Raw genomic sequence first — 215759 nt, forward strand, 5'->3', positions numbered from 1 at the left:
TAAACCTTCTTTGAAGAAGAAATTTCTGTTTCTTGATTTATGGCAAAACTCATAAGGGTAAGTTAAAAAGTAGGCATAATGAATATTCCTACATATACATTGTTACAGAGGATGCTATTTATGCATTGTTTTATTGAACGTAAACAATTCTTCAAGGTAAGTAAAACAAGATGAAAAATCCAGAAAAGTTAAAATGTTAATGATCATTCATCTAACTAATGCCAGAGCTAGGCTGGAAACCTATACCCTGAGACCTATACCCTTATTCATCCTGTTTCTTTCTGATTGAATCATAGAATTCCATTGTGCATATATATCACATCTTCTTGATCCATTCATCTACAAGGTGCATCTAGGTTTGTTCCATATCTTAGCTATGACAAACAATTCTGCAATGAACACAGTTGTGCTGCTAGCTTTAGTGTGGCCTTGTTTGTGAGTGTTCAGGAATGGAATTGCTAGATGATAGGTGAGCAATATGTCTTGAGAAATCTCCATACTGCTTTCCAGCGTGGTTGAACCACTTTACATTCCCACCAACAGTTTAGTAGTATGCACTTTTGGCCATATCTCTGCCAGCATCTGCTATTATTTGTTTTCTTAATAATGTCCATTCTAACTCATGTGAGATGGGAGAGGCCAGACTTGAGTGTAGAAAATTCCAAGATCTACAAGCTGCATGGATGCCTAGAAGCAGGTTCAACTCACAAATGTAACTCAACACATTTGTTGAGCATCCTTTATTAGGAAAACATTATATCAAATATTGAAGATATCTTAACAAAAACAACAACAAAAAAGGTCCAGGCCAGGAGTATGGCCTAGAATTAGAGTGCTTGCCTACATGCATGAAGCCTTGGGTTCAATTCCTCAGTACCACATACACAGAAAAAGCCAGAAGTGGTGCTGTGCTCAAGTGGTAGAGCATTAGCCTTGAGCACAGAGAGGCTCAGGGATAGAGCCCAAGCCCCGAGTTCAAGCCTCAGGACCTTCAAAAAACAAATTATTCTGGCTCCAAGCCTACTGAAGAACTTTGTTTTCTTATTGATGTTTATTTATTCAGTAATTTCATTTCAGACAATTTTTCATACTTGTTGTGACACAAAAATATAAGATGAATAGAAAAATGTAGAATGAATCGGGAATATAATGAGGACCAGAATAAGCATATTCCATTAAAAAGGACCACAGGTTGCACTTATGCATCCTTCCTTTATCCTATTTGGATGTTGTTTGCCAAGTGACCTTGTAAGGATTTTGGCTCAGAAGTTTCTGCAAGGCACAGTGTCATAAGTCAACTTAGCTCTGACTTCAAAGTCCAGGCTGTTTCTAGCATACCACATGCTCTGCCCTGGAAGAGAAGGGATTCCATAAAAACATCAACTTCCAGTTTTGAACAGAGCTATTGGCTGCTCAAGAGTGTGGCTATTGTGTCAGTACTCTGAAGACCAGTGGAGAAACCAGTAAGCTGGAATCTAACTCAGCACCTAGCTTAGTGCATAGCTGTTCAACATGGGTCTGTGGAGTAAATGACACCTTCCGTTTTGAGGAAAGACTTTATGGAAGAGATGAGATACCAAATGACATCAAATATTTCTAGCAAAAAGATTGAGAAGTGTCAAAATTCAGGTTGGTAAGATTAACTCACTTCATTTCCTCCTTACACCATTTGAGATAGTTTTGTTGTTGAAGAAAAGGAGGAAAGAGAAAAAGGAAAAGGAAGAAGGACAAAAAGAGAAATGGGAAGAAAAGACCAATAATCCCCATAAGATTTTTCTTTGTAGAGCTCACAAATGATGTTCTTTGAGCTTTGATTTTTTCCAAAGTATTTGAAGTCAACCTTACGAGATAATATGGCATTTCGGAAGCAAACAGAAAATTTCAAGATGGCAAATTTTAAGGTTTTATAGTCATATACTTCTTTGTTTGATATAAATCTATTGAAAAAAGCCTCCAAAGAAAGTGATTTAGCAGTATATCTGATTTAGATAAAGTCATTGCTCTAAAAGACATTCTCTCAAATTCTCTTTATTGGAACTGAAGTCTCTATTACCTAGATGTAACCTCTGATATAGTTATTTATAGGTGAATGTGTTTCAACTGAAGTGAGAAAATAGAGTTCATCTTGTTCCTATAGCAAGCATCAAGAGATTTTCCAACATCCATGCAGCCAATGTCCTTCCCTTCCAAAGCATACCTCCAGCTCGATTCTGAATGGGGCCATTTTCTAACTGGATTGGCATCAACCCCACCCATCCCTGGAGGAGTATAGTTATTAAATTATTTTTTTAAGATTCATCTTCCCCAAGTCTTTAGAGCAGTACAGCTGGGAGTCATTAGCTATAATCAGGGGGCAGCCAACAAAAGGAGGAAGCTGTGGGTGAATGCTCTGTCTTTCAGTAGCAGCCATCTGGGCAGAGGGAATTTGGTTTTAAACTCTGGTGGGTGGGGGAAGTTAGTAGGATCTGTTATATTTGGCCTTGACTTCAGACCCTAAACAAAAGATCTTTTTCTCTGAGGCTAGCTTTCTGGAAATGGAAGTCAGAGATAGCAGGAATAAGCTAGTGGACATCTCATGGGACAGGATGGTCAAAACAGACAGATTGTCTGAATATAAAAGCCAGACACTAGCTGGCTAGGGGCATGGCCTCTTTCTGGCTTGGAGATTTTAAGAAAAAGGAAAGATATCTCTATTCCATGGCCTTTCCTCAGCCTTTCCCAAAGATAAGTACACTGGTTCCATTTCAGAAAAATAGAAAGAGAGAGAGAGAGAGAGAGTGAGAGAGGAACTATGCTTTTCTTTTATGTTGTCTACCTGACATGTTTCAAAACAAGAAGTTCTCCATTGTTCACTTTAGCCTTTGTCTCTCTTCTCTGTGGATGTCGCAAGACACTTATACTAGATCAAGTATAAGAGTGCCCTTGAAGGCCTGAGACCTGTCTTTAATCTTCGTTCTGTTCATTGTTGGCTCTGTGGCCTTGGTGATTAGGTCAGATGTGAGCCTTGCCCTCCATAATCTGTAGAAATGGTGCTCCCCTGAGGTTACTAGAAGAATCCATGATGATGTATATTAACACCTCTAGAACACAACAAACTAATAATTGGAGGCTACTTTTAATAAGCATAGGAGAACTCAGCAATCATTACATGGAACAATGGAGGGGAAAGTTACAAACTCATCCAAGTTGGTTCCTACCTCCAAAATAGATATTTTAGGTGTCTTTGGGATAAAACATCATTTGGATCTTACAGAGTATTCATTCTTTAAAAAAAAAAGTGTATGCCAAAAAGTACATAGTTCTGGCTAGGAGTTTGGCCTAGTGGTAGAGTGCTTGCTGAGCAGGCATGAAGACCCAGATTTGATTCCTTGGTACCAAATACACAGAAAAAAGCCAGAAGTGGTGCTGTGACAAAACCTAGATACATAAGGCCATATAGTATGATGCTAAATGAAAGGATCTCTAGGATATAGAAACAAAAGCCATGTAATAAGTGATTGTTATCCTTAATGTACTATGTTATCTCTCATCTCTTTTGCTGTCCCTTGGTTATCTCATATTGTTACAGTATCTCACTTTGTTATCTGATATATTGGATATATTTGTATTTGGTTATTTGAAATTGGTTAGGGAAGGGGGGAAAACAAGATGAGGAGTGGGGGTGAGGGGGAGGGAAATGGGGACCAAGACATGAGAAAGGGTATCAATGTATGTGAACTAATGCACCTTCTATCTGACAAATATAATGTAACCTTTCTATTAATTACAATAAAAAATATATGAAAAAAAATAAATGGTGCTGTGACTCAAGTGGTAGAGCTCTAACCCTGAGAAAGTCCAAGGACAGTGGTAAGGCCCTGAGTTCAAGCCCCAGGACTGGAAAAAATAAAAGTAAAATTAATAAAATTAAAAAGTGCATAGCTCATGTTAAAATAAAATATATTTTCAGCTTTTCTAAAACACTAAAAAACTGATATCATTATGCCAACATTCTTAAATGATAAGCTGATGGGGCTGAATGGAGGATAACCTTCTCTTTATTTACTTATTTTCTTTTTAAATAATTTTTCTTGTATTCTTTTTTTTTTTTTATTTTTCCTGCTTTCTTTCACACTACTGGAGATTGAATTTAGAATCTTGATACCACTTGAGCTATGTCCCAAGCCCATTTAGTTTTAGTTAGTTTTTGAGATAGAGTCTTGGTAACTCTTGCCTGAGCTGGTCTCAAACCATGATCTTCCTTGTTTCTTTCTACCTGTAGCGTATAGGTATGTACCCCACCTTCAGCTCAGAAATGTCCATTTTAGATTAAGATATGTGTTCTTGAATTTACCACAGTCCCCTACATAGCTTTTTGGTATATAATTCTGATCCTATTTCAGTAACTTACCCTGCCTCTTCTAAGTTTTTAAATATGTGATATCTTCTTTTGCCCTTTGTCCCCAAATACAAATGATTGCAAATATGAGAAAAATAAACTTGCCTCAGAGGGGTACTGAGGTATAGGGCTTCAGGAAGAAAAGAAAGCACGTGGTAACTTGAGACAAGAGGTATCAGATCCAGAGTCCCCTCCAGGGCCTTGAGCCTCTGTTCAACTTCACCAAGTTCCTAACTTTTAATTGGCACAGCTATTATCTACCATGCCATTCCACAAAGTAGATACGAAGACAAAGTTATACCTGTAAGTGAATTGGAGAATGAGGCATATACATGTTTGATAAATTAGCAAATAGCATGGACCCACTACTCAAAGGAAGAATCACTTATTGACCAGTCTCTAATATTATGTCTCCCTTGGAAATTATACAACTTAAAGGAATCTTTAAGAGGATGGGATTTTTTGTTTTGTTTTTTTGTTTTTCTAGCCCTGGGGTTTGAACTCTGGGTCTGGACACTGTCTCTGAGCTTCTTTTTTGCTCAAGGCTAGCACTCTACCACTTATACCACAGTGCTACTTCTGGCTTTTCCTGCTAATAACAGTAAAAATTGTGAACATGAGAAGTAGAGATGGGGAGTACATAAAGTTATGAATTACCAAGTTAATATATCATGATGTCATTATAGTTATAACCTGACAGGTGAAGTGAGCTGTCCTGATCAGGCATAGATACAGGTACACTGGACAACAAAAGAAAGCTTTAATTATGTAGCAATTCAACAGCAAGGTGTATCTAAACAACAGATATAACAACTTGCATAAGATTCTAAGGATGGAAATGCCACTGTGGCTCAAGGGGTAGGGTGATAGCCTTGAGCTGAAAAGCTCAGGGACACGCCCAGGCCCAAAGTTCTAAAGTTCAAGCCCCATGACTGACCAAAAAAAAAAGATTTTAAGAATTATGAAGGCTGAAGGCTTTCATGTATATTTTTGTCTCTCTGAAACCAGAAGGAATAGACAAATTAGTTTGTCTCAATTTTAGAGGCAAGAAAGTGAGAATCAATGAGGGTTAATATACCTGTAAATGTGAGAGTTCTTTTCTACTCTCACATAGCTGCATGTCTATTCCATTCCTTTGCCTGGGTTGGCTTTCTATTTTGTCAAATGAAAGCCACTGACAATAACTCAAGATGTTAAAATGAAGTGTGACCAGATGCCGGTGAGGGTGATGCTTCCTTCTCAAGGTAGGGACTCTTCACTTGGGTTCCTTGTTTGACCTAGATTGCAGAATAAGAATTTCTGGACAATTCATGATAAGAAAACTTGGCAAAGCTTTATTAAGGAAGTGGGCAAGCAAATAGACAAGCAGAAAGGTAAGGGCATACTCTTAACAGAGTGTGGGTGTTCTCAAAGAGGGGAAAACACACACACACATACACACACACACGCGCGCGCGCGCGCGCATGTGCACGCGCACACACGGCTGCTAGGAGTATTTATATGGTAAAAGCTGGGGTTGAAGCTTTATCTTTACTATAATCACTCCTTGTATTACTTTCTGAGCTTCTGAATATTTGGACATTCTTTCCAAGTAAGAATGCATTCTGCCATAAAGCAGGTCTTAAGGAAGATGACCTGCTATCTGCATTCAGGGTAGGAGGTTGCTTAAGTTTGAGGAAGCATTTTCTTCAGGATGGTATACATCCTGTTAGATAAATGTTAATCCCTGGGGTGAGAATTTCATCTCTCAGGAAGCAAAGATAGTGGTTCTGTGTTTCTAAATACCATGTTTTTGAGTAGCCTTCATCAGGCCTCATTTTCCTCAGTTTATCGTACCTCAGAAGGAAAGAGCTCATCAGATGGTCAGTGGATTAGAAGAGATAAGATTTGCTTTCAAATGGTGGGCTCAGAGGAAAAGAGAAATGGAAGAGCTATGCAGATGGAGAAAGTGTAGTACATTATGAAGGATCAAATCAAACAGCTAAAGAGGAATAGCAATCAGGAACACTATCCAAAAGCAAGTGTAAAGCATCAGAATTGTAAAAGAAAAGGAGGTTGAGAAGGTCACTGTTACAAGAGCCTCCAAGGACATTCAGAGAGAGAGAGACAGAGAAAGAGACCAAGACCCTGGAGGTTATGAGTTATGAAAGATTAACAAAAGGACTTGGAAATAATTATATCAATATCAAACATAGAAGAAATGAGTGTTTGTAAAATAGAAAAGGAGCACATTCACATCACAGAAATTCCAGAGACAGTTTCCAGTAAGAGGAACTCAAGAGACAAGATCAAAAATACAGATAAGAAGACACTTGAAATAGTTTTTATCTTAAAGATTCTCTGTATTTAGACAAGTCCAGAAGCAAATAAGGTTAAGAAGTGTTTATGTTAGAAGATTTGCATGTTGAACACTGTTTTCCTCTTCTTGGTTTCGGGGCAGCCAGACAGAAGAGATTAAGTGTAATTAAATATAAAAAGTATCAATTAGCACTGATTCTCTCATCCAGAGAGAGAAATGACCAGTTGGAAATGAGTGATCTAATCCTCTCCCAGGCTTTAGAAGGAGTCAGAAACACAGACATCCATCTAATCACATGAGAAAGACATTGTGGTAAATGTTTCCTGTACACAGACAGGCTGTTTCTCCCAGCAACCCCACTCTCCTCCCCAGAGTAAGTCCTGTCTGGCAGATCATACCACTGTACTGACCAATAATAGCTTATGTCCTGTTAACTTCTCACACAAATCTAACAGCTTTGGGGTGAAATGGAATGTCAGTCTGAAATGACATTCTTGCCATTTGACTGGAAATTTAAGACCTTGGTATCTGAAGAAAAAAAAGAGTTAAGTGTGGGGGCATTTGGCAGACAAGATATCCATAGCACCAGTTCCACTGTCATTCATTCTTATCAAATAGATTCATTTTTCTAGTCCCAAACTGACATTACGTTTCGGAGCTGAGCAAGACATTCTGGGATGGTCACTTTCTGCAAAAATCCTACATGGGTCCTGCTGACACTTTCATCATCCCACTGGTCCCATTTTCTCTCTGCTCCTTATCTGACTGAAGTGGAGACACTGAGTTTAACTGGCGCCATCTTGGTCACATGGTGGAAAGGGAATTGAGTTTAACTGGGGCCATCTTGTCTTCATGGAGGAAGGTGAAGTCCCATCTCCCTGGTGATGCTCATGTCTGAATTCCTAGAGGCAGGGGCAGGGATTTGGACGAAAAGTTACTAGGCCTGTAAGTCCTGTGCCTTGAACTTGGGAGACTCCCTGGCTTGCTGTGACCCAGCCCCCTGGCCCTATTTAGGCACAGATCACCTGAAAGCACCATGGCTTGTGTTCCCGTGTGTCCTGTCTCCTGTCTCTCCCCCCACTCACCATGGCATTCCACTTCTGCTCTCCATTGTGGTTGATCTGATTTGTTGGTATTGTTCTTCTGTTCTTTCCTTCCTCTTCTGCTCTCATGGCTCAGTTTTCTGACAATGTTCAGTGTCTTCAAGGTGCTGAAGGTCCTTGTGACAATAGTCTACCTGTCATCATTGACTTCCCAATAAAGATTCCCTGATTTGACCTCTCAAAATGTGGCTACAACACGACGAAAACCACATCTCCACATCACCCATATCGGTGTTTTCATTCAACTTTGCCAGAGTAATGGAGTCATGGCATGGTTTCCTTCCATTTTCCTTCCCCCCCACCTCACCACCACCACCACCATGCACAGCCTTCAAGGAGAATTTGAAACCTAAGTACTTTCTCCAAGTGTAGTACAAGATTGAATGACATCAGACAGTGGAGTTGTGTATTAATAATAATAAATAGTAATAATAATAGTAATCAGCTGACAAATCTCTTTAAAACAAGCACTGACTACTCCCGAGGCCCACAGCTTTCAGGACTATACCACAGTCCTGGGGCACTGCTGTGTGAGTTTCAGGAAAAGGGGCAACACATATTCAGTCCTTGCAGAACATGGGAAAAGTCTCTCTATGAAGCAGAAATGTGGAGGGTGCCACAATGGCAGCAACACCCTTTGTGCCCATATGGTTTTTGGAAGCAGCATGCAAGCTGCACAGGGACACAGTGGCCTAACATAGGGAGGCAGGTGGCGGGGGTGGGGGAGGGGTGGCTACTACTATGCCCAGAACTGAGATCTAATAAAATGACCCACAACTTACCAAGGATTTCATGGAAGCTGCAAGCCTTCAATAGACAAGCAAGTACCAAAGAAGTTACATCAGATTTTACCAGTGCTGTGGTGGTCTATAAGGGGAGACAGATTTCTAGTGCATCCTTCTGGCATCTCCCAGAATCCTCTCTGCCAAGTAATCTTTTCTGTGAATGTTACTAAACTTCCTACTGTAAAGTCTCTTGAAAAATCCTTTGCCAACTGGGAGAGAGCAAGGGAAGGGGTGACATTGCCCAAAAGGAAATGTACCCTTTACCTGATTTATATAACTGTGCATCACCTTTATAATAACAATTTCTAAAATTAGAATAAAAACATCATTATACCAATAATACACAAGCAGATAGGGATATTGGGAAAGCAACTCCATTTTCAAAAACAAAAAAATCAAGGGGAAAAAGAAAAACCCTTTCCTTCATAATGTAAGCTTTGTTTGTATCAAACCAGCAAGAGATCTGGAATTTTTCTGAACAAAATTCTCCAAAATTAATACAGAAGATGGAAAATAAAATAAACATAAATATAAAATAGTCTAAGAAAACTTCCATATATTATTCAGGATTATAAAATATTATCACATAATACTTACTAAACATAATAAAGGTAGAATAATGCATTTAAAAAAAGATCAGAATTGCTGCCTAGTCTCTAGAAAATTATATTTGCATAATAGACATTTCAGAAGAGATCATTCAAACCAGGAGTATTGGCCTAGTGGTAGAGTACTTGCCTAGCATTCATGAAACCCTAGGTTCAATTCCTCAGTACCACATATACAGTAAAAGCTGGAAGTGGTGCTGTGGTTCAAGTGATAAAGCACTAGCCTTGAGAGAGCCCATAGGACAGTGCCCAGGCTCTGAGTTCAAGCCCCAGGACTGGCAAAAAAAATATTTCATTGGAAGGACTCTTAGTGCTAGGTACTTAAAAAAATGATCAAATATATACAATCCTATCAGGGTACCCCATTCTAGGTGAACTCAAGAAGGTACAAAAATACAACATAGAAGTTCGCCTGACATTTACCCACTTGTCCAGAAACAAGGACATACTAAATCCACTAGCACAATAATGTTCATTGCAGCACTATTTACCATAGCAAAGATATAGAACCAACCCCCTCAGTTGATGAGTGGATCGACAAGATGTGGTATTTATAGACAATGGAATTCTATGCTGCTGTCTGCTGGGAGCCCATGAATCTGCATCACTGAGTAGGATAACCACACAAAGAAATGAGCTGTCATGTACGAATGCAATGCCTAACTTTGAGCTATATCATCGGTATTGTGAATCACTTTCTGCTGAGACTTGATTACCATTAGTTATGAATGTGTTGTTGCTTTATCATCCTCTGCTGAGACCTACAGTGGGAGTAAACATGTGGACCTCCCTGTCCTTCCCACCTTTGTGCTGATAGGCTCTGGCACCCAATATTAGCTGGAGGGACTTCCAGAATGAAGGAGTTCCTGCCTTGACGGGTCTCCCTGACACGATGCATCTAATTATCCTCCAGCGAGGAAGGGCTGGGTGCAGGCGGTCAGTTGGCCCTCTCCTCTCTCTGCTTGTCCTGGTCCGGCATGTTCTCCCAATCCTTCCTGCGGTCGGGAGGGACCGAGGACTAAAAACCCAGACATTCTGGCGCCCAACGTGGGGCACGAAAAGAGTGCTCATCAGAAGTGACACCATGGCAACTTGAGCCAAGCAAGATATTTGAGTCTGTGATCATTCCCAGTCCACCTCCGAAGTGACGGGTCATTGCGGCAGGCAGAAACAGCTGTCAGAAAGAATGACATTGCCCCATTTGTAAGGAAATGGAAAGACTTAGAAAAAATCATATTAAGTGAAGTAAGCCAGACTCAAAGGAACATAGGCTCAATGGTTTCCCTCACTTGTCATAATTAGTACAAACTTTGGACTCTCTTAGCAGAGGATTACAATAGCGCAAAATCTAGATACATAAGTCCATAAAAGATGGAGCTAAATGAAAGGATCTCCAGGATATGGAAACAAGAGCTATATAATGGGTGCTTGTTGCCTTAATGTACTATGTTATTTCTTACCTCTTTTGTTGTCCCTTGGTTATCTCATATGGTTACAGTATTTTGCCTTGTTATCTGATGTATTGTATATGTGTTTATTTGTTTATTTGAAATAGGATAGGGAAGGGGGAAAAACAAGATGAGGGGTGGAAGTAGGAGGAGGGAAATGGGGACAAAAATATGAGAAAGGGTATCAGTGTTTGCGAAGTAATGCCCCTTCTATCTGGTGAATATAATGTAACCTTTCTGTGAATTACAATAAAAAGTATCTGAAAAAAAGAAGTTTGCCTGAATATATATGCATTTCCTGACACTATTTATGTTATAAACTAGAGTTTTAGAATAAATAGCAGTATTCAAGACAGGCCAGCATTTGTAGAGGCAAATGCCAGTTAGATGATTTTCATCATTGCTCCGTCTCAACCCATTGAAATGGTTGGTTCTGTTTGGGAGAATTGGGCTCCAGTAGTTCAGGTGTTATCATGCCATTTTGAATGATGACACAGCCCTCTCCAACCTGTTTTCTCCTAACTCCACTACAAAATGAGTGAAAAGGTCTAAGATTTTAAAGATCCAATATGCCTCACTCTCCTGGATGAGTTTGGTTCTGCCGAACAAAGAACATGCCCATTCATCTTCCCCAAGCAGTAGGCACAGCTGGAGGGAAAGAAAAAGAACCCCACTTTAAAGCATTTTAAAGCTGCTCTCCATTGCAGACTACAAGTTGCTGCGTTTAGGATCTGAAATCTGCTTACTTTAACCCATCTTTGTTGACACAGCCACAAACTTCAGCAAATACTGAAACTAGACTCAACTAGATTTCTTAAAAACTTTCACATGTGAGCAAAATCCCCCCTTTAATTTTTTTGCCTAGTATTCATCTGCTGTATATTTTTTTGCCAAGTTCTAAAAAGGAAATCTTGGAGCATTTTCTATTCTATATTTTACAGTAAAAAAAAGCCAATTGGACAGCACTTATCCATTTCAAGCCATAGTAAATTTTGCCTCTTCATTCCCTCAAAGATTTCTTCTTTTCTTATAGTCATCATTTGTATTTATATTTCACAATCAGTCCTTCTACAGTCCCATGGGTCTCTTCTACTACAAAGTAATGGAGATCATTGAATCTGACTTGTAAAAGAAAAATAAACAACAATAAATAAATAAAATCAAAAGCTAAAGCTTTTGATGAACTTTTGTTTTTGGTTGTTTTTTGGTGGAGCTCTGAATGTGTTCACACTTGGCTGAGAGAAGTGTTCCAGGGTTCTTATCCTCTGACCTTTATCCTCTGACCTGTGCTCTCTTCTGTACCCCTAGGCCCAGTGTCTCAATAAATGTTCATATAATATTTTGTAGGTTAATAAATAAGCTTATAAATTTACTATTCTACTCTCTTCATATAGAAGTGATTATAAAAAGAGGTGAGCATATTTGCTAATTAGCTTAAGATGATCTATGGAAAAAGGAAAATAAGTACTCATTGTGAAATGTCCAGTGTCATAGATAAACATAAGCCATGGATACAGACACTTCGAAGTCTTTGGATTTCTTCCAGCTTCCTGATCTGGGCTATTAAAACTTAGGAGAAGCAATATGTTATATCATACAACTGACCTCACACATTCATGTTCTAGTGACACAGTTCTAGGCACGGCTCCTATAGCAAGCGACCTCAGAACTCTGGAACAATATTTGCACTTGCAACTGTTTGAGACAACCTCAACCTCTTTCAGCCCCTGGAACTCCAGACTCAAATACCATAATAAGTCTCATTCATAAGCACATGTATTGGGATACAGAGAAGGATCTTTTAAAAAAATGTGATACAATAACAGCTCTGAGAGTAGGTAAGGGAATTATGCATCTTGTCATAACTGCTGTTAAGTGACCATATTTCCAATTGTATGAGCCACAAGAGGGACTGGAGGTGTGGCCTAGTGGTAGAGTGCTTGCCAAGCATGCACAAAGCCCTAGATTCAATTCCTCAGTATTACATACACAGAAAAAGCCAGAAGTGATGCTATGGCTCAAGTGGTAGAGAAAGCTCAAGGACAGTGTCCAGGCCCTGAATTCAAGCCCCAGCACTGCCAAAAACTTTTAAAAAATCAAAACTATACTCTGCTTACTTAGAAACTAAACTCCTTTCACCTTCAACAGTCCCATATGGCATCTCAACTTTGATAAATGTATTTCTTTTGCATATAGGTAATTGAAACATCCAAGAAAGGTGTGTGAGTGGCCTTTGAAGCCTTGAGTCCACAGCACAGGTGACATTGCTAGTCGAGTCCTTGCACCACACAATGGGCCAGCTGTTCCCTCTAAACTGGCCCCCATTACTCACACACTCTTGGGCACCTGACACAAAGGCCTGCTCATTCATCTCTGTGCATGTCTTCTCAACTTTACATGTCTGCTGACACTCTCTCCTTTCAGATGAGATGAAGCACTTTAAGACTTTACTTCAGCAGCACCTCCATTACATCCATTTCTGGGTAGGCCATTTGTCTGTCTCCACATTTGTCCTCACATATGACTCCATTTAGTACTTGTAGGGTACCTACGTGGTTGTTGCTCTTCTAAAGGATGAAGATGTATCCATCTTTTATCTCCAAAACTTAGCATAAGGCATGACGTATAATCATAAGCACTCAGATCTGCCCTCCATTCTGTGGGATAGAATCTACACCTTAAGATGTCCACTGAAGCTAAAGCTAATAATTTCCCAAGCTCCTTTCACCTAGGTATGGTCATCAAGATATCCTTTCCATAGGATATCAGTAGAAGTATTATGGCTGTGCCTACCTCATGTATGTGGCTCACACCTGTACTCCTAGCTACTCAGTAGACTGAGAACTGAGACTCATGGTTGGAAGCCAGCCTGGGTAGGAAACTCTGTGGGAATTCTTCAATTAATCACCAAAAAAATCCAGAAATGGAGCTGAGGCTAACGTGGTAGAGTGGTAGCAATGAACAACAACAACAACAAAAATCTCAGGGGGTGCTGAGAGTTTGGCCTAGTGGTAGAGTGCTTGCCTAGCATGCACAAAGACCTGGGTTCAATTCCTCAGTACCACATACATAGAAAAAGCCAGAAGTGGTGCTGAGGCTCAAGTGGTAGAGCTCTAGCCTTGATAAAGTCCAAGGACAGTGCTTAGGCCCTAAGTTCAAGCCCAGGACCGGCAAAAAAAAAAGCTCAGGGACTAGTTTCAAAAAAATATTGCCTTCTCCACTCCGTTTCCCTTTTCATCTATAGGAAGCAGACATTCTGACACCAGATAAGGGCACAAGATTGAAGGAACCCTAGTCCTTGAGTCACTGCAAAGCTTCTCACCAATCTGAGAATACCTTTATTAGCCTGTGACACTGAGAACAAAACAAATTTCTACTGTGATAAGCCACTAAAATATGGGACTTTATTTGTTATAGAAGCTTTATTCAAACTAATACAGATGAATTCTCAAAAAAAAAGAAAGAAAAGAAAAGAAAGAATAGTTTCCTGTAATCCTAGCTACTCAGGAGGCTGAGATCTGAGGATCACAGTTCAAAGCCAGCCTGGGCATGAAAGTCTGTGGTAATCTGCAATTAACCACCAGAAAACTAGAAGTGACTCTGAAGGTGAAATTGGTAGAACATTAGCCTTGAGCTGAAGAGCTCAGGGATGGCACAAAGGCCTAGAGTTCATGCCCCATGACCAACAAAAAAAAAAAAAGTTTATTTCAGGTTAAATAATCCTGTGTCACCAATATGCTTATACTTGGTCTTCTAAGGTCTAAGTCACAAAGCATGAAAAAAGGTGAAGGAAGAAAAGAACATAGACAGGAAAAGAGACAGAGGAGGAAGGAAGAGAGGGGGAGGAAAGGGAAAGAAGACATGTACTATAAAGAATTGCAGTCAAACTGCCACCTCAGCCGTACTATGCTTAAATCCTCACTATATCCATTATAACCAGATGCTTGTTAATTTGCTATTGTATCCATCCATGAACCCTAACATTCCGTGACATACAGTCCTCATTCAACCCAGAGAGGGTGACTTAATTAGTAACTAAAATTATGAGTACTATGCCTTTGCTTCCTTTCAAAATGTTCCAAAAAAGATAAAACATTAAATCTTCTTACACCTAGGATATATAGTATATAGTAATCTACAAAATAATCTCTTTTCCCTCGATTAAAAAAGCAGCTATTTATGTAATGATTTCCCTTATCCCCAAAATAATTTATTATGTTATTATTAAGTGTTAATAATAATATAGAAAAACATTCAGAAGGTATTTTTGAGGAGGACGAGGCAAGAGGCATGAGAAATTGCTAAAACAGGAAAAAATAATAATAATTCAACTTTTATATCAAGGAAAGGCAAAAGCGACTACATGGGGCCAAGACACTAATAGAAGCTGTACTCTATAGTCCAAGGGCCCAATTATTGCCATATATATAAGGCTACATTTTGTCCCGTCCTTCTAATCAGACAGCAACTCACTGTTTCTGTTTATCTCCAACCCATTACCCAGTTGTACAGTAAATCTGCATTTCCAGAGATAGTCTAAATTAGAAACCCAGGCTGGCTAAATTTGTTTTGGGACATATAAGGCAACAGCTAGAAATTTTTAAATGACCAACTTGCATTCCACCGAGGTACTGAATGAATTGATGGGGGGTGGGGAGCTAAAAATTGAACTGTATTTTTTTTTGACTAGGCTAAGGTTTAATACTGCCAGTCAGAATACATAATTACCAAAAACCCTATCAATCATCATTGATTATCAAATTCAATTGTGGGTAAAAGCTAGATTGAATAGAAAGGAGAAATAGCTTCTTTTCCCCACTCCCTGTATCCCTTTGCAATCAAGGCAATAATAGGATTATGCCATCAAAAATACAGTCCCATTCCTACTGCTAACATTATGATAGGTGATAGTAAGCTTTCCATCAGCCAGAGGCTATATGTTTCAGTTCAGATAACCTTTGATCAGATTGGCTCAGCACATGCCTGAGCAAAGGGGCTAACTCCATGATCCAATGTCCTGTGATTGATCCACTTATGATGTGGGGGTGGTATGGTGCTGTCAGGGAGAAAGGGCTCTCTGGAGAGACAAGCCCAGCTATTGTCTGACTGCTCTCATATGAGCCAGTGGCCTGCGGTAACCCTCGTGCTCTGAAATACTCATATTGGTTATTTCGAAGTTGGGTGCAGAATTGTGCTTTCCTGTGTCTGTCACTAATGACTTGCAGCTGTTGCTAATCTGTGCCTCTGATTTCCTTTGATTACTATGTGTATTGATGCCTGTGGTAAATAGGCATCTGCCAGGTGCCAGCACAATCAGGGGGGGGAAATATATAAAAAGTTCCCTGTTTCAAATTCAATGTGACATTGTGCAAGTTGAGAGGCAGCCATTTAACTATTCACAGGAAACAGCTTCCCCGGGCACCTCCGGCCTCCTGGCCAGGGACATTCCCCCCCATCCTCCCTCTCCACACTCCTCCCCACCGTGATGCTTTCTTTTGGATTGTTTTCAGCCATGAGTAGAGGGTTTCCACACCATGTGACATCAGCAGAGGGAAGTATTTAGATGGATGACTGGGACCCCAGTTTGTAGAATGGAAACTTCATCTTTGGCCACTTTAAGTTCACCTGTCCTCTTAAGTTCCCTACTGTTTTCCCATAGCTGTCATACAGAGATTTTTCTGTCTGAAGAACACGTCTTACTTAGGAAAAGGCCTTACCTAGGAAGAGATGGCATCTCCTTTTCCTTGAGGAGAAACAGAAGATAATTCAGAAGTTAAATGAGCCAGCTAGAACCTTTCCCAAGAAAGATTCAGAAAACAACCCCTTGTATAGATAAAGGAAAGTACTGTGCAGAACGAGTACTTTTAACTGAGGGATGGAGTTTGGGGAAAGTTATAGATGGTAAAAGTTTAATCATTTCTTCTTCTCATACAGTCATACAGTCATATGAAAGAGAAGAACTTCTAGTGTCTCTGGGTGAAGACACTTTCCTCTTTCCACTTTCTTTACTGAGATATCAAGACAGTGCCCCTGAGTCAGGCACTGGTGGCTCACACCTATAATCCTAGCTACTCAGGAGGCTGAGATCCAGAGAATCAAGGTTCAGAGAACTTCCAGTTAAAAAATGCCCCAAGAGGATATTCAAAAAAGGGTCAATAGCTTTGTGCGAATGATCATATAAAATCATACTTGACGAAATGGTCTCCATGTAACGGAAACGGCTGTTTCTGTTATCTTTTCCTTTTGTCCATTTATTTGTCTTTGGGAGAGTTGGGGCACATAAATGGAAGGGAAAAGGTAAACAAATGCAGCTCTGGTACTCATTCGACACTGTGTGCAAAATGAACTATACAACTTGTGAGTGGGCACAGGAGGGAAAAACTAGAAGAAAGGAAGGGAAGGGATGACATGGCTCAAAAAAGAAATATACTCATTCCTTCTTATATATAAAACTGTAACCCTTCTGTGTATCACCTCTGCAATCACAATACAATATGTTTTTTTAAAAAAGAAAATACCTCAAGACTTCATCTCCAATATAACTGGCAAAAAGTTGGACTGGAGGCATGGATTCAGTGGTAAAGCACCAGCTAAACAAGCTCAAAGCCTGGAATTCAAGTGCCAGTAATGAAGAGGAAAAAAAAAAGGAGAGAGTGAGTCTCAAAAGCTGTAGCTTCTAGTTTTTCTTGTTCAGCAGGGGGCATTCTGGTTTCACAGGTATCACCTTCTGTCTGTGTACCCTAAACAACACATTTAATTCACACTTTGATGGATTTCCTCTTGTTGCCTGTTTAAAAAAAAAAATTCGACCAGGAGGTTAGCCTAGTGGTAGAGTGTTTGCCTAGTATGCACAAAGACCCGGGTTCAATTCCTCAGTACCACATACACAGAAAAAAAGCCAGAAATGGTGCTATGGCTCAAGTGGTAGAGCGCTAGCCTTGAGAAAAACCCAAGGATTGTGCCCAGGCCCTAAGTTCAAGGTCCAGGACTGGCAAAAAAAAAAACAATCCTGTCAGGGGCTCATGGCTGATGCCTGTAATCCTAACTACTCAAGAAGCTGAAATCTCAGGATTGTGGTTTGAAGCCAGCCCAGGCAGGAAATTCTATGAGACTCTTATCTCTAATAAATTACTCAAAAATCCAAAGGTGGCACTATGGATCAAGTAAGTGGTAGTGAAACCTAAGGAGGGAAAGAAACCAGAATCTGGTATATGAGATCACAAAATGGTGACATTAAATAATTCATTCAAATCATACAAATATCTAGAATAAAAATGAAAATCCAATTTTATTATGTTTCATTCCAACATGTCAGTTTATGAGTTCAATGCATCTTGATCAGTGTTGCCCCATCTACAACTTTCTCCCAAATTCACACATCCCCTCAATTTTCCCATAATATTCAATGTATACATGAGAAGCAGACTTTTTTCTTTTGTCCATCATGGGGTTTGAACTCTAGGCCTGGATGCTGTCCCTGAGCTCTTAAGGCGACCACATTGTGCCATAGCACCACTTCCAATTTTATGGTGGTTAATTGGATATAAGAGTCTCAAAGACTTTCCTGCCTGGACTGGCTTTGAAACACAATCCTCACATCTCAGCCTCCTGAGTAGCTAGGATTACAGATGTGATCCACCAGCATCTGGAAAGAATCTGATTTTTTTTAAAATACTCACCTGGGTAATCTTAAAATCCTTACTGGAGCTAAGATACACTGATGCATAAGGAGGGTTCAAGAGAAATTGGTCATTTTTTTGTGAAACAGAATTAACTATCCACTCTAGACATTCAATGTCTATAATTCCAAAATTTAACCAGTAAGATAGCATGATCCAATCAAAGATAAAAGCAGAGACACAGACCCATCAACATAGTCATCTGGATATTGTAGGATTCAGAAAAGAAAACCCTCCGAACCAGACAAAACCACAAAATTAAGAATAAGACAATAAAGCAAAATCATGAGTCAACATTCTTGGAATGAGCAAAGCAGGTTGAAAATTCCTTGTCTGAAATACTTAGAACTAAACGTGGTTTGGAGGCCTGGCTTCAGTGCAATCCTAGCTACTCAGGAGGCTGAGATCTTGGGATCACCATTCAAATCCAGCCTGGACAGGAAAGTCCATGAGACTATTTACCTACAATAATCTACTAAAAAGCTGGAAATAGTGCTGCGCCTAAAGTAGTAGAGCACTAGTCTTGAGCACACAAGCTCATTAACAGTACCCAGGCCCTGACTTCAAGCCCCAGAGCCAGCAAAAAACAAAAACAACAACAACAAAAAAAAGGGGGGGAGATTTGGATTTAGATTTAGATTTTTTTTCAGAGTTTTGGTACTCTTGCATAAAATGATAAATACTAAATATTGCATATGACCTTTAAATGGTCCTAAAACAGCACATATAAATTTAGAGAGTCATGAAGCTCCATGAGATTTTGTGTAGTTCAATCTAGAATTTTCTTTTGGTCAATCATGGGGCTTGAATCTTGGCGTGGGCACTGTCCTTGAGCTCTTCAGCTCAAGGTTAGTGCTCTATCATTTTGAGTCACAGTGCCACTTTTATCTTCCTGGTGGTTAATTGGAGAGAAGAGTCTCATGAACTTTTAAGCTCAGGCTGGCTTTGAAACTGCAATCCTCAAGTCTCAGTCTCCTGAGTAGATAGGATAACAGACATGAGACACTTGTAGCGCCCAGCTACAATCTAGAATTTTTAAAATATATTTGACTAGAAACTCCTTTGTCCTTACAGTACCTATTAATATTCCATGAAGTAAGGAGAAGGCTGCTGAATCTATTTTAATGAAAGTAATAATTGTATATATGAAAATGGGACATTTAACTATTTCCAAATTGGCAACTATAGCTATACCTCAATAATAGATCAATAGATAATACAGAGATATAGATATCTCAATGATTGTCATCTATATAATTTGATCCATAAATTGATCTGAGCGATAATCAAAATGAGACAAAAAATTAACATTCAGTTAAAATCCTATGAGACAATTTGGGGTCTTTTGTTTTTAATTGATCCTCTAATGTTTTGTGCAACATTTCATTTGCATCATTCATTAAACTCAGCAATAGTATGACTTTTACCAAAAAGAAACTGATATCAGGAAAACGCTACAAGTGTCACATAACAATAGTCTTCCTCTCTGCTCTCAACCCCCAAAAGCTAGTCAAATGAATAGAAAGAAGACTTTTCATGTGAAATGAATTCTCTGTTGAGCCTGTGGTCCTGGATTCTTGATTTGGAGTGTGAAATTTATTAGCGAAGATAGCAATGACTTTACTAACAATTAAAGGTATCATGTTGTAAGCACCGTAAGCAAAATAAAGAGGGCTGACTCTCTGCTATGGCTAGAAATAGTTAGTGGGGTGTCCTAAAGTGGAAGTCATCTGTATAGAGCCCTGGATACTAAAGGGGTTGTTGTATGTAGCGATAATGGGAAAGAAGAGAGAAGAGTTAATAGACTTGTAGAAAAGTAAGAAATGCAAGTGACACATGGCCTTTAGGTAACTCAGAGCGTTGAATACTATTGGCAATAATATTGGAAATGTGGAAAAGAATATATGGAAGCTACATCTGGCTTATAAACTTATAGGAAACATATAACTTAAGTGGTATGCAAGGGCATACAAATGCACTGGCTAAAATATGGTAGATTCAAGCGAGCTCTCAAATAGTGCACATCCTTACAAAGGCAAAGGCAAAGTTCAGTAAAATAAAATACCAGGATGCAATACTTGACAGGAGTGGGGTGGGATCAAGGGGAAAGGGGGTGCACAAAGGAAGAGGAGAAGAGGGAGTGAATGCAGTCAAGAAAAGAGGCCAAATTAATGGACCTCCAGAACATGGAAACAAGAGCTTAATTATGAGTGACTGTTATTCTTAATGTATTATGTTTTTCTCTCTTCTCTTATGTTGCCCTTTGGTTAATCTCATATTGTTACAGTATTCCACTTCATTATCTGGTATATTATATAGATGTTTATTCGAAATAGGAGGGGAAAAATGAGGGGAGGGAGTTGGGGGGAATGGGGACAAAAACATAAGAAGGGGTATCCATGTGTGAAAAGTAATGCACCTTCTATCTGGTGAATATAACTGTAACCCCTTTATACACTAAAATAAAAAATGATTTAAAAAAGAATTCAATGTATATGCTGCAAAATTAAGAAGAGTGAGGGAAGGGGTGGGGAAGAGAGTGATGGATAGAATGTGGAAAGAGATGACAATGATCAAGATGCGTTGTATTCATAAACTGCTTTGGCAAATGGCAACTCTTTTGTACAACCACTTAAAGACAATAAGAAATAATGCGCCAAAAAAAGAAACGTCAAACTGAATTTAATAATAGTGACAAGCCAGTGAGACTTCCGAGAAAAGAAGCACCCCTCTGAAGGAACTATGTACACACTGGGAACCGAGTGCTACCTGCAGGGAATCTGATACATGCTCAAAATTGATAGTCCCTGATCTCAGGATGAGGAAACCAATTACATGATAATTTCCATTGTCCAGGTGCCAGGTAAAGAAAAGGAACGTAGGTAAAAAGTTAAAGGGTGGTGATACCTTCCTGTAAGCCTAGCTACTCAGGAGACAGGCAGGAGGATCAAGAAGTTGGGACCAGCCCAGGCAAAGTTAGTGAACCCTATCTCAAAGCGAAACACTTTTATTGTAGCACTAGTCAAATGGCTAAAAAAGAAGAACAATGTTTTGCCATTCCCAGAAAAATGATTGGAACTGGAGATCACGGTGCTAAATGAAGTAGGCCAGGTGGAGAACGACAAAGATCACATGGTTTTCTCTAGTATTTGAGATCTAGACCTAAAATATATAATATATGCATGCATGCATATAAGTTGTTTGGGGGATGAAGAGAAAGAGAATCATGGAAGAGGGTGAGTAATTTCAAAATACATTGTGTTGACATATAAAATGGCATAAGGAAACCCTCTAAAAGCTCTTGAAAACAGGTGAGATAACAAAAGAAGGAGCAGCAGAGGGTGGTTAATCTGACCAAAGCACAATATACATGTTGGAAATACCAATGAAAGTGCCTTATATGATTGATATATCCTACTATAACAGACAAAGTGGTAGGGTACTTACTAAAATATGCAAGGCCTTGGATTCAATCCCCAGTATGGCAAAAATAAAAATGAATGAATGAATGGGATACAGCACCTAAAGGAAAAAGCTGATTTAGCAATGACCTGAAATGTTTGTGTCTCCACAAACTCTGCCCATGAATTTTCCCAACAGGTAACTGTTTTCCATTTTTTCAGTTTGTAAAAGATGCAATGCAAATATAATTGAATGACTCTGAGAGTTAACTAGTTACACAGAATAGGAGATATAAAGGATTTAAAAGAAATCCATGTTTCCAGCCTCAGAGGAAGCCAATTTAAAGATGAAACAAAACAGGGAGACAGTTAGAAGAAAATGGGATGGATGGTTGTGTTGATTTCCCCTTAATTACACCCTCATCTATGTCACACACAAAAAAGATGAATGTACACTCCCTAAAATTTATATGATACTGTCAAATAACAAGATAAAAAAATAGAGAGGAGGCCGGGAGTTTGGCCTAGTGGTTAAAGTGCTTGCCTAGCATGCATGAAGACCCGGGTTCGATTCCTCGGTACCACATACATAGAAAAAAAAAAGCCAGAAGTGGTGCTGAGGCTCAAGTGGTAGAGCTCTAGCCTTGAGAAAGTCCAAGGACAGTGAGCTCAAGCCCAGGACTGGCAAAAAAAATAGAGAGGAAAGAAAAGAAGGGAAGAAAGGACAGAAGAAAGAAAGAAAAGGAGGGAAGGAGAGAGGTACGTTGGGAAAGGGGAAAGAGGAAACAGCGAGGCCAGAAAAAAATAAATAAGGCCAGGAAAATAAGATGAAAAGATGGTGAGGCAGAGAGAGCTACAATTTTAAGTTGAAGCTTTCTTGTAATCTGAGAAAAACATGACTCGGGAAAAGCCCATTTCTTCTTTGTACCAAAGCCAGGGCAAAATGCTACCTAGGATTATGAAAAAGAATACACATGATGTCAAAAGGAATAGTGCCCCATGGAGATCAACAATTTGGTCTGAGAACACAATAACGACTTCCTGCAGGAAGCTGAGAAGGTGAATTTGAAGCTCAGAAAGATAATAGTGAAACTTACAAGTGAGTTTAAGATTTTCTCATGTGAAAGAAATGCCTAGCACATAGATGAGAACACAGAAAAGAAATAGAATATAAAAGATCTCATGGCCAAGAACTTGGGCGTATGTTAGAGAAAACTCTGCAATGTAATGGCACCATGAGGAGGATATGTTCTTAAGTTTCAAAAATTGTTATATGGCCAGAAATGGAGACATCAGATTGGGAGTCTTTATTACAAGGCTTGGCATCCGCAGATGAGACTCCTGTCCCAAAGATCTACAGGCCTATGAATAAACTTAACACTGTCAGAAAACTAAGGGAAGAAAGAGCAGAAAAACAAATCCAACTCCAATGGAGAGCTAAAGTGGGAAGCTGTGTCTCTTGGATTTCCTACTATTTGTCCAAGTCTGGTAACTCCTCTCTCTTCTTTCTCATATCTCTACTTTCAATGACCCCATTTAGTGTTCAAGGCTATTGAGATGACTTCCACTTTAGGAAACCCTACTTGCTATTTCACAAACATTTCAAAGATTCATGGGTGAATAAGTGGGCTGTGATTATCAGAAACTCATTCCGATTTTTATAATCACATGCACACATGCACATACATCAAACCTACACGCATACACACACACACATATTACTGTGCATCTATAGCTTCTGTGATCATTAATTTAACCAGCCCCTAACCAAATATAGTTGGAAAAATATTGTGTCTGGTAAAAATAAAATATATTGTGTTTATACTAACATGTACAGATTTTTTTCATAATGTGACCCCTCCCAACAATACAATATAGCACCTATTTACATCGTACTAAGAATAAGTACTCTAGAGATGATATACCAGATACAAGAGGATATGCATATGTTAAATGCAAACCCTGTGCCATTTTATAGGAGAGAGGTGAGTCTGAGGATTTGGTTGTTGAAGTGAGCCCCCACGGATACTGAGGGATGGCTGCTCATGCACACTCCTGTTATTAGAATGAATGACATATCAGTGGCTTGCAGTTCAAAGGAGGTGTTGAAGAGTTAGGTCAGGGACAGGACCTGCTAAGTAGGATACCCTGGTAACTTGTGTCATCAGGACTAAGCAGTCTCTGTTATGCCCTCTGCTACCTCCCTCCTGTAGCACTGAGATCAGCAATACAGAAATATTGTTTCATGACCCCATTTGTTGACTAGGGAAGGACCGGACCCCTCCATCCCTGATCCCCTCTGCAACCTTCCTCAAGATCCTGAGCAAAACATCCATGCAGAAACTCAACCATCTTTGCCCTCAGACCCTTACATATTTTAAGAGCCTTGGAATTTACTCTAAGTCTCTACTATACATTCAGAAAGTCTCCTCATCCGATTAGGAGGAATTTTTTTTCAATGTAACAAAAATACTTTGTCATACACTTCATAAAAATTAAAATCAGAAAGAACAAGGAGTTCTGAAGACCTTCAGCTGGAAAGAAAGCCAACATTATTTTAAAATATTAATGCACACTTAGACAATGTTAGTACAGTCTCAGTGCGGTGCTTTCTGTCCTGTTCACTGTTGTGAATTCTGAGTTTCATAATTTAGCAAGGATGCTGCAAATTAAGAGTGTGCTCAAAGAACATAATAGGACAGCAAAGTTGCTATCAAATAGTAATAAATGCAAATAGGAGCTCTTCACAGATGCAAAAGAGGATGTGAGAAGTCAAAGACATCAGTCTTGAATCGTACTACTCTATATCACCAAAAAAAAAAAAAAAGGAGGAGAAGAAGGAGGTGGGGGAGGGCGAGGGAAGGGTGAGGGGAAGATGAGGGAAAGCACGGGAAATCAAGGGAAGGGGACTTGCAATGTTCACCAAAAGTCCAGAACCTAATCTCCCTTTTTCTGTTAAGCTTTATGCTCACAAGCAAGTTCGCTCAACTTCTGTGGTTTGAAATCTTTGCTATTTGAAGACAGAGTGGACAACAGCAGAGCATTTTAATCAAACACACCTCTGTTCAAATTCTACCTTCATGATATACTGTTTATATAGTTTGGGTCTAAGCCTAAGTAAAATACGGATAAAAAGGCATTCTTGCTGGGAACCAGTGGCTCACACTTGTAATCCTAGCTACTCAAGAGGTTGAGATCTGAGTATCAAGGTTCAAACCAGCCGAAGCAAGAAAGTCTGTGAGGTTATTATCTCCAATTAACCACCCCCCAAAAATATTGTAAGGATTAAATAAAATGATCTCAAAAGAACAACTGCTACACAATCTGATGCATAGTAGATATTTGACAAACTTAGACTATACAATTAATCGCCATGAAAAGAGTTCAACAATTCAGTACTATGATTGTATAAAATATTTGGAGGGCTGCTTTTCTGTGATACCACAGGACCTGGAAGAAAAGGTTGAGTCAACAGGGTTTTTGTTGTGGTTGTTAAGCATTTCCTAGTAACTAGAACTAACAAGAGAAAAAGCTACCATGTGAAACAGTAAGGTTCCCAAATGAACCAACTCTCTCAATGGAATCCCAACTGGGGTTGTGCAGAAACACTTTCTGGATTTTGAATGGAATATACTCCATTCCTTCCTAATCCAATCCTCTATGACTTTGGGCTGAGATCAATGCCAAGTGTGTGCGTGGTTTACAATACTAATGTAGCACTGCCCTCTAGTGTACAACCTGAAAAAGAGAAAAATCACTGACACACAAGAACAGTGCCCCAGCAGCATAAAAAACGGCTTTTATCAACCAAAAGTTCTGTCACCCATTGCTCCATAGAACCTGCTAATTTTCAGGTCCAGAAACTCAGGAACAGAAAGAGATAAGAGAAGCCCAAAGTAACACAGCTAATCGACCTATGGAGCTGGTACTAGAAACTCTGCCTCAGACTGCTGACTCTTAGGGCTTACTGCAATACACCTTCTGACATGACCACCTTCCTGATTTTGCATCAGAAATCTACATCAGTCCTAGAGAGCTTGTCTGAGCCCAAAGTCCTTGGTTCCAGCCATGCGGCCCACGCATGTATGTTTCCCTTAGCACTGGGAAGCCAATGTGTCCTCAATCTCTAGCTCAACCTCTTACAACCATTTTGCTGAAGAAAAAACAACAATGGTTAATGAGGCCTTGTTGACAAGAGCAAGTCTGTTATCAGCAAGCTAATGACCACTTAGGACCCAGCAGGGAAGCAAGCCTACAATTAGGTCTGCAGTGATGTACAAACAGAAAGGGACTCTCATTATAATTAAACCTGATCCTCTAGACCAATGGTACACTAGCAAAGAAAAGGAAAACAAAACAAGCCACAGTTCACAACCAAGAAGGCCCATATCCCACTTTGGTCCATGCTAGGCCATTGACCTAGTAATCCACGCTTAAGTATCTACTGCTGAACTTAAAACACTTTCTCAAAACTACACGGAAAGGGGATTGATTTTTCATACTAGTGATCTTATTTCTTTATGATATTGGTCCTGGAGTTTGAACTCGGGGCCTGGGCACTATTTTCCGGCTCTCATGCTGAAAGCTAGGGACTCTATCACCTTTCTGGCTTTTTGTTAGTTGGAGATAAGAGTCTCACAGACTTTCCTGCCTAGGCTGATTTTGAACAGTGATCCTCAGATGGTATCTTCCTGAGTAGCTAGGGTTATAGGCATGAGCCACTAGCACTCAGATTCATCTTAGGGATTTTTTTTTAAAGTTGTGGCCCATAGAAGAAGTAATGACTTTTTTATTTTCTTCACTAGGTTAGTATTACTTCCAACTGTTTTTCCTCTGAACATATATTATTCATGTCACTAAATATATAACAATATGGAACTTGGCAAAAGTATTGAAAAACATGTAGGTTCTAGAGATATGAATATGTATATAAATATGCATATATATGCAGAAGTTTTCATAACTAGAAAGAGGCAATATGATGCAAGCCAGGCACTGGTAGCTTTGACATGTTATCTTGTTTTTAATTAATTTTTAATTGTAATTAATAGAAGGGTTACATTATATTCACCAGATAGAAGGTGTATTACTTCACAAACATTGATACCCTTTCTCATGACATGGTCCCCATTTCCCTCTCTCCTCCCCCCACTCTTTTTGATTTCCCCCCTTCCCTATCCAATTTCAAATAACCAATTAAGCACATATAAAATATATCAGATAACAAGGTGAAATATTGTAACAATATGATATAACCAAGGGATAGCAAAAGAGATAAGAGATAACATAGTACATTAAGGACAACAGTCACTCATTATATGGCTTTTGTTTCTTTATCCTGGAGGTCCTTACATTTAGTCATACTATTTGGCCTTATGTCTCTAGATTTTGTTCTATTGTTCTATTCTACTGAATTTGACAAACGAGGGAGACTCTTGGGCCTATGTTCCTTTGAGTCTGGCTTACTTCACTTAATATGATTTTTTCTAAGTCTTTCCATTTCCTAACAAATGGGGCGATGTCATTCTTTCTGACAGCAGCATAGAATTCCACTGTGTGTAAATACCACATCTTGTTGATTCATTCATCAACTGAGGGACATCTAGGTTGGTTCCATATCTTTGCCATGGTAAATAGTGCTGCAATGAACATCGTTGTGCTAGTGGATTTAGTATGTCCTTGTTTCTGGATGATTGGGTAAATGCCAAGTAGTGGAATTGCTGGGTCATAGGGGAGCTCTATGTTTAGTCTTTTGAGGAACTGCCATACTGCTTTCCATAGTGGTTGAACGAGTTTGCACTCCCACCAACAGTGTAGTAGTGATCCCTCCTGGCCACGTCCCCTCCAGCATCTGTTGTTATTAGTTTTCTTGATCCTGGCCATTCTAAGTGAAGTGAGGTGGAATCTTAGAGTTGTTTTGATTTGCATTTCTTTTATGACCAGAGATGTTGAGCACTTCTTCATGTGTCTATAGGCCATTTTTATTTCTTCTTCAGAGAAGACTCTTTGAGTCTTTGGCCCATCTTTTAACAGGATGGTTGTTTCTTTGGAGATTAGTTTTGGAGGGATTCAATTTTTTTGAGCTGTTGATATATTTTAGATATGAGGCCTTTGTCTGTTGAATGGTTAGTGAAGATCTTCTCCCACTCTATAGGCTTCCTAATTAATTTGCTAGCTATGTCCTTTGCCATACAGAAGCTCTGCAGTTTAATGCAGTCCCACTTATCCATCTTTTCTCTGATTTGTTATGATTCTTGGTCCTTATTAAGAAAGTTTTGACCTGTGCCAAGGAGGCCTAGTGTATCTCCTATTCCTTCTTGTAAAGTTTTCAGTGTTGACATGTTATCTTAACTACTCCAGGGACTGAGTTCAGGAGAATGATGGTTCAAAGCCAAGACACAAACGCCCTTGAGAGTCCATCTTCAAAATAACCATCAAAAAGTCAAACTGGAGGCATGGTTCAAGTAGCAGTGTGGTTCAAGTGGTAGAATACTAGCCTTAAGCAGAAGAAACTCAGGGGCAATGCCCAAGCTCTAAGTTCAAGCCCTGGGACTGGCAAAAAAAAGGGGGGGGGGGAGAAAAGAAAAAAAAGTTCCCTGGACTTGGACTGGGGAGAGGGGAGACAATTGGAGTCAAGGTGCAAGGAAAGGTAGTAAAGAGAGTGTGGACTCTGCTATTTCAGTCTAATCACCTGCAAACACCTGCAAGGCAACTTCCTGTCACTCTTGACTCATCCTGGCCCAGGCTTTTGAGTAGACCTCACCTGTCCCGCCCCCTCCCGCCCCCTCAGAACTACACTTTATCTGTCTTATTTTCCTGACATTATCCTCTCCCATTCTCCTTCACTTCTTCCCCACTGGTTTCTTACCTATGTGTTGAGATATATTGTCTCCTCTAGACTTAATATTTTCATTTCTGCAAACCTTTACATTGCCATGTTCTCCTTTTTAGGTAATAAATAGAAGGGAAAAGAAAGCAAACAAAAGTTGAGGAGGGGACAGGTAAAATGGTCTCTTCTGTTAACAAGACTTACAATGCAGTTGTGATGGAAGGACCACTATTTCTCTGGGGGAAAAGATGATCAATAAAAGGCAGTATGTAATTAAGTCCTAAATGGTAGTGATAGACACTGTGTTTCCGCAGCACGGGCAATCCATTGTACTGTCTGGGCTAATACAATGGTATAAGTGTGGTTTGTGCCCTGAACTCATGAAGTAGTTTAACCCCAAAGTCTGATGGTATTGAGAACATAGAAACAAGATGACTCTAGTATTAGAAGTGGAACCTCGGTGATGGGATTATTATCTCATTAGCATGGAAACTTATGATGGAATATTTGGCTTCATCAGGAGACAGAGCTCATGGAAATACATATCCACGCCAGACAGGTCATGGTACAGCCAAGGGGTACTATCACCCTTGTTATTGGACTCCCAGAACCCAAAACTATGAGCTAAATTAACTTCATTTCTTTATCAAGTAGGGTGCCTAAGGGATTTCACTATAGTGATAGAAACTGATTCATGTAGATGTGTTATAGACAAGAATATCTCAGATTGTTGTTCTTAATGTATTGTGTTATTTCCCTTCTCTCTTTTGCCCTTATGGTTAACCTCATGTTGTGACTGTATCTGACTTTGTTACCTGGCATATTGTATATATGTTTATTTGTTTATTTGAAATAGGAAAGGGAAGGGAGGAAAACAAGATGGTTGGGAGAGGGTGAGGGGGGGAAAATGGGGACAAAAACGTGAGAAGGGGTATCAATGTGTGAGAAGTAATGCACCTACTATCTGATGGATGTAGCTGTAGCCCCTATATACATTATCCCAACAATAAAATAAAAATTTTTAAAGAATATTGCAGATAGTAATTGCATGATAAATGTCTATGATTTAAGATGAAATAACTATGCCTCCGATTTAATTATCATAAAATTATCAATTCTTGACCTTTACTTGTGTTTATTCATGCTTTTAAGGTATACATTGTTTAACATTATAACAACTCTGAAACAAAGGTACATCTTTTAGTCAATGATATCTCTGTATGTGTTCTAAGTTAACTGACAAGGCCTTTTCTTTCTTAGTAGTGAATGAAATATAGTACAACCGACAAATGGTGGCTTCTTAAATTCCATAACTCTCAGGTTTTTTGCACACTTAGTTTAGTCTAGGCTGCTTTTCTAGACCCTAGGAATAGGTGAGAGAGAAAAAAAATATGTAGTTTCACTCTGTGGAGCTTATGAGAAAGATAGATTGCCATATGCACTAAAGCTAGATACCATGACAGACACTGAATAGTAAGGATATTTATGAAATAAAATTAAAAATATTTAATTCAACTTTCTGGAAACCAGATATCACGTGAGGAGAAATTACAATTTGAAAAAAATGTAGGTTGAGTATCAGTGGCTCATGTAATGCTAGTTACTCAGGAGACTGAGATCTGAGTACTGGAGGTTTGGAATCAGCAGAAAAGTCCATGAGACTATGGTCTCCAATTAACCACCATGAGTGAGCTCCATTCATGAGTGGAGCTATGACTCAAGTGTAACTTAAGTGAAAAGCCTAAGGGACAGCACCCAGACCCAAAGTTCAAGCCCTCGTATTAACACTTAAAAAAAGAAAAGAGGAAGAAGCAGGAGGAGGAGGAGGAGGAGGAGGAGGAGGAGAGAGAAAGAGAAGAGAGGAGAAAAAGATAAGAAGGAAGGAAGGAAGGAAGGAAGGAAGGAAGGAAGGAAGGAAGGAAGGAAGGAAGGAAGGATTTGCTGGCATATTCTTCTCCAGCAGACCATGAATCTCTTGAAAACACTCTTTATAGGATGGTATCTACAACTTTACGATAAAAGTTGAATAAACAGTATAGATCCTTAATTTCAAGATTCAGCCAACTTTTTTCCACAGGGATAACTAACAATTTCAGCCTTGCACAACATCAGCCTCTAACATGGCAATTCCCCCTTGCCATTTTAATATGAAAGCAGCTTGGACCATACAGACATAACAAGCATGTCTGTGTTCCATTAAGTTTGTTTACAAAAACAGTTAGCAGGCTGGACTGGCTCTGTACTGCAGTTTGCTGACCCCGACTTAGAGTGCTGCTCCTAAAGGCATTGAGAACTCTTCTATCCACAACCACATATGACATCCGTATGATTCAAAATTCATTTAGAAAGAAACCATTGCTTTCCATTGGTCAGATCAGGGACGTCCACAGTGTAAAACAAAAGTTAGGCAAGATGGTGACCCTCTTCTTTCTGAATGGGTTCATTGCTCCATATGGAACATCGTCAAATAGCATGTATCATTATGGATGACTACCTCATTCTCCTGTGTATGTTTAAAACAAGAGAAAAGTAGCACCATGGCAGTCAAAGGTGGGAACTTTGTCTAGGATTAGGGGTGAAAAGTTGAACCTGTACATGCAAGGAAGACTACCAAAAAAAGAAACCAAATAAAGGGAACAGAGATCTTTCTGACGTGCAATAAATAGAAATGAACCCATTTCCCAGTATTGGTCCAGTTACCCAGAATCTCAACTCACAACCCACTGTGGCCAACCTGACAACCTTAGAACTCCTGCACTAAAACAATTTCCCCTTCTCCCCACCTTTTCACAGCCACAGGTTGGAGGCAAGCAGGTGATCCGTGAGGTCCGTATGCTCACCCTGGCTTGTTCCACTGAGGTCAATTATACAGCTGGTGACAAGTATGAGTTTGCACCTGCTCAGACTTGCTGATTTCCCATCTTAATTAAACAAGCCCTTAAAAGCAAGTTAAAAACAAATTAGCCCCTGCCATCCTGTGCCTGTCCCAGGCTTCCCTTGGTAACCCTTCATCTATAAGAGGTCATCCTCAGAGAACGGGGAGCCATGTTGCTTTGTAATTAGGGAGGGGCTCATTATATCCCATCAATTAGCACAGCCACCACTTAGTGAAAACAGTTGTTAGTGCCTAGCACATATTAGTGACTAATTAATAAGAGTAGATTAACTAAGCTCTCTCACTTACAAGGTAAAACAGACAACCAAACCTTCCACCACTGAGTACAACCAACATACCAAGGGTGTAAAGTGAAAGGAGTCATGCAGGTGACCCTCATGTTTCTTAAGTGGGTTGAGACAGCAGTCCCCAGCTCCCTAGACATCTTCCAGATGCAACACCATCAAATGACTTAACTGTCTCCTTCTCTGTGAAATCACGGAAGAAGTGAGGCCGAGAAATGTGGAAAATTGTCTGGAGGGGGAAAGGGGAAAGGGCTAGAAAATTTGATTATGTACAAAAATTTTCATGTAAGATACAAAACATACTGTATAGACTGGGCATGAATAGTTACTTATTTAAATATCCCTGTTAATCATTACTTTTGCCCATTACGGAGCTTGAACTTAGGGCCTGAGCACTGTCCTTGGGTTTTCTCAAGACTAATGCTCTATCACTTGAGCCACAGCACCACTTCTGGCTTTTGCTATGCATGTGGTACTAAGGAATTGAACCTTGGTCTTCATATATGCTAGGCAAGCACTCTACCACTAGGCCAAACTTCTGGCTCCAATAATTTTTATTATAAGAAAAAAAAATTGGGGGATTTTTGTCCGCACTGACAAATTACTCTCCGGAAAATTTAAACCTACTTATTCATTTGTGAATGATTCTAAATTAAAACAGCTGTAATTGCTGGTCCTGCTGGCTCACACCTGTAATCCTAGCTGCTTGAGAAGCTGGGATCTGAAGATCACAGTTTGAAGCCTACTCAGAATAAACTGGAAGTGGTGCTGTGTCTCAAATGGTAGAATGCTAGCCTTGAGCACGAAGAGGCTCAGGGGCAGTACCCAGGCCATGAGTTCAATCCCTAATACCAAAAAAAAGAAACAGGAAAAAAATATATAATCAATATTTTTATACTTTAATGTCATGAATTTGTAGATTATGGTTTCTCACATTTCAGGCTCCTTCCCATTTGTTCTTGTAAAGTAATGTTGGGGGGGTTGTGTATGGTGAGAAAGAGAGAGAGAGAGAGAGAATGAGAGAGAGAGAGAATGAGGAAAAATGATGGTAGGGATGACTCTGATATAGTTGACATAAATGGACATTTTAATTGTGCCCCCTTATACAATCATTTGAATATTTAAAAATTTTAATGCATCTTACTAAGTAAACCTAAAGAAACAAAATAAAATTTTAAATTAGAGTAATAATCATCCTTCAAATATGTATTACAGTTCTGAGTGTTCAGTGGCCTGGTAAAGATAATGGCAGAATGTAACTCACCCCCTTCACTCAAGAATCTAAAGCACTTCCATCTCCTGGAATCACATCTCAGGACAAGGCCTCTTCCATACATTCAGTGCACAGGACTCTGTCAGATTCAAAGAAGGTCCACCTAGAGCCTTGCACCCAATCTGGGGTAGGGGAGAGAGGACCCTGGGCAGAGAAGACAGGACTATCTGCTGCAATAGGGGCTCTCGGACTCATCACCTGCCCTCAGGGCTAAGTAGGTGCACAGTATGGAAGGGGCTTTAATTCCCACACCCCTGTCATTACAGGACACAGAAGATGAGAGAAACTAGAATTGGCTCCAGCTGGCTAAGAAAGAAGAGAGTCCTAAGGCGGCTGTGGTCCTTCATCCAAAATCCCATAGAAGAGACTGCCTTGGGATTTAGAATTCTCAGAATTTTATAAGACAAATAGGATACATTAATAAGTACTCCAAAAAAAAAGTCTAGGACCCACAGCTCACTCATCTTATCCAAGAACTTTAAGTAGATTTTTATACACAAAAGTAAAAACAATCTCATGTGAGGATCAATCCAATTTCTCTACAAATTACTCTTTTTTTTTAATAGCAAGGGGTCGGGGGAGGGAAATGCTTGCCTGTTCTGGAACTTGAACTAAGGGCCTGGGCACTATCTCTTAGTTTTTGTGCTCTTGGCTAGCACTCTACCACTTGAGCCACAGCTCCACTGCTGGCTTTTTTGGTAATTAATTGGAGATAAGACTCACACACTTTTCTGCCTGGACTGGTTTTGAACCACAATCATCAGATCTCAGCCTCCTGAGTAGCTAGGATTATACACATGAGACACCAGCTCCCAGTCTACCTGCCAAACTTACGATAAAATTCTTGAATTTCAGAACTTTTGAGATGTTGGATTTCTAGAAAATGAATTGTAAACCTTATTAACCCAAGGAGAGGGGAAAAATCCATAGAGGCTGAGCCTCTTTAATTTGAAAATCTTATTTTCTAATTCCTCTAAATCTGAAACTTTTCAAGTGCTGAAATGAAGCCACAAATGGAAAATTCCATACCTGCTCTCCTGGAACAGATTGCAAATGTGTATAGACTAAGAATGCTGTATAAAATCATCTTTCATCTTACATGTGTAAATATTAATGAATTTGGTGGTGTTCAGACTGGGGTCTTACCCGCAGGCTGTCTCATTGTATATATTCAAATGCTTCAAAACTTAATATATTTCTGATCCCAAACTTCTCATCCAAGGGGTATTCAGCCCCTCCATCCTTCCTGATCACTCTCTCTCAGACAGTGTTTGATTATGTTTTAACCCTGCAAAAGACAACCCTTGAATCTTTCAAGGTCATTGGCTTGAATTGGCCTGGCCATGCAGATACTTGACTCTCGGTGGTTCTTAAATTTGAACTTGCATGGAAATCATTTGGAAGATGTTTAAAACCGTGACCACTGAGCTCAACCCCTAGAGACCTGTACTTTCCACAGCTCCCAAGTAATGTCCACCCTGACTTTCCTAGCATTCCCTGCATTACCTGGTGGAGCTGCTTCTCCTCAAGCTGAAATGAAGAAATCAATAAACACTCAAATGCATTTCTCACCTCGATAAAGATGATCTCCCAGATGGCCTCAATGTGTATTTGATGGCTCACAGCTGTCTGCCTGTGTGACAACCAGAAAGAGGGAAAGTCAACTGGGGACTCACTGGAAAATGCTCAGTTGCCATGGAGTTTTACAGAATGTCATCCTGAGAAGGCCACGGTAGGTCCTTCACTGGAATAAAAATCAAACAGGGGCGATTTTATGGGGAGAGGAAAGAGAGGGAAATCTCATTTTAAATGAAGTTCCTGAATTGAACTTCTTGTCCCAACCCACTGTATAATGTTGTTGGGTAGAAGGCAGTAGGGAATCATCACATTATTCTACTTGTAATACATATAATTTTCTGTAGAAGTGGAAACCCCAGCAGATGCAGACTCTTCCTGAAAAAGAGTTGATTTTTTCAATTTCTCTACTTGCAGTTCAATAATCTACTTACAGGCCAGGCTATCTCTTTCACATACAGAGGTAATTTTGCCCTAACTCTTACTCTAGGATTATCTTCTAGATCATACCCACCAAAGCCAGGAAATTTCCTGTGTTCTTGTTTCAATATTGACAGAAGAAATAGCCTCAATGTAAATAAAAGCTAGTGCCAATGTGCTTAAAACAAGAAATCTATGTATTTTGTCCCTACTTTTTTCGTGTGTGTGTGTGTGTGTGTGTGTGTGCAAGAACTGGGCTTGAATTCAGATCTCAGACCATCACTCTATCACTGGCACAATGCCTCCACTTCTAGCTTTGAGCTAGTTATTTGGAGACAGAGTCTCTTAGATGCATTTTTGTGCCTGGGCAGGCTTTGAATCATGATTCTCAGATTTCTTGAATAGCTAAAATTAGACATTTGAGCCACTAGTTCAGTCCTAGATTTCATTAGACACAAGAATCAGTACAACCAATAGATGGCATTCTTTTAGAGATTTTAGACACCCAAGAATCAGCATAACGAACAGGTTACATTATTGAAGTTCTTTGAAGTTTACAAAAGTTTTTTCTTTGTGTTTCTCTTCACACTGCATATCTTCTTAAGATTTGGATCCTAAGTAGAAATTATACTTCCTTTTTGTTTCCTCTATGATTTTGAATATCTATCGGGGGTTTTTATTTCCTTCCACTATCATTGTATTATTTCATCTACATCATGTACTTACTTCACTTTGAAGAGTTGATCTAGAAACTTAGTCATGATTTATCATTTTTTCAAGAAGGATCATGCATTCTTAAATCAAAAAGACTTACTAGTCAATCTTTTGTTTCTGGGGATTAAACCCAAGATTTTGTATGGGTTGGGCACTTTCTACCACAGAGCTAACCTTCCAGCCCTAGCTAATCCAGTTTGATTTATTGTGCATTGTCATTATTTGATCATTGCTGATTCATCTCTGCGCTGTCTTACAAAGCTCTGAACTAGAGATTGTTTCTCTTGACCTGAGACCCAGAGGAAGTTCCATATCTGCTTTTCTTTTCTTAATTTTCTTGCTAGTCAAGCTATTTCAAAGTCAAAGAGCCAATGTACTTCTCAATGTACTTTTTTCTGATCCTGGGGCTTAAACGCTGGGCCTAGGTGCTGTGCCTAAGCTAATTTCACTCAAGGCTAGCTACTTGAGCCATGGAGCCACTTTCAGCTTTTTCTGTGATTCATTGGAAATAAGAGTCTCATGGACTTTCCTGCCCAGGCTCGCTTTGAACTGTGATCCTCAGATCTCATCCTCCTGAGTAACTAAGATTCCAGATGTGAGCCACTGGTGCAGCCCAATGTACTTCTGTATCCCCTTAAACATTTAATATATACTTAACACCAGAGACCTGGAGTGAGTTGCATCCTAGATAATTTGGTAATCTACTAAGGGAACCATGGATTTGTTTACTTTGCAAAAAGACTTGTTGCTTTCCACGGTTTTCCTTAAATAACTACATGAAGATGCATATTTGACTCACATAGCCATTGCTAAAAGCCAGTGTTGAAATAAATCAGGAAGAAAGGCAAATGCCATGACTCTGGTCTTTGGCTGATAGTCGGAGTCCCCTTTCCTAACAGAAAAGCTCCCAGCATGAGCCTCTCTGTGGATGTTGGGTTGGCTAATGGCAAAAGAGGAGGAGGAGGAGGAGGAGGAGGAGGAGGAGGAGGAGGAGGAGGAGGAGGGAGAGGAAGAGAAGGAAGAGGAATAAAAGCTCACTCACATGCACTATCCAGGACAAATATCCTTTGTCCTCCTCCAGAAGCCACCATACCCAAAATTGTGCCACTGGTGCACTTCTTGATGCCTACCGCGTTTACCCTGCTACTGGCATTCCCTCTGCTGGTGCTTGCTCAAAAGGGTCCAGTAGTGGATTCCTCCTTTGTGGTTCATTATTCTTCTTTCTCTTTAACCCTCTTAAAAAAATAATCCCTCACTGGGTGCTGGTAGCTAGCTACTCATCTTAACTACTCAGGAGGCTGAGATCTGAGAATTATCATTCAAAGCCAGCCTGGGAAGGAAAGTCTGTGCGACTCCTATCTCTGATTAAGCACCAAAAACTCAGAAGTAGACCTGTGGCTCAAGTGGCAGAACACTAGCCTTGAGAGGGAAAAAAGCCCAGGGACAGTTTCCAGGCTCTGAGTTCAAGCCCCAGGATTGGTATACACACACACACACACACACACACACACACACACACACACACACACACACTCCTTGTGATTATAATCATAATCAATATCACACCATACTACAAATTTGCACAACCTCCCAATCTTAATCAATGAGAGATTATTCATATAGAAAAAAATATTCTCAACACTCCCCATGAATAAATACAACAACACGCAATGCACACACCCCAGTGTGTGAAAAACAAAATGCAGCCCTAAAACCCATGTGACTGAAAACCTTATTCCTCATGACTTAGACAGGGGCTGCTAGCAGTACTTTGGTAGAGCAATAGATGGCACCAGAAAACTACCACAAAGACTCACTGTGCCTGCCTTCTTGGTATACAAGATTTCCTTTCTCCCCAGAAGTCAGCATGTCATATGCACTGTCTCTGGTGAGCCTGCATTTGTACTTTCCCTCTGAGAAGGGGAGGAAGAAAAAGAAAAAAAAAAGATCACTGCATTCAACATGAAAAGTACCCACAGTAAGCTCTGCCAGTAATCACTACCTATCATCTGACTCCCAGCTATTTATGAGTTCTCGCTAGCTGGCACTTCTCCTGAGACCAGAGCACTCTGGGACACAACACAGCAGAGAACATTTACTCTGCAGAGGCCAGACTGGCTCTGCTTGAGATAATGTTTACATCCTGTTTGGCCAATATACTCAACAGCACAGAATGAGGAAAAAAATAGAAATATGACTCAGTTTCCCGTTCCAAGTATTTTCCTTCCCAGCTGCCTGGTTAATGTATCACCACTGACTCAGTTCCAGGCTCAGGCAGGTAGCCCTAGGAAGTTCCTCTCTAAGCCAGAACATGAGGCACTGAGTTCAAGCCCCAACACTGGCATCTCCCCCTCTCCCCCCGCCCCCCTCTGACACACACATACACACACACACACACACACACACACACACACACACACACATTTCCTTTCTGGATATAGTTTTTTCTCTCTTTCTCTGTCATTCTTCACCCTTCTTTCCCTCAATATATATACATCCCATTGGCTGAAGACACTGAGTCTCCACACAATTGCCTAGTGGAGGCCAGTGCTTCAGTCTGACTCCAGTATGAGTTGAATACACAATTCTGAGGCCTGTACAAACACAGCCTTCATTTTATTGACTTTGACATGTTTTTTAATCCCAACACATTTTCTTTTTTTTTTTGCTTTATTTTTTTATTGTAATTAGTAAAAGGGTTACATGATATTTGCCAGATAGAAGGTGCATTAATTCACATACATTGATACCCTTTCACATCCCAACACATTTTCTAAGCTTGATTTATCACCTCTAGATCTGCTAGCTAGCTCTGTGAAAGACATGAAATCATGGCCAACCCTGCCTTAGTAAGACATGAACTTATCAAATTCCCAATATTTCACTAAAATACTAGGCAATTCTTAAAGGAAACTAGCCCATTCCCCCTGCATTGCCCCCCCACACACAAAAGGCACAAGTTTTCCATGCTAGAAAGTAGTCAAAGAAACATGAGTTGTGTTAAGAATTAGGAAGCCCTAATACAGGCTCAATTACTGTTGACTGACAAAAAACCAACAAGCTTTACTTTCCTGAAATCAAGAAGGTCAGACTGCATAATACCTAAGGTCCTTCTGTCCCCCAAATTCAAGATTCCCCACCTAATTGAGCAGCTCTCAGTGATATCCAGGGTGACATCACCTAGACTGGCTCATTTAGTAGGACAGATTTGCTTCTATGAGCTGCCTGGGAAATCAGCCACTTGGTGAAATTCAGTATTCTAAGAAAATGTTGAAAAACTGGGGTTTCCACAAATGGAATTTTCCCAGCAGGCTGCTTAGAGGAAGAGACTCAGAAACCCAATGACCACAGGCTATTATTGAAATGGTGATGGTTTTGTGTGTGTGTGTATGTGTGTGTGTGTGTGTGTTTAAATATGCAACCCAACACTACTTTGCCAATTACTATCACAAAGCTTCTTCTGAGATTGACTCAGAAGGCACTCACCCTACCCAAATCCCCATTCTGTTTCCTTTGCAACACTATCTACAAATGTTTAACTACGTTACAGCCCTGCTTATTTAAATGAACATATCAGTGCTTGCTTCTCCTGATATTAAGGCAGAAAAAAAATTAGGAAACAACTCCCTGCTACTTGGAGTTGTGTTTTCCTGAATTAAAGAAATAGCAGAGGTGAAGAATCTAGTTGGATTCTTAGATGCATTTGCCGGGTTTCTATCACTATGATAAATACTGGAGATAATGGACTTATTAAAAAGAAGAGGTTTAGGGGGTTCCCTTTTGAAGATTTCTGTCCCTGTCAGTTGGCCATGTTCATTTGTGGCCACTTAAAGAAGCAGGTCACCATGGTAAAAGTTGGTATCAGAAAAAAAAAATTACTCCCACCCCCACTGTTCTGAAAGTAAAGAGACCAGAATCCTAAATTTCTTTCAAGGACACTCTCTCAATGACTTAAAAACCTCCCTCTAGTTCCTTTCTCCTAAAATTTCTACCACTTCACAATAGAACCAAATTGGGGGCCAAACCAATACTACACTGACCTTTAGGAGACATATAAGATTCAAACTCTAGCTCCTGACCACATTTACCTTTAAAAGATACTTAAGCCTCAAGCTCTAGCTGCTACCAAATAGAAGAACCAAACAGGAGAAAATGAGTATCAATAATTAATCAGGAAGGAACTGAACAGGGATGACTCTTCTGGGTATGCTATATTAATTACAGAAGCTGATAGAGATGGTTACACAAAATAGAATATATTTCTCAAATGAATGTATAATACGCAACACATCAATGAATGTGTGCCTACAAATATTGTGTGTCCATTATTTGTATCCACTTCCGAAATTCACACATACCCTTCCTTTGGAAGGCTTATGTGAATGTCAGGCATCATGATAAGACTACTGCTGTTATAAGAAAAGGCAGAGAAAAGATTTTCTTAAAGAGACAGCGAGATCAGAGTTCTCCCAACGAGCTCCTGTGAGCACACAATGACAAGAGGCCTTAGAATGAAACCTATCTTGGGATTCCCAGTCTCCAGAACTCAGAGAAATGGAAATTCCTATCATTTAAGTCATTTTTGTCAATGTTAAGACACACTAATAGACAGATATCACACTCCTTTGATGTCCATTACCAAACCCTAAAGAGGATACCATTACAGTGCACAGCTGTCTTGAACCTTATTTTATCAGAACCACAAAGTTTAAATAAATCTCAACAGTCACAGTTATTGAGTTTGCACTCTCAAATGAAACAGTCCTTCTGTGCTGCTTTCCTTGTTTCCTCTCATTTTCAGCATGCACATTTCTTCACAGACCCTGAGGTGTGTTTGAGTTTCTCTGACCAGTCATTCAGTTTTTTTCTCTTGTTGTGCTGGTACTGGGGTTTGAACTCTGGGCCTCTAGCGTGATTTTGTCACTCTTGGATGATACTCTTCTTGAGCCATGCTTCTACTTCTCACTTCTTGCTGGTTAATTGGAGATAAGAGTATTTGTCTGCCTCTACCGGCATTAAACTGAGATACTCAGAACAGTGTCCTCAGTGGCTAGGATTATAGGCACAAGTTATAGCATTCAGCCGAGGATCATCTAGATTTAGCCTTTCTTTTATGGACAATAGGATTGGGCTATTTTTGTGAGAAAATAGGTCATGAAAGGGTATCCTTAGCCAGAGGAGTCTATGCAACAGAGGAACCAGGTTTCAAACTTCCTTTGTGCACAGGTGCAAACAAATTCTTTAGTCACATAATACTTTCACTGGGCAGACATCACCACTCTACCACCAGGTAACAAATTTGGGGACAGCATGTGTATGGGCGGGGGAAAGCATTGGGGCTTGGATTCTGGGACTGGGTGCTGTCCCTTAGTTTTGTTGTTGTTGTCATCGTCATCGTCGTTCCTCAAGTCTGAGCCAAAGAACCCATTCTGGCTTTTAGGTGGTTCTTTGGATTTTCCTGTCTAGGTTGGCTTTGATTTGCAATCCTCATAAAAGCCTCCTAAAAAGGAAAAATTACAGATCTGAGTGATCATCACCCCCCCCCTTAGCATTTTAAAAAACTGAACTAATAAACCAGTTGATTCAAGGGACTTTCAGAGTATTTATCACTCGGTAAATGCAAATTGCTTTATAGGACTTTTGAAGTCTTATGTGTAAAATCTGTGCTGAGTCTTCCTATAAAACCTATTTTTACCATAGCAATGGTCAAAATGTTTGAATAGGGGCCGGGAGTTTGGCCTAGTGGTAGAGTGCTTGCCTAGCATGCACAAACACCAGGGTTCGATTCCTTGGTACCACATACATAGAAAAAGGCTGGAAGTAGTGCTGAGGCTCAAGTGATAGAGCTCTAGCCTTGAGAAAGCCCAAGGACAGTGCTCAGGCCCTGAGCTCAAGCCCAGGGCTGGCAAAAAAAAAAATGTTTGAATAGTTCTATCCCAGCAGCAACAACTGTACTGATAGGCAGTATTATTCAGTAATTTCTCCCTTTCAAACACACTTTCTTTCCCTATAGACTTCAAGCACCTGGACTGGGTTCTATTCTCTAGTGCTTCACCCTTGACCTTCCGACATACTACAATGCCTGACATAGGCACTGCACTGAATATAGGCTATTGAATTGGAATAAAAGGGATTCTCCTTATTGCTTACTTTTGTTTCATTTTTGCCTAAAACCTAGTCTGCAGCACCTCTTTTTTGTGATAATATCAGGGGGTGAGCATTTCCGCAGATGGGAAAGAAGCAGACTTCCGTGTGCCCCACCTGCTCCCTTTATATAAAGCTGCGTCTCCCATTCAACTACGACCTAGGGACCATTCTACCTGAAAAGCAGTTCATTCAGCCTGAGCTTTCAAATGTTTCCTGGGTCTGTAATAAAAATAACACAATGCTACATTTCAGTTTAGAATCCTTTTTAACTACAATCTCTGACATTTTCTAAGTAAAGATCCTATCAAGATGAAGGTTTCCCAAACATAATCAGACAAAAGGAATCATTCCTGGTGTTTCACAGAACAGTTCTCAATAACCTTGTGATATGTTCTGTGAAGAACTAGAAAAAAAAGACAGAATAAAGTTTATCACTAAAAAGAAATGAAAAGAAATGGAGATGTTACGTATCTGGATAAGATCTGCATGCATTGTATATATGTATTGAAATAACACATCATGCCCTTTAAAGATGTACAATTATTACATCTTATTTTTTTTAATGAAGAACATTTTTGCTGGTACTGGGGGCTTGAACTCAGAACCTGGTCACTGTCCCTTAGCTTTATGCACTCAAGATTCGGTGCTTTACCAATTGAGCCACATTCCCACTTCCAACTTCTTAGTGGTTAAGTGGAGATAAGAATATCACAGAATTTTTTCCTCCTAGGCTGAGCTTTCAGTCTCACATCTCAGCCTCCTGGGTAACTAGAAGTACAGGCATGAGCAAAAAAGAATTAATGGTTAGGGGCTTGACTCAAATGGTAGAGCACCTGCCTAAGCAAGCATAAAGGTCTTTGTTCAAAACAAAATTCTTTGTGTAATGTTTGAGATGGAAATATTAACCACTCTAATATGATCCGTATATGCTGTATGAATATATTAGACTATCACATGATACTCCACACATTTGTACAAATTATAAATTAGTACATATAGGAGAATTAATCTTTATTAAATAATATGCTCAATCCACCTCCTGCATGCAACCCTGTCCCTTCAGACATGCTGAGCTAAGATCTGCAGAGAGGGACAGTATCCATCTCTGAACATCATCCACCCTCCATTGTCACTTGCAGGCTGGGCTAGCAGCAGTTATTGTCATTAACTTAATGAAAGAGGCAGCCTCGTAGGCAATGCTGGGAACTCTTTTGCAGTGGTAGAACGATATTCCTGACATATGTTCCCACAGTGAAGACAATGGCTCCTTGCAGTCCCTACCCCCTGCTTGGACTTAGACTTGGCAAATGTTCTTTGTGGGGCCTGGCTGAGGGACACAGCATTCTGTGCCTTCACCACCAGAATACCCCAGGCATTTGCATATGGTGACGCCCTCTGCCAGGACCTTTAACAACAGAAAACAAAAGACATTTTTCTCCCTTCAGGGTTGGCAGTAGCTTTGAAGCTTTAGAAAACGTTTCCTTGACAAGAGCAGCCAAAGAAGATGAGACAGGGAGGACAGATTCCCTCCAATGTCATTTCCATGCAGTGGATTGGAAGGAACTGAGCAGCCTAGGGGCTCTGTGGAGATGTCTGAATTCCACCTACCCAGGGCTCTAACCTTTTCAGTGATAGTCCACACACAGACCTTTATAGAGACTCCCTGACTTGAGCTGGGACATTGCCTGGTGACTGTCACCTCCATTCTGATTCTCACTCACATGTCTTATGGAAAAAAAAAATGCACCAGACAGGATGCAGATATAGGGATCAAGGTGAGTCTACAAACCATTCTGGTTCATCAAATCATTTCCCTTTCCCGGACCTAGTTGGTTCATGCTATTTAATGGCTTTCTTACTCTTTGCTTCTTTTCCATCCTCATCACCACTATACTACCTGCAGCTGGTTCGAGCCAGCGCACAGCTTCCCTGAACTTTCCTCCACAAAGCCATCAGCATCATTGTTTTTCTAACCTCTAAGTCTGATGTCATTACTTCTTGGCTCAGTGGTTTTCAACCATGTTCAGTTCATCCTAGAAATCAAGCTGATTCAAGATGATTTCGCTAAGTGTTCTCAGCAACTACCCAATCTCAGCCCACCCCCACTCCACTCCGCACCCCCCCATCACCTCCACCGGACACATGTCAACCTATTCTTATTGTTTGTCAACTTTCAAGGTCATCAGAAGTTTGAGAAAGCTGGGCACCTGTAAACCTTGCCATTATGGACGCTGAGAGGTAAGAATCACAGTTCAAAGCCAGCCGGGGCAGGAACGTCTAGTCTAGGACATTCTTTATCTTCAATTAACTGCCAAAAGAAAAAGAAAAACAAAGCTAGAAGGACAGCTGGACCCAAAAAGAAGGACTGGCACCAACTTAAAAAAAAGAAAAAGAAAAGAAAAGAAGTTTGAGGAAGAGTTTATTTACCTTAAGGTATGCCCCTAAAGGGTAGATTCTGATACTGAAGGGCAATCAGGTGGCTAGCTAACAAGAGGGACTGGGTTCTTAGTGAGTTTGAGTGGTTGAGTCAGGCCTGCCTGGAGCCTACTTTGAATCTAGACTTTTCCTTTACATCACCAACACATCCACTGTATTGTCTATGCCTGTGAACAGACTATCTGATAAAGCAGAAACTCATATCATTCTTTTCCAAAGCATCAGCTTCCTCTAGAATAAAGTGATTGAGTAATATAAACTTGGACAAACAGAAGGGAGTTCCATAATGCAGCATGATAAAGAGTTGGAAAACTTATATTCTACATGCGAATTTACTTGCAAGCTCTTGGGACTCTAGTTTCTCGTGATTTGTTTACATCTGTCTATAAATGTAGTCTACTCCTTCTTCAATTTATAACACAGTTAGTTGATCATCTAAAAGGTGTTCCAAGTCAGGCCTTGGTGGCTCACTCCTGTAATCCTAGCTACTCAGGAGGCTGAGGTCTGAGGATCGTGGTTCAAAGGCAAGCCCAGGTACAAAAGTCTATGAGACTCTTATCTCCAACTAAACATAGCTACACCCACTAATCTGTACATTGCCTGTATCTGCTTCTATACTACAACTGCAGAACTGGGCAATTCCTACAGATACCATAGAGCCTGCCAAACCTTAAGCAGTTATTATTTGACACTTTACAAAACTTCCGCTCCAGGCTATCCACCACAGCTAGAAGTTCTGGTTGCAATAAACCTCCCTTCCCTGAAGGCTGGAACTGAAGCATACTCTACCCACTTTAGGGGTGGGGGGTGTTTGCATAGTGCCAACCATTCAATTAGATGTTAATTTGAAAATAAGCTCGGGAAAGAAAAATATTTAAACATAAATTCAAATGAGTGCATTCTGACTTTCTAGAATTGATGTGTACCACAAATGAGCTTCAGGCCCCACATGAATCATTGTTAAGAGACAGACTTCTTGAGAGGGAGAGGGGGAGGGGAGACTCATCCCAGATGGTGTCAATGAAAATCCAAGTGCAGACTGTGTGACTCAACCCAAAGAAGAGGGTTTTCTGTCCCTGTTGTTCCTTGGTCCTTTTCCCAGGGTGCAGTGGAGTTCTTAGAACACCACTCTGGTTTCAAAAAAAGAAAACCTCAGAAACTGTACACACAGCAAGCTGCTTCTAAGTACCAATGCAAAGGCCAACATCTAGAAAATAGATCCTTGTTCTTAATTCCTCTTCATTAATGTAGGAATCTCACAGGTTAAGTTTCTAGTTAGACTAGATGTCAGGTTCTCTTCTGACTGTTCTCTTCAGGTTTGCACGAATCTCTTCTATGGTACAAGGGAGTAGTATACAGTCATCTACATGTATGAATATATGCATATATATGTATTTAATTTGCACTCACTGTACACTTTACAAATAACGCTGGCTGTTAGCAGTTCCACTACTCGGCATTTACCTAATTGTCCAGAAACAAAGACATACTAAATCCACTAGCACAACAACGTTCATTGCAGCACTATTTACCATAGCAAAGATATGGAACCAACCCAGATGCCCCTCAGTTGATGAGTGGATCAACAAGATGTGGTATTTATACACAATGGAATTTTATGTTGCTGTCAGAAAGAACAACATTGCCCCATTTGTTAGGAAATGGAAAGACGACTTAGAAAAAATCATATTCAGTGAAGTAAGCCAGACTCAAAGGAACATAGGCTCAACGGTTTCCCTCATTTGTCATAATCAATGGAAACCTTGGGTTCTTCTAGCACAGATTTACAATAAAACAAAACCTAGTTACATAAGGCCATATAGGATGACACTAAATGAAAGGACCTCCAGGATATAGAAACAAAAGCCATATAATGAGTGATTGTTGTCCTTAATGTCATATGTTATCCCTCATCTTTTTTGCTGTCCCTTGGTTATCTCATATTGTTACAGTATTTTACCTTGTTATCTGATATATTGTATATATGTTTATTGGTTATTTGAAATCGGATGGGGAAGGGAGGAAAACAAGATGAGGGGCGGGAGTGGGAGGAGGGAAATGGGGACCAAGACATGAGAAAGGGTATCAATGTTTGTGAAGTAATGCCCCTTCTATCTGATGAATATAATGTAACCCTTCTATTAATTACAATAAAAATATATGAAAAAAATAATACTGACTGTTGGCTCCCACAGAGGACTGCTAAAATATGAGCAATATAAAAGCATGCATTTTTTTCTTCCCAGATCTATGGCTTCCTCAGCAGTAACTGAATACAAATCCCTGAGAATCTAAGAATAGCCCAGAGCTATTCTGCCATAAATGTTATTTTCTTCCCTTTTCCTTTCAACCTGAAAAAGGAAAAACCTCATGCTCTAGTCTGAACAAGGGAATCACAGGTTCTTAATATCCAGAGTGTTTCCTATACTGAAAAGAAAACCAAGAGTTAATGTTGGTTGTACCAACACAGCCCTAAAAAGGCTGAGGCAGGAGAATATCGAGTGTGACACCAGTCTCCAGATCCTGTCTCAAGAAACAAAGACAAATAAAATAAAACATAAGGGAAGGAGGAGGAAGAAAGGAAGGAAGGAAAGGAGGGGAGGAGGAAGAAAGGAAGGAAAGAAGAAAGAGAGAAAGGAAGAAAGAAGAGGGAGGAAAGAAGGAATAAAAGGAGAAAGAGAAGGAAGTAGGGGAGAGGAAAGGAGGAAGGAAGGAAGGAAGGAAGGAAGGAAGGAAGGAAGGAAGGAAGGAAGGAAGGAAGGAAGGAAGGAAGATAGGAGAAAAGAAAGGCAGGAAAATAGATCTTATTGTTCTAAGGCATTCTCTTCCCCATTAGTTCAACTCCCAACCCCAAAATTAAAGATGAGAAAAGCTTTCTGTTTCTAAAACAACAGTCTGCTCGCAGGCATCAATCAGCACTGACCACTTATGGAAACTTGGCCACTAGTACCTACTTTGAGTCTGTCTAACACATTTGGATCTAATTGGCAGTCTGGTTTAGACCAGCCAAAAAATATAGTGTCGTACACAGCACAGATCAAAGCAAAAGCAAACTTGCTTGCAGATACTGGGCTTTGGTGGCCAAAATTAGGCAGGCAGAATTGGGAGATTTTTTTTCTTAGACCCAGGTAAATGCTCTCTAGCTTATTGAGGAAAAAAAAATTTCTAAAAAATCCCTCATTTAACTAGGTTGGGTTTAAAATATGAAGGAACAAGAAAAAAGCATTCTGAGTTGCTGGCACTTGTGAGTTGTTAGAGAAAAGGCCATTTATTTTCTTCCTTCCTCTAAACAAAGTAGGAACTGATATTTTCTTTGGTCTTTAACATAAGGAGAGACCTGGATTTTTTTTTTTTTTTTTTTTTTTTTTTTTTTGCCAGTCGTGGGCTTGAGCTCAGGGCCTGAGCACTGTCCTTGGACTTTCTCAAGGCTAGAGCTCTAGCCCTTGAGCCTCAGCACCATTTCTGGCTTTTTTCTATGTATGTGGTACCGAGGAATCGAACCCGGGTCTTCATGCATGCTAGGCAAGCACTTTAACCACTAGGCCAAACTCCCAGCCCCGAGACCTGGATTTTTTAATTAGATGTATGTTTCCAGTCTACAACTATACCTCAAAGCACTTTCAAAATATGTTGATTTTAGGAAGAGAAAATGAAATTTCTCCTTTTATAAAAACCAACAAAAAGGTCTTTCTTTTCTTAACTCCAATATTATACAGAAATACCTATCCACCTGATTTTAAGTGTGCTTAATGAGCATTAAAAAGAAGATAGTGAAAGCCATTCCCAAATATTCACTCAAATATTATTGGGCTCCTCTTAATGTGGAAAGAGTCTAGAAAGGTAAGTTCAGAACTGGGCCTTTGTACTTATTACATCAAGTTATCAAAACCTGGTGAGACAACATACACCTTCATTATGGCCATCGCCATGGTTGAGTTACACCATTGTTCAGCACGTATGTCACTGCTTCTGCCCTAATCTCTTCTAGAACATTAATGTCTTTGCCCAAGAATGTGTACAAAGTTCGGTTCTGGATTTCCATCTTTGTGGGGTTGGTTTTGTTGGTTTTCTTTGTTTGACTGTTATGTGTCTCTCCTGGGGCTTGAACTCAGGAGCTTGTTTTGCTCAAGGCTAGTGCTCTACCATTTGAACCACTTGGTGAAGATAAGAATTTCACACTTTCCTTCCCCCTTCTGACTTCAAATCATGATTTTCATATCCCAGTTTCCTGAGTCCCCAGGAAATGAAGTCATTTTTGAAAATCTTAAAAAAGCAGAAGTTAAAAGTCAACAAATGACTTCAAAGGCAAAACCAAAAATGGAGATTTTTTTTTAATCCTCTTGTTTGGAAGACTTAGAAACACAAGCATCTAGCCTTGAGAAACAGCTGCAAGGAAAACAGGCAAAACATTCATTCCATAACTCAAGAGTTTGCTTTTAACTATGAAAACATAAAGGCCACCTATGACTCAGTTCCGAAATTTCTCCCTCTCTGCACAGAACAAATGGGTTCACAGAATTAATAGAGAATGTTCACCTATAGAACAACATCTGCGAAGTTTAAAAAAAAAAAAGTCCAACTTTCTTCAGTTTCATTTTCCCTTCCTTGATCAGCAATTGAGGAACCAGCACTCCCAGGAGGCCAAACTTATATGATGCAGAGAAGGCCAGGTCCCTTCTGATTTGCATTCTCATCTGTGGTTTCTTGTCTTTCCTCCCAGTAAAGTGAAGGGCATTGATTAGCAGAAGGCCAGTTTAGCCAGAACACACTGTTCTTGCTCCCTCCCTCCTGGTCCTATTTAACAAGGCTCCAACAACTTCTCTATCAGATGTACAAAGGAATTACATGGGACAAAGGGCAGAAGAATATTCTAGTGAGATTGGGCTAATCATCTATTACAATAATGTAGAGTTGCAGAGCTAAGTGGCATTGTGAACAAGCTTTGGATCTTCCAGTTCAAGGAGGAAGTACGTAATACATTAGTTTACCCTAGGTGAAACATCTCGTTTGGTTTTTAAAGGAAATTCTTGTCCAAGTAAAGAAAAACAACATGATCAATCAACTCCCTCCAACATTCTCAGAGCTCAGTTCCGTTTCCAGTCTTTCTGAGGCTTCTTATAGATTATAGAGTCTTCCCCAAGTAGAAGTGGATGGTTTGCTTGAAATGAATGTTTTAAACATGAATGTAATCATTAATATAAGCAACTCCTCTCTGCCCCCTAGTTTCATCAGAATTAATTTAAACTAGAAAAGCGAATAGAGCTACATCTCCTTCTATTTATGCGAGTGGTCCTGGCTGCTCCTTCGCCATGGCCTGTGAGTCATTTTATTTATTCATTCACTGCTTTATAGCCCAAATGATGTTAGCGTGAGTCCCCATTTATAGGTCTCAAATTTTAAAAACCCATTTTCAGCTTGGCTCTGGGAAAGACTGATGATAATTGTGTACTGAAATTAAGATTTATCACAGTAAAATTTTCAAGTAAGAAAATAGCACCACCACAAATGTCAATAGCACTAGTTCTGTGCTTGGTAGTCACCCAAATGCCAAAGATACTCTTGGTTTGTTTGGCTTTCTGCATTTGCCTATTTGATTTATGTCGTTTATTTTTCCAGTCCACTGCAGACACTAGTCTGAACCAAGCTTTCATTACAAGATACCTGGATTGCAGCGGTGGCACCTTAACCATCTCCTGTTTCTAGCTCTCCCCCTTGTAATTCTGCTGACACTCTACTGTCTGATTAACCTGCCACAAGACAGCTTTTTTTGTATCATCTTTCAAGCTAAGAGCCCTCACGTGGCTTCCCAGAACAGAAAGAACACATCAGCGCGAGAGCACTGGTACTCTTACTCTTCTCATTCTCCTATGCCCTACAAATGCTTTGTTTCTATGTTTCCACTTATTTCAGCGAAACAACTTCACTTCTGCCAAGCTACTATGTCCTCATCAGAGCCCCACTCTGAAATGCCCTTGCTGACCACAATCCTGACCATCTATGAAGGACTTGATCCAGAATGTCCACTATAGAACCCCAGTGGAAGCCAGGCACCAGTGGTTCACACCTGTAATCCTAGCTACTCAGGAGGCTGAGTCATCCTGGGCATGAGAAAGTCTGTGAGACTCATCTCCAATTATCCACCAGATACCAGAAGTGGCACTGTGGCTCAATAGGGTAGAATGTTAGCCTTGAGCTGAAGAGCTCAGGGACAGTGCCCAGGACCCAGGTTCAAGCCCCATGACCAGCGAAAGAAAGAAGGAAGGAAAAAAAGAAAGAAAGAAAGAAAGAAAGAAAGAAAGAAAGAAAGAAAGAAAGAAAGAAAGAAAGAAATTCCATATTCTTATTGCATTTATCAGATCTGGACCAACAAGAGGGCTATTCATATTCCTTCTCTTCCTTCCTTCCTTCCTTCCTTCCTCCTCCCTTCCTTCTTTCCTTCCTTCCTTGCTTCCTTTCCTTCCTTCCCTCTCTCTCTCCTTCCTTCCTTCCCTCCTTCTTTCCTTACTTCTCCCCTCTCTACCTTCTTTCCTCTTTCTCTTCCTCCTTTCCTCCCCCAATTCTTTCCTTCTTTTATCCTTCCATCCTCCTTTTTTGGGGGGAAGAAGGTGGAAGGGGCTAGGCAAGCATAAGATCTAGAGTTCAAACCCCAATACTGTCAAAAATTAAAACAAAAATGGATAACAAAAATGAATCCCGAAGACTTTCAAATGTTAGTTTTACCTCCTTAGTTATGATATATTTGCAACATCAGGAGTAAATACAGCACTATGTTTTGCTATGTCTACTCTTAAAATCACTCTGTTAAAAAAACTTCAGTGGAAATGCTTCATGACAGCTGGCAGCAGTCACCTGGAAGAACAGCTTACTGAGACTTTCAAGCAATGCAGGGAAAAAATAAGCACATTATAGTTCAAAACTCAAAATGATCCTAAAAGTGTTTCTGAGCATCTAACTTTTTAAACTTAATTTACTGGGGTTTTTTTGGGAAATGCAAACATAATTTTGTGTACTACATTCAAAAGCAAATCTATTATTTAAGCATGAATAAAAGTTTGAATACGTCATACCTGTCCACTTACCTACTTAACTATCTTCTATTCACACACACACACACACACACACACACACACACACAACACACAATCCTAGACACCGCCATGAACACATATACATATGTATGTACCTTCCACTTACAGAATGTGCATTGCATACCAAAAACAATGATAAATAATAATTACACTTTGGGACACTCAGGATAGTCTGTAGTGAGTCTCAAATAAGACCACTGAGGTCTTCCTTTGTTAAACAGTGGCCTGTGCACTGAATTACTTGGGAAGGGGTGGTCCTTCTGGAATACCAGATTCAATCCAATCCTGAGTCTTCTCAAGATTTTCTTAGAAAGTTGTGAATGGGTTTTCTAAATTCATTCGAAAAAAAAACAAATCTGTCCCATGGTAAGACTGAATTGTCCTCTCCTGGAGGCCAGCTGGAAAGCACAGCTACTGCTGATGCGTTGGCAATACCAGGTTCTATGACAACTTTGAATCCGAAGAACCCTAGTAGGATTTTAGATACTAGTCAGTCTAAAATCTCCCCTGAACTTGAGTTATTATTAATCACACTGATTCCATTACTTAGGCTAATAGTTTGCTTTGGAGTGGTACAGAAACAGAATTTACAAAGTTAAAATTCCTTTTGTAGGGCCGGGAGTGTTGACTAGTGGTAGAATGCTCGTCTAGCATACATGGAGCTCTGAGTTCGATTCCTGGGTACCACATACACAGAAAAAGCCAGAAGTGGTGCTGTAGCTCAAATGGTAAAGCGCTAGCCTTGAGAAAGCCCACGGTCAGTGCTCAGGCCCTGAGTTCAAGCCCAAGGACTGGCAAAAAAAAATCCTTTTGTAAATGACCACCACAAACATTCCCCCTGGCAGTCTCACAATGCAAATAATAGAAGTTAGAGATGTGGGGAGTAGAAACCTAAGAGATCTGAGTGTGAAAACTAGAGCCAAGGTTGATTTGAGACGTTAACTACATGGGAAGCTGAGAAGGAATGGGATGCTTACAATATCTAGGAGCAGGACCCATGTCCCAGACAAGAACAGAGCCCCGCCAGCCCCCGCAGTGTTAGCTCCACTGACTGGAGACAGAGAAACAAGCCTCAGAAAGTCAGGTTTCAATGGTGACAGAAACTAAAGAACCAGATGTGTATTTTTCAAGAAATTTAAATAATGACAAGGTCCCTGGGGGAGGAGAGGGGAGAGGGCTGGTGTTCCTGAAAACCATGGGTTCACATTCCAGCTTTGCCATTAAGCTATGATAAAGCCTTATGACATGTCACCTAATTACCGAGTCTTACTTCTCTGGAAATTAAGAGCCCATGTAGGCATGGGAACACTTACCTTCTAGGGTAATATCAACAGCAAAAAGAAATGTTTGAAAGTTCTTTGCATGCCAGGTGTTCTATAACATATATAACCAAGGTTTTATATAAACTTCCCTTTGCAGAAATCACTGGGTTGGCTATAATTCGAGCATTTTCTCTGTACATATCCAGTGCATTATAAATGGAAGGAAAACTAAGCCAGTTTTGCTTACATGTCTTCATGAAAAGGTGACATAAAAGATTTTTTAATCAAGATATTTATAAATCTTCCCATCATTTGTATGTAATTCATCATGCTATGCATGAATTTTATCTGCTTTATACATTTTTACCATCTCTAGGTTGTATATATTATGATAATTCATCAATTTGTGACAAAAAGTAAATTGCATTCTGAGAGTTTTTTTAGCATCTTTAATACATTCCTTTATCGAAGACAGCTTTTGAATCACATTAAAACCACAGGATTGGCGCTTCCATGAGTTGCATTTTATTTTATTTTATTTTCTATTTTATTTTATTTTTTAATATGGAGGTAATATATAGAGAGGTTACAGTTACATTCGCCAGGTAGTAGGTGCAGTCCTGGGCTTGAGCTCAGGGCCTGAGCACTGTCCTTGGACTTTCTCAAGGCTAGAGCTCTATCGCTTGAGCCTTAGCACCACTTCTGGCTTTTTTCTATGTATGTGGTACAGAGGAATCGAACCTGGGCCTTCGTGCATGCTAGGCAAGCACTCTACCACTAGGCCAAACTCCCAGCCCCGACATAAAGGATTTTATGGTTTGCTTTTTTTTTTTTCCTTTGGTCAATCCTGGGGCTTGAACTCAGGGCCTGGGCACTATCCTTGGACACTTTTTGCTCAAGGCTAGCTCTCTGCCACTTGAGCCACAGTGCCACTTCCAGCTTTTTCTGTATAACGTGGTTCTTGGAAATCGAGGACACCACCACTAGGTCACCCTCCCAGCCCTGCTTTTTTTTTTTTTTTTTTTTTTTTTTTTTTGGTTCTGGGGATGGAACCTAGGACATTGCACTTGCTAAACAAGCACTTTGTCATTGAGCTACACCCCAACCACAAATGATTTGTTTTTGAACTAAAAGCAAAACATGATGGGAGAAGATCATACCTTCCCCCAACAGACATTTGGAATCATGGAGTGTGTTTCAGGATGACTCTCTTGCCTTTTTCCCCTTGTCTTTCAGGACAATGTCTGGTTGGAAATGTGTCACCCACAGTGACATCCATAGCAGGCCCAACACAACTCCATCTTCTCATACCTCTCTTTCATCACTCAGGAGCACTTTGATCCTCAGAATTCCACCTGGTCTTCCTAACCTGACCTGGGACAGATTCACACCAGATGGTAAATGGATGGCCCACTAACACAAAACCCAGTGAGCAGAGCCATGCCTGGAACCAATGGCATGTGATTACAACTTGAGTTCCTGTCCCCAACCTTAAACTCCCTGGATGGGCATAAGGTATGGAGGACAGAAGATGTCACACACTTGGTTTATGCACACATGGCACCGAATTGGCCAAACCTCTCCAAACCTTATTTCACATGCATTTAATTTGTGTCCACTGAAGTCCCAAGGCAAAGCTGGGATTCAGGACAAACCAGCAGGATTGCAATGTGTTTGTTTTTAGTTAAATGAATTAGTTTGGATTTAAAACATATGTCTATATTCATCAATATTTATAAATTCCAATTTGCCTTAAGAAAAAAAAGGTATGTTGAATGTGTCTAACAGTGTTAACTATCCATCCATTCTCACCCAAAAGAAAATGTGCACCTCAAATCATAACCTCAAATCACTAAGGAACCTCAGAATAAAATATTTAACATTAGACTTAATTTCCTTCCCATCAAAAACTTGGGCTGGGAATATTGCTTAGTGGTAGAGTGCTTGCCTAACATGCATGTAATCCTGGGTTTGATTCCTCAGTACCACATAAACAAACAAAAAAGCCAGAAGTGGCACTGTGGCTGAAGTAGTAGAGTGCTAGCCTTGAGCAAAAGCAGCTCAGAGACAGTGCCCAGGCCCTGAGTTCAAGCCTCAGGACTGGCAATTTAAAAAGACTGAATTCGGGGCTGGGAGTTTGGCCTAGTGGTAGAGTGCTTTGCCTTGCATGCATGAAGACCCAAGTTTGATTCCTTGATACCACATACCTAGAAAAAAAGCCAGAAGTGGTGCTGTGGATCAAGTGGTAGAGATCTAGCCTTGAGAAAACCCAAGGACACAATGCTTAGGCCCTATGCCCAAGCCCAGAACTGGCAAAAAAAAAAGCCTGAATTCTGGCTTTAACAGATATGACACAAATCTGATAACATTGAAAACCATAAAGGTAGAAAACAGAATTCTTCATACACACCTGAAACACATTCAGCACATCCATTGTTGAGAAACCCATCTCCAGCTTCTGAAACGGTTGGCTATTGAACGACAGGCCTACAAACACATTCAACTATGTAATGCTGATGGGAGAGGACTTGGGTTTTGAGTTACCAGTCACTGAGTTCAGACTGTAAACATCAAAAGGCACCTGTGAGAATGTACTTCACCAGGATGAGGTAAGCACTTTGGTATTTGAAGCATAGAACCTCAGGGAGCACTAAGGCCCTGAAATCAGCAAGTCAGGTGCATATGGCCTTGTTATTTCTCTATTGAATTGCCTGCCATCTTCTGTTCTCTGCCTGAGCCACAGGGATGATGGGAATATGATCTCAAGGGCTGCCCAGCTTCCTTGGGTATACTGTTCCACACATCAAAACACAGACTGTACAAGCCAGTTACCAGTAGTTCACATCTGTAATCTTAGCTACTCAAGAGGCTGAGGTCTGAGGATCATGATTAAAAGCAAGCTGGGCAAGAAAGCCCATGAGAGTCTTATTTCTAATTAATGATCAAAAAAGTAGGAAATGGTGCTGTGGCTCTAGTGGTAGAGAAATAGATTTGAGAACAACAAAAACAAAAAGAAACAAAAACAAAAACACCTCAAGTTCTAACTTCAAGACACCGGACTGACACTACACACACACACACACACACACACATACACACACACACACACACACACACACACACACACACACACACACACACAGAGATTATTAAGAAAGGGATATGTTCTCACAGATCTAAGACAGGCTTGAATTCACTGATGACAGTCTCACAATCTCTTTCTGCCTCGTCAGACTCTTGGCAAGATATGAATACTAAACTATCGATTTCTCTAAGAAATGAACCTAATGTCTGTTTCATTTATCTCCTCGGCTTGTTCTCAAAATCCTTTAAATAGCTTACATAAATAAATGATAAACAAAACATCTAACTGTAAAAACAAATTCTTTCTCATCCAGTTAGACACAATCTTTAGGATCTTAAGAAAAAGTAGATTAACAAAAATAATAATTGAATTACAGAAAAACTAATTATAATTTTCCAAATTCATAATTTACATTGCAATTAGTTTGCTAGTTATGGCATTGATTAAAATCACTGCTATCTAAAATGCCCATTCAGTATTTCTTGAGGAATGCAAATTCAAGCTTTGCAAATAAGGACTACACTTTGAAAATGAAATTAATGTTGACATTCGGAAGAAAAACATAATCCCCAAAACTGTTTTTACATAAATCTTACTGACTTTTCCCAAACTGAGTTATTAAAAAACAAAATTTAAATGCTAAGTTAATTGTAAACATTCTCCAGGAGGTATCATTTTGGAAAGAATATGACAACATTAAATAAAAAGATACCAACACTCAGAGGAAAATGAGCTTTCAGTTTTGTAGAAACACAAGTTCTAGTTGTTAGCCAACTTTCAGCACCCAACTTTAGCCAAATCCTGCTTTGAGTACTAATCAAACAGAAACCATCCTAACACCTCAATGTAGTACGTTTCTTTAACACTCTTCACAAGGAACATGGTCTAACAGAATTTCACACGATTAGGACCTGATCTCAGAGAGCACTTAATTCAACCCTCAATTTTACTGAAAGAATGTGTTTGACATTTATCTGTGTTTTACATGAGGCGGTAAGAGATTTGTATTGTTGATTTTCTGGCTGGTGATCGATTCCTATATACACTGGCTGTGTGAAATACCTTACCTAGCAAAAGTAAATCAACAAGTACAGATATTACACTGGCCCTCGTTTTAAGCAGCACAGCAGCAAGATGAGAAGAATGATAAACAGGGTTGACATTGGAATATACAGTGAACATGAGTGGGGAAAAATGAAATCTACTTAATCTAACTAATGTAAACTAACAAATAAACATAAGAAAGGCCAAGCATGGGTAGCTCATGCCTGCCTATAATCGTGTCTACTTAAGAGATCTGAGCCTGAGCATCAAGGTTCTCCAATTCACCACCAAAAATCCAGAAATGGAGTTTGGGTTCAAGGGTTGAGTGCTAGACTTGAGCAAAAAAATCTCAGGGACAGGGCCCTGGACCTGAGTTTATCAGCCCCGGGACTACACACATACACACTCACAGAAAGAAAGAAAGAAAGAAAGAAAGAAAGAAAGAAAGAAAGAAAGAAAGAAAGAAAGAAAGAAAGAAAGAAAGAAAGAAAGAAAGAAAGAGGAAGGAAGGAAGGAAGGAAGGAAGGAAGGAAGGAAGGAAGGAAGAAAGAAAGAAAGGAAAGAAAGAAAGAAAGAGAAAGGAAGAAAGAAAGAAAGAAAGAAAGAAAGAAAGAAAGAAAGAAAGAAAGAAAGAAAGAAAGAAAGAAAGAAGGAAAGAAGGAAAGGAAAGAAGGAAAGGAGAAGGCGGAAAAGGAGAGAAGTCATTTTGGTTTTGTTGTTTTTTTTTTTAAGACTGCAAGCTATTATTCCTTTCAGTGACATTGAAAATTCTGGTACTTCCTGTAAATCCTTAACCTAGGATTTCATAGTACTTTGGTTGGTTCTTTTTTTTTGGGGGGGGGGGTCGGTTCTTAAAGAGAAAATTCATACCGCAATCTAAAATTGTGCAGCAACGCAATGGTGAACACACTTGATTCCCTGCTCACATTTATTGGAGTTTGAGTGACCAAAACAGTTACTTTCTTCATTAAAAATCCTGACAATATACAACAATCTCTCAATTTCTTAAGTACATAACAAAACACCCTGGAACAGGAATTGACATGAGATCAAATAGCCTACAGATATCAATTCTGTCAGCTTTATAAAATGTCATTTATCTAAAGCATTTCTGTAATTGCACACACACACACACACACGCACACACGCACCATGAACAGAAATAAAACATCTTTTAGAAGCTCTGTGTAGGAAAGGCTAAAGTAATAATTTAGGTGATGAATAATTTTTAAGAGAAAATTTCAGATTCTGAGAAACAGTGAGTTACATTCAAATTAACATTTTCAGGCATGGATAGGTAAGGGTTTTTTTTGGTTTTTGGGTTTTGTTTCTTTTTTTCTTTTTAATGCAGGCTATAAGAAAATTCTTTTCCAGAGGTATTTATAAAGTACAGAATTGAAATCCAAAGCAAATATTCATAGCACAAACAAATGGAAAACCTAAATTTCAAACATTTGCTTCCACGTGGCTTTCCTCCTCAGTCCCCTGCCTGCTACTACGAAACCAGTCCCAAGAATAGGAGCACCCACGAGATGTTGTACCATGATGTCCTAGGGTGTTTCTGGATGGTTAGCCTCCAGTGTCAGATTGTCAGCTCCCTCTGTCATACATGAAGTCTGTAGTCTGCTATGGCCTACTACCAGAGGTATGTTTGGGTACCCACCGGTTCCTGTTCCTTCTGACAACCTCATGCACATTTCATGATTCAAGGAGGAAGTCACCACTTTTTCAGGTACTGAACAATACTTTTTAAAAATTTAAATCCAGTTACTTAAAATCAGTTTGATTGATACACTCTCACTCCCTAGATTGCCCTCCAATCCTAAAGTGGCTAATTGTGTTATAAAACCCCCATGGGAAGACACATTCAATTCTGCCAAAGAAATAATACAGCTGTGTCTGCCATGTTTACTCCAAGTTCATGAGCATTTCCTTCGAGAACACAGCATTGCAGGTTATTTGAAATCCGCCACTGTTTAAGAGAGTCTTTGTGCAAGCAAACTCAGGACATACTAGTGGAGAAGTGTGTAGCCTCAGCTAACATCTTTGGTACAAAAATCCAATTTCAGTTGAGCCTTTCTGATGCCCTGAGGAATGAGAAACACCCTTTCTCTATAATGAGACAGCCTCATAATAACACCAAATTAACATAAAGCAAATTAAATAAAGAACAAATTCACTATGCAAACATATGTAACATTTATATTTATACCAATATGAAATACAGCCACACATCAACAAGGGTATTTTTTTCTGAAACTTTCTTAGAGTTTCAAAGGAAAACAAAATCATTGGTGAGGAAATTCTAATACATGACTTAAAAAATGATTTTGGCTGGTTGCTATTTAACAAATTCTAGAGTTTCCCTCTAGGTTCTATACAAACTAAATTTAAAAGTACATTGTCGTACTACACGTGTCAGATATTAATATTTGCAATTGAATTTAAAATCTTTAATGTACACCCCCGCACATACACATACACTTAGGATATTTCTATTACATAAACAAAGTATCATTCTTTAATAGTAGGTCCAGGATAGCAGCAATTCAATAATCTAGTTACCCAGTTACCTCAGAAAATATGCGAGGGTCCTAAAAAGTCCCGATGTGGTATCCCTGATTATAATTCTGTCACTGGAAAGAACGTATTTTATCTTTTCAAAACCCACTTATTCAAACCTGACTAATGGTACAATGAAAAAAAAAAGTAGGCCACAGTGAATGAGATGATATAAATCCAAACTATTGAAGATACATACATAAAAGCATTTCCATCTTATCCTTCCATATCTTGTCTTATCAAAGGCCTATACACAAAGAAAGCACTTGGTTGTCTTAGCTTCTGGAAGAGCCATTTTAGGTTATGCTGAGAAAAGAGCTCCTCTGAGCTGCTTGGAAATATGTAAACAACTCCATTAAATTAGTGCTTTTATAGAGATGGCATGATATTGTACTAAGCATTGTTTTAAAAGAGTTATATTTCTGAATCTATGATACTCTTATATCATACCTTGTATGAACCTACAATCAAAATTCATTTATACACCACACACACACACACACACACACACACAGCTTCACTGAAAAACCATTTTACTCTTAGAAGGGTTTTAAGAAAACAATTATCTACTGTTAAGTATAGCCGTGCATACCCAATGGGAAGAAATTCCAAGTGGGCTATACATCATGATTCTAGATGGACATGTGAATTTAATATTTACCTTTTACTATTGTTGTTGTTAGTTGTGGGGCTTGAACTCTGGGCCTGGGTGCTGTTTCTGAGCTCTTCAGCTCAAAGCTAGTGCTCTACCACTTGAGCCAAGCACCACTTCCAGTTTTCTGGTGGTTAATTGGAGATAAGAGTCTCACAGACTGTGGTGCCAGGCCGTCTGTGAATCGTGATCCTCAGATCTCAGCGTCCTGAGAAGCTAAGATTACAGGTGTGGGCCACCAGCGCCCAGCTAATATTTACTTTTGTTGGATCCTTTCAGGTTCAGTTCCAAATCTGTGGGGGTGCTATACCCACAGAGCCCAAGCAAGGTCCCTTGTTTTCTAGCTCTACCACTGTACTCCATGTAAGCAACCCACGAAGTTACTAGTTGTAAGAGAGGAGTTGGTTACCTTACAAACCTAACAATTGCCACTGGAGCACGACGGCTCACACCTGTCATCCTCGCTACTCAGGAGACAGTGAGTAACAAGCTTGCTAGACATCATCTCAACCACCTGAAAATCAGATATGGTGGTTCACGTTTTAAAAAAAACTACCACAAATAAACAATAACAAAACAGTTCCTACTTTTAAAATATCAAATGCAAAAAGAACTGGGTACATGGCACACATGGTACAGTGTTTTGCTTAGGACCACATATACACCAAAAAAAAAAATTCGACCACGTTGTTTTCCATGCTGCAACCCTTTTCGTGAGAAAGGATAACTCTCAGCCATTCCTGCTGCTTGAAGCTGAGATCACACACAGAGAAAGCGATTGTGCTTCTGCCAGGTCACAGTGGGAATGCTGGGAATGGCACCGCTAGTGCTCTTCACCCGCACAGCGATACTGACTCCTAAGATAAACAGCCTGCTTCATTCTGAAGAGAATTCCTCAGGGTGCAGCTTTTATCCTGCCCCCCTCCCCATCCCAGGGGTTTCCACCATGTTTCTCATGGTGGTCAAATCAACACAGAACAGACTCTCTTCAGTTAGCGTATATGTTGCCAACCAGGACAACACGTTTATTATACAGAATGTTCACTCAGGCTCCTTGAATTTGGCTAGAAGATAGCAGCCCCGCGGGATCCTTTGAATGACAAAATAACGATGTATCATTAGTTCCTCCCAAATAGCCCCCAAGCTCCTCTGACATGCTACACACACACACACACACACACACACACACACACACACACACACACACATATACACACAGAGTCTTGACTGTAGATCTGGGTTTCTGGCAACACAGGAACACTTGCACGAGGGATTTGGCCTTTTCCAGAGCTGAATGCTTGTAGACAAGTTCAAAGTCTGGACACAAGAGGCACTTCCAAAGTTTGGCAAGGAGGAGGAGTCAAGATCGATAAGTGGGGCTTTGATCACTATGCTGTCTCAGTTAAACTGGACATCTGGGGCACGTGAACACAAACAGAGATCTTTAGGTTGTGGCTGGGTCATGCTTTTTCTTCTTGCCCCGACAGGACTTGCAGACACAACAGATGATACATGGAGAGGCCAGGAGCAACAAGGGTGAAGTCACCAAGGCAATGATGCCTAATCCCACAAGAATCCCCACCACCTGGAAATTGAGAGGAGGAAAAAAAAAGGGAGGGGGGAATATTTTAGCAGTCAAATCAATCCCTACTATACCATCTCCTGTCAACCATAGCAAAACTCATACATTCCAACCTGAATCCCAAGGTAATAGTATGGGGCTTTGGGGGTTAATTAGGAGAGTGCTTTCCCTCACTTGTAATAATTAGTACACATCTAGGACTCTCCTAGCCAAGGATTACAATAGCTCAAAACCTAGGTACATAAGGTCATATAGGATGAGACTAAATGGAAAGATCTCTAGGATATGGAAACTAGAGCTTTATCTTGTGTGATTGTTGTTCTTAATGTACTATGTTATGTCTCTTCTCATTTGTTGCCCTTTGGTTCATCTCATATTGTTACCGTATTTGACTTTGTTACCTGGTATATGGTATATATGTTTATTTGTTTATTTGAAATAGGGAAGGGAAGGGGGGGAAACAAGATGATTGGGAGGGGGTGGAGGGAGGGAAATGGGGACAAAAACATGAGAAGGGGTATCAATGTATAAGAAGTAATGCACCTATTACCTGGTGGATGTAACTGTAACCCCTCTATACATTACCCAGATAATAAAAATAAAACTAAAAAAATATACTAAGAAATAATATATTAAGAAAATATATTAAGAAAAGAGTGGTAGCCATGTGATGGGATTCATACCCTGGCAGTAGGAGACATTCAAGCACTTTCTTTCCCTTGGTTCTCTCCATATAGGACCCAGTAAGAAAACAGCCATCTGTTACATTGGTGAAACAGGAAAACAATCCTCACCAGAAGCTGTGTTGGTCCCTGTTTAAGCTATCCACTCTCTAGGCAAGTTGTTATAGCCACACAAACAACTATCACAGCGTCTCAAACATATTAAGACCATTACATTTTCACACCCTTTCACCCATGCTCAACAATGGCCTAAAGTAAACACAAACTAAAAAGACACAAACAACTAAATCAATGATGAGAGCCAACGAAAAATGAATTCCAACTCAAGTTCAAGCTGTAAGTTCAGACTCATGAACTATTGGTATTGGCTCATTTTCTGCCTGAGTTTCCTCAGTCTCATAGGGATGTTAATAATGATTGCTAAGATATGACCAACTGACTTCCTCAAAAGAAATGCAGCCTTTGATAAATATAAAAATACCACTGAGAACAAACCACGACCACTTTGAACCTGCCACATAAACACACAATGGCATGTTCAGAGGGATTTAAGGCTCAGCAGGGGCCCATAGAATTTTAGAACACTGCCTTTGATAGCTTTTGTCCTTTAAGTGCTTCCATGGTTTTCAAGAGGAAAGTGCATCTGCATTCATTCTACCGGTCACTGTCAAATACCGGTTTCCTGGAGCTTCTGCATTTGTCCAGATCATTTTCATAAATTAATTTCAGGTGGCTGCCTCCCACACCCGTTTCTCCTTTGCTAGGTCTAGAACCTCTCAAGTGATATGGGTAAGTAGGAAATGGAGCGGAGAGAATGAAGGGGTAGACACTTGGAACCATTACAAGTCTAGTTTATCTCATGCTTCCTTCAAGGGCAGGGTACCTGTGTTCGATTCCACATTACCGATGCTCTTGAGTGGCCAAGTTTATTCCTGCATGGTCCTTTGTCATAATGCCTGAGAAAAATATCGTTCTGTAAAACAAAAGCAGGAGTTTCAGTAGACATGCTGCTAATTGAGGATGAGAAACAGATATAAACAAACCATATCAATCACTTAATGATATCAGTGGCTCTCTTTTCAGCACATCTGGGTAGGTTTATAAGTCATCAAGTGAAAACAGATTGTAATTGGTGAAATTGATGGGTGGATTGACTGGCTCCATAAGAAAAAAAGGAGTGACATGCTCCACAATCCACACAGCTAAAGTGAGCAAACTAGGTGAAACTACAAGCCTAGACTGAGGAGTGATGGAGAAGATGACATCATGGTCCTGAGATAATAAGAAATTGGTTAACTAGATGGAGGGGCATGAAAGTATAGATGTTAGGTAGTAAAAAGGAGGGGTTTTGTCAAGAAAAATGTGGGGAAGACATAAAATAGCCATGGTTTAGACATGTGGAACTTGACAGCAGAGTCAACAGAACAGGTCATGAGGGCAGCTTGTTTCCTAGATCTGTATTTTGGAATAAAAGATTCTGGCACCAGTGATTTTCCAAGGATGGAAGAAATAGAGATGGATGAGATTGCCCAGGTCAAGACTTATTGTCTAAGAATCAAAGAGGATGAATTCGTTTAATAGTGGGTCAAAGGAGAACCTAGGAAGGAGGTAAGGAATAGCCAAAAAGATCAAAGGGCCATGATGTCAGTGAAACAGATAATCGAAGGAAGATAATGATGTAAACACAATGGAATTTTATCAGTAAGAAATCACTGGGGCCGGGAGTTTGGCCTACTGGTAGAGTTCTTGCCTAGCATGCATGAAGACCCAGGTTTGATTCCTGGGTACCACATTCATAGAAAAAAGCTGGAAGTGGTGCTGTGGCTCAAGTAAGTGGTAGAGCTCTGGCCTTGAGAAAGCCCAAGGACAGTGCTCAGGCCCTGAGTTCGAGGCCCAGGACTGGCAAAAAAAAGAAAGAAAATATACAGAGTGCTTTATGTATGAAAGTAGAACAACAAAACATGTTGAAATGGTTTCACAAAGAGGAAAAAGGGAAGAAGGAAGAATGGCATGTGGTGTGGCCAGCTTTGAAGATGGAGAAAGGGAACAGCAGGTGTAGAAATTCAAGCAACCCTCAGAAGGTAGAAAAGCAAGGAAGCAAATGTTCATGTATGGTCTCCAGAGAGGAACAAGAGTATTGGAATCTCAGTATTAACCTGATAAGATCTATGCTGGACTTCTAATATATAGGAATCTAAGAAAGTAAATGTGTGTAGTCGTGTGCCACAAAGGTGGTGACAATGTGTTGTGACAGGAATGTAAAATAAAGATACTCATAGGTCACTACAGAACAGAGAGAATGCCCATCCAAAGCAGGAAATGCCTTTAAAACAAAATTTGGACTGTACAGCTAAGACACCCAAAGGAATCAGAAAGAGTGCTTATAATTGTCTAATGTAGCAGGGAGGGGGTTCAGCTGTAGCTCAGTGGTTGCTTCCAGCACAGCCAAGGACAACGGTTCAATACTTGGCTCAAAGGGAACAAATAACAAAATAACCATAAAATGGAAGGCTCAGAAAGCTCCATTGAAGAAAAATAGAAAAAAATATATTTTTTTAATTTGGTAGCTGTCCTTGAGTGCTAGGCACTGTCCTTGAGCGCTTTTGCTCAAAGTTACTGCTCTATATCCCTTGGAGACACAGCTTCACTTCCAGGTTTTGAGTAGTTAAATTGAAGATGAATCTCATAGGGACTTTTCTACCCAGGCTGATTTTGAACCATGACCCACAGAGCTCGTAAGTAACTAAGATTAGAGGTATGAGCCACCGGTGCCCAGCAGACTTGAAATTTTAAAACGGGGCTGTGATTCAAGATAAAACAATGAAGAAAATGTGTTCAAGGGAACTCACATCCAGGTTCTGCAGACAGTACCAGCAAAACGTGTGCTTGCAGTTCTTGCACATCATCTGAGCACAGCCTTCGTTGCGTTCAATATAAACCCGGCAAACAGGGCATTGCTTAATGGGGGCTTCAGCGTCTGTCCCAAAGAGGGAACTAGGGAAAAAAATGGATAAGAAATTAGATTCTAGAATTATATTCTATCTGTGGTCTAAACAGGTAATCAGCTCTCTATTATCTGTACTTATTAATTCATTTCCAAATAAAAGAATGCAGTAGAGAAGGGAATGGTGAAAATGCGAAAGATACCGATTTGGAGTTGCTCAAATCACTCAAAACAAGGAATTTTAATGTACTTACATTGGCACGTGGTAAATTATATTAATTATACTTTCGGCAGCTGAGTTAACACATGGATTTAACAAAGTGATATTTGCACCCCTGAGCACATTGTGTGGATAAGAAATACAAAGACAGTTACGGCACAAAGAAACCAGCTCAGTCTCCAAATGGGGCAGAGATAGTCTGTCTCATGATTTGCTCATTAAGTGAAGGAGTGGGATCAAAAAATCGAGACTACAAAACAAATGAAAATTCCTGATTCAAACCAGGATAAGAATGAGCTGCAGCACTGAGTTACAGCACACAATCAACCACAGAGCTGTCAAATCTATCATCAGATTTGATATCTTTTGTAGTGGTGGGAGGGTTTTTATTTCATTTTTTTTTTTGGTGCCAGTACTGGGGCTTGAACTCAGGGCCTGGTGCTATCCCTTATCTTTTTCACTCAAGGCTGGCACCCCACCACTGGATCCATTCCTCAACTTCCAGCTCTTTGCTGACTAGCTGGAGATAAAGGTCTCATAGACTTTTCTGCCGCCCTGGCTTCAAAACTCCATCCTCAGCTCTCAGCCTCCTCAGTGAGTAAGATTATAGATATGAGCCACCAGTGCCCAGCAAGGGTTTCTATTTTAATTTTCCCTTTCCCCATGAGGAAACAGACTCATGGAAGACACACAGAAGTCACAAAGCTGCAATGGCAGAACTTGAGTCATTCTTTCCTCTGAGCTCTTCACAATGCCCTATGACATCCATCCAAAAGAGTTTACCACTGGGAGAATGTGGAAGGGACTGACTGGCAGGGGATGCTTCTGACTGCTGTGTGTGTTAGGCCTCTTTCTCTTTCTCTATTTGTTTGGTCTAAAATGCAAGCCTAGCACCACATCCAGGTAACATGACTATTCTGAAGACTAGTTCTACACACCGTGGCTGGGTGATTAAACCAACTCGACCAGAACACTGTTTGGCTGTTGTTGTTGTTGGTCTGCTTCTTGCTCATGCAGAACAGCTGTAGCCTTAGGCAAAGCAAGGAATCTCACAAAGTCTCTCCTGGAGCCCTAGTGCTGCTATAAAACTACCATATAGAAAGGCACAGACTTCATTGCTTCTCATCCTGACAAAATCCCAACTTTGGCACAGCCATGTTAGAATACACTTTCAAGACAAATCTGCTCTTCCTTTATTTTGTAAAAACTTAAGGCCAATGATAAGGCCAGGAGCATGGCCTAGTGGTAGAGTGCTTGCATGAAGCCCTGGGCTCCAGTCCTTGGTACCACATACACAGAAAAAGCCAGAAGTGGTACTGTGGGCTCAAATGGTAGATCACTAACATTTAGAAAGCCCAAGGACAGTGTGTAGGCAGAGCTCTGCTATAGATGGCCTACCTCATGATCTGGCAACTGAAGTAGCTAAGTAAGTAACTTGTCTCAATTTTCAAGGAGAACATGGATCTAACACAATGGTAGGCAGACATTCATCTAAGCCAATACTATGGAGAAGCTATGCCCCATGGAGCATCTTTCTCTAAAAATCATGCTATTTTCAGCAATCCCCCAAAAAGTTCTTCTAGGAAAATTCCTAAAAATTCCTTTTAGGAATGGTTTTTTTTTTCTTTTTTGCTTTTTACTCTTCCTTACCAACTCACCAATTCTGTGCCAATTCTCAAGAAAGGTCTATAGGGAAATAATGAATTGTCTTAACACCTGCTGTAAGGTAACTCCTCTCCAGCGCACATCTTCTGAGTCTGAATCATCTCCTTTTCCTTTCTTACCCGTGCTCCGTTGGCAGGACAATAGGCTGGATGTCTCTACAGGAGACATCTGCATGCCAAGCATCCTTGCAACATGAACAGAACTTGAGGTGACAAGAAGGGCATTCCACCAGCACCGGCTGTCCTTGGTCACTCTCTGCAACAGGGCACACTGTCTGACAGTCTGCCACAGGACACCATGTTCGGTGTGGATCCAGGTGCACTTCTGCAACAGAAAGAAGAAGAACACAGTGATGGGCTACCTCTGTCTTCACTCAAGCTTTCTCCCAGTCAAGGATGCTCTGCTACAGACTCACATGAACAGAAACACAAATATAACCTCTTCCTAAGAGGTACAAACAAGGTTGCTCAATGCTACTATATGTTTCTAAATTAGATACTAGTAAATCTGTATTCTAGTCTACTATGCCCAAATGCAACTCGAGAAAGATTTCTTACCTTCGGGCACTTAAAATAGGCAAAAACTTTAAGTGTCTTTCATATTATTTGGACACCACCCTAAAAGAAACCTGTCGATAAAGAATCTTAGTAGAAGTATTTTTAAGCATTTTTTCACAAAGGATTTTGTCCTTGTAGAGCCCCAAGAAATAGGTAGCATAACAAGAAATTGAAAAACAAGGAAGTCAGAATGTCTGTTGATCCAGGCATTCTGAATGGTCCCACTAATGTGCTAGGAAGAGACAATTAGTCAAAGATCCACAGGTTCTAACACCAAGAAGCAGAGACTTCTCAGAGTATGAAATGATAGTCATTTCACACTGGTCAGATCCAAGTAACTGGCGTGCAGGAGAGGGAAAGACAGAATTCAAGGGTAAACAACCATTTATTCTTAGATTTCAGTAACAGATGTATGTTCTCTTCCTATAACAAGACCTTGAAGAAAACACACTATGTAAAAAAAAATGAGGTTGTTTCGAGGGAAGACTAGCCCTTTATTCATAGAACCAGTCTTCTGCAAATTCCTCATGCATAGATTCTAGTGGTAAGCCTCCAAGGGCTTGGAATTCCTAGAAATTTATATTCAAGAGGCAAACAAATCCAGAGAGTGAACAAACAGGAAATGAAGGTATTAAGAGTTAATTATCTTGTAAATTTAATATTGGGAAGAGTATGAAAGGTTTCAGTAAACAGTCTCCATTGATGACTAAGGAAAAAAGAAAGAATGTTTATTAAACACACAGGGCTCCAGGCAAAGCCAGCATCATGTCCTTCCAGATAGCAGTCCAGAGACTAGGCAAAGGGAAGGTTTCTCTCCCAGGCTCCTGATGTCAAAGAAGGATTTCTGGATCTTTGGTTCTCTAATCATGAAGGATTTCTTAGTCCAATCTGGGTCAAGGTGCTGAGGAAACACTGGTACTGCCTGAGAGAATCCTACAGCCCGTGGCCCAGTGGGCATAGATAGAACTGGATCAAGAGAGTAAAGATGGCCACTATTCTTTTCTATTTTTCTTACTGAAGCAATCTTATCTTCTCTTAGTTGGAAACTTGGCTCATTCAAGTACTTTTCTCCCTCCAAAGACCTCTTATCCTCTACGATCTGTTCCTGATCTTTCATTTCTCAATGAAGTAGCTTTAAAGTCATGTAACTTTCTCAAATCACTGGTTCAGTTAAGGATGCCTTCTTTTTTTTCCATATATTTTTATTGTAATTAATAGAAGGGTTACATTATATTCATCAGATAGAAGGTACAATACTTCACAAATATTGATACCCTTTCTCATGTCATGGTCCCCATTTCCCTCCCCCTCCCCCCACACAACTTGATTTCCCCTCTTCCCTCTCCTATTTCAAATAACCAATTAAGCATATATAAAATGTATCAGATAACAAGGTAAAATATTGTAACAGTATGAGATAACCAAGGGACAGCAAGAGAGATGAGAGATAACATAGTACATTAAGGACAACAATCACTCATTATATGGCTTTTGTTTCTATATCCGGGAGGTCCTTACATTTAGCGTCATATTATATGGGCTTATGAATCTAGATTTTGTTCTATTGTGAATCTCTGCTAGGAGAGCCCAAGGTTTCTACTGATTGTGACAAATGAGGGAAATGAGGCCATCAGTCATGAAAATATTCATGACTGTTAGATACTTTCAGTTGACATTTTTCCCTTTCCTATGAGAAATTTAAGCTCAATAAATTAAACACAAATTAACAAAGACAAATTCATTAACTTTAAAGTTTTCTTGGGTTCAATTTTTGTTTCTGTTTTTCTTTATTTTGTCACACTCAAAATGAACTTTTCCTTGGATTCACTAGTAATAGGGCCTCAGACTACAAATACTAACAAATATATCTTGCAGCACATTTGGCATACTTACAAGTTTGTATATAATTGGCTAGTAGAAACAAAGCATAGTTAGCAATCTTCTCTCAGTTAAATTCCAAGAGTAAAATAGTAGAAGTAGTGAAAGTTAGTAAGAAATAATGCTGAAAAAATATTTATTTGAAAAACTGAATTTTAGTCTTCTACTGAAGTTAATTTGATGTATTAATATGTTTAAGGAGTATATTTATCATTGTATGTTTCTTCAGTTTTGTGGGATTCATTGCCTTATAATCTTCCAAACCATTCCATGGGACTAGCATTTCTCTGATACCAAAACCTGACAAAGACATAGGACGGTGAAACCCTGTACTTGTATTTCCTGTGGATATGTTTTGAAAAATCTCAATAAAATTTTACTCAATACACTCTAATAAAGTATTTTAAAAGGGAAAAAAGAAATAAGAAAGAAATGATTGTTTTTATTTCAAAATCTACCGCCCTTGCTGGGCACTGGTGGCTCTTGTTTGTAACCCTAACAACTCAGAAGGCCGAGATCTGAGAATTGTGGTTTTAAGTCAGCCTGGGCAAGAAAGTCGATCAGATTCTTTTCTCCAATTAACTACCAAAAAAGCTAGAAGTGCAGCTATGGCTCCAGTGGTAGAACTCTATACTTGAGCACAAAAGCTCAGGGACAGTGCCCAGGCCCTGGGTTCAAGTCTCTGGGTTCAAGTCTCATCCCCCACATACCACTTAGCATCCTCAGTTGTATTGTCTTCTCTAATAATATGAGAACAATTGTGCCTTGGCACAAATAGAATCATATAGTAAAATTGTTATGACTCAAAAATTCCTTGACTCCAAGAGAAATTAGCCCTCAAAGATCCTTAAACTTTAAGAAGTCAAGAGGGTGCTGAAACACATCAGATTTGACCAGTAAACTGATTAAAAAATAGTTCTGAAATTAAGTTACTCCACTGGAAGTTTACCTTTTATACTACCAAATCAAATTTCTCATTTCTTTTTCATTCTTCTCTATACATATACTTCTCACTCTATGCTTTTCATTTTCAGTAACCCTCTATTTTTGACCAAGTCAAAGCCTTTCTTTATTTCATTCGTTCTTTCTTTCTTTCTTTCTTTCTTTCTTTCCTTCCTTCCTTCCTTCTGATCCACTTCTACTGTATGCCTGCCTTAATTTGGGGATAAGGGAGGTCACAGAAGCAGGATTTTGCTCATCGCTCTTCTCTATCCACTTCACAGAAATGTCCTTTCTCTTGAAGTTGTAGGCCAGACCTGTAGGTATTGTTCTTGGTTTTTGTGCTCCAATTTGCCTGACAAGGTAATGTCAGTTATTGATTTAAAGCAATAATTTGTTTGTTTGTTTTTGTTTTAATGTTTTTGTTGATTGTGGGGCTTGAACTTGAGGCCTGGGCACTGTCTCTGACACTTTTGCTCAAGGATAGTGCTCTACCACTTTGAGCCACAGTTCCACTTCCAGTTTTGTGGTAGTTCATTGGAGATAAGCATCTCAAGAACTTTTCTATTTGGGCTTACTTTGGACTGGAATCCTCAGATCTCAGCCTCCTGAGTAGCTAGGATTACTGGCATGAGCCATCAGCATCCAGCTGCTTTTTTATTTTTAAAGCTCCAATCTAACTCCTGTGGAACTTATAACACATTATGTGTTTATTATGCTTGTTTGTATGTTCATTTATATAGATTTATTTATTGTGTAACAAATACAACATATTATATATCAATATAATGTATGAATATACTAACCTATAATATATAATTATAGTATAACTTATATTTATGATAAATTAATATATATTCTATTATATATATTAAATACCAGCTTGGATGCCCTGCATTGAAACTTATTTTCCATACTTTTCTAACACTCTCATTCAAAGATGTGCACAGCACATTAAAGTCATCACATTTCAATCCTAGTGTTACAAGTGTGCTTGATATGTAAGAAACCATAGATCTCAACTCATACTAATTAGAGCTCTCAGTTTAGAAAGACATCAGTTTGCCACAATGTAAGACTTTATAGACAACATTCCAACACTAAACCTCCTTTGCAAAGTATCACTTCTAAGGGGAATTATGGAAAATTGCTTTTCAATCACTGGAACAAGTAAAACTATCCTTTCTAGAACACCATTCTCTGCAACTAATGTTTGTTTTACATCCTGTGTCATCTTAGCCGTTGGGTTAGCAATCTACAGCTTTTGACTCTCATTCCTGTCCACTATATCTTCCTAAACTTACTGTAATTACTTTAACAAATTGCTCAGACATTCAGCATATCTATCAATTTGCCATATCTGATACTCCAGCTTTAAGGCTGTTTAAGGCCCTGAGTCCTCTTTCTCTTCTGCCCTAACATCACTTCCTTTGTTCCCATCTATGACTGGTATCCAGGATCCGCTAGAGACGTAAAGACTTCTGTTTTACTTATTTATAGGGACTCAGGCTATCACTAAGCACAGCTCTCACTTTAAATTGGACTGCATAAATGTCTTCATGTAATTCTAAGACTGAAAATTAGGTCTATGTCCATTTTTCATTATTTCCTCCGCTCATGACAGGTACTTGTTTAGAGACCTGGGCATATAAAACAGAAAAATAGAGACTTCCCTCTGCAAAAATCCCACAGCATGAAAATCACAGTATAAAAGCCACAGGAAGGCTTAAAACAAACACAAAGTCCAGTCCCTGCCCTACCAAAAATGTGAACCAAGGGCAGTGCTTCCCACAAGATACACAACCTGAAATTATAAGCAAATAGCTAGGGCAAGCTATAGTTATTTGTATCAAGTTTTCTGTACTCCTTTTACCCAGATAGTCACAGTGAATCTTCCCCATTTTAATCAACTATGAAATCAGAAGGAAAAACTAGTTCCTCCTAATTACAGAACCAAGTGGCTAACACATGCTGAGATAAAACACAGAGATTAAGCCAGGAAGGACTTAAGTATTGCAGGGAGAGAAGGGGGGAGGGGTTTCCTTATGGTAGCAATTCTGCAGGTAATCAGCATATGGAATGGGAAAGAATAATCTCAGGATATTGGAATCCAGATTCTATAAGATTCTATATTTAAAAGAAACCCAAGTAAGGATACTATAAGTCCTGTCCTGAAATAGTCTTTTGCCAAATTACAAATACCATCTACACATACAGAGCTGGTAGGTGACACCTGTAATCCTAGCTACTGTAGAAGATGAGATCTGAGGATCCTAGCTCAAAGTCAGATGGAATAGAAAAGTCCTTGAAAACCTTATCTCCAAAGAACTACCAAAAAGCTGGAAGTGAAGGTGTGGCTCAATTGATAGAGAACAAACCTTGAGGAGAAAATGCCCCAGTACCAGTACAAAAGGAAATAAATATATAAACAAACAAGCACCATTCTCCATATTTTCCCAGTGCTACAATACACCAGTGTCACATTGAAATCAACCATAGTGGAAATACTTAAAATCTTAAAAACTGACACATACTAGAAATCAAAGTTGTTTTCTCACCTAGAAAGACTGCTTACCAACACGTCCTAGAACACAGGCCACATTGAGATTAAACACATACCAACATCCAGCACAGAAAAGCATGGAGAAGAGTAGAAAAGGGAAAGGCCCAACTCACATTGCACAAGAAAAATCAAAACTGAAACAGTGATAGTTCTTTTAGCCATGTTTGCTGAGGAACCTTTTCCACTTCCTGAACATTTTTATATACCCAGGTACACGAGCCCTGAATAAAATTCTATGTTCTTCTAAAGAGTAAACACATTTGATCATATACACTGATCAGTAATGGTTTCTTGTACCTCTGTCTGGGTTCTTCAAGTCCACTGTGGTACCAGAGTCCCCTACCCAGGAGTACAGACTGTTTCCTCCGCAGAGAATCACAGACAGGCAAAATAGATGCTTTTAGGTCTCCCCAGAAATCTTTCCAGCACTCTTGGATGAGACACGCTACAGATTTATGCCAGCCACAGCTGATCAAGATCTTTTGCACATAGGAGAAAACAGAAATCAGATATTTGGGAATTCAAACCATTACTGCTCTGAGGTCCCCAGTTAAGATAAATAAAAGCAGCCAGGTTCCGGTGGCTCATGCCTATAATCCTAGCTATTCAGGAGGCTGAGATCTGAGGATTACAGTCCAGTCAGGCCAGGCATGAAAGTGTGTGAGACCCTTATCTCCAATTAACCACCAGAAAAATCAGAAGTGGTGCTGTGGCTAAAGGGGTAGGGCAATAGCCTTGAGTTGAAGAGCTCAGGGACAGCACCCAGGCCAAGAGTTCAAGTTCCACAACAGATGGATAAATAAATAAATAAATAAATAAATAAATAAATAAAAGCAAATCATTGATAGCTAGAAGTTATCATGATTGCATTCTAGAGACATGCCCTTCCATACAGAAGAACACCCACAGAGTATAACAGCACCACTTGGTTAAGGGAGTTTTGCTTTGTGTTCCATATAGCTTCCTTTCTTTTCCTTCCTTCCTTCTCTCCTTCCTACCTCCTTCTTTCCTTTCTTTTTCCTTCTTTTTTTCTTTCTTGCTTTCTTTCATCAGTTATAAAGCTAACTGGTTGCTCTTTTACATTAACCTTCTCTAAGCACTTCTACCAGAAGTGTTTGGGAAGGTCACAGAAGGCCGAGATAATTGCCAGCTCTCCTGTTCCCTCAGGAGAATTAGATCCAATTGCTACTTCCTTCTTCTCTTTAAACATTATTTTCATCACTTGTCTTCTGGAAAGATATTTCTAGCCATCCCTTGTCAGTCTCCTTTGCTTGATCCACTTCTTGTTTCCCATCTCGAAAACCTCTAGCGCCCCAGAGCTCAGTCTGAGTCCGCTCCTTTATCCATGCTGCATCCTCGGATGAATTCCCAATACCACAGTTATAAATCTGGCTGCCATACTACTTACTGGTAACTCCAAAAGCTGTGTCTCATACTCTCCTGACCAAAACCTCCCGGTGACTTCCCACTGCTCATAGGTCTCAACGCAATGCCTTCCTTGATGGGAGACTAGGCCCAAATGATCTCCTATGATTCCCCTACTCCACCATGTCTGTCAACAAGGACTTCCTTGCTACTACAGAAACAGGTGCTGAGTGCCTACCTGCCTCCCAGCCTTTGTGTTTACTCTTTTCTCTACCTGATATTCTTCAAGTGGAAATTTATATGGCTTGCTCACTTCAAGTTTCTACTGAGAAAATGTCCTAGAGCTGTCTTCCCTGAACATTCTCTCCAACACAGACTCCCCTGTTTCTCTTTACCCTTACCTCCCTTTTTGTTTTTTCCTTATTTTTTCAATTGTCAATAACCCCCCACCTCACCACATCAGAATCTTTAAGACTGAGGTTTTTTCCCCCTTTTTTGGACCTGAGCACTGTCCCTGAGCTTCTCTGCTCAAAGCTAGCACTCAACTACTTTGAGTCACAGCACCACCTCCAGTTTTCTGGTGGTTAACAGTCTCATAGACTTTCCTAACCAGGCTGGCTTTGAACCATGATCCTCAGATCTCAGCTTCCTAGGTAGGTAGGATTACAGGCATGAGCCACCTAGCCAGATTTGTCTTGATCATTACAATCCCCATCATCCAGAGCAGGGTTTCCCAACTGTAATGACAGTAGTGGACAACACAGTTCTCTGGTGTTGGGACTGTCCTATACATTACCATTTTGCAATATCACATGCTCCAGCAGATGCCAGCAGCATCCCACCCCAAGTCACGACAAAATGTCTTCATACAGCAACAAATGCCCTATAGGAGACAATTCTCATTGACAACCACTCACCTGGCCAGATGTCTGGAATGTATTTGTTGAATAAATAATGAAGTACTGGTATCAAAGGGTAAGAAATAGTATCATTAGAACAATTCTCTGCAGTGTTTAAAGGTAATGGAGCTTGGCATGCACAAAGCTCTGGGTTCTACCCCTAGTACTCAAATAATCAAGCCAAGTGTCAGCGATTCACACCTATAATCCCATTGTAGTTCAAAGACAGCCTGGGCAGGAAAGTCTATAAGAGTCTTATCTTCAATTAATCACAGAAAAAGCTGGACATGGCAATATGACTGAAGTGGTAGAGCACTAGTTTTGAGCAAAAGGAACTCACAGTGACCAGACCCAGAGTTCAAGCCCCAGGATCAGCAAAAACAAATACATACATACATACATACATACATACATACATACATACATACATAATATATGGTGAAGTTCTGCATTGTTCAGTCCTGAGTGGTATTTCTGGAGAACAGAAACTTGTAGAGTTGTGTACCAGGTAGTCTCAAAGTATTGTTTTTCTGGGAGGATCAGGGCCTCAAATCTATCAGCATGGCCAGATTGCACTGAAATGTTATGGTAGTATGGCAAGGCGTTCCTCTTGAGGAATGTCCAGCAGCCGGCCCCCAGTAATAGCAGCTACAAGCAAAAGCTAGTGAAAAGCAATGTCTAAAAATTCTAGCATGCCATGAAGTGTATGTTTTTGCTTGTACTCCCTGTCTTGCTTAATGTTTTGAGACAAGACCTATCTATATAATCCTGGCTGACCCTGAACTCAAGATTTTCCTGATAGGATTACGGGCATAGGCCACCAATCAGTGTCATTGGGCTTTATATACAATCACAATGATGGATCCCTATGAGTAGTTGGCTCCAGGATACCCCACCGATACCAAAGTCCATAGATGTTCAAGTCCCTTATGGAAAATGGCATAAGCACAGACTTTAATTGCATTGTACTTAAGGAAAAGAGATTACTAAAGTAAAGCCCATGGCTATTTGATCTTCAGACTGTGCTTGTTCATGTAAATTATGCAAGGCAGGAAATGCTATTTAAAGTGGTTTTCTACTTCAGCATTCTGACAATTATTGAGAAAGAAAAGCAGTCTGGGAAGTGAAAGCTACTTAGAGGCTTAGTCCTGTCTGAATCAAATGACTGTTCGATTTTCAAAAGCAGAATCCAAGCCTTGCTTTTTCCCACCTTGCCTTAGAAATATGCAGTCAGATTTTTTAAATTGTTCTTCTATTCTCTCAACTGACAAGAGTGGTTTTGCTGTCATCCTCCACCATCATGAGTCTATGGTAAAAATAGACATCACATAAATTTGTATTATCGTACAAAGCACCATGTACTCAAGTTAATTTTAACTATCAGCTGAAATAAATCAAGCAGCTTTATGCTTATGACCCATTGCATTTTTTAATTATGCCAAAGCTGATTTGCTTTCCAGTATCTCAAAGAACAAAGGTCCTCTGCAGATAGTGAAAAATGCAATTAAATGGATCTGAATGAACATCTGCTATGGTAACTACTCTGAGGCAGAGAAGACCATCACCAAAGGGGTTGCTCTCAGTAGGAGTGAAGAAACATGGAGACAACCTTGGAGATCCTCTGTTCTTGCTGTGATGTTAAGACTCACAAAAGGATTTAGAATAACTCAGGGTCAAGTGCATTAAGAGTATGCTGGTAACATACCTCCTTTGCTCTGAGAATACCACTGTCTGTCATATTCCCGAGTGCATTTCTTCTACCACTGGGGAACCTTTTCTCTTAAAAGTGGGCACCTGAGTTGCCCTACCTCAGCATGGTTGCCTTGGGGGTGTAAGACAGGGAAGGATTCATCATAGAGGGAAGGTAACCTGTATTCAAGGAGACAGTAAGATACATGACATAAGCCATGAGCATAAGGTCAAGTCCCCCCAAAATTCTCTAGAGCCTCTCACCGGAAAGGACAACACAGGTTGAAAAAGACTTAGATTAAGATGAAAGACAACTGAAGTGATATTTATCTACCAGGTACTCAGTCCTAGACAGGCCTGTGTGTCACCAAGAGACCCTAGCTGAGAAGTAACTAAAGGCAAAAAGGTCTAGGGGCATAGCTCAAGTGACAAAATGTCTGCCTAGCAAGTGCAAGGCTCTGAGTTCAAACCCCAGTACAGGAAGGAAGGAAGGAAGGAAGGAAGGAAGGAAGGAAGGAAGGAAGGAAGGACTAAAAATAGATCTTAGGATTGTTACTACTGGGCATATATCTGAAGGAATATAAGAACATATATCCAAATCTATTGAAGCACTAACAGTAATATCCACAAGCCTTGGACTTATCCTAGGTATCCTATAACTTATATGCAGATAAAGAAAATGGAGTATAATTCAACTATGAAGAAGAATGGAATTACAATATTTGTAGAAAAATGGATGAAACTAGAGGTCATCATGTTGAGTGAGACAAGCCAAGATCAAAAAGTCAAACATTCAGGTGCAAAATCTAAAATCTAGACCCATTAGTCATTAACACCATCGCTGAAGAGGTGATATATCTTAATGATGAGAATGAGATGTGAGCATAAAAGAGAGTGTGGGGGCCAGCAAGAGGAAGGGATGGAAATTAAAGTCTGCTAGGGGTGAACACAATCAAAGTACATTATACACACACAGAAAGGTGTTTATATAAGATGTATATATATATATACATATATAGTAGCAGTAAATAATTGGTTATAAAAAGAGGGGGAGAGGGCTTAAAAGAGTATAGGGATGAATTTAATCAAAATACATTGTACACATCTATGGAACTATAGAATGAAAGTCCTTTGTACAACTAGTGTACATTACTCAAAAAGCAAAACAAAATAATAATGATAATGATGACAACAGGAAAACAAACCCCTATCTTACTTCATTTTTTATAAAGGAAATAAGATGATATCTCATTTGTAAGAGTTCTTAACCGTGACACAATAATACATGTATCCAAGACAGGCATTAACTTACAAAGGAACTAAAGCAACTTACAGTTGTATAAGACAGGGACACTCCCCAAATAAAGACAGTGCTTATGTACTAGAGTTGGATAATCTCAACCCAATTAAAAGAAAAGTTCTTTGAAAAATTGCATTCCATAAACAGAGAAGCAAATAGCACTAATCATCAACATAAAGTTAGCCAGTGATTGCTAACACCTGCCCGTTTTCCTTGTTGTTATGGGAGGGGAAACCACAGACAGAAGCAGCCAATGGAAATGCTGCAGATGCAGACGGACTGATGTGAGTACAATAACCAACCAATGGCAAACAGCACACTTCTCCTTTGTGCAAGAGGAGTTTTTGTCTGATTCTACTCAGCCTAAACTGCTTTTATTTTTGTTTTGTGGGGGGCTTTTGCCACAAAGACTTGGAAAGAGACAAAAAACATGAAAGGCAAGCTAATTCAATATGTTACATAAAGCAGAAGACAGTGCACACATGAGGCCATTTAAAAATGACTGAAAAAGAATTGGGTGTATAGTAGGAATTGAACAAAATTAACAACAATTTTGGTAACTAAAATATAGGCCTTTCTTTAATTTGATCCCACATTTTTTTTCAGAGCAACAATAACCTCTACAGTTCTGATGTTCAGGCCAGTCAATAAGATTTACTTACAATCAATTTTTTATTCAACTCATTATCAATATTACTGAGGTTCTAAGGCACCTTACCATCTTCTATAATAGTTCCCTATAAAATATTTTTCCCAACATAGACCTCAAAATCACCTAGCTGGTAAATGCCTTGAGTTTTAGGTTCGCAGAAACTCTTATATAAAAATAAAGTATGCAGTTTAGGCAGACACTGTCCCAGTCAAGTAAATTCTATTGCATAGCATGTTATTAAATTGCTTCCTTAGAATTTATACTTTCCAGTAATAATTATTTATAATGAATGACAATGAATAACTAATTACTTGATTACAAACTACCTTCCAAAATCATCTGAGATCAAAGTGTCTCTGGGCTTGTTTCATCTTTCTTACAAAATGAAAGGTTGGACCAAAGTGGTCACCAAATTGAACTTCAATTCTTTACAATAATAAACTGTCCTACTAAACATATTTAAACTACAGGGCTTTGCAGCTTGGAAGTTCCTCAAGAAGGAAACATAGAATTACCAGAAACCCAGCAATTTCACTTGTAGGTCAAATCCAAAAGAACAGAAAGCAGGCAACACAAGATACTTGTACTGTCAATGGGCATAAAAGTATTAGTTACAATAAACAAACATGAAATAACTTATGTCCATTAAAATGTGATATAAAACATGCACTGGAGCATTTGGTTATAAAAGACATTGTGCTAAGAATAGGTGGCTCACACCTGTAATCCCAGATGCTTAGGAGATTAATTTTAATACTCAACAAATATCCAGAAAAATGCTGGGCTAGAGTTGTGACGCAGGCAGTAGAGTGCCAACTGAGCAAGCAAGCTGAGTATGTATGACACCCTGTACTGTCAAAAAAAAAACGAACAAAAGGAATGAAGATGTCATATACACTACAACCTAGATACAGCTTTAAAAATGCATTCTAACTGAAATAAGAACAAATACAAATGAACAAATAAATAGTGATCGATCCCACTTACATGAAATATCTACTTATGATCTTATCCACTGGTTGACAAAGCATTGCCAAGTCTAAAACAGGCAAATTCACAGAGGCAGATAGTCTAGAGGTTGTCAGGACTGTAGGGAGGGGAATGGAGAATCATTGCTGTAAGATTTCTGTTGGGGTGATGAAAAAGTTTTAGAAACAGACAGTGAGTCGCTTCTCAGCCCCTTGGCTAAGATCAAGTGTAAAAGCAGACAGCCATGAGAGCTGTTAAGGATGCAATCAGTGCCACTGGTCTGTATGCTTAAAAATAACATGGAAAATGTTCTCTCATATATTTTTAACACAATAAAACATTTCAGAATTTAGCCAGGCACAGATGGCTTGAGCCTGTAATACTAGCTATTTGGGAGGCTAAAAATGGGAGGATTGCAGTGCGGGGGGGCAGCCCAGGTAGAAAAATATCTAAGATTTCCTTCTTAACCCATAGCAGAATGCATAGCTTCGTCCCACGCTATGTGGAAGGCTAAGATTGGGAGGCTAGCTCAGACAGGACAGCCTTTGAGACTCGGCAGCTACAAAGGAAAAGTCAGACGCAGCAGCATGATCCTTAAAAATACGTCAATTGCTACTCAGGCAGATGGTGAAAAAATAAGACCCTATTTTACAAATATCCAGCACAAAACAGGGCTATAGGTATGGCTCAGTGGTATCGTATTAGCCTAGCAAATGCCAGACTGTTAGTTCAAACCCCAGTACTGCCAAAATGCTTTTTTAATTATTGAATTGCTAGTATAAAGGTGATATACAGAGGGGCTACCATTTCATAAATCAACTAATGAATGTATTTCTTTTTGGACAATGTCACCCTTTCTCTCACTCTCTCCTAGTTTTTCCTTCACATCCTTCACGTCCTGTTGATTTTCAACAGTCTACTAAGGCAAAATGGTTTTCTTCAATTTGAATATTTGTTGTATCCAAGACATGAGAAAGGGTATCAATGTTTGTGAAGTAATGCACCTTCTATCTGGTGAATATAATGTAACCCTTCTATTAATTACAATAAAAATATATGGAAAAAACATACTTGTATTGTTATAAAAGTGAGGTACAGCAGGGTTACAGTTTCCTAAGTCGAGTCATGAATCTATTTCTTTTCTGTGTCATCCCTTCCACTACTCTCTCCCAGTTTTCCTCTCGTGCTCCAACCACAAGTTGTAATAGTTCATTTTCAACGTAGTGTCTACAGATGATTTTTAGTGTCAAAATGATTTTTAATATAGAATTTATTTTGTAGATAAAAAGCTTAGGTACTATCCATGCCATCTTAAGCAAATCTCATCTAATTTTGAGTTTCTTGTTCTACAATTGTTAATAAAAAAAAAGATCTACAACTGCTTAAAACTTGTAAGTGGGGAAAATTCCAAATTCTTGTTTAAACAATCTGATCAATTTCTAATGGCTGAAAGTAGAGATAAATTATTTTTCAAAAGATAGCTCTCCAAAAATACTGGCTGGAAAAAAGACAGCCTCTTCAACAAACGGTGCTGGCAGAACTGGCCAAACACATGTAGAACTAAAATTGGATCCTTATCTGTCTCCCTACACCTGAACCAACTCCAAATGGATCAAAGACCTTGAGGTAAAACAAGATACCCCGAAAATTTTACAGGAAGAAGTAGGAGACACACTTGGGTTCCTTGGCATAAGTCAAAACTTTCTTAATAAATGCCCAGAAACACAACAAATCAAAGAAAGTTTGGACAAATGGGACTGCATTAAACTTTATGGCAAAAGTCATAGCCAGCAAGATAAAAAGGAAACCTACAGAGTGGGAAAAGATCCTCACTTGCCATACAACAGACAAAGGTCTTATATTTAAAACATACCTACAGCTCGAGAAATTAATCTTCCAAAAACAAACCCTCAAAGAAACAACCATCCCATTAAAAGATAGGCTAAAGACTTAAAGAGAGACTTCTCTGAAGAGGAAGTAAAAATAGCCAATAGACACAAGAAGAAATGCTCAACATCTCTGGCCATAAAAGAAATGCAAATTACAACAACTTTGAGATTTCACCTCACCCAGTTAGAATGGCCATTATCAAGAAATCTTATAACAACAGATGCTGGCAGGGATGTGGCCAGAAGGGATCACTACTGCACTATTGGTGGGAGTGTAAACTTGTCCAACCACTCTGGAAAGCAGTATGAAGGTTCCTCAAAAGACTAAACATAGAACTCCCCTATGACCCAGCAATCCCCCTCCTTGGTATTTACCCAAATATCCAGAAATAAAGCCATACTAAACCTACCAGCACAACTATGTTCATCACAGCATTATTCACCATAGCTAAGATATGGAACCAAACCCAGATGCCCCTCAGTAGATGAATGGATCACGAAGATGAGGTGTATTTACACCATGGAATTCTATGCTGCCATCAGAAAGAATGACATTGCCCCATTTGTAAGGAAATGGAAAGCCTTGAAAAAATCATATTAAGTGAAGTAAGCCAGACCCAAAGAAACATAGGCTCCATGGTTTCCCTCATTTGTAACATTTAGTATACATTTAGGATTGTCCTAACAGAAGATCATAATAGCCAAAAGCTATATACATATGGCCATATAGGATGAGGTAACCAAAATAAACTCTAGGATATAGAAACAAGAGGTTTATCTTTGTGGTTGTTCTTAATGTCCTATGTGAAGCTATTTCTTTTTTCTTCTTTTCCCCTTAAGGTTTATCTCATGTTGTTACTATATCTGACTTTGGTACTTGGTATATTATATATACATTTATTTATGTATTTGAAAATGAGAAGTTTATGGAAAAACAAGTGGGAGGGGTAGGAGGAAGGAAAGTAGGAGAAAAACATGGGAAGGGGTAACAACATTCAAGAAGTAATGTACCCACTACCTGATGAATGTAACTGTAACGCCTCTGTACATCACCCCAACAAAATATAATCTTTAAAAAAAAATGAAGGCCTGCCCAGTTTGCAGTTTGTCAGCATCTAAACAGAATACATTATCACATCTTATAAAGACATAAGCCAATTACATGTAGGGTTAAACACTACAGGAAACAAAAAGTTTCAGGCACAAAGCAAGGCAATGCTTGGAGGAAGAGTCTGAACTTGTACTATGTTCTTCCACGCATTCTTTAACCACAGCAAATCTATTTCCACTTGGATGTGTTCAGTTAACAAGAGAGCTCCACTCCCATTGACAATAAAACCATCACATATCTACTTCAATCTAGGGATATTTCCTAAGAAATATCATGATTATCTGGGAAAAGGGGAAATAGGAAAACAATGAATATACTTTTAATCTGAAAATAATACTTAGAAATTATTAGTATTTGTTGTACGTGTGTGTGTGTGTGTGTGTGTGTGTGTGTGTGTGTGTGTGTGTGTGTATACCAGTGCTGAGATTTGAACTCTGGACCTGAACTCTGTATGTACCCATGGCTAGCACTTTATCACTTGAGCTACAGCTCCACTTTCAATGTTTGAGATGTTAAAACATTGAGATAAGAGCCTCACAGACTTTCCTGCCCAGTCTTTCCTGCTCCAAAACTTGATCCTTAGATGTCAGCCTCCTGAATAGGTAAGATTATAGGCATGAGCCACCAGGACCCAGTAAGTTATTCCTATTTTTTATTATCAACAACCAAACCTTGAGTCATACAGTGCTCTCACAGGAAATAGATTTATGGATCTTAATCCATTCAATCCTTATCCCAACTCCATGGTTTATGAACAATCACTATCTTCATCTGTAAGATGAGGAAATTGAGGGTCAGAGACCACTTTAAGTCACATCTGGTAAGGAAATGCTGAAATTATTGCACTTGGGCTCTAAGCCACTATTTCTTATATCAACCAAAGCTTTATTTAGCTTTCATCAGTGAGAACCAAGCCAAAGAAAGTTTTAATTCCTGGCTTGATTAGAACTTGTTGGATTAGTTATAAAAGGAGCAATTCTAATAAACATGTTCCCTAAAATAAAGACGATGAGAAATAAGGCCACTGACATTTTGGGGCATGAAATGGCTAGGAGGAGGTAAGTAGAAGAGAACCAGTTTGCTCCATAGTACTCATGAAGTTCAAAGAATCCAGCACTCTATAGACTTTTGCCAAGTGGAAGCCAGGCGTCCACAGAAGCACTGGAATGTTCATATTCCAATTGAACTTCATTTTCTTCATACCTTATAAAGATGGTGTAAAGAGGGGTTGCAGTATATAAAGAGTATATTTCTTTTGGAATAATGTCACTCCTTCCCTTGCTTTCTCCTAGTTTTTCCCTCCATCCCCCCTCACAAGTTGCATAGCACATTTTCAAGTGTCTCGTGATTACACTGCTGCATTTTTTCACCTTTTGTCCCTACATTTCTGTGCCATCCCTTTGCCCTCACAAAGAGAGATGAACAAACAAGACAGAAGGAAAAGAAAATTGAAACAGCAACAAAGAGAAAGCCTTTTGTTTCCATTTCCTGGTGTTCATTTCAATAAATATTGTTTTGTATGATCATATGCGCTTATGTATTGTGCCTTTGTCTTCCTCTCCCAAGAATATCCTCTTTGGGCTCACTGTGTGTGAATGCCTAGAGGCCTGTATAACTATTTTTTTAACCAAGCAGTGTGTTTACTTGTAGGTTTATAGGCACATTCTAGCAATCACAAATGAAGGAAATCATGCAACCTGCTTCTCTGGGTCTAGTTTACTACTTCATTTTTTGTAAGGAAGGCTTACTGAAGAAAGGTGGGAGAGTGGCAGGACAGATGTTCAAGGGCCTTGCTATCTTTAGTTATCGTGTCTATTAACTATTTATCAGGTTATAATGGTCAATATAGTTAGAGTCAGCCCATATGGTGGATTAGAGAGAAGCAATATAATATGTTCAATTGAATCAACAGATAAGACCAATGAGTCAGACTATCTTCATCCACTTAGCTTACAGTTCACTGCCTTTCCTGGTTCTGGTTCCATGAGCAACAAGATTCTAAACTAGTTCCCAGTTTCAAATCTGGACTTTCTTTTTGAGCAAAAATATAGACCTGACATTTGAAATTCATACAAACTAGTCCAAGATTATTTTTTTCCAAATTCAGCTTATGATGATTTATCCAGGAGAGATAAATCTATTTACTTGCTGAAAACAAAAAATTCAGTATCAGTACCCTTACGTTTGAGGCAGATCTTGGTCCAAACTAGTGAACACTATGCTATGAATTCCCTGTAGTCCTTCCTTATTAACTAAGATAATGGTTACTGTACATAGCAAACATATATGATTGATGAACGTTCATTGTTTTTCTCCCTATCCTCATCTCTAGACTTTATTTATTTATTGCCAGTCTTGGGGCTCGAACTTAGGGCCTAGGCACTGTCCTTGGGCTTTCTCAGGGCTGGTGCTCTACCATCTGAGCCACAGTGCCACTTCTGGCTTTTCCTGTTTATGTGGTACTGAGGAATGGAACCCAGGGCTTCATGCATGCTAGTCATGCACTCTACCACTAGGCCACACTCCTGTCATCTCTAGACTTCATTAATCCAGATTTTTTTAAAAAGATAGCAATAATAAAAAAAAAGTAGTAGCTCATGCTACATTATAGAATTATTTATTTAGTGCTGGTCCTAGGGCTTGAAGTCAGGGACTGGGCTCTATCCCTGAGCTTTTTTGCTCAATGCTAGATCTCTACCACTTGAACAACAGCTCCACTTCTAGCTCTTCTGGTAGTTAATTGGAGATAAGTCTCATGGGTTTTCCTGCCTGAGCTGGTTTTAAATAGAAATCTCCAATCTCAGCCTCCTGCATAGCTAGGATTACAGGTGTGAGACACCAGTGCCCAGCTTAGAAATCTTTTCTATCAATGAGAGGATCAGTCTCATGAGTGCTAAAAGAAATGACTTCTCTCTAACTTTTCATATTCTGAAAAATAGATCATTTCATTCAAAAAACTTTTTCAGAGATGACAAGAAATAATGGGCTTTTTAAAAAGGCCTGTCAGGAGTGAAAATGTAATTTCTATAGCTAAATGGGATGGTATAAGTAGAAGGGTTATATAGATTTCTCCAAGTCCAGAACAGGAAGAAAATCAGTATAATATATTGAAACTTCCACTGGAATGAGACACATGTAAGCTCCCTCACTCTCTTGTTAAACTAGTATATCCAAAGGACAAGTAGTGAATATTAAAAGAAACAATAAAAGTATTGGGGCTGATTTGTGGGTTGAGGCGATCTTAAGAGTAGGATCTAGGTGTCAGTGGTTCACATTTGTAATACTAGTTACTCAGGAGGCTGAGATCTGAGGATCACAGTTCAAAGCCAGCCTAGGCAAGAAAGTCCTTGAGACTCTTATCTCTAGTTATCTATAACTACTAAAAAGCCAAAAGTGGAGCTGCGGCTCAGGTGGTAGAAGGCTGGTCTTGAGCAAAACTAGCTCAGGAAGAGTGCTCAGGCCCTGAGTACAACCTTAGGACTGGCAAAAAAAAAGGAAAATTTTGTAATTAACAGCATTTAAAGAGTTATTTTCCTTTTTAATACTGATATGAAGCCACTTCACTTTTGCCACATCTTTGACACATAAAGCAAATTTTAGAAATATGAAACAACCAGCTTCAGGAAAATTCTATTTCCTGCTTGTCTGCATTTTTTGTTTGTTTAATTTTTTGTTTCTTAGTTTTGTTTTATTTCATTTTGGTTGTGGGCTTGATGAATTTTGATGTTGCAATTATAGCCTTCTTTGTGAGTTGCCTCGTGGCTCTGTGACAGCCCACAGCTGCCTCAATCAACCACATGCAGGCTGCTATAAAGACAATGCATGGAAAACCACATTGGCCACCAGGATAAATAGAAGAATGCATACCTCGTTCAAATTTTAACTGCTGATAAAGCTGAAACTGATCCACAGGTACCAAACAGGCAATCTGCAATCAGAGACATTAGAGAGAGGAGACAGATGTCAGTTATCATATAAAGCCTCATCTAAGAACATTTTACCTTTCTCTTTCTGGCTCAACTCACTATATCCTGACTCTACTAGCTCTCTGCAGAATTCAGACTCATCTGATATGCCTGCAAAAAAGAGTGCCACACTCCACTCCTCTGGACCTTCCTCTTATGCAAAAATATATACCTGCCGCTTGAAATTCATACAAACTAGTCCAAGATTATCTTTTATCCAAATTCAGCTTATGATGATCCACTCTGGAGAGATGAATCTATATGCTTGCTGAAAACAATAAACATTCAGTACTATTACCCTTAAGTTTCAGCAGATCTTGGTCCAAAGTAACAAACACTCCATCCCTCTGCAGTGGCTTAAAATCTGCCCCAGTTACTAAACTCACTGACTGCATTCCATTCTTCCAGCAGCAGTGACTAAAGCCATATATGTCAAAATAATACATTTGGACTTCCCACATTATATGTAAAATATATATGTATTATATATAAAAGACATTCCTCTTTTCTCTTTACATTCATTTAAGGAAATTTAAAAAGACTTTGCTGCCATCATGATGGCAATTTTAGCTATTCAGGAGGTTAACATCTGAAAAGGGTAGTTTGAAGCCAGACTGGGCAGAAAAGTCCCTGAGACTCTTATCTCCATATAACTGCAAACAAAAAAACAAAAAACAAAAAAAATAACAGGAGCAGAGCTGTGGCCTTGATTTGAAAAAGTCAGGCAAAAGCGTAAGGCCCTGAATTCAACCACTGGTAGCAACAAACCTCTCCCTCCCCTCCCCCACACACAGACTTTATATTTAAAGTTTTTGAACTTTAAAGACTATCGTCATACTATCTCAGGACTTGAAAACCTTGTCACTTAGGGAACAGTACTTTCTAAACAATATAAACAATTCTTCCACAAAAATGACTCCATGGTCCTCAGTTATCACATTGGCACTCCAGACCTTGTAGAAAAGATTGTACATAAGATATGTATTCTGCTACTTACTCTCTGTTTTTGTTTTGGATGGAAAGCTGAAGCAAGATTCCCAGTGAACAACACTGATTCACAGATAACTTAGTGACATTTCAGATTCATCATTTGAAAACTGTCTTTCAAAGGCAGATGTAGGAAAAGCTGGTGATTCTTAAGCTGTTAATTTCATTGACATGAAAAAAAATACTGAAGTTGCTTACAAACCCTATAACTGAGGAATGGAAGAGTTTTGATAATCACTCTCCAGAAATTCAGCAGGTTGGTACAGGAGACAATCTTCGTATTGACAATTCCAACTCTCTGTGTATACTGAGAAATAAAGTCATGATAGAGGCGTGATGCAGATGTTAAAGGGCCAAGAGTTCATTTCCTGCCTTTGTCACTGACCATTGTGCATGGACTGTAACTGGCCTAATTCCACTTCAACCTTAAAGTCAGGTTGACCTCAGTATGACATCATCTGGGCATAAGAACATCAGAAAAAGACCAGGAACCTATCCCCTTTCCCCACCAAAGCCATATGAGGTCATTGATTTTTACTGAACAGTCTGTACTCTCCTTAGCCCTATACAAAATCATCTGTGGACTGATGTTGACCTCTTTTAAAAGTCTGTCAAAAACCTTTTTTTTTTTTTTGCTTTTTTTTTTGCCAGTCCTGGGGATTGAACTCAGGGCCTAAGCACTGTCTTTGAGCTTTCTCAAGGCTACAGCTCTACCACTTGAGCCACAGTGCCACTTCTGGCTTTTTCTGTTTATGTGGTGCCGGGGAATCAAACCTAGGTCTTCCTGCATGCTAGGCAAGCACTCTACCACTAGGCTAAACTCCTGGCCCTGATTTTCACTTTTAAAAGCTAATCTCACTAATTTCTTTCTTCAGCAAAAAATTGAAATCATTTTGAGATCTTTCTTCCAGATTCCACCACAGTGGTGATAATTGCAATAAAGCTATAAATTAATCTGAAAAAAAAAGTCTGTCAAAAACCAATCTAAAACTTCTGACTTTTCCATGACAAGAAATTTACATAACAGTTCAGTTATGTAAAGGTTATGAGATGCAAGGAAACAGGAAATAAAATGTTTGACCCAGATAAAACGCTACATAGAAAAATTATATTGCAAGGTAGGGAATGCAGTCATGATATTCAATGCATAACCTATGAAAATAAGAAAATTTGGGCCAGGATTTTGGGCTAGTGGTAGAGTGCTTGCCTAGCATGCATGAAGACCCCAGTTTGATTCCTCAGTACCACATACTTAGAAAAAGCCGGAAGTGGTGCTAAGGCTCAAATGGTAGAGCTCTAGCCTTGAGAAAAATCCAAGGACGGTGCTCAGGCCCTGAGCTTAAGCCCAGGACTGGCAAAAAAAAGAAAAAAGAAAAAAGAAAGAAAGAAAATAAGAAAATTGAGGGGAGAAACAGGAGAAAATTATGAAAAGGGTGATTTGTTGAATGGCAACTCCTTTGTACAACTACTTAAAGATAATAAAAATATAATTTGAAAAAGAAAACACGATAGGACCAGACACTGTTAGTTCACACCTGTGATCCTAGCTGAGATCTGAGGACAGTAGTTTGAAGCCAGATTGGACAGGAAAAAAGCCAGTATTTGAACTGTGGCTCAAGTGGCAGAACTCTAGTCTTCAGCACAAAAGCTTAGGTATGGAGCTCAGGAAGACAGAAAGAGAGAGAGAGAGAGGAGAAGGAAGGAAGGAAAGAAGGAAGGAAGGAAGGAAGGAAGGAAGGAAGGAAGGAAGGAAGGAAGGAAGGAAGGCAGGAAGGGAAGAAAAGAGGGAGGGAGGGAGGGAGAGAGGGAGGGAGGGAGGAAGGAAGGAAGGAAGGAAGGAAGGAAGGAAGGAAGGAAGGAAGGAGGGAGGAAAGAAAAGAGGGAGGGAGGGAAGGAGGGAGGGAGATAATAGCTAGAAAACATCCATCTTCTTCAGCCTTGCCCTGTAACCTTCTGTCTTTTCCATGGGGAAAGCACTGGGATATGAAGGAGGTGAAATTGCTCAGAAGACAACATATACATGCAAAATTGAAAAAGATCATTCCTTGCTCATTACCCCTTGGACTTTCCAGACTAAGACAAATGTTCTGCAATGTCTCTAGCATACTTCAGATGAGAAATAAGGTTTTAAATGAGAGATAACTGGTCCTCGTTTAAACAGTAACAGCCAGTGATGCAAAGCATTAAGTTCCTGGTTCCATTATCGCGTGGAGCTAAGTCACGATTGCACCAGACTCCATTTCTACAATTATACACTTGAAATAACTCTGATAGAATGATTATTTTGGAACACTCCATCCAGCTGCAAGTGTAAGGGCTTCAACCTATCTTTTGAGGATATTCATAAATAATTCTACAATTGTCAGACGGTTAACCTGATATCCTGGAGATTAATAAGGAAGATTATAAAGAGGAAATCTCACAATATACATTTCTGCCAACAAATTTCAAGTCATCCAAGAAAGCTGTATGTTTAATAATTTTAGATTTACAAAATGTTGCTCAATGTGTATAGAGTTCCTATAGGTCATATTCCCAACCTCCCCTAAAGATAAAAATCTTATGGAAGCACAGTTAAGTTATTGAAATAATTACATTGCTATCCTCAAACTAAATAACCGACATGTCCTAGCGTAATTTCACAAATTGACCAACAAATATTTTTTTCCTGTCTAGAATCCATTCTGGTATTCTGTGTGGTCTCTCATTGGACCTCCTCTGACATTCTCTAGTTTTGTCTTTTTCCTCTCATGACTGATGTGTTTGGTGAGTACAGGACAGTCATTTATATAATATTCATCCATTTGGATTTGCCTGGTGCTTTTTCATAATTAGATTGAGGTTCAGCATTTTTATTTTTAACTTTTGCCAAGAATATCACATGTGATCTTGGGTCATGAAAAGGAATATGAGGACCATGTATTACTACTGGTAATATTAACTTCTTGATTTGTTATACAGGAATTCGATCAGCGAGATACAGAGAAGCCACATTTTGAGAGGTTGACTCGATAGTTTTTATTAGAAAGCCAAGACTGCAAGAGGACTCATGTCTCAAAAACTTGGAGATGACAAGAGGACAAGATGGCATTACTTAGACCCAGTATCTGTATTTCAGACTAAGGTGATAGATGTCTGTAAGTTTGCTCCATCCTTTGTAATGAACAAATACTTTGTATAAACTGTATTAATTAAGAGTCTTAAAGATAAACAGCACTCCCCCCACCCCCATGCACAGGAGACACAGAAGATGAAGAGAAGGGACCCACAGAACAACACCTTACTGGATTAGAGTGCAAGAGGCCAAACAGGCTTCACATGAGGAGGGTTCTGTGCGTGTGTGTGTGTGTGTGTGTGTGTGTGTGTGTGCAAGTTCTGGGGCTTGGACTTAGGGCCTGAGCTTCTTTTGTTCAAGGACAGCACTCTGCCACTTGAGCCACAGTGCCATTTTTAGTTTCTTCTATTTACATGGTACTGAGGAATCGAATCCAAGGTTTCATGCATGCTAGGCAAGCACTCTACCAATAAGCCACACTCCTGGCCATATTACTTTTTTTTTCTTTAGGTCCACATTCTACATGAATGAAAACATGTTGTTGTCTTTCTCAGCTTGGCTCTTCATTCATAAGTGATGATCTCTAAAATTATCCATTTTCCTGTAAATGATATAATTTCACTCTTTTTTATGACCAGATAATACACTCATCCCTTGCTATATCGCAGTTCACTTATTGAAGCTTTATATATGTGCTTTGTTTTTCAAATTCATGTACAGTGATTCCTCACCTATCATGGGAGTTACTTTGCAGGGACACTTGCAATTGGTGAAAATCCACCAAGTAGCAAGGACAACAATCTAATGCTGCTCCTTGGTGGATTTTCACTGATCACAGGGGTGTCTGGAACAGAACTCCCTCCACAGATGAAGGACCACTGTATGTCATTGTATGGACCACATTTACTTTATCCAGTCTTCTGGTACAAAGTACCTAAGGCTAGTTCCATATCTTGTAAATGGTGGTGCTACAAACATGGGTACACACATATCTCATTTTCATGTTGATTTGCATTCCTTTGTTCATATGCCCCGAAGTGGTATAATAGCAGGACTATGTAGTAGTTCTATTTTTCTGTTTCTTGAAGGATCTCCATACTGATTTTTTAATAGAGCAATAATATCATGACAGCAACAAGGAGAGGCTACTTGATGCTTTGTTGTTGTCGCTGCTATTTTCTGGTAACAATGAAGCTGGGGATGTGTCTCAGACATGCAGATTCTACTTTGCTGAAAGTCCTGGCCTTCCCATCTCATGGCAGAACATATCCAGTGCAATCAGCACACAGGTATATGTGGATGTTAGTAGTCAGACATAATGTTAACTGGGTAGAGCTCCACTGTTCACAACTGAGAAGACAGGAAGAATGATATCCCTTCCCTGTCACATTCATTAGGGCCATAAGCTTTCATCCTACATCACCACCTACGTCAACACAAATCCTACTTGGAAACAAACAAGGAAGTATGAAAGAAAGACAAAGAGAGGTGCCTGACAGCCAACCACTGGAGCATTCATGCACACACACAGGGTATGTGACTCCATGAGAAATGCTGACACGTACAATGTGTCGTTTTGAGAGATGTTAATTCAAATTCACATGGATGAAATGCCAGTCCAAGTTTATAAAATCAGTTATGGGAGGGGAAAAAAAAGAAGCCCTGGTTTTTATTCTTCAGTCTGGCCTTTTCGAGTTTTAGCTCTGTTTTGGAGGCTTTTAGAAGTTAAACAACAGCTTGAGCATTGACTGCAGTGCACAATGCACTTGTAGATCATCATGACCCATCTAGGCCAGCTAAAGGCAGGAGAAACTGTGCTTACCAACTGATGACGAACCACTCCACTAACCCAGCCCGGAGAGCAAACCATTCCTCTTCACGAAGAAGGAAATGGCCATGCCTCTTAGTAAAGCACACCTGCCCAAGTCTCCCTGCCTCAGAACTATCAAGCACATCCTGCTTGGAAGAAAATAGGCTAGGCCAACTCGGGGGAAAAAGATGGGAGAAGTAGAACTCCAAGACCAGAGACCCGCATCAGCAGCATGGCCCATTCTCTGTTCATAGGTTCTACAAACGCCACCACATATCCCATCTTCCCACATCAACCCCTGCTTTGTCTCTCCCTCCACTTATCTACACGTCAAAGGGACACACCCAGTGCACAGCCATGTGCATGCTCAGCTCACCCCACTGCTGCTCCATCTTCTTGTACTATATCTGCCTTGACATCCTCATGCTGCTGTGTCCCAGTTTCCCACTGAGAACATGGGAAGGTCAAATGTCACAACGGGAAGTGGCTGGGGGTGGGGGGGTCAGTGCTGAGGGGTGATTTAGGGAGAAAGCTTAGATTCTTTTACACTAGCAGCCTCTCCCAAAGTCATCCTAAATAATCTATGTTTTCTCTCATATGTAGAGCTTAAATCTAAATCATAAACATATATGAATACATAGTTACCTAATGTAGCTAGCTAGAGAGGTAGGTACGTAGAATGATACGTGCTGAGGAAGATTCCAATGACATAACCCATCCTTAAACAACTAACTCAGTTTAACAAAATAAATATCAGGAAGCTGAAAACATGTGTTTTCAGAGGTGATGGAGAGGTATCAAAAGGGAGGAAGAGGAGGCAAATGGAGAAAGGAAGGGGGGACAAATGCAGTCATAATACTACCCATTGCATATATGTGAAAATGGAGCCAGGTAACTGGAGGGGAGATATGAGAGATTGGAGGAAATATGAGACAAGGACAGAAGGGGTGACACTGATCACGATGCACAGCCTTACAAACTGACATGGTGAGTTAAAAATCTCTCGGTACAAATCACCAAAAGGAATATTTAAAACTTAAGAAATCACTGCAGAGCCTAAGTCAAAATTGTATTTCTTTTGCAGATGTAGCTTCAAATTCCTTAGCACTCTCCCCTTAGGGTCTCCAAGTGCAGCACTCTGCCTGCAGACATTGGAGGGCCCTGGCATTGGTAAAAAGCCTTAGCCCCTCGCTCTCCCTCCCACATATGCAGTGGTCTCACAGTGAAAGGCAAGCTGGTTGTTTCAGAGCCCCAGGACTTAGAGGGAGGGCTGGGGTCAGGGGGGGGGGTGGTGAAAAGATGTTCCTTGCCCTTCACTTCCAGCTGGGAATTGGAAAGAACTCAACTTCTCTAGCTGTGCAATGATAGGTACTATGCAAAAGGGGAATGCACTTGCCCAGACAAATAGTTCTGGGCTTTCCAGCAAGCCAGGTTATGCTATTTCCATTGCAGGGAACTGCTTAGATTAGATTGGCTCTTTCTCAGGGCTTTGCTTGAAGTGATGCTATCAGAACCAACAATCTGTATCCTGCCTTCACAATGCCATGTTGGACAAAGTTCTTGGAAGGAGAGCATTGGAAAATCCCACAAAAAAACAGCTGAAAGTACTGGATGATGCAAAGAAGGAAACTCTGACTTTTCTCTGGCTCCTACGGGGCTCATCTCCAACCATGAGTGTTCCTCTAATCACTGCCTCTCGCTAGCTCAGGAGACTAAAAGGGAAGCTGCCATCTCCTACTGTTTCCTACACAGGCAAGAAGGGCATTAAATGCTTCACTAATGAGGCCATTCCTGATAAATAGATGTGAAGAGCCAGAGACACAATTGAGCCAGTTTGGAGGCATGAAGACGACAGTCACAAGGAAAACCGCCAATGGTGTGAGCTAGACCTGTGCAGGAAATGTGTCACTTAAACGTTTGATAAGAGTGAACAATGAAGAATGATATGCCATGGTATAAATAGCAGCAGGACAAAGGGGACCAGCCTCAACTTGAATAATTTTTAACCAGTAACACATACTTATGTGTTGCCCATGTAATTAAATATTCTTTTAAAGTGGAAGGAGGAGATGGAGGATATGAAATCCAGTCAACCCAATCATCTAAACAAGCCCTACTATGATACACTCAAAAATATTATTATTTTAATGACTCTTTACAATGTAGTCTGGATGAAAAGCAGGTTAGAAAGGAAGGTGGTTTAGTCCCTGTGTGGTTGTATGTACTGTTTTCATATCTGTGTAGTATTAATTTATCAAAGGAGAACGCCCATATAAGCCAATAAAGCACTTCAGATCTCCAAGATTATCTTCTATTTATCTATCAGTTCAGAAAGAAAACAATCCCCACAGCACACTTTCACCATTCTGAAGGAAGGAAGGAAAGAAAGAAGGAAGGAAGGGGAGAGGGAAAGGAAAGGAGGACAGGTAGACAAGTTGATTAAGGACATTTGGCTGCTGCATACTGACTGATGCCCACTGACGGATGCCCATTTTGGACCAGGATCTCAGCAAAACCAATGGCTCCTTAATGCCCTACAGTGTCTTATTACCCATCTCATAAGAAAAAGATTGAAGAATTGTATGAAATAGCTTTGTTCTTGGTATTTTTTCCAAATAGGCTTTTGTAATCTTTGGGGGACTTTATGGGTTTGTTTGGTTTCGGTACAGCCTAAAGTAAAATTGCTTTTAGAGGAAAATGGAGTAAATAGAATTAGAAACAGGAAAGGATGAATGATGATGTCCACAATGGAAAACAGATTTGAAAAACATGAAGAAAAAAATATCTATATACTGAAAGTCAGACAAGTTGAGTCTCTCTTGCACAGCCTGTCTTCACTATGCACGCAGACACGACAGCCCTAACACTTAAGGTCAAAGTGAATATGGCTAATAGTTATTGTTTTCTGAAAAGTCTTGGCCAATGCCAAGCAACTGAGCTTTCTGAATGACAGCTCTATTCTGTGCTGTCTAGTCAGGTAGCCACTCCCCACAAGTCAGCCAAGAACTAGTGGTTCATGCCTATAATCCTAGCTAATTCAGGAGGCTGAGATCTGAGGACCATGGTATGAAGCCAACCAGGGCAGAAAAGTCTATGAGACTCTTATCTCCAATAAAATCAGAAAAAGCCAGATGTGGTGCTGTGGTTCATGTGGTAGCTTTGAACACAGAGAGGCTTACAGAACAGCACTTAGACCCTGAGTTCAAGCCCAGAACCAGCAAACAAACAAAAAAGAACAGTTGGGTTGGAAATATGGCTTAGTGGGAGAGTGCTTGCCTAGCATTCATGAAGCTCTGGGTTCAATTCCTCAGTACCACATACACAGAAAAAGCTGAAACTGACACTGTGGCTTAAATGGAAGAGTGCTAGCCTTGAGCAAAAGAAGCTTAGGGATAGTGCTCAGGCACTGAATTCAAGTCCCAGGACACACACACACGAAGAAGGAGGAAGAGGAGGAGGGAGAGGAAAAAAACAATGATCATGACACTGATCATGATACACTATATTCACAAACTGACATGTTGAATTGAAATCCCCTAGTACAACTACATAAGGATAATAGTTTCTGTAATAAAAGAAACACAATTATCAAATAGCAAAATAGAAGAACTGGGTTTTAAATTATATTTCATTTGAAGTAAAGTTAAATCCCTAGGTAGCAGGTTGGACAGCACGGTGTAGAGTAAAAAAACAATACCTGGTTCATTTCACAGTCATGTCTTCAAACTTCAGAATGACTGGTTTATGTTTTGTATATAGGAATTAGGTGAGATTTCATACCAGACCCAACTCTTGCTGCCTCTGCCCTGTTTCTCCCATTTCACATTTACAATCATCTGTTTAATATCTCTCTACTAGGCCAGAAGTTCCACCAGAACAGTGTCAGGCCTGCTGTAGCCTCTGCTCTATCCCAGCCCCAGCATGTGGGGCCCACAGCCTCAATTGACATATAGCAAAGGAGCAAGTCATAAAGAAGCTTCTGTCCTGAAAGGATTGTGTAAAAAAAAAAGTTGTGCTCAAATACTTGAGTCTCACTATGAAGTCTCTCTCATGCATCAACAATGCCCGTAAATGTCTTGTGTAACTTCTCTGAACTTTAATTTCCTAAATTTATTTTAGTAAATTCTTCAATAATAATGCCCTTTTTATTTAAAAAATATATTCTTTCTCTTTTTTTATTCTTCAAACCAGTACTGGAGTGGAGGGGTGGGAGCTTGAACTCAGAGCCTAGGCACTGCCCCTCGGCTGGTGATTAAACACTTGAGCTACAACTCCATGGATTTCTGGCCATTGTGCTGGTCATTGAAAAGAAGAGTCTCTTGAAGTTTTTTACCCAAGCTGGCTTCAAACCTTGATCTCAATCTCCTGAGAACCTAGGATGACAGGCATGAGCCACCAGCACACAGCTTCTCTTTGCTGTTTGGAAATGGTTCTCTCCGACTATCCCTAAAGCAGGCAAGTACTATGGAAGACATAAACTACTACAGAACCACAATGGTTTGTATATTCCACAGCTGTGGATAATCTGTGGCCTCTTTCTCCTTAAAGTACACAGGGTTTGAAGACCACTCATTACTCAGCCTCTAAACCTCTCTTCGGATCAGTTTGATTTCGAAATGCCCTTGCCTATTTTAGAGCTTCTTCTACTTGCAGGATGACATATATAAACAGTACTGAGATAAACGACAGCTTTCACAGTCTGTATAAAGAATCCAACGGTATGTAGCAATAAAGTACTCCTTTAAAAAGGTAACTTCTGTATTATATGGCTAGCTTCCCTAGTAAGGAGGTACTTAAAGAGTAGAAGATCCTAATAAATAACAGCAAGAGGCAAAGGGAAAGTCATGGCATACACCCATACCTCGGCTTCCTGCAGGGTCCCGTGGTTTAGGCACACCATGTCGGGGCAAGTGATAGGAGACCCACATCCTTCTCGGATTGCCAGCTGCATGTACTGTTTCAGGCACTATAGGGGAAGAAGAAAAGCAGCAGACAATTAGCCACAACATTACTGTGGAACAAGGTTACATAAGAAATCACCCCTGCCTCTTCCCTTAATTGGCTGTCCTGGCATTCTTGCACTCAAGAGACATAAGTCATCACAAGTGTGAAGACTAAGAGCCATCACTCTGGAAAGAATACAGAGACAGACAATTAATTATACATGACTTCATCCTAAGAGTTTATTCAAGTCAAATTCCCCTATGTTCACACAATCCATCCATCATAGACTGGGAAACAAATTCTTTTGTACTCAAGGCAAAAGACTTCTGAATATTGTTATTATTATTATTTTAAACTGATGTGACTTTGTAATTCTATTTTTATCTTTTGGTCCATTCCTTCTAAGTTTATCCAAACATAGGGTGGAACCCAATGAACCTGACACTGAGCTACCCATACTGAACTGAAGTAAGACTAATAAGGCAGTGACTTAACCAGGAGTATGCTTAAAATCAAAAGAATGTCAGATTTGGGAAAGTAGAATGGCTGCCTGTTGATTGGAGACAGCAAAGAGAATTTGGAAGAATGAGACCCTTTTGAAAAACAGGGATCAGTGGCTGCCATGCTGAGGAGGAAAAAAAGGCACTGATCAACTGGAGAAAAAAAGAAATTGAAAAAAATTGAATTTAAGAAATGAAACTCAAGGGAAAAGATAGGTGGGCTGGAATTGCAAGCAGGTCTACTCATGGCTTGTGTGCCAGGGACTTTGGGCAGTGAATGGAGACAGGAATCTAAGATTGTACCAGAAAAATTGATGGTATAATAAGACCTTCAGTGAATTCTTTCTCCCTTCCAGTGTAGCTGGAAGGCAGTACAGCAGACTCCCTGTACCTGTGGCATCCACACCTGCATACCCAATCAAACTCAGGTTGCAAATATTCAGACAAAAAAGATACAATGTTATTATATAGTGGGAGGATCTCTGATGGTTCTATCCCTACTGAACATGTACAGACTTTCTTCTTCTCATTATTCCCCCATAAAAGACAAGAAAGGCATCATTTTCATTGGATTAGGCAGGATACATCATCTAATGGGTGTGGGTTCTATGGAAATGTTTTGCCATTTTACATAAGGGATTTGAGTGTCTAGATATTTGGGTATTTATGAGGAGTCCTAGAATTGCTACTCTGCAGATCAAGGTACCACTGCAACTCGGCAAATAGCACTAAGAAAGATGAAAGTTGACCTGCCCTCTTCTATTTATGTGACCAAGAAAATTTAAGCTCAGATATTTGCCAACTATCCTTTACTAGAAGTACATAAACTAATGGATGAAATGATGACTCTTACAAAACAATGGTTATTTATTTCAGATGAGATTCTTTTCCAAATTCATTCACTTACATAATTCAACCTAGTACCTCAAAAATATCATCATACACCATTGCACAAACCATTAAATAAAAGGGTATGGTCAGAATATGTACAACGCAATAGTGAAATCTAAGGCTTTCATTGACTTTTTCTCTACTGGTAAAGCCTGAGGACGGGCAAAAAAAAAATCACACAACAAGATGTTTCAGGATCATGAATATGTATGTTCAAATGGTTTCTGAGGAAATGCTCAGAAACTGGGATAAGCTGGTAGATAAAGTGGTCCTTTTAGCCACTTTACCCTATGACTGATCATAGACTGAAATGATAGATTTTCACATTCACTCTCTTCAAGAGAAAAAGGGCTAGAGCTGTGGTTCAGCAGTACAGCATCTGCTTAGCAAGTAACAGACCCTGAGCTCAACCCCCAGTTTTGATTCTTTCCCCTCCCACTCCTGCCCCAATTAAAAAAAGGAAGAGAAAGATAAGAAACCACTTGCTCTGAGGTTTACGGTGCCCAGCACAGTCTTCAGGACCAGAAGCAAGTAAGGCAAAGACAAGGTGGAGAAGAACATCATATCATGAGTAGGCAAATTCACATGCAAAGTGATGCCATACCAAGGGACAAATAAATGAACAATGTGAAGGCCTACCCACCTTTCTGCTTCTGGATACCTCTCCACCTTCCATCAGCCATGCCAAGGCCAGCGTTCCTACCTATATTCCTCCCTAGCTGCCACTGACAGACTCTAAATTTGGTCTCAAGGAGAGTGTGTGAGGAAACCAAAGTGAATGAGGCAATGAACTTCAGGTTCTAGAAGTTGGGGGTCTAGACCTGGCTCTATTCTGCCCCATGACAATAGGAAAATGACTTTACTTTAGACCTAGACTTCATTTTTCATATAAGGACATTAAAGCCTATAATGGGTCACCTCACAGGACTTAAAACATATGGACACAGAAAAATTAGATCCACTAATTACAGAATGTCAGGTTATGTTTTTACTCTCTTCAGTTGGACTTCGACTTTCGATTAGAATATGTGGGGGAACAGTTAATCCACTGGCCTTCTGATACCCGCTCTCCACTTCCTGTAGAGGACCTAGTGATACACCAGTTAGGGTGGAGAGCAGATACATGGACAGAATGGATACATGTACAACAAGCATCCACTCATCTCTAAGCCAGCTTCTCTTTAGAACTATTTGGGACTGGGAGTGTGGCTTAGTGGTAGAGTGCTTGCCTAGCATGCATGAAGCCTTGGGTTCAATTCCTCAGTACCACATCAACAGAAAAGGCCGGAAGTGGTTCTGCAAGAGGTAGTGTGTTAGCCTTGAGGGGGAAAAAAAGTGCTATAGAAAAAGCTTAATGTCAAAAATAGGGACTAGAGACACTATGTGAATATTCATAGACAAAAAAATCACTTAAACTTATGCTGAAATTTGTATAAAAGACAAAATATTAAGCTTTCAAAAGAGGTCACACTGAACATTCCATTTGCTAACACAATAGTGTTTGGTACATTGTCGACAGCGATGAATCTTCCTAATGAATTCTGAAGTTTCCCACAAGCACCAACTTGTCTGCAAATAATATTATGTGATCTAAGATTTTTCTGGTGAAAAGTTAGAGCTCTGCACAGTTAGAGCTCTGACTACAAGGTTTAAGTACATACACACTCTGTTTTTATTCTAAAATCCATTTAGAATAGACACTCAGACACTTGACATGCCACCCTGTGAGGAAAAACAATTAGTCCTAGTGATTGCTTCATACTGAATTTCCAAGGGCCATGAGTTCATTATTTTCCTTCCATTGGCTTTCACACACACACACACACACAGACACACACACACACACACACACACACACACACACACACACAATCTAATCTCAAGGTCTTCCTCATTTGAAGATGTCAATGCTTCTTTCTCATATTGCACAAAATAATCAAAAACATTCCCATAATTCCCGTGCACATTTTACAAACCAAGTATATAAATAATTACTAATTCTAAAGAGAAAATCCAACATCTAGCTCTTAAACACAGAAAAAAAAAACTACCAGTCACGTAGTCATTGCATTAAACAGTAGCATTACACTGATGTCTAAGTATACAATTTCCTTCACAGCTAACAAATTCTAAAGGAAAGATTTCAAATGAGATATTTCATAAGCCTGTGTGACCTAAACAAAGAAAGAAAATACTTGGGGTTTTTTTTGAATAGTCAACATTTTACTTAAATGATTTGGTAGAATATACAGTCTTTTTCTTTTTTTGTTTTGGTCAGTCTCAGGGCTTGACCCCAGGGCATCAGTGCTATCTTTGAGCTCTTTTGCTCAAAGCCAGCATTCTACCACTTTGAGTCACAGTGCCAGTTGTAGTTTTCCGATAGAAGGCAAAAAGAGACTCATGCACTTTCCTGCCCCAGTTGGTCTCTAACAGTGATCTCAGATCTTAGCCTCCTGATTACAGGCATGGGCCACCAGTGCACAGCTATTATACAAGTTTTATAAGGCCATAAGATTATGTACCAAGGACTATTTTAACTCACTCCATCACTCTCAGAGTTCCAAGGGGTTCTGAGGATTTTACTAGCAAACTACCAGATGATTTCTACTGTTTCTTGCAAATAATTTAATATTTTTTCAAGTATAGGGTTTCTCTGGGGCCCTTTAACAGATTTTAAATTCTAACATGTCAAAGATGCATTCTTCCTAAGAGCTTGTTAATCTATTACAACAAACACTGCAAAAGGGGTTACAATGTCACAACATGGCTCCTCCATCCAAGAACCAACCACAGGGAGCAGGAAATATATGTGTATATTTACTATAACAATCTTCATTTTCTTTCACTAAATTAGACATTTCTATAGAGTTTCCTTCTATCAATAAAACAAATTTCACAATGAATAGCGAAGGGAACTGGTGTTAATGATGAACTAGTTTGGCAAGTCATTGTTCATTAAAATGGAACAATACTACCTGGCCGTGCCAGGGAAACAGTCTCCCATTAGAGTAAATAAATGAAAATCCCTTTGCCAAAGTGAAAAGGGTTGGTGGATACATTGTGCAATTAGAATGTTAGATTAAAGTATGCTGAAGATATGCATGCAGAAATGAAAATCCCTAAACCGATGTGAGCCTCAGCCTCATGTGGATGAAGCAGGGAGATAAGACAACAGGTGTTGTTGCAGGGGAACATCAGAGAAGGCTTGAATTGTCTGGTTTTGTCAATATTTGTGTGTGTGCGCGCATGTGCAAATGCACGCATTTGTACGCATACGTACATACACATATTCAGGACCTGGGTGCTATCCCTGAGCTTTTATGCTTAAGGCTAGTCTAGCTCTACCACTTTGAGCCCCGGCTCCACTTCCAGATTTATGGAACTTATCTGGAGGTAAGAGTCTCATGGACTTTCCTGCCTGAGCAGGTTTTGAACTGCGATCCTCACATCTCAGCTTCCTGAGTAACCACAGGCACCCATCTCTTTGCCAGTTTTTCACTGTGCTAATTGTGTTTTTATTTCATTGAGTTATAAATAAGTATTTGTTAGGCTGCATGCATCTCTTAAGAGATGATTTGTAAATATTTTCTCCCACTCTGGGTTATATTTTAACTTTCTTGATGACATCCATAGAATAATAATGCTTTTTAAAACTTGATCAACTCTCACATATCTGGCCATAAAAGAAATGCAAATCAAAACAACTCTAAGATTCTACCTCACTCCAGTTAGAATGGCCATGATCAAAAAAATCTAATAACAACAGATGCTGCTGGGGATATGGCCAGGAGGGATCACTACTACACTGTTGGTAGGAGTGCAAACTCTTTCAACCATTATGGAAAGCAGTATGGTGATTCCTCAAAAGACTAAACATAGAGCTCCCCTATGACCCAGCAATTCCACTACTAGGCATTTACCCAACCGTCCAGAAACAAGGACATACTAAATCCACTAGCACGACGATGTTCACTGCAGCACTATTTACCATAGCAAAGATATGGAACCAACCCAGATGCCCCTCAGTAAATGACTTGACCAAGAAGATATGGTATTTATACACAATAGAATTCTGTGCTGTCATTAGGAAGAATGACATTGCCCCATTTGTAAGGAAATGGAAAGACTTGGAAACAATCATATTAAGTGAAGTAAGCCAGACCCAAAGGAACATAGGCTCAATGACTTCCCTCATTTGTAATAATTAGTACAATCTTTGGGCTCTCCTAGCAGAGGTTTATAATAGCGCAAAATCTAGATACATAAGGCCATATAGGATGAGACTAAATGAAAGGATCTCCAGGATATGGAAACAAGAGCTTTATCTTGTGTGATTGTTGTTCTTAATGTACTATGTTATTTCTCTTTCTCTTTTGTGGCCCTTTGGTTAATCTCATATTGCTATTATATCTGACTTTGCTACCTGGTATATATTGTATATATGTTTGTTTATTTGAAATAGGAAAGGGAAGAGGGGAAAACAAGATGATTGGGAGGGGCTGGAGGGAGGGAAATGGGGACAAAAACATGAGAAGGGACATCAATGTGTGAGAAGTAATGTATCTACTATCTGGCGACTATAACTGTAACCCCTTTATACATTACAATAAAAAAAAAGAAACAGACTTTCTTTGGGGAAAAAGTTTTGATTTACACAAAACTTAAGGAAATAGTTCAGAGAATAACAACCCATCTCCTCTCCCCTGTTATTAACAATGTGTGTTTATCTCTTGGAGTTAATGAACAAATAGTAACACATCAGTAACTGATGAACATGCTCTGAATTCTATTCCACTCCTATCTGTCTGTCCGTCTGTCTGTCTGTCTATCTATCTACCTACCTATCTATCCTCCTGACAATATCATGGTATTTTAATTGCTCTGGCTTTAGAGTAAGTTCTAAAATCAGGGAACAAGTACTTCATCCTTGTTCTTTTTCATGATTCTTTGGCTTATTCAAACTCCTTCCTGTTTCCACATGAGTTGCAGGATCACCTTCTCGGTCTCTGTAAAGACAACTTACTTGGGAGAGCCATGTGGAATGTATTGTCATCTTAACAATACTGAGGCCTCCAACCCATGAACATGGAGTCACGTTTTATTTAGTCTTTCTTTCTTCAGTAACGTTTTGTAGTTCTTTCAGTACAAGTGTTTCAGAACTTTTTGTTAAATCTATTCCTGAGTATATTATTCCTTTTCATGCTACTATAAGTGGAATTGTCTTAATTCAATTATTGCATTATTCTTTCCTGGAATGTAGAAACACTATTGAGTTTTGTATATTCATATTGTATTCTGTAACCCTGCTAAATTGTTTTAACATGTTTAAAGTCATTCCTATGCAGAATCACTAATTCAATAGTAACCATGCCTTCCAATTTTAATCAGGAAAGCTACTTTCCTTTTTATGTCCATCATCAATGCTTTTTGGTCACTTAATGTTGATCTACATGGGCTCCACAAAAAGGAAGGAGTGATTTCTCACCCACATCCCCATAGATCATACACGCCTTCAGTTAGTTCCAAAAGAAATTGTCACCAAAACATAGTGAAAAATTAGACATGAAAAATTTGAAAATTCTGATGGGAGAGCCTTTAAATACTTGACCCCAAAATAGTGCTGTTACACTTTTTCTAGAAAAGAGTACACAGGTCCACCTGGAAGTAAGTTTGAGAACAGTCATTAGATATAGGAGATTAAGTCTGGACTCCAATCAAAAGTACCTCCAGTTCCCACCAAACAAGAGCAATCAAACACTTCTATCTTTATCACCAGTGATCATGAAGCCACCTAAATTAAGAAACTCAGTGGTAGAAATAACTCAGGAGAAATTCACTGGAAATGCTACAACCAGTCTTTACAAAGAAGTTTTAGAATCTGCCAAACTGCTCCAATCAGAGAAAGCCACCAGCTCTAAGCCTGGAGAGATCTGTTTCCAACGTAAGTAATTCAATAGCTCTTCCACTGACCTTTTGAAGGCTTTTCCTTTCTTCCCACCCAGGCTGCTTTTCTTCACAGAGGGAGGCACCGGTTCTTACACTACTCCCAAAGAGATCTCTCTCGGCCAGGTGCTACCTCATGACACAGTACACTCAGAGAAGCAACTGATGGCTCTAAGAGAGAGAAAACAAGGGAGCCTGCCAAGTTTACATCCTTCCATCTCCTCCAAAGAAACATTACCCCCTAGGAACTGCAAGCCTTCAGGTTGGCATCAAAATCCTAGCAGGCATGCCCAACAAAACCTGAGAGAATAAACACACCCTGGATTCAGAGCTGGCTGAATCCATCTGTCTGTCTCATTCCTCCTCCTGGGTCAGTCCCTACATGAACTCTCTCAGCAACATGTCCAGATGTCTAAGAAAGTTCAACATAAGAAGAAATAAACCCCTCATCAAGAAAGGATCAAGAAACTCAGCCATGATGTAGAATTATACAAGTTATTTGAAGGGAAAAAAAAAACTATCACCATGGAACCCAATCTAAGCAAACATGCTAAATTTCACTGGAGAATTCAGAATGAATATTAAAACTGTGCCATGCAAATCAAGGCACAGTAGAGACATGCCTCTGCCATGGTTTGAAACACCATGTCCCCATGTTGAAACTCAATTCTCAACATGACAGTAGTACAAGGTGTGGCCTTTGCAAAGGGATTAAGTCATAAGAACTCTCTATTCTGGCTTGAAATCCAAGAGATTCATTCTTGCCATTCTTTCCCATATGTCTTGTGCAGACACATGTTCCCCAGCTCTCCAGAGGACCTAGCAACAAGATGCCATTGCAAAAGCAGAAACTAGCCCTGTCCCTTTCTTGATCTTCAGATTTCTCAGCCTCCCAAAGACTAGGAAATAAACGTCTGTTCTTTAGAAGTTACCCAGTCTTGGATATTTTTGTATAGCAGCACAAATGATCTAAGAAATTGTGGAATTCAAATGTGCACGGGAAAATTATTCCACCTTTCCCCTGTATTTGAAGAGTTTCATAGTAAAACCAATGTTATCATTCTTGACACTAAAAAGACAAAGGAAAAAATTGACATTATTCATCAAGTCACAAATGTTAATGTTTGTTAGGTAAAAATTATTTGTTATAATAATAAATAAAATAGTTTGAGTAAATTATAATAAAGCATCTTACAAAGTGAAAGGTAGCAATCTCAATGAAAGGCTATCTAAACTTTTCAAACTCTGAAAGAACATTATACTGTACAAATAAAAGGATAAGGCTAACTCAGCAATAACTAGCTACATATTTATCAATAGGACTTAACCTCTGGAAGCCAGCATACAAAATAGCTTACACTAATGACCTGGAAGTGACACTGTGAAAGTTTCCTCAAGAGACCATTGTTTTGCTAATTTAGAATAATATTTGGGGACTAGGTTCAATCCCTAGTACCATCACAAAGAAAAAAAAATCATGCTTATAATCCTAGCTACTCAGGAGTCTGAGATCTGAGGATCAAGATTCAAATCTGGCCCCGGCACAAAAGCACCTGAGACTCTTATCTCCAATTAACCTCTAGAAAATGGGAAGTGGGGCTTGTAGGACAGTAGCCTTGAGCTGAAGAGCTCAGGGACAGCACCCAGGCTGAGTTCAAGCCTAATGACGCCCCCTCACCCCCCCCCCAACACACATACAAAAAAACAAAGACAAAAGAACATGGAATTGGGGCTGGGAGTTTGGCTAGTGGTAGCATGCTTGCCTAGCATGCATGAAGACCCAGGTTCAATTCCTCAGTACCACATACACAGAAAAAAATCACATACATAGAAAAGAGAGAGAGAGAGAGAGAGAGAGAGAGAGAGAGAGAGAGAGAGAGAGAGAGAGAGAGAGAGAGAGAGAGAGAGAGGAAGGAAGGAAGGAAGGAAGGAAGGAAGGAAGGAAGGAAGGAAGGAAGGAAGGAAGGAAGGAAGGAAGGAAGGGAGGGAGGGAGGGAGGGAGGAAGGGAGGGAGAGAGAGAGAAAGAAAGAAAGAAAGAGAAAAAGAGAGAAAGAGAGAAAGAAAGAAAGAGGAAAAAAGAGGAAAAAAAAGAAAAGAAAAAGAACATGAACTCCAAAAAAGTAGAAAAGTTCAGACAATGAGATAATAGACTGGGTTCATTAGTAGGAAGCTTGTTTTCCTCAAATTAACCTCCAGTTCTTCTATTTAATTACTCCCTAGAAAACTAAGAATACCCTCCTATTTGTTTTCCTTAACAATTTTGGACAGTGGGCTATATATCCTTAGTACTAGATCTCACAACTTATGTGGCTGCCCAATTATAATCCCCATTGTCCCAATGCTGCAACTATTCCTTACTTCCTGAAGTCTTTCCAAGAGTTTATTCTGCAAAACTGTAGTTTTTTTATTTTGGGTTTGTTTTTTTTTGCATTTGACTTTGTTTTTCATTTTAATTACCATCATTTGGACCAGTCTTCCTTTCCCTTAGACCATATGACTATATGCTTCAGAGATATGCACGAAAGAGACAGAAGCCCATCTACCTCAGAGCACACCATCTAGAGCAATTAATCTATACAGTGTTCTGCAAAAGCCCTAGACTTATGGAGGATGAACCAAAAGATCACTAGCTCTAATCTCAGCTTCTGATTCAACGGGTCTGAGGGAGACCTTAAGAAGGTCACAGGTGCTGCCGGTGGAAGTACTGCACTTTGAGAACCAAGTTTTCATTATGTCAGAACTAAAATACTCATTATATATGAGGGACCAGGGAAAGGGAGGAGATAATGGGAATAGTTGTCATATTCTTATGATGGCTATTGTACATGCTAAAATTTGGAACTTGAATGTCTCCCAAAGCCTTTCTTTCCCACAGCAGTACATTGGGGGGCTGTGGAAACTCTAAGAGGTGAGGCCTAAAAGGTAGGGCCTAATGGAATTTCTTCAGACCACAGAGCAGGAGGGGAGGAGTTTTGAGGGTATTGTGAGAACTGAGTTCTTTCTGTTTTGTTTCCTTGCCCATGAAATGAGCGTTTTCTGCCACAATGTGCTGCCTTATCACAGGCCAAAAGAAATAGTACCAACTGATCCTGAGCAAAGACCTCCCAACATAGTGCAAAATAAATCTTTTCTAGATTGTATCAAATCTTTCATACTGTGACAAGGGAGCTGAGTAACGTTAAGTATCTGAAAATTTTCTCATTTGTCCATCAAAGCAACCATAAGACTGGGACCATCCCATTTCACACAGACCAGTTGTATAACTTACCTACATTTCTCATATACTAAACTATAGGAGTTGAGATGTTAACCAAGGTACGTATGAGACTCCATCCTTGTTTGTTTTCCCACTACATCACAATGACTTCTAGTTTATTAGAGCTAAAAGATCTAATTCATGGTGTACACTGATAAGCAAAATCTAAGGGACACCACCAAAGCCAGAGGGACCATACACCAGAATTTTGAGAGAAATGGTTCTTAGGTCACTGAAACAATTCTAACATCTAGGAATGACAAGTATGGATCTTAAGCAAATTTCTTAACTCCGCATTTATTTCCTCATATGTAAACTGAAGGTTAAAAGTCAACAGAAAAAAAAATAGTCCCATGTGTAATATGCACAGCATGGTGGATATGCAAATGTCTTTATTTTTCTTTCTTCCTGGATTTCACTTTATAGATGAATAAGCTCAGTTTCAGAGAGGTTGAGCAGGTGTTCACGAGGGAAGTAAGAGGCAAACTCTCAGGAGCCACAAATTGAGGACAAAGAGGTGATTCAAAACCACTGATGCCTTTATGTTCATTTTCCTTCCCATGGAAATGAGGCACCACGTGTCAAATCTGACTCCACGGGGGACACTGTATATGTGGAATCCACAGCAGAAATCGTGCAGAATCCCTTTACAAACAGAGATTTTAGGTTTTCTGGCAAACTATAAGTTTGGGGGGCTTCAACTGAACTAACATTTTGAAATTTTGCTTTTCACTTAGTAACATTAATTTTTGTATACTTTTTCTTTAAGTACAAATGAGTTTTAACATATGAATCAGTGTAGGAATACAATTACCCCCCTTCTGTCATTCTCCCCTCATCTCTCCCGACCCCACCTATCCCCTCAAATTACCTGGTTCCATTTTCACACATATACATTGATTATCAGGGCTGCATTTGCTATCTCTCCTGTCTCCATTTATTGCCCTCCCTTCCCTTAACCCCATACCTCCTGACAATACAAAACATCTTGTCACTGAAGGAACCTTTTCCATGATTAAGCACGCCTTACTGCCTTAGAACCAAGTTCATAAACATGGTTATTTGCTCATGCCTCCCCTGTTTCTGTTTCTGTGTGACTCAACAGTATTTAAAATGTTAAGGTATAAAATTAACTAAGAACTGCAGCAAAGTCTCTGAGACTCTTACCTACAACTTTAAAAAGCCAGAAATGAAGCTGTGGCTCAAAGCAGTAGAGCAGATCTAGCCTTGAGCAAAAAAGCTCAGGGGCAGCACCCTGAAGAAGAAAAGACAAGGAGTGTCGAGCTGCCTCTTGGTGAAAGAGGGCCAAGGTGACTAGGGGACAGCTAGCAGGGGAAACCAAGTGTCAGCACCAAGGACTTGGTACAAATACGCGCACATGCACCCTCACTAGTCACGGAGGCAAGGAATCAGCAACAATGTCTCTTAAACTGATATGCATATCCTAAATGGATAGAAGAGGGAAGAAATCAGAGACACAGGAACCAGTTGTAGACAACAAGACTGGAGTCTGTCATGATGTATGTGGCACGACCTAAGAATTTTGTTGCCTGAGCTTTGCCTCAACCTCCACCCTACAGGACTTCCTTCATCCTTTCCTCCCGCTCTCTTTCAGTCTGAGTTCTCCTCTACTCCCAAACTATCCTCAATACCCAAATCTCAAGTAAGTCTTCTGTCTTCCAGTGGCTCCATCCCGTGTTTGCTTACCTGTCTGGATAAGCATTCCTGCATTTTCAGCCATGTGTTTGTCTTGTGCCCTCCCTCAATGGCTTCCTCCCATCTCCCTGTGACTTCCCACTTAAGCTTGGGCCCACGATCCCTGTCTTCCAGAAGTTCATCTTACCGCTCACCTGTCAGTCTCAGCCCTCAGGAAACCTTTACCACCTCTTCAGTTTAGTTCTGCGGGAATTCTCACATGTTCTTGGAGAGAACAGCAGCCCCTGTGTGAGCACTGGTTATACCTGCCATGCCCCATTTTCTCTATGAATGTCACACCACCACAGCAGTACCAAAATGAGGAGGTGGGGAAGAAACTGGATGAAGATGAGAAGAGACTTAGAACATATTGGGAAAAGGGGTACCATTCCAAAAGAATAAAGAAAAGATGTTTGATGTCTTAATAGGGAAACATTCTCTCATGATCAGCCACTTTTGACTGCTCTTAAATGGTATTTTTTACTGGGCCCTGTGGGAGGGGTCACATCTGTAATCCTAGCGTATCAGAACCTTGACATCGGAGGCTCGCAGTTATAAACTAGCCCAGGCAGGGAAAGTCTGTGAGGCTCTTATCTCTAATTAGCCACTAAAAAGCTAGAAGTTAGTAGCTCATATCTATTACCCTAGCTATTCACCAGACTGAGATCTAAGTTTTTGAGGTTCAAAATCAGCCCAGGCAAGAAAAGTCCATGAGACTTTTCTCTCCAATTAACTACTAAAAAGCTGGAAATGGAGCTGGGAGTTTGGCATAGTGGTAGAGTGCTTGCCTAGCATGCACAAGGGCCCGGGTTCGATTCCTCAGTATCACATACATACAAAAAAGCTGGAGTGGTGCTGAGGCTCAAGTGGTAGAGCTCTAGCCTTGAGAAAGTCCAAGGACAGTGCTCAGGCCCTGAGCTCAAGCCCAGGACTAAAAAAAAAAAAAAAGGCTCAGATAAAAAGCTGGAAATGAAGCTACAGCTCTAATGGTAGAGCATTAGCCTTGAACAAGATATAGCACTAAGGAACTAAATGCCGAGACCCCAAGTTTAAGCTCCAGTTCAAGCATTAAAAAAGTAAGAAATAAAATAAAAATAAACATTGTTTTAAACTTTTTAAAAAAATTCTACATAACATTCAACTATGGATCAGTAATCTCTCATCTCTCCCTAATACTCTTGGTGGAAAATGAAGAAAATCTTGTTCTATAACACTTCCTATAACTCTACTTCTGTCAAACAACACAGAAAAAAGCCTGAAGTACTCATTAAACCCATGAACAAAGTCAAGTGGTTGTGCAAGTGATGCTTATTTCAAAAGTTTTGTGTGAGTAGGATGGGGGTGGTGGGGTATAAAGTACGATTTGATAACGTATGTATTCCAAGGAGGTGAGTACATTCAAAGAACTCTTATCTAGAAAGAAGAAAATGAAGAGGAGATGTTTTCCAATGTTTACAGAAGTGTGTAAATGTACTAACAAGGCAGGGATACAGCACACGCAAGCATTTTTAGCCACATCTTGTTTAGAGTCCATGGGAGGAAAGGAGGATCCTGGGAAGATTGAGAAACACTGCCTTCAAAAACAAATAGTATGCACAGTGGTTTATACCTACAATCCCAGCAACGGAGGAAGCTGAGACCTAAGGATCCCAATTTAGACACAACTAGGGCAGAAAAACCCTCTACTCTTAGCTCCAGTTAACTAGCAAAAAAAAAAAAAAAGCCAAACTTAGAAGTATGGCTTAAGTGATAAAATGCCAGACAAGCAAAAACACAAGACCCTAAACTCAAGACAGAGCTTGAGCTAGAGAGAGAGAGAGAGAGAGAGAGAGAGAGAGAGAGAGAGAGAGAGAGAGAGAGAGAGAGAGAGAGAGAGAGGTCAGCAACAAGAGAAAAATAATAATTACACACACACACACACACACACACACACACACACACACAGAAACCTAGTAATCCACTTAAAACACAGTCAGATCATTTCACTCAGAGTCAAAACTCACCCAAAACTCTGTTCTCAAATTAGACTGGCGCCAAAATCCTCACCCCAATCTGCAAGGCCCTTCACACTCTACACAAAACACATCACCTCTCACTTCATGTCTGCAATATGCCCATGTGTACATGTGTGCAACATACGTGCATGTATACATGCTCTTCTCCACCTACCCTGACTGGATAAAAACATGCCAGGTACTCTCCCAACCCTGAGACTACCACATTGCTTGCCGCTGCCTAATCCTCTCCTAAATATTTATACAGCTTGGTCCTCACTTCCTCCAAGGTCTTCTTCAAATGACGCTTTCCCAGTAAGACATCTCTGACCATTCAGCATGTCTTGCTTTGTGTCTCAAAAGCACCCACCATCACCTCATTTTTTTGGCCAGTCCTGGGACTTGAACTCGGGGCCTGAGCGCTGCCCTTGGGCTTTCTCAAGGCTAACGCTCAACCATGTGAGCCTCAGCACCACTTCTGGCTTTTTTTACTACGTATGTGGTTCCAAGGAATTGAACCCAGGTCTTTGCATGCTAGGCAAGCTCTCTACCACTAGGCCAAACTCCTGGCCCACCGTCACCTCAGTTCTGCATTGACTTGTTAGCATTTGTTTTGTATACTGAAAGTTGAGCTGTTGGGAAAAAAAAAAAAAACACCCTGATCTAATTGTTCACCATTGTATTCTATACACCAGAATTATACAGTAATAATAAATAAATGACTCCTGGGCAACCATTGAGACCCTCCCCTCATTAGGAAACAAACCAAGGAAAGGGTATTTTTCATGCAGTGAAGGTAAACTAGAAGGCCTAAGTAAAGCTTCTTTCCAATTCTAAGATTATGTCAAAGTTCTTGGGCCTTTACAGTATGGTTTTCTGCTGCTGTTCTCCCCTCTCTTACCCCATTTCACTACTTACTTTGAATAAGTGACTAGTGAGCACTGGGTGTGGATGAAATCGTGGGTGTTCAGTAGCCAACACCTCCCTGAGTCATCTCTAACACGTTTCCCATGCAGTAGCATTTGCTCTTACCCTTTAGATGCCACCTGATCTGCAAGCAGCAATGTTGTCAGTGGAAAAATATAACACACTGAAACTGGCATTTTAAACCAGTGACTTCACAGATAAATACAAGTCATCCTATTATTATTATTATTATTATTACTTTCAACAGCTATAAACAGTGAATATATTAGAGTAACGTTATAAAGACAAGAATAAATTCACTTGAGCCACAGCTCTACTTCTAGCTTTTTGGTTGTTTAATTATTAGTAAGAATCTCTTGGATTTGTCTGTCCAGGCTGACTTCAAACTAGGATCCTCAATTCTCAGCCTCTTGAGAAGCTAGAATTCTAGGTGTGAGCCTCTGGCACCTTGCCAGTAGTGTTTTGAACAGGCAAAATTTCCTTCTATCCATGTAATAAGACTAGAACATGTGGGAATCTAGAGAGACAGAGTACGTCAGAGCCAAATGAAAGACTGGCAGGTCATATGACCAGAACAGAATACAGAAAACATTTGCCTGGAAGAGGATACCTCACTATTTCTTGCAGACCCAGAAAGTTCTCCATGAAGTGTTCTTAAAGTGACACTACATTAATACATCATGGAAACAAATAATTACACTATTATTATTATTATCACAATCATAGGAGTAAATAGCTCTTCCATTTGAATTGTTTACATCCATCAGAAATGTGTTCATTGATTCACTTTTAAACTTGTATTGCTATTTCTATCCTGACCTACTTTTGGAACTTCAGTTTCAGAAGACTAGCTGCAAGCCCCACTTTGGATAAATTTAATTCTATTCCTCTTTCTTCTTCCTCATCCTCTCCTTTTCTTCTTCTTTCCTCTCTTCGTTCCCTTTTCTTCCTTCTCCTCAGCTCCTTCTTGCTTCTTCTCTTTCACTCCTAATTGCCTGTCTCTGGATCAGAATAGTCATGAATTTGAAATAACATATATCATAAGCGTTTTACAAAAAGCCAATATGAAAGCTAGTTATAGGCTCTGCTTGCTCTACAATATTTCTGTGTGTGTGTGTGTGTGTGTGTGTGTGTGTGTATGTGTGTGTGTATGTGTGTGTGCCAGTACTTGGGCTTGAACTGAGGACCTAGACACTGTCCCTTAGATTTTTCACTCATGATTGACACTATTCTACTTGAGCCATAACTTCACTCTGACTTCTTGCTGATTAATTGGAGATAGAAGTCTCATAAATGTCCCTGTCTAAGCTGGCTTCAAACTGGAATTCTCATATCTCAGCTTCCTATTATAGCTAGGATTACATGATTTCTACAACACTTTTGAATCGTGTGTGTGTGTGTGTGTGTGTGTGTGTGTGTGTGTGTGTGTGTCCATCCCTGGGACTTGGACTCCAGGTCTTGGTGCTGTCATTGAGCTAATTCTTTAGCTCAAGGCTAGCATTCTACCACTTGAGCCACAGTCCTACTTCCAAAGAGTCTCAAAGACTTTCCTGCTTACATTGGCTTTAAACTGTGATCCTCAGATGTCAACCTCCTGAGCAGCAAGGATTACAGGTGTGAGCAACTGGTACCCAGATATACATTTCTGAAAGCCAGAAAGATGGACCATAGAAAGGAAAGGAGAGAAGAGGAGAAGGAGGGGGAGGGGGAGGAGAAAGAAGATATCAACTTACCACAGACTTAGCACTGAGTTAAATGCTTTCCTAGAATTCTTGTGATGCCTCCCAAAAGAACAGAGACAAGTATTATCTGTCCCTCCATTCTCCATCTATCTAGTAAAAACCCTAAGCATTAGAGAGCTAAAGTACTTGTCCAAAGTCATACACCAGTAAATGGCAAAGGATGAGCATGAGTCTCAGTCTTCCTGATTCTATATCTGAGCCTTCACCACTATATTATATGGCAGTGGAAACATGGTAAAAGGGTAGGAGAATGGCATTCCTTTCCCTAGTACAGACATCAATTAGAACCCAGGAAAGAAGGAACCATTGCCTGTCACACATGAGCACACACGCATATACACTGCACAAGTACACACGATGAAGATCTTCCAGAACTGTAAATGTCTGCCAGGGTATCTGTTCACTTTTCTTAAAGGTCACCCATCAGGCCCTAAGGGAAACAAGGGCTTAGTCTGAAACATTTTTTTAAATATTTCCTCTCACTTTTTAAACATTGGAAAATCTATTTGGCCCAGAGAAATGAATAGTAAAAGAAGTTCTAACTACCTAGAGCCAATAAACCTTAATGGAAAATAAAGGCGAGAATATGGCAGGACTTTATTTTCCTTTCATTCTGCATATCCCGTCTTTAATCTGAAAGGCAAATAGGCCAGGCCCAACATACCACCTTCTTTTCAGGTGAAATTATCTAGGTTATAAAAACAAGCAACAACTGTGTCTTCATTATTCCTTAGTTCCCAGCAGACAGAAATAGTGGCCAAAATAAATCAGAAGGTTATACTGCCCACAAACCAGCAATTCCACAGAATTCTCACTACCTGACATCCTACTTTGTAATCAGAAGGCTGAGATCATCTGAAGATAGCAGCTCATTCAAAGCCAGTCTGGGCAGTAAAGTCCATGAGATCCTTATATTCAATTAACCACAGAAAAGCTGGAAATGGAACTGTGGCTCAAGTGGTAAGCACACTAACTTTGAGTAAAAAAAGCTCAGGGATGGGCTGAGAGTTTGGCCTACTGGCAGGGTGCTTGCCTAGCATGCACGAAAACCCAGGTTCGATTCCTCCGTACCACATACAGAGAAAAAAAAAAAGCAAACCCACACACTACAAGTCAAATTTCATATCTGCCCATATGGCATGCAGACTATGTTAAACCCATAGGTGCAGCACCCCCAAGGGTCCAGTCTAGCACTTTTGTTCTACAAATGAGAAATCTGAGGTCCAAAGAGATTAATCATTTGCTTAACCACACAGCTAAACTGGGCAGAGCTAGAGCTGGAACACAGTGACCTTGGAAGCAGAAAGAACTTAAGCTCTCAACAAAATGGTCAGGGATACCTACAGGGAGGATGGGACAAAGATTCGATGTTTACACAGCTCCATTAAATCCATGAATAGAGATGGCATAGCACCAAATCTAGCAGGAAGATCAACACTTGCAGACTTCCACTGAGGTGGAGATGGGGGAATTCTTAGTAGAAACCATTTCAGAAACATTTTACAGGAGAAATCTTTCCCACCCAATTATTGTTAAAAAGAAAAAAGTAGGATTATTTTTTGTTTTTTATCTTGAAAACACAGAAGTTTTTTGATGTCTTTAGTTTTGGTGCAAATTAAATGAAGTCTACAGTGTTTCTTCCAAAACAAAAAGAGGAGGACAAAGAGGAGGGAGGAGGAGGAGGGAGGAGGAGGAGGAGGACAAGGAGGAGGAGGAGGAGGAGAGGAGGAGGAAAAGGAGGAGGCACCAAAGGAAAGAATAAGATAAATCTCTAATACAATGTTTGTGAAGTAATGCACCTTCTATCTGGTGAATATAATGTAACCCTTCTATTAATTACAATAAAAATATATTTTAAAAAGATAAATCTCTAATAAAGCAAAATGTTATCCAGGCTCTGGTGGCTCATGCCTGAATCCTAGCTACTCAGGAGGTTGAGATCTGAGGATTACTGTTCAAAGCCAGCCTGGTCAGGAAAGTCCTTGAGACTCTTTATCTCCAATTAACTACCAGAAAACCAGAAGTGGTATAGTGGCTCAAGTGGTAGTGCTAGCCTTGGGCAAAAGAGCTCAAGGACAGCATACGGCCCCCACAACCAAAAAGAAAGAAAGTTGAAGCAGCATTTCAGACAAGTCTAATTCTCCCAATTGCAAATTTACAAATACTCATGTAACCATAGACATGTAGCTATTTTGGTAGATCCTAGGTAATGGAAGCCAGGCAAGGTACATACTTACAAGTCCAAAAAGTACATTGGAAAAGTATCAGAAAAACATCAAACCATTTGACTTTCTGCATTTGAGGACTCTCTCACAATAAAGACACATGAATCTAGATGACACAATGATCTCATTACATGAACTCCCCACGCCCCCAAGTCACTGGAGAAATGAGAAGCACTTGTGCTATCTTTAATTAGGAACTTGATAAAAAAAATCTATTGAAACAATAATATGTCAGCATGAGCTTCTTTGTGAATGTGAAATGCCTTTTGTTTGATGCACAGTCTTGAATTCTGCATTATGAAATTTCATAGCAAGAAAACTGAATTCCATCTCCTGCTTTTAAACACCAGTAACCTTCCTTCCGAGAAATTTTTCCATTCTGGTTTCCACCAAATGTTGCTTCTGACTCATGTGTTTCAAGGCTTAGCAAAGGTTAGAAACGTGTCTGAGAAAGACAGAGAAGTCATCCTTTGTGAAGGGCATTATCAGAAACAAAGCAAGAGCAACAGAAACTGAAGTTGTTCTAGAATGACAAGGCCACTTCCTGTCTTGCTATAAAGCAACACAGGCAGGCAAGATGAGGAAGAAGAGGCATCTACATGGCCCCTCCAAGGACCTTGCTTCTAAATATTATACTGAAAACTCAGTCTCCCCAAACCCTACATTCCTATTCTTTGTTAGGCTCTATCTTATTCCTAAACTCTGTTATCCAGGATCTACTTACTATGATTTTTGTTCATCACGTAACCTTGTTTGATAAGATGATAAGCTCCTAAAAGGAAGGATCTTTACTGAGTTTTGTATCTTTAAGTGATTCCTGGTGCCCACGTGAGTGCTATGAATGTGCTTTCTAAGAACCACTAGAATCACAATGGTAAACATGAAAATAAAGAATTATCTCACTGAGGCAAAACTTACTCCTGTAGAAGGGTGTGCTGTCAACCACAAATCTAGCAAGCAAGCACACAGAGCAGGAAAGCTTCTCTATTTATCCCTAACCAGCAGGCCTGGCCCCTCTGCTCAGATTGGTTGGGTTCAGGTTCACAATTGCTTGTGATTGGCTAGTTTTAATAGGGTAAAAGGCATTTACATAAGGGGACCATTAACAGACTTTGAAATAAGATTAGTAATACACAAGTAATCTCAGCACATACCCATGCTTTCTGCTATTTCTTGAACAATCTGAGGTATATCTTCTGAGATGTGTCTTTATTCCATCAGGGGAAAACCCAGGTAAGACAAAATCTTAAAATTCCTTCCTTGTCCAAAAGCAGTTCCTCTTTTCCTGCAGTACTTGCTGATATTGTCTTAGCAGAATAATCAGCAAGAGTCAAGCTACCATTCCAAAATAGGAACTCTTTAGCAACTCACTTTGATAGAAAAGACCTTTCCTCTCATAAGAGTTCTTGGACACAGTTGCTGGGGGGTTTTTTTGTTGTTGTTTTTTTGTTTTGGGGTTTTTTGGGGGGGGGTTTGCCAGTCCTGGGCTTGGGCTCAGGGCCTGAGCACTGTCCTTGGACTTTCTCAAGGCTAGAGCTCTACCACTTGATCCTCAGCACCATTTCTGGCTTTTTTCTATGTATGTGGTACTGAGGAATCGAACCTGGGTCTTCGTGTTTGCTAGGCAAGCACTCTACCACTAGGCCAAACTCCCAGCCCCACAGTTGCTGTTTTGAATGAACAAATAATACCATTCTATAATATCTTTGCATTCTATGGAAACTCATCCATCTGTCTCCTATCTCAATAAAAATCTCTTTTAGTGTTATAATGCTGGTACCACACTAAAAAAGAAGCAAGCTTCCCCCTTGGAATCTATGGGGCCTCCTTTATTAAGAAGGCATCTGGCACATCATGGAACCAGAATTAAAGAAGAGGCCTGGTGCTAATGTTTCAAGCCTGTAATCTTAGGGACTTGGGAGGCTGAAACCTGAAGATCCCAGTTTCAAGTTATCCCAGGCAGACGAATCTAAGAAACTTAACTAGCAAAAAACCTGAAGTGGAGACATCGCTCAAGTGGTAGAACACTAGCCTTCAGCAAAAAACTAAGCCAGAGCTTGAGGTTCTGAGTTCAAATCCAGTACTAGCATAAGGGACAAAGGGATGGAAGGAAGAGAGAAGGAAGGAAGGAAGGAGAGAAGTTATATAAGGCAAAAATTTGTACATCATGATCTTTGTAAGAAGTGAGTAAGAATATGAAGAAAATATATGACATAAACTGTTAACCGATTTCTCTATCACTCAAACTGTTCAGTAGCTTTTCAGAGATGGCAATTAACTAAAACATAATGAAGATTCTCTATTTTTTCTTCCCCCACTCCCATATTGAGAATTTAACTTGGGACTTTGCCCATTCTAGGAGAGAACTCTACCAACCTGAGAAGTCCCTATTTGATTTCTTACAGAGAGAACGGACTACTAATGCAATCAATAATTGCATTTCATACACTCATTATATCTCATCTACACATCGCATTCCAGATACCCATTAAATTTACTGAAGAAGAATAATAAACATTGAATTTCCTTTTTCATTATATGTGAGTGGGACCTGATTTCAATCCTTTCCAGAGCAGGACAGTACTGTAACAAATCTAGGCTTCTCAGTAAGCTACAGAAATGTTTCCTGGACTTGTATCATCCCCCCCCCATACACACACCTCTCCCTTTGCACTCACCGCAGTGCAGAAGATGCACTGACATTCCTGGAGTGTCGTCATCTTGTCCACAGACTGTTCACACAGGCAGAGCTTGCAAGTGATGAGGGGGGCCGGAGACAGGTCTCCCGGTGCTGGATTTTCAGCTGTCATGGTGAGATACTGGAACCCAGTATCCGAAGCCATCAACCTGTCTTCAGCCCTCTTCAGTCTCCTCAGCCCCTACATACACAGATCCAGAACAGAAGGTGTTATACCCATGGTGCTATGGGTATCATTTCCCAAACTCTTCGGGAGAACCAACTGAGCAAATCCTCCCCTCTCCATGATTTCTCAAAGTACAACTAATATATTTCTGAGAACTAAGGACTGTGGAGTTTGCTGTCTTGGCAAGGTGCTGAGGGAGTCCCGAAATGAAAGCTGACTTCACTGTGCTATCCTGATTCATATCTTCTTAGCTCTGAAACTTAGAAGATCATGTTGGAGAGGGAGGAAGGGAGGCCATCATAAATGGTCAAGGGAACAACTTTTCAGTTGGAGGAGATGAGGAGTTTGGGAGACCTGCCCTGAAACATGGTGACAACACTTGAAAAGTGGTGAGAGTGCACTTTCAATGTTCTCACCACACACACACATGCACACACACACACATACACACACAAAAGATTATGCAAGGTGATGATGTTAATTAACTTAGTGTACTTGCTTCCCATGTATATAGAGTATATCCAAGTATTCTATTGTACATCATACATGTAGTGATTTTTAATTGTCAGTTATCCCATAATAAGACTGGCAGAGAAAAGAGGGGATTGCTACTATAAATAACCAGGCCACTTGAGAGTTAGACCATGACAACCAAATAACAGGTAGGTATTGAAAATAGGGTGTCATTTAAGACAAAAATGGTTAAAGAATTACCATGTGTGTTGGGAGGGGTGTGGTTCTCAGTAGCTGAGCACTTGCCCACAATACACAAGCTCCTGGGCTAAAGCCCCCGCACCACCAAAAGAGAACATTAATGTAAAAACCATCACCACACTATTTAAAAATTTTACTTCCAAGTTTATGCTCCAAAGTACTGAGATCAGAGACTCAAAAATACCTGGATATCTATCTTCCTAACAGCATTTATCATAATAGTCAAAGGCTAAAAGTAATCCAACTATTCAACAACAGCTAAATCTACAAAATACGATACCTACAATAAAATATTATACAACCCTCAAAAGAAACAAAAGAGCCAGGGGCTGGTGATTTACACCTATAATCCTAGTCTACTCAGGATGCTGAGATCTGAAACTATGGTTCAAAGCCAGCCCAGCAGAGACTCTTATTTCCAGTTATCAGCAGAAAACAAAAATAAAGATGTGGCTTCAGTGAGAGGTAAAGCACCAGCCATGAGTAGAAAAGCCACGTAGTTCAGAGTTCAAAAAGAGGAAGCACAAAAAGAGGAAGGAAGGAAGAGAGGAAGGGAAGGAGGGAGAAAGGGAAGGAGGGAAAGAAGGAGGAAAGGAGGGAGGAGAGAGAGGGAGGGAGGGAGGGAGGGAAGGAAGGAGAGGGAAGGGAGAGAGGGGAGGGAGGGGAAGGAAGGATAAGAAAAAGAAAAGAAATGAAATTCTGACATCAGCTATAATAAATGAATCTTGAGAAGACATTATGCTAATGAAAAAGCCAGACTGAAGATAGCAAATTCTATGATTCCATTTATAGGAGGTACCTAGATTTATAAAAGAGATGAAAAGAAGACCAGAGGCTACCAGGGGCTGAGGAGGAATGTGGGAGAATTACTGTTTGGTGACCACAGAGTACCCCCACTTAGGATGATGAAAAGTTCTGGAGGACCAGGAGTTTGGCCTAGTGGTAAGAGTGCTTGCCTAGCAAGCACAAAAATCCAGGTTCGATTCCTTGGTACCACATACACAGAAAAAGCCAGAAGTGGTACTGTGGCTCAAGTGATAGAGCTCTAGCCTTGAGAAAGCCCAAGGACAAGGTTTAGGCCCTGAATTTAAGTTCTGGAAATGGACAGTGGTGATGGCTGCACACTGCTGCGAAAGTATTTGGTACTACTGAATTCTACAGCTAAAGTGTACATTTTATTCATATTTTTTTTGCCAGTCCTGGGCTTGAGCTCAGGGCCTGAGCACTGTCCTTGGATTTTCTCAAGGCTAGAGCTCTACCACTTGAGCCTCAGCACCACTTCCGGCTTTTTTTCTATGTATGTGGTACCGAGGAATCGAACCCAGGTCTTCATGCATGCTAGGCAAGCACTTTAACCACTAGGCCAAACTCCCGGCCCTTTATTCAATTTTAAAAAGAGTGCCAGTGTGTGCAATGTGTATCTTCACACATATTGCTTCATTTAAACTTTTGCAACTATAAAGATTATGTTCTTTATTTTAGAGATTCATTGAGATGTTGGTAAATTAAATCACTGGCCAATGCTCCCATAATTGGGACATGTCACAGCATAAATCTCTACCTTTTGGCAGAGCCTAGTATCTGATATGCTACAACTGGGCTGCCCTGGATACTATAAGGAGAGGCGAGGTAGGGGAAGAGAGGAAAAAGATGAAGCCTCTAACTGCAGCTATCATTAAGGTACAGCAATAAAATCTGCCTCTACACATAACAGATCTGTATATGGAAAAATAAAAAAAATGCAACCAAATGTTTCAATGAGTTTGTTTCTAATTTAAGATCTTTATCATTCAAAGAGTGGAAATAATCTTCTGGCACTGTTTATTCTCTATCATATCAAGAAATTTCATGCTCCGATTAAGAAAAAATAAAGTAAAAATCTTTAACATCCATTTTCCTGTGAGAAACAGGAAATGTTCTGTCTCTATATTCATTTCTTCCTACTTTAACTCTGTCATTCCTAGAATAAATCCTTGGTAAAACTTTCAAAACCATAGTATTCCTACTAGTTTCAAAACAAACGTGTCCAATTCCATTCAAGTTTGGCAAAGAAATAATTAAAAATATCTCTCCCCTCTAAGAAACAATCCTCTTTTTTGCCAAAAGAAACTGTATAGATAATAGTTGCTACCTAGGTGTATCATAGTCTCATGGCAGTTATGTGTTGCTTAACATTTAATACATCCTAAGAAGCATGAGCATCATACAGTGTACTTTCACACTATGGAAGAGTCTATGTGGGAAGAGTCTACCACAAGCTAATATATATAATATTATATCTAGTATATATATACATTTATATATGGCATATAGCAATAAGTGCTACTGAATATTATGATGTGTGTATATGCACAATAAATAATGTATTTGTATCACAGAATAACAGAATTGGGTTGTACAGTGAATGGTTCAACAATAATGCATTCTAAACATTGAGAAGCAAAGTAAACACACAAACCATTCCCATAGTCACCTATCGTTGTCATCAGCCATTAAGTACTGTACATACTTGCACATGATACACTCATATGTGACAGGCAGTACTAAAGGACTGATCTGATTAGCATCACACAAATGGGATTAATGAACTGACTGACAACATCATGACAGCTATGACACCACTAGGTAATAGGAAATCTTCAGGTTATGGACTGCCACCCTATAGATGATGCCTCGTTGATCAAAAATATCACAATGATGTTCTCTACAGGTACAAAAAGTACCAAAATCAAAACACCAAAAAAAAAGCTGGGAGGGACATTCCATGGAATGAAAAAAATAGTTGGTGAAATCTTTTCTCGTCAACTTGCTGACATCCACTGTAAAGCCAACAGTCACGAATTCTAGTAGATACTAGTGTTTAAGATTTTGCACAGTCTCTCTGAGTAGTAGCAGAAGACTTGGTTCAAAATAGATTAAACAGAAAACTAAACAAAGATTAGCTCCCAATATGGAAGGCATGATATTTGTTGGCAAAAGTCCAATGAGGTGCAAGATATTATGTTCTTAGTACACTAGCTATAAGCCAAGAGCAAATTAGAGGCCAGAGCAGGTTCGGCATGCACACTTAGGATTTTGAGATATAAGACTTCTCTTCAGACCCATTTTATTCACAAAAAATGAAAAGAATTATAAGCTTCCCCACAGATGGCACCTATGACTCGGGGAGACAGCAAAGAAGCCATGCATCTCAATGCTTTGGGATATGAGTGACACACAATGACTCCTCCATGGCTCTGTCATGAGAGCACCAGTTTTCTCAAGTGAGGCAATTAAAAATGAGAAGCTTTATCAAACTGATACTATATAAGAAATACTACAGTAGATGGGGTGGGGGAGTAGCTCGAAGTTAATAGGTCCTGGCCAGTTCTCTGCCATTCCCTCACAACCTCCCAGACACCACTGCAAAGCCCACAGCCATGCCATGCATGGACAGATATCTAGCCCTTTGGATTCTCACTTCGGGCAGAGTAAACAATGAATTTTTAATGACATATAGCAGACACATAATAGAAGAAGGAAAGGAGATAGGAGAAAAGAGGGAAGGAAAGGATGAAGAAAAGGAAAACCAAGATTAGGAAAACAACTAGGCATAGAGCTAGGCATAATAAGAGGCTGAGAACAGGATAGCAGTTCAGGGCTAACTCAGGCAAAATAGTAGCAAGACCCACATCAGCCAGTCCAATACGTTGGGTATGGTGACATGTATCTGTAATCCCAACTACGCAGGAGAGAGAAGGATTATGGCCAAGACTGATCCAAACAATTAAAATAGTTAAAAATCCAAAATAATTAAAAATTCTAAATAATTAAAGCCAAAATGGCAATGGCACAAGTGCTAGAGTGACCAAGCCAACAGGAACAAAGCATTGAACTTGAACCCCAGTACTACCAAATAAAAAAAATGGAAGGGAAGGGAAGGGGGGAGAGGGGGGAGAGGGGAGAAGAGAGGAGGGGAGGGGAAGGGGAAGGGGGAGGGGAGGAGAGGGAGAGGGAAAGGAATGGAAAGAAAAGGAAAGAGAAAAGGGGAAAGGGAAAAGAAAGTAGTATCTAACAGAAATCCTTTTACCATGGTTCAACAAAAATCAAGCTTTCAGTAAACAGAAGAATCATGAAGTCCTGTAATGAATTTCTCTATACGTAGTATGCTGGGAATTGCTCCAAAGTTTCCTAGTATTTCTTCATGAATGTTCAAATATTTAGCAGTCTCTCCACCTGAAGCCACCAATAGCAGAACTTCGTCCTTTCACCCAAGCTATGCTAGTAGAGGACTTAAAGCTCAGAGGGCGTCCCCCCACCCTCAGCTCCTCCTGCCTCTCACAGGCCACACTTTAACAGGTACTGCAGCAAGTCAGGCCATTCCCCTCTGAGAAATCATCCTTCCAGAGAGACTCCAATCTCACTGCTTTGCACACCTGCTTGACTTGTTTTGCCTCATACCTCACATTTTTTTTCTTTTCAAATCTAAGATTAAAAAAAAAAGAAATAAAGAAAAGGCTTGAATTATCCACCCTACCACTCCGTTTTCAAAGGTAACAATTCTAATTACTTTTACAGTTATTACAGTTGCAACTTAACTGTACCTCTCATTGGGTGTCCAGAATCCTGTGGAAAAAGAATTTTGGCATACAGAAGTATGTTAGGAAAAAGAGAAATCTGGCAGCTGCCTACAGGTTTTGTCTCTGTGACACTGGTGGCAGGTTTCACTTTTCTACATAAACCCAGCCATAGCAGGACTATGTGACTGGCCAGGCCATGGAAGGAAGGAAAGCTACTAGAAACACTCTGATTTTCCACCAAATTCCCAGGCAAAGTAAACTTACCCTTCTACCTGCTACAAGAGTCTGATAGGAAAGAAGAGGAAAGTGATTTTCCCTATGTGTCTTTTTCGTTAGACTTGCCAAAGTAAGGAAAATTTAGACGCTCCACTACAAACCCAAGATGATAAGAAATTTCCATATGCTGCTGGCAGCCAGGAAAAAAAGAAAATCTTGTTCCAGAAATGCAGAGAGCAAAAGAAACAGTGATCAGAGTATTTTTTAACCACTGGTGCGGATGCCTGTTGGATTCTCCAAAAGCAAAACACAAAAGATTATGTCATTAGAAAAGATAGTGCTGTATTTCGATAATTCTCTAGCTGTTTAGACATTTTTATAGAATGCTACAAAACCTTTTAAAGTTCAGGTAAACTTATAGAGGACTCACTAAAGAGAATAAGGGACAGAGAAAGCTGGTAAAAGGAGTTAACTGGATGTTTCTGATATAACAATGTGAGCTGATCTATGCTGAGGTCTTGATTCTGGTTTATGCTATGCAAGCCTGTTACTCAAGGGAAAAAAATTACAAAAACAGAAGAGACACATGAGTACTCTCAAAATGTTTCTATGCCCTTGCAAAGCACCCTGTGAAGTAGCTGGAATAACAGATTTGTGAATGCCTGACAACCAGAGGGAGTTAGCAGAAAGAAGGGTTTCAGGAAAGGTAGGTGGTGGGCAACTGAGACTGAACCACTGTTCAATAATGCCCCAGAAGTCAACGTTCTACTAAGTTGAAAGAAGCAGCAATCTGAAGATCACATTTTTGCCTTATTGCGAAAGCGCTTCCAGGCCAGATTTTGTGGAACATACCCATAATACCAGCTACTGTGGGGGCTTAAGTAGGGAAATCGTGTTCAAGGCTGGCCCAGGCAAATGCACAAAACCCTATCAAAAATACACTAAAGGTCCGGGAGTTTGGCATAGTAGAGTGCTTGCCTAGCAAGCACAAAGACCCAGGTTCAATTCCTCGGTACCATATACATAGAAAAAAAAAAGCCAGAAGTGGTGAGCCTTGAAAAAGTCCAAGGACAGTGCTCAGGCCCTGAGCTCAAGCCCAGGATTGGCAAAAAATAAATACACTAAAGCAAAAAGGGCTGGGAGCATAGGCTCAAGTGATATAGCATTTGCCTAGCACACATGAAGTCCAGAGTTCAATCCCCAGTATCTCCAATAAAATGGAAGGGAAAGGGAGGGGAAGAAAAGGGAGAGGAGGGGAGGGGAGAGAAGGGATATACCAGCTAAAAACAATGCACCAGGAAACTAGAGTCCAATTTGAAAACAATATGATAATCCCTTAGTACCCATGAGGCATTGCTTCCAGACCCTGCTATGTATACTAAAGTCCAAGAGTGCTCAAGTCCCTTAAATAAAATTGCATAGAGCCATACATTATCTACATACAATTCTCCTGCATTCCTTAAGTCATTTGTAGATTTTATTTACAGTATCAAATACAATGAAAATATGTCTATAACTGCCATACTGAATTGCTTAAGGAAGAAGACCACAGTGCGGGGGGAGAGAGGAGGGGTAGAACCTGTACATGACCAGTCCAGAGGCAAATGTTTTCTGCACACCTTAGGCTGGATCCACTGAGGGGGAACCAGCAGATATAGAAGGCTCCCTGTGTGACAGTATGACATTAACCTTTGCAGACATCCTGGTAGATTGGTCTTTCCAGCTATAGATAGTGAGAGAAGGGCTGTTATTGGTGACCCAGAGAATGCTCACTGAGGTCAGTAAAGGGCTGACCACCATCCGCTATTAGCCCTGTGCTCAGGCTCCCTCCTGAATACAGCCTACAGTGAAAGACAAACTTGCTGTTGGTTGCGGTCACAAGATCAGTGGAGAGGGCAGTGAGTGTACTGTTCAATAGGGCAAGGACTTCCCATTAGCTCTCTGTCCTGGTCAGCATGTGCTTATACTCTCTGCTTATACACCAGGAATCTCTGCCTGGTGTTCTGGTCATTTAGGGACAAGATGAGCTAGTATATATCAGAAACAGAAAACCAGCTCTCCTGTGTGCCCCAGGAGAGCAAGAGCAGATGGAATGTAGGCTGCTTCAGCAGTTACTACAGTATAGTTTTTTTATTCATATGATTAGTTTTAAACTAAATAATGCTCAAGGTATTATTCATGGGATCCCAGTATGCTATCAGTCACAGTATATTTTCAATAATAACATAGATTTTAAAAATATGTGATGGAAGTAAATATTCACCTACTCAGGTTCTGATAGGGGGCAGGGATGTCAAACACAACTTGTCATTGTGCCTTGTAGGGCAAGACAAGGACCTTCTATCCTCTTTACTGTTTGCTAGCTTCATTCAGAGAAAACCAAGAGATTAAAAAAAAAAATACCTCAGGCTGGTCACTGGTGACTCATGCCTGTGATCCTAGCTCCTCCAGAGAGATCCGAGATCTGAGAATTGTGGCTCAAAACCAGCCCTGGACAACAACAACAACAAAAAAGTCTGTGACTCTTATCTCCACTTAACCACACAAAAGACAGAAATGTAACTCAAGACAGAAATGTGGCTAAAGGGGCCGGGAGTTTGGCCTAGTGGTAGAGTGCCTGCCTAGCATGCACAAAGACCCGGGTTCGATTCCTCGGCACCACATACATAGAAAAAAGCTGGAAGTGGTGCTGAGGCTCAAGTGGTAGAGCTCTAGCCTTGAGAAAGTCCAAGGACAGTGCTCAGGCCCTGAGCTCAAGCCCAGGACTTAGTGTTAATATCTTCGTCACAATGATCAACAGTTTCCAGGATAGCATATTATCATAGTTTTAAGCCAGGCACTGGCAGTTCACACTTATAATCCTAGCTATTCCACAGGCTAAGATCTGAGAACTACAGCCCAAAGCTACAGAGAGTCCATGAGACTCATATCCAATTAACCATTAAAAAGCCAGAAATGGCACTGTGGCTCAAAGTGGTAGAGCAGTAGTCATGAGCTCAAAAGCTTAGGGACAACACCGTGGCCCTGAGTTGAAGCCTCAGGACCAGCACAATAAGCAAACAAATAATAAAAACCATAGCTTCAAAGCTTGCAGGCCATTTACTTCTAAAGATGAACTGATGGCAAAACCAATCATGCATCCCTTAATAATGGATGACTGTGGCATTGTGTGACCCCCACAAACTGTGTGGTGCAAATTCAGATGATATATATGGGTCAGCTACTTGACATAGTCTCTTGAGATAGATGGATAGAGATAGATAGATAGATAGATAGATAGATAGATAGATAGATAGATAGATACTTGATACAGATACATATATAAATATTTGATATAAATTATGGACTCCTAAGGGAACAGTGAACACAGTGTATGAGGTGGCTCTTATGTGATATCACCTTATATTTTATATTCTTTTTAAAAGACGTAGAAGAATGCATCCTCAAGTAACAAGAAAAAGTGTAAGATACATAAATATATAACTATATAAATCAGCAACATCGTCATGTATCACTAAAACCAAGCATTAAGTATTGAATATAATTCTATTTGCTATAGTTTGTATAGTTTGTATGGACCCAGCCTTGAATACAGTGCCTCAAGCTCTTGCTTAGCTTCCTTGTTCATGGCTGGCAATCTGCCACATGAACCATGTCTCCCATGAGCATTTTTGCTGGTTAAGTGGATATAAAGTCTTGGTTCCTGCCTGGGCTGTCTTCAAACAGTTATCTTCCAGGTCATCAATCTGAGTAGCGAGGGTTACAGATGTAACCTGTATGAGTAGCCAACACTACAGTTATGAGCTACCAGCAACTAGCATTGCAGTCAGTTTACACCAGAACCACTCCAAACACAGGAGGAAAGTCTTGCACAATTAGATGATGACATCACTGGGCAATAAGAAAGTTTACAAGACTTTTACCACATACACAGTCAGTCCTCTGTGACCAAAACTTGGTTACACAGAGCATGGCTGGTATCCCTATTAACCACTGAATACAGAATAGATATATATTCCTTTAGAAAATAACAATAGCTTAAATATGACCTAGAACAAAGAATTTTAGTTTTCTAAGCAATCCCTTTGCTTTTTAAAATTAGATTATAGACTACAGTGAGGGAAAAAACTGTTAGAAATTAGGCTGAAATACATGCAAATATTTTAATGAGATATAACTTTATTACACCAGTGCTAAGGCTTGAACTCAGCGCCTCGAATTTTCCCTTGGCTTTTTGCTCCTCTTCAGCCACACTCTCACTTCTGGATTTTTGCTAGTTTATTCTGTCAAAATTTATCTTCCCAGATCTGAGGATCTTAGCCAGTCTGGAAGACCTTAACCTCAGATCTTAGCCTTCAGAGTAGCTAGGATTATAGGCATACATAAGCTACCAGTGCCCAGCTAAGAGCTAATCACTTTTATTCTTGCCCTATAAAATATATACTGCAGGAGATACACAAAGCTGGCCCACAAAATATATGACAACATGTAAAGCTAACTACAAAATAAACCCTAGAGTACCAGCATCTAAGGCATCAAATTTTAACATTTACAAAATGTTAATTTTCTTTTTTAAAAAAAGAAGCCTAATTCTTTTTTCTTGTCTTTGTTTCATGTTGTCATTATACTGCATGGTAGGTGGGGCCCAAGAGATAGAAATCCATTGCAGCCTTCTTTTCCATGAAGTTCTCAAGGGAAGTGGGAGGGAACAGGAGAGCTCTTGGCATATTCTTGGTTTTGTGATTTTGCACTCACCACAGTGCCCAACCTACTGCTTTTGAATCTGCTTCTCCCACAACTACTACAACAGCTCTGCAGAATAATCCTCAACCTCTCCGCCTGGCACTAACAACAAAGCCCAGAAGCAAGGAGGAACTCCATTTCACAGGCAGGTCTGACGATGGTGTAATTAACAGATCTCAGAGAATGGGAATTGCAGAAAGCCCCATGGAGCAAGACTCTATCTGGCTGACTTCTAGGGCTCCAATATTATCAGGAAAACTATAGTCACCTTAAGTATAAAATCAAAATTGTTTTTTCTCCAAGTGAAGAAAAGCATATGTAAATATATCCGTCCTATAAAAACTGAAAGCTTCATATGGCAAGTTTAACTAGACACATTTTTAAAACTAGTTTGAAAGAGGATTCTCTACCCTCCCACACTGGGTGAGATTCAGAGTGGGTATTTTTATAGGCCTTCGCCAAATGAGATTCTTTTAACAGGAATACATATGCAGGAAACAAAGTCAACCCACAAAGAACCAACTACCACACATGTTAGCTGGTAGAGACTTAAAAGAGGTGAAACCCAGGCCTACTTATAAAGTGGAAATGGGTTGAGGAGGTAGGCTGTCAACAGAGGATTTCATTTAATCCTATACAGGAGGATACCTGTGGATATATGGTTTCAACCTCAAATCTATCAAACAGATGGGTGTGTTACCTCATTCTATCTTCCCAAGAAAACAAAAGAGCAGGTTGGCTAAATGATCAGACTCAAACTCATGACTGCAAAGGAAATAGAAAAAAAAGGGAATCACTTTCAAAATATGTCCTTGATCAATACTACAAGCTACAGAATCAGATCTCCAGCTATGAAGATGGGGCATGTATTTTACTTAGGCTGTGTTTCAAGTTCAAGAATGGATCAGGGCCGGGTGCCAGTGGCTCACACCTATAATCCTAACCACTCAGGAGGCTGAAATCTGAGGTTCATAGTTCAAAGCCAGCCCAGACACAAAAGTCCAAGAGACTCATCTCCAATTAACTACCAGAAAACTGGAAGTGATGCTATGTCTCAACGTGGTAGAGTGGTATCTATGAGCTGAAGAACTCAGGGACAGCACCCAGGTCCAGAGTTCAAACCCCTTGACTGACAAAAAAAATTAAAAATGGATCAGACCATGAGAAGTTTCTCATTCCCGATTGCAGAAACACAGACACTTTCCCCATCTGTAATGTATTGCAATATATCTGCCAACCATTCTTCTCTTTTTCTTTTCTTTTCTTTTTTTTTCCAGTCCTGGGCTCGTGCTCAGGGTCTGAGCACTATCCTTGGGTTTTCTCAAGGCTAGAGCTCTACCACTTGAGCCACAGGACCACTTCTGGCTTTTTTCATGCATGCTAGGCAAACACTCTACCACTAGGCCAAACTCCTGGCCCCTGCTATCCATTCTTTAGGCACCACCATGAGAGGATGTGATAGGTTTAGAAATATCCATTAATCAAGTAAATAGCAAAATGCCAAAATAAATAAAACAAAATTAAAATACTTAAAATAGTTTAAGAGTTGGGGAAGTCACTCAGTAGTAAGAACAGCTGCCTAGCATACCTGACCCTGGGCTTGATCCTTCACACTGCAAAATAAATATAACTTATATGCTGTTACTCCCAAATAAAACACAGGGTTTCAATGAAACACATCAAAGTCATTTTCACATTCTCATAAAACACTGTGAATTTGAATTTACAATCCCACCCAAAGTCAATTTCAAGTTGATGAGAATTCTTTTACAATCAACCACTTCATATATATATATATATATATATACATATATATATATATATGTTTCTATCACTAGTGTCCAGCATGGTACCTTGAAAACAAGTCACTCGCCAGCAGAATGGATAAGTTTTCTGAATGCACATAGAGAAAAAAAAAGGTACACCCCCAAAATAATCATCATTTAGTGTCACTAAGGAGCTTCTGTAAGTTAAACACAGGAATCCCTGGAAGAAATATCTCTGTAGTGAGGTAGGATCTGTAGGGAAGCTTAGCCATTTGCCACCTTCCAAGTCATCAAATTTGTACAAAGTAAGGTCAGTCTCCAAACAGTATGGACTTTGCCTTGCCACCAACATCTGGATTCAGCACAATTCCTGACCTCTACCCCAAACTGGAGATATCAAACACACAAAGCTCACTCAACACGGATACAGTACCATGACAAGGGCAAGGGGAAACAGAAGCCAGGATTGGGAGCCAACAGCTCCGAGAAATGATTTCGATGGACAATTGCTTCCAAGCATTAAAATACTGAAACAATTTTGCAGAAGGAAAAATTAAATACACTTTCTCTGACTAGAAGGATCCACATTGTTTACAAAATCCTGGTATGTTAGCTGAGGTTTAAAAACTGATGGTTTTTTAAAAAATGTGTTAAAACTGGCCTAGTTTGGAAACCTGGATGTTTCAGTGAACTGAAACCATTCTTGAGAATAGGGCCTTTGAGTGCCGAGAATGTCCTTCGGTGCCCAACAGAGAGATATTGGCATGGATGACTGTAAATATTTGTAAAAGCCTGGGTAAATGGATGGGGTTTGACCACAGTTGGACCTTCCTTCCAGCACAGTAGTAAAGAAGCAAGTTATCTAAGGTGATTGCTTGGGGGGTTTTGATTAAGTTTCTCTCTCTCTCTCTCTCTCTCTCTCTCTCTCTCTCTCTCTCTCTCTCTCTCTCTCTCTCTCTCTCTCTCTCTCTCTCTCTCTCTCTCTGTTTTAAATAAAAAGCCAAGCAACCCAATTCTACTACTTTACATCTTTTTCACATTACTGTTATAGCCATTAGGGAAGCTGCTTTTGAAACTGAGACTTTTTTCTTTCTTTCTTTCTCATTTTTCCAAGTTGATGTCTGCCACAAAGAGTAAAATACCTGCCACAGGTGCCGGAGGCCAGGGCAGGAGCTGGGTGAAATCATAGCTGCCGATTTCATAATATGCACCTCTCTCCAAGTGGCTTCCTGGGCCTGCCACAGATATCTTTCTTTTTCTCTTTTTGCCTTCTCAAAATAGCTTCAGAAATACTTCAGTGACTGCTACCCATGAAAGAACTAAGGTGAAGAAGGGAAGGTAACTTGAGTAGAGACAGAGAAGTAACAGGTTCAAGGAACCGGAGCCCAAGAAGCTAACTTCAGTGAAAGCTGCAACAGAAACTTTAATTAGCCAGTCACTCGCTTAAGACTGGCTGAGTTCCTCTTATCCACACCCTAAAAACTGAGTCATCCCAAAGTTCATTTATTTTGCTTCTGGGAAGAGACACCCCCTTAATCTGCTGCTTCAGAAATGTTAAAAGACATTATCTTTTCTTTGGAACCTCTTCCCTGTTCAAATAAACAGCCAGAAATGCGAAATCAGAAAACACTGGCAGTCTCCCGCTTATGTTTTGATGAGATAGATACCTGGACTGGGAAGCAAGAAGAAACGGACAGTGTGCCAAAGGAAACGTGAAGAAAGAGAACTCAGAAGTCATTCTGTGAAATCCAAATGTAGGAAGTACCTGCATGTGAAGCGTATTTACAACAGGAGCTCTGAAGCAAATATGAAAAGGGAAAGGTGGGCAAGCATAAGATGACTATGACCTTTCTGACACGGGACCCAGCTTCATTTTTACTTAAACTTGAGAATATGGTCAGAATCCCCCCTCCCTACGTCATCAGTAATGATAAGATTTAAAAACAAAAAAAAAGGAACCTCCGTAACCTAAGACCAAGATTCCACTTAACAAATCATCTTATCCATAACTAAGTCTATCAACATACTTGCTTATACATTTCTAAAGAACAGGATACAGTAGACAGTGGATTATGGCAAGCTTGGATCTCTCCCACCCTCTCCCCCCTCAAAAAAATATGATGTAAAAACAGATTTAGGTCTAATCTTCAATATTACTATACATCCTACAAAGTCTGTCTTATTAAAAATGAAATTAATTTTATTTACAAAGGCATCTCTTTTTTTTTTTTTTGGAAGTTAACAGGTGTTTAAGGCATTCTGCACGCACGCTCACAAATGCTGTATGCCTTGAGAACTGAAAGAAAATAAAGCCTAACCCCTTGGTTTTGTCACTGCTAGACTGACATCCTTCTCTAGGCTCTGAGGCTAGCCACCATTCCTGACGTGTATAGTCTGCAACCTGCTTAAAAAAAAAAAAACAAAATAAATAAATAAATCACACACACACACACACACACACACACACACACACACACACACCCCAAAATGCTCACTCAACCTACCTGGCAGAGATCTGTGACCGTGTGGCTTGGGCTTCTCCGCAGCCTGTCTGGGGCGCACAGGCAGCGGGGTGGCTCACACACCCGGGAGGAGGAGGAGGAGGAGCTCTTTCATTCTGTTCTCGTAGCCTCAGTGCTCGGCCTGACAGCTTTACACTTGGCAGGATAGCCTCAGGACTCCACGCCCAGACCTACTGGTGGAGAAGAGGAGGAGTCCTTAACCCGACGCTGGGTCCGCATGGACAGTTACGCCGCCCCAGGAACCTGACGGAGCCCCACGAAGGAACTATGGGGCGCAGATCGCCAGCAGCAACGCAGCAGCAGCAACAGCAGCAGCAGTTAGAAGTCCTGCGTTTATTTATACAGGAAGCTCAGGCGCCTCACTTCCTACTTCCCATCTGGGTTGCACTTCAGTTGCAGGTGATGGCCTTAACCCTATGGAACCCAGCAGCCAGCCTGACAATCCAGGGCTTCTGTCGCCCCTTTCTGCTGGTCAGAACCCCTGGGCTTGTTTCTTTGGGGACAGCTACTGAAGGAATCTGGAGCAGTGTGCTTGCTACTTCTTGCACGTATCTTTACAGGGTAACCTTGTCTCCTTCCTTCCTTTAGAGAGCTCTTTAAATCTCTTTCTTCTGTCAGCCCACGCCCTACCTTCCCACCTCACCAGAATGTCTTGCTGGCAAGATTTGTCACGTACACCATGTCCTTTCACATGTAATGGTAAAGTTAGAAGGAAGGCAAATCGAGTCAGGAACAGTCTCAATAATACCTCAAAAAAAAAAAAATACAGGCTCTGGTCTTTGTAAAACAATGATTTTTTTTACCATGCCTTTCAAATGCGTGGTCCATAAATTATATGAGAAACACGTGGTGGTTTAATTAATTGTACACTCAGTTAAAGGAAGTCTAAGAACATAATCCATTTGTTGTGGGGTCCTGTCACATGCTTTCCTCTTTCCAAAACTTTCTGACACTTGATTTTGTTAGATGTTTACAATGGATGATCAAATAAAATCAAGTGTCAGAAAGTTTCTGTACCAATCCCTAGGTCACAGTTCCAGCTTCAAATCTGTAGAACTTTTTCCATGTTCACTTTTGCAATCACGATAAGGATTGTGCTTCCTAAAAGGAAGCCCAAATCCTTTTGCAGAACAGATATGCGTCTGTGTGGTAAAGTAGCCACCGTGGGCATCCATCCAAAAGACACAGCAATCTGTTTCTCAGTTCGTGTCAAAGACAATGTCTAGGTCAAAGCCAAGTGCTGAAGAACACAGTGAATCTGAGTGAGTGTCGCTGGACCAGGCAGAAGTACAAACCACCTGGGAGGCAGAGGAGCTCAGGGGAACTCAAACTGAGAATGAACACAAAGTAATAAAATCAAAAGACATGTGAATTTGTAACATCTATGTATGTCAGTCCAAACCCCTAACTACAAAGATGAGGAAACTAGTGTCTGGACAGATTTAAGTAGCTGGCCCAAAACAGACTAGAGCATTCAAGGCTGGAAGGAGACCGTAAAACGACAGCTACAAGTCAAAGAGACATGAATGAAAATCGACCTTCAGTCAGCACAGGCTACAGATCCCCAAGTATCCTTGCTCAAGGAATTTTCTTTGTGTGACATAGTAACACTTCTTTAAAGGAAAGATAAGCAAGAGGCCTTCTACAAGGTTTGTTTACTCCATTAGTGTTGGTGCAAATCTCCTGAGTCTTAAACCAAAGTTCAACGCAAAAGTCCACTTTTTAAATTACCATGCAATTAAGTTTCCATCTCTTATCAGCAGGATAAGAGAAGAATCTGCTGCCAAGAATGAATGAAAACACAGGTTAGGCAATAATCACACTGCCTACTGCATAAATAATTTTATAATTAAATAACATCATCATAGGTTATTTTCAACCATGCAGACTTACAAAGATCATAGCCAAAATTTAGTAAGACTGAATAATAAATATGTGGAAAGTCATAATGTTGTGCAAACAAAGATCTGCCTAAGGAGTTCACTATCAGAATAAACATTTATCCCCTCAAGCCTTTATTGATAGCTCAGACAAACTGTAGGATGAGAGGAAGAGAAAGATAAATTATACACCAAGACTACTACATCCAGGTTAAGAGTTAATCTCTTAGCAAGATATCCTAAAGAGCCATCTAGATAGATAGGCATCATATGTTATAAAGCACAGCCTAATAATTGATGAATCTATGTAGATTCCCCTGAAATCATAATTAAAATCTGGGTCCGAGTCAGGAAGTTGAATACTAACAGAGCAGAGCAACACTAAGAACCAAAGCTTACGCATCAGATTTTTCCAAAAAGCTTTTTATAACTTAGAACCAATGCATTCAAAACAAAAGAATGAAGGCCTAAGCTAGTGTAATAACAATTTGAGCAAGAAAAGGAATGAATGGAGAGAGATTTCAGAAGCAGAAGGGATGGGATGTGGTATCTAATTGGATAGCCCACGCTGCTACTACCCTCCATAGGAACTGCAAACACGATATGATCAGGAAAACCAGGAAGCATTAACTTCAATCATGCAGAATTTCGTGTTTCTTTAGATGTACAGGAAGAATTATCTAGTGGCCACTGAGAGAGGGAAATGTGGCGTGGGGGGGGTGGCGCTTTGGGACTAAAAACAGTATTAAACTCTGACTGACAAGGGCCCACAAAGAGGAAGTGTATACTGCACACAGACAGATTTTCTTTCTCCTACCCAATAGTTGGAATCCAACTATTTAGTATATAGACAAAAAATATTTGCAAATGGGCAAGTAGATTTCTAACGTAGTTTGTAATTCAGGAGCCATTTTGTACAGTTTTCTACTCCATAGATTTCTTTGTTTACATTCTGACATGAATACATATTCACCCCCAAAAATCTTGATTTGCATTTTTCACTAGAAGACAAATCACTTCTGTTGGTTTACTTGGGACTGGATGGGCAAGTAGGAACTGATTGCAAAGGTAACCATCTAAGCTATAGAGGAATAGGATTATTCTAAAGCTGAGTTATAGTGGTGGTTGCACAACTGAATAAAGTTACCATACTGCATGCCTAAAGTGAGTGAAACTTCTGGTATCTAAATTCTACATCAGTACTGCTAAAAATAATTTTATCCCAATTGTAGTGGCATATATCTATAAACCCAGAGACTGAGGCAGTAGGATTTCAAGTTTCAAGCTAGCCTGGTCTCTATAGTGTAATCTTGTCTCAATAAAATAGGAAATTAAAAAAAGAATAAAGGGCTGGGAGTGTGGCCTATTAATAGGTTGCTTGCCTAGCATCTACAAAGCCCTGAGTTCAATTCCTTGGTACCACACACAGAAAAGGCTGGAAGTGGTGCTGTGGCTCAAGTGGCAGAGCACTAGTCGAGCAAAAGTACTCAAGGACAGTGCCCAGGCCCTGAGTTCAAGCCCCAGGACTGGAAAACATAAATAATTTAAATATTTTTTTTAAAAAAATACTCTTGATTCTAAACTTCTAAATCAAATTTACAAGAGAAAGTCACAACCACATTAAGTATTTTAAGCTTCAGTGAAATTTTTGTAAAATTTCATAAATCAGATGAAAAATACACTTTTTTTTCTGTGTGGTCCTGGGGAATTCGCACATGCGGTGAGTGTTCTATACGACTTCAGCTGGTCCTGATATTTTGTTTTTAAGATGGGGAGGAGGAGATCATACTAACTTTGTCTGCACTGGTCTCTAGGGTCCTGATCCTCTTGTCTCTGCCTCCTGAGTAGCAGAGATTACAGACAGGTTCCACCATGACCAGTGGAAATAAAACTTTTCATGTAGCTATTAAGTGAAGTAAGCCAGACTCAAAGGAACATAGGCCCAAGAGTCTCCCTCATTTGTCATAATCAGTAGAAACCTTGCACTCTCCTAGCAGAGATTTACAATAGAACAAAATCTAGAGACATTAGGCCAAATAGTATGACACTAAATGTAAGGACCTCCAGGATAAGGAAACAAAAGCCATATAATGAGTGACTGTTGTCCTTAAGGTACTATGTTATCTCTCATCTCTTTTGCCATCCCTTGGTTATCTCATATTGTTACAATTTTTCACCTTGTTATCTGATATATTTTATATGTGCTTAATTGGTTATTTGAAATTGGATAGGGAAGGGGGGAAATCAAGATAAGTGGGGGGGGGGGGGGGGAAACGTGGACCATGTCATGAGAAAGGGTATCAATGTGAAGTTATGCACCTTCTATCTGGCAAATATAATGTAACCCTTCTATTAATCACAATAAAAATTATTTAATATAAAAAACTTCATGTAGCAAACCACCACATTTTTACATTAAGTATTTGGTGATATTAATAATATAAAACTTGGGGCCGTGAGTTGGCCTAATGGTAGAGTGCTTACCTAGCATGCACAAAGACCCAGGTTCGATTCTTCTGTGCCACATACATAGAAAAAAGCCAGAAATGGTGCTGTGGCTCAAGTGGTAGAGCTCTAGCCTTGAGAAAGTCCGAGGACAGTGCCCAGGCCCTGAGTTCAAGCCCCGGGACTGGCAAAAAAAATAATAATAATATAAAACTCCCACAACACTGTGCAAATTCCTCCTCGTTGAAAGGCAGCCAGCTCCTGTAAGAGCTGATTTCACTTTTCATCTATACTCATAAAATTTAATACTGCAAATGGGTGATTAAGAGGAATCACTTGATCCAAATGAAAAGTTATACTTCCCAGAATGCAACATTAAGGACCCCTTCTGCAGCCACCGATGTTTAAAAAAAAATCATTGACTTTGGGCAAAATATTCTTAAAATAGTCACAAGATTTTGAGGCAGATATTGAGGCTGCTTCAGCTGATTTGAAAATTATGTATTCATCTCCACCTTCATGGATTCATAGCTACCCAGTACTTCGTTTTTCATTTAACTAGTACCTTTTAACTCTTTCTGCCAAAAAAGATTATTCCAAAATAATTTGGAACTTATGAACTAATAAGTAGTTATAAATTCCAACCATACAAGACATCCCACATTTCCAACTGACCTCACCAAGAGTGAGGTCCCACCACCATGTGGAACAGAATACGTTAGCTGCTATTAGTCATCAAGGTAGGAGTATTTTCCATGTTATCCGCACGTGCCTTACATTCTCTTCTTAAAGAGGAGCTGTTTTATGTAACTAATATGTGCTAATAAAAATAAACAAAAAGGGAAACATAAAACAGGTATAATTGCACTTGCATTTGGAGAGAATTGGGCCGAGTGAGGTATAAACCTACTAATCTTTCAAAGTTAAGAAGTAAATCACTCTTCACAGTAGAACATGCAATGAAGACAATAGCAAACCTGATACACAAAGAAGAAACCATATCTCTTCTTAACTGCATTGTTAAATAAAATCATTTCTTAAAGAATACAAAATTAAGTGGGCCACTGTGGCTCATATTTGTAATCCTAGCTATTCAGTAGGCTGAGATCTGAGGATTCTGGTTCCAAATTAGCCCAGGCAGGAAAGTGAGTGAGACTCTTATCACCCATTAATCATCAAAAAAACTTAAAGCAGAGCTGTGGTAGAGTGGTAGCCTTGAGCAAAAGAAGCTCCAGGACAGTGCTCAGACCTGAGTTCAAGTCCCAGAATTGACACATTAAAAAATATATATTTTTTAAAATAAAATCTCAGGGACAGTGTCCAGCTCTGAACTTAAAATTAATTTTAAGTTTAGTTTTAATTTTAAAATGTATTCAAAGAACGAATACCAAATGTCACACACAAAAGAGCACAGACTAGGATTTCTATAGTAATTAATCCATTTGAATTTTCTATTTGAATTTTTTGTCATTTATATTTTGTTTATGTTAATTCATCCCATTTGGAGTTTATACTTGGTCTTCATATTGAACTTTTCCAATTTTTTCCATAGGTCTTGAGCTTGTGATAATGTCTATATCCTCATTTCTAATCTTGCATGTTTTTATTCATTTTCACAATGTATTATTTACTTTAGTTTTTTTCCCTATTCCATTCTTGCCAGCTTTTAACTTCTTCATTTCCTTTTCCTAGTTCGCATGTGTGTATGTGTTGTTTTGGGGATTTTGTGAGGGATTTTCTTTTATTGCAGGCAGGCATCTTGCTGGGTCTTTGTTTTGCTTTGTTGTAGTTATTTTTGTTGGTTTTTGTTCCCTTTGTTTATTTATTTGTACTGGGAATTAAACCCAAGGACTTATGAATGCTAGGCAAGTACTTTACCATTTGAGCTCTGGCTGTATCCTTGTCTTGCTGGTCTTTTCTCTTTGAATGAAAACACTGAGTTGTACAATGTCTTCTCTGACTATAGAGTGATGAGTATACACTATTGTCACCACTGAAGAGGTTCCTTCTACTTCCCAGTTTTTCACAAATAGTCACTAGCCCTTGAAATGCATGCATGAAAAATAGGTGTCTCACTAAGAGGAAAGTCTCATAAGGTAAAAGCTGGTTTATTTTTGTCTAAAGGATAAAGTAAGGAGAAATGAAAAGAAACATTAACTGCTCCAAGACAGGAAATAATTGTAAAATCTCAAGCTGGTGGTTCCTATCTATAGTCTTCATACTTCCTGACCTGAGGAAAAACAACATAGTCCAATCCTTTGGCAACTCTTACCCCTTAACACAGTACTTCTGAGTATGTGAGATGTATGCTATTTATTAATCCAAAATAGAGATGGATCCTACCTAAAAAAAAAAAACAGGAACAATAGGTGAGTTTTAATGGGTTTTTTTCTCCAGGTCTGGTTTTCATTTTTCTACATCTACCCATTCATGAAGAGTTTGGACTTTTTTTTAATAATCTCAGAAAATTTAAATATTATCTCAGGGTTTAGCTATCCCCCTCAAACCTCCTACTCTGGTAACTTAAATTTCTAGAAGTAATTGTGGTGGTAGAGGAACTTAGAACTACTTACTTTCTCAGTTGACTTTCTGGTTTTAATTTCCAAGCCTTAAAAGTAATATCAGGGCTGGGAGCATGGCCTAGTGGTAGAGTGCTTGCCTAGCATGCACAAAGACCCAAGCTGGATTCTATGTATGGTACCACATACATAGAAAAAAGGCAGAAGTGATGCTGTGGCTCAAGTAGTAGAGCTCTGGTCTTGAGAAAATCACAATGACAGTGCTCAGGCCCTGTGTTCAAGTCCCAGGACTGGCAAAAAAAAAAAAAACTAGTAATAGTTCCCAGTCCTACCTATCCTGCCTCACAATTACCTAAAGGTTTGAGCATAAAGTACTTCTTGTTTGTTTTTTAAAATTGGGCATTACTACAGAAGCCAAGAAGGCCTTGATCTCATAATCCTGATATGGTTACAGGCATGAGCCATGAGGTCCAACGAAAGCACACTTTTTATGACTCTAAAGAACCAATTGGTTCTCTTTGATCTTCTTCATCAAAAGCTAAATATGAGAGAGTATTTCTCAATTTCCAGAGTATAGCCTAGTGATAGAGTGCTTGCCTAGCATGCACAAAGCCCTGGATTCAACTCCTTGGTGCACAGAAAAGGCTGGAAGTGGCACTGTAGCTCAGGTGGCAGAGCAATAGCCTTGAGAAAACCCAAGGACAGTGTCCAGGCCCTGAGTTCAAGCACCAGGACTGGCAAAAAAGAATATTTAGTAATAGTTTCTAAATTAATCAGATTATAGAAAAGAATGTGATCTACAAAATCTCTACTTCCTCTATTTGTTATATCTTTACTATATTTTGGCTAAGTAGGTTAAATAATTCTACTTTTCTTGCATTAGGATTTGGAAAATTGCACATTTCCAAAGGAAATGCTTCCTGAAATGTATCATGGTAAAGTAACTAACTTAGGTCAGCTGTAGGAAAAGAATGCTAAAACCCATCCCCTTTCTCCTAATCATACCTTAGGATCATATCTCTTCCCTTGTACCTCCCAACTAGCCACACCTCCTTGGGAGTTATAGATGGACAGTTCACAGCTGGGAGTTCTCTATGGGGAAAGAAATCTCTGAGCCAATTGTAACCTGCACAGTTGAAGCCCTTGCTTCCTTAGCTTGATTCATGTACAACAAACTCCTACTTCAGGTTTCATGCATGTGCATTGTCATCTCTTACATACACTTTTTAAACCATGGGATGGTAGCAACTTGGTACATTGGAGATCTTTTCCAAAATCTGAGGAATCCATGATTCCTCAATTCTCTAAAATCAGCCCGCCCATGAGCAACTACCACGAACTCTCCAACACTCTCTAAATCCTAGAACACTGAACATTTTAACCATGCTCATCTCCTTGGGCCTTAGGACCTAGGCACTGTCCCTGACCTTTTTCTCAAGGCTAGTTAGTACTCTATCACTTGAGCCACAGTGCCATTTCTGGCTTTTTCTGTTTATGTGGTACTGAGGAATAGAACCCAGGGCTTCATGCATGCTAGGCAAGCACTTCAGCACTAAGTTATATTCCAAGCCCTCTTCAGTTCTTTGTTGGAGATGATAAGCATCTGCAATCTTCACCTCCAAGACCACCCACAGGTAACATGACCAGGTAAACTGTTCAACCCTTCTGAAGAATAAATCACATCAATTGCTCATGTTTCATTGTCCTATTACAAAATACATTCTATAACTTGCAAATCTGGAACCATTATACCTTTAGATGCAAAACAAGGTCATTAATTATTTTTAATAGTCAGATGATTGTATCACCTTGGAATTTAATCAAAACAAACCAACGTCATGTCATGGCAAAAAAAAAAAAAAAACTTGGTTTGAATTTTCATTTTCCAACACAACACCGTGGCCTGAGAATGAATGATGGGTTCCCTCAGCTTCCCAGTTTCCACACAAAATCACAGATCCACGAGGTCCATGCATGAAAAGTATTCCCAGGGTATCTCATAAAAAAGGAAGGTCTCACTTCTGTAATACTTACTTGTACTGCTGCTATACTTAGTTCCTCAGGCTTGAAGATTCTGTACTCAGATCAGCCTTGATGATCTAAGAATCATACAATAAGCACACTGAAAGAGGAAGTCTTGTTTAAAATTACCAAGGAAATTCCAGACTCTTAGAAACGATTAGCAGATATTTCAGCAGGGCAGGGAACAATTGGAAACAGGGAGTTGTTTTTCTAAAAAGTTCTTCTGAAAGCTCAGAATGATTAAATGGGAGACTGCTCAGCTGTGGAAGTCTAAGGGAGAAAGTAACTATATTGACTGAGCACCTATTCTGTGCTAGGTGGGGCAATTGGGGCAAAGCATTTTGCATTTATCAATATTTATCAATATCACAAAAGTAGTCATGGTAGAAAAAATAATCTAGGTCTATCTACTGACAAACTGCCAGTGTCTAGATATTTTGTTTGTGGTCGTTGTTGTTGTTGTTTGGTGTTTAATGAGAGATAAAGAATCTCACAGAATTTCTTGCCCGGACTAGCTGAAAACAACTAGCTTCAAACCTTAATCCTCAGATCTCAGCCTCCTGAGTATCCAGGACTGACTACAGACTTGAATCCCTGGTGCCCAGTAAGTGTCATACCTTTAAATGGTCCATAATAGTTATACCAAGAATGCTTCCTTTAACATTAGCATAAGCTGTAAGTTGTCCCATGATATGAGAAATAACCATGAGGGTTGAGATTCTAGTATTTTTACCTCTCAATTTGGAGTTATGTCCTTGAACCTTCTAAAAATTCACTTTGTGCTTGCAGCAAACATTTGTGTCAAATAAAGGCTGATATACCTATCCATTTACTTTGAAGTAATTATTAAATAAAAATAAATATTGAAGCTCTTCTAATCAAATGACCTTTTGAAGTCCAACTCCACAACTGCCTTTCACACTATTGATCAGCCACGCATACAGGCACTTCTGGCGGAGAACCGAAGTCCTTCTTTTAACGGCCACAAATTTCACAGCAATGTAACCTGCCTTCCTTTTTCCATTCATATTTTCCTCCCTTTTCACGTTGCATTTAATTACACTGCCATATGACATGATTTTTCTAAGTTCTCCAAATGTCTCATTCACACATTTGTCCAGTTTTCTATTTACCAAGGCTATTCCTCCCACCTTTTCCACCTAATCACCCAAGAAATGTCACTCAGTGTACCACTTTCCTAGAATACTTTCCCTACCACTTTCCTTTCCCCTGCTCCACCTCGATACCTTTTTTTCTACCTTCCTCTCTCAGTATAATACTCACCCTGATGGCTTCACTCAAAGAGCATTTATGAAGTTCCTATTACCTACTAGCTTCTTCATCATGTGCTGGGAATGCAAAGATAAATAAATCTGATACTGATGGAAAAGATAGGTGAGTCAGGGCAGTGCTTGGCAGTGAGATCCAGCTAGGCAAGCAGCATTTGGAGCCCAGCCCTTCAGGACCTGCAGCATTTAATGGGAAGGAGTGTGGGAGACAACTCTGAGGAGGGAAGAAGAAGAGAGGAGGAGGGGAGGAGGAAGTAGAGGACCTACTCTTTCGTAAATTCTTTCAAGCTGTAATAAAAGCAGAAGATAATTACAAAAAGTCAACCCTAACTTTATTTCTAATTGTACATTCAGATACACTGGTTTCTTAAATTCCCGGAGGCTTGTTAGTGAGATGTTAACACCACATTAAACTTTCATTTTATCTAAAGACAAAAAGGATATTTTATGACTCCGTAGAACAGAACTACTCCTGTAAAACATCAACCTAGCATACTGAGGATTGGCTTGAAAAAGAAAGCTTCACTCAAAACCCAAGGGTGAAAATAGGGGCCCTTTTGAAGAACCTTCTTTCCTTCCATACTACTTAGTGTACACACAACAGGCTGAAGTTTTCCCCCTCAATTACCAATCTTGCCGGGCACAATGGCTCACGCCTGTAATTCTAACTACTCAGGATGCTGAAATCTGAGGATCGAGGTTCAAAGCGAGCCTGGGCACTAAAGCATGTAGGTCAACAAAATTAAGTGCATAAAATACAAGTATAGGTACAAAAGAAGAAAAATAATCACTAATCTAGCTGAGTATGGTGATTCATGCCTGTAGTCCCAAACTACCCAGAGGCTGTATGTAAGACATTCATTCAAGACTTGCCTAGGCAAAAACATGCCACTTAATATAAAAAATCAAGTTTAAAAAAAAAGAAGAGATCTAATCTAAAATAACAACCAAAGGAACAAAGTTGTGGGCATAGTTCAAGTGATTCAAGAGCTTACCTAGAAAGCATGAGACTCTGAGTTCAAACACCATTACTACTAGTAGGAAAAAAGAAAAATCACCATTCCAGAATGTTATCTTCTCTAGTCTGGAGTAACCCATATCCATAAGAAAACCAACACAGACAAAACACTGGGGAGTCAACAGGAGTTACTTAATCCAGAAAGTATTTGTCTTTTGCAACTTGCAGTAAAAAAAAAAAAAAAATGGCATCAGTCCTAGGGCTTGAACTCAGGACCTAGGTATTGTCCCTGCGCTTTTTTGTGCTCAATGCTAGTGCTCTACCACTTGAGCTTCACTTCCAGATTTTTTTTCTGTATTTAATTGGAGAGTAGAGTCTTACAGACTTTCCTTCTCAGGCTGGCTTTTGAAGCATGAGCCTAAAATCTCAGCCTACTAAGTAGTTGGGATTATGAGTATAAGCTACTGGCATTTGGCACTAACTTGCAAATTTTACACATAATTGTGCAGGATTTTGGACAATATACTTATAATACCCACTTTGTCCATTAAAATCAGAAACAAGGAAATAAAAGTCAGATAACATCGTCCTCAAAATAACACTGTAAACCTGGGCAGTCACCTGCCTGCTTCACACTGACTGTTTCGGTTCAATAATTCAAATTGCTCTTGATGTTCCCGTGATATTATTTCAACTTCCTTGGCTCTTACAAGAAAGCTTAACAGCAATAAATACTCCCAAATACACATGATGAACAACATTATGTCCTGAATCAGATTCTGCTGCATTTTATACAGTTATAAAAGGTAAAATGCAGGGATGAAATGCAGCCCTATGGTAGAGCCATACGCTCAGCATGCATGTGTCCTTGAGTTCAATTCCTAGCACAAAAACTAGATTAATTAAGAAGTAAAGAAACAAGCAAGTGGAAGATGGAGTCACAAAGGAGTGAACAGTATGAGTCCTTTCCAGCAAGAATAAAATAAAAGAACTTGAGGATACACCTAGTTTCAAATAAGTAAGTTGTTCAAGTAGAGTTACTACTACTTGTTTATTATAAACTACTTTGCTACACCAGGAGAGTTCTTATCTTCAAAAACCCATCAAAATCTGTATTCTGCCAGGCAACAGTCATCACCTGGAATAGGAGTTACTCAGGAGATGGAGATCTGAGGATTTGTGGTTCGAAACCAAACAAGACAGACAAATTTATGAAATGCTTATCTCCAATTAATCAGCAGAAAGCTGAAAGGTATGGTAGATTTGCCTGCCTTGCATGCCTGCCAAGCAACAATAAGAGACCCCGAGTTCAAGCCTCAGAACTGGCACAAAACAAAAAGATTTTTTTTAAAAAATTCATTTTCATCTAGCAATGTGATCTCATCTGAGTGTTTTCACACCTTACCTAAACAAAAGCTCCCAGGAACCCTTTGGTAGAGGTCTTATGCCCATTTCACAGATGAGAGACATGAACACAGGAAGATGAACTGACCCAAGTAAGCACTACAACCCAACAACCAGGTCAACTGAGTTGTGGCCAGAGCACCTTTACTTTCCAAAATAAACTCAACTGAAATCAAGCTCCCCTTTACCCATGTCCTTGGCCGTTTTTGGAAAGACTAAAATAGAAGGTTCACGTAAAATGTTTAATGCTATTTTTAAGCATCTACACAGGGCAAAGGGCCTGGTGCCCTGCCAGAATAAATTAGCTAGTATTCTTCTATTAGCAGAACTTGAACTTTGACCAAGAAGAAGAATCTAATACATATTTTGAGAAGAGAAGCCAACAACCCTGAGTGCAATGAATTATCAGCCTTGGCCTTCTGCAAGGAGCAAAACACAAATTTCCTCTAGGAGTGAACAGTCAAAGAGTGTGACTCAAAGACTATTTCAGTACAAGATCTTGTTTCAACCTTGTTGCCCATCTGTTACCTAAGAACATAAGTTGGTTCCAAGTTAGGAAATAGAATTAAATAGTCCCACCAAAGCCACCTAAGTAAGAACTCCACAAAAGTATGTTGTGGTTATATAACATGGCCATGTAATTACAGGCTGCTTCATACCTTCTGGCTACCCTATTGGACTTTTGCGCGAGTATGATACCTTATCCCAAGAAGGTCAGTCTAAGGGTCTAGCTAAACAACTAACAAATGTTCTATAAGGCAAGTACCAGTGGTTCATACCTGCAATCCTACCTATTCTGGAGGCTGAGATCTGAGGATCTCAGTGCAAAGCCAGCTTGAGCAGGACTGGTCCCCAATAAATTACTGCGAAAAAGCTGGAAGTGGATGCTGTGGCTCAAGTGGTAGAGCACTCGCCTTGAGCAAAAGAAACTCAGGGGCAGTGCCCAGGCCCAGAGTTCAAACCCCAGGACCGGCAAAGAAAAAAGAAAAGAAATGCTACACAATCCATTGTGCATTTACTGCAGGCTTACAAAAGGGAAAGAACAACTCAAAGAATTGCATACCAGAAAAAACACCGATGAGTGTTTTAAACACAGATATTGACAAATGCAGAGCCAGTTTATCAAGAATTGTAGACAACCATTCTTTTTTCTCTTCCCCAGCCTCTTCTAACTTTCCTATAAAAGTCACTGAGAACATAAAGTTTACAACTTTCTACATAGACCCACCCTTCACTTTGTACCATCTACTATCCTAGCAACTTTTAATACCTGGAAGCCATACTAACACCCCATTTACACACCTTGGTTCTACATACCTCCAATAGAGTCAGAGACCAAAGAGGTTCAAAGGAGAAGCTCAGGAGGTGAGTATTCAGGTAGCTAATGAATTTAGAACTATTCACAAAAGCAGCTCACATGCCAGTTTTAAGGGTAGTTTAAGAAAATGTCAACTCCACCGCTACCATTTTGGCAATGTTAAAGGATAAATGACCACAGATACCTGGGCTAGAAAGCTCAACTATCAATAACAACATTGTTCCATAGTAAAAGGAACTCTTACATCCAAAGCAACTGACCTGAAAACCAACTCTTGGAACACTAAACTTTCATCAGTTTGGATCGCCTACAAAAAAATATTAAAAAGTTGTTATTTCCCCTTGAATTTCTTTATCTTTACAACTGCAGAGAGAAAAACACAGAAAGTATATAGATGTATAGATAGGTGATGGCATCTGACCTCCTTCAACTGAGACAAGAGTTGGTGACAATCTCCTGCAAAGACCCCAGGTGAATTACTGTCCCCAATATGTCCAATGAGGCTAAGTGGACACACTTCTAGATGAGCAAAAGGAAAGGACAACAAGTGTCAAGGAAAGGACAACATTAGAAGGAGGTAGTAAGATCATGAGTTTGTGGAGGGTTTCAGTCATTGTACATGAACCAAAAGCATGTGTGAAGGTTTGACTGAACTGTAGAAGGAAGCCAGGCATGATGGCACATGCCTATAGTCCCAGCACGGGCGGAAGCTAAAGCAAGAGGATCATGAGTTTGAGGCTACCCTGTATCAGAAGGAAAGAAAAAAGAAGAAAGGTAAATAATTTCTTCTGAGTAGATACCACACTTCTGGGGTGTGTGGGGTGTGTACAAGTGAACAACACAACATTAGGGCTATACTAAATGAGTAAGAGGAACAAATAACAGTGCTTCAAAAGAGAAAAATCATTGGCACACAACTTATTGGTGAGTCCTACCCCAGAATTGCCTCCATCTTGAAGAATTACAATCATGAGTCAGTTGTAGAAAGAAATTCTTAAGACTTCTTCATGTACCAGAGCAGGCAGAGTGAGTGGTAGCCAAACCAAATGGGTGAAAAAGAACAAGAATCAGACCTTCCTAACACAAAAGGATGGTGCCTTCCAGGTCCATGGCTGTCATATCATTCTTCCTCTTTGGTTAAAGCTGATTGGATCCGGGAGGGATGCCTATCTGAAGCAGAGCCAATCAGATTTCTCCAGCAGGAATTCAGATTTAGGGACAGCTAATCTCTGCTTGGTTGCAACAGCAGCAGCTATATCCATCATCATCATAAGCAGCAGAGAAAGCCAGAGAGAGAACAATAAAGCAGATGTGAAAGAGAGAGAATTATAGCTTGCTTGCTCTCAGTTCCAGTTTCTTCTGGAAGCTGTCTGCATTCCTAGCTTTCAGTTCCTCAAGACACTTGCTATCCCTATAATAACTTTTCCTTTTTTGTTGAAGCTTGTCTGAATTTATTTCAGTTGTTTGAAGCTCTTAACTCCCTGATTAAACCATATTACCATTAAATAAACCAGGATTGTGCTATGAACGGGAAATCAGCTTTAGAATCTGCCAAAGCTGGGTTCAAATTGTGAATATGAGCTGTTTGGTCTGGAGTAAGTTTCCTAGGATGTCTGAGTCTTCGTTTCCTTATCTAGAAGATGTTGATGATTGCCATGTACAGTTCTTATGAAAAATCAGGAAATTGTGTAGGACTTGGCACACAGTGAGCATGAATTATGACTCTTAGCTGAATTCAGTGGCACTGCGTGGCATTGTATAACACAGCAAAGGTTGCTGCCTAGGCATTAGAATTGGAACACCATATCCAAAGGGCTCAAGGCTTCAGTCAGAGATAAGAAGTCAAGGAAATGCCTTCTGTCTAGGATCCTGAGCTCACCACTTTCTTGCAGCTTCCAAAAGGGATCATTCAGGCATTTGAAGGTGACATCCTACACATTTAAAGTCACCATGCTCTGTTGAGCATGCTGTCCACTCTTCCCCTACCCAATGTGACACCAGGTGAGAATCTTGTCCTCCTTCTCATCACAAGATCCCTGCTTAGGATCTGTTACTGTGGAGGGGTGCTGAATTGGGGCCTCCCATCAGCAGATCCAGGGGCCACCCAGGGTGATGGATGAGATGACAGAACCCAAGATGAGGGTTCCAGTTCCAGAGCAATGGTCAGGCAGGCATAACCTAATGAATCAAGAGCCACACAAGCAACTGTCAGCATAAACGAGGTTAGACAACTAAGTGTTAAGCCATCTGCTAGGGAGAAGAGGGATTCTACGAATGGCACACTGTACCCACATCCAGCTCCCATTCTCTTTCTATTAGGGAAGGGTTTCTAGCTGCATGAGGCCTGTCAAAACACATGATGAGGAGCATCTTAATAGGTTACATACAAAATACAAAAACTAGGAATATATGTTTCCTCTTCAATTCTTCAGGAAATAACTAAGCTAGGCACTGGTGGCTCATACCTGTCCTCCTAACTACTCAGAAGGTGAGATCTGAGGCTAGCAGTTAGAAGCCAGCCCCGGCAGGAAAGTCTATGAGACTCCTATTTCCAATTAATCACCAGAAATCCAGAAGTAGCTCTATAGCTCAAAGTGGTAGAATGCTAGACTTTAGAGAAAGAGTTTGGTGACAACACCCAGGTCCTGAGCCCAAATTCCATGACCACCACCAACAACAACAGCAATACAAATAAGAATAACTAAACCGATGTAGTTCAGTTAAAAACTAGGCCAAAGCAAGCTGTTTTGGCAAATATAAATTGTCCATTGAGAAAGCAAATTCTGCATCTATTTGAACCATCAAACTCAATACGAGAAAACATCTCATGCAAAAGTTAATGCTTTCTGGAAGTTACATTTAAACCATCTAGGAAGAGCTGCTGAGATGAGTCCCCATTCCCACAGGTATTCAGAGTTCCTCCAAACTCACACATATCAATAGTCACTGGCAAAGATTTGAGGCAGTCTTAATAGGAAAACATGTCTACATCTCAGTGAAGCTGAAGCAGGATGAATACCCACATTGCTGGCAACATAGGAAAAGGCTCCGGAATCTGGGCCATTCCCCGTATTCTACCTGCTCCTTTTCTTATGCTTCTACCAGTCACCTTCTAGCTCCTGTCATTTCACCTGCATTTCCCCATGTGTATGTGTATGAGGACCATATGAGTCTAAGTGTACAGGGTTTCATGTTATGTATTATCATGCGTACACAGTAATATAAACATGTAGATGACATTTATAGTATTATGTTGCAATCATACACAGTCTTTCTAACATCGTACTTTTTTTTTTAACTAGTCCTGCAGCTTGAACTCTGGACCTATGCTCTACTCTACCATTTGATCCAGAGCTCCACTTCCGGCTTTTTCTGTGGTGAACTGGAGATAAGAGTCTCACAGACTTTCTTGCCTAGGCTGACTTCAAACCATGATCCTCAGATTTCAGCTTCCTGAGTAGCCAGGATTACAGGCGTGAGCCACTGCTCCAGGCCCTCATACCTATTCTTTACTAGTAGTAATGGCTCTTGGACAACAGAATTCTGTCACAGGCAACCCAAAGTGACAGGGTCAGGGAGGCTGGGCTCTCCCCAGTATGAAAAATTTCAGTTGTACGAGTCTTTATCATTATGTTTCTAACCCTCCCCCCAACCACCTAGTACATCATTTAGGAAAAATACAGTGAGGGAAACCAAGGGAGGACTCATTGGAAAGGCCTGTTCTTAACAAGGCCCAAAAGGCATATGATCATCATGGCCTCTAGCCATTGCTAAATAGTTACAGCTTTATTGCTAATAAAGTTATATTACAATAAAAAAAAAAAGAATTACGTGTTAAGCCGGTGTGGTGGCTCACGCCTGTAATCCTAGCTACTCAGGAGGCTGAGATCTGAGGATCAAGGTTCAAAGCCAGCTCAGGGACAGCAACCAGGCAGAGTTCAAGCCCTATGACTAACAAAAAAAAAAAGAAAGAAGAAGAAGAAGAAAGAAAAAGAAGTAGAAGGCAACTAGCAATCACTAACATAAATGAGCAACAGAGCTCAGATTCTATCTATTCAAATTTGCACTCTTTTTTAACATATGAACCTCATTTAAAAATATATTATATGTATTAAAATGTATATACTGTGTTCAATGGGATATTTCAACATGAATTTCTGTTTCCTTATTATTTCTTTATGTTTAGAGCTTTCAATCTCCTCTTCCATATCGTCATAAATGTACACTAATTACCAACTATTACCATCCTCTATGCTATGAAACAACAGAACTTACTCTTGCTGTGTTGTTTGTATCCATAATCTAATTTCCCTTTCATCTATTATACCCAGATCCTACTACTTTTCCAGCCAATAGTAATCGCTGTTCTAGATTCAGCAAAAAAATTTGCATGACATAAAATATAAAGTGTCCCCATTATTTTCTGCTATGGTTGAACCCATTGGAGGCACAGACCCACATTTGTCAGGGGAATCTGTTGTCTTTCAGGTCACAATGAACTCAGCTTCAAAGGTTGGGCTTTGGACCAAGGGATGCATATCATTGCACAATACCCACACCCAATCTGAGCAAGGTACACATCAAGCCAGAAGGCCTTTCATAGCATAACCTAAGCTAAGAATAGAGACAGAGATTCTTCTACAGCATGCTGAGTGGAAAAGTATACAAAGAAACAGTCACCCTTGCAAAAACAATCACCCAATTTTCTTACATATGTTTGACCCTAAGGTCATTCTTATAGATTCTGGATGTGATTAGGCAGCCGAAGGACCATGCTCTTTAGTTGTGAGCAGGGCTGTCTTAAGTATGGTGCTGCAAACTTTTCTACTTAAAGCCCCACTAACTCCCAGGTCACAAGTTTCTCCATTTAGGCCCCTAGTGGTGGCCTTAGCTCAGCATCCTCAGTCATAATATTTCCATTGCAAAGCAGCTGGTTTCCAAGTCCCCACACCCAACTCTTTGTGTCTGAAGATGTTCTAGAAGAGAAAACAAAAATTGTATTTACTCTTGGTAGTGATGGTACCATTAATTAAACTAAATAATATCACCAATGGACATCTCATCTAGTTAATGCTTAGCAAATGTGGTTATCTCTTAAAGAATGTTTTGATACTCCTCTAACATTTACAAACTTTAACTACAAGTAACTCAGAATTCTGACTGTATTTCAAGAGAAGTAATTAGACTATAATGTAATCCCTGGGGGAAGTGCCTAATCTAAAATGACCACTCCCCTCTGTACAACAGGAGACTAAGACACAGACACACAGAACAGTGAAAAGATGACCATCTACAAGTCAACATAAATCAGCTCTGTTGATACTTTGCTCTTAAACTTGTAGCTGTCAGAACTGTGAGAAAATAAGTTTTGGCTATGTAAGACATACAGGCTGTGGTACTTGGTTATGACAGCCTTAGTAGACTAAGGAGTAACTATTTCAAGCAATCCTACTTCTAGTATTGTTGATTTAAAGAAGAAGAAGAAGAAGAAGAAGAAGAAGAAGAAGAAGAAGAAGAAGAAGAAGAAGAAGAAGAAGAAGAAGAAGAGGAGGAGGAAGAGGGAGAAGATGAAGACTGAAACCACACCAGTTAGCACTTTCTTCCTTTGTGAGAATGGATCTGAGCCCAACTCAAAGGCAAAACTCCTATGTTTCTAAGAGACACCAAAATCATCAAAGGAACAGCCTTTTATTTAGGCAAGAAAATGGCCCAAATGTACAGCACAAAGCATGAAATAATCAGATATCCACACCGATATAAATAAGCAATAGAAAAACAAGTAGTAAAGAATAAACCCATCTTCCATGTAGAAAAAATTCCAAACAGTATGCACATACAATCAAGGAAGTGGAACATAACACCCCTTAAGTGCAGGTGACGGATAGCAGCTTCCCTCTAATGAGTACTGTAGAGAAAAGTGGAAAAAGAATAACTTTATAAGTGGTAAAAAACAACATACAACCTCAGCCAGGTGCCACAGTGATAAGTCATACTTGCTGAGAGTCCATACCCTGGATATGATGTGATCAGACTGCCTCTATTTCTCTGGTCTTCCTCCTTAGAATTCATAATGCCATGGTCTAATCGTGAGAAACACTCAAGACAAATTCCAACGGGAGGGCAATCTACTCTTCAAAAGTGCCCAGGTCATCAAAAATAAAGGAAATTGGAGAAACTTAGCCAAGAATAGCCTAAGATGAGAGATGTTGACTAAATGCAATGTAGTGTCCTGGAGAGGATCATGAAACAGAAAAAGGATATTAGGTAAAAGCTAAGGAAGTCTGAATAAAGTATTGACTTCATTTAATTAAGAAAGATAAATGTATCACTTGGATGGGGGATATTGGTAATGCGGATATCTGAGATGAGAGATGGTAGTGTGTGTGTGTGTGTGTGTATGTGTGTGTGTGTGTGTGTGTGTGTCTATATGTGTGTGTCTGTGTACCTTCTTTTCAATTCTGCTGTAAACCTAAAACTCACCTAATTAAATAGCCTTTAAGATAAAAAAAATTGTCAATAATTTAGATAGATAGATAGATGTACACCATGGAATTTCCAGGAGATTCCCTTCTTCACCATTTACAAAGACTTCCAGTGCTGCCAACATGAAACCCATGTGCCTCCCACTAGAAGGGAGACTTCATTACAGTGCCCAAGGCAGAATGGAAACAAGCGCCACAGTGTTTTATCTCCAGTAACTGAGGTGGCTTTTCGGTGCTGACAGGTCATAAAGGAAAGGCAGCCAGCCACCAGTTCAGTGACATTCTTTTGACAGATTCATCTCTGCCCAGTTTGCTCAGCCATTCCTTTTATAATATCCTAAAGTTAGTCAAACTCATGGATACTGACTTACACTGACAGAAATCAGTGAGTGTAAAATAACAGAAAACAGGATGCCACATTGTCAGGCAAACCTAACAGACTGACCGCGGCCTGAGAGTATATTTCTTTTTTTTTTGCATTTTTTATTGTAATTAGTAAAAGGGTTACATGATATTTGCCAGATAGAAGGTGCATTAATTCACGTACATTGATACCCTTTCACATGTCTTGGTACCCATTTCCCTCCCCCCCCACACCCCCCACCCGTCTTGGTTTTCCCCCCTTCCCTATCAAATTTCAAATATCCAAATACAAATAAATTCAATATATCAGATAACAAAGTGAGATACTATAACAATATGAGATAACCAAGGGACAGCAAAGGAGATGAGAGACAACATAGTACATTAAGGACAACAATCATTCGTTATATGGCTTTTGTTTCAATATCCTGGAGGTCCTTTCAATTAGCTTCATACTATATGGCCTTATGTATCAAGATTTTGCTCAATTGCAGATCTCTGCTGGTAGAGCCCAAGGTTTCTACTGATTATGACGAATGAGGGCAACCATTGAGCCTAAGTATATTTCTAACAAGTTTTCAGATAATGTCAATCCTACTAGCCCATGGACTCCACTTTTTTCCCTCAGTACCAGGTTTGAACTCAGGGCTGCTGCAAAATTGCTAGACTTGTACTATATCACTTGAGCTACATCTCCAGTCCTGTTTTTGCTAGTTATTTTTGAGACAGGGTGTCAAAGTTCTTAAACTGCAATCATGGACTAGCACTTAAATAGTAAGAATCTAGATAAATAGCGTGTAAACCCCAAGCATCTGAGTTTATTGGTAAACGAAATTTGAATTTGATCACTGAAAAGGTTGAGCACATGATTGTTTTAATGTATCAAGCTTTGGCTATCTAATTCATCAATCTCCATAATCGAAATGAAGCCACTACTGTCATTTGGTGGTTCCAAAGTCATGGCTTAACAGCTTTGAGAATATAATCAGCCTACACTGAACTAGAACCTGCTCAACCAGTCTACTGTTTCCTCAGCCTGTTTACCTGATTTCATCATCTGACACGTTACATTCATACAGAAGCCCAAAAAGAACTCCCATAAATTCATGCCAAGGATAATCAACGCATATTAAAAATGATATAACTATCTAGAAACTATACCACTTGATGAAAAGCAACTAATAAATGTATCTATAGTACATGAGTAAATACGTTTCTAATAGATCAGTTCTAGAGAAAGAAAAAAAATGAACTGGTATCATTTATTGAACAACTTTTAATGAATGCCAACTATGTGGATATTCTATTTAGCTGGTAGTTTAAAAAAAAATTCTTCCTTACAGAAGAATTACAAAGAATGTCTGTTTTAAACGTGAATTCTGGTACCTCGTTCCCTATATTAACCCCTGTAACTAGAGTCAATTTAACAGGCTAGGCTAGCCTTTAGAAATCAGCATTTTTAATACACACACCAATTGCTTCTGGAAAATATGGACTTAGTCTAATTGTTGTGATGGGCTTTAATCCTAGTTCACAATTGAACCAGGAATGGAGGGAGGAGTCTTTACGTGTATAAGCCAAAGCCCCCAAAACAATCAAATGAGAACATTAGTGGGCAAGACTCCATCACCAGTGTTTCTGGAAGCTTCCCAGGTGTGTTACTTAGTGTCTCCAGGTCATATTATTTGCCTGGGTTATTAGACATCAGAGTCTAACAACAAGGCCCATCTCTGAAGATTCTGACTCAGGTCTAGGACAAGGTCCTGGAATCTGGTTGTCTGCCTTTTGTCCCAGGTGATCCTCATCATGGGATTTGAAAACTGTGTCTGTTTTACTCAGCTGAGTCAGATACTCTGATCCCCATTCAAGAGATGCCTTTACTCCAAGTTTTGGAGCCTTCAAACTCCACACTAGACTAAGACAGTTGTTCCTTACTTCATGCACCATAGCAATGAAAGCCCAGTACTTTATACAGCCAAGAAACTCTGCAGCCCCACATTTTCTACTAGTACACAGGATATTCTTCCCTGATTTAAATAGTTAAGTAGGTAACACTTAGCATATGCATCCAGCATATGTTAATATATTTACTAATTTAATGTTCACAATGTTATGAATAGGAACCATTGTAAATGCTGCCATAAGTCATTTGCTGCTAAAAAAAAAAATAAAGAATCCAGCAGGCCAAGATTTATTGCATTCCTCCCATGTGTACCAAGTGCTGGGCTTCTAGCTATATATGAATTCTTTCACTTAATCAGAAAGTCAGACATAATCCCTATTGTCAAGGACACACGACAGACACTGATTTATCCAAGCACCGAAAGAATCAAGTCCTTGTAGAGCAGTATGCAAAGGGCAAATAAAGCAGCCAAAGAAATCTTCCAAGTGGATTTGGCAGGCTGGAAGACTAAAGAAAGAGCCAGTTGTAGGATGCATGTTGGGGCGGAAGCAGGCTGAGCAGTGACTGGAGCTGGCTAGAGAAGGAGTCTTACAGGAAGGGGAGGTGTGGAGCTCTTTGACTCAGAGAGAGAAAGCACAGGGCTTCCTGAGTTCTGGAAAGGGGACAGGAGATTCATTCAGACATAGCTTCTCAGGGCAAATCTTAACAGGTCAGGACGAATGACTGAGGACCACCCACTCTGAGGAATGACAAGACAAGATGTGGCCTTCACAGAAAATCTGATGTCTTCAACGCATGTAGGGAAATACAACAGCAATTTCTTTGTCCTGACTTAGAATTCTTCCTGAAGAGTGAGTGGTGCCAAAGGGAGAAAGAGGTGGCAATCCCAAGGTCTCAATTCTATTTGCACATCTGACCAATGACCTGGAGAACTTGCTTGTGTCTTTTGGAAAAACAACAATGAGTAGCTGTTAAATGCTACCATTTTCCTATCTCCTCTGCTCAGGGACCTTGCTTTTCTAATTCCAAATAGCACATCTATAGAAGAAGAGCCACACTATTGATCAGCCTGAAGGAAATTTGCCTGGCTTTCTACATTTTTGAGGTGCAACAGTATTTGCCTGACCAACAGGCATACATTGAGTTATTGGTAATAGAAACACTAGGCTCAATAGTTAAATGCACAGAGTCTAAAAGAAATCAGGATTAGATGCACAAAGATGAATTTCAGAGAAAATGAGAAAAAAAGGAGACATAGTCCATTTAAGGCTGCTGTAACATACCACAAATTGAATAGATTACAAGCAACATAAACTTATCGTGATTCTGGAGGCTAGAAGTCCAAGACCAAAGCTGATTCAGTACCTAGGGAGGACTTACTTCCTAGTTTACAGAAAACCACTTTCTCACTATAACCTCTCTGGGCAGAAAGGATGAAGGATGTCTCTGATGTCTTTATAAGGACATTAACTCCAGTCATGAAAGCTCTTCCTGTAGAGATCAAACCACCACCTTAAGTCCCACTTCCCAGGATTAAACGACATGAATGTTAGAGGCATGCAAACATTCAGACCATAGCAGGAAGATATAGGGCCGATAGCATTTCAGATGGCACCGATCTGAATCCAGAATATAAACCACTGCGTCCACTTCATGTGGCTTATGGACAGCTCTGGTCTCAAAGACATGACATAGAATGAGAAGACAGTCAACATTCTGCAAGCAAATCCTACGCTTAAGTAAAGCAAAGAGAGAGATGCTAGAGTCTCTAGAGACAGGCGTTCTCTCACAAGGCCAAGGGCATGCAAGTGAATAAACAGGAATGGCAAGATGATAGGTGTGCTGGACAGTCAGGTTTAAAGGAAAGGCCAAAGAATAAAAGCTTCACAAGTAACAATTTTTCACTGAAGGCAGAAAATAGTAAGCAACTCATTTCTCTGAATAAAATCATCTCCTATTTCATTTTTTTAATCGAACTCCTCCCATGAGTTACTTCCAAATTTACAAACCTGAGAGAAATAAATCATACTGATGCTGCCTGAAGACTGTATTATTTTGCAAATAATCTATGTGTTTTCTTTCTCTTTGGCACAGAGAAGCCAGTAGACCATGTATAGTTATACCAGACAGATCAGAATTCATGAGTTAAGATTTTTCTTTCCTTATTTTTATTTTTTTTGTGCCAGTCCTGGGGCTTGAACTCAGGGCCTGAGCACTGTCCTTGGGCTTTTTCCTCAAAGCTAGCACTCTGCCACTTGAGCACAGCACCACTTTTGACTTTTTCTATGTGTATGGTACCAAGGAATTGAACCCGGGTCTTTGTGCATGCTAGGCAAGTACTCTACCACTAGGCCAAACTCCTGGCCCTCTTTCCTTATTTTTAAAACTTCCTCCATCCTGGAAATATGGTTGAACACTGTTTCAAGACAGACTTCATTCACATTTGCTACCTTTAGTCCAAGCCAGTTTAAATGCATACATATTGTTATCCCTCTGTACAACAATTCTGACATTTGTCCGGGTTCATCATGGATAATAGCTACGCTGCTGATGTATGAGACTTATTTGCAACTCACTGAACTTTCAAAGCAAGCAGCACAAACAAATGTTTAGTACATTCTTAGGCGTCACAAAAAAAAGCAAGTCTATTGTTTGCAAGAATTATTTGATGTGCATCCATGAGTAATAAACCTACTGGTTGCTCAAAAAAAAGTTTTAGAAAAACATTTTTTATTTATGAAAATTATCCTTTCCCTACTTTGGCCAAATTTCTATGAGAACAAATATCACGCAATATTATAAATATCTGTCAGCAAGGCGCAGATGGCTCACACCTATAATCCTAGCAGGAAGCTAAGATCTGAGTCCTGCAGTTTCCAGCTATCCCCAGAGAGAGAAAAATCTACCAGATTCTTTTTTTTTTTTTTTTAGCCATCCTGGGGCTTGAACTCAGGGCCTGGGCACTGTCCTTGAGCTTTCTCAAGGTTAGTGCTCTACCACTTGAGCCACCACAGCACCACTTCCAGCTTTTTCTGTGTATATGGTACTGGAGAATCAAACCCAGGGCTTCATGCATGATGGGCAAGCACTCTATCAGTAGGCCATACTCCTGGCCTTCCGCCAGAATCTTATCTCCAATTGAACAGAAAAAGCCAGAAATAGAAGTGTGGCTCAAGTGGTAGAGCACCAGCTTCGAGCAGGAAAAAGTCAAAGCAAAAACACAAGACCCAACACCAGAAAGAAAAGGAAAAAATCTATTTGTCAATGTCTTTTACTTAACTGTAACCATCACAAAAAAATGTCTAGTTTTTCACCACAGCCTCAATATGCTCTATGGAACATAATAAATGCTCAGTAAACATCCATGAAAAGGAAGGCGTCATCCAAAGTAAAAACAAAAAGACAAATGCATTTGTGAAATATTCTTGACAGGACCCTTTAAAACTACAAGAAGGAAATTTGCCTAAGCACTCAAGCAAACATTATACATGACTTAGGCCATGTGACCTACATTCATTAGAGAGCGAGCCAGCTCTTCAAAGGAACACCTTCAAGGAACCAGGTGTGTACCACTGGAATTTGTACCAAGTATTACTCTGTCTGCTAGCCACAATTTCCCAGAAAATAACTTCACCTTTTTAAGATGCATTTCACTCATCTATATAGCAAGATGATCAGAAACACTTTTTTTTCTATATATATGGTACCAAGGAATCGAGCCCGGGTCTTTGGGCATGCTAGGCAAGCACTCTGCCACTTGGCCAAACTCCCAGCACTAGAAACACTTTCTATGAGAACTGAATATGCTCTACTGGCTATGTCTTGTTTGCATAAATACATTCTTTACATCTTTACATTTTAATATTATTTTATAGAGAAAATCTGCAGAGCAACCCAGTGATTATTTCTTCAATAGAAACAGACATTTGGATACTAACACAAGGTAATCCAGGGTAAACGAGCCAAGGACAGATAAACAGGAATTCTGGCTCTGCAATATGTGTAATCACCCCTAGGCTATAGGTCTGGGCAGCTAGACTGTGTACAGGTACAAAGAGGGATGGCATCTTAGCTTCCCAGGAAATAACCTGGGTATCTGAGGGACTGAAAATCTACTTTGAATCTGTGCATCTATGCAGCAGTGGTACTCAATAGAAACTACTTGTGAGTGGGGATGGGAGGGAAAAACTGAGAGAAAACAAAGGAAGGAATTAAGGAACAAAAGAAATGTACTCGATTTGTAAAATGGCAACCCCTCTGTATGTCACCTTTATAATAATAATAAAATAGTAGTAATTAAGAAGAAAAACAAATTTATACCCCTATATGCATTCCTTAAACTTTATATTTTGTGTACGTGTGTGTGTGTGTGTGTGTGTGTGTGTGATTTTTGTTTTATGCTAATATTGAAGCTTGAACTCAAGAGGGCTCTGCCCTCTTGCTTAGCCTTTTTTGCTCAAGTCTGGGGCTCTATTAAATGAACCATGCCTCCACTCGCCACTTTCTGTCTGCTTTTGCTGGTTAATTGGGGATTAAGACCTTTTCTGCCTGGGTTGGCTTTGAACTACAATCTTCAGATCTCAGGCTCCTGAGTAGCTAACATACACACACACACACCCAACTATATACTTTATGAATATATTGTCTATTTTAAAAAATGATGTACTAAAATTGAAACTGGCAAAAGTGTTGATAAAAATCAAAATACTAATTCTCATTTAAAGAGTGGATGAGGAAGAATACTTGCACAATTTAGCACTAAAAATGTGAGGAAATCTCATATCCCCCACATAGGTCCATGCAGGCATCTACTGAACGTATGCTAAAGGTTCTGATATAATTGGAGCATGGGTCTTTTGGGTTTGTAAGTGGTCTTCACCACTTACAAAGCTTTCATTGAACACCAGGACAGTGTCTGCCTTAGGGCTTTGGCATTTGTTCCCTCACCAGGAGCCTTCACCTCCAATGTACCCACACTGCTCCCTCCTTGCCTCCTTCAAACAGAAACAATACAAACACCTCTTCTTCATTACACTGCTTCAACTGCAATCCCTTCATTTTCTTCCATAGCATGGATCACCATCAGATATCACAATATACATTTTATTGATCATGCTCTGTCTTCTACCCCAAGCCCTTAGAATCTCAGCTTCATGAGGAGTAGAACATTCCCCGCTTCTATTTGCTGCCTTTTTAAACCCCTTAGAGTAGGGTTAGAGCCCTATTTATTTAACCGTGGATTGAATGCAATGACTGTGGGCTACGGAACCCTCACTAATTGAATGTTTTAGAATTCTTCCTTTTAAAAAAAATGGATCGTATTGAGCTGCATATAGTGTTATAGGCTTCTAATAGGAGGATCAAAGTCCAAAGACAGAACCTATCTAGAAAATAAAGTATATCTAACAAAGATGGAAGGGTAGTCAAGTGGCATATAGTGTTTGGCTAGCTCAAGGCTAGTGCCATAAAAAAAAGAATTATATTCATTTTCCAGGGTGATTTTAACAAAAGAGACAGTGAATGAGTACAAGAGTAGAACAGAAATAGAAGCCAGGCACTGTGGTGCATAATCTCTGTAATCCTAGCTATTTGGGAGACAAAGATCACCTCTTGAGGCAGTCTGGGTATAAAGTTCTCAAGACACCATCTCAGCCTTTGACTGGGCAACAGCCCAACTATGGGGGAAGCATAATGGCTGCCAGCCTCAGTAGGAGGGTGCAGTCCACAGGGGCCCTAATGTGAGGCCCTGAAAATGATCAACGCATACATCTAGGATCCTCCTAGCAGAGCACCACAATAGCTCAAAAGCTATGTGCCTATGCCCTATATACAGGGTGAGGCCAAGCAAAATGAACACCAGGATATGGAAACAAGAGGTTTACCTCTGTGATTGGTGTTCTTAGGGTACTAGGTGAAGTTATTTCTTTTCTCTTTTTTCCCCCTTATGGTTTGTCTCATGTGATTAATGTATCTGACTTTGTTACCTGTTATATTGTATATACATTTGTTTATTTAAAATAGGGAAGGGAAGGGGGAAAAGAAGATGATTGGGAGTGGATAAGGGGAGGGAAATTGGAAGAAAAACACAGGAAGGATGCTCAACATCTCTGGTCATAAAAGAAATGCAAATCAAAACAACTCTAAGATTCCACCTCACTCCAGTTAGAATGGCCAGGATCAGGAAAACGAAAGACAACAGATGCTGGAGGGGATGTGGCCAGGAGGGATCACTACTACACTGTTGGTGGGAGTGCAAACTCGTTCAACCACTATGGAAAGCAGTATGGCAGTGCCTCAAAAGGCTAAACATAGAGCTCCCCTATGACCCAGCAATTCCACTACTTGGCATTTACCCAACCATCCAGAAACAAGGACATACTAAACCCACTAGCACAACAATGTTCATTGCAGCACTATTCACCATAGCAAAGATATGGAACCAACCTAGATGTCCCTCAGTTGACGAGTGGATCAACAAGTTGTGGTATTTGTACACAATGGAATTCTATGCTGCTGTCAGAAAGAATGACATCACCCCATTTGTTAGGAAATGGAAAGACTTAGAAAAAATCATATTAAGTGAAGTAAGCCAGACTCAAAGGAACTTAGGCTCAATGGTTTCCCTCATTCATCATAATCAGTAGAAACCTTGGGCCCTACTAGCAGAGATTTGCAATAGAGCAAAATCTTGATACATAAGGCCATATAATGTGAAGCTAATTGAAAGGACCTCCAGGATATTGAAACAAAAGCCATATAATGAATGATTGTTGTCCTTAATGTACTATGTTGTCTCTCATCTCCTTTGCTGTCCCTTGGTTATCTCATATTGGTATCGTATCTCACTTTGTTATCTGATATATTGAATTTATTTGTATTTGGATATTTGAAATTTGATAGGGAAGGGGGGAAAACCAAGATGGGTGGGGGGTGTGGGGGGGTGGAGGGAAATGGGTACCAAGACATGTGAAAGGGTATCAATGTATGTGAATTAATTCACCTTCTATCTGGCAAATATCATGTAACCCTTTTACTAATTACAATAAAAAAATTAAAAAATAAAAAATAAATTAAAAAAATTTTAAAAAATGGACATTTTCAGTCCTTTCTGTAAAATGGGCTTATTTTTCTCATTCATTCTTTTACTGTAAGTATGACTCTTGGGTTTCTTTTTTTTCTCTTTTTTTTGGCTCTTGGGTTTCTAAATTTATCAGGCATGTGATATTAGATTACTTGTTAACACACTAAAAGAATTTTCCTCCACTAGCCCACATGGTAACAAGGGAAAACTTCATTCTCCCCAAATTTGGCAGAAATCTTCAAAATCAAATTTCATTTTGCTTCTCAGTTCCTGTTTTCATTGTATTTTAGTACTATGTAATTTCTTTTCCATATCTGCCTTATTGAAACATTTAAATGTTTTTATACTCTTCCAGCTTATATATTAATTCTTATCAGAATTATGTTATTAATATCTCAAAAATGATTATTTTTCCCTTTGTTTCAGCTACAAAAGTTTGTATTGAATATTTTTTCTCAGGTGAGCTTTACTTTTAGAAATTTAAGTTACATTTGAATTTTAGTCTATTAAGTCTATGTATAGACATGTAAATCAGAATGTTATATGAGGTTATTAAAATAGTTATACAAAAAAAAAAGAAAAACACAGGAAGGGGTCATCAATGTTCAAGAAGTAATGCACCCACTACCTGATGAATGGAACTGTAACCCTTCTATACATCATCCCGACAAGAAAAAAGAAAAGCACCAATGCAAAAAGGGGCTGGAGGAATGATTCAAACCGTGGAACAACTGACCAACAAGGGCAAGAGCTTGAGTTCAATGCCCAGTACAGAGAGAGAGAGAGAGAGAGAGAGAGAGAGAGAGAGAGAGAGAGAGAGAGAGAGAGAGAGAGAGAGAGAGAGGAGGAAAGGGAGAGAGGGAGGGAGAGGAGAGAGAGAGGAGGGAGAGGGAGACAGACAGAGAGAGAGAGAAAGAGAAAGAGAGAGAGGGGGGGGGGGAGAGGGAGAGGGAGAGGGAGAGGAAGAGGGAGAGGGAGAGGAGAGAGAGAAGAGAGAAAGAGTCAATTTGTCTGGAGTATAAAGATAAGTAAAATTCTAACTTTACAAATTCATTTCTTTTAAGATGGAGTACATGTACTGTATTCAGATTTTGATATGTTGAATTAAAACACCTTTATACAATTACTTACAAGATAATAAAAATGAATGGATGGATGGATGGATGGATGAAACGAACTCATATCTTGGAGACTCCTCTTCCTAAACTCTTTTTGAACAGAAGAGGTACATGACACTGTGAGAATGCTTGCTGACTGAAACTGAGGCAGAGATAAAAAGATCACACTTGAATTCAGGCTCTGGATTTTCATGCTAACAGGCCTAACAAGTTCCTCAGCCTCCTGACCTATGAAAAGTTAATTGTTATAACAATGCTTAACTTTCTAAGCATGATGTAAGACTTCACTTGGCTTAAACGAGAATTTTAAAAGTTAAAGTGATGTGTTTAGATTTAATGTAAACCCTGCGGGGGGGGGGAGGAAGTGAGCAGTTAATATGGTTTATTCTCAAAATTACTGCCAAAAGATTTAGTAAAAGCTAAGCAAAATGTAAAGTCAAATGTGATAAACAGTCTGACCTGAAATGCCACTTAATACCAGACTACTTGCATTCCTAGGCTTTATGAAACCATGTATATAAAATTCTTTGAAAAACTGTGGAGGAAGCCTGGTTCCTTCTTCCATGAAGAATTACATGAAAGGACAACTCCGAGAGGCAAGCTAGCAAAACTCGGTAGAAACATCTATTTTACTTCAACAATGACTTACTTTTTTGAGTGAAATTTTAAGGGAAAAAAAATTCTCTTGTTCCCTCTCTCCATCCCCCACCCCCTACTCCTGCCCTTTAGAAAAGTTTCAATAAGTTTGTCCCTTTGAATGTCAGAAGTGTCTGGAGCCCAGACAAGCTTCTTTTGAAGGACATGGAATGACTGACAGATGTTCAGTGGTCATTCTAAGCAGCTCATTTGCATCACAATCAGACTGCGAGGGCAGAAGAGGTCTGATGGCCTGTCCAGCTTCCTCATTTTAGAAAAGTAAGACAAATTCAACAGCATTCCCAACTCTCCTATTCATTCATTCAAAATAGACACTGGAGTCTGTGTTTTATTTAGTATGGAAACTAAGGGAAAAAATGTCTTTGCTCTCTAGCCCCAAAGAATTCATTGTAATAGCCAAATGGATTAAATAAGGAGTCCAGATTACCTGCTCTTCCACAGCTCCGTAATATTTCTATTGAAATTTTTATGGAAGGTGAAGTAACAGACTCTTTTTCCCTTCCAAGCTGGAAACCTTAGGCTACTCACTTTAAATTATATTCAAGTTAGGCACTGGGGCTCACACCTGTAATCCAGCTACTCAGGAGGCTGAGATCTGAGGATCACGGATGAACAGGCAGCCAAAGCAAGATAAATTGTGAGACTCTTATCTTTTATTTACTACTGAAGGGCCAGAAACAGACCTGAGACAGAATGGTAGAGTACTGCACAAAAGCTCAGGGGCAGTGTCCAGGCCCTCAATTCAAGCCCCAGGATACATACACACACACATACACACACACGAAATGAAAAAAGTATATTCAAGTTATAATTATGACTCCCTTGTGGTAGCCATTTGCTCCTATATATATAAATGTAAGAGATTCTTCCAAAATATTATCTTACCTTTGTGTGGCCCTTATATAAAGCCACTCCCAAAATTTAAGAGGCAAATTTGGTCTGTTTGCCTCTTTGGGAAAGTTTGTGTCTCTAATGCATGTTTCATTCCTTTAATCTCCAAATTGCTTTGTAATCAGTATCACATATACTAAGGAAACACCAATAAATCAAAGGGAGATGGTTTAAAATAATAAAACAACCTACATAAGGCAAATAACAAAACCCACATACAAATTGATAATTCCCAAGTGCTTAGGTACTATCTCCACTGACAAGACTTTTTCTGCTAATTCTAAGAAAAGCCAGGGTTTTATATCAGTATCAGTCATTCATGAAAAATACTATAGAAAATATAGCCTCAGATTAGCTTGAAGTGACCAAAAAAACCTCACAATTTTGCCTACCTGTGAATAGAATCTATAATATACTAGACCTTTTGCCATCTGTTTCTCTACTTAATACAAACAATTCTCGCAACTGGAATCGTCATTTCCAATTTTTTTTTGCCAGTCCTGGGACTTGAACTCAGGGCCTGAGCATTGTCCCTGAGCTTGTTTTGCTCAAGGCTAGCACTCTACCGCTTGAGCCACAAACAACACCATTTCTGGCTTTTTCTGTTAATGTGCTTCTGAGGAACCAAACACAGGCCTTCATACATGCTAGGCAAGCATTCCACCACTAAGTCACATTCCCAACTCTTGTCATCTACAATTCTGAAATGAAAAAGCAAGTCTCAAAAAGGTCAGTCATCTGACCTAGATCACTCAGCTAATAGAGAATCAGTGTTCATATCCTAATCTTACCAATACCAAAACCAGAATTCTTTCTCCAGAAAAAAATCATTCACTATTCTTCCATCTGAAATGGTGTGCCTGAAATGCACACTATTATCTGCTCTCTTTAAACAGAAAACCTTTAATAATGTGAGACAATGACATCCTTCAGCCAATGTATTTGCTCAGGTAAGCATAAAGGATTAATCCTTACAGTCACTCAACAATCAACAGACTGTGTGAAGAGACCAATGGACTGGGCTGTCTCACTTGGCCTAAGCAAAGAAGAATAAATGACAGGTGTGGGGAGGAGGGGAACAGAGCATCTAGCTTGCCTATGGTAGTATGTTAGGTATAACTAGATGGCAAGCCACACCAACATGGGTATCTTTCTCCTGTTCTAAACTAATAAAAGGAGCTATATACAACCTAGACTCCTAAAAATACATTTGAGGAAACTCACGATTGAATGTGATGAATACACCCAAGAACTTGACTGGACCTCTTAAGGTCAGGTAAAGAGACAGCAGTTCCATGAAAGTCTAAAAAGCTCCTTCATTGAACAAACATATTGAAGCATGTATTGGAGCATGCTTTCTTCAGACATTCTTCCCTTGCCACCTGATCTCTCTCTCTTCCCTATTGGTCATTTCTTATCCTGAAGAGTAGGTAGGGTTACTTCTTCAGAGGCAGAACACAAATAGGTAAGTTAATTAGACAATCAGGCACAGGCAGACAGCAAAAGCAAAAGCAAAAGCAAAAAAAAAAAAATAGACTTCTCTAGATGGGATAGTACTGATTACTCTATAAAAAGCATTCTAAACATTTCTACTTTCCCTTCATCCCCAAGAGGTAGGGGAAAGAAAAATGGGACAAACCTGCAAAGCTGAATAAGAACTACAGATAATTCCCAAACTTCCAATAAATTCCAAACCCCAAGGGCTAAAAGAGCACAACCAGTGAAAATATCTGGGCCCAATCAATAAGGAAGTCACCTTCCAAGTTCTTAATTATCATAAAAAGTCAGCAATACTGAAAGCTATACAGATTAAAAGAAAACAACCCAGACCCAGCAATTTGATCAGCAATCCTCTTTCTTAAGGATTTTATTCAAATTTAACAGAATTCTTACACTTGTAATCCTAGCTACTTGAGACATTCATATCAGAAGGAATACAGTTCCAGACAAACGCAGGCAAAAAGTTCATGAGACACCATCTCAACCAATACAATTCTGGGCATAGTGGTACAAACCAGTCGTCCCAGCTATGTGGAAAATATATACTAGAGGATCATATCCCAGACTGAACCAAACAAAAAGAAAGACTGGGCTTGTGTCTCACACCTGTAATCCTAGCTACTCAGGAAACTGAGACCTGGTGTATTTTGTTTTGAAGCCAGAAAAGAACCAACCAAAAGCTGGGATGGAGGCATAGTTCAAGTAGTAGAATATCAGCTGGGAAAGCAAGCTGAGCAAATGTGAGTTCCTGAGTTCAGATCCCCTGGTTTAAAAAGAAAAAGGAAAGAAAAAGAAGGGAAAGAGAAGGGAAAGGGAAGGGGAAGGGGAAAGGAAAAGGGAAAGGGAAAGGGAAAGGGAAAGGGAAAGGGAAAGGGAAAGGGAGGGAAAGGGAAAGGGAAAGGGAAAGGGAATGCGAAAGGGAAAGGGAAAAGGAAAAAGAAAAAAAACCTAAGGGCCGGGAGTTTGGCCTAGTGGTTAAAGTGCTTGCCTAGCATGCATGAAGACCCAGGTTCGATTCCTCGGTACCACATACATAGAAAAAAGCTGGAAGTGGTGCTGAGGCTCAAGTGGTAGAGCTCTAGCCTTGAGAAAGTCCAAGGACAGTGCTCAGGCCCTGAGCTCAAGCCCAGGACCGGCAAAAAAAAAAAAAAAAAACCTAAATCCATTCAAGGAGTGTCCCAAGAAACCTAAGACATCTGACCATAATTTGTAAGCCTGTATTTGACCTCTTCCTCCCCATTGTGACTCCGGAAGAGTTCTCTTATTTCCAGAAAAGTACTACATAGCCATTCATATTCTAGAGAAGAGCAAGCCACTAGAAACCCAACACTTGCTGGCAGGGGAATAACTTACACTGTCGGCAATCACAGTCCTGAGTGACACCAAATGTGAGATGAAATCTGTTGTGAAACCAAGACATGAGCACAGATCAAAACCAAGGGGACCAAATTAGCTGTAAATCTTATGTGTTTTGATTATTTTTGCATGGTCCCTTTTTCACCTAGGTATTTCTTGCAATTCAATCCATTTTATGCAACTAATTAATGGAGTGCTAGTTAAAGATGGAAGATGGAATAAAATAACGTCTCAAATGTTCACCATCCAGAAATGGCAATGATAGGAACTCAGAACAGAACAGCAGAATAGTGGCCAAGATACAAAAGAAACACTGAGAACATCAAACTCCATTGTTATCTTGAAGAGTCAGTCAAGGTGAGAAAGAACAGGGTTTAAAGGACAAATAGGAATTCACTGAACACAAAGCAGGTAAATTGCCTGAAGCATTATCAACAATACAGAATATCATATTAACTAACACTATCCATGAGGGTATTTAATACCAAAACCAATATCCATCCTTCCTAATTCAACACCACCACCACAAAAAATTGCAATAACTATTTTTGTACACATAAGGTATTTTATGAATAAATAATTAATGAGTAAATGACCCATTTACTAAGGAGTGACTTTTCCCAAGATATCACAATCAGTATATTTGTTTTACAATACTCCCTAAATATTGTCTATGTTTTACAGATGAAAGACCATTAGATCAAGGTCTCTTGGCTGGTCCATAGCTTGGGCCAGCTTCTAAAACAAATGTAGTTAATGCCATTTGTTCCATTCCTAATCATATCCTTAAATTTCCTTTTCATAAGTCATCTAGCTAACCCAATCTCTAGTTGGTAGAGTAAAAATCTTTAAGTTAACATGGTTTTGTTTTTCCGTAGCTATTCTGTGGAACTCAATCTCAAACCAGAAACCCCCTCCCCTTCTTCTTTTTCCACACTTACCAAATCATAAAGCTACTTGCTAGAGACAGATGGAGAAGTAGAAAGATGTGTGGTTTGTAGGGTTTGGATCACTGCTAGTAGACTTTTGTGTGGTTTGGGGATTCCCTACTTTGAAAGGCCTCAATTTTCTATGTGGCAAAAGGAAGAAAAACTCTACAGTTGAAATGACTCAAGAAAGAACTTAGGATATTTTAATACTTCTTCATGCTTCATTACACTGAAGTTTTGTTTTCATTTGGGTTTTTTTCCTGACCAATGTATACCAGAACTAAATGCATTTAATGGAATGAACCCAAAGGAAATGCCTTTCCAAAGCACAGAGGGCATCCAAACATTAGCACATTTAGAGAAAGAAAAAAAAAAGGAAGAGTTTGGTAAGAAATCAAATGGGAAAGAAATGGAAAAGAGGAAGAAGTCTATATAAAAACAAAGACCCACAGAGGCATAAGGGAATCAACCTTGCCAGTCCTGCCTGTGGAACAGATTCAGCCTCGGTTTCTTTCTACTTCCCACATGAAAAATACTGCCACGGTGGTCCCTGAATTCTCCCCAGAATCAGAAACAAGGCCTAAACAACTAAGGCTGGATTGCTTAATGTGGCATCATTCTCGTGCTTTTGAGGAAATTATACTGAATTGTGGTTGAAGACTAAAAATTAGCTAAGCATTCTTTTAAAACTTTAGTCAAATTATGGGTTTGAACACACAAGAAGAAATCTTCGTTGTTGTTGTTGTTTTAATCTCACTTTAAGCTAAATTAGTTGAACCCACTACAAAGATGAACTGTGTGCTTAGGGCAACCTATGCAGTTAATAGAGCTACAGAAAAGAAACAGAATTAAGGGCACAGACAAAAAAAAACAAACATTTTTCTGTTTTTCCTGCTTATTTTTCCCTTTAGTAACAGGAAAAAGAAGCAAAATTACCAGATTTCATATATATATATATATGGTATAAAGATGGGATTTTAATGTCAAAATTGCATTTCTTATTTGCACATCTGTACTGGGGCTTCTACCCAAAGCCCATACTTGAACTCAAAGCCCATTCTTTTCTTGCTTATATCTCCTATTCAACCACTTGGGTCATACCTCCAGTCTGGAATTTTGCTCTTTAAAAGTGATTTAATTTTTCTTCATTGAAATTGACCCCCCCAAAAAGTCAAGAATTACAACACATGGTGAATATAATGTACTGGTTTAACAGGGAACTAGTTTAATTTTCAAGGCAGATGAGAGAAAGCTAGCTCTGGTGATGCATATTGAGTCACCCAAAGCAGGCAATTAAAAAGAAATGATTCCACTGTTATACTAAACATTGACAGGCAACACCAAGAACACCTTTCCCTTTAAAATTAGTATTTATTTAGCAATAAATACTAACCTATGTGCAAGCATACCAAAAGAAATGTTGTTCTTCAAGTCATAAGTAGACAAAATTGTTCCTACTAGGTTAAAAGAATTCCATGTCAAATGTGGTAAGGAAACTGGAAAAACTGAAAAGTAGTGAAGGGAATTCACTTACCAGAAAAGGATATGAAAATAATCAACTCATTCAATGAAAACATAATGCAGAATTAGGTCAGCAAGCACTGAAAACATAATCCAGAATTAGGTCAACAGCCCGACCTAGAAGCTTCCTTCCTGTCTCCAGACTCCACACAGAAGTCACTCAGAGGTGGCTTTCTCCCCAGCCAGTCAGTCGACGCTTAAAAACTCAGGGAAAGGCAAGCCTCTCCTTCCCTGGAGGGGTAAATGTCCAGAGCCTGCCCCAGAGCCTTTCTGGAATCTTCCTCATAGTAAATCAGAGCTGAATGGAGCATTCACTGTCCTCATAAAGAAATTCTGTGTTGCAGGTTAGAAACCTAGAGTCCGTCTTGGAAACTTCTTCAGGTCCCAACCATCAAAGAATCTGCAGAGAAAAGTGAGACACACAAAACCTAGCTCTCCTGTTCCCTTCAGAACTCTTGGTGGAAGCCTGACCTGACTTCAATGACAGCTACAGAGGTGGCTCCGCCTGCTCCTGTTTATCACTGGCAAGAGCCAAGCCCGATCCTCTGCCCTCTCCCTTTCCAAGGTTCCTTTTCCCTCCTGTTCCTCCCTTGAAGCTTGAGGCTAGGAGGTTGGGAGTTACTAACTGTAGATGACTGTGCACCTAAAGCCTGGGCATGAAAACACACTTCCCGAGACATGAGACGCACAACACTAGCTACTGAGGACGGTGAGAGCTGAAGATAGAAATGTTTACCTTCTATTAAAAGCTGGAAGTGCTCTGGTCTTAGTGGGAAAAAGCTACGTTCAAGCCCCCATTACCAGCCCACATATGAAAAATGCACACAAACATGTATACACAGATATTTACATGGAGGGGCATGCATACACACACACATAAAGACCTACTAAGGAAAAACTAGACCAATTCAAAAACACATAGAACAAGCACTTCTTTAGATCACCATAAGACACAATCACCAAATTATTTTCCTTCCAAAAAGGACGCACATGGGTAATATTTCTTTTTCCCAAATTCAGAGTTAATATCAGAGGTAGAACTTAGGCAAGACTGTCAAAGCATTCTTCAGGAGTTAGAAAACATCATACCACTGAGGTCTGGCCTCAATTATATAAGGGCAGATGGGGTTTAAATCAATCTGGCAAATATTTGCCTAGGATGTTTTGGTAATGAGATTTAAATTCATACCTCAAAAAATGTGAGCTTCCTACTTTTTATCTGCTCAGTCAGCTGAGGAGTCGGGGCGGTAGCTCGATGGTAAAGCATTTGCCCAGCATGGACAAGCCCTGGCTTCCATCCCAGAGCCAGGGGTGGAGGTGGGTCGGTCAAGTAGAAACTCTTACTTGATCATCATCTTTGCTTTAAGGAAAGCTGGAGATTAGGGGCAGTATTCATATACTTCTTTCCTAGTCATTGACAAAGAGCTGTCTGTTTCCAGTGTAAAACGAGTCTTTTTATGAAACACTGGATCAGAGTCCCACATGGAACTCCCTTCCTTCCTTCTTTACTTTCACAGCGTGCCACCAGACTTTACAACTTGAGTTGAAGCAACTTCTAGAAGTGACACCTATACACAAAGTAAAGACAAATCATGCAGGCCTAGCATGCACGAAGCCCTGGGTTCAGTTCCTACATATCACATATACAGAAAAAAAAATGGAAGTGATGCTGTGGCTCAAGTGGTAGAGTGCTAGCTTTGAGAAAGCCCAAGGATAGTGCCCAGGCCCTGAGTTCAAGCCCCAGAACTGACAAAAAAAAAAAAAAAAAAAAAAAAAACAGTATCATCATTAAAGAATGATGCCAAAGTCATTTTAATTAGCTATATTAGACACACAAAGATTTCAAATCATACCTTTGAGTAAAGATTACAGTCATGTCTGTACCTAATTTAGAGATCTCTGACTTTTTTGAATTAAAGCAAAAATAAGGTTATAAACTCTACTTTGAATACGGGAATGAGAGAGAAGAAGGAATACTAAAAAGTTTGTTTTGAATATGTGCATATGTTAGAGGACTTACCTAAGTTCCTATAAACCATTTACTATTAAAATGTAAAACATTACTGTGATACAGTATGCAAAGTTTCATGGAAATCAAAGAATTCTTAATTACAGTCTGAAGTGCCCTCTAGTGTTTGTATGCATAAACTTCTTTTAAAATAATGTGCCAACCCAGTGCTGGTAGCTCATGCCTATAATCCTAGCTAATTAGGAGGCTGAGATTTAAGGATCATGGTTTGAATCCAGCCCAAACAGGAAAAATCCAAGAGACTTTTATCTCCAATTAACCACAGAAAGATGGAAGTAGAGATGTGGCTCAAGTGGTAGGGTACTTGCTTTGAGTAAAAGAGCTTAGGGATAGCACCAAGGCCCTGAATCCAAGCCCCATGACAGAAGGAGGAGGAGGAAGAGAAGGAAGAGGAGGAGGAGGAGGAGGAGGAGGAGGAGGAGGAGGAGGAGGAGGAGGAGGAGGAGGAAGAGGAGGAGGAGGAGGAGGAGGAGGAGGAGGAGGAGGAGGAGGAGGAGGAGGAGGAGGAGGAAAGTCGGACAATTTTTACTGTACAGTCCTAGATTCAACTTATTGTCTTGCTTTCCTACCTGGTTCCCTACAGTTTTCTAGATTTTTTTCCATTAATAGAAAATGCCATTAACCTAGAAAAATTTTGAGAGGTTGGAATGCCACCCTGACAGTACTCAGAACTGGCCATGAAAGGTTAAAACAGAGAGCTCTGGAGGCTAGAAGACTGCCTCCCTTCCTTACTGCTGGGAGGGCTGGGCCTTGAAAGCTAGATAAAGTGGAATACATGTTTTAATTATGCCTAGGTTGCAGTCTTCACTCTCAAAACAGGAAGGGAGCCACAAACTGTTTTGTTTCTACGATTGGAATAGCAGTATAGATGCCTTGTTTTCTGCACATACTCATGGTAATAAATAAGCTTGCCTATGAGAACTCAGGGTTTAGAAGCTAGTGAGCCCTGAATCTCCTTGGCTCCCTGCTATCTTTACTCTCTCTATGTCTTTTCTCATTTTTTCAGCTTCAGTGCCCCACTGTGCTATTCCAAGTTGTGGGTAGCAACTAAAGCTGCACACACACACACACACACACACACACACACACACACACACACAAAAGCTGAAATTGATTTAGTAGCGCTCTACTTAAGGCTTTCAGCTTCTGCCTTAGTCTTGTCTGGTATTGTATGAGACACACAAGCAGTGTGCAAGACGTCACGTTAACACATGGATGAATCTGACTAATCTTCACTTCTTGATCCTTCTTATACTCGATGGCCCCAACAGAACCTCTCTCTCAAAAACTTGCTTGCTTAACTTAAAAATAAACTCCCAAGTAAGCGGCTCCAAGGACAGTGTTGTATCTCCTATCCCTGACAGATGACAGAAGTGCCAGGGAATGAAGGCCCCGCCCCCTGGAGTAATGGGAGGAGTTGAAGTGAAGGGCATGTGAGGTATTCACAGTGGGCAGGCTGAGAGTGCTGCTGTAGGGAATGGAGATGACATTGACATACCTGCTGCTGTTTTCACTTCAAATGTCCCCCTCTGGGCCACCGCGTTCAAGTATGTTGCCAGACTGTGGTGTGGTTGGAAAGTGGTAGAACCTTGTGGGGACAGGAGACTAGTGGGAGGAAGTTAGGCTATTGGAAGTGTGCCTTGAGGAGGATATTGAAGCCACAGGTTCTCCCCACTGTTGTCTGTTCCCTGACTGCTGTGCAAGGAACATCTTCCTCCACCACATACTCTCACTCACAATGTTCTTCCTCACCACAGGCCTAGAGGCAACAGGGCCAAGCAATCATGGATCCAAACCTCTGAAATTATTAGCCAAAAGAAACCTTTCCTCTTTTTTAGTTGACTTATCTCAGGTATTTAACCCCTTTGCTATTTCTTTTATGATATGCTTCTAAAATTGTGAAATCATATTGTTCTGATGGAACCCTGGGATTTGAACTCAGGGCCTTTTTTTACTTGAGCCAAATCAGGCATATGTCCACCAGACTTGTGATGTTGGCTTTTTTTTTTTTGGTTGGTTGGTTGTGCTGCTTGAACTCAGGGACTGGGCACTGTCCCTAAGCTCTTTTGCTCAACGCTAGCACTCTTACTTTGAGCCACAGCTCCACTTATGGTTTTTGAGTGGTTAATTGATCTCACAGGGACTTTTCTGCCTAAGCTGACTTTGAACTGTGATCATCAAATCTCAACCTCCTAACTATGTAGGATTATAGCCATGAGCCACCTGTACCCAGCTAGGGATGCTGCCTTAATATGCAATAAATCCCTTCAGCAGAATGAGCTCAAAAGTAGAAGTGCATACTCAGTAAAATATTGAGGAATAAATTTCTGATGCTCAGGGAAGCTGATAATGAATGCCACGCTGCACAAATTGTCATTACTTGCTACTTCCCCAGCCCACAGTCAGTAGGGAAGGGCCAAAAGGATATCAATAATGAAAACTCGAAAAAAAAATCTGTTGACAAAGCATTATAATCCACAGAATGAATTAGATTAGTCACTATTTTGAGAACTCTGTCCTTGTAGCCTATGATTTATCACATGCAGCTGTAGATGTGATTACATAATATCAAGATCCACTAATGGCTCTTCCAAGTTGACTTTGCCAATTTTTTTTTTATTTTACACCATAGTTCATGTATAAAACCACACATGTTAGTACTAAAAGCAGAAAGTTTTTACAAAACAGTTTGCTGTTGCCAATTTTGTGTATGGGTGATCAAGACAGATAGTTCGTTTCAAAAAGGTTGATGTTTTTAATATAATCCATGAATTCAAATTAGTATGTTTAGAAAATTAGTCCATTTAAGACAAAACATCCAAGGCTAGGCATGGTAATAGCTCACACCTGTGATTCCAACTATTCTGGAAGGTTAAGTTGGGAAGATTATGCTGAGGGGCATCCAGACATATAAATAAAACCATGTCTCAAAAGAAATCAAGATTGGGCCTTCCTTTTGTAAGCCCAGTTACACAAGAGACAAAGATGGGAGGATTTCTATCTGAGAGAGAGAGAAGACAGAGAGAGAAGAGAGAGAGAGAGAGAGAGAGAGAGAGAGAGAGAGAGAGAGAGAGAGAGGCTTAACACTTAAACATTTATTTATTATTGTCAAGTAGTTGAACAAAGGGGTTTCAATTCAACATATGAAGTTATGAGTATAATATATTTAGATTAACATCATCCCTTTCATTATTCTCCCCTATCTCTTCCATCCCCACCCATCCCAGTTCAACATTTACAACAAAAGCATTTGTTTTGGGAATGGTAACTAGCATAATTTTTTTTTAAATATTGGTAAAGGCTAGGAGTTTTGCCTAGTGGTAGAGTGCATGCCTAGCATGTACAAAGACCCAGGTTCGATTCCTCAGTACTACATACATAGAAAAAAGCAAGAAGTGATACTGAGGCTCAAGTGGTAGAGCTCTAGCCTTGGAAAAAGTCCTAGGACAGTGCTCAAGCCCTGAGCTCAAGCCCAGGACTAGCAAAAAATATATTTAGGTAGAACACAGTGTCCAAAGTAAAAACAATAGTTTCTGAAATTAATATATCTACTTTTGTGTATGTGTCAGTCCTATGGTTTGAAATCAGGGTGGGGGCACTGCTGCTAAACTTCTTTTAACTTAAGGCTACTGCTCTACCACTTGAGCCACAGCTGCACTTTCAGCTTTTTGGTAGTTTGGTAGACATAAGAATCTCACAGACTTTCCTGCCCAGGCTGGCTCCAAACCACAATCCTCAGATCTCTGCCTCTTGAGTAGGTAGGACTTACAGGCATGAGCCACCAATGCCCAGCTAGGTATCTGGTATTTTTTTTTTTAGTTTTCATTTTTGTGTTGGCAGTAGGGCTTGAACTCAAGGTCTGGGCACTATTCCTGAGCTCTTTTGCTCAAGGCTAGCATTCTATCATGTTGAGCCATAGCACCACTTATAATTTTCTGGTCTTTAACTGGAGATCAGAGTCTCATATATTTTCCTTCCTCGGTTGGCTTCAAACCATGATCCTGAAATCTCAGCCTTCTGAGTAGCTAGGATTACAGGTGTAAGCCACCGGCACCAGTCTTTTTTTTTTTTTTTTTAAATTAAGACATAGAGCAATGCCGGAGCCAGCAGGCAGCGAATGGGGATTCCTGACTTAGGGGGTAGGGACTTGGAAAAGAAGAAGAAGACAAGAAAAAGGTGGGGTTGGGAGGACCACAGCCCAAGTCAGCAGCCCAAGAAGGCAGTGAGCTGAAGACTGTAGCTCCGTTTATTTCAAGTTCCAACCTTAAATACTTTTCTTAAAACCAGGAAACTGCCAGGGGTTACATTCGTACAAAACAGCAATCAAGTCTCAAATAGGTTAAGTGAGAAGCAACTGACAGCCCAAAGTCATCATGATAACAGATTACTTCTTTGTCTACTCAATTGTGCAGGTCCAAGGTCACTGACCCCATACTCGGTCCTCAACAGAGCAATACCAAAATTGGAAAAGGTGACAGTATAAACATATGTGTCAATTTATCCAAAGTTGTAATATTGTGCCATTTTTCAATAGAAGCTGTATTTATCAAAATTTACAAATGTTTGAATAAGCCAAGAACTAAACTACAATTTTTTAGAAAAACTGATATTAAATGAAATTTTAAAAAAGAGCCTGGAGCCTTACAGTACCAAATGCTGCCTGCCCTTTTCTGTCCATTGCCAGTTGGTGCTACTGAAAAGCAACAGTAAAAAGCATAAGTTCTGTCACCAAATTTAGTATTTGCTACATATGCATTCTGCTCTGCCTAGAAGTATCACTATAGAGATAGGGAACCCTTAAAATATGACTGTGCTAACAAGGCACTGCTGGCTCACAACTATAATCCTAACTACTTAAAAGGCTAAGATCTGGGGCTGGAGGTTCAGATCCAGGCCAGGAAGAAAAATATCTGAGATGTTTATCTCCAGTTAACCACTAAAGACAGAAATAAAGATGTGACTCAAGGGGTAAAGCACCAGCTGTGAACAAAAAAGCCAGGCAAGAGCACAAGGCCCTGAGTTCAAGCCCCAGTACTGGAAAATACATATATGTTATATATAATATATTATAATATGATACTAGATAACATATTAATAGTGTATATGTTAACATTTATATGCTAATTCTGTTATCAGAATAATACACAATCATATACTATAGGTATATTTTTATATGTGGATTAACCCAGGTTTTTATTTTTCATGCTTTTATTGTGAATTTGATTGTGTCAATCACATTTTAGATATACAAAAGCTTTCCTTTTAAAAAGGAAGCAATACAGCCAGGAGTTTGGCCTAGTGGTATGTTGCTCCTCTCCAGGGCAGCAACACGGGAACATCAGTGGTAGAGTACTTGCCTAGCATGCACAAAGATCCAGGTTCGATTCCTCGGTACCACATACATAGAAAAAAGCCAGAAGTGGTGCTGTGGCTCAAGCGATAGAGTGCCAGCCTTGAGAAAGCAGCCCAAGGACATTGCTCAAGCCCTGAGTTCAAGCCCCACGATTGGCAAAAAAAATTAAAAATAAATAAAAAGGAAGCAATAGACATTAAGTAGGCAATTAGCAATATGTTCTCCCAGATAATGAAAACACATAAAGTTCCTGTTATGTAGTAAATTAAACCACTATTATTTTTTCCAGCTACAATAATAAAGTATTGACAAAAGATAAACATTTTATTGTGCACTAGGTGTCCTTCAAATTAGGGACCAGCCTAATGTAAAACCAAGATCTGATTAAAAACATTTATTAGGGAGCCCATAGTTTGCTGGTAGTGAGAGGGAAAGGAGAAATGGCTTCCAAAGATGTGCTGTGAAATTAATGGGTAGAATTTAATTCCAGCAGGAAACTAGAGACAGACTCTTCCTCACCTCCATCTCATCTAAGCAAGATAATTGTTTCAGAAGCTGGATACTGGTGGCTCAGCCCTGCAATCCTAGCAACTCAGAAGGCTGAGATCTGAGGACTCCAGTTCAAAACCATCCCAGGCAGGCAAGTCTGGGAGACTCTTGTCTTCAACTAACCACCAAAAATCCAGAAATGGAGCTGTGGCTCAAGTGGTAGAGGATTAGCCCTTGAGTGAAAAAACTATGACCTTGAATTCAAGCTCTAACACCAGCCTTCCTCCCTCCCCCCGGGCCAAAAAAATTATTAGCTTGAATAATATGCGGACTGCCATCAGCCTTTAACTAAGGGCTTCTGGGGGCTGATGGTACTTCTCCAGCATTTCAATATAGTAGCATCAGGAAGTATAAAACATAGTGGAATATGCAGGGTAGTATTCACATATACATATATATATTTATCATATACATATCTTACAATCATATGTGGGATGTGGAACTTTTTGCTGCTTGCTTGTTCTGGAAGTGCACCGTAATACTCGAGTGTCTATGCCGACCCAAGTTCAGGCAGATGAGCATTCTAAGAATTGCTCAAAGGAACACAACTTTTTCTAGGTATCAGATGGCAAGCTAAAGATCTGTTGAAGATTTTTTTTCTTCACCTTGTCTTCACCTCTATATATCACTCATCAATTGTACAGCTATCTTCCTTCTTTAAAAAAAAAAAGTATGATAAGCATTTGCATGGTCACATCCTGAGTAGATGTTAAAGAGCATTAGAAATAGCATATGCAGCTGTTAGTCTCTCCAAATACACAGGCCAAGGCACTGAAATGCCCAGTCTGCAATGCTGGCAGTGAAAGACAAGAATAACACTCCTTTTTATACCACAGATGAAAGGCAGATTATGGCTTGAGAGGCAGGGTGGGCCTAACTCACAGGCAGAGAATAGCACTGAGGTCTAAGAGATGAAATGATCCAGGAAGGACACAAATTCAACTAATCAAAGGCCTTTCAATCCACAAGAAATTAAGTTCTGTGAAACTTTAGAATAAAATATATATCTTGGGTCTGGGAGTTTGGCCTAGTGGTAGAGTGCTTGCCTAGCATGCATGAAGACCCAGGTTCGATTCCTCAGTACCACATACATAGAAAAAAGCCGGAAATGGTGCTGAGGCTCAAGTGGTAGAGCTCTAGCCTTGAGAAAGTCCAAGGACAGTGCTCAGGCCCTGAGCTCAAGCCCAGGACTGGCAAAAAAATAAAATAAAATAAAATATATCTCTCACAACTGCCTTTTAAAATTATGAACCAGCTCTTAAAATTCATCAATGAATAACAAAATTCTTCTTGTTGTTCCTGTACTAGGTCTTAAATTCAAAACCTGGGCACTTTCCCTTAGTTTTTCCACTCAAGGCTAGCACTTTACCTCTTGAGACACTCCTCCATTTCCTGCTTCTTGCTGGTTAACTGGAGTTAATAGTCTTCTAAGATGTCTGGGATGGCTTTGAACTGTGATCCTCAGACCTTAGTCTCTTGAGTAGCTCCTATTACAGGCATGAGCCACAGGAAGTCCAGCATAAAACATTTTAGTTTTATCTTATGCCCTGTTATAGGAGAACGAATGTGGTAAAGGTAGCAAAAAATTAAATAAACATAAGTGCTACCAAATGGAAATAAAAGAAGCTATAAAAGAGCATTTAGGTACATGCTTATGATATATAAGGCATAAGCACAATAGTGTATGATACATGTTTCAGCTGCATTAAAGCTTTAATATAAAGAGTAAAATATTAATGGATGCTAAGTAACAGAGAGGGAGTTATGGTAGACTATTGCACTACAGATGAATATTAAATAGTCTGTCTTTAAAAAGCTGGAAGAAATTTGGATGTAATCATTTGTCATAATCAGTAGAAACCTTGGGCTCTCCTTGCAGAGATTTACAATAGAGCAAAACCTAGATACATAAGGCCATATAGTATGACACTAAATGTAAGGACCTTCAGGATATAGAAACAAAAGCCATATAATGAGTGATTGTTGTCCTTAATGTACTATGTTATCTCTCATCTCTTTTGCTGTCCCTTGGTTATCTCATATTGTTACAGTATCTCACTTTGTCATCTGATATATTGTATATATACTTACTTGGTTATTTGAAATCGGATAGGGAAGGGGAGAAAACAAGATGAGGGGCTGGGGTGGGGGGAGGGAAATGGGGACCAAGACATGAGAAAGGGTATCAATGTTTGCGAAGTAATGCACCTTCTATCTGGTGAATATAATGTAACCCTTCTATTAATTATAATAAAAAATATATGAAAAAAAATTGGATGTGAAGAAAAATGATAGCTGATAGAGAAGATAAGCATTTTGTACCACATCAAAACATTACACATTGTACATACACACTGGAAAATAGTAGCCTATTGTCATGTATTATTTTTATGTTTTATATCTATCTAAAGAATAAAAACTGTTCTTATTTTCTTGGGACTATAGACTTTCAGTCATTTCATTTTTCTACACACACACACATTACATTTTGGGCATAGATAGGTAACACTTTTAAAATCAGGGGAAAAAAACAGAGGTAAGTTATATACATTATAAATTTAAAGAACAGATAGGGAAAGATGAAAAGAGAAGAGGAATGCCAACTCATTTATTCATACACTCACTTGGGCAAAGGATTCTTCCATCAGTCAGTGCAGGAATGTGTAATAATTACACATTGTGAAGATGGTTAAAGCCGGGGAAGTAGCTACAACTATAGATAGGCTGATCACAGAGTGTCTATCTGGAGGAAAAGTCAAGCTAAGTTCCCAAAGAACCCAGGATAACTTCATACACAATGGAGAGGCAGCACCGGCTGCTGGCCTCCTCTACCTTGGTGACATCAAGGTCCCCAGTGTGGCTGGAACTCTGAGAGAAAGATGTTGAGTGAAACAGAGGGGCAGGAGGATTAGGAAGACAAGCCAATGTAAATTCCTTCAAGGACCTGAAAGCCAGTGATAAGGAATGGGCAGTTTAATCCCCATACCAAGAAAGCCATTAAAGAAATTAATTAGGGAGAGAACAACTCTGATTTAGTTTCTTTTTCCCAGTTGACAGCTCAGCTGTCTAGTGGACTGAAGGGAGTGACGGTCTGAGGAAACTGTCTTTGCCCTTATTGTCCTTGTCATCTATTCATCTTCTTCTTGCCCCTTTACCCCTCCAATTACTGGGCCCTAAAACCCTTGCAGTCCTAAGGCTGGCACCACTACTTCAAAGGAAAGTCTACCAACCCTGTTCAACCAAGTTCACAATACCACTGCAACGGGGGCTCTGTCAACCATCTCAACCCTCTCTACTTTCTAGGAGGTCTTGTCATACAGATCCCCCCTTACTGTTTGCTCTCTAGCTCTCCTCTAGAAGGAGTTTCTCCTATTCCCCCCATCATTGCCAGCTCTACTGCTCAACTTACCTCTCCTTCAAACCCACATACCTTCTAAGTTCCTGGTACTAGACCGTATAGTGTTTTCTTTACAAATGGTTTTGATTCATGGAACTGTAACATGTCTCATATGGAAAGGGACTTCAGGGATGGTCTGGTTCAACATGCATTGTTTTATTATGAGGAAATAGGTCTGGCAAGGTCAGAGACTTTTCTGAGGCCTACAAGGTCAGAGAGAAACAAGTCAGGACAACTACAGTTTGGATGTGTTCCCAAAGGCCCATGGGTTAAAGGCTTGGGCCCCACAGGGCACTGCTACTAGGGAGTGATGGACCTCAAAAAGATGGAACCTGTGGGAGGTCTTTAGGCCATAGGGGATGAACCCAGGACAGGGTCCCTCTACCCATGCTTCTTGGCTATGAGATGAGCAATTCTGCTCCACCATGATATACTGCCAGGCTACAGGCCCAAAAGCAGGAGAACCAACTGTTGTCATGAACTGACACCTCCAAAATTGTGGCTTACAGAAAAAAAACTTTTCATTTTCTAAATCAATTACCTTACAAGTTGTTTTTTTGTTTTGTTTTGTTTTTTGGCAGTTTTAGGTTTTTGCTGGTTTTGGATCTTGAACTCAGGGCCTGGGCACTGTCTTTGAGCACATTTATGTTCAAGTCTAGAACTCTACCACTTGAGACACAGTGCCACTTCTGGCTTTTTCTGAGTAGGTTATTGGAGATAAGAATCTCAAGGACTTTCCTGCCCCGGCTGGCTTTGAACTGTGATCTTCAGATCTCAGCCTTCCTGAGTAGCTAGGGTTACAGATATGAGCCACCAGTGCCCAATTTGCCTTGAGCTTTTATTGTAGTGACAGAATGTTCCATAATACAAGACCAGACATAGAGCTTTTGGCTTACTTAGAGCTCTTTACATGATTTTAAAACAGGTTTAAAATAACACTTGCAGATTTTAGGGCACCTTGTGATTTACAAAATAGTTCCGTGTGTATCATCTCACAGGATCATGAAAATTCCCGAGTAAAAATACAAAAAATGAGTTGACGAAAGATGAACTGCTAAGAGTGTTCAAGTTAGGATGTGGGCCCATATTCTGTGGAAACTGTACAAACCCCTGTCGTCAGAAGAAGTTAGACCAAGAGCATTAAGCGGCGGAGTCCTGTTTCTGTTTATTAATAGTTACTGAGAGTTTCTTAGAATGATGCTTCTGAGCAAGAGAGAAAATTTCAAGAACAAAGAAAATGTCAGGGGCTCATACTTTGTCATCCTAGCTACTTAGGAGGCTGCGATGTAAGAATCATGGCTCAAAACCAGCCCAGGCAATTAAAGTTGATGCGAACCTTATCTCCAAATAACTGTCAAAAAAGCTGAAAATGGAGCTCTAGCTCGAAGTGTACAGCACTAGCCTTGAGCAAAAAGCTAAGGAACAGTGCCCAGGCCCTGATTCTAAGTACCAATACTAATGAGAAAAAAAAAATAGTGAGGGAAGGGGAGAATAAAGAAAAGAAATGAAAACTTTTATCAAATGTATGATTTGACCAAGGTCAATTCAATGCTTTTATGGTAAATATCACTGATAGAAAATACCTTCTAAAATTGGTTTTGAGTACAAGCTAATACATGATTCCACTGTATTAAAAAAAATTACAGGTGTTCTTGTAGTAGTCATTCTTAAAATATTTGAATTATACACAAATTGGATGATCTGAATGTAATTTACCAGCACCTTTCAAATTCTATGACAAAAAACATTTTAAGTAACAAATTTATGTCTTTTATGACAAATTTCCACTGTTCAGGATGCCAAAGAGGATGACTGCTTCAGAGGAAATATATTTTGGAATGTATTGCATCCTGATGCTACAATTAGTTCTATTCTTGTTCTGAAAATGGAAGAAGGTCAGGAACCCCACATAACTGACGCTTAACAACAGCAGCTGACATGGGCTGGCACCCAACACTCAGCCAGAAGTGGCTCCCTCTTGCCTTTAGAGCCCTACATAGCTGAGTTAACAGGACAGAACACTTATGCAAGAATAGTTGTTTCCTCACTCTTTGATTTGCATTTGTTTTGAAGAGCTCAAACAATTTCCCCCTAAACCATAAACCTATTATTGTCAACTTTCCTTAGGGCATGCTGGGTACAGTCTTAAGTGTGGCAACCTCTTCTAAGTATGAAAGGAAAAAGACTGCATTTACCACAGATGCTAAATACCCATAGGAATGGAGCTTGTTTTCTCTTTTAAAATAGTTGTGGCTTTAAGAGAAATCTTGTAGGTGCATTCACCGAAAGTCTAATGTAGCTACTTAGGGCTTTCATATTATTATTATCTGTTGGAGAAAGGGCTACAATAATAAATCAACCAAACAATAATACTTGTATTTTAGAAGACTAAGAACCACCAGAATAGCAAGAATGTGCATGCAAAATGAGCATCGCTCTCATACCATCAAATCTGAACATTTTAGGACATCCTCTATGACTGCATTCCACCCAGTTCACACTCCCTGGCAGTTAAGCCACCCAAGTAGTGATATGTGGATTCTGGCTAAGCTCAGTGTAAATGCTGTGAGCCTGGTGATATAGAGGAGTTAGTAAAAATACCTACTCCACATATTTCTCATACCTACCCACAGACCCCAGGGCTGTGGTCCACAAATAGACAGCAGGCTTCCAGTATATTGCCTTGGCCTCAGGGGCTGGTGCATTCTTCAGACTGAAATGCAGAGACTCTGATTCACATCGCCATCAGTCTCTATGTTAGCCAATGTTTAATCAGATGGGATGATTGGTGAAGGATGGTATGTCAGCTCTAAAAAGCACAATTTCTGAGTTTTTAAAGCACCGCATTATAAGTTTGCACATGAACCTTTTAAGTTCATTGAGAATTCTGGGACAGTAATGTTTGCATTCATGTTAGACTATTTTTATTTCTGGTGGAACGGGGAAGCACACTGAAGTTGTTTTTATATTTAAACTTTAGATGAAAGCAATAAATAAATAAAATGTTTAGGAATTCAAAGTAAGTAACTAAAAAGTCAATCTCTAGCAGGGAGCAATGCCTCACACCTGTAATCCTAGCTACTCAGAAGACTGAGATCTGAGGATCGCAGTTCAAAGCTAGCCTGAGCATTAAAGAAAGGGAAACTCTTATCTCCCTTTCAGCCTCTTCTGGGGCTGTGGCTCCAGGGGTAGGGTGGTAGGCTTGAGCTAAATAGCTCAGGGACAGCACCCAGCCCAGAGTTGAAGCCCCATGACCAACAAAAAAAAAAAGGAAAGAAAGAGAAAGCCGGGGCAGGGAGTTTGGCCTAGTGGTAGAGTACTTGCCTAGCATGCATGAAGACCAGGGTTCAATTCCTCAGTACCACATACATAGAAAAACGCCAGAAGTGGTGCTGAGGCTCAAGTGGTAGAGCTCTAGCCTTGAGAAAGTCCAAGGACAGTGCTCAGGCCCTGAGCTCAAGCCCAGGACTGGGAAAAAAAAAAAAAAAGAAAGTCAAACCTCTGATTTCTTAAAAAATTAATTCTATGTAAAGAACCTTTTAATTTTCATTAAAGTCAAACAGGATGCGAACATGCATTATCAGTGAGAGGTTTATATTTCCTGATAGTTTTTTATTCTGTAAAGGTACTATGTTATAGCCAGGTAGAATGGGAGAAAAATGAATTCTACTGTACTGCAGTCCATTGACAGAGTTACCGTGATCCTCACTATCTTAAGACAGCATGACATAGACAGTACTAGACAGATGCTACACAGAAACCAGAAAGTTCTCTCTCATCTAGTGTGTCTCTAAGAATATCATGTTAACTACATCAGTGACTTACAGGACAAAAAATAATAAATGAACAGTCCAGAAGATTGCCTACATGAAAGCAAACAACTAGACTGGTTTTGTTGTTGTTGTTGTTACTTTTTAATTTATTTTATTATCTTTAAATTGTTGTACAAGAGGTTTCAGTTTATGTGTACAATGCTTGTTGATCAGCCTCACCTCTTCCATCATCCTCTCCCCACCTCCAGGGTCTGATTTTTTTCATATATTTTTATTGTAATTAATAGAAGGGTTACATTATATTCATCAGATAGATGGTACATTACTTCAGAAATATTGACACCCTTTCTCATGTCCTGTTTCCCATTTCCCTCCCCCACTCCCCCTCACAACTTGATTCCCCCCTTCCCTCTCCTATTTCAAACAACCAATTAAGCATATACAAAATGTATCAGATAACAAGGTGAAATATTGTAACAATATGCGATAACCAAGGGACAGCAAAAGAGATGAGAGACAACATAGTACATCAAGGACAACAATCACTCATTATATGGCTTTTGTTTAAATACCCTGAATGTCCTTACATTTAGCGTCATACTACATGGCCTTATGTATCTAGATTTTGTTCTATTGTGAATCTCTGCTAGGAGAGCCCAAGGTTCCTACTGATGATGACAAATGAAGGAGACTATTGAGCCTAAGTTCCTTTGAGTCTGGCTTACTTCATTTAATATGATTTTTTCTAAGTCTTTCCATTTCCTTACAAATGGAGCGATGTCATTCTTTCTGACAGCAGCATAGAATTCCATTGTGTATAAATACCACATCTTGTTGATCCACTCATCAACTGAGGGACATCTGGGTTGGTTCCATATCTTTGCTATGGTAAACAGTGCTGAAATGAACATCGTTGTGCTAGTGGATTTAGTATGCCCTTGTTTTTAGACGATTGGGTAAATGCCAAGTAGTGGGATTGTCCAGGGTCTGATTTTTATAGATCACTTAGTCTCTTTATTAATTTGTTAAGGTAGAAATGAAATTATTATCATGTAGATGGGTATCTCTCTGCAAAGCCCATAATTTTGAGGCTCTGTGGTTATCTTGCTTCAGCTCTGAGAAGACAGAAGTCAAAAGACCAAAGCAAGAAATCAGTGATGTCCAGTTTCCCCTTAATAGATGAATGGATACAGAAGATGAGGTATACATATACAATAGAGTTCTATGCTTCCATCAGAAAGAATGATATTCTTCCATTCATAAGGAAATGAAAAAGACTTGGAAAAATTATATTAAGTGAAGCCAGACCCAAAGATAAGTAGGTTGCATGGTTTCCCTCATTTGTAAAAACTAGAATACATCTATGACATTCTTAGCAAGAAATCTCAACAACACAATCGCTTAGTGCACAGGACCATATATAATGAAGACATGGAAACAAGAGGCTCTTATTATGTCCTGTATGTAGGGCTTTTCTTTTTCTCATTTCTCTTAGTTTTCTGTGCCTTGTGTCTTGTATACAAGATTAATTAATATGTGGAAGGGAAAGGGAATCACAGAAACAGCAGGACAAAGGATGAACTAATGCAGCATTGATGCTCACTTGACACTCTGTTGGATGTGAACCATATGACTTGGGAGGAGTAGGTAAGGAGGGGTAAGTGGGAAAAAATGAGGGATGGGGTAACAATGATTAAAAACAAATGGGCTTGGATTTTGGCCTAATGGTAGAGTGCATGCATGCATGAAGACCCAGGATCGATTCCTCAGTACCACATACATAGAAAAAAAGCTGGAAATGGTGCTATGGCTCAAGTGGTAGAGCTCTATCTAGCCTTGAGAAAACCCAAGAACAGTGCTCAGGCCCTGAGTTCAAGGCCCAGGACTGGCCAAAACAAAAAACAAAAAATCAAAAACAAAAACTAGAGAGTCGTTGGCTCTTAATTTTACTTACTGAATCCAAATTATAATTTTAAATGACACTAATGCAAAAAAATAGATATTGTTTTAATGGAGAATCGAACAATAGATTACCATAACCTCCTCCCCAAAGAAATGCTTTCATCAACAACAAGAAAACTGTGTCATGTACTGCCTGAATGCCTCATTTCCCCATACGACTATAGCCTACAAATTAGAAGCAATTCCTTTCTTGCAAGAAAACGGTCTTCACCAGGCTTGAAACCACAGTTACAACAACCCTCAGAGACAAATTTCCTCAGAGTGTCACACTATGGAATAATCTGCCTAATTTGGGCACTCCACAATGGACACTGTACACAGATATCACATTAAGCCGGGTGTTGGTACAGTCCTATAGGCAATCCCCTGAGTATTCTTCCTGAGTAGCCTGGGGCAGGAGGATCATTTGAGTCTAGGACTTTAGCGCTAGTCTGAAGTCCTCATTTCATAAACAACCATAATATAGCTTGCATGTCACATGTACACAGTTTTGTCAAGTAAAAACACTTCTGGCAAGGCATGATGGTTCACACCTATATCCCAGCAACCAGGAAGCAGAGGCAGGAGAATTATAAATTTCAGACCATCCTAGGTTACGTCATGAGATCAAACAGAAATTTTTTTGTTACACTCTTGCTCAGAAGACATACCATTCTGTTTGCCAATCATTGCTCAAATCGGTCACAAGATCTGATTCAGCCACATGGGGAGTCAGAAAACGCATTATCAGAAGGTAGAACGCAGAACTATTTGGAGAGTGATGCAAATAACTACAACAAATCGCATGAAACACACTGGAAGAAGAACATTGGCCTCTTGTTGAACACACAGCTGTTACATACCTAAAATGTTAATCCTAAAAGGCAAGCTAAAGAGGCTGTCACTAAGAACTACCAACCTCCAGCCAAGCCTTTGCTCCGTCACCAGCTGACTGATGATTGCAGCAAGTCTATTCATAAAATAATGTCACTTCTTTCTAGCCTATTGATTATAATCCTATAGAGCACATACCTTTAATGCCAGATATTTAAGGGACACAGGCAAAAGGAACCACCCATCTAAAAACAAATGAAAAGCACAAAGACTTGGGGTGTGACTCCAGGAATAAGGTGCTTGCCTAGAAAGTGCAAGGACCTGATTTCAATCCTCAGTGACACAAAAACAATCCTAAGCTGGGTACCAGTGGTACCAGTAGTCCATGCTTGTAATTCTGCTACTCAAGAGGCAGCAATCTGAAGTTCAGTCCATGGTTCAACTCCAACTGGGAAAGAACATTTATGAGACTCCAGTTAACCCCCAAAAAGCCAAACTGGAACTTTGGCTTAAATGGCAGAGAACCAATCTAAGGGGCAGCATCCAAACCCTGCCTTCAAGACCCAGTACTGGCACAAAAACAATACAAACAAGTTTTAATTTAGAAAGAACTATAATCCTGACTTACCTGAATTTAGGAGTGTGTAGAAAAGAAGTCTTCACTAGTTGCATTAGTAATGCTAAAAGTCAAGGTATTTTTCTCTTAAAAAGAACATTCAAATGCCAAATATCTTAATTTCAAAAAGACCCTACAAAAATAATGATTATCTGTTGGTTGTAGGGTTTTTGCTTTTGTTTTGATTTGTTTTGTCTTATTTAATAATCACTAAAATAAAAAATTACACTTTTGCTTAAGGAATTATAGCATGTAGCTTGTAGCTTGGATAATTCTTGTTCCAAAGTAAACGCACTCCAACATATAGAAGTAGTTGTTCTAATCAAAACAAAAGTTTTCTGCTCATCCTGGACTTGTCTTTGCATTACCATGTTTAGATGTACAACCTCTTTGTTGTTTGTGTTTATCGGCTTCTACTCGTTGCTTTTCTTATGAGTTGACAGAATTCTAAATTCTACGAGGCAATAATACAGCATTCTGTCATTTCCTTTTAAGAACCAGCTTATAGCATCTTCACTCAAACTAGGATTATTCTGCCCAATCAATTGGGATATGAACACTCCGATTTACTCCTTAGCATTCAACTAATCTTCACTTGAAAATTATGGTATGTAATATAAAAAGAAAATAGTGTAAATTATTCTTTGAGAAAGAAAAATAGGAAATTTGAAATTCTGCTTCCCTTGAAAAAGAGTTCCAATGTATCATCAAATAAAAGGAAGATTATGAAGCAAAAACTCCAAATATTCAGATCCCATGCTATTAAGTATCTTAGCTATTAGGGTAAGATAAATTTGAAACTAAATGAAATGAGAGAGTCCTGGGTACTTCCTAACTTAAGGTAGATGATCAGAACTAAGGTTAAAATTAACTCTGTTCTTTACTCTTCTATAAATGATAGCCTTTCTATGTGGAAATTCTCTACAATACAAGGAAAGAACATTCTTGCTTTCTTTCCAGTTGTCTACTGCCTTATTGGAAAAAATAAACCTTTATATTTGCATGTACCTCAATATTTTTCTACCATGTTGCCAAAAGTTGAACATGTCCAGGACAGGAGACAATTCCAGGTTAAAAATTATATACTGGGGCCAGGAGCGTGGCCTAGAGGTAGAGTGCTTGCCTAGCATGCATGAAGCCCTGGATTCGATTCCTTGGTACCACATATACAAGAAAAAAAAGCTAGAAGTGGTGCTGTGGCTCAAGTGTTAGAGTACTAGCCTTGAGAAAGCCCAAGGACAGTTCCCAGGGCCTATCTACTACTGTCTCACTACTGGCAAAAAAAAATTATATATACTGCTCATTATTTTAGGGGTATGTGTGTGTGTGCGTGTGTGTGTGTGTGTGTGTGTGTGTGTGTGTGTGTGTGTGTGTGTGTGTGTAGTATCAACTTAGTGAGTTCATAAACTTATTTCCAGGGCTCAGTGTTTGCCCTGTGCACACTGAAAGGATGTGACTGGGCTTTGTAACCTTGCAGCTCAGTCTGTTGTCTGTTGTTTACAACTAACTTGGATCATTATAATTAAAGAGCTTCTCACAATCTCTGAACCTAAATCACATAGAGCATGGTTCGTTCTTCAACATTACAGAAAAACAGAGATTTGCTTTGAAAATAAAGCCTCAAGTTATTAAGTCAGAAAGTAAATTACAGCTTGATGGTGGTAAAATATGAACTTAGGAAAAAAAAAACCTAGAGAAATGAAATCATATTGTCTTACATTTTCTAACTACCTATGTTAACCAAGGCAATCTTAAATTAGAAGCATTGTCCTTCCTTCCAAGAAGATTCTCTCATATATATAATTAAAGGGTTAGTCTACAAAAATGATTCCTAAAGATGACTAAAAATGACTCCAAAAGAGTATGTTGCATTACCTAGGGGACTTTGCCAAACACACATACCCACCCACACCCACACCTACTAAAGCAGAAGGCTTCTTGAAAATATTCTACAAGAGGACTCGGATATATGTCTGGAGTTTATAACTACTACATTTCAAGTCCTATCAAGCTCTAAAAGACACATTAATAGCTGGAGCCAATGAGAGATGAGATCTATAGATTCAATCAGTAAGGCTCTGTAAATAATACTAGTTTATTGATTATACATGGTTTCATAATGAAATAAGACCCATGTATGATCACTATATTGTTGGTATAGTGGTTGGAAAGGCTTTTATATTACACTTGTTTCATAAACAACATTGTACACAAAGGAGAATAGACTCTCACCAAAGTGTCCACTGTTGTCTATGAGGCCTTCTTTCAAACAGTAACTTTGATAATCCTAGTATGCATCAGAGACACACATAAACACACACATATAAAAGGCACATAGTATCCTTAATATGTGGCTATTAGGACGAGCCAAACAGTACAAGAGCAAGGACTCGATAGTTGCATACCCAATGCTATGGACATGGTACTGGAAATATAAACACAACTACATAGACATAAAAACATATGACTCTATAGACATAATGTTTTATTACATAGATCAATATATATCCATGACATACAAACCCTCAGCAAAACCCTAATTTTGATTATGTTCTAAAATCTAAGTGCCAGTGATTGTACATAGATTCCTTTCTTGAATACTTGTTTGTTAAACACGTCATTGGAAATATGATGTAAAAATTAACGTTAATAAATTCTTTGATAAAAAACACACATATAAAATATATAGAAGACTATATCATATATAAAAAAGACTATATTATATAATCATATATAACCAATACATGCTATTATATTACATAGCGTATTAATAAATATGTATGAGGGAGGTCTATGGGTCTTTTATTTTCAATTGTTTCATAGTTTTGTTTTGTGTACATTTCAGGTGATTTTGATATGTTTATTTTAAAATTTCTGGCCTAAGACTAATAAAGGAGGATCTTAAACCACGGTTTAGTATCAAATGAAAATTTGAATTACCTAGTTTTTTTACTTTATACTCACTAAGCAATTGAGATAAATAAAAAATAGTGGAAGCTAATCAAAACTATAATGATTAGATCATTTGTTCATGGTTATTCAACAAGCCAGGAATAATACTTATGAATAAGTATGAATAAAACTGAAACTATATTTAGCATGAAGTACACAGTATTTGTCTTTTAAGTGCATGATTTCAGTAAGGCATTAAGAAAGGAATTTATATTCATAGGTGGACTCAACATTTTAATTATGTAAACTCTCTCCAAGTTAATGTACAAACTCTATGTAATTCCAATAAAACTTAAGACATCAGAAGGAAGATCATAAAGTGGATTTAAAAACTTCTACTCAGTAAGACACGTTACACCAATGAGAAACCTTCCCACTCTCCTACCACATCCCAAACCTTTTCCTGTCAATATGCACAAGTCCTGAGTAGATAGCTAAATGCTTTAATCACTATCTAGTTAAAAACTGAATACCACATAGAATTATAACAATAAGGCCTTTCACCTTGAGGTGTAGGGCTTATGTAACATTTGAAGCTAGAATTAAGCACATTACATAAAGTCAGAAGGAGAAGGAGAGAGACACAGACAGAGAGAGAGAGAGACAGACAATCAGACAGACACAAATGAAGGAAGAAAAAGGAAGGAAGGAAGGGAGGGAGGGAGGGAGGAAAAAAGAAAATCTAAACTAAACCAAACCAAATTCAAACAACTCCTTTCTCTTAAAAGCGGTGCAAAAGTATGCCATTCACCCTAGGCTATAAACAAAAAGGAATTGCTATTGAGAAATTGGACGTTTGAGTTTGTGCAAACTACAAAGAAGCAACTCAAATGTACTCTAACTACACAGCATTGGAGAAAGAGCAGATAGAAAATTAAGAAATACGAGGCCTTGAAAACACAATGCAAAAAACACCTCCACAACTCACCATACAAGGAACATACATGTTGATGAACTTACAAACATATAAGCAAACAAATATAACAAATAAACAGAGAAATGGAGGCAGAACAGAATGGAGCATTTCATCCACTGAAAATATGGGTGATAAAGTAGTAGGAATTTTAATGCTTTTAAAGTGTTTAACAAGACATTGGAGGACTTGAAACTTTAAACTTTAGACATTATGATAGCCTAATGAATCCCATTATTTTATACAATTAGAATACACTAATAAAGAATGAGCCAGGTGCCAGTGGCTCAATCCTATAATCCTAGCTACTCTGGAGGCTGAGATCTGAGGATCATGGCTCAAAGCCAGAAAACTGAAAGTGATGCTGTGGCTCAAGTGGTACAGTTTTACCACCCTTGAGCTGAAGAGCTCAAAAACAGCATCCAGGCCCAGAGTTCAAGCCCCACAACTGACCAAAAATAAAAAGAATGAACACTTGCTATGTCATATATCATACATCATTAATCCTAGCATTTAGGAAGCTGAGGTAAGAGGATTATGAGTTCAAGGCCAGCCTGGGCTATACAGCCTAGTCTGTACAGCAAAATCCTTCCTCAATAAACTAAAAACAAAAGTAAGATTTCATAAAAATAAAAAGATAGGAAGCTTTAAAGTAGAAATAAATAGAGGATGATGATTGAAAGTATTTAGTAGAGAAAAATGCAGGCTACTATAACATACTATATTATTTAAAAGAATTGCTGTCTTGTCCTGGAGTCCAGTTGGTACCTTTCATTGATGTTGAGCTTGGCTACTGACTTGCTTTGGCTAACAGTATTGTTTTAACAACATAGTACCAGTCATGAACAGAGAACTTCAGTTACATAGAGAATCAGCCTTCTTGTGCATAGTAGAAGCCCCATGTGCCACAAAGGCACTCTCCACCCTTGGTCTCTGACTGAGAAGGCATTCAGAGTTAACTCAACTTGACAGTGGAACAGAAACATGGGACCCATTCTACTAAGAGTGACATCAACATGAGCAAAAAATACTTGTTGTTGTAAGCCAAACAAGTTCACAGGTGTTTGTGAAATTGCACTACATTGTCAGAGCAGAAGATGATGGGTACAGCCAGCTGTAGAGAGAATTGATGAAGTTAATGATAAATCTGGCAGCCCAAGACACAATGTAGAAGGGTAAATAATATGTATATATGAAGTTGAAAGACATCGTGACAGAATAAGAATTTCCAGTGTATACTTATGATGACTGTAGATGATGGATTTGCTTTCCAATCATAAACCTTACTACAAACACCATGAATTCAGTGACTGCTTGAGAATTCTAGTCTCATGGCCCTCTCATGAGATGGCATCTCGCTTCTTCATGATAAATGGGATTAATAGGGCACTGGTGACTCATGTTTGTAATCCTAGCTATTCAGGAGGCTGAGATTCAATGATTATGGTTCAAAGCCAAAAGGAGCGGGAAAGTCTGTGAGACTCTTATTTCCAATTAACCACCAGAAAACCAGAAGTGGAGCTAGGGTTCAAAGTGGTAAAGCATGAGCCTTGAGCATAAAAGTGCTGAAGGGAATGCACCCAGATCCTGAGTTCAAGCTCCATGACCGACAAAATAAATAATATTAATATTGGCTTTAGCAGAGCTTATTTGACACCATGTAGCATGACATGACATAATGTAAGATAAAACACAGGAGAAACTATTCCACCATCTTCACAAATGTCATCCACAATTAAGGACATGCTTCCTTTGCAGATGTGTGTACCAGCAGTCAGGAATCTTGGAAGACATCTTAAAATTTGCCACCAAGGAAAAGCAATAATAACGGATATTTACATCTAAGGTAGCACAACTTGACTAGCAGCCCACTTCTAGTGCTTGCTCTTACTACGCTAAAGTAACTGGACATGGCATTTTTAAAGGGCACTAGAACAAGGCAACATTGCTCTGGAAATCCTAAGTGCTTCCTCTGGAAACAGAGGAGACCGAGGCATGTCCCTATGGCATGATTGTCTCCCATTCAGGACAGTCTAATATGCTATCTCAGGTCCAAATTTCTATATGGATGGAATAAATGCTACTTGTTCTCTCACATTTGTTTTTCATCTTGTCTCTTCAATGTATAGGGACACATTAACAGGAAATGTTATGACCCCTGCCATTCCTTTATCCTTAAAAGACTTTAACAAAATAACATTGCAAATTCTGGGGAGGTTATCTGGAAACTAATAATTTAAAGTCCTTTTAAAATTCCCAAATGCTGAAATGTTCTTATTTGTTCAAGAGTGTAGTAACTTAAGACACCATCTTTTTTGTTTTATAGGAACCTGCTTTATTTTTCTTTTAATTGATCAGGGGCAGAATACAAAAGGTAAACAATGAATGCTAGCTGTCTACTGCTTCTGTGATTCTCTGGAAACAGGAGAAGTAAGGTGTCTTAAGAGTTTATTACACATGCAATGTGTAATAAGTGTTTATTACACACATGCAGTATCTCACTCAGGTCATATGCCCAGCTGTGGGACAGATTGAAAACCTCATTTTATTACCTAATGTACCTTTAAATTGACTAATTAAAATACTACTCTTGGCATCATTTTTGGAAACAAAAATGGTTACCATGACACTAAAAAAACTATAGAGGGCTTTATATGTGTGCTTATAATCAAAAAAAAATCCTAGTAAGGCTTGTGGATTATAATCAGAAAAGTATTTTATTACTTTTCTTCATTGTCCCTGTGTGTTGGTTACTTTTATGTGTCAACTTGATAGGAGTAAATGTGGCTCAGATTATTGGTTAAATATGGTTTCTGAGTCTATCTATGAGGGTGATTCTAGAAGAGATTAGCATTTGAATTACCACATTGAGTAAAGTGTGGGCCTTGACAAAGCATGCGGACATCAATGAATAAAAAGGGAGTGGAAAGGCAAATTCTCCTGCTCCTTGAGTTGAGATATGCATCTTCTCCCACCCACAGATATCATAGCCTATAGTTATTGGGTCTTCATATGTGAACTCAATTACACCATCAACTTTCTTGTTCTCTAGTTAGTGATCAGTAAAATCAGGAGATTTCCCAGGATCCATATGGTGAATCAATTTCTATCAGAAATCCCCTCATACACAGCAATGCATAGCCCACTGATTTTCTTACACAGGAGAAAGCTGACTTTAAATTTATTACACAGGGATGGGTCTTTCTTTGTCCTTTATAACAGTCATGACTTCTCTGATTCCCAAAAACTTTTCAAGTCACTCCAAGCCCCAAATATCAGTCTCAGTGTGTTATTGATATGTCTAAATCTAAAACATCTCTGAAATTCTTCCAACTTCACGCAAAGTTGAAAGTCTTCCCCTCCTATGGAGATGGCCGCTTGTTTCCAGGAAAGGTATGCGTGAATATTCATGAATGCTCTCCAGAATACTCAAGTCATCAACCCTAGTTTCTGATAAACCTATCTTTCATTCTTGGGACTGGGAACAAAGGGCAGCAGGAAGTACTCCTGTGACTAACAAATAGGCAATGATCCAAGAAAGGCTTGGGGACTTTGTTGGATATTGAGGGACAGGGTGGGGGGAGAGTTGCTGGGGATAGAACCCAGGGCCTCACATAGACACTGAGACATATCCTCTGACCTTTTCTCTTGAGACACATGTAGGATGTTAGTGGGTGTAGGATAGGAGGTTGGGAGGTGGGGAACACACCAATTCACTTCCATCACTGGAAGCTCTCATCTGCCTATCCCTCTTTTTGAATGGCCATTTTATAGTTCTTTCTTCAGTTTACCCTTTTGTGGTACAGGGTGGTCCTCACACATGATATGGAATACTCTTAGGTCAGCACATTCTACCTTTGGGCCATGGAAACAACCTTGCACTGGATGCTCTACCAAGCCATGGGACAACATGCCAACATCTGTACTGCTTCACTAATACAGGAGCCAGCAGCCATTCTCTTGTTCTGTAAAGTCATTCACTCTTGTTCTTCAGGTTTCTCAGGCTTAAATCCTTGTTAGGGTATGCGGAACAACAGTCTAAATGATCTACATGAATCATTTTTCTTTAAACTTGAAGAGAGAAATATCTCAGATCTCTCTCATGATGGCCAAGCTCCCCGCCAACTCTTTCAGAAATCATCTTCTAATCATTATTGTTTTGGCCTCTCCAACCTCTAGTTGCTGTAATCAGACAAAGAGCTAACCTGGTTTTTGAATGTAATGATTTCCCCTATGCTCTTTATTAAGTCTGCATTGAGTTCTAACTTCCTTTTGGAATGTGGCCTTTACAGTCTTGGGCCAAAGCTAACACGGAAACTAAGAAAGTCCTGTTCTAACATCCTGTTCCACATATATTCACGTGTCTTATCAGTCTGTTCATTTTTATTCTTGTCAAGTTTATTTAAAAACAACAACTACATATTCTGTTGGTTAAAAGGAAAAAATTTTAATTATGTTCTAAAATCTAAGTGCCAGTGATTGTATATAGAGATTCCTTTCCTGAATACTTGTTTGTTAAACATGTCATTTGAAATATGATGTAAAAATCAATGTTAATACATTCTTTAATTTTAAAAAAAAGGAAAAAATAAAAAGGCCATGAGCATGGCTTTTAGCTCATAGCTAGTGTTCAACCACTTGAGCCACAGCATCATTTCCAGCTTTTTGGTAGTTAACTGGAGATAACAGTCTCACAAAACTTTCTTGCCTAGGCTATCTTCAAACTTCAATCCTTGGATCTTAATCTTCTGAGTGGCTAGGATTACAGACACGAGCCATCAGAGTTCAGCTTGGATCCATGCTTTTTTTTTTTTTTAATTGACAGTCCTGGGACTTAAATTCAGAACCTGGGTTCTGTCCCTGAGCCTCTGTGCTCTACCACTTGAGCCACAGCACCACTTCTGGCCTTTTCTGAGTGATTTGTTGGAGATAAGAGGCTCTACATCTTCAGTTCTTGCTCTTTGTAGATGAGTCTCATGGACTTTTCTGACTGGACTGGCTTCAAACTTTGATCCTCAGTTCTCAGCCTTCTAAGCAGCTAGGATTACAGGCGTGAACTCACCAGCATCTGGCAGACCCAAGCTTTTTTAATATAGAAGAGTGAACTGTGCTTATTAAACTACTGGGAAAGAGTCAATAGAAAAAGAGAGGCTGAAAATATCTGTGATTGAAGGCAAGAGAAGCAAGTCAAAAAAAGAAAAAGAAATTGAAACTTAAATGCAGGGAGAAAAAAAATTCTGAAAAAGAGAAAGGAAAATTTTACTGAGATACTCTCTCATAAATTTAATTTAGTCAATATTTTAATGTTAATATTTTCTTTCTTTTCTCAAATAAGTTGTTAGAAAGTAGGTACCTTAAGCCAGCAGTGGCTCATGCCTGTAATCATAGCTACTCAGGAGGCTGAGATCTGAGGATCAAGGTTCAAAACCAGCCTACGCACAAAAGGACCTGAGACTCTTACCTCCAATTAAGCTAGATAATGGGAAGTGGAGCTTGGCTCAAGGGTAAGGTGGTAGACTTGAGCTGAAGAGCTCAGGGACAACAGTAGGCCCAGGAATAGGGTGGTACCCTTGAGCTGAAGAGCTCAAGGACAGCATTCAGGCCAGTTCAAGTCCCATGACCCACCAAAAGAAAGAAAGAAAGAAAGAAAGAAAGAAAGAAAGAAAGAAAGAAAGAAAGAAAGAAAGAAAGAAAGAAAGAAAGGAAGGAAGGAAGGAAGGAAGGAAGGAAGGAAGGAAGGAAGGAAAAGTAGGTACTTTAATACTTTTAACAGAAAAAAATTCAAACTGGTAATCTTCCAGTGTCTATATGTATTTGGAATTTTGCTATTCATTCAAATCTAAATCCTATTCTACAATCTGCTCTCTCCCTCTGCCTTTCTCCCCTTCCCTCTTCTCTCTTCCCTCTCTCCTCCTTCCCTCCCTCTCTTTCTCTCCCCTCTTTGTCCCTTTCCTATCTTTTCCCTTTCTCCTAAATAAGATACTTCCCATTTTGGCTCTTTACACATTCCCGTCTTTCTTACACTCATTAATTATTCCACTAAAGTCTTTCTTACACTTTCATCTCTCTATAGAAATTGCCTGTGGCTGAGGTCATACTAAGTTCCTGAATATCACACACAGTGGGAAATTCTTTGCCCTCATAATAAACTATTGCATTTTTTCATCTTCAGTTCCCAAATTTTATTCTCTCTATACTCTGGCCAATCCTCATCTCCTCTGTTTTCTTCTTTTCATTGTTGTTTATTGCTACAGGCCTCCTCAGGCTCTGACAATCCCTGTATTATCATCTCATGCAGTCTTCATAGCTCTAGGTTAATATCACCTTCACCAGCAATTTGGACCCTGATTTCCAGGTGAAGTATTCAATCCGCAATCTTCTAAATCTTAAGGTCATAGCCTTTCAATTACAAAATGATGGTTTTCAAGGATAAAAATAATAAAATGCTTGAAAAGTGAATACTCTAGTTTGCCTTCTTTGAGAGTCCACTGTAATTAAAGGCTAGATTCTTGGAATGGCCCTATGTGAAGGTGGCAGACTCTTTGGAAGATGGGATCTAGTTGGAAATTGTTACATCACTGCAGGATGTAACCTCTTAATAGGTTTCCTGCAATCCCTTGAGTTCTTTTAAGAACATCTGTATAAAAGAACTAAGCTTGGCCGAGCACTGATGGCACATATCTATAATTACTCAGTTACTCAGTTAGCTGATAGCTGAGGACTGAGGTTTGAAGCCAGCCTGGGCAGGAGAGTCTGTGAGGCTCCTATCTCTTACTCAGAGAAAATGAATAGAGCACTAGCCTACCACAAAGGAAGAAAGAAAGAAAGGAAGGAAGAAGGAAGGGAGGAAGGAAGGAAGGGAGGAAGGAAGGAAGGAAGGAAGGAAGGAAGGAAGGAAGGAAGGAAGGAAGGAAATTCTAATAAAGTAACATATGTTCTGATTTATAATTGCTCTGTCAGGGCAACACTAATAAGACAAAATTTCTAAAATGTCTTGAAGGAAACATTATTATTCAGTATAAAGTTTTTTAAATTTTTAAACCTACTCTTGAGAGCAACCAGAATGTGAAAATTAGTCATATTAATGATGTGTTCAGAATCACCAATATGTCACAACACTATAAAGAAAATTTATTTTTATGGTCTTTTTATTTATTTTTAAAGTTATTTTAAAGCATTTTTAAAGTCATCTTGATTTGGGAGATCTTGAAAGATAGAAGCACCAAGGATTAGATCTTCTAAAGAATAACTCATAATCCAAGTTTTGAGGACCAGAATGTCCACGCTGTTATTTCAAATGACATCTCTAGCGAAGGAGAAGGCTCCCCATTGCGGAACTATTTGCTCATTTGCTTCATCTTGCTCTTCACACATTCGCCACTTTACTCCTTCCTTGCCATACACTAACTTGTCTTGCGTGTCCCCACCAATATATATATATACGATAAAAACCCTGGATGGTCGTACAATAGTTTATTGTCTTTGTGTAAATGGCCTGCACTGTTGTTAATGTTACATTTTGAGTTTCTTTGAAAATCTGAGACTTACAACCTAGTATGTGTTGCCACTATCACATTATTGAACTCACATATAAATTCATTTCAAGTGAACCAAGTCCTCATTACAGTAAGAACGGAAAGATACACAAATGCAATGTCTATTCTCAGAGCTGGGATAATGGCCAATAAGAACCTCAATACTCATCAGCTGAAAGAAATGATTATAATCTAGATGACCTCGAAAGTTCAATTTAGTACTCCTTGACTCTATTATTTCTACATTCTTAGCACAGAGAAAGGCCACTTGTGATGAAGGATGCACTAAGGTTAGTCTCTTTGTAGCCAAGGGCATTTCTTAGAATACTGAGCTAAAAATGAAGCTGCACACTGCAACCTATGCAAACATGTTCTAATTGATGGGAGGGCAAAAAATTCATTCCCAAGTGCCAGCAGATCTTCTGTGAGTTAGTGTGGCAGAGACAGTGTGGGGTCACTGGAGCATCAAGTTTCAGAATAAATTAAAAGTCTGCAGAAGAGTGGCAGGGTGTAATCATCGACTGCCAGAGCTGCATCTTTCACTCTTACCCATAGCACATTGTTCAGCCAGGCTGGCCGTGCAGCAGCCTAGGGACTTTACACAGATTTCTTTTTCTTTTCTAATAAAAGACGTTAATAAAAGAGTTTAATAAAAGACAATATCCTTGAAAGAAATTATTGACTATTCAGGCACTGGCGGCTCATGCCTCTATTCTTAACTACTCAGGAGGATGACATGTGAGGATCCTGTTTTGAAACCCAAGCCCAAGCAAGAAAGTCCATGAGACTCTTATTTTCAATTAACCACCAGAAAAACAGGAGTAGAGGAATAGGTCAACTGGTAGAAAGCCAGTGGTGAGCCAGAGGGAGGGGTGGTGGGAGCTAAGGGATAGCACTCAGACCCTGAGTTCAAGCCCCAATACCAGCATTAAAATTAAAAAAGAAAAAAAAAGAGGCAAGGAATGTGGCTTAGTAGCAGAGATTATCTAGCATGCGTGAGGCCCTGGGTTTTGGTACCACGTAAACACAATTTTTTTTTTTTAATTCTAGTTCCACATAGATCTTCATGGAATGATTTCCCTGAAGCTCTTAGTTCTGTCATATTAAAATTTCCATGAACAAGTAATCAAAACCTAATGTTTACAGTGTTTTGCCACAGAAAATATTGTGGGTTTCTGTTCCTATTAAAAACATGTGTCACATATATATAATTATGGAAGCCTCAGATACACACACATTCACACACACACACACACACACACACACACACAACCTTAGCAAAGTAATAATAATTTTGCCGAAACCAACAAAATCTGCAACAAGACATCGTGCTCTGTTCATCACTATTTACATTTAAACCAATGCTTCGAAAAGCTCAGCAAGCAAAGAATCTTCATGCTTTATGGTGTAGATTGAGAACACTAGATCTATAAGGGATGAATTAAGGTCACTTTTAAAATTCAAAGTAATTCCTGGACTGGTTGGGCTGAATCATGAACATCTGCACTGTTTTCCTAAGGGGAAGTTAATTTTAGAAAGGAGAAAAAGTTTGCCAGAAACACAATCACATTGGCTCAATAACTAGAAGGAATCTTTACTTTAAAAGTTCAGAAGGTTTATAACTCTCTACCTTGTATTTAATATCCTTGAAGGAAGGCACTGTCTATTCTCCTTGTTTCATAGCAAGCATTGTTTTACAAATATATATATATATATATATATATTTTACCTCTCTTATAGTATTTTTAATTAGTCATTTGCTTCAATCAATCAAATGACACAAGAACAGCTATCATTATTCCCCTCTGGTGATTTGATAAATATTAGAATGACTCAGGGACGTAGATGTACATAAGTGGTGGACTTACACCTAAGGTGGAGAAACATTTAATATCCAAATACCATGTCATTTATAGCCTCTCTTATCCAGTTCTGGGCAGAAGAACTTTCTTCACCTGACTTGGAACATAAACATTAGGTTCTAAGTTAATTTCTGTGCCATTCTGGTGCATGCAGATGGTGGTCCATTAATGTCTTTCGCACTAATGTGAGCAACAGGTAAATAAATGCAGGCCATGGCCTGCTTTCCAGCATGAACACAAAGTGCAGGGAGCTGTAAAGATTTTTAAAAGATTTTAAAAAAGAAAAAAAAAAAAGATTTTCAGATTCCCGGTGGAAGAGGCCTCAGCCCTTTGTAATTGCTGGAATTCTTACACTTTCAGTGAATGCTTGTAATCATTTCTTAGGAAAGGGAGTTCATCCCGCCCCCCCCCCCCACAACCCTATCTATATCAGAGTTTCCAATTTGAGAACGTTGAACTTCCTTTCCCCAAACTGCTTCCAAACCAATACTGCCATGCTTAGTGGGTCAGCTCGAAGAGAACCGTCCTTTTCCCAAGAGAACTTGGCAGAAATCTTCGAGTGGATTATTTATTGGGGGGGGGGAGGTTGAGGGAACGTAATCACCTGAGGGGCTTGTTAAATAGCACACACACACACACACACACACACACACACACGTGCAGATCTGGGGGTGGGGCCGTGGGCTGCCCCCTCTCTCAAGCCCCCCTTGAATAAGAGCTATTGCTTTAAGCTGTGTCCAAGTCCTAACCGTGGGGGTCACCCAGGAAAATAAAAAACTTGTAATCCTATGACAGTATGTAGGAGGGGAGGTCTGACGTTCACCGGACAACATTCTCCCCAAACTTGGGACAGTCACGGAATGGGGAGCGGGGAGCAGAGGAGAAAGGGGGTTCTAGAGTGAAAAAGAAGTTGCGATGCTTCCCCTGGCAGATGACTGCACACCCCAGGAGAAAGCAGCACGCGCCTGTGTGTGTGTGTATGTGTGTGTGTGTGTGTGTGTGTGTGTGCGCGCGCGCGCGCGCGGCCTCACACCTGGTGAGGGTGGAGGACCTTTCAGCCTCCCCTGCTTCCAGACACCGCACCCCCCGCCCCGGTACCCACCCGAGAAAACCCCAGGTGTGGGTCTGGAGCCGCCCCCACGGAAGCGGGGCGAGTGGAGGGCGGAGAGGAGTGGGGGGGGGCCCGCCGGCCACGGCTGGCCGCCCCCACCAGGGCTTCGAGACCCGCAGGAAAGCTCCGGGGAGGGGAAAAGGTGGGGTGACAGTCAGACAGACGGAGGAGGCCGAATCGACGCCTCCTAGGACTGCGGGGTGTCGGGCAGTTTGGGGTGGGGGAGTTCGAGGATGGCACCCCCGCGCCTCCTCCTTACCTGGAAGCCGGAGGTCTTCGTTTCCCCCCCCCCGCCCGCACCGCCGCCAGCCCAGCCACGGGAAGGGGCGGCGCTCCGCGCTCCCCCTGGCTCCGCCGCCACCCGCAGCTTCTTCGGGCTGCAGAGCGCCCAGCTACCGGCTCCGCGGCGCAGCCGTCCGCCCGGCCTCCGGAGCCCCCCTCTCGCCCCCTCCCCAGCCCGCCCGCCCGCTGGCCCCGAGCTCCGCTCCTCTCTTCACCCCGGCGCTGGCCTCTCCACTCCGCCTGCGCCTTCGCCCGGGTCCGGCGCGCGCGCGCCTCCCGCCCCCCCCCCCACCGCCCCCCCACACCCCAGATGCTCTCTCTCCAAAGGAGGCAGCGCCGGTGGTCCTGGAAATTCTATCGCGGGCAACTTCAGAAAACCAACCCCCCTTTTTAAAAAATCATTTCACCCCCCCCAGATCCCTCCCCCACGGCTTCCACCCTCTTTGTCTTGATGGCATCCCTGGAGGCCCGGGGTTGAGATAGCGTTCCGAGGCGCTCCGGCCGGCCATTCACAACGCTCGCCTCCCCACCCCCAAAATAAACCTACCATGTTTTATGGTTATTATTATTATTTTAATATGCAGACATCCCCACTGCTCCACCTGAGGTTGCCAGGACATTCGCTTGGCCTTGGAAGGGGAGGTTCCAGCTGCGAGCGTCCCCCGGAGTCTCCTTGCGCCAGCACCTGCCACCTGTCGGGGGGCCTCCCACCCCACACCCCCCCGCACACCGAGCCCAGCCAGCAGCGGTTAATTACTCATCCAGGTTTGGGTTACGGAGCATGCTCAGAGTCTCCCTGAGGGTGTGTGGAGGGGAGACCTAGTTCCTGAAGCTGGAATTCCAGGAAGGTGCAAGTCCATGGATGTGTTCGAAGAAGAGAGTTCCAGTGGAGAGGGCACGGGTCGAAAGGCAGGGGTTCTGGAATAACGAAGATGATGCTGGGAAGGGATCCCGGGGTGATGGGAAGTGGGGAGGGGAACGGCCACCATTAAAGGGTAGAGCTGGGAGTGGTCCGGGAGTCGCTCAGGTCTCCCTGCCCCACCCAGCCACCTTCGCCCAGGAATGTGGAAAGTGAATCACCCTGCTTTCACCTGTGAGTATGATTTGTATTTATAGGGTAGATTCAAAGGCCTTTTATGTTAATAATCGGCCATGTTATAACCTAAAGGCTGATGGGAATTCCTTCCTTAACAGTTTATAACAGAACCCTGGAAAAGACAAATACCTATTCTTTATTAATCCCTTGTCCTTTTTAAATTTGAATATATCACGTCAGCTTCTTGTTAGGGTCCAGTCGGGACCCCTTACTCTTCTAAGGTGAAAGCTTTTTAAAAAGGGGGGCACTGTCAGATTTCTCTTCTCTTGTTTAATTTTTTTTTAATTTCTATTTTGGTCAGTTGTGGGACTTTGAACTCAGGCTCTGGGTGCTGTCCCTGAGCTGCTTCTCACATCTTGAGGGACAGCTCTATTTCCAGTTTTCTGGTGATTAGTTGGTGATAAGAGTCTCATGGACTTCCCTGCCTAGGCTGGCTTCTGAAAGCAGTTCTCAGATCTCAGCCTCCTGAGTAGCTAGGATTGCAAGCATGAGCACCCAGCCTCTGGCTCAGATTTCTTTATTGCGCAGAAAGTAGATAGTGCAGGTAATTACTGCAGCAAGACGCTGCCAGAGGGATGGTGTCCCTGTCCTTGTGACTCTAAGTAGGGGGATAAATGAGTGGACAGGCTGTCATTGTGGTTGATCAAGTGGAGGGTACCCTCAAAGAAAGCAGCATTTCCGAGATTTAAAGGGTGAGTGAAATTTGCCCTGGAGCAAGAGTAGGAGAAGGAAGTTTTACAGTAAAGGGGGATAACCGAAAGAAACCTGTTAGAGTCCAGTCCCCCAGTATTAGGGTCCATGATCAAAGGAATGAGTCTGACACAAAAAGCGGAAGTTAAACAGTTTTATTTCGTGCCTAGCATCCTGAATCATACTGACTGGACAGGGCCCTCTCTAAGATGTGAGTGAGAGAGCGACCACCAGCCATGTGGTTAGGCTTGGACATACACAGGTGGCCAATAAAATCTCAACATACTTTAGTGACCACTGCTGTTTGAGCTGACCTATCATGGGGCGAGGGTGGGGGGGGGGGCTTCTGGTGCACTACTCTGTCCACAAAGGAAAGGGGAAGGGAGGTGAAGGGGGTAGGGTGGGAGGAATTCTGGTAACTCCATCTGGTAAGCTGTTCTTGTAATCTGAGTTCTGTTATCAGGGAATTTACAGCCCCCAGTTTGAGTCAAGTACTCCTTTGGTATGAAGACTGGAAATGCTTATAGGGGATGGAAGAGAGGGCTCAAAGGGGGAAATCAAGAAAGGGATACCTTCAAAACCCAAAAGTCATACAGAACTTGGCAAGTCAAAGAATCTAAAGAAGTTCATTATGGGTAGGGGATGGTCTCCTGGGAGTGGGAGTAGGGGTGATTGGGAAGAATGGAGACATAGACTAGAAAGGTGACTGGAGGCCAGATCATATAGTGTTTTTCTAGGCCATATTTTAAAAATTATACTTTATAGCCCAGGGCTGGAGGTTCACCCTTGTAATTCTAGCTACTCAGGAGGCTGAGATCTAGAGGATGGAAGCTTAAAGCCAGCCCAGGCAGAAAAGTCCTAGAGATTCCATCTCCAAAATAACCAACAAAAGGCTAGATTGGAGACATGACTTACATAGTAGAACACCAGCTACATAAGCAAGCCCAGCAAGCTTGTGGCACAGAGTTTAATCCTTAGTACTAAACAACAACAACCAAGTGTTCATTTAAAAGTGAGTTCATATATATAACCAAAGAGAAATTGGATACACAGGAGTCACTTTGATGTATAGAGTTGTTTTTTCAGTCTCCATGGAATACTGGTCCAGAAATCCCCAGAATATCAAAATATATGGATGCTGGAGCTCCATACATTTACCAGCATGGTATTCATGTATAGCCTACATGTATCTTCCCCTATGCTTTTAATCCTGGTACACTTATGTATCTACAACTATGTACACTGTATTTTTTTTAGGGAAAAATAGCAAGAAAAAAGTCTATGTATGTTCCATCCAGATGCAATCTTTATAGACAAAGATACTTTTTGATCCCTGATTGGTTGAATCTCTGCAGAGCAGGTAGATGCAAAACTCACAGATAAGGACAGCCAACTTCAAGTTGAAGACCCAAGAAACCTGCCTGTCATTCAAGGAGCCAGAGATCTGATGCTGAACTTTCAAGTCTGAAAGTCTGGGATCAAGGGGAGGAGGCCATCAATGTCCCAGCTTAAGTCTTCAGAGAGTTGATTCAACCAGGCCCCCAAATAACTGGATAAAATGCCCATCTAGACTAGGGAGAGCTATTTGCTTCCCTTAATCCCTCAACTGAAACACTAATCTCTTCCGAAAATACCTCCACAGTCTTACTCACGAGGAATGGTTTATCTGTTATCTAGGTACACATGGCCTAGTGAAGTATCATATTCCCTTTTCTCTTTACCTTTCATCTTCATTTTTTTCTCCCTCTTCCTATACAGAAGTGCATTGCCAACTAACATGGCAGAAAATATGACCATAGAGTTTCTATTTTTATATGCTGCACATCTAATAACTAAGTAGAATCCATATTTCTCTCAATTTCAAATTCTCATGGAAGAGACTAATTGGTCTTACTGAGGTCAGAATCATGATGTACCAACATATCTTCAAAAACTCTTCATCTGGGCCAGGAGTTTGGCCTAGTGGTAGAGTGGTTGCCTAGCATGCACCAAGACAAGAGTTCGATTCCTTGGTACTACATACATAGAAAAAAAAAGCGGGAAGTGGTGCTGAGGCTCAAGTGGTAGAGCTCTAGCCTTGAGAAAGTCCAAGGACAGTGCTCAGGCCCTGAGCTCAAGCCCAGGACTGGCAAAAAATAAAAATAAAAACAAAATGAAAAAAACTCTTCATCTAATTGTATGAAGGGAGTAAGATAAAGTAATGGTAGGGAGAAATATGCCAAAGGATATTATATACATATATGAAGCTATCATAATGAAACCTACTATTTTAAGTAATTGGAAATAAGGTTAATAGGCCTCTCTTAGGTTTAGATATCTTATTTGCAATTTAAACAGCCCCATCATTTAAGAATATTCAGCCAACCTATAGTAGAAAAAAGTTCTCTTAATCTGATGTTATGATTTGGCCCACAGTGATGACAGTAAATGTAAGGTTAGCACTGAATATTAGTCCACAAGCAGGAAACTCAAAGATGATCTTCTGTTATAGTAAACAAGTAGAAATTGCTATGGCTTCATCCCATATGAACATCTGATAAAATATACTAATGAAATGAAGCCAGGAGTGTTGGCACATGCATGTAATCCCAGAAATAGAAAAGCTAAGGCAGGAGGATTGCAAGTTCAAGGCCATGTGTAACAGATGCTTAAAATCTGCTTTTGATGAAAGGCCCACAACAAATGTTAGACAAACGGTAAGTGTTGCAGCCTTCATTCTGCATTAGGATTCTTTGTCCTGAGCCATTCTCTCCTTCAGTCACTTTATGGTCATCTTTGTATCTGGAAAAGAGACTAGACCATCTGCTAAGGCATCAGTGAGTCTTAATGCCACAAGGCCTCATCTGATCAATCCTGAGACAATGGGCTGATGCCACCTCTGACCACCAGAGGGTACCTGGGACTGAGACTGTTGCCTAAATTTTTTTCTCCTTTTGTTTATTTAAACATATATTTATTCTGTCCCCTGAAGATGGCTGAAAATATACTGAAGTTCTGTCTTCAGATGGCATGTAGGTGGCCACATAACAGGTTTTTTTTTTCTCTCTCTGTTCTTCACCATGTCTCTTTATTTGTATATAAGGGTAAGTAGATCTGCTATGGGCCTAGGGTCTAACATTACACTTTCATGGATACATAGTGAAACTGTGTTCAATGGATAGATAAATAAAAAAATAGATATGAATGAAATGTGTTATAAATGATGCTTACTTAGAGTAAAATTAATTCCTAGGCGCAAATGTGGGTTGATCATTCATCATTTATTCTTTAAGATTTTCAAGTCTCTGTAACATTTCCCTTGCTTACCCTGAGCAAGGTTCCCTGCTCGTTGTCAAGTTAGACTATTCAATTTATCATGTACCAACCAGATACTGTTACATTCAGTCTCAAACCTAATCTTGAATTACTAAATTGTATGCTTTGGCTAACTCTTTCTACCAAAAATAGAATATGATATCCTGTTTTTAGAATTACCAGTGTGTCACTATATATATATATATATAGTCACTATATATATATATAACTAGATTGTTTAAAAGAATGTGGTTATCAGCTTAAACATGTTAGTTAAGTGGTAATTGCTGGACATTCTTTAAATAGTATCCAGACAGTAGAGCATGCCACTAAAAATTAACATGGGTGTACTTCAATTAAACAAATATTTTTAAAGTATTTACTAGGTGCCAGGCACAGTGCCAAGCACTGGAAGATATTAATAAAAGCACAAACATGGTCTCTGCTGATAGTCTGGAAGAAATAGATATTTGAATGTAAGTGCTAGATATGTGTAAGAGAAATATATGCATGTAATGGGTGTAAAAAACTCTCAAAGACAAAAATAGAAAAAAATAGGATTCAGAGTTGGGTTTTTTGTTTTTGTTTTTTCCCCTAGTCATAGGGTTGAGCTCTGGGCCTGGGTGCTGTCCCCAAGCTCTTCAGTTCAAGGCTACCTCCCTACACCTTGAGCCACAGCACCACTTCCGGTTTTCTAGTGGTTAACTGGAGATAAGAGTCTATGGACTTTAGTGCATGGGTCGGCTTTGAACAGAGATCCTCAGATCTCAGCCTCCTTAGTAGCTACGAGTATAGGTGTGAGTCACCATGCCCGGCTTTAAAATTCTTTTTTTTTTTTTTTTGCCAGTCCTAGTGCTTGAACTCAGGGTCTGAGCACTGTCCTTGGGCTTTCTCAAGACTAGAGCTCTACCACTTGGAGCCACAGCACCACTTCCAGCTTTTTCTATGTATGTGGTATCAAGGAATTGAACTCTGGTCTTTGTGTATGCTAGGCAAGCACTCTACCACTAGACCAAACTCCTGGCCCAGGAACCAGAGTTTTTAAATAATTTTCCAGGAAACAGATATTCCTCTGTTTACCCCAGAGATACCTGATAGGGTTGCATTAGTCCCTTCCTTGGCAAGGCAGTAACGCCCACCAATAAGTCATTTCCCATATGCCACATGCTGATATTAGATCCTTTGCAGTTCAGTTGTGTCCTATGATTGAACTAGCCATGCACAGACTTACAGAAGAACAGAAGCCATGAGTTCTCTTCCTGCTTTTCACCCTCACACTGGGAACATGAAGGATTGTGTTCCGACTGTAGCTTCTCAAGATCAAAGTAGCCTAAAGCAATTGGTACATCCTCATGAACGAACACCCTGGAGATCTTTATGAACTAACCAGAGTTCCTTAGAGCACAAAAAAATAGACATTTACTATCAGGCCACTGAAATAGCCTGTTGTAATCCTGACTAATGTATCTATTTTCTCATCATATACCAAAAAAACAAAACAACAACAACAAAAACCCTGGATCTTCATAAGAGGTTATTATAAAGAAATTAAGAATCTACTTACTGGCCACCTACTATGAATTAGGCACAGGTTTGGGTGTGAGAGTACAGGAATCAACCATATAAATGAAGTCTGCAAACTCACAGCTGCATTTTAAAGAGGATTGGGGAGGGAGAGGGGGTGCGGGGGGGGGGAATCCTAAGCAGGCACCTAGCTCCTCAAAGGGGTTGAGATTTAAGGCTGTCAGCTCAAAGCCTAGGTAGAAACAACTGAGACTCCTGTCTCTAACCAGCAGAAAGCCAGAAGTGGAATGGTAGAGTGGCTCAATTAGTAGAGTGCTAGCCTTGGGAGAAAAAGCCAAGTGAGATTATGAACCCCTAAATTCAAATCACAGTACTGGCACAAACACAGAAGAAGAAAAAAATCCTGCCCCTTTCTCACTGCATGACTTTCTCTTGTTCTTGTTCAGCAGACTCTATGGCTCATCATTATACTCACTGTCCAGTGCATGTTCTCAATTTCTTAACCTTCTCTTCTTTCCCCCTCTTCCCTGACCAAATTCCAACCTGGTTAAACATATCTTGTCTGGTTAGTTTGGTTTGCCTTTCTTCATTTCTGTACTCTCACACTCCTCATCTTTGTATTTATTGCCAGTAGCAAAATATTCTTGAGGGGGAACAAAACAAAGGACAATGTTGACTAGTCTTGTTGACTGCATGGCCACAAATTTTCATGGGTTCTGGTAATGTCCTAGTGATCTTACCCCCTTGGCTAACCCAATCATCTCCTATTCTTCTATGGACCAGTTCACATTTCATCTGGAAGCTTCTGGTAGTTTCTCCTAGATTCATTCACCATCAGTGATTTTGCTCCCAAGTCTACTGACAAATGGAAAGAATTAAGAACTTCTAACAACCCTCACTCCCAGTCTGTAAATATATTATCTGTCTTCCTATTATTCAGTTGTTATGCTTTGAATTTGTAACCCAAATTTCAATTGTTGAAAACATAATCTCCTTGTTCATATGTTGACAATGTTTAGAGACATAACCTTTGGGGTAAATATTAGATACTGGTATTAGGAAAAATAAAAATGGCAAGGTCTTATGTTGAATGCCAGTGGTTCATGCTTGTCATTCTAGCCACTCAGGAGGTGTTGCTCAAATTGTGGTTCAAAACCAGCCAGGAAAGAAATTTTTGGAGATCCTTTCTCCAAAATAATTAGTAAAAACCAAGTAGGAGCTGTACATCGAGTGGTAGAGCAACAGCCAATCAAGCCAAGCTGAGCAAGGACAAGGCCCTGAGTTTAAATGCCGGTATCGGCCAAAAATATATAGTACATACACACACACACACACACACACACACACACACACATACACACACACACATTATACATATGTGAGGTCTTACACTACCATTTGTGGTTTTCTAAGAAGAGAGTTTCAACCAAGCATACCTGATATAACACTGAATATTATGTTCTTTGCTGTGTACTAATGTCTTCCCAAGTTGTTGAACCATGAGCTAAACAAGCATGTAGTCTAGGACACATGTTCCAGGTATGGACATGTGGCTATTTATAATATCATTCATGAGATATAACAATTATCTATGCAGACAGATAAGCCAGAGGAAGCCAACAAGAAGCACACGTGTTTGTCACATAGTGTACCAAATAATTTCTTGGGCTGTCATCAGAGTAGTACTCAGTCCAAAGATCCTACCAGGATTGGTTAGTTTTGTCTGATCAGCTTCCCAGTTTGACCTCATCCTCTGCCCAATCTAGCTTCCTCCTACTTCCTCTCAGATGTCTGGACCCCTACAAATCTTGGTGCTCCAAGATTTGTTCCAATAAATCTGCTTACAGAGAACTTCTCCTGACATACTCATTTTAGGTTGGCTTCACGCACTGTCCCCTCCCTCTCTTGTATCATGAATTCTTTTATCTATCAATTCCCTCACGTCATGTAAATATATATCTCCTCTTTCAAACATCAAATTAAGCCAGGCAATTGTGGCTCTTGCCTACAAATCCTAGCTACTCAGGAGCCTGAAATCTGCTTGAAGCTAGGCCTGGAAGACAAATCTATGACACAGCTTCCATTTACTTCTCATCCCATATCACTGGCTACAGTTGTTTCTTCTCATCTTCTTTGCTGTCGTTCTTTCCTCTCCTAGACCTGTCAACATTGAAGCACTCAAAGGTGTCCTCTCTCACTGCTATCTATATTCACTGTTAGTGACCTCATCCAGTCCCGTGGCCTTAGCTACCAGCTTCATGTTGACAACTGCTAAATTGGTATCTTATTTGTCCCTTGAATGCTAGGCTCCCAGATCCAACTGGATAATTTGAATTTCCATTTTGATACTCATAGGAATCTCACATCTGTATGTCTAAAACAAAACATCTGAATTCCCGCCAAGAAAAAGCCTGATCATCTCAACACCTGAAGTATTCCTCTGTTCTTAAGAGTTCTTTGAATCAAAATGCTAGTCATCCTTTCATTCCCTATATCCAACACTCTAGCTAATTCTTTAGACCATATCTAGTCTCTTTCAATTGCTCTCACCTTTAACTTTTTCTCGAATGCTATCGTTCTAAGACCTACTTTAATCCTCAAGTTATAAAAGCAAATTCCATCCATCTTACTGGTAATTGCTATCTCCTTAAACTTACTAAGCTGCTATTTCATGCAACATATTGCACATCCTTATTTGCTTATTGTCTCAACTAGAGTGTGAGCTTCAAGATGACCAGCAGTTAATACTGCCTCCACTTCCAGTGATGAACAGAGGGGAGATGCTTAATATCTTTGAATGAAGGGAAAGATGCCATGAGGAGTGGTGTTGAAGGAGAAATGGGGGGAGGAATAGCACTTGCACATAGCCAAATAAAATGAAGGGGTAAGTGATCTGACGATGGGGAAGAACTGTAAAGTCTCAAAATGGGAATGACTTGGCCATATCCAGGAACACCAAAAGAAGTCTTATGTGTCTCACACAGCCAGCCTTGTCAGAGGGATATCAGAGAATCTCAGCATTATGGAGGATTATATGGATTATATGTAGGACTATATATGAAATGTATCATATATTATACATATCATATATATTTATGGATTTGTAAATGATGACAGAGACTGTGGGTTTCATTCCAAATATGATGAAGAGCCATTGGAGATTCTAAGTAAACCGGCATTCAATGTGGGTAATTGTTTTTCTTTAATGGTCAACTTAGCTGCTGAATGAAGAGTTGTTGGGTAGCAATATGGAGGCTGACTGATAACAATTCAAAGCAGAGATGGCATAGGGTTTGAGTGGGGAATGATCTAGAGAGTAGAAGTGTTGGGCAATAAAAATAAAAGACTGGATTAAAAGAAAATTTTAATTTTGCCCTGCAACTTGGTCTATTCAAGTATGAGAAATGAATTATATTCCCACGAAATGCATTGAATAAAATAAATTTTGTGGTAGTAGTTCAGGAGTTGAGGGGGTAGGAAACGAAGAAAATTGCAAGCAGAACAGGACTATGAGAGGGGTGAATTACGTTGAGCTTTTGAAGTGCGGGGTTTAAAAGGTATCTGCAGAACTAAGTTTTTGACAGGAGGGTATGGAATGTTTAAACGCCTTGTTTCTTCTACAAGAAAGAGAGGTGGGGCAGGGAGCGGTGGCTCACGCTATTCAGGAGGCTGAGATCTGAGGATCAAGGTTCAAAGGACCTGAGACTCTTTATCTTCAACTAATCACTAGAAAAGGGAAAATGGGGCTTGGCTCAAGGGTAGGGTGGTAGCCTTGAACTGAAGAGCTCAGGGACAATGCCCAGGCCTAGGGATAGGGCACTAGTCTTGAGCAGAAGAGCTCAGGGACTGACCACAGGCCGAGTTCAAGCCCCATGACCCCCCCCCCAAAAAAAAAGAGGTGGGAGAGGGACAAAGACAGAGAGGAAAAGATTCACCTACAATGCCAGGCATGTGACTGCCTCCGGTAATGTGAACCCCTAATGGGGTGGGGGGAGGCCTTCGTAATTAGAGCACACTTGGGGTGACATCCCGCAGAATGAGCTCCAGGAGATAAACTTATTTAGTATTCTCTCCCTTCGTAGTGAAATACTCAGGAGAGAGAAAGAACTACCATTAACGGTCGCCTCCCTCCAGGCCCAGGAATGTACATCATAGCTTCCAGGACAATATGCTCGCAGGC

At 39.8% G+C, this 215759-nt stretch overlaps 1 protein-coding gene across 10 annotated transcripts; it reads right to left on the minus strand.

The window, feature by feature from the left end:
* Window positions 1–60955: 60955 nt before the first annotated feature.
* Rnf144b (ring finger protein 144B) lies at window positions 60956–190745 on the minus strand. Of its 10 annotated transcripts, XM_090356323.1 has the most exons (10): window positions 190333–190745; window positions 143071–143135; window positions 134175–134365; window positions 119487–119687; window positions 97552–97656; window positions 86741–86801; window positions 67182–67386; window positions 65083–65227; window positions 63117–63206; window positions 60956–61553 (listed from the first exon to the last, which is right to left on the minus strand). In XM_090356323.1, exons 4-10 carry the CDS (start codon window positions 119649–119651, stop codon window positions 61413–61415), a joined length of 912 nt encoding a protein of 303 aa, XP_090212449.1. In that variant the 5' UTR covers window positions 119652–119687; window positions 134175–134365; window positions 143071–143135; window positions 190333–190745; the 3' UTR covers window positions 60956–61412. The 10 variants fall into 10 exon arrangements, with proteins under 10 accessions (XP_090212449.1, XP_090212450.1, XP_090212448.1 ...); XM_090356324.1 differs by lacking the exon at window positions 143071–143135 and having other exon boundaries at window positions 134175–134362; XM_090356322.1 differs by lacking the exon at window positions 143071–143135.
* Window positions 190746–215759: the final 25014 nt, after the last annotated feature.

Source organism: Megascapheus bottae, chromosome 22 (assembly GCF_031878675.1).
Source record: "Megascapheus bottae isolate mThoBot1 chromosome 22, mThoBot2.hap1, whole genome shotgun sequence".
Taxonomy (NCBI): domain Eukaryota; kingdom Metazoa; phylum Chordata; class Mammalia; order Rodentia; family Geomyidae; genus Megascapheus; species Megascapheus bottae.

Excerpts from the sequence above, each read along its gene's own strand:
- Rnf144b (XM_090356319.1), bottom strand. Across the intron at positions 97,657-119,486 it reads AGTGCATCTTCTGCACTGCG|TGCCTGAAACAGTACATGCA; the intron begins GTGAGTGCAAAG and ends CTTCCCCTATAG. Across the intron at positions 67,387-86,740 it reads GCAGTTAAAATTTGAACGAG|AAGTGCACCTGGATCCACAC; the intron begins GTATGCATTCTT and ends TTTCTGTTGCAG.